This window comes from Falco punctatus (genome assembly GCF_963210335.1).
Source record: "Falco punctatus genome assembly, chromosome: 3".
In the NCBI taxonomy this organism is placed as follows: Eukaryota; Metazoa; Chordata; class Aves; order Falconiformes; family Falconidae; genus Falco; species Falco punctatus.
Window position 1 is genome coordinate 69,619,127 of NC_137582.1, and position 277,681 is coordinate 69,896,807.

The 277,681-nt window shown below is 38.6% G+C and overlaps 2 protein-coding genes and 2 long non-coding RNA genes across 18 annotated transcripts; 2 read left to right on the top strand and 2 right to left on the bottom strand.

Moving 5' to 3' along the window:
* Positions 1-16,669: 16,669 nt before the first annotated feature.
* On the bottom strand, positions 16,670-17,862 carry LOC308060161. Of its 2 annotated transcripts, none has more exons than XR_013926625.1 (2): positions 17,721-17,862; positions 16,670-16,863 (listed from the first exon to the last, which is right to left on the bottom strand). It is a non-coding gene; the product is annotated as an uncharacterized lncRNA (long non-coding RNA). The 2 variants fall into 2 exon arrangements; XR_013926626.1 differs by lacking the exon at positions 17,721-17,862 and adding an exon at positions 17,247-17,332.
* Positions 17,299-113,422, top strand: ZNF236 (zinc finger protein 236; the record flags this gene model as incomplete). 10 transcript variants are annotated; one of them, XM_080378516.1, is made up of 33 exons in its annotated part: positions 17,299-17,539; positions 29,918-30,060; positions 31,361-31,525; positions 36,199-36,377; positions 39,549-39,673; positions 43,000-43,172; positions 45,545-45,691; positions 47,610-47,681; positions 54,031-54,234; positions 55,794-56,022; positions 57,762-58,034; positions 60,148-60,351; positions 63,523-63,667; positions 66,609-66,869; positions 67,125-67,375; positions 68,086-68,187; positions 72,976-73,130; positions 74,267-74,373; positions 74,475-74,626; positions 74,742-74,951; positions 75,439-75,718; positions 76,162-76,265; positions 80,337-80,702; positions 82,619-82,764; positions 83,970-84,201; positions 84,640-84,819; positions 86,085-86,237; positions 87,599-87,789; positions 89,469-89,600; positions 95,445-95,642; positions 102,883-103,012; positions 107,901-108,077; positions 108,507-113,422. In XM_080378516.1, 33 exons carry the CDS (start codon positions 17,299-17,301, stop codon positions 108,632-108,634), a joined length of 5,955 nt encoding a protein of 1,984 aa, XP_080234642.1. In that variant the 3' UTR covers positions 108,635-113,422. The 10 variants fall into 10 exon arrangements, with proteins under 10 accessions (XP_080234642.1, XP_080234644.1, XP_080234645.1 ...); XM_080378518.1 differs by having other exon boundaries at positions 82,649-82,764; XM_080378519.1 differs by having other exon boundaries at positions 54,064-54,234.
* On the bottom strand, positions 109,801-232,434 carry MBP (myelin basic protein). 5 transcript variants are annotated; one of them, XM_080378532.1, is made up of 9 exons: positions 232,258-232,434; positions 204,063-204,137; positions 172,995-173,085; positions 132,174-132,604; positions 118,730-118,837; positions 118,199-118,234; positions 117,583-117,615; positions 116,496-116,621; positions 109,801-113,956 (listed from the first exon to the last, which is right to left on the bottom strand). In XM_080378532.1, exons 2-9 carry the CDS (start codon positions 204,111-204,113, stop codon positions 113,900-113,902), a joined length of 933 nt encoding a protein of 310 aa, XP_080234658.1. In that variant the 5' UTR covers positions 204,114-204,137; positions 232,258-232,434; the 3' UTR covers positions 109,801-113,899. The 5 variants fall into 5 exon arrangements, with proteins under 5 accessions (XP_080234658.1, XP_080234659.1, XP_080234657.1 ...); XM_080378533.1 differs by lacking the exon at positions 232,258-232,434 and adding an exon at positions 231,958-232,203; XM_080378531.1 differs by lacking the exon at positions 232,258-232,434 and adding an exon at positions 231,524-231,920.
* On the top strand, positions 125,350-131,240 carry LOC308060160. Its single transcript, XR_013926624.1, has 2 exons — positions 125,350-131,129; positions 131,166-131,240. It is a non-coding gene; the product is annotated as an uncharacterized lncRNA (long non-coding RNA).
* Positions 232,435-277,681: the final 45,247 nt, after the last annotated feature.

Below are 277,681 nucleotides of genomic sequence, written 5' to 3' on the forward strand. Positions count from 1 at the left end.
GAAACAGAGAGAAGATGCCACAACTTTTGGTGTTAGTTGAAGTTCCCTAAACTGAGGAGATTTAATGTGACCAGGTAGCTAGAACCAATACAGCTGGTTTGAGATGCAACAACATCGCAAATTTGAGCTTTACTTAAGGTTGAGTAAGTGACACAAATTTCTAGTGCTGAGAACTCATTGCTATGTCATGCTTCTCATGGTATTTGGTGATTTTCTTTAATATACCAGCTCCTAGAGTCATGAGACTACAAGAAAACACCAAACTTCACAGATTTTACACGCTGAGGACACTGACTGCAGTCTTCTGTTCATGGTGTACTTTAAACAAATCTATTTACCTTCAGTCACTCCCAGTCCTAAAGATCTATTTATTGAACTGCTTTGCTCATGAAAACTGGTAATGGTAATACTTGATTTATGCATAATATGCTTAACACAATAAAATAAAATACAAAAAATTCATGCATCGCATTGTCCCAACCCATATTTATGACTTTTTTTTTTTTAATAGGTGGTTCAATGATAATTAATAGCTAGATAAAATAGCTAAAAATGGAGTCTTCTAACCATTATTCCTAGTTTTGTTTGCTACATAATTTTACATTTCTTTTCACTACCTTTATATTAATACCCTTGTAATATTTTGGAATAGCACTAGAATATCATGTCACAACATGGAGACTATGCTATCTGTAGAAGCAGGAAGGATTTAAATGAATTAGTAATACTGAAACAGAGAGGAAGGAAGAGTTCTAAAACCACATTTTTTCAGCTGATGGTAGGATATGGCATAACTGAAGAATAATATTTTATTGCTTGCTTATTTAGCTTCACTTTTATAATGAAAATGCTTGTATGAATTCATATTTACTCCATCCTTTTTGTGCGTTAATAAATGCAACCCTGCACAAACAATGACACTATCCGATTCAGCGCTGCAGACTTGTTCCAACAGTTGGATACCAACAGGCCTTTTAAAAATATGCTGTAATAAAAGCTGCCATTTTCTTTCTGTTCTGACTTCTTTATGTTGCCTTACCTCAATTTTATGAGCTAGTTTTCTGTACACCTTGTCTTTGAAACACTGAAAAATAATTTCATCATAAAAAGTAAAACAATACCCATAATATAATGGATAATTGTGCCAACAACGGGATCCTCAGTGTGATCCTCTTAGGGCCTTGCTCCTTTATCATCATGATTTGAAAAAACTTACATAAAAATACAAAATGACTCATGAAGGGCGTTAAGGCTGTGACAGAAGCTTTTGTCTGACCTTTTGTGGGCTCAGAGGATTTAAATTAGTTCTGTAAGTAAAGAGCAATTCAGATAAAGATACTTGAATGAATAAATAACTTGGAGAAAAAAGGAACCATTTTATTCAGGTTAAAGCTGAATTCTTTATGCTTTCTTTATGCTGAGTTGATCTTCTTTTCCAAGTGAAAAGAATATTTGATGGCGTAAAACCCCCACCTTTTTTCTCTCATACAAAATTTGCAACCAAAGGACTGTAAGAAGAAGGAAGAATCATGAAAAGAAGTTAAATTCAATGTAAAGGCTAATCAGTTATTTTTCATATGTTAGGTGCTTACAAATAGATTTTAAAATTTATGGGGGATTATCTGCTCCTTTTTAGCTAATCTAACATAGGGCACAACAAACAAATTTAGTGAGCAGTAGGAAGTAGGAATTATAAGACTTTAAACTGTGATAATTAACAAAATAAGATAATACTAATAGGCCATCTCTGTTCACACCTTATTGCCTCAGTTTTTCTGTATCAAGTTAATGTGGAACATGATTATAATTTCACTCAATTCCTATATAATAAGCACAGCTAATTGCACAAGAAAACTAAGCAATATTTTGCAAAACCCTAAAGTCTTTAAAAACTATTTTCTGGGAGTCTCTGCCAGCCTAGTACCATTTAATAACAAATTATGCATTTTAGCTACAGGTATTAATGACAGCTATAGATAATATGCTATCCAGTGCCCAAAATTAAGCCCCTGTAATGACAGTTTTAAAACTGTAACATCTTTTAAATAAGTAACTGGATTCAAAGACAACAATAGGTGTTGGAGAGAGAAGATTGCACAGAAGATGGCTTCTGAATATTAAGAACAACACAAAACACTTTAAATTTAGTCATCTACTCCTAAATTTGCGCTAAAGGTCACAGAATTAATTCCAAAACCTGTAGACATCTTCAAGATAGTTTATGTTACTGAGTCATTAAAAGGTTGGTTGCACTAACATGATAAATACCACAAGACCAGAAATCCAGAACCAAACTATAAATTTGTATCTCTCAAGAGTGAAAAGGTTCTCAACAAAACAGGTATTTGAGACAGGATTTAATTTTAAATGTTTCTTCACCAATAATCACCAGCCTTTATCATTTTTGCACTGTTGAAAAGAGTTTGTGGAATACACTGGTGAACCTAAGGCTATGTCTATGGTAGTGAATTAAACAGTGCTTGTGAGCATTCCCAGACACTGGAATATGACTGCTGTGAAATTATTAGAGCAGTCTCTGGCATGCTTTTGGCCTGTACCAACTAGCAGTCTCCCAAGCAATTCCCAGGCATGGTCTGGGAGTTAGAACATCCCAGGGATCATTACCACCCAAGGATTTGCATCCAGCCACCATGTTCTGGAGGCTGGCTGTGTTTGTTTACTGGTGTACTTGTGAGTCAGTCCATGCCAGTTGGCTTCTGTGCCTGGGAGTATCCTTGGGAACAGGTTATTTGCTAGTATAGACATACACCTATCCCTTTCCCACCAGTGCTGAGGACAAGTAGGAGGCTTCAGGAAAGTAAAGACAAAATCAGCACAGTTTCATTCAGTTGGAATCACTTTTGTTAGCCAGATCCGTAAGGATGGGGTTTTGTTTCCTTTTTTTTTTTTTTAACAAGCCACCTTCCCCTGTTATTTTAATCCTACTGTAACAAAGGCGACACAGTGTTCAGCTGAAGTCTGAAACAGTTTGAGCTGCAGGTTGTTTCTTCTGTACGTTGATTAAACCCAGGCAGTATGTTTGGCTGGAGCTACACTTAAAGGCAGAATATGTCAATATTCCGTATTCTAAGTAATCAGAAATGAGTGCCTCCCCACTTCAAGTGCTGTCCTGGGAGCCAAGACACCAGAGCATTAATTCTCGCTCCTTCACAGAGTTCCTGTCTTGTGTTGGGCAAACTGTTTTCAGCCCAGTCCATAACATCTAAACTGTTAGGATACAGGATTCTGCTTCCTCTCTGCCTCCAATACAACCCATCTAAACCTGCAAGAAGATGATGACGCCCCAAAGCAGATCAAGTACCCCAATGGTTAAGGTAGTCCTAAAGAGCTGCTGATTTCAAATTATTCCATCTGAAGAGAGACAAAATGGAAGGGCCAGTGTCTCCCGTTTGCAGGCTGAACGCTCTAGCCATTAGGATAGAAGGTACAGTACAACCAAAGTTTACTTGCTCCCTTCCTACTTGTAACTACTTACTCTCAGGAAATCTAGATTCTTACCTTGCAGTCTTGATACAGATATGCAAGTCCCATACAGAATGAGTTTTCAGACAACCCTACATGTTACCAGTACCTCTGGGATAATTTCAAGTGGCTCCTCAGAACATGACGCTTTTGGGTTATCCTCACTTTGTCTAGCTCCCAAATTTCAGGCTTTGGATTCCACTCTTGAGTCCCAATCTCATAAAATTTAGCTGTGCCATGCTGAAGTTATGGCCATCTAATTGCTGTAATAGCTCCAGCTTTCAGATCTCTGCTGTATTTACGCTGTCTTGTTACTTGGGGCCAAAGCCAAAGCACCCTGGGGCTGCCTGCGTGTTGACTATCACTTTGATTCTCATCTGGAAAATCAAGGTGCCTCTCCAAACAAGAAATCTGCGCAGACAGCAGGACTGGCTCGTACCTGATCTCCTGCTCCTCCAGGCCATACAGACATAGCTCAAGCCATTTAGCTCTTTGAATTCAAACCCAGATTTCAAAGTCGGCAGAAACAAAGCACTGCCTTAATTTCCCAAGTGTAATATGGGGAGGATCAGAACTTTTCTACCTTGCAGGGATCAGGAGGATAACACATTCCCATTTTGGAGTCACTCAGGCAATAGACCATGGGAGTCATACAAAACGTGCAGCCAAAAAGGTGAAACATCTTTGGTGGTGCTGAGGGGGCTGAACAGTGGAGCAGTTATGGATCACTGATTCTCAGGGCCGACTCACGCTGCCCCAAAATCCTGGTGAAAGCTTCTTTATGTGCACCAGCTGAATATAGCTGAAGGACGAGGTACTTGCAGCTCTGTGGCACAGAAGTGGAGCCGGGCAGGAGCCAGCAAAGCAGGCTGGATGCCAGCTGAGTCCCCCAGTGCCAGGGGAATTCTCAGCTGGGAGAACCTGGCTGCCTTCCAGCCTTGCTCCACTGCATGTACATATATATATATGTATGTATATAGGTACAGCAGAACTTTTAAAAGAATAATTATCTTCCATATGTCTTCTAGTCTGACTAAGATTCTTATCTCATATCTAGTCTAGTATAGAATAAACCTGCAGCTGCCTGATCTGTGATTACCCTCAGCTTTCCCGTAAACCAGATGGTTAAGCAATCATGTTAACAAAAATTTCTGTGCCTCTTCTCAGAAAAAATGGAGGCTAAATATCCCAACAGTGTAATGGCTGGAATACCTGTACTGGAGAAGACATATAGGTAGGCACTCCAAAGATCTGCAGTAACAGAAAAACTCTTTTTCCACCTAGCACAGAAACATGGATGAATGTATTGGCTAAAAACAGAAGAAAAGAGGGAATACCTAAATGGATTTCAAGATAAAAGTAAGTGTTCATTTCTTCTGCCCTGACCCCCCCCTACTTTACTAGTTACCAGGTGTTTCTAATTTAATTCATTTCATTAACTTCTTACAACTTGCTCAGCCAGCTCTGCAGACAATTGATTTTTATTACTACATGCCTCAGTGACTTTCTACACTAGATTCTTTTTTCTCACTGACTATACAGCTCTTCAAATCTCTTCAAAATTATATTTTATTTGTTTCTGTCTTTTCAGAGTTAAGTCTGTCTTTTCAACTAACCTTATCACTTGTTTAGCACATTCTTCTATAAAGCAAATATAATATTATATAACATCAAATATTTACATATACGGTTGCTGCTTTCAGAGGTGTGATTTCAAAGTTTTCATTATGGTGCTGCTGCTAGTGAAAATTGCTGGCAAGACAGAAATATAGCCTGATTATGATATTGTAACTATTTGATATATATCAGACATGTGAAACAACAATATTGGAAAGTACTTCTGAGTAATAAAGGAGCTTTTAAGATCCACAACTGACGATCTCAAGTGATGGCACTGAAACTTCTTAATCAGATTGTTTTCACCTCTAATTACGCAGGCAGAGTTCACACTGACACCTGCTGTTAAGACTGCCTCATTTTTCCCATTATAAGACCATTTTCAATTTCATTGCCAATTTAACTGTGTGGGCTGATCTTTCCTGGAATGTGTCATCTTCAGATTTAAATAAAAGGAAAAAAGAGACAGTCAATGTTTCAGATGAAATGTTTTTGTGATTTTCAAGAATTATGTGGGGGATAACAGCTCACTTCATATGGTTCAGCTACTTCATTTTAAAAAATGAGTTATGTACATCTTTGAAACAAGAACTTGAAAATCAGCAGGCTCACTTGCTGAAGTTTCCTAGAAAGGTATCCATACTTGGCCAAGCTACAAGCCCCAGAAAAATCAGGCAATACACACTGAGGTAAGTGGAAGGGTATTACAATTTTGTATCCAACATCTTTAAAGATTTCACTTGCTTTTACCTCTGATAAATTGCCAGGAGTGAAAAAAGACAGCTGGGGCAGGCAAACACCAACAAAGTAGGTAGAATGATGTGGACAGAGCTGTAGTAGTGGGTTGTATGAAACAGAAGAAGAATAAACAAGTTCAGTAAGACATGGAATGCCAGTGAACACTGAAAAAAACAACAAATGTTAACAGTTTAAAAAAGAAGGAAATACTGGGGAGGAGGCAACAGGTGTTTAAATGATGTAATATTTAAATCACAGCTCCAAAGTCTTGATGCTCCTCTGCTCTTCAGTAAATAATTCAGAGACAAGCTGTTTTAATTTTCCATCTCTTTTCTTTTACTTCTTTGGTAATAAAATAATGACGAAGTTCTGTGCCAATGACCTAGTCAGCCCAGGCAGATAACTCACATGGAAGATGAGCACGCCATTGTTTTAACCTCCCCCCAGGAAAGTCGCATCAGGTTTCTGTGCAGTTGACTGCATACCTGGAAACTGAGTCCAGGCATATGCTATTACAAAATCATTTGTTCTTCTCATAAAAGTGATATTACCCGATTCATGTTATGTAGGGACCAACTAAGGCGACAGTTCTGAAACACCCTTCATAAAAGTAATGATGTTTTAAATTACTGGCATCCCTAAAATTGTTAGTGTTGAGTGCTCATCTCCTAAGACCTACATACAAAATTATTGTTTGCTGTTTTATTAGGATGTTTTCACACTTTGTTCTTCTCCTCATCACCTCTTGGAGAATTTGGAATCAGGAAGGTGGGGGGTTTAACCCTTACTTTACCCCTAGTTTTCTGTATGGCTTTTGAAAATTCAGTAAACTCATCTGCCTTTGCTGTCTACAGTGTCTATAAAATAGATAGGAATGTATTTAATCTACCACCAATTTACAGAGCTTTCCACATATACATTGGCAACTACATTTTGGCCCAGGTCAGCAAACACTGAATGTAACAAAGACTACAACTTACATCAGTAAAGGGCAATCCTCCATGTCTGTCTTTGATGTAACACAGCTTGGCATTTACCTTTTCTTTCTCCTGTACTGATGACTCACAACCCCAACATTTTACAGTCATCTGCCACCTAACTAAAACTTCATTAAGTAGAACACCTGCAGTGATTTTAACCACAGTCCATAGTAATTTAGCCACTAATGGTCCACATCAGGCCAGCAGTCATTAACTGGTTGGAAACTATCTGGTTGTCTCAGTCCTATGGTGTTTTAAGGTAGAAAATAGATGAACAATTTGTTTCTTTTCCTTATTTAAATAAGGAAGAATATTAAAATAAAGATTTGTTATGATGCTGACATATATTTTTGAGCTGGTGTATTTTTCAAATACTGATAAATATTATAAAGAAAAATTCATTCAAATAGCTGCCCTTCTGATGTCAATTGGAATTTATCATGGGTTTTGTTTAGTTTTGAGTCCCAGAAGGTCATCCAAAAGCTTCATGTGGAGTTGGACTCTAAAGTATATCAAAAGGTATGTGTTTATAATCTACATTTCAACAAGATAGTTAAAAGAGAGAAAAAAACCCATACAACAGTTGAAAACTAAATGTAAATGAGTATTGAAATAATTGTATTTGGTTACAAAAAATATTCAGTCCAGTATCTTGCATTCATTTGTGGTCATGCATCTTGCAATGTCTTTGTGCACAGAACTGCTGGGCAGCATTCCTGAAATCCCTGGATGCCCTCAGGGACTAACGGGTGCTATTAAAAGGTATTCTGCTTAGTATCTTAGTTTCTCCATTTCCCTATTTTTATGATTTTTGCCTTTTGACTTTTCCTTCAACTCTTTTTTTTTGTTTTTTTTTTTGTTTTTTTTTAATTATTCTAATGATTATCTGTTGCCCCTAATGATAATTTAGTTTCTTCCTGGTTCCTTTTTCTGTAGCTTGTCCCTTGTCATCGAAAACATGTGCTTTCAGCCTAAACAGTTGTAGCTTAAGTAATTTCTCATATGGAAGTTATTCTGTATCACTGATCATCCTTCTTGACCTTGACTAAATCTTCTCCAGTTCCTTGTATGTTTTTGAGGTATCAGGGAAGGACAAAGCCAGCACAACATGTCAGTGATACAGTGAAACCACAGATTTACGTCACGGCAGAGTGACATTATCTCTTTGTTCTTCATTCTTCTCCTAATGGCTCCTAATATTTTACTCTTCTGATCACTACCAAGCACTGAGTGATGTTTCTGTGTGACTATCTACCATAACTCCCAGCTCTCACTCCAGTCAGCTCAGAGCTCTTGTAAGTGAAACTAGGATTTCTTCCCCTCATGTACATCATTATACATTTATCTACACTGAATTTCAGCTGTCATTTTATTGCTCAGTCACTAAGTTTTACTACCCTGAATAAATTAATATAATCAAACTTGATTACCTCACCACTAATGTGCTTTTAAAAGTAATTTATGAGCATGTTGAACAGCAAAGGCCCTAGCATAGATCTTATGGAACCTTATCTGCCACAACCTTCCACTGCAAAAACTGACCATTTATTCCTGACTTCCAACCATTGAACCATATAAGGATCTCCCCTTTCATGACGTGGTGCTAAGTTTCCCTAAAAGCCTCTAATAAGACACTTGTCAAAAGCCTTATGGAAAAACCAAGCAAGCTATGTGAACTACATCACTGTTACCCACCTAACTGTTGATAAGGCTTCAGAAAAGCCATCATGGCTTTTCTTAAAAATATAATTTTGTCAAGATATTCAGTAACTCTGTTCCTGCTGGCTCAACTGCACAGTACGGATGCCATGCTTAAAAGCTTTGTAGTTTCCCAGGTCTCTTAAAACTTTTTTTACTGTCCTTGGTCTGTGGGTGCCAAGGCAGGTTTGTGCAAGAACTCACCACTGTCATGTTTGAGGAGCTATTCAACTATTTTAAACTGAATTCCTTTGAAACTCTCATGAACACCACCTTGCCCTAATGATGTGCTGTTCTTTTGGTCCTCCATTTGCTCCATGTGTTGTCTTCTATAACCATCTCTCCACGCAGGTCCTCTGAGGAGTATCTCGCAAAGAAGACTTTAGATCAGAACCTGCCCAATTTCTTGTGCAGTAAATGCTGACGCAAGTAATTAATATAGCCCCTTTGCAATGGCCTAACCCTCCCTTGAGTGCTCTCTTTATATCACAGTTGCCATCCTGGCCCTTCAAACTCTGACTTACTTCCCTCTTTTGATGTATTTGAACAAAGATTTATTGTTACCTGCAGATCCTTCTGCTAGATGTTCCTCAGAATTCTTCTTGTCTCATGTTACTGTGCTTTTACATGTTACCTGCCAGAATTTATGATCCTTTCTATGTTTTTAATATGGACGTCAGCTTTTTGAAGAGTCATCCTTGCTTTCATGATGCTTGTCACTTGCTCCTTAGCTATGTGGGTTTTCCTTTGCTTTTTCCCACACTTTTCTTCATAAGCAGGGTGTGCTGGCCTTGTGCTTCCAACATGGAGATGACCTAAATAAATTCCAGCTGAACTAAGAGGATTTAATTAGCTTAGCCAACCTTTTTTGAAAAGGTGCTTCTTTTACAACCTTTTTGAGAGTTGTTCCCAGAAAATTATACAGCCAAGCGGTAGAGCATCCCTGGAGCTGTGTTGCCCTCAGGCAGCCCTTGGGTGCTGCTGTGGACCAGCTCACGGGCTGCAGCCCCTCCTGGGCTCTCCCTAACCAGCTGCCCATGACACGGCTCCTGATGGTGACCTCTGTGTTATGGTCTGATGTAGTATTTGCCCGATTGCTGTGCGTAACTGAGGCGGCCCATGATTATTCCATTTCCTGCTTTGGCTGCTCCTTTGATGGCCTTAGGATACTGCCACCAACACCATCAGCTTTGCTGGGCGGTTATACAAAGCCAATGATAATTTTTTTTTTTGATTTAGGCTTCAAATCTCAGTCCATGTGGACTCATAATTCCTTGATGAAGTGGGGAGTTTCTTCATTAGATTGTAATTTTTTAAAAATACATAACACTACCTCACCACCAAGAAGGCCTACTTCATCTTTCACCTTCATCACCAATTTTTTTGTTTTGATGTTACAATCTGCTGTGGTTTATCTCCCTTTTGTCAAGCTTTTGATATGTGTACTATGCCACTTCTTTCAGTCAGGGCTAGACTTGCTTCCCTCACCCTGGATCTTAGATTTCAAGCACTTGTTTCTGCCATGTTTTTTTCTTTAACAGGCAGCCTATTTGATTTTTCTCTGACTTCAAGGAAAATAATGGCTTATTTTCTTACCCTTATATTCCCTGCAAGCATATACTCACTTCTTTTTATGCTTTCTCACTGTGGGCTCATTTATATTAATAAATAATTGTGTGTGTGATACAGTGTGAAAGGCTCCCATCAACCAGTAGGAAAAATATATGCTTGTGAAGTTATAAAAATCCCTTAGCTACCTATCTAAATAAAGCACGGATTAGCACTGGTTATAGCAGCTAAGATCTCCCCCCTCCTGAATGAAGTTGGAAAACTTTATTTTTTCTTCCTCAGGATCAAAGTATTTAGCCTAAAGTCTAGTTCTAAAGTCTGTAAGTTTGTTTCCATGGAAAACTTTTTGAGGAAAACTGTTCCTGTGCACTTGAGTTGTCTTGTCAAACTTCTTGTCAAACTACAGCCTATGCAGCATCCAAATACCAGGGCTCAGTCGTGTGTCCAAATACAAGCAAATCCAATATATTTGGACAAATACAAGGTGTCCAAATACAAGGATTTTTTTTCCCCTATTAAAAAAACATCTTTCACATGAAAAGACCAATTTACCAAACATAGCCTTCATAGTGAAAAAAAGTACATAAAGTGTAATTTCTATGAACTGAAAGCCTTATTTCAGAAACTGCTTTGCAGGAGAGGTCTTTATATGTGGTGGGCAGAATGAAGTCCTGAGCCTGTACTCTTTTCTTTCAACATATGAAACATGCGTGTGTCAGAAACAAGCTTACTCTTGCACGTAGATGAAATCAGAAACTCGTAGGCACAAAGATAATATATTTAGTAGCTGGGCATTCTTTACAACAAAATGGACATAGGAATGCATTTGAAAAGACAGATCTTGGTCATTACTTGTAAAGACTACTGCATATTCCAACAGCATCTGGATACACCAAGGGAAGACCAGGGAAGTTCATGCTTTTAGAGGACTTCTAGGATTTTACTTTCTCTCAAGAACTAATGAAAGGGTTGTGGTTTTTTTTAAAAAAACACAACTGCAGTCAAGAATCTGGGGAAGCAACAGACCAGTACATTTCTGAATTATGTAAGAGAGCTGCATTCTGTAATTCTCAGATTAAAATCCTCATAAATTAGAAATAGGAATGAAGCTTCAGGAGACTGAATGAAAATATGTAAAAGCTCCATGTTAAGATTACAAAGAGATACAGACATGTGCAATATGGACAGCAACTCTCCAACAGAGCAGTCTCAGAAATAATTCGGCGCGTAACATAGGAAAAGAACAGAAACACAGCAAAAAGCCTGCCTGAGAACCCACCCCCAAAACTAGAAACCATCAAAAAGCAATACACAGAAGAGAAGACAAGCAAACTACAAGATCAGGTAAAATCACTCATGGTGTACTATGAAGAAAACATAAGAGGATGGATGGACCTTCTGTTTGAGGTCACACACTTGTGGCGGAAGAAATCATGCCAAAACTTGTAGACAAGGGAAAAGGAGAAAGGAGAGGGAAGAGGAGAGGAAAGAGGAGGAAGGAGGAGGGGGAAAAAAAAGGCAACATAAACCAGAAAAAAAATCTCAGCCTATTGTAAGACACCAAGACAAGGCAGCATACAAACAGGAAATTAAATGCCAAATACAACAGTAAGGCATCAGTGAACCTAGTAGATTATGAAGACTCCTGTATTATTACTTGACAATAGAGAGCAAAATTGCAACCATAGAAAGACAGATTAAAATTATACAATGTATGATCATAAAAACAGAAGGATCATGTAATAACCCCCAAAAAAGGATGCACAAAGAAAACATACAGAGAAAGCTCAGAAACTGCAATTTCAAGTAGTACAGACAACACAGAAACTAACCTCACTAGAAGAAATCATGAAACTTTATTAGAGTAAATTTCTGACAAGTGATTTAAACAGATTCAAACGCAAAGCAAACCCAACACCCCATACCGTTTTGCAGATAATACACTACAGCATCCCTGCAGCAAAGCTGCTGGAAGATTAGCAGGTTGTATGTGAAGAACTGGAACGTCTGCCAGGCATGTTACATCCGCAAACAAAATACAGTTCAGCTGTGGAGTACCTGCACCACAGGGTATACATTACAGACACAGAAGAAAAATGGGAGAATCAAATGCAATAGAAAAGACACAGCTCTAATCATAGAGCCTCAGACTGATCAATGTGATAGAAATTACTGTATATTTAGGAAAGCTGCACAAGAAAATTGGGATATCTGTGTTCAGTTTTAAAAGTGGAATGAGCCTTTAAATCCCAGTGTAGGAGCCAACCTCGGTAACAGTTTTGTAGGAATTCATAGCAATCCAATTAGAACTCCAACACTGACAACAAATGTGATTTCTATCCTTAAGATGATCAGTTTGAGTTAGGGCCTAGCTGGTAGCAGGGGAAAATCACACAGACGTGACATACCTAAGTTCAGTAGCACATATTAAAAGAAGCTGCTAGACTCAGTGTTGTTCTTGGAGTAGCCATCTTGGTCTCAAAATACACGAAGATTTCACCTTTAATACAGTCGTACTATCTCAACATACTATAGTACACCAGTTTACTACCTTACTATGCTGAATTTTCTCTTAAAATACTGAACTATACATGCAGCCTTATGGCTGTCAATGAGAATTTGATGGGTATTATTCAAGTGGCTACCAGTATTTTAATTTACCTTTTCAATTTTCATTAAATTCTTTTTGTAACAAGTGTAAATATTAGATTTTTACAGAGTATTAGTTTTTCACTAAAGTACTGTTTTCCACTGGAATAGCACCTTTAGAAGCAAGCTAACTGTCAGGGCTGGAAACCTAAGCCCTTTAGCTGCACAAAAGCAAATCAAGAAAGAACAGGAGGCACCCTTTCTTTAATAAATGAACAAACCAATCCAACAAAGCAGAAAACATGTATCTTTCCCTGGAAATTAATATGTTAACATTGGAAAACTACTACTTTAGTGAAATCCTTCATACAAAATGTATACTGCAGTTCCCACAGCATATAATTTTAACAATTGCATACATGCTAAATAAGCAACAGGTCTATTCTAGCTTTTGCTATTATAGTAATGTGAGAGAGAACTGCTGCTTTTATTGACAATTCCACATTACTGCAGGGTCTAGTTCAGGTTATGTCCTATAAGCATACAGTTGCCCTTTCTGGTACAACTTATTTCACTTTGGCAACAGGTATAAGTCAAGTTCTAAGTGTATTTGTGGTTTTGTGCCTACAGTAGGCCAATGTGCTGGTATAGCTATCAAAACACCCTTCTATAGAGGCCCAGCTGTACTGTGTATGTATGGTATAGTGACGTCCTTTATTTCTTTCACCTCTGGCTGAACACAGATCTACTTTGTTATATCAGTATTTCCATCATGCTGGAAAATTGTGATTTTTTTTCTTAAAATGCCGTTGCCTAAAGTCAAACCATGGTACAAAAATACATTCATTAGAAGTATGTTTGTTTCTAGTTCACAAGCATTCAGACATGCAAGAGCTAAAATACGAGAATTCAAACGTCATTATACTTATTTAAATGTCATTATTTTAAGGAAATCGTGGAGGGATTTGCCAACCTGGAGTACTACACACCTATGGGTTTAACTGACCCAGCTTGGAAAACACGGACAGAGAGCTGTTATGTGACCCAGTTCCTTAAAATGTAAAGGGGGGGTAAGGAAAAAAATTATTGAGCACATTCTCATGAATTCTTTAAAACACATAAAAAGGATAAATTTGAAGTTTTATTGGAGAGAGTAATGGACTCATCCCGACTAAAAATTCATGCTATCATCAAAATTTTAAATCACTGGTTTTGCTGGTTGAATGCAGCAAATAATTTTATGTGCCCTCTTAAAAAAAAAAAAAAAAAAAAAAAAAGGTTGAGAAAAGGTTGAGACATAATCTGACAAATAGAAGCAGTCTGTTCATATCAACCAAATCCAAACTAGTTAGACAGCTGGCATGGGAATTTTAGTCCAAACAGTTCAAGTGTGGCAAAGACATATGCAACTGAAAATAGTATCTTACAACAGTAAGGGTCTGACAGCTGCAACAATAAATAGTACCCTACTTAGTAAGTAGCTTTACTGAAATGGTTCACCAGATTTCACTAATTTGCCTTGAAATTCAGTAGCACATCCAGTACCGCTAGCTGGTAGTAAAGCCTAGATTTCAGTTTGTTCTGTGGCATTATGTGAACCTTACCCTCCCTGTTGCTATATTATTCATCTGTAGATAAAAAACAAGCATAACTTTTAACACTGCATATTTTAAGGGCTGACGCTATAGCTACTTTTCTTCCTAGAAGTTACTGATACTAAATAAAATTAATGATAGAAGGAGTTAAAGGCCAACCATCTAGCACTCTGTATTACATTACTGATTCCATCTGGGAAACAGACCCACGTTTCCTTTGCATGAACAGCAGAGCATGAGTAATGGTCTGCTAGGGTCTCACCTGAGGAGGCACTGGGTTGCAATGCTAGGGCACACCCCAAAACGGAGAATTTTCCTGTGTAGCACCTCTAGAGTAATGCCGGAGACTTTAGAGAAAGACTGTAATAGGTTATTTTATTATTTAAAAAATACAACAAATCATTTTGAAATATCAGTATCTCTGCAAATGCAGACAATGGGTTCGCTAACAAGTAGAGCAACGGGTTTAGGTATGCTTGCAGTGCCTTTCTTCCAGGAGCTGCAACATGCAGGTGAAAAATATGTCAATCACATAGACAAAGAAGGGGAATTACACAGATCTTAAACAGCTTCACTAGACTGAAAATGGCTGTAAAGTAAGACAGTATTTTGAGCATATGATTTACCACTGGGTTTCCTTATTAAGAAAAAGTTATTTTTATATGCTCTTCAACATTTATTCCACATACTCTTGATAAACTGTTATTTGTCTCCCAGTACCACAGGCTCCTTGAGGATCTGAAGCAAAATATGATGTCTTTTCTACTTTTATGCAGAACCAGTTTTGTACAGAATGAGAGAGTGATGCAGAAGTGTTAGAAGACTGATAGGCGACAAACATGTCACATAAATTTGAAACAGATGATGCACAGACTTTTGCAGTATAAAATGAACTAAGACTGCCATGTATTGCTGCCGAACACTGAAAGGCATGCAGGGAACAATAATATTGAAAAGCTAAAACACAAATAAAAGTTGGCTTTTGCATTAGACTTGAAAAATGAGGTGCAATTTTCATTACCATCAAAGTTGCCTGCACATACAATCCCACTTACAGTCCTGTAAAATGTACATCAGTTTTTTTCAAAACTGAAGCAAACCTCAACATTCAAAGTCCTTAATCATAAAGCAGAAGCAGCACCTCAAAAAAATGATAATACAGATAACAAAGTTAGGACAAAATCAGAAGTAGTTAAAATAACATGGTTCTGCAAAGATTTTCTAGATACTGATTTGGTTGGGGTTCTTTGGTTTTGAGTCCTCTCCCTAGGGTCTAAACTGAAACCATCTGAACAGCTGCCACCTTCTCTCATGTACTTGTAGGTTGTCGTTCACTGCTGAAAGAACTGGCAACTTTAATTTTCAGCACAGAACTAGCCTATAACCACCAGAGGCCACTGCTGTTCTTTGCCTTTTCCCCGCCTGTAGCTGGGCTCTAGTGAGCTCGCAGGAGCTCCAGGCAAGGGTCACAGCAGCCTCAGTCCTCCTTTCTGTGTTTATGCTCCGATGCTGCACTTCTGCAGAGAAAATCAAATACACTGCACTTTTTACTAGGAGATAGAATAAGAAATCATCTACACCTTGCTTACCCAACCGTAGCCTTCAGGAAGAAATGAAACCTTGCATTCCAAAAGCCTGATTTCATTCTTGGATATGATTAAATTCAGTAGCTAAAGGCAAGCTTTCAGATGTAATTTAATTAGGTATCTGAAAGGCATTTAACTTGGAACTGATAAAAAAAGTAGCTCCACACGTGTAGCAGAACAAGATAAATGAATTAACTAAGTGACAATTAACATTCAATGATGAGAAAACTATTAAGTAATGTTTTGCTACTATAGTTTACAAGTATCTGTACCCAGCCTGCCATTTTTTTTTTATCAGTGTTCTGAAGTACCTGCTTAATAATATTTGCAGAGACTGCAGAAAGGGACTTCTAAGTAATAAACGTAACAAAGGACAGGGTCATCCAGCTTGCTTAACTATGGCTACATCGTAATTTTAATAATACCATTTTAATACAGGCTACTGAAACAGTATATAATAAACAAAACAGAACTGGCCAGAAATAAAGAATACAGCCAGATGCTGGCCATATTGGATAAGGGGAGAAGAAAAGGGATATCCAGGAAAGCAGTAACTTGAACATTGTTAACAGTTCAGCAACCAGGTTCAATGGGAAGTAGGTAGGTAGTTTCACCACTGTAGGCAGAATTCTCATAGCAGTTCCCTTTGTATAGAAATAGTCCCTTTTTTAAAATTAAAAAAATTAAATTTTGAAATTAAAAAATTAAAAGATGCAGAAAGAAAATGTAACTCTGAAAACACTTTAGAATTTTAAACAGGCCAAACTACTGAGGTTATGAAAAAAGAATAATCAAGTCACCCATCAAAAACGAGTGTTTTGTATTAGAGGTTTTATTTAGCAAGAAAGAGGTGTAATAAAAATCTCATCTCAGAGACTGAAGCCTATGAATTCCAAGATGACATACAGCAGCATCTCGGGAGGCGATGAAAGCCATGAAGCGCTGGAACAAGCTATCAATAAACACATCTCCATCTTTACCGATCCTTTCCCAGAGGGCACGCTTCCCCTGCACACAAATCACAGGTGGCAGAACTAAACATTACGGCTTATAATACCCCGAAATTGCTGTCAAACGACGCAGTGGTCTTTTAGGACCTCCTCGGGATCCCCCCCCGGCAGCAGGCGGCGCGGGCGGCAGGGCTCAGGGGGCCCGGCGCGGCGGGCGAAGGCCGCCCGGGGGCTGGCGAGCCCCGCGCCCACGTCCTGCACGGCTCAGGCGAGAGGCGGCACGCACGGGGGGCGCCGGAAGGGAAGGCAGGGAACGATCGCCCCCAGGGACCAGCGCCGCGGCTGAGGCCCTGCCCGGCCCGAGGCCGCCCCGCCTGTTTCTACGCCAGCCCTCCTGCCGCAGCGACACGGCGCATCCCCACCGTGTCAGCCCCGCCATACCGGCCCCCGCAGCCAACAAGCTCGGCCGGGCCAGGCGTTAGCCCCCTCCGCCATGACCCCCCGCGCCCGGCCCCGCCCGGTGCCCGCTGCGCGGCGCATGCGCCGCCCTGCCCGTACGTGCCAGCCCCCGCCCGGGGCACGCAGGCACGCGCAGGGCCCCCCGGCGCGGCTCCCGGCGCATGCGCAGCCGAGCGGCCCTGCCACCGCCCCTCCGCCCCCCCACCGGGCCGCCGTGCGCCCCCCGCCCGCGGTGGCGGTGTGCGCTCAGTACGCCTGCGCCGCCTGGCCCTGCCGTGAGTTTGCCTCTTCCCCGCTCGCTCTTCTCCCCCCGCCCCCTTCCCTGCCCCGGTGGGCCCGTGTGCGCCTGCGCCAGCCCCCGCCTGCTGCGCTCCCGCAGCGCCGAGCCCGTGGCGGCCCGTGTATAGGGCCGGGTTCGCTCTCTCGTCCCCGCCCCCTCGTCACCCCTTCACCAACCGCCGCTTCCTCCGCCGTTGCCAAGTGTGTGTGTGTGTGCGCGCTGGGGGGGGGGGGTGGGGGGAGGGAGGGGGCAGCCATGCCGAGGGGGCGGCCTCCCAAACCCAGCAGGGAGAGTAGCAAGGCCGGCACCGAGTCAGGTAAACTGCGCGGCCGGGCGAGCGCGATACGCGCCCGGGGGTGGAAGCGCGGGAGCCGCGAGAAGGCGAAAAGCCTCCGCGGTCTCCGCATATAGTCCCCGGATATGGGGGAGGAAGGCCGGGTCTATTGTGTGAGTGTATAGGCGAGAGGGCGGAGGGGAGGGGAGGGAGCCTGGCCCGGCCCTGCGGAATGATACCGAGCGGGCCGCTCCGCCGCCCCACACGGCGTGGGAGGCAGGCTGGCCGCCGAGCCCCGCAGCCTCTGCCTGCAGCCCCTCGCCTCCCCCTGGGCGAGCGGCGGCGGCTCTCATGGCCCCTCGCCCGCAGAGGGTGCGGGCGGAACTGGTCGCGGCGCGGCCGCTGCCTTCGCTTGCGGCCCCGTCGCGGGCCGGCGGAGAGGGGTCTCTCGGCCCGGGCCAGTGGCCTTGCCTGCCGCCTCCGGCCGCGGTGCGGGCGCCGCCAGCGCGGTTCTGGCGCCGGGCCGGCTGGAGCTGGTGCGGGCTGGAGGAAGAGCCCGGGCAGGCTGGCGGCGGGCAGGACAGGAAGGCTGCCGAGTCCTTCCGCCGCTTTTCCCCTTCCCCTCGCACTGCCTCCCTTCCCCCCGGCCAAATTAATAAGAGCTTCCAATAAAGGGTGGTAAACGAGTGAAATTAAGACTCAACTCTTCCATCTCTCAGATTACAAGACGGAGGGCTTGCTTTGTTTGAGGCTTTAAAAGGCACCCTTGTAGTCGTTTTCTTTGTGAGTGTATATATATATATATATATATATATATATGAAAGAGCTGGGTTTCTTTCCCAAGCATGTATGAGTCTGTCTCACACTTCAAATTTTTGCTTGCATTTTAGCGTTGTTTCATGACTAGAAAATACTATAGGGCAGCGTTGCTTTGCTGGGCTTTGGTTTATTTGACAGCAGTTTGAAGTGAGTGAGTTTTGTGGCTCTTTTGTGTACATTCCTGCTGATGTTACTGGCAATCCGTGAGTAGTATCTGAATAAAGCCCACAAACTGCAAAAATCGCGTGTTTTGGGTAGACCTGAAAGCCTCATCAATGACTTTCAGTGCAAGCGTGTAGCAGTGGATTCTTTGTAACAGATAGAATGGGGAGAGATTTCCTAAAACACTCAAATACCACAGTTATTTCAGTCATGAAAAGAGAACTAATTAATATTTTCAGTATATATTTAGAATATCTGGTTTTCTGGCTCTTGAAGAGGAATGTGTTGATGAGTCTTCTGTCTAATACTTTTTGTAGAATTGAAATGTCTTGGCAGGCCAAAAAAACTCCCACGAAACCCCCCAAACCTGTACTGTTAAATGAGTGTTGGCAAGTTGGGTAAAATGTTTTCTCCGGTAGGGAAAGCCAAATGGGCCATAGTTTCCTACCAGAAGTTCTTATTGGGGTTTTTTGTTTGGTTGGTTTGTTTTGCTTTTGGAGCCATTGATCTCAGCTTTTGACCACCAGGTACTAAGTATATAACCCAAAGAGCTTTGGCTATTACCAGTTTTGGTAGCTGAGGGGTCTTTTTTTTTTTAATCTCTACTTAATTCTCTAGTAGTTCTTGCAAGGGTACACATGTATCATATGTGTGTAAGCACCTGTAATAATGGCACGATGTATGAATGAGATCAAGAGATAAGCTGTCCATAAAACATGTCTAGTAGCCATATCCCTAGTGCTTATAGTTGCACAGTGATCTTAGACCCTTCCTATGGTGAGGTGTGGCTGACAGAATTTACTGTAAGTTTGTTCCTACTTTTCCATGTATTTAGTTTTTTAAAAATAAATTTGTTAACTTATGAAATTGCAGTCAAGCTACCTCCATGAAACAGACAGCAGTTTACAATTACAGGGTGTAGGGCTACTGCAGGGATTCGGAGATTTCTGCAGTCTGCAGCTGCAAGGATTCTGCCCTGTGTAAGCAAATACTGTGGGTTCTGGAGTCTAGTCCTTGAGATTTCAGCAGTTCAGAAAAGCAGCAAAGTCAGTGTTGGCGAGTGTCACTCTTTCTTCTGCACTTACATGTGGCTAAAAGAAGGTCATGAATCAAGAAGTTCTGGCTGAGCAGGACAACTTGACTCTGGGAAATTTATGGTCTCAGGACAGTTGGCTGTTTGTCCCATTCATATACAGGCTGACAGACTTTGAAAACTTGAATTCCACAGGGTTCACTTTTAGCAGGAGGAATTTTATTTAGAAAATAGCTGTTTACACAAAAAATAAATTTCATATCCTTTGCTTAGGAAATGGTATGGTTTTAGGTTTTGTGCCTTTTCAGGTCTTCAGGATTCCTACAACCCTGCACACTAATGGCTTTCATGAAAGAGAAGTGTTGCTCTCTGTAATTGTACAGTCTGTATGTTTATGGTAATACAGCTTTATTTGGAAGAAAATACAGGTGAATTGGCAATGTTTTGTTGTGCAGCTTCCTTAGATGACTTTCACCACCTTGCATGTCAAAAAACTGAACTCTAGATGGCAATAGTCAAAACAATATCTTGGCCTCAATGGCTGCTATTCTAAGAGATTTTTTTTTTGCATTGGTAGTGTTTTCCCAAAACCATCTTGCAATTATCTCTCTTTTTAAAATTTGAACTGTTCAAATTGACCTCTCTGGTAGGCACAAACTGAAACACAGGAGAGACTGCCTGGGCGTAAGGAAACACTTTTTTTTACTGTGGTGGTGACTGAGCACTGGCATTGGTTACACAGGGAACTTCTGGAGTTTCCTTCTGTAGAGGTACTAAAACCCCATCTGTATGCAATCCTGGGCAGCTGGCTCTAGGTGGCTCTGCTTGAGCAGAGGGGTTGGACAAAGTGACCTTCAGAGGTCCCTTCCAACCTTGCCATCATTCTGTGATTCTCCTTTGAGGTGGATGAAGTATGGGGTATGAGTCTCAAAAAGCTTGAAAAAGCTAATCTTCTGCGATTTGGGGTTTTTCTGCTCCTTGATTCTTGTTCTGGCTGCTTAGCAGTGGTTGTATATCAGATCATTTTACAGAGGTGTGGTAGGTCTTTAGCTCTTGTCTTTTGGAAAATTTCAGGGTGAGACCTTGAATATATATAAAGCAAGAAGAATGCATTAAAAAAAAATGCTACTCCAGATGTTTTTAAAGAAGGAAAAGCAGCTCTTAACACATAATTGGTGTTAACACACTAATAACACAGTTACACAGGTTTTCATGACATAGCCTCTAACCTGAAAGGAAGTTAAAAAAGAATTATTCGTGTGTGGCTTCAGCATTTCCAGTCTGGCTGCTGTGATTCTAAGTAACTTGCGTTACAGTATTTGAACTGCCAGAGTTTTAGGCCATATGAATCTTCTGTAGTCTACTGTGCATTGTTGCCAGCATTCATTTGAGAATCACTGGCTGAGGGGCAGTTCTGTTTACTCTGTTCCTTAGGAGTCTCTAAAACACTAGAAAGTGATTTCCACTGCTATTGTGCAGCTAAGGCAGCACAAAGAAAACATGCAGAGGGACATTTATTGTGTTCTATTTATACTGGTATGTGTTTTGTCATGTCCCTTTCTGAACATAGTTATTCTCTCATTTAAGCTTGGATATGTTAGCAAGACAATCCCTCAAACTGTTACCTTTACTTTTAGTTTTACTAACTGACTTTGCATAAAACATTCTTTGTATGTTTTTTTTAAGATATTAGTGTAATAGAAGATTCTTGTTTTAAATATTTTAGGAGCTTGACAGAAGTGCCTGAAAATTGAAAAGAAAAAGCCTTGAAACACACAAGTATTTTGGAAGGTGCTATATGATTTTGCAGTGAGAAATTTTTTAAAAAATATGGTAGGCCTATATTGTAAGGGTGTAATTTTGAAATATCTTACTCAACTCCTTGTTTCAATTAGAATTTAGCAATGAAGAGTTCCTATTAAGTTGGAATTGAATACCAGGCTTTTACTGTTCACCTAGCTAATGAAAAGACTATGTTTGAAGACATATTTGTTATAGATACAGAGTAATATTTTGAGTGCTTATGGCTAGGTCCTGTGAAAACTTAGGTGAAAACTTGAGACTTTGTCACTGGTTCTTTCTGCTAATTTGTGAGTTTCCATTTTGTCCCAATAAAGGTCTAGTTGTTACCATGCATGCATGGGTAGTCACTGCTTTGCTATGTCTGTTATTTCAGGTGTAGGAGAAGGATTTTGAGGACTCTGTTACCGTCTTGCACCCTCATTCTTCTTTTCTTCCCCTAAATTTTTCTTCCTGGTCGTAAAAGTCCTTTCCATTTGTACCCGTGCTGCTTGTCACTGAATAGTAGCAACATAAAATGAGCAATTTTGACTTTCACAACTGTCTGATCATTTTCTAATAGCAAAAGAGGAATTCTTTGAACAGCAAAGTGAAATACTTGCGGGGTGTCCTGAAGCAGTTTTTAAGCCTAGAGTATATGTCCTATATTTAAATGGAAAGGCTACTTTTACACAAATAAACTGAATTCCTTTGTGAGTGCAGTTAAAACTTGTGTATTTTTACTTTCAGAGGGTCTGAATTTTAACAGAAGTCCCATATGAAGAGTGGTAAATATTAAATATAAGAAATGCAGAGAAAGTGATGTAGCTTTAAATCTGCCTCTGCAGAGCTGGCTGTATTTTGTTTGCTGCCTGTCATGTCAGTCCTCTAGCATCAGTTAAGGTGTGGGTATATTGAATTAGGGGAAAGTCAGTTCTGAGGCTTTACATTCCAATATTCTATTGAAGAAGAATGCAACTTGAACTCCCTGGTTAAGTATTTCCTGAATTTATATTACGTAGATAATTTTAGTAGCTGTGCACTATGATTTTATATAGTGACCTCTGACGAGAGGAATAGGTGAGTGATGTCATGCAGGCAAGAATGGAGAGGTGGTGTACTGCTTTTGTGGTGTGGGCTAAATCATTTGAATACAATAGGTATAGGCAATTCCTTTTAAAAACATATAGGAGGGACAACTGCTCAAACTTTTGCCTTAGAAAAGATAATCTTTAGGTTTTAGAAGTGACAGTTCTGTTTGGTCATCTCACTGTTTTGCAGTAACAAAATGTAATTTCATGTATGAGGATTATGTTGGGTCTCAGTGAGTAGAAGACAGACTTTGATTACACTGGCATACTTTTAATTCCATATTACAGTCACTATACTTGGAATTTGTTAATGACTTTTCCACAGTAAATTGTGCAGTTAAATAACTTGGTTTGAGTTCTGGCTGTGTGATAACTTCAGCCCTTGTTTTGTCCCTTCTCCTTAGCTTTCTGCCACTTGCAGGTCCTCATTATTTTATTCCCTATTACAGTTGTGCTCATACCTTCATACCTCATTAATTCCTATATATTAAGTTCTTCCAGTTATAACTAAATTTCTATTGGTGACCTCTCATGTCTTTTTCCTTTGAGTTTTTCTGCTGTAGTGAGATTGTGTTCCCTCTTGGGGAGAGGGAAGATCATGTAGGAAATCATTTAGTTCATTCTGAAGTTTCTGTTGATTTTGTAGTGGCTGGGCTTGGGTAAGTAAAGGTTGAGGTCTCAAGCATGGGACGTCCAAGTTGTGTAAAAACAAACAGCTGAAAAAAGCTAGTTTAGTATATTCATATGCAGCTGTCAAAGAAGTGTAACTCCTGTTTGGGAATATTTAGCAATAGATACAGCATTATTTACCTGAATGTCAGATGAAGCTATCAGAGTTGGTTAAGGAAATACAAATTTTAAGTTACCTGTGTAGATGGAGGTGATGTGGATGGTATATCTATGTGGTGCGTTGAAACTGGCCAGCAGTTAAGCACTCTCCAGCCCCTTGCTCACTTCCTTCTGCAGTAGGGTGGGAGAAGGAATTGGAGTAGCAAAAGCAAGAAAAACCTTGCGGGTTGAGATGAAGACAGTTTAATAAACGAAGGGAGAAAGTAAAAAAGAACAACAAACCCAAACAAAACCAGCAAAAACTCCCAATCAGCTGGTACAAAGGGAAACATGCACCACCTTTCATAAGCAGGCTGATACCCAGTCAGTCTCTGAGCAAAGACTACCTCAGAAAGACCACCTCCAAGTTTGTATTGCTGAGCATGATGTATGGCATAGAATATCCCTGTGGTTAATTCCAATCAGCTGTCCCCTCCAGCCTCTCTCCCACCCTCAGCCTATTCATTGTGGTGTCAGAGTGAGAAACAGAGGTGGCCTTCACACTGTACAGACACCACAATAGCTAAACATTGGTGTGTTATTGGCATTGTTTTAGTCACAAATTTAAAACAGAGCGCCATAGGGGCTGCTGCGAAGTTAACTCCATCCCAGCCAGACCCAGTACAGTCTATTTAGCATCTAACCAGCTACAGTGGAGCTATCAGTTCTCTGTCCTGTCAGGCTTCTCTGCTGCCTGCAGTGTATCAGTGTGGCTGTGCCACTTCTGGAGTCATCTGTGGTAGTGAAAGGAGTACGCCTGCTTTGTGTTGGCAGATGCTGAGCAACTGGCACCTGGACATCCATTCCGGCAGTGTGCTCCTGGAAGCTAAGTGTCTGGACTGGTGCCACTTTAAATTGCAGATTGGATATTGACCGAAATGTAATAAAAATACTTGTCTTATATGAGCAAGTCACAGTTGATTTTTGGATTTTGGTCTGATAATGTGGACTGAGAGCTGAGTCTTTGCCCTGCTGCTCTCATGAGAAGTCATGAGGAGTGACTGCTGTTTTTGTTTGGTGAAAGTGCTGAGTTAAACTAACCTGATTCTTCTATGGTTGCAGAACTAAGCAAAATGTTTTAATGATTCATTGTAATTTGTGTTCCATGACTCCAACTGTAGTATGAGAAAACATCAGTATTGCCATCTTTTTTTTTTTTTTTCTCTTGTCCTACCACTTTCCACTCATAAATTAGTAAATAGGTTTTGATAGGGTCAGACCCTTCTGTCCCTAGACTTGCCAGCTGCCATTTAACTTCAGTGACAAGTTTTCATCCATGAATTCCGCAAGCTTGAGTGTTGTATTTGCAGTGTCCTCTCGGTTGGATGTGAGCAGGCTATTAGAGATCTAATAAGGCTGTGCTGCATTTACAGCTGAATGAGCCCATCTGCGCCTTGCAGAGAGGACTACAGGCTGCCATGAGGCACCGTGCTGCTTACATAAGGAAGGAATGGTTGGGAGCGCTCTAATTCAGTCTTCCTCCTTCTACATCGAGTTGTCAGCAGTGGCTTACAGCAGAGAGCACCTGCTCGCTGACTCAACTCCCGAGGTCAAGTTTTCAGAAATCTGAGTTGACCCGAAGCTGGATTGCTGCTGCTCTGTGAGGGACAATTAATTTGAAAATAACTTTGTAACATTAAGAGTATTTAAATAAGTCCATTGTTAAACTGAAAGTTTATTATTGTTGTGGGTACTTTGCAAATCTGATTCTGGTGTTTTGGGGCACTTTGGACAAACTAAGAATACAGACAAATGCATGTTTGACATTGCATAATGAGCTAAGTGTTCCCTGTTTAGTTTAATTGTATTGATACTTGACTGTCTCAAGCTGTGATGGAATAGGGTTGATTTATGTTGCAATTAGACAAACATGCAAGTTGAAAAAAAATGACAGTAGCTGTTGCATTGTTTCCATGCAGTTAATATTAATTAATGGCAGTGTTTTAAACTTTGCAGCTGTTAGTGAGGTTTATCATTTGTTGTAGTATGCAGACCTGAACAAATCCCTTATATTTCAGGGGATTTTTTACTTTAAGACTAATTTTGTGTTTAATCTATGTTTATGGACGTCAAGAAGTAGCTTCTTTCTAGTAAGAGCACTGTTTTTTCATGTGATTGTGTTGACATTATATGCTTAACCGATTAATGTCTTCTCTAACAAAAAAAATCACACTTTTATTTCTCTGTTGTTGACTTGAATAGCATTCTTTAGTTCGTTAACAGCAGACTTGTGTTTCCATCTGGACAGAGTGTATCTGACAATAGACTGTTTAATCTGTGTACCTAATATTTATATTTTTCTGAGAGCATAGACATGACATTAGATATTTATGATAGGGTTGCTAATCTGATACATGATGAATTGTGACCATCAAATGCTATGTCACATATCAATTATTTTATTTGCCTTTTGTACACAGGGAGTGTTTAGGGTTGTGGTGGGTTGTTTTTTTTGGGGTTTTTTTTTTGTTGTTTTTGTTGTTGTTTTTTTAAAATCATCAAATTCCTCAGAGCATTTAAAAGTACAGGATTCACACCCAACTGCCAATTCCTTGAATTAGCATCATCTGCATGCTTTTGGGTGTTCAACAATATTAGCCTTTCAGATAGGTTCAGTATTCTGTAGTGTTTGGCTTGTTCCGTGATCCAAGCTGATGCATCTAAAAGCATTTTTTCTCTGATATGAGGAAAGAAGATTGCATAACTGAGTTTTAGTGCTGATTTCCCTGAAATATGGTAATGTAGGTTATTACTTTGACTTACTATGATGTAGAGGTATCAGTGTAAATAATGTCTTCATCTGGTTATTAATTCTTCTAACAAAAAACTCTTGTCAAACTGTTACTTCATTTTTACATTGAAACTAAGACAGACCCAAGTCATACTTTATAAGCCTGTGATGCCTGCCTGAAAAGTCAAAATACAGCTCACTTGCTTGTTACTTCTTTAATTGACAGTGTCTTTCCTGTTTTTCTGTCTTTTCCAATTCTAAACACAACATAACAGTTTAGTCCTTGCTGTTATCCAATTGCTTGGTTTCAGTAGGGGTATTAATCTGAATACTCTCCCTGTTACTGGAAGAATAAAATAAAAAGTCACTTCCTGCATCTTTTATGAAAGGAAGCTGTGCAACTCTCAGCAATACCCAGTATTTGGCTGGTAATTGAGAACCAAAGTATTTTAGTGAGAGTACAAGTGAAAAAAGATTGTTATAGCCTCATGTTTCCCTTAAGCTACTTCAGACATAGCATTAATGAATATTTTTATTTTAATCTCCATTAGATCTCAGTCCTGCACTTTGAGTGAAACAACTGAACTTTCAGAGTTCTTTTAAATCCAGACTAGACTGTCTTTCTATTCATTCTGGCTGTAACTACTTGGAGCAGTCTTCAGCCTGATCTTCCAGTAGTTGAGCCTTTGAAGAATTCTGGAATCTGATAAAAATTGATTTGCTATGCCTTATCCTTTAAGGATTTCTGCAGTAAGCATCCTCTGCCAAGTCAAGCTGGAGTTTACAGTCCAGTTGCTTATTGTAGAGTCCAGTTCTGGTTCTGAAATGTCTTTCCTTTGCTCTTTAGCAATATGAAAGATAGTACCAAAAAAGCGTAAGATTTGGCTTTGGAAAGAGATTTTCTTTGAATGAGTAAGTCTTACAATGTTACAGACATAAGCAATGAATTTTCTTAATGTGTGCTTTTTATTTCTTCTTCCTTGGGGTCTGAGGGCCTTGAGGAAGGTGAAAATGCTTGCAGGCGGTGCAGGGTTTATGGTCACCCATGAACTAGTTTGGAGAAGTTCGTGATGCTTCAACACAGGGTGTGATGTGCTCAACCATTCATTTCCCAAAGCTGTGGCTGATTTTCTGTGTTTACCTATGAAGTATTTTAAGATTATGCTGTTGTTACCCCTTTCTGTTTGTTTTACTGGTGATCATTTCCTTATTTGTAAAGCAAAAACTGAAGTATCTTCTTCTGGTATGTTTTTGCATCAGGTGGTATGATTTCATACACTTGCAGTCATCAAATTCTATTGGAACATTACAAAGATTTTTAATTGTTCATTAAAATACAGTTAAACTCCTTTTTGAATTCCAGAGGAAAATTCATAGCTTGTCAATTAATCAGTATCGTGGTTGATACTGGCATGATACTCGTAGGTCAATAATGTTTCTATATATAATGTTTATTAAATGTGTAAGTCCTTTGGTAGTATTATTTAGATGCCAGTGAGCATGTTTCTTTTTCTGTGTTTCACATTGTAGAGAAGTTAGCACCTTACACTTTTGCTACTTCAACAACTTAAGCATTGTTTTTGTATGTTGTCCAGTGCCTTTGATCTCAAGAGTGAGTGTTTAAAGATAGTAATCTCTTTGGTTCATGGAGAGGGCTTAAAGGCCTTTCTGAAGTCATGGATTGTATAAATTTTCAGTTGTCATTTTAAAGCGAGAGGTCAGGCCTTCCTGGGGTTGAACAATTACCACTTTTTCTAGGGGAAAGGAAAGCTGCTTGCATTACATTTTCATATGGTCCAAGTATTGGAGTAGGTTTTTGTTCACCTTTTCTTGTCATGCCAGTATTTACAGGAATTGATTTTGTGCCCTTTATTCTACTCGGGTATATTTATCACAAGGTTGCTTAAAGGACAGTGACTTTGTAATTAAAGCTGTGCTTTTCGGCTTTTGAAGAAATGTGACCATTTCAGGGATGTTATTGGTAGTGTCTGCATATACTGTGAATTTATAACCGAGAGCCCTTTAAAGGATGCAGTAGGTTTTATACGTGTTAAAGATTTGTGATACTTACGTAAAGTATTTCTCTCTAACAGAAAGATATGTAGCTAAACTTTGCAAAGCAAAAGTTAATTGTGTGACAGTCCAGAGGTGGGAAGCGTAAGTTCCCAGGACGTTGTTTTGGTTGTGATTTCTCACTCAGATTATCATGTACTGAAATGTTTTCTAGAGCTTTCTCAAGTACAAGCTTTTAGAATTTGTTTATGAGAGTTTTAGCAGGAAAAAAAGGTGGTCGGGACGAAAGGTGTTGGTTGTTTCTTTTGTGTGTCTGGTTTTCTTTGTTTGCGGTTTGTTTTCTTTCCTCTGTAAGTGGTGTGTTGAGTGAGACAGTATGTTGAGATGGGTAAAGTACTGAGCAGAAGTACTATATGCATTGTAATCTTCGGTTTCCTCACAGGAAATGTAAACAGGATGCTGTAAACTTCTAGTTGTGTTGTTACTTCCTATGCTGAATTCTTACATATGTGGTAAGTAGTATAGACTTTCTTAAAGGGAAACATCAGCCCTCGTGTGTCTAGATAATAAAATCAACATTCCCTTTTTTGCATACTGTTGCATTCTGTTGTTTTGACGCACTTTGAGTTGTGACAGTGTTTGAAACTGAATTCTGTGGATTTTTTTCTCTTTATTGTCTTTTATCTGCAGCATGAGTAAATAGATTTTTATTTTTGTTTTATTAATACTGCTTTGAATGATCTTACGTATTTTAACCCCTGCTGCCAATTGCTGTTCTTAAAGGTTTTCTTACAAAAGGATAATTTCCTTAGTAATACAGTATCTTTTCAAGTGTAAGATGTGTTTAACTTACTTGAATTAATATTTTCCATATCTCCTGAATATTTATAGGACTGACTTCAGCGATTTGAGACAGAGGATATAGAAGCTTGCAAATTGTGTATCAGAAGTTGTGTGACTGTAGGAGTTCAAAAGAAGAAAACTGTATGGGCATAGAGCGGGTCTATTTAAAAAAAATTTTCCTCTGTTGAATTCATGTGTACACACTTTGACTTGCAGTTTATTGCATCTCTGTCAGCTCTTTGCAACATTAGTGTTGGTTTTACAACTGCAAAGGTAACCAGTAAGGGGGTTACATTGCCAGAAGCAGAAGAAAGAAAAGATGCCTAAATTTTTCTTAAAGAGAAAAAGAGGTGTCGGGGGGATGGACAGGGGGACAAAACAGGACAGAGGGGACAGAAAACCAATGTAGACAGAACTGTTGACTGTGTTGTGTGAAAAAGGTCTTTTCAGAAATGTGTAATGTAATATTAAAAGTAACCCCGGCAGTGTGTCTTATACCTAGTGTATTTTGCAGCATTTTATTTTGTTGCGAACTTGATGGGTGTTTATGAAGCACAGAAATAATGTATTTCATATTACTAGGAAAAGGTGATATTTATCTCCTTAGTGACCTGCAGTTGGAGAGATGGAAATATTCTGTTGATCTTGTGCCAATGGAAGCAGTAATGGTTATGCCTCATATCTTCAAGAGCCCATGAATCCTGTATAAGACAAAATCTTACACGAGTTTGAATAGTTTCTGGGTTTTATAATAAATTACAATGAGACTTCTTACAAATGTTTTGATGCTTGTTTTGTAGATGATGTTCTGACACCAAATACAGAGAACAGTAATTTTCCCTACCAAGTACCTAACTTCCATAAGTGTGAGATCTGTTTGCTGTCCTTTCCAAAAGAGACCCAGTTCCAGCGCCATATGAGGGATCATGAGCAAAATGACAAGGTATGAATTGTAGTAGGTGTAAGCTTAGAAAATGCTAGTGCATATTGATCTTTTCTATACTGACAAGTAAAAGTAACACAAGACAGAATTTTCTTTTTTTTCTTTTCTTTTTTTTTTTTTTTTTACTCACATCACTAGTAATTACTATTTGGGGACATCAGAGTTCTATGAAGTTTCTCTTTCATGCTTCCTTATGTTTCCTTTGAGACAGGACCTTACTTTGATGCCATTTATTTAAATTGTTGTTTCCAGTTCAGTGGTTTCTAATTTTAGCCATTTTCTTTCATTTTTAAAATATTCAGGTAGATGAGATTTCTTTAATGTTCAAACTGATACTACACATTAACAATAAAAAGAAAATAATGGTTGTATTGAATAACTAGAGTCTGCTGGACTCTTAGAGCTGTTTTCTATAATGTTGAGCAACCTAATCTAGTAGATATGTATTAGTCAGTAGATTAATATCACTACTCTAGCCGCTTACAAATAAAATTTGGGAAAGAATGAGAAAAACAGAGATATGTGATTAAGACTAGGCTGACTTTACGCAGTTTTTGCCACAGGTTTCATCTGTATTCTGAAGTATTTTATTTCTATTCATTGCTTTTTGTTTCACAAAGCTAAAACTCCTTTACACGTGTGTGAAAAATAATTTTATTACTGTTTGAGGTAGCTGTAGGTACAGATTGTAGGTACAAAATGTAGGACTTTGGGATGATAATTCATGTATACTATTAACTACTTAAGTAAAGTTGAGATATAAAAAATGGAGGTTGATACTGTTAAAACCATTCTATTGCACACTTGTGGAGGAACCATTATATCTAAAAGTGAAGGTGCTCTTAAAGAATGAAAACTGATGGTGCGGTTACCACTTGAAGAGCAGTCAATCCTAGCATAAACTAAGCTGTTTGCTTTGCTGGTTCAATTATTAATTTTGCTTAAGGGAATCTCAATCACAGTCTCTGTTGAAGTAAAAATTTATTCCAGTCTCTTGCTCATTCTTCTCTTCTGCTAACTTCCATCTCCTCAGACAGTCTGTTTTGGGTCTGCTTGCTTTAGTTCCCCTGCCTTCTTTCACCATATGGTTTTGGAATGCTACGTAGGCATTTTCAGTAGTGAGATGCATAGAAGAGAAAATAACCAAGACTAGTATTACTAAGGATCATTATCATATGTAGGTAGTTGAGTTGCTCATTTTTATTTCAAACATTTTTATTTATATGGTCATATGTGTCACCTAGGGTATATGTATTTAAGGGGAGATTGAGTTTTGTCTTTATTTTTGTGGTTTTAACAGCCTCACCGATGTGACCAGTGTCCAATGTCATTTAATGTTGAATTCAACTTGACACTTCATAAATGTACTCACAATGGTGAAGATCCTACGTGTCCTGTGTGCAACAAGAAATTCTCCAGAGTAGCCAGTCTGAAAGCTCATATAATGCTACATGAGAAGGAAGAGGTAATTCATTGAACCTCATAATTTAAATTTTGAGAAGACATGTCATAATGGCTATGCTCCATCCCTTCCCTATATGCTTTAAATTGGAGGACTGAATAAATGGTCTCATTCAGAAGAAATATAAAATTTCTAGTGGCGAGTCTGTTTTAATAATAGCAGCAGAAATTAATATAAGCAAATGTTCTTATCCTGTCTTTACTAACAAAGAGAATCTGTGCATGTTTAATAGATAACCAGGTCATATGTGAACATTAACTGATCAGTTATTTACATATACTTTTATTTTGAGCAATTTCTGTGACTTCAGGTAGATTGATAAGCCGACGCGTTATAGTTTGGGTGATCATTTTTGATGATAGATGTCATAGTGAAGCATTCTTGCCATCTTCTTTCTTGCATCATGAAGCTGTTCCCTTATCTAGAGCTCCCACCCCTTTTTTTGAGTGGTAGTTCACTTGAGAAGACTCTTTATTCCTTTCCCTCTCACAGTTTAATTTTCCATTTTTATAAGGCATGGGTTAAATTCTTAGAAACAATGCATAGTAGTATTTTGCACACTTTATAGTCATTAACTGCATTACTGGTGTTGCCAGAGTTGATTGTACAGCCCCAAATACCAAGTTTTCATTCATGTAATTATCTCTTCCCCATGTAAAGCCTTTTTTAAAATTGCAGTTTGTTGGAGAACTGGAGCTGAGTCAAGTATGCACTTTTATTGCCAGACTTCTAATCATACACATAACAACTGTATGTTTCTCCATGCCAACTGCAGACAGCTTGCAGCAGTTTTGACCAGTAGCTTTGGAGTGATAGGCCTGTCTGCATTTTCCCCTAAACCAGGCAGAGAATGCCATCTGTAGAGAATGTTGTCTAAGAATGTTCTTCTGTAATCTTGTTATCACTTCACATATTACCACATACACATCTAAGTTAAGATGAGAGGACCTGAATACAATTCTGTTGCATGTTGATATATCTATAGTGGTACATCGTGTAATGGCTATTTATTGAGGAAACCTGATTTATGAATTGCTAAAAACATCGGAGTAAGGAAGCTGAGCATCAAGAAAGATGCCTAAGAGTGATTTTTAGTATTCATTTCTATCACAAAGTGACTTTTTATCCACTTCAGCAGCTCTGATATTGATGCTTGGTGCAGATGTCAGAAGAATAGGTTGTGTGATGCCTTCCAATTTAAAATTCAGTCTGCAGCTTGAAAATTGTTTATAAAAATATGAACACCTTTCAATTGCTAATGAATATATTCTTATAATGCCCTGTAATTCGGTGATAAAACAGAGATGAACATAACAATTCACAGAGAATTGCAGGAATGACTTTCCCAGTAGTTATGCAGAGGGCCTGTAGGAGAGCTGGAATTTGAAAGTGATGCAGAGGGTCTTGACGATGGCACTAGCTGTCATTCAGGAATTTTTTGTAATGTGCAGGGTAAGAAGTTATCAGTGGAGTGCATTCTCTGTCCTGTTTGCTATTCCTGCTTTTGTTGTTCAAAGGGTTGAAAATTTGCAAACAGCAAAGACACATACGAGAACATAGCGATTGAGGAGCTTGCTGTACGAAGCTGAAGTTTGGGTAACTTTAACCTTGCTTTGTGCTGCATCAGCCAGCTTTATCTACAGCTGAGTGCAGAAGGGCAATAATAAGAAACTAGTGTGATTAGCTTCTTGAGCTCTCCAATTACATTTGGGAGAGCATGTCTGTCTGTTGAAATGCAGATTTTCATAATCAGTTGCTCCTGTTAGAGGTTCCAGATAGAAGCAATTTCCTGGGCTATTGAAATCAAACTTGCAAGAGACCTAACTTTTCTCTTCACATTCTGTGGTGATTTGTGTGTGATGAACTAGGTAACAGGAAAAAATATTTGAAATTCCTCACTTTCAGGTAGCTTTCTTCTGAGAAGCCATAAAGAGCATACCTTGTATAAATATGCCCAACCTTATAGATGATTCTTGGTTTTGTCCATTTCTTCAGTGGAAGTGGACAGTGGTACCCATGGCTACTTTTTGACCTGGTGAGACCGGAATGCTAAATTAAAACCTGAAAAATTCTGATTTATTACATTAAAACTGCTAATATGTTGTCTTTCTCCATGACTATGAGGTTTTCTTGGGCTTTAGGAAAACTTTAGTGTGTTGAAAAAGTTAAAACTGATGCTTGGCGGATATGAAGTGAAAATTCTCTTGTTATAAAATCCGGGGGGGGGGGCGGGGGTTGCGGTAGGTGTTGGGGTTTTTTTGGTGTGGTGTGGTTTTTTTTTTTTTTTGTGAAGAGTGTTTGCTGTATTTGATTTGTCCTGTCTTATAATTGGGGAGCAATGGCCTGAAAAAGTGCAAATGAAAATCTTTTTTTCAGGTAGATTCACTGACACTAAACAGGTGAATATCATGAGTATTAAAGTGTACCTTCAGATATTGCATCTGATAAGACAAAGATAGTTAATACAGGCAGAATTAAATGCATATGCATAAAGTGTTATAAAATTATTTCTGAGTTTGGAAATTTTAAGTATTATCTAACAATGTATGATCAGCCCCTTTTGTTTAATGTCAGAAGGTGGGTTTAACCACACTGAGGTTAGCAATGTGCAATTACTTGTTCTGTGTGTGAATTTTTTTGTTTGCTTGAGGGACAAATGAAATAAATCTGGTACTGCCTATTCCAGAGAGGCTATTTGACGTGATAGATTGCTCTGTACAGTTCTGGTTTACCATTACCTTGCTTTCCTACAGCAAATTCCACAGTAACGAATAAAAATACATGGAATTCTGTTGTCTCAAATATTTCTTAGGCTGTTATTTTTTTTTGTGTGTGTAAGTTGCTTAATATGATACGTGCAATAGTAACTTAATGTTATAGATATGTGTGTCTGAAAAATGCTGGGAAGCAATTGAAAACCTCTCAATTCTGAGAGGGTCCATGAGCTTGGTATAGTATGTGCACTGTAAGATTCTCTTCAGATAATTCTCCCCCATTTGTATGAAAGAATCATCATAAACCAAACCTGTATAAGAACAGTATTTTTCAGTAAGAAGGATTTTTTTTCAGATTTGAGTGTAGGTCCTGGAGGAGAAAGTAGTATGTATTTATTGTCCTACACTGTAGCTTGAGTCCAGTAATAATGATCTCTAGGTTAAACAAGTAATTTTTGAGGTCATTAATTTCATTAAATTTCATTAAAGGACTTCAGATTTTTAAGTTAAACTTCTTGTGTAGTTATAGGACAAGGGGTAATGGCTTTAAACTGGAAGAGGGTAGATTTAGGTTAGGTATTAGGAAGAAATTCTTTACTGTGAGGTTGGTGAGACACTGGGACAGGTTTCCCAGAGAAGATGTGGATGCCCCATCCCCGGAAGTGTTCAGGGCCAGGCTGGATGGGGCTTTGAGCAACCTGATCTAGTGGAAGGTGTCCCTGCCCATGGCAGGGGGTTGGAATTCAGTGATGTTTAAGTTCCCTTCCAACCCAAACCATTCTATGATTCAATGAAACGTCATCTGGTGATACCACAGAATTTTGGGGATTTTTTTCAGGCTTAGGGAGCGAATTTATTGTCATAGCATTTTAAAAATAGTACGGCATATCTTTGTTTCTCTTGATTAAAACATTCTTGTCAGTATCTTTTTTTAAATGCACACTGGGTTGTTTTTTTTTTCTCCTGTTGATAATTCAAGAAGAGAAAAGGGAGGAGGATAAAAAACAGTTCCATTTGCAGTGATAGTCACTATTACTGAAAAATGAACTGAGACAAAAACTGTCTGAAGTTTCTTAGGCATACCAGTAAGGAATATGTAACAAGATGTGTTGCCAAAGAGATGGTGAATATTTTTAGACATTTAATCTTAACACTCTGCTTAGATTTTGTAAAATAAAAATACATTGAGAAATAAATGGCTTTGAAAAGCAAAAGGAAGTCAAATAAAGGCAGATCTTTTAGTTTTCATTGAAACAGTATTTGACTTTGATTCTTCCGTATTTTAGAGAAATGGCAGTGCTTTTGCATGAAACATTACACATATAATCTCCTTTCTAAATAACATGGAATACTCATATAACTGGAAAGTGGTGTTTAACACTGCTGTAAAATTAATTGGTTGAAGAGGTATCTGTCAAAAACAGTATGAGTCCCTATTTATTTCTGTTGTCTTTTTTGTGAAGCTATGTCAGTAGTAACTCTGGTGGGATCACTGTTAAAAAGTGACAATCTGAATCACTTTAACCAGTAAAAGTGTAAAATCTCTGAGTCTACAGTTAAGATGGTTTTGGTTAGAAAGTATTTTTTATAAAGTTTATGTAGACCATAGTGTAATGACACTGGTGTAGGTTTCTGTGTGTGTCTTGAACTAGCATACCAAGAAAGTACAAAGTGGTGATGATGGTACTGAACTGCTTGTTTCTGCTACCATATGAACTATTTCAGAACTAATTTTCAGTGGGGTTTCTTGAAATATAAATATTGCCATAAGCTTGCAGTGATTACTGTTCATGATTTATATTATGGGGCTCATAAACTTTTTTGCTTGTGTACTTTTGCTGCTGCTTGCTTGCAGCTGCCAATGTCCATAGAAGGATACGTTCATCTACTTGAGCAAAGCTTGTGCGTGTGTATTGCTGCTTGGGAATCTTTTGAAAAATCAGTCTCTATTATTTCTTTCAGAATCTTATCTGTTCAGAGTGTGGAGATGAATTTACTTTACAGAGTCAGCTGTCCATACACATGGAAGAACATCGTCAAGAACTGGCAGGCAGTAGGATCCACAGCTGCAAGTCTTGCAAAAAGGAATTTGAAACTTCCTCACAGCTAAAGGAGCATATGAAAACTCACTATAAAATAAGGTGACGATTGTGGGATTGTGACAAAATGAGCAGATGTTACTTTTATGGTGATAGCTGGGGAAGGCAGGAGTAGTGTTTCCAGTCAGCAAACTATCATGATCTATGCAGATAATTTCTTTTCTCTGGTATGCTGTTATGAAATGGCATTAGTTTTTTAAAACCTTGTTAAACTAGGTGGTTATTCTTGGAGGCTTTTTTCCCCCCTTCCTTCTGTTTTTGTGTTTAGGCACCCATACTAATCCTTGGTTCCATCTACTAGCTATTTGTAAATACAGGTTAAGTTTTCTTGATACAAAGTGATTTTTGAAGTGTGTTCATTCACGATTTTAAAGGCTAATGGCAGTACATTGAAGCAAACGTACACTAATTTTACATGGCATTTATTGTAATTGCAAAAGTCCTGATGCTTACCTTCTGCAAAGACATAAGTTATTCCTTGAAGTTTAATAATCTTTTGCAAGTGGTCCTCATCACAACTTGCTATGACTTTCTTGTAAATCTGAAAAAGCACAAAATAAAGGGAAGAAGAGGCTTAATAAATGCTGTTCTTATTTTCGGTGAATGTTTGTTTTGTCCTTTATTTCAGCTCTCTAGTTTAGCTTCAGTTTTAGGAGGGTGAAAATTCCTTTAAGTTATAAGAAAGAAAACTTACTTCTCCTGATGTAGTTTATACCTTAAGAAAGCCTGAAGTTTTGATAGGTTATTTCTCTTTCAATCTTCACTCTGTTTTTACAAAAAAGACAAGAAAATACTTTTTTAAAAATGAGAAGTATTGGCGATTTCCAATTATTTTCATTAGCAGATGATGGAGGTTGTAAGATCTTACTAGTTGTGTTCCATAAGGTTTAAAGAACTGTAGTTGTGATTTCCATTTGCAAGCTGAAAATTGAGGGTTTGAAGTATAAAGTTATGTTTGTATTGGGTTATATAAGTGCATTACATTACACACAAAAGCATTCTTTTTACAGACATCTCGTGTAAGTTAGAATGAATCAATAAAGATTAGAGGAGTGAATGCAGTCTGATGGCTGTGATTTTGAGAGAGTATTGTGCATGCTACGTTTTGACATAAATGAGATATAAGTGCTCCATGATGATTTGTTTATTTTCCTAAATGTGGATTATTTCTGGATTCATAGCTTCCTTATGTGAGATTCGCCTTATTTATCAGTTCAGATGTAGAAACATGTTGCATTTGAATTTGATAAACTGCTGTCCATAATGGTGTTTACTGTCCTTTCACCAGCAGTACCAATATAACCCACGTATGTGAGCCAGGTTAATGAATTGTGTTTCCTCTCCATTTCATCAAAAAAGTTAATGTAGCTCAGAACTTCTGTATTTCAATAGAAATGATTTTGAAAGGAAAAACAAGGAAATTCTGATATTTTTTTTTTGTTATTTAACATATTCTTCTCATACTGTTAAACAGGAAAAGATGAATTGATGGATTATTAAAAGTTAGTTTGATCTAATTTGTTTGACTGTACAGAATATTTAAAGTTCAAAGACATGTCAGTTTCATTCCTGCTTTTCAGCTTCACAATTTTTTTAGGATTTAAAATTATAAAGAGCCTTGCTCCCTTAGGTTTTTTTCATAGAGTGGTTGCACTCCCCTTTCCCAAAAAGGTATTTGTTTGGTCTCTGAATCATTTGAATGGAAAACTATTCCAAAGTTCTAATTCAAATTTAGTATCTGCCTTTTGCTAAAAAGCAAATGGTCATTACGACCCTAAATGATGAAATTCTTTAAAGGTGACCAGATCTTTAAGGGTTGTCCCTACAATTTCCTCCAAATTGAATATTATTTCCTTTAGTAAAGTGCTGCAGCTGTAGTTGAAGCAGACGTTGCTTATCAAAGAGTGTATTCTGACGATCAGGCTGGTCTAGATCTGCCCTGAGATGGAAAGAAGAGGTTGTAACATCTGTCACATGTTATTTCTCCTCCTCTTCAATCTTCAGTCAGCTTTACTCTGAGTACTTCAGTAAGTTTTTGTAGATAAAATTAATATGTGGAAGTAAAATATATTACCCACATTCTGTGCTCACTCTGCAAGATCATAAAAAGAGTTTAAAAATGCATGTAATACTTGTTTGAAGTAATTGGAAGGGAAATGTGCTTTTCTTTAAATATACTGAATATCTATGTTCTCTTAGAGTAGAAAGAGCAGCGTTTGAGCAGAAGTTTAATGATAATAATTTCCTCTGTTATGCATGAACTGTTACTTCCCTGCTATCTTTTACATTGTTACACCAACTTGTGTTTCAAAGGTGGTGGTGGTGTTTTGCACATCTGCTGCACGTTAGCTAATTCTTTCAGATCAGAAAAAATACCAGGTACTTACCTTTGTGTAATTTCAGTTAGCTTTAAGCAGTACTGACAAGTTGGATTACTGTATAAGTGTAGATACTGGGGCACTGTGGAAAATGTGGAGTACTCTATATACTGTATTGGTTTGTCCACTGCCTTCTGGTTTCCGCTTGTTTAGCTGAGTTGCGATGGTCTTAAGATCTAGGGTTTTGTTTTTCCTTTTTTTCCAACATAAAATCAGTTGTTGACTTTCCACATTGCTATTGATGTTCTTCAGCAGTCATTTAAACTAATTAATCTGCTTTGTAAATAAATGAATTTTGGGAATTTGAATCAACTGTTAACTGTGTCTCTGTGGAGAGTGTGATTTGTATTTGAGGGGCAGTGGTGAATATCTGAGGCATTACATTCTTAACCTATTCATGTTAGACTTCAGCAACTGCATTTGTACTCTAGTTAATGAGATCTTCATACTCAAGTTAAGAATTAAAGTCTTGCTATGTTCAAGCAAAAGAAATGGAGATGCGCAGAGTTGAACGTCCCCACCAAAATAATATCTGTGAAGTCACTGTATAGTTCGGGAAGAATTCATAGTGAAAATAGAGAACCTCTAAGATGTATTGATTTTATTACAGAAATAACTGCAATTATTGGTGCTTGTAGGTACTTAGAAAGGTGCTGTTTTCATTGTTCTTTTAGTATCATTAAAATTGTTTGCTTTTTTACTGTTGCAGCTGATACTATATATTGTTATCAGATTTACACTGTTAAAAATTATGAGGTAAAATAAGCTTCTTCAAAGTAATGTTTAATATTAAGATTATTTTATTTAAATTACTAATATTTTTTTTAAATGACAGGGTATCGAATACCAGATCTTATAATAGAAACATTGACAGAAGTGGGTTTACCTATTCCTGTCCTCACTGTGGAAAGACGTTCCAGAAACCGAGTCAGTTAACACGACATGTTAGAATACACACGGGTAAGGCTGTGGAAGTAGCTATTTTAGTTTGCATCTGTTTTACAAAATTCAGTTAACCTGTCAAATGCTAAATATTTTTTGCCCTGTTGGGACTTGAAATAGCATTAATACATTTGGCTTATTAGATGCTGTTACCTGCTGATTTAAAACAACCTGTATGTAATTCCTTTGCTTAGGAAACCTGTATGCTTTTTAAATTTCCAGAGGTATCTCATTAGAAACAGTTACCTTTTTTTTTTTTTTTTTTTTTTTTGAGTACTTCATAGGTTTCATTTGTTACAGAATACCAGTTTTGGTACTTAAAGTTTCAGCAGGGCCTAAAATCAGAATCATTAGAAAAGGGCCAGTCAGCTGCTCTAAATTAAGATCTTACATACTCCAGAGAATAGGTTCTAAAATTTAAAATCCCCAAAAGCATACATGTATATGAGAATGAATAATGCCACTAACATAGTGGCTTTTGGTTTTAGATTTATTTATTTAAAATTACTGCCATATATTTTCTGTACTTACTGTAACTGCCATTTCTGGGGTATCCAAAGTGAACTTGGGAGGTGATGAACTTAGATTGCAATTTTGATACTTGGAGAAGTGCATGTGACTGGCCAGAATTGAATAGTAAATGTTTTTTGCTAAATTACTCTAATAAATATGTGCATGTTTAACCCTTAAGCAATTGAAATAACTGAAAAATGCCAAGCATAAAATAATATGCAAGTTTTTGAAGTGCACAGGGGACTATAAGAACAGTTTTTAAGTTTTAGCCAGCTATACATAATATAACAGGAGTTTGGCTTTAAATGAAACCTTCGTTGAAGGTGCTCCAGTGATGTGCAATATGTATGTATTTTCCATCCTGTGAGTAAATTGCTGTTTGTCTAGTTTATAGCTAATTCAACTAGTCAATTATGTAAGCATGTAATGTTTGTATTAGCAGTCTGTTCAGACAGTGATAGGATAAGTTGCTGTTTACAAGAATGACCTTGTTTACCAAGACAGAAATCTAAATTCCATTGCATGACTTTCTTGGGAAACTTTTTAACTTTTATAGATCTAGTTAGAGAATAGTAACACAAGATGTCACCCTTGTACCTGCTCTGAATTTTTCCTGAAAGTAATATCCAAAGAAAGTAATTGAAAATTAACTTCGAGTCTATTCTCTACTTGATACGTTATTTTAGCTTATTCTGGTCAGAATGAAACAAGACGATAGTTGCTTGAGGACTTTTTTTTTAAGCTTTAAAAAGATCAAGAACATTTATAGTTCTTTTGAAGAATAAAAAGACATTTGCTGTGGGGAGACCAGAGATGGAAAATGTAGTCCCAATCTGCACATGATGGTAGGTCATCTTAAGTTCCAAGTAGCTAGCAAATAGTCATTTGATCTGTGAAGTGTATTATGACTCTGAATCTGCAGACAATCTGTCTGGCATCCAATTGCTTGAGGTACTGTAAAACATGTAGAAAAAAACTCTTCTTTAAAGAATTTAGAATGCTTAAGTCTTTAATTGTTAAAAGAGCATGTCTGTGCTACTTGTACTGCATTACATTAGTGTCTTAATTGCAATACTTCTTTTGCTCATAGCTATTAGTTTCTAGCACTTACATGCTTTGGGAAAAAAATTTCAGTCTCAGGGTTTGCAACTCCCATATTAATAACTAAGTAATGAACTCCCCATTTCCCCTCCCAAATCTGTATTTTATTGTTATACTTGAGAAACACAGAAATTCCATGTTTCCACACTAGACTTAAGATACAGTTTTTATAATGAGTTTTACTTAAATAGGCAAACTTAACCTGAAGCTATACTTGTATGTGTCCACCAGCAGCTATTAGTGGAAGCTAAACTTTTTACCTATGAAAACCCAATAGGAATTTTATCACTTTATTCCAAGATGATCTGAGTCAGTGTTCTGTATTTTAATCTTTATTAAAAAACATACAGTTAAGACCTGCAGACCTTAAAGGATCTTCAAAATCCAGAAGTAGCAGAACAGAAAATATACATTCCTTCAGAGCTCATACTATGTGAGTTACATGCTTGTAATCTATTTCTGAAAATAGCTGCTTTCATTTTAAAGTGAATTTAATTAAGAACTAATCATTCTAAACTAGATGTAATTACAGCTATATAATTAGAAGTTATATAAAAACATTGATGAAAACTGCTTTAGTGTGCATAGTATTTAGCACCTATTAATACTGGTGGAGCACACAATGTACAGCATTCTCATTGTGTTTTTGCTATAGAAAGGTGCAGAGGCAAAGTGTTAAATGTTTTCGAGGTCCTGGAGTTGTCACAGCTAAATTATTTCGTGAAAAGAAAAAAAAAAAGAAGATTAATACTGAGTTCACAGTGGAGATTTCCAGTAGTCATTTAAGACACATGGTTATAAGAAACTGAACTACGTTCTTAGTATCTGTGTGTTTAAAGTAAATAGCTTTGTAATATGTGTATGCAGTTCTATTATGTTTTGTCACTTAGAATTTCTGGGGAGTTTTTCATGCTTAATTCATTACTGTACAAATAACTGTTAAGTATCCACAGTACTGAGAACACCAGAATCAGGAAATAGTGACAGAGCATTCCTGTAACATTATTGCCTAGTTTTTCTTTAACATTCAGTAGTAATATGAACATTCTACTTAAATAGTTTTCTGAGCAGGGCTGTACAATATCTCATATAATAGAAATGTTATTTTATTGCGTATTATCAGTAGGTGGTTATAAAGAATGAATGGCTCTTAATATTTATTGGGGAGTGGGAACCATTGGCCATTTTTGCAGTGTTGCTGTGAGACTTTTTGATTTTAGACTAAATAAAAGGTTAAGTTTTTAACTGTTAGTTATTTATTACTGTCCATTCCACCCTCTGGTCCCCTGTTTGTTTCTGTGCAGGTATATATGCATTTTATGGGATTTGGTGTGAAAGAATGGCATGTGTAGTTTTCGTTTTGTTTTCCCTTTTTTCTTTTCCTCCAGTGGTTTTGAGTAACAATTTGATCTGGCAAACCACGAGTTGAGGGAAGCTGTTCTAGATAGTTGTTTCATACAGGTTTCATTTATTTTACCCCTTTTAACTGATAAACATCAACTAGGTCGTAAAAGTTTTTCGCTAAGCTTCATCAGAGTAGATGCCAAGATGGTCAAGGTAAACAATGTCATTGTCAAAACATGGAATAACGTATGTTTGTGTGTGTGTCTGTACAGATCTCTATATGCAATGTTTTATTTTAGCTGATACAATTTTTCATGGAAATACAGGAAACTGTTAATGTTTATGTAAAGCCCCTTATCCCACCTCTTCCTTCTCTTTCCTTTCAGGTGAAAGACCTTTCAAATGCAGTGAATGTGGAAAAGCCTTTAACCAGAAGGGGGCATTGCAGACCCACATGATCAAGCACACTGGTGAAAAACCCCATGCTTGTGCCTTTTGTCCTGCAGCCTTTTCTCAGAAAGGCAATCTTCAGTCACACATACAGAGAGTTCATTCAGAGGTAAATACAATTATTCATAAAGTGGTTGGTGCTAATATACTGCTTATTTCATTTTCAGTATTTAAATTGTCCTGTTTGCTATTCTTATGTTCTCTGGTGCTTTCTGTAGCCAATGTAGGTTTACTGCTGTAGTATAGGTTCCAGTTTGTTGGTTTTACCTGTGGGCTTTTCTAAAATAGCTTAACCGGAATAAATGTGTACTTAGGATAATTAGCAAAACCTTCATTTACCATTGTCATTTCAGAACATTGATAGATTAATAAATGATTAGTTATTTCAGGTGTATAAAAATGTACCTATGTCAGTCTTGGGAGAATGAGGGCTAGAATCAGATGAAAGTAAGCCAAAACCAGCAAAGCAGAAAATGGTGAAAAATTTCAAGGCCAAACAGCAACCCACAAGCTCCATCATAGAGCATACTTGCAAATTGTCTTTGAAGTATATATATTGCTTCCTTTTTCAGAGGTTTTTCAGTTATAGGTAGAAAAAATTACAAAATGAGATAAAACATTGTTGTCTCTGACCTCTTCATGCTGATTTTTTCTTCTTTGTGACAGACAATTTTAAGATTCGAAAGGTACTGCTATGCTAATGTAATATGATCCTTTGAGCAACATTGGCTGTGCAACTTTGTTCAGCGATTTCCTTGCTGACTCTAGTGATTTGTGGTTGGAAATGCCAGTAGAAAGAGACCTAGTTTTGATTTGGAAAGTATGAAGTGACAGAGGCAGCTTTTTTCTCTTTTTTTCCTGCATGCAGAATATCATCCCTGCTTTCACTCTTTCCCCTAACTCTGAGATTTGCTTTCTTGTTTTCCATTTTGTGTTCAACGATAGATCTTATTTATTGGATTCTTTTTTTACTAAGGACCCTTTTAGCATGTTAGTTTCTTACTTTTAGGATGCGTCTTAGCATATTAATGTGTTTTAGTGGTTTGTGTTATGCATAATTATATATCTCATATGTTTATGTTTTATATAACTTTGTGACTAGTCTTCCTCACTGTTCACAGGTCCCTATATGTGATAGCTTTTGCTACGTAAAAAAATGCACCAACATGAATTTCATAATTTACACTGATTTTTTTTCAGTACTACAAGATTGTTGGGGATCAAGCCAAAAATATTTTCCACTTTTTTCTCATCTTACTCTTTTTTTCGTAAGAAGCTGGGGGGGGGGCAGGGGGAAGGTAGGTGTGTGATAAGGGACTTGAAATGTTGTCTCTTAATTACATCCTTTGCAGTGTTTCATGATCCTGAACCTATATTTTAGTTACTGCTTTGGATCCTTTATAGATATTTTTTTTTTTCTTGCTGTCACTGTGTTTCCTCCAAGAGTGCATGCAGAACTCTGTTAATTCTTTATTTTAGCCCAAGACAGTCACAAAATAACATTACAGGTGATAATGAACCAGCTTGATTCTCACTTCCTATTCACCGTTTAGTTGTACCAGTGTTTTATTAGTTAGTGCCTCTTCCTGAAAGTCTCGGTACCAGTTTAAGTTAATGTCAGAAAATAAAAAAGTCCATGCTATATTGCAAGCAGTGCAGCATGTTTCCTTTTGAAGACACTGTTGTTCCCTATATATTGAAAGTACTGCCCTGGATCTTACTTCTGTGGGATAGGCAGAGGAGGAGGGGGAAGTGAGGGTGGTTCTGCTTTAATTACCTCAACCCCTTGGCCTGAAGCACCCAAGCAAATTGCTGCTGATCACTTTCTCATCCTGCATGTTTAAATTAAGTACAAACTATATATTAAACATCCCTGCCCTTCACCATTTTGGGTTTTTTTGGTGGTTTGGTTTTGTTTTTTTTCATGGAGTCCCTATGGCCCAGTCTGTCTTGCCTTCATTCTTCTTTGACCTGAAAAGTGGATTTTTTTTTTTCTTGGAAATTTGCAAAAGTAAACAGAAGAGCCAAAATTTGAAGATAAACTATCTACATTTTTTTCTCTTTGTGTTTCCACATTTCTGTTTGTATTATGTATGATGTTAACATCTTCAGACACATCTTAATTGACAAAGTTGCATTTTGGTTTTCTTTCTAAGCATGTAACAGTAGGAAAGTATAAGGAGGGAAAAGTCTGAGGCCTCATTTGACAGATGACATTTGTTTTGCATTCTGGTGCTTCCTGATATTGAGGAGTGGTAATAGGAGATGACAGTCACACATGTAGATGACAGTTGACTTGATATCCAAGAGACACCAGATAGATCCATAACTGGGTATCAGTAAATATTTCCTAAAAAGGAAAAATACACTGTTTTACTTCCCATAATCCCATAGTGTATTTGTTATGTGGATAAATAAAGAAAAACATAGTATTTGGTAGATGTAGGCAAAATTTACTTAGTTACTTTTGTTTTACTGAAGGTGAAGAATGGCCCTACATACAACTGTACAGAATGTAGCTGCGTCTTCAAAAGCTTGGGTAGTTTAAATACACATATCAGCAAGATGCACATGGCTGGTCCACAGAATTCTGCGAGCTCTTCAGCAGATGTGTCTCATGTTACAGCGGTAAGCTTTGCTCAGTATATTGTGAAAATGCTTTTAAGAGTTTAATTGGGTGTAGATCTTCATTCCAGTAATTCTTCAGATAGGTTAGAACTAAAAGGCCTGTAGCTGTCTCTTGTAATTTTACATTTTGTGCAATTTCTGGAATTGATTTGCATGATTACATATTGGCAGTATGTAAATTGGCCAAGTATATGCAAAAAAGGGTTTAGAATTTGAGGGTTTGGTTGAAAATACAGCAATTGAATTCTATAACTAAGTAAACTATAGCTAAAGTGCTGACAGATTGTGTGGGTAGGAAAGGTTTCCTCTCCAGATAACATAAAAATAATCGAGAAGTTTTACGGGAACAATGAAGTTTAGAACTATTCGTATTATATATATTGATTTCAACTAATTTTCAGAAATTGTTCATGTAATTCTAGTCCCTATAAGCACATAGTGGATTATTCTTCTTCTGAGTATTTCTTATAACTGATTTTAACTGTTAGCTTCTTATATGACAGATGATAAGGGAAAAATGTTAGCTGTATTGGAAGCACTAAATATTTTTCTTTCTTTACCAAGGTACAAGAAGGAGCTAAAATTCAGAAAGTGCTTCTGGATTCCTAAGATTTTTATTTTTATTTTTTTGAACCAGTGCATATTTGATATATTGTAGTACTTTTTTTGGGTCTTTGGATAGAACTATCTTTTCTACCTTTATTCCGCTCTGTTTTGCATAACTTCCAACTTTCATGCTTTAATGTTCAATGAATGACAAGTAACACCAGACTTTGAAGAGGAGGGTTAAAATTTAAAGTCTTAACTCCATTGTGCAGCCGTATCTTGTTGAAAACAAGTGTCTAGTAGTGTTTGGAGAACCATTTTGAGTTTTTTTTATATTTGATAATTTTTTTTTTGTGGCAGATGCTGTTTGTCTCTTCAGGTTAATTAATTTTTTTTTTTAAAAAAAAGACTACTGTGTCCTGTTTGCTTGCAAGTACATGTAATCTCTGGTTTTGTACATTTCTACATTCACAAGCCTAATCTTAAAAGCAGGATGGAAAAGAATTCCTTCGTACTACCTCATGTTTGCTTCCTCTGGCCAGCTCTGTTTTTTCTTGTTTTGGTTTGCTTAGGTATTTTGCATTTACATTGCATACAGCAGTGTGCTGGTATTATCTTTGCTGCATGATGCATACTTCTCTGCTTGCATGAAAGTGGGGAAAAGTAAATACCTCCATACAATATATAAGCAAAATGGGAGAAATTTTTTTTTTCTAAAAACAGATGCCTAGAATTTTAACAAGGAAGAACAAAGATAACTGACAAGTCAATTTCATACTAAGAGTGTTATGCATTTTTATTTTTATATCTGAAACTGCAGATACATAATGATTATTTTTTTTATTGCTATAGAAAGATGCACTAGCATTCCTAGATTAGTACCAACTTGTTCACTCTGCTCAAAACTTGCATAGCTGCTTTAACAGCAAATGACCAGTATAATAATTCTGTTCTGAAGTTTATGATCAGTCTCTGTCATCCCTCGTTATTACCTGGGGATGAACAATGATTATGTCCTTAACAAATACATGTTCCAAAAGCTGAAGTTTCCTGAAGTGCTGTGCTGCTGAATAGTAGTGTGATACATGAGTACATCTCGTAAAATATGCTTACTGTAAGGCTGTTATTTGTCTTTTGCTGAATCAGTGCTTATAACCAAGTTGTTGGTTTCTGTAACTTGTGTTATTTTAACATAGATAAGCTATGAAGCAATGTTACTGGTTCAGTGTACATTTGTATCTCTCCCACGGGCTCATTTCCTAGTCTCCATATTGTGGGAAAATGAACAGTGCTACCTTTCTGTGTGATATTAGCGATGTTTTTCTTCTTTTTGTACAAAGGCTTAAAGTACTTCCTTTTCATTTCTTTGTAGGACTCTGTCACGCAGCCTTTAACAACATCCCCTGCTAATCTTTTGCAACCTGTTGATAACAAGTGGAAGAATGTAAGTCTAGAGTTTCTGTCATATCTTTGTGTCAAGGCTGAAAGTGGGAGAAACTTTACAGTGTTGTAAACTTTCATTGAACTGATGAAAAAGGGTATGGAATGGTCCTCTGTGATAAGTTGTTCAACTAATACGTGAAGGCAAGCTTCTTGGTGAATGAAGAAACATTTAGAATGAAGAAACTTATTTAGAAACAGAACAGGTCTTGAATGGATTATATATTCCCTCCTGTGTTATATGCGCATGATTTTGCATGTAATTTTGTTCATTAGTTCCTCAAAATGGAGACAAATACTCTTGTGTATAAAAAGACCAGGGGACAGTAAGGACTCTTAAAAATACTGGGTTATCCTGCCTGTCTGACTTCACAGGGATACCGTGGTTTGGGTGGGGAGGGAGAGACCTGTGTTCATTTTGGTTGAGCCGGTTGGAGTTGAGGCAGCAGTGGACCCATGGAACTCAGGAAAGGCCCGTGGAGCTGGAGAAGGATGATGCAGGGCTAGCTTTCTGGAGCCCAGTAGCAAGCAGCGTTGATTCATGTGCGAGTCACGGTGAGAGTAGTAGCATGTTTTGTTGCAAATATGTAGCATATTGTTTGTCAGCAGTAGGTTGCAGCATGGTGTCTTAGTGACAGACTAATTTGACTTAAGTCCTCCCCTTCCCAACTTCAGCCACTGATCATAGTTTTGTGTACTAGAATCCACAAAACCAAGGACTAGGAAATGTGGCAGTATTGCTTTGAAGTCACCATAACCAGTCTGTCCACTTTTCTTTTTATCTTTTACTGTGAATTCAGTGTTCCAAGACCAGTTAACTTAGAGCAGAACTATATGAACTAATTGATTACTAATATTTGCTGTATTAGATAAATAGTTATACTGTGTTTCTTGCAAGACTTTACAGAGTATTAAAAATGGCTGTTCTTCAAAAGTAGTTTTTAAAGTAATTTTTCATTTTCTTTTTAACCAATTGAAACTATTTTCCTTGGTAAAAGAGTGGTATCAGAAGTGATGCCTGGTTTTTAGGGAGGCTCTGTGTGTGAAAGCACAGGCCTAAAAAGAACATCATCATCCATTAGGATACACTTCACTGAAAATATACTGGATTAAATGTACCATATTACATATGCTAGGGAACATTATGAAGCAGATTATCCTGAGTGTCATCACGTGGCATGTGCAGGACAGCCTGGGGATCAGGCTCAGCCAGCATGGAGTTATGAAAGGCAGGTCCTGCTTGACTGACCTGATCTCCTTCTATGCCAAGGTGACCGGCCTGGTGGATGAAGGAAAGGCTGTGGATGTTGTCGGCCTGCACCTTAGTAATGATTTTGACAGTCTCCCACAGCATTCTCCTGGAGAAACTGGCTGCTAATGGCTTGAATGGGTGTACTCTACGCTGGATGAAAATCTGGCTGGCTGAGTCCAAAGAGCGGCAGCGAATGGGGTTACCTCTGGCTGGTGGCCAGTCACAAGTGGTGTTCCCCAGGGTGCAGTACTGGGTCCAGCTCTGTTTAATGTCTTCATCAACGATCTGGATGAGGGGATCGAGCGCACTCTCAGTAAGTTTGCAGGTGACACCAAGTCGGGGAGGGAGTGCTGATCTGTTTGAGGGTAGGAGGCTCTGCAGAGGGGTCTGGACAGGCTGGACCGATGGTCCAAGGCCAGTTGTGTGAGGTTCAACAAGGAGAAGTGCCGGGTCCTGCACCTGGGTCACAACAACCCCATGCAACGCTACAGGCTTGGGGAAGGGTGGCTGGAAAGCTGCCTGGGGGGAAAGGACCTGGGGGTGGGGGTGGACAGCCGGCTGAACACGAGCCAGCAGTGTGCCCAGGGGGCCAAGAAGGCCAATGTCCTGCTGGCCACACTGCTTCAGATACCGGCCAGGATGCTAAGGGAAGTGGTCAACCCCCTGTACTGGGCACTGGTGAGGCCACATCTCGAATCCCATGTTTAGTTCTGGGCCCCTCACTGCAAGAGGGACACTGAGGTGCCGGAGCGTGTCCAGAGAAGGGCAGCAAAGCTGGTGAAGGGTCTGGAGCACACGTCTTAGATGGAGCAGCTGAGGGAACCGAGGTTGTTCAGCCTGGAGGCTTAGGGGAGGCCTTATTGCTCTCTACAACTGCCTGACAGGAGGGTGTAGAGGGGTGGGTGTCAGTCTCTTCTCCAAGGTAACAAGCAACAGGACAAGAGGAAACCAGGGGAGGTTTAGATTGGGTATTAGGAAAAATTCCTTCACCAAAAGGGTGATCAAGCATTGGAACAGGCTGCCCGGGGAGGTGGTGCTGGAATCACCACCCCTGGAGGCATTTATGTGAGTCGTGTAGATGCGGTGCTTGGTGACATGGTTTAGTGATGGACTTGGCAGTCCTGGGTTAACAGTTGGACTTGATGACCTCACAGGTCTTTTCCAACCTAAATTGTTCTATGATTATGCTCTGTGATATTCCTAAATACTGAAATTTTACAAAATTACAGTCTGCATATAGTTATGCCAGATTTATTTTCCAGAAAAGGAATGTGAAAATTGCCTAGAATGTAGTCTGTCTATTCATATTGGTATTGTAGAAGTCACTTAAAAGAAAAAAAAAAAGATATTAAAGTTCAAGTCTTGCATAGCATCTCCCCCATTTCTCTACCCCTACTCTCCTGTAAATTGACTTTGTTTCATGTAGGGTGGTTTGTATTCAAAAGCTCTCCAGCAAATAAACTTCCAGAGAGAAACTGATGGCCTGCCGCCTTCTTAAGAGTCAAGAGGATGTTTTTGTCTTTTTTCATTGAATCTGAATGTTGAAATTAGGCTCCTGTGTCAGGATGTCATATCGTGTGGTTCCCTGTACTTGATGCAGAGTGCCATGTTTTTTTTTCCTTAGTGGGAGGTGCCAGTTCAGAGCAATGGATCCCATTGCCTCCTTCTCCTGGAATTGGCTGGTACTCTTGCTTACCAAGTGATAAAAATGGTCCAGTTCCATCCTTAGTCTTAGCATCTTCAAACTTGTTTCTTTTCCAGAGAATGACTTAGTAACTGCTGAGCCGCCAAGCAGTTTAAGTGTGAACCTTTACAATGTCAACTTCAGTCTCAGTGTGGTGGATTTAGGAAATGAAGCAAGGAGAAGCCTGGCTTTCTAGTCTAGCAGTTAGAGCAGAAACCTCCTTCTGCTTGCTAGAGTACCTCCTCTTCTTACAGTAGTAACTATACTGTAAGAGGTGTGGGAGTCCTGTGGAAAAGGAGTGCGTGGCATCACCTCAAAGCTAATGCAGACAAACCTCAATGCTAAAGTGAATCATCAGCAACTTTTTTACATGTTTTCAGATATTCTTCCCTTGATACACTGTCTGCTTGTTTCTGTGCCTGCAGATGCACAGCCTGCTTCTTGACGTGCAGTTGCTGTCATCTGTTGAACTAGGATAAATGTCAGATATTTCTGTTTCATGTTTAGTAGAGCTAGTTGCATCTTTAATGGTTCTTTGTTTTCCCCCTTGTAATGGAGGTGATAAAAAGCATGGTTGTTTTGTATTTTCACATAGAATGGTGTACTAAAATTGTGAGGCACCATGAGTAAAACTGAGAGAACTTGTAAAAGAGGGACTTGGGGAATCACTGTCGTGACTGTGTTTCTGATGGGGTCCCTGAGGGATTAAATCTTGACTTAATGCTTTATCAATGACCTGGAAGAAAATAAAAAATCATCACTGATCAAAGTGATACAAAGATTGAGGTAATTTATAAAGAGGACAAATCACTGATACAGAGTGATCTGGATTTCTTGGTGAGCTGGGTGCAACAAGCAATTTATTTTCTAATATAGCTAAGAATAAAATCACATACAGAAAAACAGGAAAAGTAGGCCACATTCACAGCACAGGAGTTCTCAAGGATTTTGAATTGCCCTTATAAATAGGCATGAAAGAGGTAATAATAGATACATCGGCTGAAAGTTAGGTTTTCCTTGCCTGGAAAGACTAGTTTTGGTCTTTTTATTTAGAAAAGAAACTTTGCATAGAAACAAAAACGTTTTATGTCCTCTGTATTTCATTCTGGCAATTTTTGCTTTTGTCATTTGACTGTTTATAGTGTTCACTATTCATGAACTTGTGTTCAAAGATATAGGAGGAATCAGAGCCATCAGAATTCCTGATGTATTATATGATGTGTTTTATTATTGAAGAGGTTCAAGGTGCATTTCCTATTTTTGCCCATCAAATAAAATACTGAAGGATGACTTGATCTGCTGTTTTGAAGAAAAGGGAAAAATCTGTAATCTCTCTAATAAAAAAGAAAAGTTCTGAGGGTTGAAGCCAGACGAATTCACACTTTGAAATAAAGTATGGAATTTTAGTGTGGATAATTTACTGTTGTGGCAGCTTGTTGAAGTTGGATGGCAACAGAAAAAGTTACCACAATAAATTACTTGATTTAAAGAACTGCTCTAATTTTTGTACAGTTATTTTAATTGAAGGAGTAATTCATTCAGAGCAGTCACGCAGCCTGTGTTAAACAGCAGATCAGACAGACTAAGGGTGATTACAAGGTCCACTATTCTAACTGAACAAATGTGGAATTACGAGGTAGTAAAATGCTTCATTCTCCATGCTATTTTTAAAATCTGAAATTTTTTATAATGAAAAGGGTATCTTTATAGTAATGGTAACAAATGTGCGTATGTTTATATTCTTTTTCAAAAAAGATAAGCTCCATGAGACTGTATGTAAACTGCAGTATAATATGTGAACACACTGGCTAAATACATGTACTACTGTAATTTTCATGTCAATGATACTGAGCAGTTCCTTCATTAACAATTCTTTTCTTTCTCTTTGTAAAGCCTGGGAGAATTTTATAGCCTTTTAGTGTAGGCTTCCTGCTTTACTGAAGAGTTCTCTGCATTCCATTCCAAGAAAATGAATGAACCCTATAAAGAGCTGCTACATGCTTTGCTTCAATTCCTGTTTGTTGCAATGAAGATGGCATATAGTGTGTTTTATTTTGTAAAATACGTACTGAGATGTTTATAGCACTTTTGCTAAATTGGAATCTGAAGGGATGGAGTCTTTCCATCTGTCCCACTGGTGAGGTGAAAAAAGACAAACTAATGGTTAAATTGGCAAAATAGCAAGTGCTGTTCTCACAGGCATGTCAGAGAAATGAAGTAAGGGTTTGTTTTATATAATCTCATGAGACAGCATTAAGAACACTTCATCACATTTGCACGACATAACTTGAGTCAAGACAATTTTTCTTAATATGTTTCTTTGTAACCATCCTTGAATATGGTGACAGTGTAATTTTAACTGTCCAGTGTAGTGTGTCAGTATAAAGAAAATCTCAGACGATTTTTCAGATTGGGAGAAATATTACAAATGTGAAGCCTAAGATTATTCTTTGTTAAAAATGATCTGAAAGAAGATAGCATTTTATATATATATATATATGTGTGTGTGTGTGTGTGTTTGTGTGAGTGCATATATACCTGGAAGTGATTACTTTTAGAGAACAGCAGTGAACATTAGAAGCAAGTATCCATTGTGTTCTACAAAACAGAATTATGTGGCTAGCTATTATATAAATATATATTTCTCTTCTGCAGTGAAGTAAGTGAATGCAAGCAGTGATTTCAGTAATGGTATACTTATTTGATCTTTATTTCTGATTTAAAAAAAATTCCAAGGCTTTTTATCACTTTTTTTCTTCATATTTGTTTTTAAGGTAGCCTAAGATAGAATTATCAAATCAAAGATAGAGGTTTGACTTTTAGACTTTAAGGTTTTTTTCATATGTTGGCAGAGCTCTGTGGGTATTTAAATTTGTAAAGTATAAGGAAATTATTTTAAAGCTAAGAGATACAGAATATTTGAAGTTGAAGGGGAGAAGTTAGTAGTTTGTTTCTGAAAGGTTTTGATGTAACAACACAATTTCATGCAAAAAAATCTCAGCTAATAAAAGCTTATTTTTCCAAAGGACTTGCGTTTGTTAAATGTGAACTTCAAAAAGATGACCATGTTAGTGCTGTTTGTTTTGGAATTACTTTTCTTGTAGCCTCTACATGCGGAATTCAGTAATTGATCCTGTGTTTTGTAAACTGGTTGAAGGTTCAGTAGTAAAAATAAACTTAATTCAAGCTGCAAGCTTAACAGTTTTCACAGCTTAGAACTCCAGAAAAGGGATATACAGAAACAACTCCTTAGTGGAATGAGCAGGTCTTGAATGACAGCTCTGTATAATCTTTATGTCTTAAACAAGTGGACATCCTTGCGGTAGACAGTTAACACCTTTCAGATAAGGGAGCCGAACAGGTGAGTTCATACATACTTCTCATCTTCCTTTACAAATGTACTGCTATATATTTCAGGCCACACATTTTCGGTCTCCACTTCTTCAACAGACAGAAAACCAGGTGTCCTCAGCTGCTGCTCATCAGGGTCAGCAGGCTGTAACTGATGTCATCCAGCAGCTTCTTGAATTATCAGAACCAGGTCCTGTAGAAAATAACCAGCCTCAACAACCTGGTCAACAACTCAACATTGCAGTGGGAATCAATAGAGATATTTTGCAGGTAAGAGCTCCGTGTTAGAATAACTACATTTCAGTGGTATCTTTCTTGCTTTTATTTTGTTCTGTCTTGTTTATTTGTTCTTGATATTTTCAATGATAGCATTTCTTCTGCATTTCTAAGTGATTTTATCAGTCAAGAAAGAATTCTTTAATCACCTGACCAAGTATCTTTTCTGTATAATATTACAAAAGCAAGATTATAAATATTGATTATATGACCTAGAAGAAAGCTTTAAGTGTACAGATGTATACCTGGACATTTTATGGATAACTTTGGCTTTTTTCCTGTTGCCTAAGATGGAGCTTGTCACATGTCCTAAAGTTATGCCATGCTTAAAACTTGATGACATTTAAGAGGGGAAAAATGCTTCTATCTGGTTAAAAAATAAGAATGTATATGGGGCCTTTATCCTGTTCTAATTAAAAAGGGCTATTTGGGTATTTCCCAGCTGTGCAAGAAAATTCCTTCCTAGGTTGACCAATGCTTTTTCTAACCCATTATTCTGTCCTTGATACTGGCAGTAGGAGATGCAATGTAGCAGAAGAGATGCAGGGCAGTAATTCAACTTTCTATGCTTGTTCTGCAGCCTCCACTGCATAAAGGCACAAACAGAATGGAACAGGGCAGAGAATATTATTCTTTACTACTGACGGTAGCCTGCTAACCTTTAAGCTATTTTTTTCATATCTAGTTTTTTGAGTACCATTTCCTTTTGGAGGACTTCAAATGTTACTTGTAGCTATGTGCAGGTTTACCATGTTATCTGTGATGAGTTCTCTGATGTCTGGAAGGTGATGTGTAGTTGCAGCAAATTACAACATGAAATACTACTATTAACTTGATAGCTATTTAAAAAAAAGTGGGTTGGTTCTTAAGTTATTGTATGAGCATTTAATCACTAATCTTATTGTCGTACAAACTAAACAGAATGGAGTTTTCTTCTGAGCAATGAAATATCTACACATTCCTGCTGAAATGTGTGTTTGAAGTCCTTGATCCAGAACCTTTTTGGGCACAATAGTATCCATAAAGGTGCCTGCACTCCAGTCCCTTCTGGGTGTACATGAAAAAGGGTGCATAGCTCTTGTTTCAGTCAGGTGGTTATTGGTGATTTGTTACAGAGGCTTTTGAGCTCTTCCAAGCCTTTATTTGGTTTAACGTCCTTCATTTTTCTTTATACCATCTATGGCTTTTCCAGAAGCTGATGGGCTTCAAATGTGACTTTGTGGCGATATATTCTCTCATGTAGTAGTCATAAGAGGTGGCTATATATTCCTGGCAAATGATTCTGTAGAAATAATTGACACTTTTCTGAAAGGTAGCTGTTGGCACATGTATTAGTGCAAGAAATGCAACTTAAAATCTCACAGACAATCAGAACTCAGTGTTGTGTAAGAATGTGTTTGGAAGTTTGAAATCCAGCTGGAATTCTGGGAGGGTGAGATGTATAATTCCTTTAATTATATTTGCATGATATGTTTTAAATAGTTGTTTGAGAAAAGTTGGGTAAACTGTGGAATGTTTCTTTTGTAATCTGTAAGTTTTTCATTCTCTTTTAGCAAGCTTTAGAGAACAGTGGGTTGTCTTCGATTCCCGTCTCTGCACATTCTACTGACTGCAGCCAGACTAAGACTCCTGGAGCCCAGGATCAGAACCCAGACATCCAGACTCTCTCAAATAATCAAGCTGATTCTAATAATACCGAACAAGATAAAGAGCAAGAGAGTACAGATAAACTGGATAAAAAAGAAAAAAAGGTTATTAAGAAAAAATCATCGTTTTTACCTGGTAATGTGGCCACTGCTTGCTACATTTTGTGCTTTAAGGACTGTAGTATTTATGAGTGTGTTGATGGCTTTACAAAGGGATATCCAAAATGTATTGTGTATTAGTTATGAACTTAATTTACTCTTGTCTAAAACACAGCATGTGTATAAGTTATGATTAGTAGTATTTTTAACTTTCATTATACTGATACAAAAACATGTTGGAATGGCATTAAGTGAAATTAAACTGTTAAATCTTCTGAGTTTAGATCAGTGGAGTTTTTGGAAGAGGACTAAACAGAAAGAACGTGAATCTTTTTTCCTTTTTTTCCAATCATCCTTCTCTGAGAAGGACTGTGTTTTCACAGTGTGTCCCAGAGCAGAGTTCTTGCAAGCACTGTTCTTTGTCTTTGGAAGTGAGGCCTCGCAGAGGCAGAAGTGCAGTACTGCTGCCTCATGCAGATCTCCACTGATCTAGGCCGTGTAAGGAAGGATGAAGGTTGGCATTGTCGATGATACTTCATGGCACCTCTGTTTGGAATCACACTACTGATGTGATATTGTCACCATAAATACATGTTAACGTTCCACCTCCATACTGTATTGTGTGTATGCAAGCCTGGATTTTGTCTCTGTGTGCTTAAATGCAACTTTAGTGTTAAGGTAGCTCAAGCTTGAAGGTTGTTAGAAGTGGTTTGTTCCAAGTATAGCCATCATACTTTAATGGCTGGCCTGGTGGAGACAGTGCTATAATAAGCAGTCATTGAGCTCTGGCTGTAGTATCTTCATAGATACATTGATACTGCTTTTTCCTTTGCAAGGGGTGTAGAAATTGATTAAAGTTGAAAACTCATCTTGTCCAGCATAACTCTACTAAAAATCAGCATTAATTCTTTCCTCTGGTACTAATAACTATTTTGTTCCTGGTGTGTAACAGTAACAACATTTTTAACTCTGCAAATAAAAACAAAAGTTTACTGCTGTACAGTCAAACACAGCCGCCTTTATTTTTTGATAAAATAACTTCAGTTTTGTTGATGTGGTTTACAGAAGAAACCCACTACATGAACAGATGTAAATGAGCAAATATCTGATTGAACAACTTATATGAATTAAAAACCCAGTAGGATTTAGAAGATTCTTTTGCCATTTTTGTTGAGAAAAGCTATGCTGTTGCTTTAGGACAGAGCTTAGGGTTCTTGGATCATAAAACAACTTTTGTGAAAAAGTGGCCTTAAATTGTAAATCTTTCAGACTTCTTATGGAGTTTTTACTCCTTTAAAAATTTATAAAGTCTAATTTGTCTGAATTTGCAGAAGAGAGGGCCGTATAAAATATCTCTTCCAGTTAGATAACTCTTTAGTGCTTGAAATAGTTTGGTGTGGTTATGGTTGAGGAGTTATATTAATTGTTGGGTAATTTTGTGTTAGAAATGGTATTTATAAGTTACCTGGTATATTATATTGCATTAAAACTACATTCTGTATTTCTAAGTGGTGTGCACATTGCATTTGTTCTATTCTCTGTAGTCAGACATTTTTAAGGTTTTTTTTTTATCTTCTTCATTTTCAGTAGCATAAAAATGTTTGAATTTCAACAGGATTCTCTTGGGTTTCGTTTTTGTCATTCCAGCCCATCATTGTTTTTGTGAAGTAGACAGTATCTGGTAGAGAAGTTAATTGTTCACAAAAATGTGTTGTAATGGCATCTATTTTGCAAAATGTTTTTGTGACATATTCATTTTGATGTTCTTTATTTTAGGTTCTGTACGTGAAGAAAATGGAATAAGGTGGCATGTTTGTCCGTATTGCTCTAAAGAATTTAAAAAACCAAGTGATCTAGTGCGTCACATTCGCATTCATACTCATGAGAAGCCATTCAAGTGTCCCCAGTGTTTCCGCGCCTTTGCTGTTAAGAGTACTCTGACAGCACACATAAAAACACATACTGGCATTAAAGCTTTCAAGTGCCAATTTTGTATGAAATGCTTTTCCACCTCAGGGAGTTTAAAAGTTCACATTCGTCTACATACAGGTAAGGCCTCAAAACTGCTGTTGTATTTTCTAGGATGTGGATGAGACCTTGAATGAAAAACGACAATGTGAAGCACTTAAATTGTAGAGATGTCTATCATGTCATTGACATCTATTAAAGAATGAACTGTTTTTAGTGTCTTACATGATGAACTTTTATATTTTTGTTTTAGCATTTCATGGCTTTGAAACTTGGGGCTCTTAGAAAAAACATGGACATTTAATTTTCTGCTGATGAGTCAGCTGTCGCTCCTTTTTAATACCGCTATTGTGAATGTATTTAATTGGGCTTTCTAAAGACTCACGCTCTTAGAATTTGAGTTCTGATTTTACTTATCCCCAGTTATCTTTTGTAATTATTCTGCATCTTTGCTGCCCTCCCATTCCACATAGTTTTTGGTAATTTCACTCAGGACTATTTCGTTACTTCCCATTTTATCTTCAGCAGTAACATGTACTTCGTGTTTTCACCAACTTACCTGCTTTCAATATCTTACACTGCATATCCTAAAACTTCTCTGTTCTTAATGGTCCTTGTTCACGTCATATGTGATGTCTTCAATACCTGTTTTTCTGTGGCTGAACTTCTATCCTCTGTATAGAGAAAAATTGATTTTCTACTCTTGGTGGACTACCTAGTTGTTTTCCACTTTTCTTTTCTTTCTTTGTTCTTTGCAGGTAAGTAAATTTTCAGCAAGATAAGCTTGTAAAAATGTGCTGTTCTTTCATTTCACTCCTGTTTCTGTATTTACGTTATGCAAAAGTATCATTCATTAGCTGCTATGTGTGTTTGGTGTTCAATATGTTTTATAGTCAGATGACTTTAATCCATGAAATATCAATGTTGGATTCATCTGCAGAAAGTTTTTAACTTTCTTTTCTGTAAACTTGTAAAGCAGTATTTTTGCTGTTACTTTAAAGTCAACCTTTATTTATAAAGAAGTCAGACTTGTTCAAAGTTGCAAAAGCACTAGGTGGCTTGAAAAATAGGTAGTCCAGTGTTCGTGGAACTCCAGCATGTATTTAGCCATTGTTCAGCACACCTGTTTTTCCTGTCTGATGCGTTTTCTTCCTCTCTTTAGCAGGTTAGGCTTACTGGGTCAGGTTAGAGGTTCATCTAGCCCCCATATGCCATCTGTGATGGCCGTGTGTGGAAAAGGGGAAGCCTGCATTAATGCTGTTTAGCAGTGTACAGCTAGCTTCCAGTAATCTTTGGGTTGAGGGCTTTATGAAGCAGGCTGTACCTCCGCACTTAGCAAACAAATTGATACTGAACCCATATGAACTTAGTACTATAACAACCTAACTAATGAATCCAAATGTTGAGCTACATGTTGAGTAAAGTACTTTCTGTTGATTCTGCTTGGTGGTTTCATATGATGTTTAAGTTACTGTATTGTGAAGCATGGTTCATTCTTATTTCCTGTGCGTTTTTTCTACCTACAATTTTTATAGAGCTTTCTTGATTATACCCAGTCATGTTTCCTAGCCTTCTAAATCCAAGATTTCCCCTTGAGCAAAAGCTGAAAGTTCACCAGCTCTGTTTGCCTTCAACTTACCAAGATCTCCGGTATCCATTCCAATGAGAGGTTTTCTACCAGATTTTGCATTGCAAATGTCTTTCTTGAATAATTCCTGTTGGTGTGCTTTTTTGACTGCCATCAAACAGCGCTGACATTTTCAGACACCAACCTGGAATTTCTTTAAACTTTGTCACATCACTGTTCCTCTTCTTTATCCTATTATATATAATTTTTCTGTGTGTTTGCTCATTCTTTTTTCTCACAATTTTTTAACAGTTTGTTTTGGAAGGACACTTGACCCACTATCTGCAATTCTTAGGGTAGCTTCTGGAACCCTTTGAAATTTTGCATCATCCAGTTTCCTGATAACGAGCTTGCTTGAAGTGATAAATGCTGCAGCCAGTTAGTAGTTCAGCAATTTCGTATTTACTTTTGATGGGATTTTATGGATCTCTTGAAAACCTATTTAATAGTGAACACTGATAGAAAACAGAGAAAATGCAGAAAAGAGAATCTGTATTTCAAAGCTACATTTATAGAGTGGTGGAAATAAAATCACAAACTAATTTTTTTTTTTTTAATCTTTTGCAGGTGTTAGGCCTTTTGCTTGTCCTCACTGTGACAAAAAGTTTAGAACATCAGGCCACCGGAAAACTCATATTGCTTCCCATTTTAAACATACCGAACTAAGAAAGCTGCGACATCAACGTAAACCTGCAAAAGTTCGAGTAGGAAAGACGACTGTTCCAGTACCAGACATTCCTTTGCAAGAGCCCATACTCATAACTGATCTAGGTAAAGAGCAAGTAAATCCAAGCTCTCTTGAAATTTGGATTTCACTAGAAAATAGAGGTCACAGTTTAATTAGGCAAACATGTTCAGAGTTTACTCAGAAAGATGCACTTTGAAATAAGTCATCAGAAATAATCAGACTTCAGAAAAGTGCCATACTTTATAGTTTGCTTGCACTAGAATTAGTAAGAAGAATATTTTTATTTACAGAGAAGTTGCATAATCCTTACCAGAAAAAAGTGTGTGCATTTTCACATTGCATTAAGAGAGGAGTATAATTTAAATATTGTTAGACTGTGGGTATAGAAAAAATGACAGTTTATGACCTAGATTCTTCTTAAGATAATCCTGTTTGTTAAAATTACATACATTAATGTGTTGGTATGTTGTATAGTTTTAGTGTATTTCTTATAATTGTGACCTCAACTGAATTAGTGGTAATTATTAGTGGTAATATTTCAAAAAAGGGCAGAATAATTCTGGAACATGCTATAGAGAATTCATACAGTTATTTTAATTCGATGTAGAATAATGGTTACAGTATTACATAAAACCACCTTTTCAAAGAAGGTCAGTTTCTGTTATAGCTCAATCAAGAAAATATATATTGTTGTCTAGTAGAGGTCAATGTAGTGGGCAAGGCATTAACTCTTCCCTGTTTGACTCACCAGCCTGCTAACCTCCCTGCCTTGTCTGTTGTGGAGTCACCTTTACATAGCAGAATCTTATATTGGTAATATCTTTAGCTTCTAATGATAAAATCTTTATCATACTTTAAAAACCCTTTTGCTTTCACTGCTTCCAAAAAGTACTGTATGCAGGTGTTATTTTGGTATTGGGTGTAAGACATTCAAATTTTCAGAGTAGCAACAAAACTTAGCTGACAGCTTTAGCTATTCAGATCACACAGTATTTCTTTAAGTGAACTCTGAACAGGTACAGTCCTATTTCTTCATTTTTAAAGAAAAAAGCACTTTAGATCTGTGCAGTGAAATTCCAGGTTTTTGGGCAAAAAGAAATACTATAAAAGTTGTTTCCTAAAAGTACTGGTAACACATGAAGTCATCTGATACTGGAATGTTCAATGCAAAAATGAGAAGTTCCACCATTTGTCTAGAAGGTGTCATGTTTTTTCAACCCACTGACAATATGTCCATGGTTCCCAGAAAAAAAAAAAATACTTCTTTTAGAGTTGACAAGAAACTAGTATTGTTGCTCTGTAATAGTGGTAAAATCTTTGAGTGGCACATTTGATAAAACAAGTTGAGATACATTTTGCTTTTTTAAAAAAGTCTGAATTATTCTAAGACTATTTAAGAAGTCTACAAACTGTTCTTTACCTGTAACAGTTTGTTTCATTTTATTGCATTAGTTGATAGTATTTATTGACTAGGAAATGCAAAAAAAGTTTGTTCTAACTTTTTTCGTGTGTGCTGTGGTTACAAAGATGGAACCAATGGGAGAAAATACCGTTTTTCTAGAATGTTTCCACTCAGAACTGTATCCAGTGTAGAGCCACTTTTAACTGTTCTAACAGTCTGGAGAAATGTTTGATTTATCAGAGTTGAACAGGTTGAGTAAATAGTTTGGAAGTGTTTTATTAGGAATTTCTGTTGATTCTGTTCTCTTAAGTATGTTGTTAGGAATTTCTGTAGTGCTTCTGCAGACCAGAACCATTGTAACCTGGGATATGCTCACAAGTTACTCATCTGTCATTCATTAATTAACTGAATTACTATGTTTTTGTTTGATCAAAAATAATTGGGAGCAAATACTTGTCATACAAAATTCCTTCTCTTGTAATTGGAAGACTTGTCATCTGTACACTACTACTAATTACAATCGCAGATGAATGAGAGAAGGAATTGAGAAAGTAGGGTTGTAGGTTTCATTTTGGTGGGGGGTTTGGTTTGGTTTGGGATTTGGGGGTTTTTGGTTGCATTGTGGTTTTTGGTTTGGGTTTTTTTTGAAGAAAAAATGTTTTTCCTAGACCAACTGAGCGAGTTGGGAAGATGAAGGAAGTTTTGGCATATATGGATTTATAAATATATGTATATAACATGCATGTATATACATACACTTTTTCAAGTCTGACACAAGAAACTTGTTCTTTTTTCATTGTTGCCATCTGCTCTCAAAATTGAGAGAATTCCCTCTCCTTGTCTTCTGCTCTTTTCAATTTTACATTTGGAAGTCAGCAGAGACCCTTTGGGCTTTCCTTTCTGAATATGAAACATATCAGCTAGATGAAGCAGTCTGAAGAAGGAAAAGATGGCGTACAAGGCTTCTGTGTGAACATTTAGGACCATGAAGGGATCTTCTGCATATTTGTTGAAACTTTTCATCACTCCCTCAGCCTTATGTTACTAGTATTGTGATGAGTGCTTTTGACTTCACAGATGTGTGAATGAGGATGAGTTTGTTTACTTGAGAACTCTGCTGCTGTTCCCATTCTGTCACAGTGTTTGGGATGATACCACTCTGTTGGCCGCTTCTGAGACAGCGTACTCCTGCATTAGCGGTTGGACCTTTAGTAGCAGGAACTTTTAACCAAGTTTTCCAAAATGACACTTGACTGACTTCAGGGACCAGTGTATAAAGAGCATTTGTTTAAATAAGTTGGTTTGGGCTTTTGGTGTGGTTTTCCCTATAAATTTTTGAAGGTATGCAGAGAATTAGCAAGACTGATTAGCCAGTCAAAGGCAAATGCATGTCTTTAAGTAAAGGCACGTGCATATCATCATGTTTTGTACTTTTCACAAACTGAGTTTTAAATATTTGTTGAGTTATAATATATATCTGGGGTACATTGATTAGATGTCATTTGGTTAAGGTAGCAATTGGGAGAGAAAAATATTATTTGATTAGAGTATTTTTTTAAAGTTAATGCTTATTTAGGACATAAATGAGTCTTAATGTGGTGGGGTGGACCTATGGATAAAAGAAGAGCTATCACTAAAATGGATAGAATGTGCAATATAATATATATAATGCTAAACAGATGCATGCATAGTTTTAAATAAGTGCTGTCAACATGCACATTTTCTTTATATTCTCATATACTAAAAGTTTGATCACTTTTTTTCCAAATAGTAGCTCTTCAGACTACTGCAACTTTGGAATAACTTTACGAACTAATTTTTCCTTTTTGTGTGTGTGTGTTTATGTGTGCAGGTCTTATCCAGCCAATCCCAAGGAATAGCCAGTTCTTCCAAAATTATTTTAACAATAATTTTGTGAATGATGCAGACAGACCATACAAATGTTTTTATTGCCATCGAGCCTATAAAAAATCTTGTCATCTTAAACAACACATCAGGTAAAATAAAAAGAAAGGAAATGTATGTAATAACAAATTTATGGAAAATCATGAGATTTATATAGTATTCACTGAAAAGACTTGATATTTTACTATTTCTTAAGTAGTGAACTGGTGATAACTGATTTTTCTGGTTAAGTTGGAGGAGGCTTTGGACTAACTCATACCTATGTGCAGTCCTAGTAGTGTAAGTGCTTGTATTTAGTGTGTAGTTTAGCAATATTAACATTCAGACTCTTTTTCCTAAACTATATATAAATAATAGCAAGCATTGCATGTGCATTCTTGTTTAAATTTTGTAATTGCATATTCCAGGTCATCTGCTTTGTGTGTAACTCCTATTTTTGAAGAAGGAAATTAGCTTTTTATTCTGTGTGCTGTTTTCCGTTTACTAAACTTAAAAGAATTTGGAGTTACTCTGATTGAGTAAGGAGTTCTTGGGAGTAAATGTTGAGTAAATCTTCTTGGGAGGATCATTTTGTTGCTTGAAGTTCAGTTCAGGTTCCATATAGTGGGTGTTTCTTACAACCACGAGGTCATGGAGTCACAGAAGAATTTAGGTTGGAGGGGAACCAGTCGGAGGTAACTAATCCAAACTTGTTTTCAAATGAAAGAGTAGCTTCAAAGTTAGGTTGGGTTGCACTTTTATAGGCAGTAAGCTTTGATGTTTAGTTACCAAATATTGCTCACTGATTTATAAAGTATGAATAAGTGGAGGAGAAAATACGAAAAAAACTCAAAACCTGAAGATGATTACTAGGATCTAAGGAAAGATTCCATACAAGCAGGTGGCAGTATGCTTGTTTCTGCAATGTAAGCTCTGTACTGCTTTCTTACTTTCTCTAATTGAAATCATGATGAGTTCCTCATGTTCTCCTTACAAGTTCTGTAGTAGTAGGTTCTCAGGCTGGCTTGAAACAGTTCTTGGTTTCTATATGCTGTCTTAACAGGATGGGGGTAGCCTTGCAATGTCTTCTCTTTTCCTTTTGTAATATCCTGTCAAGATTTCTCAATGTCTTTTGTAGACATGATCAAGCTGGACTAATTTAAATCAAACTAATTTTAAATAGTAAGTGTTGCTGGTTTGCATCGTTACCACCTTCAACGTCCTCCATTGAAATAGTTTGATTTTAATTTTTTCACACGTCTCAGTTTCAGTAGCGGTCAATGGCTAGTTACTATTAAAATGTTAGTTGCCACTAATGAGGACATTGTCTGCCTAAAGAGGGCCTTATTTAGCCTAACGATAAGCTAAATTTATGCATATTTTACTGAAGCATTTATGTAGTTTACAGTTTTATTTATATTCATAGTTTTTAATTTTTTCTTTGTGTTAGAGAAATGTAGTTGACTGATTTACCTAGTTAATTTTTCTTTTTTCAAGTTCCGTCAAGATTCTTTGATAATTAAAAGTGTTTTAATCACACAGAACATGAACAGCTTGTGACTTAAACAGTTGGTTTACATGCACTGAATACTCAAAATTATTATTTTTTTTTTATTATTATTTTGGTCAGAATACGTTTAGAGTTTGAAAGTTCTGTTCTTCAGATGCCTGTGCTTGAATTCAGTCTGCTGTTGGGTATACATTTACTCCAGCCTCAGTATAAACTAGCTTTAAAAGCCTCTTATTATGTGCATCTTTCTTTTTCTTCTGCCATACTGAAAATGCAAAGTACCAACCGCTTGCCACTGTGCTTCTTTCTGATTGATGTTTGCAGGTGGTATTCGTGTACGTTGAGTACTGAGTGAGGGTTAGCTTGGCTTTATTAGGGGTTTTGTGGAGGAATTAGAAACTTTTCTTTTTCCATGTTTGTTCTTCGTAAGTTGGCATTGCTATACCTAAACTACTAAACTTGACACTTGTGTGGTCAGTCTGTCTTCACGGAATGGTGCTGATCACTGCTTAGAAAGCTTGCTTCCCTCTCTGAAACAGATGGAAATTTGTATTACAGGTATATTCAATAGAGCTATGACTGGATAATGTGTCAGATTCTCCCACAGGCACACCAAGAAAGGGTTGGTGTACCCTACCGCTGACTTCCATAGACATATATTGGTAGCAAAACAGTCATCATGTTATGTCATACTTCTTTAGTATGGCGTCTGATGTGGTGGTCAAGGCTACTGTAAATCCTAAGGCATCCCTAACTTTTCTCAATTATATTAAATCCTGCTTCCTTTATCTTCTGTTTCCTAGCGTTTACATGGCCTTCCTCTTGGTTCTCAGTCCTGGGATGCTACAGTCGTAGCCCTTAAAATTTTTGTTGCACTCCATTTCCTAACCTGACGTTCTGTCTGTTTTATATCTCAATGTAGTCATAAAGGGGACGTCCTCCAGCACCTCTGAAAGGAAAGATATAGTGAGTGGGACACATTGATAGTATAGGTGAGAGAGTTTCCCCACTTGAATATTGTTTTCATATAGCAGTCTGCAAGACTAGTTGTACTGTGCCTCGTTTAGGGGGTATTCAGAATGGACACAGTTCTCTTCCTGAAAGTTTCATTATTAAATGTAGTAGCAGTAGGATATTCTATGAGGAGGACCATATATTTTTCTCTAAACTTTTCTGGACATTGTTTTAGCTGAATTGAGGAAAATACATGTGAATGATACTACAGTAATCTGAAGAACTGGTATGTTATCTGGCATGGAAAAATTCAACCCAGATATTTTAATTGAGGAAATATGATCATTAAAGGAGATTGGACTGTAGAACATAACTAAGACTGTCAAGACTATATTGCTTCTAGCCCTGACAGCGATCACATGCAGATTATTTACAGCTTTAAATTTTGGGTATTCTTAACTGAGGCCATTTCCTTCCATATAGCAGTCACCTTAGTTTGGTTTATTTTGCTAATTTTAAAATATAGTCGTTTAATAACTTCGTAAATCACACTGTTAAATCTACTTTACCTTCTGCTTTCTCTTAAAAAGGTCACATACTGGTGAAAAGCCATTTAAGTGCTCACAGTGTGGAAGAGGTTTTGTGTCAGCTGGAGTTCTGAAGGCACATATTAGAACACACACTGGATTGAAAGCTTTTAAGTGTCTTATATGCAACGGGGCCTTTACTACTGGTGGTAGCCTAAGGCGACATATGGGGATCCATAATGACCTTCGACCATATATGTGTCCGTATTGTCAGAAAACATTCAAAACATCACTAAACTGTAAAAAACACATGAAGACTCATAGGTATGTTTACAATTTTTACATGAATCCTTCAATGTATTTCAGTAACCCTTTCTTAAAGATACTTGGAAAGGCAGCTTTGCTGTGTAGCAAATGCTCATAATTGAATAAGGATGTTTATAGGTAGCAAACACTTAGGTTGCTCTGAAAGCGTGCAGTAAGTTATGATGTATAGTAAAGTGAAAAATTATTTATGCAAATGGTTAGTATAATTGTCTAACAGAAGCCATAAAAAGTCCTTCTTACCTTCCATTGCAGATACGAACTTGCACAACAACTTCAGCAGCATCAGCAGTCTGCTTCAATAGATGATTCTACAGTAGATCAGCAGAGCATTCATGTTTCTACACAGATGCAAGTGGAGATTGAAAGCGATGAGCTACAGCAGTCAGAAGCTGTTGCAACAGATCAGCAGGCTATTTTAGAGTTAGACCAGCAGCCAGTAGTAGGCACAGAAGAAACAGCACTAGAACAACAATTGGCTGATCAGCCTTTAGAGCAAGATGAGGGTGAGTGTTTGAAGTATGGTAAGGGTTATAATGAGATAAGTTTACAGGCTCTCAAATAACTTCTTCTCTACACATGTCAATGATTTGAGTTTCAAGATAATGCAAGTAAACAACTAGAAAAACATATGGAGTAAAAGCTAACTAATTGTGTATTGTACTTTTTTTTTCATTCATTGGTGTTTAGTTTACTGTTAAAAATCTAAAAAGATTAAGGTTTGTGCCATTTAGTTGTATTGATAAAATCTACTAAGCAAATACACAGAAAAATAATACTATGTGCACAAAACTTTACCACAGCACCTCTATTATTAATAAAAAGCACGGCTATGTAGTCTACTTAAGAAGTAATACCTGTGTTTTGAGGTGGGAGGATGCAACATATTTCATGTACTTATTCTATCAGTAATAGTGGAACAGAGTATTTTAGTTTTGCTTATTTGGTCTTTTTCATAGTGTAATGAGTTAGCAAGTATTACAGAGGAGTATAAATACACAGAGGAGTATAGCCTACATAAAAATAGCGAAGATTTAAATATCTATTCAGCTAATAGTTTTTTATTTATTTTTAGTGCAGTGAAAATTTAGATGACTGTAAAATGTGGGGTTTTGGGAACAACTGAATTATCCAGTTAATTACATCATCTTTTCTTGATATTTTTTCCTTTTATTGTTTGTTCCTTTTCTTTCTCCTCTTTCTTTCCCCTTTTCAGATAGGTTTGTGACATCCCAGCATGCTTTACAGGAAAACATCACTCAATTTGAACAAGCAGCTATAACACAGCAGTCATTTGATCAACAGGGCTTGTCACAAGGTTAGTAATAAAGGTTTTTAAAGTGATTTTTATAAATCTGGCTTTACAGCATAGTTATCATAAAGCATTTCAGAAGTGAGCATCCACAGTCAAAGTAACTGCAATGCAGAGAACTTGCAAAAACTTTTTCTTAAATTACTGTTTTGAAACTCTTATTTGGTAGAATATTTTGAGTACTTAAATATGAATAGATTTTGCTTTTATGAGCTGATGTGTAGTCATTATGGGGTTTATGGTCAGGCATTTCATATTCTTTCCTCTTGTTTGTGTTTGAAATCGCTGTTGCAGTAGACAGTTTACACAATTTGCCCCCTTTTGTTTTTTATAAAGCTATGTAAGTAACAAATCAAGAAATTGTAAACATTTGGAACCCTTCCTCCCTCTAAATACTGAGAAACATGTGTGAGGCTTATGTAGCCTGCAGAGAATGAAGTAATGACTGTGTTCGTTTGCTTTTCACAGCTGAATTTCTTGAGTTGTTGCTTGATATGAAACAGCTAGTTTGGTTTTGGTTTGGTGGGGTTTTTTGGGGTGGGCAGGGAAGGTGGGGTATGTTCAAGGGGTTTTCATTGGTTGGGAAGGATACCTCACTGGCTGACGAGTTGATGTCTTCCTCCTTGTTTCAGACTCCAGGAAATAACTTCATATTTATATAACTTGTAACCAGTAATTGGTATTTCTATCTGCTTAAACTTCTCTGTTCTTCATTTCATTCCCTGTTTAATTATATAGCAGCAGTAAAAGTGTGATTGACTGTGCTAAGTTGCATGACACTATGAAGAAGTAGTATAATTTGTTGCAGGTTTTAATTTTGTAGGTTGTGCTGCTTTGTGTGTAACTGAAAAGAAATTTACAGTCTCCACCTTTATTAAACAAGACTGAACCAGGTTCTGTTAAAACCCTATGGATTATTTTCATTGGTTACCTGTTTCCAAATGAATGAAAATAAACTAGAGAGAAAAAGTGCAGCCTTTCACTCTGTGTTACTTTCAAGAGTGTCGGTGGTTTTTGTTTGAATTTTTACAGCTCCTTTGAATTTGAAAATCCAATACATAAACCTTGTTTTGTTATCTCATTTAGACTTCAGTTTCTTTGTAACTGTATCTTCTCCATTAAATAAATATTGACTACTAAGTGATTTCTTGAGGAAGGGGGAGACTCTTCTAGATCTCACGAAGCAATTCTTCCATCATCAGAAACCTAGGCTGATCATCGGTACATTTATAAAACTGGTACAGAGAATCGGAACGTTTGTGGTGTGGTTTTTTTGGGCTTTTTTTAAGTCTCATTTGTATAAGATCTCTCCTATTCTACTTGGAATCTCATCCACAGATTCCCAACTCTTTGAAGTTTCCTTGAAGATCCTGGAGCCCTTCAAAATTTTTGAATTTCAGGTAGGTAAGCATTTGCGCGGATGCATGCGTTAAATTGGTCGACCCTCTCCCTATGTCTGCATCTGTGCTTCATGCTCCTAATTTCTTTTTCCTATCAGCTAGGCAGAATATTCAAGCTTAAAACATGTCTTTTTTTATCTTTGATATCTGTAAACTGTATTCTTGTTAAAATATTTTGGCTCAGTGTTTATTAATAAAACGATGTAGGAGTTTTAAAAAAATCTTTGGTGGGTTTTTGATTTTTTTTTCTTTTTTTAAAGAAAAAAGAGAATCTTTGCATTCCAGACAGATGAGGCCGATCTCTAGGTCTGCACAGACCTGTCAGTACTTTGTTTATTCTTTCTTTGTAATGCTTCTACAGAACTTCTGGTTTCAGATAGATTTTCTTCTTAATACGTTAAGGCTTGTAAAGAAGTGCAGATCTTAGGAGGGTGTATCATGATCTATTATTTATTTGAGCTAGTTTTGAAGACTGAGAAAAAGCACTTGTGTTCTTTGTAGTTTACATATTCAGGCATCTTCATTTGAAGACATCTTAGTGAGGTCAGAACAACCAGATGGATCTTTATGAGAAAACGTCTTTGGATTATTGAATATCTTCTGTCACCAAATGTGTTTTCATATAGATTATCACCTTTTCTTCCTTTAAGTCTCCCTGTAAGCATGGTTGAATGTTAATAACTCCATTAGTGGTGATAGGAGAATGATTTGAAAAACTACAGAAGTTCGAATACTGTTATTCTGTAGTCCATACAAATACACACTTGCCACCAGACTGCTGTTTTGTTTTCCTGAGTAGTTGATGAGCAATCTTAGGGCTTGGAATTCTGATTCTTTCAGTAACTATTTACGCATTGATTCTAGTCAATACTGTTCAGCTAGTCCAAAAGTTACCTAGGAAGCAAATCTGCAGAGCGTTTAATTGTTAGTCACTGACCTGCACTGAGATGCACATGTGCGTGTAGATATGTTTGTAATGTTAGAATTCAGATGATCAGTAAAGAATTCAAGTTGTGCCTCAACTAAAATACTGTATTTGCTATGAACTATCCGACTGTTGTTTTCTCATTCTCATATGCAAGACATGTATCTTTCCACTAGTAAACTGACTTCTAGCATATTCTGTTCTTTCAGTATGTTTTGTTAATGTAGAAGAGAATAGGTTGGGTGGTGTCATAAAGCCAAGAAAAAACTTGTACTGCAATAACACAAAATCCAAGTTTAGAGGACTTTGTAGTATGAGGCTCCCCTTATTGTACAGAGTTTAGGATACTCTTGTTCTTTGAAGATTAAGCAAAAGCTTCTGGGAAACAATTTCTAATGATGACAACGAGAGCAGAAAAAAAGGTTCTGAAATTTATTTGTCTTTCAGACTGAACATCTGGGGTTTGGTGCTTGGTTTGTTTTTGTTTTTAATGCTGTTCTGTAGAAATAGTATGGTGATAGCAAATGCCTTTAACATGCTCAGAATTGTTAAATCTTTTTAAAGTTTTGAGTGGAAATTGTCCTTCATACTAGGGTATTGAGCAAAATGGGGACACATCATGTATGTTCTTGTACAGCATTGATTTGTATCTATTCCAGAACTACTTTCAGGAGTAGTATTTCTTCCTTCAGTTGGTCCCCAAATACCTCTAAATTCAGAACTTTTCTTCCTGAGCGTTTTGTTGCTTGGTCCTGGGAAATTTTTCAGGATGTCAATAATTACTTTTATTAAAACACTATGAAGTGTGTCATGGTATGGCAAATTCTCTTATCTTTCTTACCTAGTAAAAAATACTTACAGGTTTCAAAAAAAGTTGCAGGTTTTTTTAGATAGCTGTTTCTTTGTACATTTCATAGTTCTGTTGGTTTTTTGAGGTTTGTTTTTTTTTTTTTGGTTTTTTTGTAGGGCATGGAAGTGGCATTGCTTTTGCTTCAGTTTCTTGAGGCTTGTTTTTGGTGTGTTCTCATCAAGTGTAGTGGGAATACCAGTTTTTCCATAAAGGTGCTTTTAAAATGAATTTGAAAATAGAAATTAGCAGCCCTCTTATCACCATAGAGCTTTGCATTGCTGTTCTTCAGGCTACTTTTTTTTTTATTTTGTCATTTCAATAAAAGAGTTATTGAGGTGCAAGGTTCAGCTTACTGAATTTTTTTTCTTTTAATCTTGGTAGTTCTAGGAGAGAGAATAATATACAAATTGCAGCATTAGGTTTGGTGAGAAGTTACAATCTGACAATGCTTTCAAAATTTGTTTACATGTATTAGTTTTTGCTTTATGGTGTAAGCAATAGCATACAAATAGGTTTTTTTCTTATATTGATAACAGTATTCTTCTGCTGTGAAAAGTGTCTTTTGGGAAAATTTCTGCTTAAACTTAACATATCCCAGTTTTTGATACACTGTAATTCTGAACGTTCTTTAAGCATTGCTTTTTGGCCTTTGATGCTGTGATCATCTGATATGGGTTTGTTTCTACCCTGTTTTCATAATCTTCACCCTTTTTGTCCACTAAAGGCAAACTGCACAGAAATAGTAAAATTGCTGCCCTTAATTTAATTACTGGTACTTGTGGTTTCATTTTTTTTCCACATAACATTGATTATTTTTTTTATATATTAGAAGGCTTAGAGGGGTTGATAAAAGGGCATCTCTGATAGCACTGAAAACCCCTGCAATCTGAGCTGTACTTCCCTGGCTCTGAATCATTGATACTGTCATTTCATTCATTCATTTAGAAAAGGAGGTGATTAAGATCTGATATTTCAGAAGAACAAAACTGAAAAAAAAAATCTAGGTCTTTATACTGGAAATGTGAATAAAAATGTTTATTTTTTACTTTGCAGTTTGCCTTTGAGAGGCTCTACTTTACTATTATCTAAAGAGTGGGAATATGTGGAGGAGATCCAAAGTAGGAGAAAATGGGGTTACTTTATCAGAAACTGGAGTTCTCCTATTGGGTCATCTCCTCCACTCACCCGCCATCCTCCCCACTGAGCTTTGCATCCTTGTGATCGGCTTCCAGTGTAGTTAAGGGAGCGTGGTACCAACGTGGATAAAGGGAGATGGGTCAACCTGTTTGACACATGCATGCTTACGTACAAGAAATTCAAAATTTCAATGGCTCTAAGGTAATTTTGGCACTTTGAAGAAACTTCAAGCAGTGTTTTTCTGTGGAGGAGATTTTCCAATAGAATTCCAGCTCATGGTAAGTAACCCTATTATGCATATTACATAGATGCCAGAAACATTTGTGTATTTTGACACTCAACAGTGAAGAGTATAAAATGAGTATTGTTGTATGGTAATACTGCTTAATCTCTTTCAAAGGTAGTCTTCAAAAAAGGTGTGGTGTTATTCAGAGTCCAATTCCATGTATTTTCTAGGTTTGTGACTGTTTAATTTCTGGCAGGTTTTACTGTGAATGACAGCTACAATCAACAGACTCAATTTCCAGCTGTACAACAACTGCAGGATTCAAGCACACTTGAATCTCAGGCTCTTTCAACCAGTTACCATCCACCATCTGCAATTCTTCAGGTTCCAAATACAGACACTATTAATGTAGTAAGTACTGCCAGAAGGCAAAATTCATTGTTCTGTGTTCAGTGATGAGTTTGAACTATTTCGTTGATGATTAGATAAACTGAGCAGTCGGAAAAGGTTCATGATTTCTTTCTAGATTGCTTGTGTTTAACAACTGGAAAATAAAAGGGTGAGTGGAGGATAAGTGACCTGGCCACATGTTTCTAAAAAAAAGTTGTACTTTTTGATGCTTGAAAAAGGATCTAATGCTATACAGTTGGATTAAGTCTAAGACAAAGGAAAGGACCTAATGTTATAAAACACTTCTACATTATTGCACTGTATTCTGTCCTAAGTCTTTAATTTCTATGGATATAGATATAATTAAGCAGTAAAAATAACATCACAAACGTGTAGTGATGATTCATGGAGCTTGCATATTGTAATGTATGATGTGGTTTTGTGGTTCTCGTCTGGTTAAATTTGTAAAAGAGTTTAATTGCTAAAAATAAAGTTTAAATATAACTTCTTATGATGGTAGCAGTACCTAGAATGGAGACTATCTGTAGTAATGTGTTTACCATGATGACCTGCATCATTATTGTCCCTTCATGCTTGTTTGCAAAGGGCCAGTGTCGGTCAGAGAACTGAGGTGGGTTTTAGGGTCTGGAAGAGTTTGAGTGATTTCAGCATACAGGCTTTGGAGTTTTCTTCTCTTCAAATCTTAAAACATGTTGTCATTCTCAAGGATTTTTCTGTGGTTGTTTTTGGTTAGAGGAAAAAGCTGTTCAAGAAGTAGTGAAGTCTGTCGGCAACATTGCATCTTGCTACTCAGTGTGGGGCCCATACTGTTTAAAATGGCTGCTTTAGTATTAAGTTTAACCCTTCAAACACCAACAAAATGTACAAGACTCACATGTTTTTGTCTAGATTCACAGGGAAGTGGAAGTGCAGCACGTTGTCTGCTTATTCTGATTCAGCAGGTGCACGCTGCTGCTTTCTTTCTCACTATGAAAGAGTGAGGTATCAATTGCACTCTTAATTTCTGGTCAAAAATATATGAAATTATAAAATTGATTACTTGTGTTGTCTATAAATGCTGTAATCTTTTTCTTGCCTATTTGTGTGACTATTTCAGTATTGTGTTATTGAAATTTACTTGAGACTTTGATTTCTAGACTACTCGCTTGATACAAGATCAGTCATCACAAGAAGAACTTGAATTGCATACCCAGCGGCCTCATTTTCTTGAGGATAATGAAGATCAAAGCAGGCGTTCGTATAGGTTGGTTACACTTTTAGGTTCTGTCACAGAACTTCCTGAATCTTTTACAGCTAACAGCTAGTAATTATATGCAACTAATGAAAACCATTTTCTTCTAATAGATGTGAATATTGCAACAAGGGTTTTAAGAAATCCAGCCATTTGAAACAGCACATACGATCACATACTGGTGAGAAACCTTATAAATGCCAACTCTGTGGCCGTGGCTTTGTTTCCTCAGGAGTTCTTAAGTCACATGAGAAGACTCATACAGGTAATAGAGTATACCAGTTCAATATTAGCTTAACTCATGCTTGGGTTTCATAAATGTCTTGTGTAAGTCAATTTAAACAAATGGCATGCTACTTATTTGTTTCTGTTACTTTAAGGAGTTAAAGCATTCAGCTGTAGCATTTGCAATACCTCCTTCACAACTAATGGCAGCCTTACCAGGCACATGGCAACTCACATGAGCATGAAGCCTTACAAGTGCCCATTCTGTGATGAAAGCTTTCGAACAACTGTTCACTGCAAAAAACATATGAAAAAACATCAGGCAGTCTCAGCTGTAGCAGCAGCTACTGAAACAGGAGGGGGAGGTAAATTATTTCATTTTTACTCTTCTAGTCATTACAACATAGCAAGTACAGATGTTTCAGTGGATTACATGAATGCTGTAAGAGTAATGTTATAAATTAGCCTTCCAGCATGCATCATGTCTGATGTCCAGAGCTGCTGAAATTGCTCTGTTATCTAAATTGTTTAAAGAAATCAGTTTTTCAGGAGCCTGTCCAGTATATTAAAGGTATTGTATGTTACATAGTTAGTGTGTCACTAAAATAGAACATCTTTTGTCCTAAATTACTTTTATCTGTATTTAATGATTGTAAAAATAATAATTATAAATTCAGCTTTATTTAAAAGGATTGCAGACATGAGTAGTTAGACCTCTGAAAGAGGTTTAAATCCAAGCATGTGAGGTAGTGGCCATGGGTTTAATAACAAACCCTTCTATTTTTGTGATTTCAGCTGACAGATTAAAATAAACAGACATATGTAATAGTTTTTGGTGTTTTTTTTTAATAGTTGCATGTGTTGAAGATGATGATGAAAACTCTGAAAGAACTTCCAGGAAATCTCGTCCTGGTGTCATAACTTTTACAGAAGAAGAAACAGCAGAACTGGCAAAGATTAGGCCTCGAGAAAGTGCCACTGTCTCAGAAAAAGTTCTTGTCCAGTCTGCTGCAGAGAAAGACAGAATTAGCGAGATCAAAGATAAGCAAGCAGAACTGGAAGCGGAGCCCAAATATGCCAACTGTTGTAGTTATTGCCCCAAAAGCTTTAAAAAACCCAGTGATTTAGTCAGGTAAGGAATGTGAAAATTTTGCAATTTTCTAAATTGTTCACCAGAAACTTAGCAGTAAGAGTTTCGTATAATTTTTTTATGTCTAAGCTAAAGTTTGACTCGTATTTACATACATTTTTTTATTTTTCAGAACAGTTTAAAAATGTGTCAAAAAGTTAGATATCCTGAATGTGACTAAACCAGCCTTTTCATATTTCTTTCCCTGTGGTATTATATTTATTATTATGAAGTTTTAGAATAAATTATATTTTTCTTCCTGTAGGACTTGCATATAAAAACCAGTTTGAAAAAAAGGCAAATGCTTAAATTGTCTTCTTTACTAGTTCTGCTTAATTTAATACAAGTACTCAATTATTCTAAAATTAATAAGATACAAAATACATATTTCTACATACTGACATAAAAGTAGAAATTCACATATACATGTATTCTGGAATTATTAGGCATGTTCGTATCCATACTGGAGAGAAGCCGTATAAGTGTGAAGAATGTGGGAAGAGTTTCACTGTAAAATCCACTCTGGATTGCCATGTTAAAACGCACACAGGTCAGTAAGATTTTGAATGTCTTAGTTCAAACTAAGTTCAACCTGACTGTTGTAACTAAAGGTTTTGCAAGGAATGGTATTTTTCATTATGATCTGAAGAATGGCGTTATGAATGAAAGTGCTAGGTGAAATTTGGTACTTACAGCATCATCAGATGAATCACATTACCATATTTTGAATAAACCATATCATTACAGCCTTCTGTATTTAGGCTTATAAAGCCTAAAGTCATAGTCGTAGCTCATGGGAAAAACTATGTCTATATCTATAATATTTTAATTTCAAACCTGCTGTAGCATTTCAAGGCTAGAATGATTTTCCTGAATGAGACAGGTGGAGTTGGAGGATTTTATAAAATTAAGTTAAAGGAAAAAAAAAAAAAAGATAAACATTAGTTTGTGCTGCGAAGTTGATTGAAAAATAAGAGTACAGAAGATTCAAGCATTCAGCTATTTTAATCATGCAAGTTGAATATAAACCTAATTTCTGTAATATTTAGATTTTTATAGGCATTTTCTTTGTATCCCTGAAAGAGGTCTGATTTTAATAGCAGTATTGTTAAATACCAATTCTGTGTAAATTAAAAAACTTTATATATATCTCTCTCATACTAGTTTTCTTCTTACCATCGACCTTCTGTAATAAACCCAGCCCTAAACTAATTAATTTCTAAAACTGGCTACAGTTTTGCTGAGGTGCATTATAAGCTTTTTTCAAAAATGCAAAAAAAAGAGCTTATAATTAGTGTATCTATACTTTCTACTGTTTAGTAAGAAATACTACTCTTGTGTGTTACACCAAATCCCTGTGTAAATTTAGTAACTTGTCTCAGACAGTAGCAGGTGCTAAGGGTAATGAAAAGAGCGAAGCAGGATTTGATTATGGTCCTCTAGGTTCAAGCAGTCTGCAAGTTCTGGGACTCTGAACTAGAGATTGTATCTTTTTGCTCACTGCCTTTAATGGAATATTTTACATTAGTTTTAGCCAGTTGCTTTCTGAACCCAGAAAAACTGGCTGAAAACAAATGGTCCAGTACATACAGTGGTAATAAGATCCTTGATTCAAATCTGGTTTTCAGCATGCCATCTGATGATTTTGTTCCTAAGCCCACTAGTTCTTTTGTTTGAGAAATAATAATAAATTTTTCCCCTTTTTCCTTTTTTCAAGCTTGTGCTGATTTTTACAGACGTTTTAATAATACAAAACATAACTTTGTAAATTATTGTTTTCATATCCGTAACAGATTCTTCCAAGCTGTTTTTCATTCTCTCTTTCACGCTATTTATAGTGCAAGTTTGACCAGCTTGAGTCCTCGCTCAAGTGCTTAAAGAACTCTCTTGTCGACTTCCAGCCTTGTGAAAATTGTCCATGTAGTCCTACTTTTTGGTTTTAGTCTCAGAACTATTTTTCTTTAATTCATGAAAGGACTCTGCCCTTTCATCCTGTGACAGCAGTTTTTTCTGAGATCCTTTTGTAAAAAAACTGTAGAACTCCAAAAGTCCAGACACAGTCTTGTTAGTGAAAATCTGGCCTCCTTCAAAGACCTCTGACAGATTTGTGAAGTGTAATTTTCTCTACAAATGCCACATCAACATTCCTGTGTTATAATTCATTTGAAACTATGGGTTTTTTTCCATTCTGCGTTGTAATTGGGACAGCTCATGTTGGATGATCATGAAGTTCAAGTGGTGTGTAGCTTCTGCATTTGAGCTTGGATCCCTTTTCAGAGGGCTGTTTTTTAATCTGTGGGCAACACCTACAGCTAGTCATTCGTTGGTTATATGATGAGCCATGCTTATTTAACTGAACGATTAAAAAAACTATTACAGTGTGATTGTCTGGAACTTCCCTAACAACAGTTGAGTTTGAAAAGCTACTCTGCTCTTCACCTGTAAAAGAAAGTTGCCTGGATAGGAATCTGCCTGACTTTATCTGCAAAAAAACATTGATGCAAAGAATTAGTTTGGGTTTTTACTGGAGCTTCTGTTGTATCACCACTTTTCAGACCAGCAGTTGGGCTGGAAGTTTTTCAGAGCTGAACGCTTAGTTCCTGTATCCTGATACAGCATACAGTGGGATAAATGAAGTCACACATTTTGTTGCTTTTCTAAATTCCTATATATATGACAGGTCTTGTTAACATTTTACTTGGGTAGCCAGTAGTCTGCATAGAAGCAATGACAATTTGGCATTTGCCATTCCTGTATGATTCCTCATCCCGATTCGTGATCATCTTCCCTCCAGGTTTCTCCTGTGGCCACTACCTCCCTGTCCATGGATAGCTTTATGTTCTGGTTCATCCAGAACATATTTTTATTATTATTATTACTATTATTATACAAATTATTTATTTTTATTTTTATTTTTATTTTTATTTTTATTTTTATTTTATTATACGTTTTTATATATTGTATAATTTTAATATATTTTATATGTATATAGTATATACTATATGTGCATATAATTTTTGTTATACAAATTATTTTAAAAATAAAATACTACACAAATACAAGAAGCCCAAGAGTCACATCATAGTCTGATTGAATATTTTAATGTTCTGTTTAAACAGGACTTCAGATGTTCAGTGTTTTCTTCCCTGCTTATTTTTTATTTTAACTTCCCCCTCTCTCTCTCCCTCCTTTCTCCCGATGGTTTTTGGTTTGGTTTTTTTTGATGGGAAAGACTGTCCGATGGTTTTCTTTGTAGTACTCTGAATGTGGTAGACAGCTTTGCTTCAGTCCAGATCCCCATTGTCGGACTGGCTCATGTTATTCTTGGGCTTCTCTCTATTATTTGAAACAGAACATTGTAGGAGGTTTACTTAGTTTTGTTGAACAAAAAGTGACAACAATGTTAGGGTTTTGTAATCTTAAATCTGTAATCGGAAACAGGTTGAATTGTAATTCAGGAATTTGATGAGAGACTCTTCTGTGTAAATGGAAACTAGAACTCATTAGCAGGAATCGTAGGCACACATTGGTTTTATGACTTCTTTACCAACTATAAATGACTAACATCACTGGAATATAATAGTGCGTCCTGATGTGGAAGTTGTCAGCTTTGTTTTGGGGTTGATCTGATGGTTTGCCAGGTGAAAAGGATAGCATAGTCATATTTACTACTTTTTTTTTTTTAAAAAAATTATTTTTCTGTCACCGCAATAGAGAAGCCTTGATTTTATTCTTTGGTAAGGCAGCTATGTAAAATACATTGATTTCTTTCCCTTGTTTAGCTAGGAAGGAATATTGTGCTGGAAGACCTGCAAATTTCAGGAGCTCTAGTAGATTTTCAGATGCAGTGGCATCTTTTCTGCCAGATGTTTACATTGTGCTTTTTGTGAATTGTACAATTGTGCATATGGTTAAATGAAATAAACTCCATAGTTAACTGTTGTTATTTGTAGTACTTTAAAATTCTAGTTGAGACAAAAGATTTTTTTGAAATAATACGGAATCTGAAAGGAGAGAAAAGAAAGAGGACTGTCTAGACCAAATTTTTGTACCTCTAGATTACTTTGAGGTTTTTGATACTCTGTTGTACAATGTTATGTCACTTATAAATTTTATTTGTTTTCTACTTGTAATCCATTAATACTAGTCAGTATTGAAGTAAAGGCTGAAACAGAAGAGTAATGCTGCTGGAATTAAAAAGGAAATTAAAAAAAAAAAAAAAGGAAACTAGTGGCTAGGTAAGGAGAAGCCAAATGCTGAAGAGGTCAAGATGAAACTTCTAATTCTGCAATTTTATGAGCTGTGTAGTTGAAACGACTTGATTAGTCAGGAAGGTGAGATGATGTGGAGGACAGAGGCATCAATGTGACCAAATTAAGATTCTGCATGAAAGTTTTAACCAGCACATCAAGTTTTAGAAATGTGAGAAAATTAAGACACCCTTCACTGAGATCCTTAATTCTTTAGAAAATCAGCCAAAATTATAAAGAAAAAGTCTAGCTATTTCAGATTTATTCTGTTTGCATTAGTTTAGAATCTGTATTTTTTTGAATTGTTGGTACAATGCTGTTGATTTTTAGAGGTTCTATCACTTACTATTCTGTTTTTGAAACTTTTCCAGGCCAGAAGCTCTTCAGTTGTCATGTATGCAGTAATTCTTTTTCTACAAAAGGGAGTCTAAAAGTCCACATGCGTCTGCATACAGGAGCAAAACCCTTTAAATGTCCACACTGTGATTTACGATTTCGTACTTCAGGGCGCAGAAAAACCCACATACAGTGTCATTATAAACCAGAGGCAAAGAAGGTTAGGAAACCTGTCTCCCGTACTTCAGCTGAGGGACTACAACCAGTCAGTCTTCTTAATTCATCCTCTACAGACCCGAATGTTTTCATCATGAATAACTCTGTTTTGACGAGTCAGTTTGATCAAAATTTACTTCAACAAGGACTTGTGGGCCAGGCTATCCTGCCTGCTTCAGTGTCAGGTAAAAATGGATGACTTTTTGGTGGTGGTGTTGAGATCAAGTACTGAACTTTGCTTTCTATTAGAGTTCAGAAAATTATGCCAAACACTACTTCCAAACAGGTAAGAGTTGTGTGCTGAATTCATGATTCAATGCACAGTGGTGGCATAAATAGAACTGTATTTATTTAAGAATGAAAGGGAAAATACATGCAGTTCACTTAAAAGATCTCTTCAGTTCTGCTGTGGTGTTACACTGCAGAAAGGAAGAAAATAACAAGTAGCTGGAGTACTTGTGTTCTTTTTGGTAATACTCTGTTGCCTTTCCTTAAAAAGGAGAGAAGCAAAACAATTATTCTGTAAAGCTTTCGAATCTGTAAGATTTATTTTGTATTCAAGCATTAGATTATAAAGCAAAGAAAAGTTTATCTACATCAGTTATTTGCATGAATAATGAAGATTAAGTGATATGCTGTACATGTGTAGTTAAAAGTCCAAAATAAAAAGAAGAAAACACACACTCCCAAAAAACAAAAGAAGAAAAATCTTTAGGGATGCAAAAAACCTACTACTGTAGGCATGTATGTTAAAAAATTAAATGTCTAGGATATGAAGTCTTACTGATTGACAGTGGCTACAGCTGTATTAGAACATTAAATGTGCCATAGACCATTCTTTGACTCCGAGGCCAGCTGGCACAGAATACCCAACAAGCTTCATGTTGCAAGAAAATGACCTTTTGAGGATGATCCTCGCAACTTCTAAATTGCTTTCGGGAATTGTTTGTGTAAGTGCTAGCTGGCCTCTGGTGAAGTTGGAACAGGGACAGTTTTAAGAGCAGAACAGTGTTCAGGTGTCTGAAAATGTTCCCTGGTACTGTTAAATGTACTGCTTAAGTTGTGGGCCTTGGACTGTCTGTCTGTCACTTCTGAAAGTAAGACTTTGATTTTCTGTGCTGCTTTGACACTTCTTTCAGTACATATCTGTGATTCTGAAAGTATGCTTACCAATTCACAGTAATCTATCAGTCTCATTAACTGTAGCCATTCCAGTTTATCTCATTTGACCTAAACTGTTGCCCAAAACCATTGTTCAGAAGATACTAGTAAATTTTGACAGGCACAGTGAAGTGATAGATTCGTGATTAAAAGCTATCTGATGTTTGGTTGGTTTTTTGAGTAAACTCAATGAAAAGGAGTCTTTAGCATGTTTAGATGTCCTAGAAAGAGGCAGGAACCTTCTTAAATTGAGATTAGTGATGCGAATTTTGCTCAGAGCAGGTATTTCTTGGGTGCGTTGTAAAGCAGACTTATACTAAAGGATTTTGTAGAGGGAAAGATAGATAGTTTTAAAACATCAGCCAGAGGAAACTGGTTGGTCATACTGAGAATGTTTGGAGAAAAAGGTGTGTCAAACATAAGGTGTCTTGGTCTGTTCAACTTTTGGCATTAGGAGTTTTCTAAGTTCTGAAGGTTTCAGATTGCAAATGCTAATGTACCTTTATTTCCATTCACATGAGTATATAGGATGACCTTTGACACCTTCTCGAACAGTGCTTGTGCTGTACAAAAATGTGGCAGGAGCTTTCATGTTCAGAGTCAGAAGGTACATATCACGTGTGAGTGCTACTTTTATGTAGGCATGGCACACTCTCCAAGGAAACTTATATCAAATTTCTCCAGGTTTCCGAAGCTACTCTGGAGTGGTGGTTCTTTTGTAACATGCTAGTTGATGCTTAAATAGTAACAATCCCTGAATTACATAGCATTTATGAAGCTTTAAGATAGGCAATCATCTACTTCAAATTATTTTTCTTGGCATAAATGTGTGTGTGTGTATAGCTTTTGTATTTGATTATTTTTATAAATTAAATAATCTGAAAGAGGCAGTCAGTAATGATAAAGAAAAACATTATAATATAACTGTTTTCTTTGGTAGCTGGAGGTGACTTAACTGTGTCCTTGACAGATGGTAGCTTGGCCACTCTTGAAGGAATACAGTTACAACTTGCTGCTAATCTGGTTGGACAAAATGTTCAAATTTCTGGAATAGATGCCACCAGTATTAACAACATAACATTACAGGTAGGTTGCTCGGAGTTGCCTGCTTTTAATTTTATAGAGTCACTTTGAGGGCTGAAGGAAGTTTAAGGAGCATACCTAATTCTGGAAGAGTTCCTTTGAGTTGAACAAGGCGTGCGGCAATACCATGATGTATCAGTTGTGCTATGTTAGAAGACTTCTAGAATAGCTGCAGTGGTTTTTTTTCTGGTTTGGTTTCTTTGTTTTTCAGTTTTTTCAGTTTTTTTTCACCCCTCTGGGATTTTGGCAGATTGCTTTAAAATCTTTTTTTTTCTTTTAATTACATTTTGTCTTTTCACTTCAAAAGCATTTTAGGCTCCCCCCCACCCCCGAAACAAACCAACCCACCCAAGTTATTGCACAAAAAGTTCTTTTGCTTAGCATAACGCACTTGCATCATTTAGCAAGCTTTTAATATTTAGAATAATTATTTAAATTCCTGTTGAGCTTATAAAATGAATGACAGGAAAAGATGAGGTGATTACATTTAAAAATGTATATTTTAAATTATGTGAAAGAATGATTTTCATGAACTTGGTTGTGTTTGATCAGTTTCACAGAATCATAGCGGTTGGAGGTTGCACTGGAGGTCGCCAGGTGCAACCTCAAGGTCAGGGAAGAGACAGAGTTACATTAGGTTGCTCAGAGTCTCTACTCAAGAAGTTTTCAGTGTAAAACAAAGAAAACTGTATTTTATTTTTGTTTCTCCCGATCTCCGAATATCCCTGAGAGTAAAATGCCTATCTTAAACTATCAAGAACATCTGTTTGACTGTGAATTGGGACCTTAATGAGCCCTAGGAGCAGAAAAAATAGATAATTTCTGATACCAGTTTTCTCTCTGCTCCATGCCTTTTCACTTTCAAAGACCTGAAGGCAGTGGTAAGAGTTACATGCAGCAATAAGACAGTACAGACAGTGTGGGTACCCGGTGCCCAGCACGCTTATATGTGACTATGATCACGATTCCCCAAACATTTTGCTGAGGGGAGGGAGGGAAGAAACCGCAGGTGAAGCTGTTTACGTAGTGACTTTCAAGACTGACTATATACAGACACTTGAAAAATAAATCTTAATTTTAAAATGGTTGATTATAAGGTTTACATATTATATAGACTCTGTATGCAATAAATATGAATTCCAGGTCTATGTTAAGAATATTGACTTAACCTGTATTTGTTAAATTCAGATTGAAAACTTGCTTTTCAGATCGATCCAAGTATTCTACAGCAGAGTAATTTACTTGCTCAGCAGCTAACTGGAGATCCCAATATGGCTCCGCAGAATCCTTCCCTCCAGGCAACGGAAAATGCAGTGCCAGCTAATGTGGTTATTCAGCCTATATCAGGCCTGTCTTTGCAGCCCACAGTAACATCATCTGCTAACATGACGATAGGATCCCTATCTGAGCAAGAGTCTGTGCTGACAACCAATGCTAGTGGTAAGCAGTGTCGATAGTTTTATTGTGCTTTGAATTTCTTAGTTATGGTATTACCACAGTGAGAAAATCCCACTACCCTCACTCCTGCTAAATACCTCATTTAATAAAATAAACATACTGGTTTTCGTATGAGCAGCTTCAGCAAGTTTTCCAACTTTGTGTTAACTGGTTTTGAATATAATTTTTTCAGAAGTTGGAGTATATAATGAAAATATTGAAGAATGTTTATAGTCGTTAGCCTACAGAGGAATAAATTGCATACAAAACCAATTTATTCTTAAGATGCTAGAACTTGTACTCTAATCTTGGCTACATTTTTTATAGTAGTTCAGAAAATAATATATTAATTGCTTTAAAAAGTTGCATCTTACTGTTGTGTTGTATTATAAAGAAAGGATCTTAATGGAAATTTTTTTTGTTCTACCCACTTACATTTAGGCGCACAGGACATCTCTCAAGTCATGACTTCACAGGGTATGGTATCATCTTCAAATGGACAACATGAGATAATGTTGACCATAAATAATTCCAGTTTGAGTCAAGTTCTAGCTCATGCTTCGGGTTCTACTACTACAAGCTCGTCAGGAAGTCCTCAAGAAATCACTCTTACCATATCTGGTTGGTAATTTTAATGATCTTTAATGGTACCAGATCTCCATTTTATAAGGTAGCTGTGCAGTAGCATTTGAGGATAATTTCACAGTCCACAGCTTTCCTGTGAGGTGTTTTTTATATTCATCAGCTTTAAAGGATACCCCCAAATCTTTTGAAAACCAAATATATTTGCTTTGAGGACATATGTTAGATTGATTCCTATGTTATTCACAGCCTTGGGTCAACAGATTATCTCTGTGACAAAGCCCATATAACCAGTTCTTATTTCTTTGCTGTACCTCACTTGAAGCAGTGCAACTCCTGGGTAGCACTGGGATGGGAACAAGCAGGACAGGTATTGGGGATGAGTTTGTTTCATCTAGTTTTCTTTAAATGCCTGTGGACCAATGTTCTAATAGATGTTTTGATCACTCTTTGAGGTGTACTATTCAGTCTCTGTAATATGTAGTTAATAGTTTAGGTCTTCCTGAATAAATTTAGACTGACTTTTTTACTGTGTCTAAGAGGCTGATCCTATATATACTATACATATCTTTCTATTTCCCCCAAAGACCGTTTGTATTTTGTATCGTGATGTTTCTTTAATAAATTCAGTATAATATTTAGTGCTTTCCTCTTTTCTTTCTTTTTTCTTTCTTTTCCTTTTCTCTTTTTCTGTTCTCTTTTTCCATTTTCTGTAACATTGTTTAGTTATTTTAAATGTCATGACCATGATGTCTGTGTGAAGGTGTCAGGGTCTCCCACCTATGTTTTTCTGCATGTTAATGGATGTTCACTTATCTAAGAAAAATGGAGTATAGATGTCCAACAACTGAGAGAATGTGCTTTCTGTTTCTGGTTGTTCTATGCTTATTAACTGTTCCACAAAATTATCACCATGTGAAGTTGTGTTTTTACAAAAGAGCACGTTCAATGCACTTCGTTATCCATACAGTGGATTGAAAAAATTACAATTTAACCATTAGCCATTAGGTTGCTAGTTTTTTATAGTTTCATGAAGTTGGTGTCTTGAATCTAGATAAGATCCATATTTTTCTAATATTAATACAGATATTCTCTACTTGTGAGTATCTAGACATGCATAATCACATCTGTATAAAAAACTTGTCGAACCTCTGCATAAAAATCTGCATCTGTAGAAATTAATTTTGTGGTTTGGTTGTATTTTCTACTTCTGTTATTTTATGATCACTTGTTTATAGTTCTAAGTACAGTAGCAGAATAACGTTGAGACATTTCCAGTTATAATAGGACTAATTTCTATTCAGGTCAAGATCTTATTCAGCATAATTCTGGAAGCAGCGATCTGAATAGTGGCTTAAGGCTGACAGCGCCAACCATCAACAGTCAGACTACAGGTGCTACATTAACCATAAGCAATGACCAGCTTCTTTCTCAGGGCACTTCACTAAATGCTGCAGGTATGCATACAGTGATTTTCTAATTAAAAATAATAAAAAATAAATATTTAAATTTTAATATAAGTTTTTATTTTAAAAATAAATATTAGACCAGGTTAACTTAATACAAAATGGTATAATCTTACACATTATGATTCTGGAACTACATGGCTTTGTGTGTTTTCTCACTAGGTTTAAATTTTTATGCCAGTTTAAATGAACTTTGCGTAGCAAGAAGAAAAAGAAAACAAAAAGACTTACCTAAAATTAGTACTTTGAGGCAGTTACAGCAATATTGAAGGACAATTTCTATAAATTAGAGGATGAAGAAACCTAACACATTTGCTGCAGACAAATCATAAAATATCCTTCATACCAAATTGCTCTAGTATTCAAATGTTGAGATTTTATGTATATGAGTTTCTACTTATATCTGTTTATATATACATGCAAACATATGTGCATATATATAGTGGGTCATACTTGCAACCTGCTGCACTGGTTAATAGGTTGCACTTATTGGTTGCAGCAGGTTGTGTTAATACAGACATTACTAACATGTAAGTAATTTTCTTTACTCATATGCATGCTTACATTTTTTCTACCTTCCTTTTCCTTTATCCATTGCCTTTCATAGCTTTCTTTAGTTTACATATACATCAGTAAAGCAAATCTGCTTTAATGTCGTACAGGGGGAAGCCTGTCCCAGAGTATGCTGTAGGATTTGGAGTTTAAGGCGTGATTTCGTATAATGAATTAGTAAATGAAGTAGTAAAAACAGACAATTGTATTATACGTTCTCTGTCATCTTCTCAGGTTTATCATAAACTGAAATCAGTGAGGCCTCTAGTCTCATGTTGGAGAATCTATAATATACTATTATACAGCTGTTACATCAAACTGTTAGGAAATACCTATTAATAATAAACTGGCCTTTTTTGCTATTATGAATTATCAACCACATTGCAAGGATAGGGTGACAGTGCTGGGTTGCAGTTACCAGATTTTTGTTTTACTGCTGTGAGTCAAAGTGTATTTCATTGAGAATTCTGAAAGTGTTAAGACTACAGAAACGTGTAACCTGAAAATTCTTCAAGTGTCTTTTTGGCAGTGGGTCATTTCCCACGCACCATGTTACAAAATTACGGCTTTGCAGTATGATGTCCATCAAGCTCCATTTAAATATAATATTTCCTACTTTTATCATCTGACAATCTGACAACTTTTGACATGTGATAGCTGTTTAACTGATTTACTTCCTTCCAAAATAGAAAGGACTAGCAAGTGAGAAATAGAAATTAAGTTCAAATAAAATGTTTGCAGCTAAGAGTTCATGTATGTAACAGATTATTTGTTTTTTTACTATTTTGCATATATTCCAGAACTTAATACAACAGGTGGAACAAACCTTCCTTCAACAACACCCATATCTCAGTCTACAGTTTCTGCCCAGAATTTGGTAATGTCTTCATCAGGAGTTGGAGGAGATGGTAGTGTCACCTTGACTCTTGCTGACACTCAGGGAATGTTGTCTGGTGGTCTTGATGCAGTTACACTTAATATCACTTCACAGGTAAGAAATGCTTTTCTGAACTGATGAATAAACTAATGTTACTGTCTTACAGAGCAGGAACTAGAGATTTTGCTTAGAAAATAATCTTGTCCTGTAAGTACCTAGTAATTGAAAATTCAGTTAACTTTCTTTCTTACTGCCAGCGTTGTGTGCATACTGGCACTTAGAAACATAAACTATTGAAACAGAAATATAGGTAAATTTTGCAGGATTTTGGGGTTTTTTTGCAATGAATAGATCCGTTCTGCTGTTTCAAATGTTTGAGATCAGTTTTTAGTGACAAACTGTACTTCTTCATCACTATTCAGTAGTACAGGTTAGTGTTCCTAAACTTTTTATTGTTTACTATGATTAATTTTTCTGTTCCTCCTTGTGAACATAAGAGTTGAAGAGCAGTTGCAACAACTCCTTTCACAGCAAATAACAGGATAGAATCTATATTAAATTGGCAGTTTTTAACAATAGGTAGTGTTATAAGAAATTTTATAATAGCAGCGCTGTATGGACTATGATCTTCCCAGTAGCTTTAGCATTAGTTTCATTTTTATTGTAATATAAGATTTTTGTGGTGTCATCAAGAGCCAAAGACATGTTTACAAGTGGAATGTATAGAGTGGGGAGGGAAAAAAAAATATTAAAAGACTAGAAAGTGAAAATTTACGGTCATCGTGTGATTGGTATTTCAGTGTAGATTTTACCTGTGAAAACTTGAGCTGTTCTACTTTCTTGGCTTAACTAGGTTTAAGTTGTTTTTTACTTACCTTCTGATCTGAATTACGGAATGTGTAAATGCATATAAATGAAAGAGTACTATTTATCTAGCATATGGTGTGATTAAACCTGGTGAGGCAAAGTCTGTAAGGATGCTTATACGCTTTCCTCTGCAGTTTTGCTCCTGGTAGGGTAGGAAGTGTCTTAAATAGTTCTTATGACACAGTTGTGATTTCTGGCATCACAGAGTAACAAAGCAACGTGATTTCATTTCAGGTGTAATAATTCAAGCAATTACATTTGGCAGTGTTGATGTTTATTAGTAAAGATGCTATGTCTGATATTAAGGCAGGCATAAATAAAAATGAAACATTGTTTTGGGCGCTATGTGAACACAGTCTGTGTTGCAGGAATCGTGATGAACAGACATGTAGTATGTAAGGGCACTGCATTTCCTGGGGAAACCAAAAAGTCTTTAACAGTAATGTAGAAATAGTAGCAATATGATTTTAGTAATTGTCTATCTTTAATGAATTTGTACCTTGATTTCATGTAGTTTGGAAGTAGGTTTAACCTACGAGATTTTTAAAAAAGGAAAATACTGTGGAAAGACCATGCAGGAAAGCAGGATATAGGTGTTAAAGAAAGTGTCGGCTGAAGAGACAAGGACAAGGGAAATCTGAAACATTTAGCAGTTGATGCAAGGCTGTGAAAAATAATCAAAACTGAATCTCTACTCTTACAGACTTCTAGGTGTTGTTACCCTTAAATTGTTAGACTTAAAATGGAAGGAAAAAAAGGAGAGGAAATTAACATTTGTTCAGATAGGATTCTGGAATGGTCTTTTTCAAGGAAAAAAAAAAAGTAGTTTTGAGGTGTAAAAATAATATATGTAACTACAGTTAGCTGTTTAAATGTAGTTATTCTGCCTTTTTCTTTTTTTTTTGTCCTTTCCCCTCTTTTGACAGGGTCAGCAGTTCCCTGCTATACTCACAGATTCCAGTCTTGCTAGCCAAAGTGGGTCAAGCTCACAGCAAGTCATACTGGTGAGCCATACACCCCATTCAGCATCTGCAAACTCTGATGAAATAACGTATCAGGTAGATACAATATATTTCTTTATCTTTTGTGGGTAATTTAATAAAAATACGGGACTGATTTCTCTATATCCTGAAGCAGGAAGGCTGATGTCCTTCCCAAATAAAGAGTATTGGGAAGAGGTTCGTTGTGACTTCCTAGTCACCCAGATTCCATTTTAAGTTTTGATGTAAAACCGTTTTTTTGTATACAAAACAGAAGTGCAATTAATAATGTGTTTCTTCCTACAAATTACATAACCATTGTTTCAGCACAGACTGCTCCAAAAATTTCCAAATAAGTTTGTAGTTAGATAATAAAAATAGACAAAGTTGAGACCTGTGTAAAAAAAAAAATCTCACCTATTGCTACACCTTTCCCATTCTCTTTTTATAATCAAACTGCTTTAATGGTGGTGCCATGTAAAGCCTTTTCAACTACTTTTGTATTTGAATTTCAATAGAAACTTTTACATATGTAATACAGTATTAATGTTGGAAAAAGTAGTTCAGACTTCTCTTGTTGAAGGCAAATTGAATGTTTTCAACCAACCTGGTAATGCAAGTTCTAACATCGGAAAAATGGGTGAGGCAGATGGTGACCCACAACAAAGTGAAGAAGTGATGGACTGGACTGGCAAGCAAAGGGCAAGGTGTGGACAAGTTGTGGCTGATACGGGCACAAGAAACTTCAAAAATAAGGAGGACTGAAGGGAGGGGGCCCACCTCCGCTGCATGTGGGTTAATAAAGGTGCTGAGATGACAGCATAATAGAGGAAACTTAAACACCCTTCTTGGAAAACTTTTCACATCTGGGTGTCTCTGAAGTGCTGGTACACTGTTGCATGCAGCATGGGGAACAAACAGAGGAATTAGAGGTCTGCATGCAGTTGCAGTGCTGCGATCTCACAGGAATCAGAGAGAGAAGGTGCTACAGCTCACACAACCGAAGTGCTGCCATTGCTTGATTCATGATCTTTAGGAAGGACAAATTGGCAAGACAGCAGTGGGAATTGTGGAGCTCTGCTTGGGTGGTGAGCCAACTGAGACCTTATGGGTAAGGATTAGCCAGCTGACCAGTGTGGGTGACACTGTCATGAATACTAGCCATCTGCTACAGATTGCCTAATCAGGAATAGTAGGTGATGAGGATTTCATCTTCGTCTTGGGCAACCTGCCCTAGCTGACCCTTCTTGAGTAGAAGAGCTGGACTAGGTGATCTCAAGAGGTCCTTTCCAACCTAAACGAATCTGTGATTTCCAGTCTAAGGTTCACGTGGGTTCCTTCAACCTGCCGAAGATCTGCTGGAAGGGCAACAAGCTGGGCACAAGGAATCTGGGCAATTGATCATACCTTCCTGACACAGATGACTGAGAAGCCAGCAAGCAAAGGTGTTCTTTTGGGCCTGATGATTGCAAACAAGGAAGAACTGATTGGGACTGTGAAGGTCAGGGACGTACTTCGTTGCAGTGACCATGAGATTGTGGAGCTCCGGATCCAGGGGGAAGGAAGTAAGGCAAATAGCAGGGTCACAACCCTGGGCATCAGGAGAGCAGACTTGAGCCTGTGCAGGGACCGGTTTGTGTCGTGGGTTGGCCCTGGCTGGATGCCAGGTGTCCACCAAAGCTGCTCTATTACTTGCCCTCCTCAGCAGGGCCGGGGAGAGAAAACACAACACACAAAGCTTGTGGGTAGAGATAAGGACAGGGAGAGATTATTCACCAATTAGTCACAGGCAAAACAAACTCTACTTGGGAAAATTAACTTATTAATCAGAGTAGGATAATGAAAAGTAAAAACTAAATCTTAAAAACACCTTCCCCCCCACCCCTCCCTTCTTTCTGGGCTTAACTTTACTCCCAATTTCTCTACCTCCTCCTTGCCAGCGGTGCAGGGGGACAGGGAATGGGGGTTGAGCTCAGTTCATCACACATTGTCTGTCTCTGCCACTTCTTACTCCTCAGGGGAAGGACTCCTCACACTGTTCCCCTGCTCCAGCGTGGGGTCCCTCCCACGGGACACAGTCCTCCATGAACTTCTCCAACGTGAGTCCTTCCCATGGGCTGCAGTTCTTCACAAACTGCTCCAGCGTGGGTCCCTCCCACAGGGTGCAGCCCTTCAGGCACAGGCTGCTCCAGGGTGGGTTCCCCGTGGGGTCACAGGTCCTGCCAGCAAACCTGCTGCAGCCTGGGCTCCTCTCTCCATGGGGTCCATAGCTCCTTCCAGGCCCCTGCTCCAGCATGGCCTTCCCAGGGGTCACAGCCTCCTTTGGGCATCCCCCTGCTCCCATGTGGGGTCCTCCAGGGACTGCAGGTGATACCTCCTCCACTGTGACCCCCATGGGCTGCAGGGGCACAGCCTGCCTCACCATGGCCTTCACCAGGGGCTGCAGGGGAATCTCTGGGATTCTGGGAATCTGCAGGGGAGCACCTCTTCCTCCTCCTTCTGCACTGATGTTGGCGTCTGCAGAGTTGTTGCTGTCACATATTCTCACTCATGTCTTGCACTGCAGTTGCTATTGCACAGTAATTTTTTCTCCTTAAATACACTATCCCAGAGGTGCTACCATGTCGACGATGGGCTTGGCCTTAGCCAGTGGCAGGTCTGTCTTGGAGCTGGCTGGCATAGCTCTGTTGGACTTTGGGGAACCTTCCAGCGTCTTCTCACAGAAGCCACTCTTGTAGCCCTCCCTCTACCAAAATCTTGCCATGCAAACACAATACAGCTTGGAATAATCATATGGCAAGCAGACCTGGAGAGGAGGAGGACCAGGAGAGCTGGTTGATTTTAAGTGTTGTCCTCAAAGCTCAAAAATCATCAGTTCCAGCATATAGGAAGTCAAAGGTGACAGGAGGCCAACATAGAGGAACAAGAAGCCCCTGACAAAATTCAGACAAAAAAGAACACGTAAGTGGAAGCAGAATCAGGTGACCTTGAAGGAGTACAGAGACCCCATTCAAGGAGATAGGGGTGAGTTTGGGAAAGCCCGGGCTGAAGTGGAGTTGAATCTGAAAGGGTCATAAAACGTAACAAGACAGCCTTTTACAGGTATATCAGCAGCAAAGGGAAGATGAATTGGCCTGCTACTGATTGGGTCAGGGGATCTGATGACAGAAGATTTGGAAAAGGCTGATGTTCTGAGTCTCTTTTAGCTTAATTTTTACTGATAAGATTTTGTCTTCTGCAATCCCGAAACAATTCTGAGTTTGTTTTGCCTGTGACTGAAATGATCAGTGGTAAAGGGTGGAGCATTGAATACGTACCCTCAATAGAGGAGGGTCATACACAAATCCATTGGTGATGGATTACACTCGTGAGTGCTGAGGGAGCTGGCTGCTGATGTCATGAGACCACTGTCGGGTATCTTTGAAAGGTCATGGAATTCCGGAGAGGTTCCTGAGGACTGGGAGAAAGCAAACTCCTGCCTTCAACAAAGGCAGGGTGGAGACTCTGGGGAAGTGCAAGTCGGTGACCCTCAGCTCAGTCACTGGGAGAGCGATAGAGCAAATAATTCTGGAAAGCATTTCCAAACACAAGAAGATGATTAGGAGTAGTCAGCAGGGATTTCTGGAGGGAAAACCAAGCCTAACCGACCTGAAAGCCTTCCATAGTGAGATGACTGGCTTGGTGGATGAGGGTGACTGGATGTGTACTTGACTCTAGTAAGGTTTTTGACATTGTCTTCCATAACTTCCTCATAGACAAGCTGACGAAGTACGGGCTAGCTAAATGGAACAGTGTGGTGGCTTGAAAACTAGCTGAACTGCTGCTCTCAAAAGGGTTGTGATCTGTGGAACCAAGTCTGTCTCAAGGCCAGTTATTGGTGGTGTTCCCGCAGGCTCAAATACTGGGGCTAGTACTGCTCATTAATGTTCTTCATTAGTGAGGTGCATGATAGAAGAGTGATGTTTTGCAGGTTTACAGGTAATAGAAAACTGGAATGAGTCATTAACAGACTGAATGGATTGGCTGCCATGCAGAGGGACCTCTTCAGGCTGGAGAGCTGAACCAACAGGAACCTCATCAAGGATCAGCAAATGGGAGTGCAAAGTCCTGACCCTGGAGGACAACCCCATGCACTAGTATGAACTGAGGGCAGCAGGAAAGAAACTTTCCAAAGAAGGACCAGGGGGTACTGGTGGACAGGTAGTTGACCATGAGCCAGCAGTGCGGCAAAGGAGGCCAGCACCATCCTGAGATGCATTAAGAAGAGTGTTGCCAGCTGGTCAAGAGAGTTGATCCTCTCCTCTTCTCAGTAAGAACACATCATGTGGAATGCTGTGTCTGGTCCCAGGCCCCCTGGTATGAGAGATACGGGTATACAGGACTGAGTGCAGTGGAGGTCTACAAAGTTGATTATGGGATTGGAGTATCCAACATAGGAGGAGCGGCTGAGGGAGCTGGGACTCTTTGGCGTGGAAGAGAGCAGGCTCTGCGTTGGGGGTTCTTAACAATGTGCATAAATACCTGATGGAAAGGAGTAAAGCAGATAGGAGCCAGGCTATTCTCAGCAATACTCAGTGAAAGGACAGGAGGCAATGGGCACAAATTAAAATAATTCTGTCAGAGCACAAAGAAACCCTGTTTTGTCATGAGGGTGGTTGAACCCTGGAAAAGGTTGTCTAGAGAGGTTGTAGTGTCTCCATCCTTGATAACATTCAAAACATGTCTGGACACGGCTGTAGGGATTTTTCTAATAACATCTTGTGCGTACGATTTTTACATTTGTATATGCTTACGAGTGTGAGTTCTTAACAATTTTAGTGTTCAAATACGCTGAAGATGGATGTTTTAAAACTTAACTTGAACATACTTTCTTACTCTTCTGGAGTTAATAATAGCTTTTTGTGTCTTTCAGTATATAAGCTTTCATAAATCAGGGTGCCATTTCATAAGGCTTATTATAATGTCACTTGTGAAGTATGACTGTCTGAGTAGCACTATTATAATAATTCAAAATGTAATCTAATGTTAAACTACTTTCCTGTCATTCCCTGTAATGTATCTAATCACTGTGACTACATTGATTGACTTTTCAATGTTCCATCTTTTTCCTGAGTTTCCAGCTAGCTGGAAACACACACACACACACCCCCACTCACAGGACTTCTTGTCATTTCTTCCATGTTTTATATAGCATCTTTGCTTTCTAGCATGGATAATATCCTACTATGTTCTGTCTCTCTTCAAGTTTAGTTCATCCTGAATAATTCATTGAGAGTACTACTGCTTTTATCTTTTCTTCATCTTCATTTTGCTTTCTGTAAGTTACTGTATTTAAGCTTCTTATCTATCTATAAAGTTGAAAGCATTTTGTGTTATTTTATTTGAATAGAACAAATCAAAAATGCAGCACAACCTCATCCAAATTTATCAGCTTTTCATTGTGTTTCAGTACTTCTGTAAGTTTGTTTTGGTAGCTCAGAGCTTTACTTCCTTATGAAAATCAGAGTACCTAATGAAGAAATTAAACAAGTAATTGGTATTCTTCCCCTGTAAAATCAGAGAGACTTCCTTTTTTTGTCTGAAGTATTTTTGGCTTTGAATTTTGTTTGGCTGAGGAATGTGAGACGCTCAGGAATATAAAACTGAATATAGGACAATACTGATACAAACACATTCTGTTTATAACATGTAAATTAATTTGGTCATAGTTATTGTAGTCTTTCTGTGTTCTTAAAATACATGAGTCATTCTGAAGAGCAATGAAATACAAGTTCGTATTTAGATACAACTTCTTTTGTATAGCTAAGTTGCTTGCAAGTACTGTCCAAAAATAGGTCACGTTGAGGTAGATTTTGAAAAATAAACCACTGCTGTGCATGTGCCTATGAAATTATTTGATAGTGGTTTTGTAAATTGTTGTAGGTGACAGAGGTTTCTCCTAATGTGACAAAAAGCAGTCAAGCGGAAAAAGAAGGTCGTGTCCACCAGTGTTTTGAGTGTAGTCAGACCTTTTCTTCAGCCACCATGTTGATGCACCATAGTAAAGAGGTTCATGGCAAGGAAAGAATACATGTTTGCCATGTCTGCAATAAAGCTTTTAAGCGGGCAACGCATCTCAAGGTATTTGGTAATAACAGTTGATTGTTCTGTTAACTCCTCTGTTAACTCCTTCATTTGTTTTGGACTTTTTGCGATATTACTGAAAGGTACTATTAATTGCTTTACCTTTCCTTTCCTTTTACAGTATGGGACATGCATCTGAGAGAGAGAGTCTAAGTGATAATGTATACACAGATAGAGAACTCTTTCCTAAAGCATGGAGAAGATTTTAATGCATATATTGACTACAGAATGAAAAATGTGAATTCCTGTTGTGCAAATAATAGCGCCAGAAAAAGATTTCCCTCACTTTATTTGTTTATATGTGTCACTGCTAATCTCTATTTCCAGATAAGCTTTTGGAGTCATAGGAAGCTATTTGCTTTGCACTGTATCATTTGATTTTCTTGGATGCTTTGTCTTGTTAGTTTGTCATCTGCAGAGGAAGCATTTGTTTTAAAATATCCTTATACTACTGCTTTTGTCTAGTGGCATTTTCTATGTAGCTTTCTCTAGATTATGAACAACCTGTTACTTCCAGGTCTCTGGTGTGTTTAAGTTCTAATTATAGAATGTTCCTCTTAGGAATACTGGGCTATACTAGATGAGTGGTATGTCCAGGCCAGTATTCCTATCTCAGAGAGATACTAAAAGGCAGTGATTTGAAGAAGGGCTTTATGAAAAGAGCAAACATATAACTTGCCCAGAATTTTGCCAGCTTCCCAGAATTTATAGCAGGAAGTTTCTGGAGCCAAAACCAATGTCTTTATATTAAATAGATCCTAGGAGAACTTTTCTTTCACTTTAGTGTCATGTTTTAAGGAAATACATCCTGTCTGTGAAGTTTACTCCCATGGGAGTGATCATGTGTGTCAGCCAGACTATTGGTCCTTGGGGAAACTGTCATAAAATGTGGTGGTGTGAGACTCAGTCTCTGGTTTAGGAGATGTCTTCCAGAAAAGAAAAAAAAATACAGTATTGAGACTTGTTTTCCTTAAGTAATGATAAAAAAGCCACAAATGCCAGTCTCTCTTCAGTTTATTTTCCTAGAACTGGCTGGTGTTACATTTTTTTCATAATTAAATCTTGGCTTCGGTTATATACTGGGCCCAAATTAAAGATATGATGAGGTAACTTCTTACCCTGGCATGGCTTTCAGATTATTACCCATTGTTGCTTTTTCACACAGGCAGCAGTGAAGTTGCATTAAGAATTGCAAGGGCAACCTAAAGAGACTTGAGGACCTTGGGATGACTGGTTAAGGAATCAAGAGCACAAGTAGTGTTCTCTATCCTCCCAGTTGCAGGGAATGATGAGGCAAGAAACAGGAAGAGCCAGGAGATCATAACTGTCTCTGAGATTGGTGTCACCAGCAACATTGTGGGGTTTTTGATCACAGGTTAGTCTACGAGACACCAGGCCTGCTAGCAACAGATGGGTTACACCTGTCTCAAAGTGGGAAAAGGATCTTTGCACAAAGAGTTAGCGGAGCTCATTGAAAGAGCTTTAAACTAGATTTGAAGGGGGAAAAGGATAAACCCACACTTACTAGAGATATGCCTGAGGGCAGCATGCCGATGTTTGAGGGCTGGTGTGCTAGTGAGGTCCTTCGGTGTTCTCCATATGTGCTGAGTACACTGGAGCACATTTCAAATGTCCCTATACTAATGTGCACAGCTCCCTAGCCGTCTCAGGGGAGGCAGAAGATGGAGATCCATGTGGCAGCAAAGACACAAGGGTTGTTGATGTGTCCGAAACCATGGAAGCGCCTCTGTACCATCATATAGGAATTAGGGCTTCTTGTCCCAGAAAGGTGGCAGGATCAATAGGAGAACTGAAGTGCATCTATACCAATGCATACAGCATGGGAAACAAACAGGAGCTGGAACCCATTGTGCAGCAGGAAGATGCAACATAGTTGCCGTCACAGAAACATGGTGGGTGACTCGCACAACTGGAGTGCTGCAGTAGATGGCTATAAACTCTTCAGAAGGGACAGGCAAGGAAGGAGAGGTGGTGGGGTAGCCCTGTATGTGAGGGAGTGTTTTGACTGTCCAGAGCTTGGTGGTGGTAATGAAAGGCTCGAGTTCAACTTACTCATCAGTGGCCTGGATGAAGGAACAGAGCATGCCCACAACAAGTTCCCTGATGATAGAAAACTGTGAGAACTGGCTGGTACACCAGAAGGCTATGCTGCCACTCAGCCAGACCTGGACAGGCTAGGGAGTTTGGGTAGAGGGGAACCTGATGAAGTTCAACAAAGGCACGTGCAGGGTCCTGCACCTGGGGAGGGACAACCCCACGCACCAGCACAGGCTGGGGCTGACCTGCTGGAAGGCAGCTCTGCGGAGAGGGACCTGGGAGTGCTGGTGGGCAGCACATTGCCCATGAGCCAGCAGGGTGCCCTGGTGGCCAGGGAGACCAAGATGATCCTGGTGTACAATATGAGGAGAGTGGCCAGCAGGCTGAGGGCTGAGACTCCACCTCAGTGAGGCCACATCTGGAGTGCTGCATCCTATTCTGGGCTCCCCAGTTCAAGAAGGGCAAGGAACTAAAGGTGAGGTGACCAGACCATCTCCCTGTGGAGGGATATGAATGTGATGAGGGGACCAGACCATCTCCCTTATGAGGAGAGCCTGGGAAAGCTGGGTCTGGTTTAGCTTGGAGAAGACTGAGAGGGCATCTTACCAATATATACAAATACCATAAGTGTGACTGTGAAGAGGATGGGGCCAGACTCTTTCCAGCGGTGCCCAGCAACAGGGCAAGGGACAACGGGCACAAACCACAACACAGGAAGTTCCATCTGAATATGAGGAAAAACTTCATTACTTTGAGCGTGATGGAGCACTGGAATGGGCTGCCCAGAGAGGTTGTGCAGTCTCCTTCTCTGGAGATATTAAAAATCTGCCTGGATGCAATTCTGTGCAACCTGCTCTGGGTGGATCTGCTTTAGTAGGGGGCTGGACTAGATGATCTCCAGAAGTCCCTTCCAGCCGTGACCATTCTGTGATTCTGAGTGTTTATTGGTAGGAATCCGGGTGTCCAACAAGGCAGATACGGTGGTGGGAGTCTGTTATAGACCAGCCAGCCAGGATGAAAAGACAGGTGAAATAGACTGTAAGCAGCTGGGACAAGTCTTGTGATTGCCAGCCCTTGTTCTCATGGGGGACTTCAGCTTCCCAGATGTCTGCTGGAAATAAAATACAGTGGAGAGGAGCCTAAGAGGTTCCCGGAGCGTGTGGAAGATAACTTCCTGACACAGCTGGTCAGTGAGCCAGCTAGGGAAGGCACCCTGCTGGACCTGCTGTTTGTGAGCAGAGAGGGACTGGAGGGTGATGTGATGGTTCGAGGTTGTCTTGGGCATAGCAAGCATGAAATGATAGAGTTTTTGATTCTTGGGAATAGATTCTTCTAAATCATTTTTGATTCTTGGGAATGGAGAGCTATGGCTGGAACTCAGGAAAAAAAAAAAAAAAGAGTTTATGACCTTTGGAAGAAGGGGCTGGCAACTCAGGAGGACTACAAAGATGTCGTGAAGTTATGCAGGGAGAAAATGGCCCAAAGCCCAACTAGAACTTAATCTGGCTACAGCAGTAAAAGGCAATAAAAACTGTTGCTATAAATGCATTAGTAAGAAAAGGAGAGCTAAGGAGAATCTCTATCCTTTATTGGATGGGGGGGGAAAGGTAGTGACAAAGCTTGAAGAAAAGGCCGAGGTACTTCAATGCCTTCTTTGCCTCAGGGCTCAATAGTAAGACCAGGTGTTCTTGGGATACCCAGCCCCCTGAGCTGGAAAACAGGGATGGGGAGCAGAACGAAACCCCCATAATCCAAGGAGAAATGGTTAACAACTTGCTACACTACTTAGACACACAGAAGTCTATGGGGCCAGATGGGCCACCCAAGGGTACTGAGGGAGCTGGTGGAAGTAAGTGGTCACAGAGCCACCTTCAACCGTTTATCAGCAGTCTGGCCAACCACAGAGTCCCAGTTGACTGGAGATTATCAAAACATGACACCCATCTACAAGAAGGGCTGCAAGGAGGATCTGGGGAACTACAGCCCTGTCAGTCTGACCTCAGTGCCAGGGAAGGTTATGGAGCAGATCATCTTGAGTGCTATCACATGGCATGTACAGGACAACCAGGTGATCGGGTCCAGCCAGCGTGGGTTTATGAAAGGCAGGTCCTGCTTGACTAGCCTGATCTCGTGTGACCTGCTTAGTGGAGGAGGGAAAGGCAGTGGAAAGGTTGTCTACCTAATCTTCAGTAGAGCTTTGACACCATTTCCCACAGCATTCTCCTGGGGAAGCTGGCTGTTCATGGCTTGGACAGGTGTGCTGCTCACTGGCCTGAGTGAACTGGCTGGCCAGGCCCGAAGAGTGGTGGTGAATGGAGTTACATCCAGCTGGTGGTCAGTCACAGGTGGTGTTCCTCAGGGCTCAGTACTGGGGCCAGTTCTGTTTAATGTTTTTATCAGTGATCTGGATGAGAGGATTGCATCCACCCTCGGTAAGTTTGCAGATGACAGCAAGCTGGGCAGAAGCGTTGATCTCCTTGAGGACAGGAAGGCTCTGCAGAGACAGCTGGACAGGCTGGACCGATGGGCTGGGGCCAATTGTATGAGGTTCAACAAGAAGAGCTGGCAGAGAATGACCTGGGGGTGCTGGTCGACAGCCGGCTGAATATGAGCGGGCAGTGTGCCCAGCTGGCCAAGAAGGCCAATAGCATCCTGGCTTGAAGATTTTCTCTATATCCTGTACAAACCAAATCCATGATTTCTGATGATGAAAGTCAAAATGAATCTACCAAATTGCCATTTTTGTTTACTTTTTGTGAGGAGGAGGATAGGATGTTTTAAAGAGAAAAGAAAGTTTAATTTACTCTTTGGCCATCAATTGTCCTAAAACAATTTCTGCCTCTTCATCAAAGTCCTCATTAAGGTGTTCCATAACATCAGTTGTGGGCAGCTTTAACAGGAAGTTTGGTAAAGATAAATGAAACCACAGGTTTTGGCTTAGGATTTTGGGAAGAGTTCAGTGATCTCTTAATGGCTTCATTTTGTACTGATGGTATTTGGGAAATCACCAAAACTATTAAGAACGCTGCCAAACTTCAGGCTTTCCAGAAAAAAAAAAAAAAACAACGGTAAGAGGTAAAGGTATACCAATGTTTAGGTGCTGGTACTTAATTGTATTTGTTTTTTCAAAAGGCATCAGTACCAGCGATTTTGCAATTACCCGCAATGTAAAAAATTTTCGGTCCAGTGTCTTTGGTTCCCCTTCTGGTGTTGGAGACTGCCCTAGTGTTACATCTTCAGAGAGGAGAATCCTAAGACATACAAAGCAACTAAACTGTCTGATTCTGTATTGTTAGATAATGGAAGTACCTGCAGGGTGACTGTAGATAGTAAATAAAGCATGGACATCATTCCAAGATGAAAATAGAATAAGGTTTTGATATTATTAAAACAACGGAATGAAACAGACTCTTTATTGCCGTACTTTCAGAGGTGGTTACAATTAATGTTTCGAGATTTGAAAGAGTTGCATAGCAATGCACGAGAAGCAGGGGTAAAGAGCCTTTTCATAGAAGACCTCCTATTCTTATCTTCTGATTAGATAATGCTCATTTGGGACCTCAAGATAATTTCTATCTGAAAAATACGAAAATTACACAAACTTTTAAAATGTGAACAATCAAAGAAATACATTTAAGTGTGTCTATAAAGAAGTGCTTGCACTTCAGAGCATTGTATTCCCATGAACAATTTTCAAAAGCGTGTATTTTATAGCGAAAGTATAAGGGACTGGCAGATCAGTGGAACAGAATTGCACCACAAACTGTTTCTTCAGAGAGAGGTGACTCAGGAAGTTTTACAGCAGCTATCTGGATGCACTCCTGTTTCCTTTCAAGTAGAAAATGGGGCATGGGGATTGTTGGGATTTTGGGGTTGGGGTTGGTTGTTTTGGGTTGGATTTTTTTGTGGTGGACAGAAAGAAGCAGTCAGTTTCACATAATTTGTCTAGAGTAGGTCATAGCATGCTTCCTCCATTTCAGTGCTTCAGGAGGTAACTAACAAGATAAAAGCAAAAGATTGTCTTCAGCTAGGCTGTGGTTTGTGGATCTCTCTGTGCTTTTCTGAGAACACATTATTTTGCTACAATACCATATTATTATAATTACTATGATAGTAATATTCTTCCCTGTTACTGTGTTGCTGATTTTCCAGTGAAAACAGATCCTGCAGACACAGTTTGCTTCAGTTCATGGAGTGAGGAGTAGGACTTCATAGACATCAAGAAGACTTGTTGTTTAGGCGTGGTAAAGACTAATTAATAGTCTGGTCTGTAATAAATAGACTAGAAAAGAACGTTCACATGCCTCTTAGAAAGTGAACAAGTACTCACAGTACTGTTTCGCATACAGTTTGTGATTAGATTTTTAAATTAAATATGTTTGTATTTGCTTTCTTTTGTAATCTGAATTGTATGTTGGTATTAATAAAGAGATTTAAATGAAGAAGTTAATAGATAACATAGGATACTCCTTTAAATTTGCAGAACTGATGTGTCCAGCATCAGTGAATTAAAAACACTGAAGTTAGAACTGTTATTAATGTTTCTTCATAAAGACAAAACATGCGATACCCTCCCTCTGCTTTTTTACCTGTCAGGACCTTAGTCATTCTTTTTTAATTTTTTTTTATTAATTTAAGAGTTCATTGTGAAGTGGTTCTGATTGCACGTTGACATAGTGCAGCTCTGTGTGTGTATGTTTTGATAGTCCCCTCTTTGAGGCCTCTAGTAGGATTAACTGTGTCGGGCGAGGTGGGGAGGTGGATACTGTGGACGGGAGGGAAGAAATCAAATATTAACTTAGAATAAAGAGTTGTCCAGAATGAATGTTTGTAAGTGAATAAAGCATTTCAAGAGAGCTGGGGTTTCGGGGTTTTTTTGGTTTTGCTTCAGATAATTAGTGGAGGGACTAAGTAATGCAAAAAAAAGTAATGCATAGAGTTACTGACAGAGGTTTTGAGAAATGTAAGGATAGCACTGCTTCAGCCTTACAAAGAGTTTATATGGAAAGATAGTCTCTCATTTAAATGAAAAAGCAGGCTTCCATCTTCTTCCAGCTTATCTGCTAATTCTCTGCTTTTCTGAGATTCTCTGCTTTTGTCTCCAAGTGTGATTGTATTTCTATGTTCAATACTGAAGTTTTTTTACATGGTCTGATACCTATTTTCTGTACTGGCTTAGGAACACATGCAAACCCATCAGGCTGGACCTTCACTGAGTTCCCAGAAGCCTAGAGTGTTTAAGTGTGATACTTGTGAAAAAGCTTTTGCTAAGCCGAGTCAGCTGGAGAGACATAGTCGCATTCACACAGGTAACACTAGATACTATTTTTATCTTGCAAGATTTTATCATGAATATGTAGGTGTTATTTTTGGAGTCCTTGTTTGTGGGTTTTGGGTAACTGCATTTAAGTGTCAACTTAAGCTTTAAAAACCCCAAGTAAATTTCTAACCCAAATTGTTTAGAAATTAAAATGAGGAACAGCAGAGATGTCAGAAACTGTGAGAAACTCTTTAAAGCCAGAACATCATGCTTCACTAAGCTTCTCCGTATTTTGGGACTGGCAATACTGACTGCAACAGTAATGTGATCGCATGAGCTTGAATCTAAGTTTGTCAGTCTTTGAAACAGATTAATGATAGGATATTTTAAAGCATTGTGTAAAGTGGTGTTAAGAGACTGAGTATGATTGTTTTAGGAGGTGGATATAGGAGAATGTGCAAATGAGTGGGTGTGCTCAATGACATTAATTAAGGGACAGTCAAGTGCTGATACTGACAGCTGTACGCAGTGCTTCATTGCCATTGAACTAATTTGTTCATTTGTTTCTAGTACCAGTGCTTTTGATTTGTTGTGGCCTTTTCTGCTTGATTATTTTCTTCAACTGTCACTTTATAAAAAGACTATACTGACTTCTAGGGAGCACACATTTTCTGTGATAAAAGTGCTTTTCAGGTTGCAGCTTCTGCCGTACTACAAGTTAAGAACTGTACATAGGATAACCCAGCTGCCTCCCCCTTTCCCTTCTGTATCTTAGTTAAGAACAGTGTTCTGAAGAACGTGATTTCTAAATATAGGAGTCAATTCTCCGAAATAACTTCTCTCTTTTCCATACCACTACCAATAAAGAGCTGTCATGGCCGCTAGAGTTAAAAAGGACAGGGGAAAGTTATCTGTGTTGATGCTAAGCTGTAGCGGACCAAGGAATTTGACTGGATGTGCTATAGTGTAAGACTCCCAAAGCTTTCTCTTTCCCCAGTGTCAGCTTCTGGTGGTTAGCTTTTGATTGCTTTTTGTGCAAAGTTCCTAATCTCTTCCTTTCAGTTATCTTGTTAACCCTGTCATTACTCCTTGGTTAGCGTCACTTGCTGGTCTTGCAATGGTAGTTTGAATTTCATTTTTGAATGGACCTTCACATTACACCCTCAGATTCAGTGTTGTAGTTTTTAGTATTGCATCTCTGAGGTACAGACTTGCCTGTATATCCGAGCATCTTGTGCATGCTGGCATTTTGTGCATCAGAACTTTCTTTTCTCTGGCTTTGACAAATGCAATCTTATATAAACACACACACACTCTCACATGCTTTCTACCATGCTGTTTCATATGTATGAAAGGGATGTAAATGTTTGTTCAGTGGTATCTTTGAATTCTTTTTATGTGTCTGTATGACATCTGATAGGCTGTTGATGTCTTGGGACCACTGCTAGTATTGATAATGTACATTATCTTAATGTGTCCCTATATACTTGTCCATCTGTTAACTTCTTTTTTCTTATGTGACGTTTATGGCAAGTTCTTAAAGGTAGGGTCTGTGTCTTTGCTTTTTTTTTTCATGAAGCAGTTAATATGGTGGAGTGTCAGTCGATCTCTAACGCTGTGTACTGTGATGTTACCAATAGTAAATGATAAAAAGGGTTTCTGGGGAAGATGGGGGGAAAAAAGTAGATGAAGCTAAAAACATGTTAAGATTTCCACGGGCTAGGAAACCGCTTGAACTTCCTGTATAGCAGTGGCCATATAGAAGAGTCATTGTTAGGTGATGGATGACGCTGTCTTCCATTAGGCTTAACGTAGTTGGTACTTACCACTGCACATAAGCAGATTCTGAAACATAACTAGTCAAGACAAGGTCATGCTTTTTCTGTCTGTGCTTTCTCACTGGCTTTTGCAGTGTATCATGAGTGTATCATTTGCAAAGGAATTAATGTAGTCTGATACTTGATTTATCATGGAAAAAAAGAAGAATTGGAGAATAATCAGTGATTCCAAATGTTTGTAGATTAATTGGATCATGCCTATACAAGGTGCAGCCTACTGTAGCATTTTTTTATTTGTTCTGGTAAAATGAATTTGGCTCATTTCAGTTGCCTAATTTAGCACATAGTTTGTTTACTGTCAGAGGTCAAGTAGGAGCAGTAGTTGCAAGAGCTGTTGCACCTGATTTACACATGAGCATTTGAGCTTTGAGGCACTAGGGTTTGCTAGGCAGCTGAAAGCCAGAGAGGTCTCAGGTCATTGCCCTGACTTTTTTTTCCCCACATTTCATTTAGTTGCTGACAACTCTAGCAGGAAAGGATAGGCGATTGGATAGAGAGGATTCATGAACTTGGTAAATTCATAGTTTGAGTTCTTTTGCTAAGCAAATTGGGAGATTTGGGAATCCTAAGAGCAGGTTTAGAGTTGCAATGGGAAGGCATGGATAGGTAGGAGACATTACTGGGCATAAAAAGCAGGTGAATGTGGATGATTGTATTGCTGCGAAGGGTTAAGATCCTTGTGTATCAAGTTGTGAAATACTGCAATGTGGGTGATACGTATTGGCTGTGGCAACGAGAGTATTGCAACAGGAGGGAAAGTTTTCAGTGCAAGTGTGATAGGATAGACTTTAATACTAGTGGCTGGGCCATCGACTTTCAGCAAAACTTAAGTTCTTGTAAATAAGCAATAACTCTTGATAAGGGTAATGGGTATTTGCAGCTGATTGCCAGCTAGCAGCATTCATTGTTGATCGATTGCTGCTAGTTGCAAGTACTGTACTATGGGTGTGTGTAAGCATGTTCTGTAAGGGGTTCTTGAAGGTAGTTTCTTATCTGAGTATGGGAGGAAACTAATCGGATATACTAGAGCTGCTTTTGTGTGTTAGGGGTCTCTGCTGACCTGTGTATCCTCATCTGACAGGATAACTGTTTATCTTCCCTTCACCCCCTGCCTCAAGAGAAATAGTGACTGCTCTTCCTGAGGGTAAAACTGAAGAAGGCAAACAGCAGAGCTGCTTTGTGGTTATTCTGCTTTGTGGTAGAAAGGAATATTCTGGTCGTACTTGGGGCAGGAAAAGAGAGGCAGGAATTACAATCCAGGGAGATCAAAAGTATTTACAATTCCCCAATAACTTGCTTTCTGCATAACTGACTTAAATAATACAGACTTTAAAAAAAAAGCAATGTTCTAGTTAAGAGTGTCACAAAATAATCCAAAAGCAGGAAAGAAGGGCAGTTTTCCTTTTTCCTGCTTTGATTCATGCTGCCCATTATAATAGGCGCAGAGCACTTCAGGAAGGCTGGGAACAGAGCAGAGTCCCTTTATGTGTAAGTTTCTCATGAATCCGCACCATCGTAGGAAAAATTCTTTCTGTTTTGGAATGACTTGTAATTTACTCAGTAAATCCTCAGATATTTTTGGGTGTCTTGTACTTGGGTGCTCGTGTGCTAGGAATGCCCACAAACTGTAACAGTCCTTGCTAAATTAATTTTATATTACTGTTGTCTGATGTTGAAACAGCAAGTCAATCTGTATGATAGCCATTCTTTCAGAAGATAATATTCTTTTAAAAGAAGTCCCTTAAGGTCAAAGGAGTGAAAATGTGCTACATAGAAGTTTTTAGATGGGTGCTGTTACATAAAATATGATAAGAAAGGCTTACATAAAATAAGAAATCTAAACTGATTTGCTTTCTTAAAGCTATGATCATTGTGAGAAAGTGTGATTTCTATTTTGATTAAACATTTTTGACTATTTCTAATGGGCAATAACTACTGAATCAGTGGCCAGAAGGTAAACACACTGAATAAACCTCTGAATAGCTCTAAATACCTAGTAAATTCAGATTTATTAGTGAAAAGCAGTTTGAAGAAATGTTGCCAAAATTAGAGGGTAGAAAATGCTTCTAGTCCTAGCAAAGCGCCATGTGGTAATGCATTACACACCACCAAAAAAGTGTTCATCTTAACAGAATGGAAACCTGGAGTCAAAAGTATCTGAGGAAATGTAGAATTTACTTTAAACTAGTTCATTGTTAACAAAAGTAGAACACTTTTGTGATTTAAAGGACCTTTTATTAATTGCCTGAGAAGTTACATTTAGCATGGAAGCTATGGTGCATATGGGGACACTAATATATATGTAATGAAGGAAGAGAGAAATTGGTCCTTTAAGGAAAACAGTGGAAAAGTATTTGTACTGCTGCTTGTGTGTTACTGTGCTAACTAAATAGCAAAGTGTATTTTTAAGTTCAGAAGGTGCTTTTAGAAGTCCTTAATGACATATAGCAATGTGTCTTGTGTTATGTTCGAGGTTGTGGTGTAGTGTTGAAGTAAAGGTCTGGTTTTGCAAAGTACGTATTTTAAAATTGTGAAGTATTTTTATAATGAATATGTTGTTGAGTTTATATTTAGAAATCAGTAATTTTCTGGCAGATTTGGAAGAATATGCCTGCTTTGGTAAGATATGGGAATCACTAGTAGCTATTGGCATAGGAGGCCACAGATCCCATATAGAATTACCAGAACTTTTACTCTTAACACATTTGAATTCCTAGTTTCTCAGAGACATTAGCTTTGTTAATTCTAGAACATTCCCTGTCTGAGTTATTCTCAAAGGCGTAAAAAGGTCATGGTTCCCTTGAGCAGAAAAGTCAAACTGGTAAACTAATTTTCTGCACCTCATATGTTTTACTTAGGTAATAAATTGGGTAGGAAAGATAGCAATATCAGAGGTTTAGGACTTACATAAGTATTCTGAAATTTAATTTGGGAGGTTCTGATGATGAGGAGGAGCCATAGCGCTGTTTTGAGAAGGTCTCAAAGAAAAAGTTCATGTCTACTTAATTTCTAGGTAATCTTGATGATTTTTACTGAATTATGAACTATGTTTTCATGTTGAAGTGACAAATAATTAAATACATTCTTCTCTTCCATAAGGGGAACGGCCATTTCAGTGTACACTATGCGAAAAGGCTTTTAACCAGAAGAGTGCTCTTCAAGTCCACATGAAAAAGCACACAGGAGAGAGGCCTTATAAATGTGATTACTGTGCAATGGGATTTACACAGAAAAGCAATATGAAGCTGCATATGAAACGGGCTCATGGTTTTACTGGTATGTAGCATAATGATAGTAATGGTGAGTGCAGGAAGCCATATGCTTTACTAGAAAGCACAAAACACCTCCTTTAAGTTATTGAGCAATTAGGGACTAATAGCCAAAGACCAGAGTCGATGAGCTAGTAGTTGCACATGCAACCCAAAAAGCAGGTTGAGACAGAGCTTGGTTATTGTTCATGGTTCCTTGTTTTTTATGTGGAGCTCTGTAGTATAGAAATACAAAGTTCAAAACCTATTAAAGGCAATCAGTTATGTGGGGGGGGTTTAACTTTTCAAAGAGCGTCTAATGAATTTGCAGAATCTGAAGTAGCTGTGTAATACCTTTCTCAGTATGTTTCCTTTATTCCCAAGTGCTATATTTGCATTTTTCTTACACTATACGTCAAGTCATTCTCACTCATCTTTTTGTCTTGTACTTTGGTAGGTCCTGTACAAGAGCCTACTAGTCATCAAGAACAAGAAGGGGAAGATATTAGTCGTGCTCTGAATTTAGAAGAAGTGGTACAAGAATCTTCAAATGAATGGCAAAGTATAGGCAATGTTTTTCGATGACACCTTAAAATTTGAAAGATAAAAATGTTTCTGGGACTCAAATTTCTCAAAACAAGTTTTCAGAAAAGTAAAAGATGGATCTTACAGTTAAAGCTTGAAGCATTGAAAATATTAACAATAGAATAATATATTATAGGGTTTTTAATTATTTACAGAAAAATACCTAAAACAATCGTTCTTTTTTTTAAGCTTGTAGAATATTGGGAAAACATCATTTAATCTGTGCTAAGTTGTCTGTGAATCAGTGAACTCAGGTAATACTGTGTACAGTTTCATCTTCTAATTCACAGCCAGTATATCTATTTGAAAAATAAACTGGAACTTTATATCAGAATACAATGATTCCCATTTTTAAAGGAGGTGAGGAATAACTTCATGGGAAAACCATGAAACTGTTGGTCAGCTTTTTTTTATGTGTTTAAAAAAATAATTGAGGTTGGCAACAAATTGTTACAGAGCAGATGCATGCAGTATGAAATAGTTTGGGGTTTGGGTTTTTTTTTTTACAAGGCACAGGAAAATGTTTTATTTCTGTTGTAAGCTTTTTTTTAGTACACTTGAGAATTTGTTGAAAAAATAAAATGCCATGAGCTTACGGCTTTTCTTGAGTTAAACTCTTGAGAGAGGGAGCATGTTCATTTCCATTCCAGCCACAGAGGCTATTTGCTAGTTTTTACATTAAAAGTCTGGAGTTTTAAACTCAGCAATGAATTATTTAAAGAGAATCCAAACTACAAGAGGTTCCAGTGAAAGCCTCTTGTTTGCTGTATTGGATCAGCAGGTACATATCTCGGTATCTGTGGAAAACGCAGCCATATACTAAATCTGGGAAGTAAACATACAATTTTGTGTTAGCGATGAGAAAGTTAGATGCACACTAGGTCACCTATATTATACAATATTCCCCAGTGCTGTAAGCAGTTATTTCAAATGGGTAAATTCCTCAATATTTTCTTTGTGAATTTTGGATATATGTTACTTTTATTTGTTGTTGTATAAATCATTGTTTCAGCAAAACTACCTAGTTGACCAAGTAATGCTTTGAAAGGTGCCACTTGTTTATTCATAACAAAGAAACACTGGAGTAAAAACATAGTCATCTTTTAGACATTCCAAAGACAGAAGCTTTTTTCTTATTTTTACCTTGTTCTTTTGAATTTTATTTATATGTTACATATATATAGATATATATATGTGTGCTTGTATATGTATATATATATTTAAAGTTATATGAGCCTCTGTGTGGCTGATCAGTATATTTTGTAAATACTAATCCCAGTTGCAGGAAGTTCATCTTTTCAGTTTGCCGCAAGTACTTCTAGGTCAGTGGTGGATTTGTTTACTATAATACAGAGCTGGATTTTAATTTACCTTCTGAAAGATAATTGCTCTCAGATCCAAAAAGCCCTTTTCTGTAAATTTTGTCTATACTTTGTCTATGATACAAACTAGTTCTTTCAGGTTGCTGAAGCAAGAAATCACTGTTGGTTTTGATAGGGCATCTCTTAATTCTTTTGTTAACTCTTTGGCATATGTATATAAGTAAAAGAGTTGGTGACATGAAAATAACACTTTTGTTATGTGGAATATTTAATTCAAAAACATGTTAAATAATATTACTTTTTTCCAAGTTCTGTTTCGTGTATTTTTTAAGCATTTGATCGTGGATTCTAGGAAATTCTAAAAACTTTGTCAGAAGTGCGTGACTCAATATTATATGTAAAGAATGTATATGAAGTCCTTCAAGCAGTGCCTTTCCTTCCAGACAGGCTATTAGTGTTTCAGCTCTTTAAGAAAGTCATTACATTTTACAATTGTCTGAAGGCATACTGGCCCCGTGGCATAAGTCCATAGTAAAACGTGCTGTGTTGCATGTACCATGTATGAAACCTTTTCCCTGTTCTTTGGGAGAATACCTATAAATGCACAGCAAAATTATTTGCTGTATAGGGGATGACACTTTGCAGAGGTTGCCAAATCGAGTGTGACCGAAGATGATTTACAGCTGGTCAGATCCAGTTGCAAATCCATCCTTCATGACGGGAACATGATTCCTGAATGTTTGAAAGCTAGTCTGCTCTAGCTGTGATTGCTTTACCAGCAAATAAAAACTGGTGGTTGATAACTTAATGAGCACATGCTAAAAGCAGATCTCATGAGTAAAACGATGCTCTTTTGAGATGGTCACTTCTCAAAGTGTTATGTCTTGATTAGAGGCAATGAGTGTGTGTTGTAAGTCTTGGAAGTGTTAAATAAGCGGTACGAGTTACAGAGCCAACGGCCGTTTTCCCTGAATTCAGTTTGCTACTCCTCCAGCACTTGGAGTCCTGTCAGTTACAGTAAGTAGACTTTTAAAAAACTCTTCTGTAACACAGTATTGGATTTGCTTCCCTGCATCCTCCCCCCCCCACAAACTTCAAGAATTCATTCTGGAGTATACTGACATAGAAGTTTTCATAGCTTATGTTCCTTGGTAAGATTGAGTTGGGGGTTTTCAAAGCAGTGTATCTGTTGATGTTCGGTACAAATACAGAAACTGTGTCCGATGGGTTGATAATCTCAAAATACCACTAGATGCATTTTTTTAGGAAGCAGAAAGAACTTTTGTTCTAAGGCCTGTTTGAAGAATCACACTGTACAGTGGGTAAGTGAATGGTGCTTAGGAATGCCTCTGTTCTTTCTGGTTTGATGCACTAGTAGGCTTATGCTGGCTTCGGGCTTTTTGACTTGTGTGGACTAAAGTATTTCTTTCGGTTTATGTCCATTCCTTCAGTACAAGAAATAGTGCTCCTAGTACTGGTTGTGCTCCTAGTACTCATGCATTCTTGTTTCAGGAAAAATCCTGTGCTTAGGAATTAAATACCCATTTAAGCTGCTGTTTTCCAGCAAAGCTACTAGTAACTAATTAAAAGAATAAATTTCAATCTTAAGTTTTAATCTCTTTTGAGAGAACTGTGTTGGTAAAATAATGCTTTAAAGTACCATACATTTTCTTCTATAGGAAGTAAATCCAAAAAAGCCACTTCCAGCCTGTGGAAAAGATGACTGGGGGGAAAGCTGAGTGATGAAGGAGAGGAAGAAGCTTTGAATAAGTTCTGTAGTTCTGCAGTGCGGTAGTTTGAAAAATGTATTTCTTGATATTTTTTTTAATATTAAATATTCTTTCCATTTTTGAAGGCTGCTTTAAAAAACTTGATTTTTACATAATCTGTTCAAAGAAGATACTTTGTGCTATACTTGTTTATGAAGTGCAGGATTTTGTCGTCTGTACATATGCCTTTCAATATCCACCTGGCTTTTAGCTGCCACTCCACAAAGACACTGGCTTCCCATAAATCTTGCATCATATTTTCAGCCTTGGGGGCCATACTAAGTCACCAGCAATGTCACTAGAAGCCTGTGTGCAGGCAACTGGGTCCTACAGTGTCATTTTCTAGTATCACAACATAGTTCTTAAATCGTGGGGGAAAAGCACCCACCACCACAGAACTTCATCAATATGATCTCTGCTGTAAAAGACAAAACTGGTCCAAGTTTCATTTCAAGTTGATTACTTTATTTCAATAATGAATATTTTTAAGAGCTGTGTTCCTATAAGAACAATATGTATTCAAATTAAATCAACTATTACGTTGCAGAGTATACATCTGAATGAAGCTACAATAGAAAAATAAACATAGCAACCAATATAGGTAATAGAAGATGTAATACATGTGTGTATGCCTAATAATTTTGGTGGTTTTGTTTTCTTTAGTTTCTATGTAGTTTCTATTCTCTCATCTTCCATTGCTTCATACTAATGGACACTGATTTAAACCTACAATAGATTTAGATGTGAAATGCAATTAACATACATATTTATAGGTAACTTTTACTGGGTACTTATTAGGAATGCAGTTTCAACCTGGGAAGCATTAACTGTAGTCTACAATGCATGGGCTAAAACTAAAAAAAAATAAAATAATTAATCAGACACTTAGATGACAGCTTGAAGAAACAGTAAGTTTAAGTAATAAAACAGTGCAATTCAGAAGAGCATTTTATTTCCCTAGGTGTGGTTGGAAATACCATTGCCACACATTCATTTTAGTAATTTGTGAACAATTAATATCTAAGTCTAACTCAGCTCTAATTTATTTCTATAAGGCAACTACAGTACAACAGTTAAATGTTCACAGTAGTTTACTATGAGTTTGGTGCACTGCCCTTAATAGGTATCCAGATGCTACTTGGGCAACAGATGAGCTGATCAAAAATAACGCTGCTGCAATACCAAGAGAAAGATCTGCAATGCTAACCTGAGATGTGCAGGACTATCTGAGATATCAATACTGAAGGGCTCTCTTTCAGAAATTAGACTTACTTGTTTATATATTTATTTACTTGCTTATTGTACTGCAAAGTTAATGCTGTTGCAGCAGAGTTTGTGTGAAGCACCAGTGACGTCCAGTGGTCATTTGTGCAATCTTAGATGTTTCTTCTCTGGGAATATCCCTTGTTTCTTAACATTAGTCTAACTCAAATTTGAAATCCTCTTTCTCTCCCTCATCTGCTCATAATTCTAATGGTTTGGATGCGATGAGCAATTCATGGTATGGAAAGAATTTCCTTATTACTATCGCTCCGCTCTGTATTGATTCTACAACATCTGCCCCCTCCCACACTTCACGTACCTTGAACTCCCAATGTTTGGTAAACCTTTCCATGACTGCCTAATCCTGTTATAAAAATAAATTATTCTGTGAGTGAGAGAAGGAAGATTAAAACAAAACAAACAAACAAAAAAAAGTATTTGGATAAACAGTCCTTACAACTTCTGCACATGGTAGATTTTTTTTTTAGCAGCAGTGTCTCAGAAATCCATTAACAGCAGTGCTCAGTATCCAAGACATTAGCTCTTTATTTGTAGTTCTGATATTCACTAAAACGAAACCAGAAGACTTGAGCTCAGATTAGGTGCTTGGGAGAAATAACGAAGTCCAGCATACAAGTTAGGGTATCCTGAAGAGGAATGAGTTAAGTCAGAGATCTTGTTACTTCACATAAAATAAGGAAAACATCTAGTAAAGCTACTTTTTGTGTTCCTTTCATTCAACTGTTGGTCAGGGATTGCCAATAGAAGTTTGTATAATCTACTGCATGCAGAACCTAATTGGCATTAAGTAATGGATTGCATCTATCTAGATAATTGTTGCAGCTGTTATTAATTTTAAGGCAGTTACATTATGAAGCAGAGTACATGATCCTCGATGACATCTTAGAGCTTCAGCGCCTAGCGACTGGTGAACCAGACCGCGATCCAGGTCGGGACCCAGAGCCTCCCTGTGGAGGGAAAAACAGAGTTAAGTTAATGAAAAGGTACTGTATAATTTGGGGCTATAAATCAAAAAACATCAATCTGTAGTATGAAAAAATTGTAAACGTTACCTAGTGAGGATGGCTTGCAGTGGCCTCTAGTGTATTGCTAAATATTACTGGAATTTTCACTTCAAGGAGATGATCGCTTTTCATGTATTTTCATACAGGATTAACTTACCCTCATTAAATCTCTCATACTGGGCTAGAGTGTCATGAATTATTTGAAGGTACATGTTCTTATTCAGGCCTTCCTAATGAAAGCAATTTATTTGCTTGGACAGCTTGGAAATTTTCATTTTTATGGCTACCCCCGAAAACTGTGTACGCTTCAAATAAACCAAACGAACACCAAAACCAAAACCTCCAGACCTTGCGCACAAGTTGCAATAGTCTCACATCTGAAAGAACTGAAGTATAGTAATTGTATTCTGTAATATTTATTAGGGTAAATTGTTTATGTGTTATATCAACATGAGTCTTGTATGGAAAGCTCAGGCGCAAATACAAACAAACCCTAAGATGAAGGGCTGAAACCTCTCCTATTTTTACAAATAATAAGAAAACATCAAACTAGGAAAAAAACCCCACTTGGTGACGGTTCCTAAACCTGCAATTAAGGAAAGCCCTACAGCAGTTTTATAGCAAAGATGATCCAGACTGAAATTCTGGTGCTTCATTTTTAGTTCAGCTCAGGCTCGCTGGGCATCTTTTCCCATAGCTTTAGCAACTCTCTAGAGAACTTGAACAACATGTTTAATGACTACAAATGTGAGATGGTGTGGTAATTGTTACTGTAATCAGCTGATGACTGAACTTCAAAAAAATTAAGCATGGGTGTACTTTGGGGGTGTACTTTTGGATTTTGTTTTCTTTATATTCTTGTCATGTTTCTCCCTCCTTAGTTTTACTGAGCTGTTTCAAGGAAGATTTAGTGTAATCCATGAGGTAATTGGCTTTTTTTTTTTCAAAGTTATCTTAAAGATTGGATAACTTTTTTTATTGTGAAAGACTGTAAAAGGTATAAAGAAATAGTTACTAATGTATCTTGCTATAAACAATGAGTCTAAATGAAACGGGCCTGAATAAATCTGATACGAGTTCCAGAAGTTACAATGGCTCAGAAAAGGCTATCTCAAAAGTAGAACTGGTATATGTATACCATCATATATATATAAATGCAAGCTAAAATAGTTGTGATGGTTATGTTAAGAAGACGCTGTTAAATTTTTGGGGAGATTATTATCAGATATTTTGAGATGTTTAAAAGAAATTTTACCAATATTGTCAGTATATAGCCATGGTATTGTTGATGAATCGGAACTCCACTAAAAAGCTGCAAGTGCACAGTGTGAAAACTAGACTTACAAGGTAAATGTGTGATTTCCACCTGGGCCTCTGAAGAGCTCATTCCTTTTCTTAAATTGCAACATAAGAATTCTTACTACCTTCTTCAAGTTTTCAAGCCGTCACTTGGTGCTGCAATATGTTTTAAAAAGAGCTCTACAATGAGAGATAGATACCCTAAAGCATGTATGAGACAAAAATGTATTTTTGCTACAGGTGAAGTGCTGTTATGTCTCCTGTCACAGAGAAGAGCAGTAAGTGTCTGAGGTGATCAGCTCTGCTAATGGGACCTCAGACCTTCTGCCCAAAGGTTAAGATTACTGCCGATTATGTTCTTCGCGTGCAATTGGTATACTAACTGATCTGCTACGAGTGAGTGCTTCGCTACCTTTGAGCAAAATACAGTCTTATTTAAAGTAACTGCTAGTGGATATGATGTGCTTTCCATTTGTCTTTTTCCTGACATAGAACATGAAAAACCCTCACAACTGACCTTTTTTTCCTGTTCTGTTTTCATTTGTAAGCTGGGGCAGGGAGCTGGAAGTGCCACGACTCGAAATGGTGGACTGAACCAGAGTAATGATAATTTGACCAAATGTTTCTTTTTCATATGATGCAGTTTTCTAATTTGCATGATGATGTGCTGTCACAGCTCACTGCACTTGACTCAATAGCAGCTCTCCCACTGGGGTGGGACCAAGCAGGGACTGCTGAAGTTGTTACTGCGTCTCAACCAGATGCATGTCCAGCCCTGCCCTGTGGCACCATTCTGCAGCTTACCAGTTGGCTTTCATTATCACTGTTCTAAATAATCTAGCGGCGGCAGCAGCAGCAGCAGTGTCACCTCACGCATCTTCTGTGTTCTGGGTCGTTTGTGAATTTAGGAACAAGGCAGATCCTGGTGCAGGTCTTTATGGGGCTTTGTGGACTTACCTCCTCTCCTGATGGTAAGTGACTGTGTGGTTTTTACCTTTGATTCCTATCAAAGTAAGTAGCTACTAGGCCATGAGATAACCTTCTGGTTTATCCGTGCAAATTTAGTTCCTTCAGAAGCCTTAAGGAAATGCAGTTCTTTCAAACATGGCAGGTTCTGGAGAGGTTTGGATTCTTTTTCTGGGACTCAATTTTTGTACTTACGGTAAGTTGAATTGTACTTTACCAGTTTAAAGATTCTGGAAAGAGTGCCCTGGCCCTCATGATAGGATCCCTTGTGTCCCTTGTGAGCAGATTTATGCTCATAGAATTTTCCGCTTCCTCCATATCCTGGCTTGTGTCCTTCACCACCCTGCAAAGATAGATTTTCAGATATATATTGCAAATTATCACATTCAAATTATCATACGCACATTGTAATCTTTGCTGTTACTGCATTTGAGTGTTGCATTTCAATATTGGAGTAAAATCATCTTTTATGTAACAAGCAAGGATGAAGGAAGATGCTAGGATATTGTCTGAATACACTCAAATCTGAGGGAAGCACCAGTCTGTAAAAGACAAATTAATAATCCAAAAATGGATATTCAGAAGGTTAACCTGTGTGGCAAAACTTAAATGTTTCAATTTCAGGAGTTCTAAGATGTCAAACATGTTGGCTAATTTGTGTTCTGATCGTGAAATAAATGCTTGATGGCTTCAGGGCTTTAATATTTTGCCTTAAATTGCAAGCAATTTACATGTCCATCTCATATAAAATCAAACCTGTGGTAGAGAAGTAGAATTTAATTAGTTGTGAAATAACTGTGGGAAGAACTTATCTAATAACCGTTAAGGCAGATCGCTTCTTACTGAACGAGGTTGCAAGGAAAGGTGGGACAAAATACTTGAATTAGTGACAGCGTTAGTTTTGCAGACTTTACTGTTTAAGAGCTGTGGAATAAGTGCCCCTCTCATCCCAGGCCTCCCTCCCGTTTTTGACCTTCCCAGGAAAAGAAAAATGCAGCAGGTAAGTCTTCCAGGAGTCTTTAAGGCAAGAGAGCTTTGCCATGCAGTGGATTTTGCTCTCTTTGTGCTGAAGCAAAAGAAATTACCACTGCAAGGCTGTCAAGTTGCTGGATGAGAGCAAGCAACAAAATTACCATCTTAAAGTGCTGTGGGAGGAGGGAGGAAAGTCAACAGGAAAAGCAAAATAGCAAAACTGAGACAAAACAAAATTATCATGTTGCTGCAGCAGCTTGAGGCAATGGAGCAAGATACACTTTGGCCTGGTAAATAAAATGGCTGTTACTGAAAGCGCATTCATCACCTACCCAGCTAAATCTGGTGAGGGATAATCCTCTTCCCTGTACATGTAAGAAATAGAAATAATGACATGATGATCACTATAGAAGATAGCATTGGGGTGTACCATATACAGAAGAAGATGAAAATGCAGTAAAACCAATTAAATACTGGCCAGATAATGAGGCAGGAATGGAAACCAACAATGTTCAGTCATTCCATGAAACAAAAAAGGAAAAATTCTTCATTATAATAACAAGAACTGACTTCACTAGCCATGGCTTGTCAGTATAATGTACTTCAGAAGCCAGCTGAGCCTGGTTAATGTAAGGACAGTTCCTGGTGGGTGAGGGTCGTTTGAAAGCATTACCTATTATTAGTTTATTACATAAAGCAATCACAATATAAATTGGATCTAAAAATCCCTGTGAGTGGCTTTAATTTGTCATGCAGCAAGTCAGGAAGTATTTGAGGAAGAGAACCACGGCTTTTCTGTCTTAGTCCCTTACTTCAAATTTTCCCAGTGATAGCTCCAGATTTTTACTTGGTGCCATTGAAGAAAATGAATCAGGCTAGCGGTTGAATTGCTATAAAATTAGCCCACAAAAGATCTTGGACCGTGTTGCAGCCTCTGAAAATGCTTACCTTTGCTTGCATTGGGGGAGGTGTACGGGGTGAGACCTAAAAAGCAACACAAGAAAGTTGTAAAACCAAGGCAGAAATAAATGTAGGGAGTTATCAAGCCTTTTTCATACTATCTGTGAGTTTGTAGGATTAAGTGCTCTCTGAGCCATTGCACTGAGAAGCTACTCTTCCATTTCAGGCTTCGCCTAGAACACACAGGATTTTTGCCCGTTTTTAGACAGAAAATATTCCTTCATACAGGCAATGGTGAAGGTGCAAGGACAAAACCTGTAAATGCTGAAGCTGTATAATCGTAATAATGGTTGTTGAAATTTGACTACGGTGACAGAGGGCTCGCCCACTTTTTGTGCAGCATTTCAGCATTGCTCATGTTTCCAGGTAAAAATCATTTCTGTATTTGAACGAGCTCAAAGGCACGGTACAATTCACAAGGCTCAAAACAATGGCTAGTGCTTGGGGAGTGTTTGGTTACTGGTGGGTCCTAAAGAAAATATTTCATTTTAGTGCATAACAAGAAGCGAGGAGACTTACAATGTTCTTGAAGAAGTGGACTACAGGGTTGTCATCACCAGGCCGGCCATGCTGAGATCTCGGGGGGATGGACCCTACGTGGTGGCTAGCCCTGGCTGCATGTATATCCTGAAAAGCAGAATAGGCATATTGCCAGGTCAGCTAGGAAGGAAAAATAATCGATGACTGTACAAAGAGAAGAGTCATTTTCGCCAGGAATGAGGAGAAAAATGCCTTGGAAACCTACAGAGACTGCAACCTTAAAACGTAAGTGCTGTGAAGGAACATTTTTTTAATGCGATGGCAAACACAGAGTATGTATATGGACATATGTTGTGCATATCTGTGTGTGTGTGTTTTTAACATTGTGGCCCAGTGTGGAATTAAATCTGTTACTTGAAAGTTCTGATAACAGAAACTTTGTAACTTTCCTCCTTTCGTAAGTAAGATCATAGAATGTAATTTTGGAAATGAAACCTGAAATGGAGAAAAACTTATAATTATGTTGGGTCATTCTCCATGCAAGAGCCATAATGGATCGTGTATCACTTCTTAGTTCCCAGAGACTACATAACACTGGCGAACTGCCGAAGCAATGTTTTTTTTCTAAAATGAGGGAACCAAATGAGACTGAGGATACTTCCTATTTTCAGTAGGGCTTCCTGAGCAACACAAAAGTCCAGTAAGCAAAGGTAAAATAAGTAATAAAAATAACACATTTTGAATAGTGAATACCTTGACTGGTACTCAGAGCGTGATGCATCTGTTGCAGTGAAAATTAGTGTCAAAAATTCAGTGTACTTCCTGCTGTCTGGATGCAGTATGACAACGTTTAAAGAACTGTTGCCCAATGACTGACCCAATCACAGGCATCTGCACATTGTTGCAAATGTAGAGGCACAAGGCTTTATGTGCAGTGCAACAGATCTGACGTATGTTCAGTGGGGAACACAGAAGGTAGGAGAGAACGAAAGTAACAACAGTGCCACAGTGACTCTCTTAATGTAATGAATTCCCTGAGATTACAATGGTGATATAAATATCATGCAGATACTAAAAATTTCATTGGCCTCTAAAGATGAAATGGAAATCCCTAGCAAGACAGTAAATCACATAAGGAGTTCCTTAGCAGTACAAACTGAGTGAACATTTGACTGTAAAACAGTATGAACAGTTATTTAAAATAAATAGACTTTGTTTTCATCACATACAGAAAATCGTTGGTCAGCTTGCCTGGGGAACAGCTTAGTGTCACTGTCGGAGCGGGACTCCTGACTTCAAGTAAGCTAATATCTATAGGCTTTCAAAGATTTGAAGAGTCTCTTTGCACTTCAACTGAAATCTCATGCCACCAGTAGCTTTCAGAATGACCCCGACTGCCTCCAGCTAATACTGCTGAACATGGCTGCGCAGAGATTTACATCTTCTAAGGCTTTTGAAGTTCTAAGACTTTCCCATGAAACCACCTCGTGTTACTGCTCAAAGCTGCTACGTGGAAGTTTTATTTTTGAGTGGAGTCAGATCTTGTGATCTTACATGAATGAAATGGATTTATATTATGTTGGATCATTCAAAATGAAAGTAAAAGTATCCATCTTCATGACTGGCCTTTTAAGTTACATAATTCTGAGGAGAAATGAAATTCAGATACATTGTTCATGAGACTAATTTCCTTAGGAAAAAAATAAGCCAACACAGAGAAGTTCAGCTGCTATTTATCAGCATAATTTCTTTGCATGCTGGTGATATATAGAGATGAACTTTTTAAAAAGCAGGAATTTTTGAATTTTAGTGGGTCTCTGAAATTGGCAGTGTCAAGCAGTCAGTCCTGTTTATGCTTCAGTAGCAGTTCCTACTTTATCACTAGTCCCAAATATCTCGCCAAAATATCCTCTGTTGCCATGATTAGGAAGAGGGAGCCAGTAAGGTATCAACATGCGTTTAGAACAAGTTGCTTCAGCCATGTGTTTGTCTTTTTAATCTATGTTCGATCAAATGAAGCCTTGCATTGCATCTGAACCAGCTGGCTGCCTTGTCTTTAGGATAAATAACATAATAAATATCAGGGCATTGTAGATCTAAATGTCCATCATTAGCAGCGTAAACTGGTCATCATCTAACTGAAAACCGTTACAGTACGTGAAGCAGAGAACTTTTAAATCAGATTTGATTGCATGTAGCCTGCAACTCTGCAGTGGGGTGTGGATTGCCACCAGGCACAGGGAAAAGCTGGGGTAACAGGTTTTTACAATGTATATGAGGTTGAGTTTCCTGAATTTTAGCATTCTAAAAAATCATTAGGTGCAAATAATTAGGCTTATTGAAAAGGTTATCATGTAGTAAATACAAAGTTTATTCTGTCTGTGGTGCCACATGTCAGCGTAGTCTTGTAGTTTGTTCTTTCCATTTTTGGACTCCTAGGGGCAGGGAACAAAATCCACTTTTTTTTTTTTTCTTCCCCCCCCCCTCCCCCCCGAGATTGCTCACCTTCATGATTTCTGAAAATCATTTCCCAAAGAGTAATAACTGATACGGTTAGGTGTTAAAAGTTAAATTTGAATGGATTCAGACAATTCTTTGCTGAATGAAAAACAAATCTGGTTTATCCTGCTAGGATGGGCTACTGAGGTGGTGTTTTATAATTGGATTTTTTTGAATGAGCTCGTCTAGTAGTCATTGCATGTTTCACTAATACATTCAGAAGACCACTGTTTATCTTTAAATACACTTTAAGCACTTGGCCTTAAATAATATTCTTATTAAAAGCTGATAGGAATAAAGCAGAGCAACCGTGTTTTAGGAAGGGGGGAATTTACTTGTTTCTTTGTGTTGCTGGTCTCTACTGCCCGTCAGCTGCGGTGAGCTCTCCCACACCTCTTGCAACATTGTCATAAATTTCTGTCTTAAGACCATTGCCAGCAAAACGCAACCTCGTCTTCCATATGTATATTAGGAAATGTACTTGCAAAGTATAATCCTGAATTCAGAGCCCTTGGGTAGTGTGTCATTTAAAACAGAGATGCCTCTGTTTGTGCCCTTAAAAACAAATTTTAAAAAATAATTCTAGAGTAACTGAGTAGTTTGTAGTCATACACAGTCTTTCTTTAAAAAAAAACACCAAAAAAACCAACCAACCAAAAAACAACCAACCAAAACCAACCAAACAAAACCACCAAACCAGAAAGGACAGAGGACACTCCGCTTTTTCTGTTCCTAGTTAAGTTTATGTTTGACCTTAATTAAGGATCCCTACCAAGTCAGCCCTGCTCTACATTCAAAAAAGCCAAAAAGGAAAGATCCCTTAAGCTGAATAATCTTAATTATTAGAAAATGTTTGCCAGTACTGGAAATCTAAGCAGTGCCTGGGAGATCTGATGACACAGATGCAATTTTCAGCTTCACTGTGAAATGAATAGTTCTAAGGATCAATAATGTAAATAAGAACACTTAAAAATGTATGCAAAATACCCACAGTTATCCGGTAGTGGGGAGTGGTTCAGTATTGGAATGCTTTGCAGCTCTTTCTGGTGATGCACACAGGACAGTTGCATTGTTTTACTGTGCCACCTACCTTACATCTGTTGGCCACTATGACAAAAGAAAAGAGACTAATGTTTAATATAGTGCAAAGACAACATACAGGTATTTTGTCTTAACAGTAGTTATGCGCTGGCATTGCATTCTGTGTTAGCCGTGTACTTCCACAACAAACTAATTAATACAGGTTGTGTCAGTAAATTTAATGTTGTGAAAGAGCTGTTTGGGGAGGGGGGGCAGGAAATTGCCGCTTCTCTTAACGCAGGAAGAAGAATCCATATGTAATTCAGTATGTGCTCCGTTTGGGGCTTTGTGCACGATAATTACATTTCCAATTGAGGTGGAGCTACCTGAGCATTTGCTTTTCAGTGTTCTGTGACAGCAGGCAGAACCCTGTCTCCTGGTGTTTTCTGCGGCGCTTCGTAAGCGTTGAGGGCAGTCACCGGCTGCGCTGCGTTAAGGGGACTTTTTAAAATGCCTTATTATAAGCTCTCGCTGAGAGCTGTCATCTTCCACAAGAGGATTGCTTACAACTGATCACATATGCACACGAATATAAACTCAAAGCTCTAATCACCAATTAGTAGGTGCTATGCATTAGTGACAATAATAGTAATAACTTATTTTTGGTTTGGAGTACTGAATTTATAGCTTTTGCCAATTCCTTTCAGTATCAGTAATATGTAGTTTTGTTGTCTACTTTAGGATGTGAAATGAAAATCTGAAAAGTGTCATGACTGTAATGGCAAAATGCAAATTGATATGAAATATGGAAGCAGCTGATTTAAAATGCAGTTGAACTAAGTAAGTATTTTTACCTTAGTAAGAATGAAAAACAGTGGACATTTTCATGGGTTCAGCGGGTTTCGTGGTTTCCAGTGGGTTGTCTTCACAAGGTACCTAGTGAGTCCCTGTGCATGCTTTCAAAACAAATTACACAAAACCTACAAATTTGAAATTCATATTGATATGAAAAGTACATTCAGATTGCCTTAGAAAACCAAACTGTTCCCCAGCCTACAGGATGTTACGCTTAACCCCCACTGAGAAATTTGCAGCCGTACTGGTAGGCTAAAATTAGCCTTTGAGCGATGCATACTGTTTGTGGGAAGAGCAAGATGAAAGAGCAGCAGGCAGTTTGTAAGCCACTCAGCTGATTTTGTGTTAGTCCTTGAAATGGACTCTGAATCCAAACTTTATGGAAATTCCTACGCAGGTTGAAATTTTCTGTAGTTCGATTTCAGAGCAGTATGCCAAACAGAAATTGAGATGCATCCTTTCAGTGAATATATACACTGGGTTTTTTTTAAAACAAGAGGAAATTCTTTATATACAGTTTGACTGGAGTGATTATGGGAAATCTGATGGGCGTTTGGATACAGTAATTGCTTCATCTGGGGATTTGGAGATGCTTTGTGCGTGGGGCTTTGTGCTCCTGGGTGTAGCTGCCGCTGCATCAGAGCCTTTCAGCGCTGTTACCCAACGTCTGTCTCACCGGGCAGTGGCAGGATATATATAGCACGTGTCGTGTGAGGATGTGTTTCTCCATGCTTGTTCTAGTAGTAATATACCTCCTGTAAACACGCGCTGCTAAGCCAGAGCTGTGTTATACTGGTGTCACTGCTTCCATTTTCATTCATGTACAGCCCAAGCACTGATTTGCTCTCCGCGATGGTGTTTGTTCCAAGCTGTTCACAACTTCCAGATCTGTTTCGGAAAGCGATGGGAATGCTGACCTCTTCCCTTACGGTGGGCTGATGGTGACATTATAATTCATTAGGTAATTCAGCAGGCCTTTCTAATCACTTCAAAAAGGATGAACCACACATCCTTGTAACGGTACTGCTCATTTTTGCTAATGTGTAAATTAAAACAGAAATGAAAATACTTGCTCAGAGTTGCAGAGGAGAATTGGCAGGAAGAGAGCTGTGGAGTCCAGGCGATTCTGCAAGAGATTTTGCCTTCTACTGTTGTGTTGAGATCATTAATACAATCTTTGTCTAGAAACAGGTGGTGAACAAAAAGCAGGAAAACAGATGAACATCTTAGCAGAAAGATGGGAATAAAAAACATGGGAAGAAAGACTAGAGATGACTGAAACGTAAGAAACCCAAGAAAGATGAGAAGATGAAGAAGGAAACAATGGAGAACGCGGACTATCACGAGAGGCAAGTGATAATGATAATCCAGAACCACATTTGTCCATAATCCCCTTACTCCTTAGTTGTGCCTTGATAATTAGGGTTCACAAACTAAAAGGTGAGAGGAAAAAATTACTGAGGGGAAAAAGAATCAGGGCAGTTGTTCAGGGTAGTTCTGTTTTATGATGGGTCCCACTGAGACACTGGTGCCATCACACTGTGGGTTTTTCCCTGTGTCCAATTTATTCTGTTGTTGTGGTGCTTGATAAATGGTTTCAGGGGCAAAACCTGATGCTTTAATTTAGCTTTGCTTTTCTGAAGCATTTTTCTGCCTAGCATTCATCACTTTATTAGAATATTCTTCATGTCAGAGGTTCTTCACCTGCTTGGACACAGTCTCTGGTGCGTATTCGGTGTTGTCCTCTGTGCCATTTTAAGAAGTTGGTATCACCATAGACATCCACCACAGAAACCCAGTGCAAGCCTTTGGCATTTTGGGTTGGTTTTGTTTTGACAGTGATCACCCCAGCAAAAAACAGGTTTTTGGCTAGTAGGTATTCTCAGGGTAGTTTCCGGGGTAGCTTCTGCTACCAACAAATTCATAGCCTTTATGATTTAATTGCACATGCCCAAGAATGAAAGACGTGATAGACTAATATTCAAAATTATGAATTTCTGATAGTCTGTGTGTTTGGTGGAGATGCAGCTGTTGGTGCTGCTACAGCAACAGAACGTAACATTGTGTGTATGGCTACTAGTAAGAAAGCAAAAATTTTTAAAAATTGTAAAAAGGCCCATTTCCTACCGTTTCACATAGTCAAGAAGCTCATACAATAATTATAATATTAATTATATTAATATATAATTAGTAATAATAATTTAAATTATTTGGAACACAAAACTAAATTCCAGATATACACTATTGCTGTACAGCTGCTGGCCAGAAATAAGGTTGTATTAATTTCTGTGAAACACACATTTCTTCTCCCAGGTTGCACACGCTCACCCACCTGCAAACCATTTTATCAGTTCTCATCTTTGAAGGGATTGGCACAATTTTCTTGCTTTTCTGCCTTTAATAGGTAAGCAGATGCCCAGCTGAACTCGTACAGATTGCTGAAAGTACTATTGCCTACATCAGCGTAACTTGGGGAGAGCAGAATAGTAAGGAGAGCTTACCATTAGAAAGTAATTAGGCATGGCATGGTTAATAGCTTATTTCTTTGAAACAAATACTATCACTCGGAGGTAAAATTTCTAGTAACGTAGTCAGTATAACATGGGAGGAGATGGACCACCCAAAGCCTGGGCTTGTACAGTTGCCAAGGCATGTGAATTGTATGGTACATCAGATGTGAAAAAGTAGATCCATGATAAGCAAAAGGTGAACCATAGCTAAGGCTCGTAGTGGGTCTGCAGCAGTAACTCAGTACGTTTTATAAACATTTTTTAAACATTTTTTTAAATTGCTTTGTAAGAAATTCAGTAAAAGCACCTGAAAATGGCAGTGGGGGATTTCTTGTGTAGCTCAGAAATAAACCCAAGTAACTATTCAGAGTGAAATGAGTAACGGAACCTGTCTAGTCTAACTGGAGGCCATTTCAGCAAGGTGTGAGGTGTTTTGCGTCAGTACATAAGATGCAATCCAGCAGTTGTCGCTAATGGTACGTGATGATGGAGGGTACAAGACAAGGTCAGGAAAAAATCTATTAACTTTTGCCTCAATTTTCCATTGGGCAGCATTTACCATTGTGCAGTCTCACAACGGCTGAAGATCAAAGTCATTAATTGTGGCATTTTAGGATGGAAAGTGCTAAGGATAATGCGGTTCATTTGCAAGGAGCTAATTTATGTGATGGGAAACACCACCACCCCCCCTTAACAGATTTTAATAGAAAGCTATTCCTTATTGTTAAGTTTGGTTTGTATAAATACAATGAGAAAAATCTGATGTTAGGTAGAGAAAATCCTCATGCTAAATTTTTAATACATCTATTTGACAGTTACATGAGTTTAGGGGTTCCTGCCTGCCCCTCCCACTTGTTTAAACAAACACCCCCCTGGGGTGCAGCGTAGTAAAATTAAATCCAGACCTTATTCTCAGCTGGGCTGTGGTACTGGGCAGTTGAAAAACGGAGGAATTGCTGCCAAACAGCCAAGGCCGGTTCCCTCCAAAAGACCCCAGAGCTGCTGCCGCTGCCTCTCCCGTGGCCGTGGCTCTGTGCTGCCCCTGTGCCGAGGCACAGGCAAAGCCTATGGGCGAGCCTGCAACTTCACCAGGCACTCCGGAGAATCCTTGGAGCTCTTCCTTCCTCAGAGCGTGCTCTTAGGTCTTTCTTAAACAGATTATTATTATATATCCATATTATATATATATCCACCAGTATACTGGTGGATAGAAGGATCTAGAAATAGTGTAGCCAAGACTGAACAGGAAGATACTTTTAGAAGTTTAATGAAAAGGGGAAATCTTCTTTGCTATAGACCGATTAGAAAAAGTGATCTTTAAAATGCTTCAGTTGATTAATTAGTATTTTAGCCTAAACATGTTACTAAATACATTTCTCAACTTCAGAGGCAAAAAGACACCATATAAAAGACAGCAAAAGCAGTGGGGCGCATAGGTTTTTCCTGTCTACCCAGTCATGATTCTTCAACTTCCAATACAAATCCATGAGCCCCAACTATTTCATCCCATTTCTGAACAAACCCTCCTGCCGTGCCGCTGCTGCTGGGCTGAGCACAAAGCATCACTAACACAGTGATATTAACTTGCTCTTCTAAGCGTCACTTACAGAGCGTTTACCCCAGTCTGAGTTCCGAATTCCTTCCTCTTATAGTTTGTAATAATTGCTTCAAGGAGTAATTTCCTTGAAAATGCAAGAGATAATGCAACGGAACTAATACTATGTCAATTATTAAGGATGTATAACACATATATGGTCATACGTGTGTGAAATGAACATATAAAAATCAGTCCTGTATAATGTTGGCTCCTAAGCCTTCTACTTAGGATGTGCTATGTGGTACTCACCTGTTGATACTTGCTTGTTTTGCACAATTTACTGTTTTTTAATACAGTCAAATCTAAAGCGCTCAGAGGCCTACCATACAAATGAAATGAGCTTTAATCAAACTGGCAGTTGATACACAAATTCATTTTTAGGTCGTTCATTACTACCTGCTATGAACGATTGGGGCTAGGTCCAGTTTCCTTTATCATAAAGCAAGAACACCAGATGCAGTGGCTTCATTATTGAAAACCTAGTCATTCCCTTACAGAAGGCAAGCTTTATTGATTTCTGTCCAGTAAACTGTTCTAACTGAACTTTGCAGAAGGACATACAGCCTCCTTTAATGATCTGAAACCCCATCATGTACTACGAAGTAGTTTGTTGCAATTTCTGTTAATGGATTAAAGTACTGAAAACAAATTAAAGCATTAGTACACCGGTTTTGTGATGTAAACAGTTTAATGAATACATAAAGCACATATAAAGCAAAAGATTAAAACAAAATTATTGTTACAATCACCATAAACCATATAAAAAAATTTTTACAAGCATATTGCTTGGACAGCAGGTTTTATAAAACAATTTATCACGAGCAATACCACTCCCTGAAAACTAAGACTTGGAAATAAAAATCACAGTAAGTATTTACTTAAATCACATCATATACTAGTCAAGACTACCATTGATTTAACTACTTTTCAAAGTCTCCACGGTGCTGTAGTATACATTAAAGCTTGCACAAGAAACGTGAATAGAGTTCAAGTGCAAAAAGAAAAAAGATGCCTGGATATTCTGATTAATGTTATCTGACTATGTTGTTATTTAAAACCGTGGTCCCTAAATGCATTGCCTGTGCGTGTTTATCACAACCCTTTTTGTTGGTCCCCATTACAGAACTGCTTAACTCTGGGGTGAGTTTAGAACTGCTTTTTTTCAGAAATGCTGATCCTAAACCATGGTTCTGCTCAACTTGAGAAGAACTTCAGCCCAGTACTGCTCACACCTTGTACCTGTCTGTAGGAAGGAGAAGCCCTGTGTCCACCTTCCATATTTCTTGTACCCAAACACTTATATATTGGGAAAGAAATACAGGAGCAAGGCTTCATACAGGCAACAGGAGAACATGAGAAGACTGCATACAAAACTGAAGCAAAATGTAAAAGAAAAACTTACTTTCACCAAGTCTGGCCTCAGCCTATTTACTGTCACTCACAATGTTTTGATTTGTTGCATGTGTGTCACAAATGTAGTTTAAAGTTTAGTACGTTAATGCATGATGTTAAACCAGGACTGGAAAGTTTTTGTTTCACAATGCAAACTTTAGTAGAAAAAAAAAAAATATAACCAAAAGAATTACAAAAGCATAAACAACTGCATAAAAGAAACAAAACAGCACTCGGTACATTTTGAAATTGAATACAGATTAATATCTAGGAGGCATAAGAAAGACTCGATCGTTTTAACAAACTTTCTTACATGCTTTACAAATGTTTAGATAAATGTGAGATTAGAAAGGAAATAATTTATAGTTACACTACTCTCTTGCATGCTTTTTAAAATGTCTGCAGTGCAGTTTCTGTCACCCTTTTAAATTCTTCTTTAATACCATAAAGTTTATGCTGTGCACAACACTAGCTTTGTTTGGAATATTCTACCTTAAAAAAATCCTTAAAGGTACAAAATTCAAGCTGTCTTTCATTTGAGTTTCAGTTATCTCAAATCTTGATGGGGCAGGGGTTGGGGGAACAATGGCAAATGCATTTGCTGCCCTCTTAGAGGTGGAGGAGTATTTCTGTATATGCCAGTATTTCTATTTTTATTTACTCCCGTGGGACTCCCATACACTTTTAATGTAACTTTAGAATTCCAGGGTAAGGAAGAACCTGCTCCACAGGAGAAAAGGAGGCGATGAAACAGTCCCTGCTTTGTTCCTACCCTACCTTTCCCTGCACAACAGTGAGTATTATTCATTAATGTACTTTTCAGCTATGGATGCAAGATGAAAATGCCTCCACAAAGAATTTTATAATGTGTTTTGCTTGAATGTCAGCCCTAAATCTGTACAAAGAGCAAGTGTTGTCCTTGCATTCCAGTGCTTGCTGGTGTGGGTAGATGAGATGGACGCTCCCACTGGGGCACAGGCTGGCTGAAAAAGGAAGATTGTAAGAGAGGCAGCTGCAGAATTGCTTTGAAATGCTTCAAAAAATGATCAGAAACAAGTGCAAGCTAATGAACACTGCAGCTCTAGGAACTTTTCAATTTCAAGCCTTACGAATTTCATCATTTAAGGTGCTTTTCATGCTATCTCATTTAGCTAAGACTTGTTTACTTAGTGGAGTCTGGAAAACTGCGAAGGGACTTTATTTCAGCTCACCCATTAACACCTTCATTATCAGTACTCTTGACGCTCTACAAAATTCAGCAAGTGACAGGTGTTTAGGGTTTAAGCACAAATAAGACTATTAGCCATCTAGACTTCCTCTGTATACACATGTATAAATAAATGACACCACAAGCCTTCCTTGATACAGGAAACCTGAAGGCATTGATTCAAAGGTTAAATAAATAATAGTTGAAATAACTGTCTGTGCCACTTGTTCAATGTTTTCTGCACTGAAGCCCTCCTACAAGAGAGCTTCCTAGGACATTTTTCACGCATCAGTATTATCATTGTGTGAAATAGTGCTAGAGATGCTTTAGGACTTCTAGGGCCAATATGACTGAGTTTTGCCAAGGTAATAAAAACTTCTCTGTGCTTCCAGCTGAGATCTGCAAGTCAAGACTCTGTAGCATTATATCTAGCTGTTCTTAAAAATACTACTTGTGCTAGGTAAAAAAAAAAGTTAGTATTGTCCATAATTCTGTACTGTTTTGCAGACATTTAAGTGCTTCGAAATAAGTTTACTGAACAGCAGAGGTAAGACAGATGATATCCTGTCCTCGCATACATAATTACATAGAGATCTTCGAATCATAGTGATTGTGTTCATGCCAAAGGATGAAATACAGAATCTGTACAACTTGCAGCCATTTTTTAAGTCATCTCTACTAAAAAGTGAGTTGGTTGGTTTATTTTATTGCTAAGCAAGAACGTACATACCTCTCTATATTCTGTATGCAGAATCTTAAGTTTTTGGTATTGTTTCCTTGGTGTATAAAGAGCATTTCATATACCATTTTTCATTGAGTAACATAGTATATGAATAAAACAGCAAGAGTTGAGCTGGCCAACCAGATTCCAGAAAATAGCAGTGCTGGGAACAGTCTGTGGTATTTGCAGAAAAGTGGTTTTCTTCATTCTCACAGCAACTGTTTGTTGCACGTATGAACATTACTTACAGAAACAACTGCATAATTGCTAAATCTTTGCCATAAGCATTACAGGCCCCAGTTTGTAAATGTGAGAAACAAAAAAAGACCAAAATACACAGCTTGCATAGTACTGGCTTCTGCTTTTAGTTTCTAGAGTATTTTTCACCCACTGGTCTATACATTACAACAACTCTTTAGGGAAGGCCTATTATACACTGTGCTTCCAGGTACAGAGCTGTGAAGTACACTGACAGCCTGCAGCTGTCATATAGATGATAAACCATTGCTAAACCACACAGAGGGTAGTATCTGCCGTGTCCCAGTGCAACACTATGAGACAGCCGATTTGGGAAAGCTGCACCTGATGACCCATCCTGGCAGGCATCACAAGCTAGAGCTACTGCACAGACAGCAAAGGTTGTCAAAGCTAGAGCTACTGAACAGACAGCAAAGGTTGTCAAAGGTTAGTGAAAAATTTGGGTCTAGTCAGCAACTATGACCTTTTTTTTTTTTTTTTTTTTTTTCAACGCACAACTTGAGCAACTGGATCAGACAACATATTCAGCAAAAACAAAGGTTTTACAGCCCCTAGGGCAGTTCCATTCAAATGCTTATGTAGTGTGCGAACACACAAACACAAGATTCCACTTATCGCTACATGGCAAAGGGGACAGTAAAAATATCTCAAACTTTGCCACTCACAGCACTGAACTAACATGCCGTCAGAGGCGGCAGGTTAATCCTGGAAAAGGAAAGAATTCAAGTAATAGTCTTTCGTCAATACCTTGTTTTCAATTCATAATGAATAAATGGCTTGTTACACGATTTCTAACATGAAATGCTCGGAATAGAAATCCTTACTTCTAGCCAGAATAAAAGCAGCTGGACTGTTTTGTACACCTGGAGTTCAGAAGCTATCTGTCAAGCCAGCTCCTCAGCAATGCTATTGCCCACCTTAAAACATGTTCTTGCGCCAGCAGGCTGAGAATCTGGCCACAGTTGTGGGTTTTTTTTCACCCCTAACATCTATTTCCAAGTCTGTCCCATCCCCCAAACTACATGGAGATTGTCTTGCATTTAGTGCTGTCATCCAGCTCCATTTTGCAGATATTTAAGAACACACAAAAGCAGACTGAAGTTTCTCTAAATGGCACGGCATACAAATGCATACAATGTACCATATTAAATGTTCATAAAAATTTCTCTCAGTAACATTTCTAAAGCCACCTGGATTTCTAATACTCCTTGTTACTACCCAGAATAGCTCCACTTGTTGCCCAGATCTATGCTTTTTTTGTTGTTGTTTTCAGTTTAAAGCCAAACATTAAGTTACACATCTGCAAGTACTATCTTGCTGGCTAAGTCAACTCTTGCATTATAGCAGTTTTAGTCCCCCCCCTTCCTTTTTAATTGTACTTTATTTTGCTGTAGCTGTGCAGTTCTCTACTCCTCAGAGCTCACCTTGCCCGAGCCCCGCCGGGGAACATGTCTTTCACCTCCAAAGAATCTGCCCAGCGAGTCAAGTAGACCCGAGTCTCTGTGCCTTGGCGATCCGTGTCTGGCATGGTCTGTAGTGCTTGCAGATGCCATTTTTGATCCGTGCCGGAAAGAGGAGCGTTTTTGTGAAGCCATCAAATCCGAATTCTCTGAAGCTGCTGCACTGTCCTCTTGGATGGTCTGTAGCTCGTCTGACTCTGAGGGCCGATCTTTGAAGGTGTTGTCCTCTCTTCCTGGGGCATCTCGGGAAAAGAGGCGGATCAAGTGGGGGCGACCAGTTGTGTCAGCTGGGTTGGCCTCAGGCCAGGCATTCTTCGGGTCTGCTGTGCCTTTGGAGTCTGTCACCGCTGGGCTCTTCGTGGAGGTCCCATTGTTCTGGTTCACATCTGCCTCTCCTGCAAACAACAAGGATGAGATATGAATACAGGCCTGTGAAAAACAGCCCTGGAACAATGCTGCTTTCATTCCCTTGCCTTGAGATGCTCATTTCATACAAAACCCGTAATATGTGCAGTTGTAATGAAACTATGTTCTCTACCAGCCTTTAAGAACATTAAGCTATCTTGGAACTGAAACCAGGATGATGTTCTCACACAAAATTTGCAGTAGTTCTAGGTGGTTTTTTCATTGAACACATTTCTAATTAGATCAATAGGTTTTTCGAAGCACAACTGAAACTAACTTTATTTGCGTGGAAGTCTCACTGATGAGGAGGCTTTCAGTGAACAGTCAGAATTCCCGTACTTTCCCTTGAGGACTACAACTCTAAAATGGTGCCATTTTTCTCCAAAACAGGAAAAACCACCCAATAAATAATTACAGCAACACTGCAGGACTGTGCCTTCTGAAGTGCAGGCTCCCTCTCCATAATGTCAGAGCTTTTGTACCCGAAGGTTTTGTCCCCATCTGGAATCCCTTGCTCACACTTGATTGATTGATATTGAAGTTAAACGAGGGGAGGCTTTTTTCACTGTTTAAATTGTATTCACTTTAAAAAAGGCAAAGAACGCTAAACTGCAATTTCTGCTTGGCCTCCCATGACAGTTTTTCTCCATATACGGTCCTGAAACTCGGCACACGAGGTCCTAGCACTGATGCTGAAGGCCTATAGCAAAACTGTCTGATTTGCATTTAGTGCTTGTGAGATCTTGACAAAAACAATTATCAGAAACCAATGAGCTTTTAGGCAAGAAAGGTGCAGAGACAGACCTCTATGGTGTGAGATGTCTGCTGCTTTCTCCACAGTTGTGTTCTGAAGCCCACAGTAAAATACCTGAAAAGAATCAGCTGCAGCACACTTTAACACCGAACCTGTAGTAGCTCCTTGTATCAGTGACAAAAAGATTTATGGAGGGGTTTATTAGTCTATACTATTACTTGTACTGTTCTAATGGAAACTGCACCCACTGAGGAATACGTCTTATCTCCACAAAATACCAAAAGAATATTACTAGGTCATTGCCTGAGAAGCAACCTTCAGAGCAGACACCTCCCACACACTCCCTCTCTGTCAGAAATGTCTTTTGCAGTTAACTGGGCTCAAAAATTTCACAAGTAGCACTTAGTCAGATGTTATCTTTAGGGTCCTCTAGTTACTTCATTACATCCCCATTTGATCTGGTCCTTGTTGCCATGGGAGGGATAGGTTCTGGCAAAGACTTATGTTTTCAAAGTACTCTGGGTTCAAGTATTTTGCTGATTCACCAGAGCGATTTTCGACTTGACGTAGTCATTTTATATGATTTCGCCCACCCACAGGGCACTAAAGAAACCTTTTTTCAGGCTGAGAATAAATCTGAAATAATTTTATGGATAATGACACAAGACAGCAATGATGGCCTCAGCAAATATATACTGGTAATTAGGTTACAATTTGTTGTAATCAGTCAGTCTGCTACAGTTTTTCATAGAATAACGATGTGCAGTTTTGCTGTGTAACTTTTTTTCTTTCTTCTGTATAAACTACCTAGAAAATGTTGAGGAACTTCAAGAAAATTTTCTTCAGTTAAGACATCTGAAAGTATTTCTTGGGAATGCAATGATTTAACCTATGGTAATGGTCACTGAAGACCTCATCAGCATGGAAAAGGAAAATATTTCTTGGCAGCTTCAGGACTGGGGTTTTCCTGAAAAGATAGTTTCAAACTTATCAAAAACTATTCAAGTCCCAAAATTATTTTCTTAATCAAACAAAAGAGAAACTAAGATGGATATATGAGCTTTCTAATACTGCAAAAGATTTTAAACAGCAACTCTAAACCTAGATTCTATACCATAATACAAATCCATTCAAGGACAGAAAAAGAAAAACAAACAAAAGAGCTATTGTATATAATTAAATGCATTAACAAAACACCAGAGCATCTGCATACTAATATTTTTTACAACAGTTGTTCTTTGTGTCAGTGAATACGGGTATTGGTAAGCAGCAAAGAAGGGTATTTGTGCCACAAAAGTAGCTTCTCCCAATGCACACGCAGTGAGCTATAAAGTAGAAATCTTTCTGTATGATTTATTTCAGTAATGAAAGCACACATTTAAGTTTTCCTCTGGATTTTCTGCATGCTCTAGTCTTCTCTAATACTTAAAAATATGTAACAGAGAGATGTTGTTAATATTTGAGCTAACTACTCAAAGTCTTCAAGTGCATCTAGCGAGACAGATCACTTTAAATAATGTCTTAAGGATATCCAGAATTAATGGCGCATGTAAACATATGCTTATTTGTTCATTTAAAAAACAAATATTTAGACAACTTCTATTAAAAACCATTATAAATGCTGTCCATATGATACCAATATGCTTTTTTTTTGTTTCTGCCTGCAAGATGAAGCGCTGTTGTTAATTAATTTAAAAAAAAGCTGCCCAGGGAGGAAGAGGTCTTCAGGCATTATTTTTTTTAAACCCTTCTAAAATGTGTTGAAGAGTCAGTACAGCAGAACGCATTGCCATAGGCATTAGCAGAAGGCTATTAAAGCATTGTCTATTCATATTTAAGTGAGTAAAGTCACTGAAAGCTGTGCAAGTGAGACCATGAGAAAAGCACATCCTCACATTAACCCAAAAGCAGCAGGAGGGAGCCAGATGCCACGCAGGGATTTGGCACTGCAGGCGTGGCTGAGGGCCACTGCCAAAGGCAACGCCACCTTTCCACTTCCCCTCGCCCTGTGCAGCTCCGGAGCCTGCTGCTGGCACGATTTTCCCTGTGCATGTTCGTCAGAGTGAACAAGCCATTTGTTCCCTCTATACACAGTGACTCCCAAAACGAAGGAATATAGGTGGACTAAAAATTCTTAACAGTCGTTAATGAAACAATATTAAACCCAACCCGCCCATTTCTCACTGGTCACTGTGGTAGCCCCTCCTTGTATATAAAGCCTGTAGTCATCTTCCATGCAAAGGACAACCTGGAAAGAGGTTGTTAAAGAGTTTTAATGTGTTAAAATAAAAAAAAAAAAAAAGGACTACAAGTTTTTCATCTCCTCCCACTCCTTCCCAGTCTTGCTTTCTTGCAGATACTTGTAATTCCTCTCACATTCTTACTGCTGCTCCCTCTACAAATGCTGTAAAATAAATGAGGAAAATGAAGCTGATAAAAGCTGAAGCATGTTTCCCTTCCGTGGCTTCTCAAGAGAGGCTTAGTTCAACAGAGTCACAGCGTACTGCAAAATATGATTGTAATAGTACATAAGAGCAGCTTAAATATTTGTACAAAATCTTAAGAATTAAATGTTACTTACTTGTTACAAACACCATAAAGTACACTAATCAAATTTATAACACCAAATATTTAATATATTTTATCATAACTAAGACAGCTGTGACGGATCACTGATTTCCTTTTTCTTGGCTGCCTTAGGGTATAAAGATGAAAATTATTTCGCTTAACTTTAGGGACCTTTTGAGTCAACTTTTCATTTTAGATTAAGTCATGCATCTTTATAAAGCAGTGCTCTTCAGTATTTGAAATACAACTTGTATTTGTCCTTTTCTATTTTTTTTGTCCTTTCTCTTCTATAAGATGACAACTGGATAGTTAGATATCATACAGTAAAGTTCTCAATTCTGAGTCAACTGTATTTCAGTATGTTTACTGAAATGCTGGTAATAAAATATTAAGTAAAACATCTGGAATTTTGTACTGATTTACCTGGGTTTAGTCACTTGAACAACAAAAGGACACGCTTAAAAATTACGCAGCTTTGTAACGCCTAAGATTTCAAGATCTTCAGTAAGCTGTAGTAGCAAGGCGTATGTGCAGTGTATCAGGAACAGTTTGCCCTGCATTATCTAAGAGGCTGAAAACCACTATTCTGCAACATGTGGCTTTTAGTAACATTCGTGGCAATATCGGGACATTTGAAAGAATGAAAAGGTCAGAAAAAGCACATCCATCATTACTTACATATAAGCTGCAGTTGAGGATATCTGGGTTCCAACTCTACTGTTGCCCAACATTTTGCCTTTCCTTTTCATGCGGTGAAGTTCTCCATAAACAGGACCTTTAAGGAATTGTTTTGCAGGAAGTACAGCATAAGGCACCGCTGGGAGCCCTAATTCAGCTCTGTCTTTGGATACCGTCACAAAGCCACACTTCCACTTCTGCTGCACTATCACACACCTCACCCCAAACTCTAACATTCTGGAATAGATGGGACAATGGAACTTTGGATGCACGTGTAAATGAGGAGACAGAACATGCAGCAGTAATTACACACTAACCTACTACAGGAGCCAGGATCAAATAAAAATCAGGCCAATTTAACACTGAATTTCCTTGGAAAAAGGATCCAACTACTTGGTGCTCAACTGTGTCAAGTATCAAAGGCAAAGTGCTGCAAAAACTGTTCATCCTGCAGGCTGGTGCTGGTCATCCAACCAGAAACAGCAAGGCCAGCCCTGACTTCCAACCAGAGCCCTGCCGCTGCACCCAGGAGTGCTGCACGGCTCAGCATGCAGCGGGAGCACCCACTGATCAGACGGAAAGGAGAAAAGGGCATGAAAGAATGGGTGCAAACCAGTAAACTGGTGCACAGAAAGGTTCAGCAAACAAGGCTGCGGATCTCCTGGTCATTTGCCAAGTGGCTTTAAAAACTACAGGAGTTTCCAATCGACATGCTTGAGGAGGTTCCACTGCCTCCCTTGAGCACCAGCGAGAGGTACGACCCAGTTCCTGGCTTGGACTTGCACTGCAGCGCAGCTCACAGTAGAACGGACTGTCTACAGCCATTAGGCTTCATTACAGAAGTATTTGGAGAGAGGGAGGAAAGAATTATGTCTGCATTGTTAAATCTGAACTGCAAATCTTTATTTATCCTCATTATGCTAAGAGATTGCAGACAAAAAGTGGTGCTCAGCCTAACTTCACTAATATGGTTAGAAGGCAATATGCCATCAGACATTTCACTTCACAGATCTAATTACTGGGTTTGTCTGATGCTTGTCAAACTGTTGGAAATGAATTTTGAACAAATATTTCTGTTTGGAATCGATGGCATGCAGCATAATTGTGAAACAAACAGTTGGTCATAGCTCTGAACACAACTAGAACCAATCTGCCGGTGCATTTAGCCTTTACACAAAGATTTTTCCCATTTGCTAACAGAATGAATGCAGAGAGAAATGCCAGTGTGTCTCATAATACAGATTCACATGCGTTTAACACTTCTACTGCAGTTAGCCAAGAGTTTGCTTCCACTACAGCCCACTGCCCTCCCTCCTCCTTGCCAAAGCTTATAACTTTCAGGGAAAAAATTCCACCCAAAGGCAAATTTTCTCTATAGCTCCAGAGTAACCGAAGGAAGAGTATTTTTCTGCACAAGACACTCAGCTTTTCCTATGGGCTAACGAAGCTGTAGACCAAACCACCACAGAAATGAGCAGCCATCTGCTAAGCATAACATGCACTCCTTTGACTTTCTTCCCTCACTGCATACATTAGACCTTACAGAGCATATAAGGCTGTTACAGACAAGAATAAAGGTTGTAAGGGTGTTTCCATTCCACTGAGCTGAGTACACTTCTACACTGATCTGATGAAGCACTTAACAAGGGGTCTGTCATGGCACAATTTTCCTTACAATCATCCATAGTACTAAAAATACAGTAAAAAGTGGAAAACCCCACTTGACCCACTATAGACTCCTGAATACCTGAATACTGAATACAAAGTTGTATTTACTTCTGTTGAACTAAGCTGAATAAAAGACCAAGTTTAGTTCTGTACTGCATCTTGGCTCAGTAAAGATCACTGGCTAAGCCTGCTGGAAAGGATCACGCTGCTCTTGGTAAAGGCACCACACATCGTTAGAGCTGACATTTAGAGACCACATTGCTGTGGCCAGATGAATGAAACTTCCACTTAAAATTGTACAAGAAGAGCCTAACGATTACTGCTTTCCCTGAATCCCTGATACCTTGTTGGAATATCAGTTCTCAGCTGTTCTCGGCAGGCAGCGTTATGCCCCTTGAGAGCTACTGCCAGACTGAAAAACAACAGGTCAAACAGGATCTATAACTGCAAGACCCTCCCTAATGCCAAAGCCTTGGCACAGTTGCTTTCAGACCCATGAAAGATCTCATCTCTCCAAGCCCTCCTCGGCAGCCTCCCGCTGAAGAGCAGCCACTGAGGAGCAGAGCTTGGCCTTGCAGCAGAGCTCGCTCGAAAACACAGAAATGTTTTGTAGAGAGAAGGGAAGTGCCAGTTCACATCCTCTTATGGAAATGCCTGTCTTTGCAGGTTTAGCAGGAGAAAGGAGTGACGCTACGTCTGTATTTTTTATGCTCATATTTTGAAGGAAATAAATACTGCATCCACTCAGGTAGAAAAGGAATTTGTACTTTTTAGCCTAAAACTATGCTGTAGGAAAAAAATTACAATTGCATAGGAGAACGACAGTTCCTTCAGATACTACTTACTACGTATGAAAAAATAAACACAATTCTTCTCACTTAATTTCTGATAATAACCTAAAATATATTCCAGATCTGCTGAAAAAAAACCTCAAACACTTGACATACTTCAGCATCAATTCACAAGTAGCTGTTTTACTAGGTAAAAGACCCAGTAAAATCCCTCCTGAAATGACTAACAACCTTGTTTCCAAGGGGCCAGTCGAAAAACTTGCTGGCTGCCAAAGGTGTCTGTAACACTAGTGCTGTTCTTTTGACACCGGCAGAAATAAGCCTTCCAAGCTGACCTGACAGTTTCTTCTCAGTTGCCTCAGCACAGCAGACACTAGGTCTTGTTGTCATCCTGAGATGTACCATTTTCAGGACCTCCCTCAGCTACATGGAAAAGACTTCTCAGAGCTCAAGCAGGAAGCAGAGCTGGAAAAAAAATCTATCCATGAAGTAGTTTATCCTGAAGGTTGCCAGTGTAAGAGAGGTAATCTGCTAGAAACATTCTCTACTACACACAGTTGCTGTTGATCTGTATAATCAAAGTCATCAACACCCTGCTTGAAGGACAAGACTCAGTTGAAGAGTCAGTACAGATAAATACGGGGCCTAATATATGCAATGTTTGTACAAACAGTACCAGTTTGCACGGGTCACACAGAATCTTCTTAAAATAAATAATTCTTTCAATATGGGCAGCAACTGTTTCAAGGTCATATTTATACTGAGGCAAACCATTAAATTACATGCAACACAACCGGTAAATTACATCCTTTAACAGCAAATATCATCTGCTTTCCTGTATTTGCCTCTTTCATTTCAGGGTCCCAATGCTTAAAAGCTAGGTGATGAACGCAACATAGAAGTCAATACACACGTATTTAATCTATAAAATTAGTGCTGGATTATGGAATGATTAACAGTAAGAAGTATTAATTTTGCATGATCATTAAGGTAATCAACAGCCAGATTATTTTTTCCTTTCCCTAAAGTCTGCTAGACTATTGTCCCAGACAAAGTGTTTAATATTTACTGTGAACCATCACTTGTTAGAAAAATACTGGTTTTGTGATAAATGAATCTCTTAAGCATCATTCTGTAGTAAAGGTAACGAAGTTGTACTTGTCACTTAACAGCCTTTGGAAGATGGATCCCTGTAACAGGTGGTACTGGCACTGTGGGGAATTGTTGCTGTGGTGTCTCTTTTGATAGGGTAACTATACTGACTTTTTCAATTTACCTGCTAAAACCATGACACAACCAATCAATGACGAGGTGAAAACACACAGGAACGTGACATCTTGCTGGAATAGTGACATTCTAATAAACATGCCCACGTCTTATCTCATGAATTAGCAAACAACACATAATTCTTAGTTTTGCTGACAAATTATGATTTAAGAGGGCTGGTTCTATGAAACGTATAAAAACAAAAAATACACTGCATAATCATTACAGCTTGCGTTCAGCATTATTGTCCCACTGAAGGCAACTAAGTTTTACAGTATCGCAGTGTAAAAAGCAGTAATACTGTCTGAGTCAGAGATTTTTGATACACCATCACCAGGAGTCCTCTTGCTGGAAAACCCTTCTGTACTGTCAGGCTTTTCACCAAGGCACACCCAACTCCTGGCATCCACATGTAAGAAATGTGAAAACACTTGTAGTCTGTGCAGTAATATCCCAATGTTGCAGTTTGTGCCCAAAGCCTGGATATTAATAGGAAGCACGTGTGGTTACTGTGGTCTGAAATGCATTAATATCCCATTACCCACTGTGAAGGGCTGCTCTCTGGGAGCCAGGTTTTAGACTTGATAGAGAAAAACAATGTCATACCTTCCCCAGAATTGTACACCCTGTATTATCTAAGTATCCTCTTTCCTCTCAGTTCTCACCGAAGAAACTTAGCCCTTCACACAGATGCTCAATTAAAGCAGCACAATGAGTAGTGGCAGCAGCTGAAACAGCCATGCTCGTTCTGGCCAAGTCAAAGGGAAGAGATCAAAGCCAGCCAGTCAGCAACGCATTTCAAACCATAGGAATTGTAGCAGTAATTGCATACCAACTCCATGTGTTCTCCTGTTATAGATGATGCTGAAGCTTAAAACTAGAGGTACAGCAGGCCTTTTTTTCTTAAGCCTACTCTGAAAGTCACACCACATTCAATGTGCAAGAAACCAGCTGGGGGGCCTAAGTTACACATTGTCTTGTCGCTGCGCTGAGCTTAATTTCTTCCTCTTCTCCTGTTCTAACGGGGTTTTGTAGTACAGGCTATATATGTATTTCTGCAATTCCACGATGCATCTTTGTAAAAAGTTACCATTTACTCCTAACTTTTGAGGTCTTGCCTTCTACTGGGCCACCTGCTGCCTTTACCTATCGACATTGACCAGCTACATGTAAAGAAAGCCACCTCATTGGGAATACATGGCACAAACCACTGCAAAAATAAAACAGCTTTGCACTCTTATTTGCCTCACGGGGGTGTGAAGGTGCTGTATGCTTGTCAGCACATTTAAGTAAAGAAATATGCAAGTAAAAAGAGGTGTTCAAAAAGTTAAAAATATCCCCTGTGGGAAAACAATTTTTCATTGTAATTAAAACCAATCCACTTAGCTGCACGAACTGCCTTGCACTCTGCATGTTTTCACAGAGTTGCTCACTCAGTTATCTGTGCCACTGATTTACAATGAAGAGCTGAAACGAAGCCCACACGGTGGCCTGCCCTTGCAGAGGAATGCAGCAGTGTAGGCCTGGCTTGCAGCCTCTCTCTCTTGTTTTTCCGAACTTCAGGCATTGCCTCCATTTGCTGAGGGTTACAAAGAAGAGTACAGAAAACAAAAAAGCCTGTGGTTGAAACCAGTGGGACTTGCTATGGCAGAAATTTGGAATCTATGAGAAGCATGTGGCAATTCTCCACACAGCCCGCAGGGAGTTTCTAAAAACTAAACCGAAGAATTTCAACCACCCACCAGTTTCAAATAAAAATGTTCCTTTGTGTTACTAGAACATACAGGTTTGTTTTAACCTTGAGTATCTCACAAAGGACCCTCCCACAGCGAAGCGAGCTGGGGAATCGTTTGTAACTAGCAATCTCACATACTTAAAATAAGTATACTTAAATCACCTGTTTGATCCACCAGCATTTAAAAATGTCTTTAAAAATTGTGCAACTGACTAGTATTAAACAAGCATTGCTTGATTATTTGTCTTTTCTGCTCCAGTCACATTGAGGCTAAATAATCATTAGGTTGCAAAATCTGCACTATCCCACCCCCTCCCAAAGAATTAGCACAACAAAATGACTATGCTTACATCAGATTTCACAACAACATCCACCTATCTCTGGTATTTTCCAGTTATGTTTTCCTGAAAAATAACCTGTTCTGGCCAGTGAAACTGAATATACAATATTACAGTTAGATTACTTTCAGAACACCATAGAGAAACGGGGCCTTAAAAATCAGCAGAACAAGAAATGTTGGTGAAACGAGTGAGGTGAGGATAGTGACTGAACCAGCTGGTTCAAAGGAAGTTGCTCAGAGCACAAGCAGCACAAACAGCTGTAAAATATTTTCTGTTAAAATCCACCATGTAGCCTCTCCAAAACAGGGCTTGGACTTGACACCATTGCTGTTTTTTCTTGACCAGGGGTGAAAGTGTCCGAGTGATAGATTATTTTTTAGGAAGTATAAACTGCAGAGTAAAATACAGCTGTAGTAAGTTAAGCAAATATGCTAACTTTAAGAAACACACTTTGATTGTAACCACAGGGAAACTGCTTACAGCATGAGGCTACAAAACCCTATTTATATGAACAGCATTTTAGTCCCACAGACTAATACTGTTCATTGTGTTAAGTTTCCCAAGATCAACTACCAAAATCTAACCCCAACAAAACACTTTACAGTACTGAATATAGCCTAAAGTACTGTATACGAGTTCTTCATGTTAAAAAAAGAAGACCAAAAAAAAGACAACATGAATGTTTGTAACTCCCCCAAATATAAAGCAACGATCTGCAGTTTTGGAGACAGAACATCAAAGTTTTATTTCCAAAATAGCTTTGTATAGAGCAGGTGCAGGGAAAAAGCAAATTACAAGAATGTGGCAGTCCTAGAGAGCACAGCACACAATGTAAGCTGGGTATGTGGTAGCTGTGAATTACCTGCAGGATGCTGTACTCGGTATGTTTGAAATTTTCATGCAACCTTCAGGTGTACATTGCATATCTCTGGATTTCTTTCTTTTGCCCTGCTAATGTATTCTGAAGCTTTAAAAAGACCACTTGATGTCAGGGAATCACCATCATTATAGAATTTGCAGTAAAGGGAGTTACTTTGATAGTTTTTAGAAGAAAAATTTTTCCAGAAACTTCCAAGATACACTACAGTCCTATAAATGACACATTTGGAGTGTGAAGTATATATTTCCTAACATTTCTAAAAATACCCGAAATACCCAGGCACAGATAAGCGTACAGACCATTTCCCATTGTGTTGCACTCTTGCACACGTAAAACAAAATTCAAGATCTGGCTCCATAGAACACAGACAAAAAATACTCAAAAAAGCCAAGAAGAGGCTGTAGGGGGATGTTCAAGGCTGCTGAGTTTTCTACACTCAGAACAAGTACCCAGATGTTAGACACTGTATCTGTCTGACACTATCTTGACTTCAGAATTAATTTGCACCTTACGTCTGTGGTGAAAGGTCAGAGGAGCAAAAGAGAGCAGGAGTTTCTTCCAGCTGCACAGAGTTTTGTTCATGAAGCTTGTCACATCCCAGAAGCTGATGGATTACTGTAAAAAAGATCTAAGTACCGCTGTACCCTGTGGGAGGCAGAAGCCCAGCTGGTGACCCCCACCTCCCACCCACTCTGCCCACCATGCCAACAGACAGCAGCTCCCTGCCCCATGCAGGTGCAGAGACCCATGTTGTGACCTGCATCTCCAGCTGTGTCCGGGAGGGAAAAGGCATGAGTTCCTCTGGGTTCTGGGACAAAGCAACGACCCTGTTGTAACACACCTCCAGCTCACCCCAAGACATTAGCAGTGGAATAAGCTCACGACTCTGCGGTGACAAAGAGCCACACCAGCAGCTGCATCCATGAGGTGGAAGACTGGAGCACCTGTGTGCCCTTTGGGGAAGCAGAGGACTAGGTCATGAGCTTCAGCTCCAGTTCAAGATCCCTGTCCAATATGGACACTGTGTGTAGTGGTCATCTGCAGCTCCAGCTCTGCCTTTCGTAGGGACAGCGAGAAAGTAATTCTGCCTACAAGATTGGCAGCTAACTGCTGATTTTAAAAACACAGTAAACGCTTCGCAGATGTGTCACTTCAGGGATGTTCAGCATTTCAGATTTTAGTCTTTGCCTGTCTGACAATGCTTACTCTAAAGAGATTTTTTAAATGTATTCATATAATAATATGGGATTCTAGAGGGTGACATTCAAAATGATTGCTCTGAACTCCGAAGATGAACCCAAAAGCCAGAGAGATAATCAGAGGACTAATTCCACATGCCATATCCAAAGTCATGTTGAGAAACCACACTTGAGAACTGTGACAAGGACGCTGCTGAGGAACAAACTCCCGAGGCTGCGTTTGGCTGGTCTTGCAGTTCAAACTCTCTGCAGGCCCTGGCACAAGGAACACAGTACCCAGGGATGATGCATCCTGCTGACTACCATGAAGGGAAGAAACAGAATTTTTGCCACCATGCTCTGCCTTCTTGTCACAACAGCTTTGTCTGGAAGCTGCATAATGGAGGATGTCAGCACAGACCTAGGAGCAGAGCCATGGAATTGCCGTGACAGAACAAATGGAGAGTATAAAAATATTGTAACACATGCAAAAACCTACCATTTCTTAAACAATTAGCAAAAATTAGTTCAAGGTCTTTGTATTTTTCTAATTTATATAATTTAAAACCCAAGAGTTTTAGAGGTAGGTTGGATCATACAGCAATCATAAACTCTTCAGAGCCTTCTCAGTGAAGTGATTTCCTCAGTGAAGAAATTTGATATCCACAGAAATATTTTTCAGAAGGAAAGTCTAATATATGCCTGAACAATTGATATGAGATTTAATTAAATGTCTGCCAGCCTGGCAAAAAAAGACACATTAGAATGAAACCTTATCTCCAGAACTTATTATAGGGTTTACAGGAGGCAATATCTTCTTCATAATAGCCTCAACTGCAGTCCTAAAACCAGAATAAAGAATACTTGAACCAAATGGGAAGTTCCAGCAAACGTAACAATGAATACAAAGGACTAAAGCAGTCTGCACTGACTAAATTGGCACAGGGTCTTAGAGCAGAAAGGGTCTTTCTTCCACAGAAAGAACATAAAATATTGGCAGAGAGCTGAGAATAAGATGTTTGGAAGACAGATACCAGAAAGAAAGAGGTAAGTGTTTCTTTTGATGATGAAGAGGTTAACAAGAAACATGAACTCAGACCTTTACAGCCAGATACAAATTACCCTGTCTGTCTATCCTGCAAGCAATGGCCAGCGTTTAGCAGGGAATAAAGAAACATGTTACAAGAAGTCACATGGCAAGACCGTACACTCCGCAGTGAACCACAGAATCCACAGCCTTAAATATCTGGATTTAAGTCTTGCAGCCCTGAGGGAAAGAACGGTATTTGCACTTCTGATTTGTCACACCATCTTGCTGCTCTCGCACGTCAAGCACCCTCTCCCTCTGTGCCCTGCCACCAGTTGCCAGTCCTTCCTCCCACCTCCTCTTCACTAAGCTCCTGGACCAAGGCTGCTGTCCGAACCGCTCTGCTGTGCCGCCTATCCCACTTCCACAAGCTCCACCTCCACGGACATTGCAATCCCTCACCATACTGCTGCAGGCTTTAGCAGGCTTCTTCTGGACCAAGTTCCAGTCATCTCTGCACAGCAATTCACCTCTGAAACCTCTCCTGGCTGTAAAGCCTACCTGCCCAATACCAGTCAGAGCGGTCAGAAGCTACTACAAGGAGAGCACACATACTCATTTCTAAATCAATTAGAAGAGTCACAAGACTAAAGCACCATCTCTCCTAACTTACCCTGCCAAATGCTTAAAACCCATGTACATCTTATGACACTTGGAGTTAACACAAAATGTCTAAATTCAAAGGGTTCCGACTTGGAAAAATAAACACTGCTTTTGCCCTTTCTCAAATCCTTCTACTACTCTGGATTACTGACATTCGTCTACCCTAACTAAGAGCTTTCAAGGTCATTTCACAACACATTTCGCAAACATCTTTCCAGCAGCACCCCATCAACCCTCTAGAGCTCAGCTAATGGAGCACTGCTGGATCAGCATCTGCCCACAGTTCTCTTACCCAGCCTTAACTGTCACCTGGGTGGTGCCACAGATCGATCCAGGTTTGGAAGCCTGTCCTTTCTGCACTGAAAGAAGAAATACCTCACGTCTCACCCTTCCCAGAGGGATTTAAATGGCTGCACTAACACGAAGATCAGACGGTGCTGCCTCCTCTGTGTCTCAATTACAAAGAGGTTTCTCCTCATTTCATGTTACAGGCTCATCTATACAGGTAGTGCATGAAAGGAAACCAAACCTTTTCTATTTTGGCTGGCAAAATTACAAGTTTTCCAAAGCAGCCTGGGCCATGCGTACCACCTGTGCAGCATGAAACCTCTCCATTTCTAAAAGACATGTGTACATGATGTTTGCTAGATTGAGAGCAAATGTACTCTGCCCATGTGGCTTTCAGCAACCTGGTCTCATGGAAGGTGTCCCTTCCCATGGCAGAGGGGTTGGAACTAGATGGTCTTTAAGGTCGCTTCCAACCCAAGGCATTCTATGATTCTATGATCAATTCAACGTCATTTTGTTTCCATGCACTTGAGGCCAACTGAAAGTTGTACAGCTTCTCTAAGGTACAAGGCATAAGCAGTTCAATCAGAAGAGCTCCTGACAACTAGCTGAAGCTTAGCACAGTGCTAACGTGGCTTCCCTCTGGCTGCAAAATACAAAGCACTCAAGCTCCAAGTTTCACAGCATGTCTGAACTGGACAAAAGTGCAGTGCATAGACTTGTTTCAGGTTCTTTCCACGGATTAATCTCCAGTACACAGCATGGGCAATCACTAACTCCTCAACATTTTTCTGCTAGAAGATCAAAGGAAAAACAGATGAACTTAGCACAGTGGTGGTCATCTTTCACTATTTTTAAATATTTAAGTGCAGCTCACCTACTGTTCTTTGCTACAATTATTTGTAAAACTAGTGCATGCCTGAATTTTACACTGTAAAGTTTATCAATAAGGACAGCATACTTTTATAACATACTATTTATATGCAAATTGTATGTCCTTATTGTATACTAAGTGAAAGCAAAAAAATTAAAACTCCCTATCCTTTTCACCTTCCCATGTTCACTTCTGCTTGTTTCAAGGTAGACACTTTTTAAAGTCATCTTTCACAGCTCCACTTGCAGAAATGGTACACACTTTTCACCTTACTGTAGTACTTTACCCTGATACCAAACTTCCTTCCGTACATAGGGAGGCAAGTTTTAATCTCTTCTTCCTCAGGCCAATACTCTCCGGACCACAAAACGGTCGTGGTTGGAATGGACCTCTGGAGATCAACCTATCCCAATCCCCTGCTAAAGCAGGTTCACCTAAAGAGGTTGCACAGGATCACATCCAGGCAGGTTTTGAATATCTCCAGAGAAGGAAACTCCACAACCTCTCTGGGCAGCCTGAACTGGAGTTGAACTGGGGTTCAACCACCACGGTTGAACGCAAAAGCCACAGGCTGCTGTAGACCAATCTTCCTGCTAAGCATTCAGTGGTCTTCAGTATAGCACTTGATTTAATTTGTCTTACTTTTTTTGCCTTATCTGATTATTTTTTTGCCTAAAATATGTAAAATAAAGTCTTCAGAATATGTTTTCCTTTGCTGAATTTCCAGGTACAAACATGCACGAGGAAAATTACCTTTAACAAATTAAATTGAATCAATATGATTTCTTCATGCAAAGTGACAATTGCTGTCAATCTGCAGGGTTTTTTAAAGATAAAAATTAGTTAGAAAACTCACACAAATGTGTTGTTCCCTCTCTGCAAAATCAAACTACTCCAACCTCCAGTAAGTGCTAGAAGTTTCCAACCATCAATTTTTCAGGCTGTTTCACCTTCAGAAGAAACATTTCTTAGAATCTTAGTCCTATCTTTCCTCACCCCAGAACACAGGTTATAGCAATGAATGTACAGAGATCTGTTTATATATATACACATTAGAGTAGACCGAAACAAGCTCAGCATAGAGAAAAGCATTTACTGTGCTAACTACTGCGGTAAGTGGCAATGATGGTAGTGTCCATTAGCATGGCCATCAATGCAGCCAGAAAAATCTGCCAAATGAAAACAGAATTCCTGGTGGAATCACTAAAGCACATTCATAGGGAATCAGTTTGTTTAAATCAATGCTCTATTAGAAGAAATAAGTAATATCTCAGGAAAAATCTGAATCCTGCAGTAGACTTAAGATTCTTAGTTGGCAAAAGCAGAAGGTAATGGGTCCTAGCAACACATTCAGGCAGCACAACAAACTCTGTGGCACTGGGGGAATACTAGTCTCTATTAAAAAAACCAAGAAAATTTATGCAATTCATCCCTTTAATGAAAAATACACCCACACACAAACATATATAAAAATAATTTCAGTTGGATTTTATCTGAGATACAGTATGCTCTTAGTCAGAAAAAAATCCAGGAAATTATTAGGAAATCCCAAAGCTGTTAGAGTAAATCTAGACATACAACAAAAGTCCATTTCTGCATCTGAACTAACCATCTGTCAGAATAGCCATTTAGATTTCTGCTTTAATATTTTAGTATCCAACCTCAGCTATTCTAGGTCTTCACAGAAACTCCATCCCACCCTCCACCATTACAAACCACTTCTAAGTTTATTAACAAACCTGTTCTCATCTAGACTAGGCCACATTAGACATATTTTCTATACACTAGCAAATCACAGATATTAGATTATAAATAATAAGGGTTTTTTTTTTAAGTGAAAAAAACCCAACACTTTTTCTTTTTGCTGCTGAACACTTGTGAGCTGTACCATAGTTCTAAATGTGACTCAATGCTATATGAAGAACAATGGTGACAAACTGTATAAAACCGCGGCAGTGATCGATGGTACTTTACACAATATCTGCTTTTCAGTAGCAGCATTCTAAGAGTGAAAAAACTGCTTGCACAGTACCAAGCCTTGTACCAGTTCGTGGGAGTTACTGCTATTAAAATAAGAAGGAAAAAAAAAGAATTCAAAAACTTTATGTTACTATTTGAGTATGTATAAAGTTACTTTTTATGTGACGAAGGACACATTCAACAAAAAGAACTACTAGTTCCTTAGACTAAAATGATAGTACGATCGACCTACATGTGATCTGAAATATTTTAATGGATAACAAACTCTATAAACACAATTTTCCCAATGTAATTTGGGTATGTTCCTCTCAATCCACCCACCAAGTATAAGAATGAGTAAACCCACCACTTCTAGAAGAATCTATGAAGAGTATGGAGTGATTCAACAGGTTACACCAGAAGGCATATCACAAGGCAGCACCTGTATACAAAAGGCGCACAATGTCACACATTCCTGGTTACCCTGACTGAAGATGCAACCCCAAGAAGCCAGGCGATACCCTGCCTGCCTTTTGCAGGCAGAGATTGCTCCACAGACAGCAGAAGTCATGTCACGGTTGTCAGCGCCACACTCATCCCAGCCAACAAACCTGGCTGATGCCTGCAGTGGGCTTGGTGGTGCAATAACCTGGATTCGCAGCCTCCAGCTGGCAGTTCCTCAGGTGCAGCAGACGTGTGCCTGCCTGCAAAAGGCTGAACAATTAGCAGTTCTAAACTATGCTCCATTTGTGCTTGCACGACAAGAAATATGTGTGGGCGCCTGTGTGTGCAGGAGCACTATGTGCAAGCCACCATGTGTTTCTTAATTTAAGACAGCAACTCTACCTTGACTTTCTCAGCGAGGTTTTCATTTTTCTACCTCCTAGGAAGCTGTGCAGACAACTCACGAAAGGTAAAAATGCTCCATAGACAGAAAAAAGCTGTGTTATATCTGAAAATAAAAGGTCATTTATTTCCCAGGTAAATGCTTTAAAAACATTTCTGTAGCCACAAATCATGATAGTTTGGCAAAATAGTCTTTCCTATTCACAGTCTGTGCTATCCCACAAAGTTATTTAGCATCCTTTTGAAATATGTAAATAATGCAATCTATTTATAAAGCCCTTTAAGTTTGGTTCAGTTCTCAATTTAGGACATAGTCCATCGTAGTGAAGCATGGACTTTGGTTATCCTGAGAAACCAGCCTGCCAAGGGAGTGCCACAGACCGTAGAAGCCCAAGGTGCTGGAGGATGTACAGGAAAATTGCCCGTGTACCTCCAGATTTGTGTTCATAGATTACTGACGAGGGTCTCATTTGTCTTCCCCACTGAAAGCCTGAAATACTGAAATCAAGAAAGAATGGTATAATAAGAGGCAGGAACAAAGTTAATTCTGTCTTTAGTAACTGTGAAGAATAGTTTGGAAAGAACATGGCTTAAGGTTACCTTGCCAGTGTCCTGAGTGCACCAGCAGGCTCTGCAGCCTTTTCCCACCCACACTGGGAGCTTACATACCCATGTTCAAGGTCAGCTCTGCTACAGGGCGGCTGTAACCCAGGCTCAGACTGCTGGGAAGCAGCTCAGTTAATAGAATGATCTGCAAGAAGCCTTCCAAGGTGGCTTGGCCTGTGTGACACTGTCCGTGCCCAGCCTTGTGTCACTGAGGTGGGACCTGCCAGGTCACTGAGATTTGCCTGGCAGGCACCTCGCTCCAACAGCCGTCCCTGGTGCCACCCTGGTGCCCTTGTTTGGGTACCTCAGGTGCCTGCCCTGCCTGCCTTGCTGTCACCCTGGGTCCCAGCCTGCCCCTTGTGCTGGGCAGGCCACTCCTGCTGCTCCCTTGACAGCCTGAAAGCATCAAAATGCGAAAAACAAATACATTAAATTGAGTACCAGTTTATTATCTTCAGCCTTCAAAAATCACTAAAAGATAACCAATCTGCTCAATCTGACGAGCAGAAAAACACAGGGTTCCACCTTGTTTCCATCTCCACGTCAATTTACAGAACTGCCTCCAGTACACCCTGAATTATCCCAACTAAACAAAATTAGACACAGAGGGGTGGAATGTCAAGGATATCCCTTCCAGCAGCAAAGAAGCCCACCAAGTACAGTATTGCCAGAGAAACAAATGCGCAAACAAAGCAATCACATACTGATGAGCAAACCTAAATACATTTTACAAAAAAAGAAAATAAGTAGTTCATAATTAGAACAATAACTTGCACTCGCAACAGCCTCCAGCTCTGCCTGCCTGCCTTTCAGAAAGTGTCATAAAGAAGCATTTACTGAAACAAATCCCCTCCTCTCTACCCACATCTCCTGCTGACAATTCTTTCTGTGACATTAAGTAAGATAGGTCTATCAAGCAACAAAGAAACTAGGAGAGACCTAATATTTGCAATAGAAGAATATCCCCCCCATTTCTGAATTCCCAATTTTCTACTCAAGCAAGGAAAATATGGTTTTGTATACCTGAAAGGAATAAAATGAAGGCCTGTATTCTTTGCAGGTGGCTGACACAACTTGGCTGAAATCAGCAATTATCAAATTATCCTAGACTTCTATAATGGTACAAGCAGCATGTTGCAATGCATGTAGAAAATGAGAAGAAGATACAGGATAACTTGATTTGGAGTTGTATCATGCCATTATCTGGACATGTATTCTTTTTCATACAAATCTAATTTATGATTTGCTACCGTTTGACTAGATGATTGCAAGCTGAAGTCATGCTGGTTTCATCTTTTTTTCATTGCCTGGTCTGCCACATAATAAAAGGCTTCAAGCTTCCTGAACACAGTTAACAGTGAACTGAAGCGGTAGTTCACATTTAACTCGTGCATGCTTTGTGTGGTCCTTGGAAGTTGTATGGGGCTAGCTAAGTGCTACCTATCATCACCATCACCACTAACCAGCAGAAACACTGCATAATCTTCAGCCACTCTTCTGCTTGCACTGCGATCTCCTTATTTTCTTTAAGATTATTTTGACTGGTATTCAAGTCATTACAAGCCACTTGAGCTCATGCAAGTGGCAGGATCTATTACACCCAGTCCAGTTCACAGCCACTTTAATATAAATGGATAGATGTACAGCCTTGTATATCCAAGATGTACCTTGTATACTACCACAAGTCTCAACTCTATTGAGCCATGCTGTGAAAAAACCATTTGCACCTGTACAGCTTGAAGTCAGCATAGACTCACAGACAACTGAGACCTATTTTATGTACCAAAAGGACTAAGTTTTGTAAGCAGAATCCTTTTGTCAGCAATATCGTGCATATACACATACATTAGCAAATGCCAGCCTACCTGCTACCTGAAAAAAGGCAATTCCCTTAATAAGCATAAACCCTAAATAAATGGATAATGTCAGCAAAAGGCAAGGGTGGATGTACTCCAATATAGAGGCACTACATACCTGAGGTTACCTTCTGCCAGTGAAGCTTCTCATGGTGGGCATACACAGCTTCTCTGGCAGCACCTACACAAACATGAGCATTTCTAACCAAGAAGTACCAGCAGCATTAAGCTTGCAGAAGGGTTAGATGACTAGTTCAAATATGCCTTGAATGGTAGCCAGAAACGAATCAAAATGAAAAAAACGAAATACTTTTAAAAGACTTGGTGATTGAAAGAGGGAAATTTATTCAAAGAGACTTTTCATGTTTTGTAACGCCAACTGAAATAGAGCAAGAGGCTCTGCTTCAGAAAAACATAGCACTTGATGAATACCATTGCACTTGAATGCTGACTGGAGAGATGCCAACGATGCCAATGATACCAGAGAAGCAGCTAAGTAATGTCTTTTCCTCCTTTACAGAAAGGCTGTTTGCCCTATGTGATCTGTAAAAAAGTTTTAAAAAAATAACTGAGTGAACATTTTTTACCTCTGACTGAGCATACGTATCAGGGACTACATGCTTCATCTCTCATATAGGAATGACACAGTATCATCATTCAGAACTAAGCTGATGCATGCTTGGGAAACATCCATCGTACCGTCCAAGCATTCCTTAGTTTTTCCTGCATCTATTTTACACAAACTGAAATCTGACCAAGGCTAGTAATCACTGCAAATCTCTAAAGAATTAGGAGGCAGCCTTAGCTGTACTTGCGGTGGCCTGACTGTAGGAAAACAGTCTGTCCTCTTTGTTCATACTGGATACATTCAGGTTAGACACCCGCACCCATGCTACATGGCAGGAAGTGAGCTCTGACATCCTCTGTCACCCAGCCTGCACATTCAGGTTTCTTTGACATGGGAACACGGACACAGGGGTGTGGAAGGGGGGACTGAAGGGACTGTGTGCACACAAATACAGGGAGAAACCAGGAACCAGTCCCAAGAGAGAGCTGGAAAATGTTCCTGGGGTCCTTCAGTTTAGACGGATCCTTTGTATCTCATTATTCTCAATTTTAAAAGAAGGGAGAAACACTTCTTTGTTTGCAATGGTATACATACAAAATAAATCCTTTACTGAGAAAGAATTTCAAAGTACAGAAATAAATCTTTACATTCCAGGATCAGTTATGTGCTTTATCAGCCAACTTTTCTATCCCACTTAGAATGTGAACACTCTGGTATTGAGCCTGCCCAAAACACAGCAACGAGCCAAGTGCTCAAAGCTTTCCACCTATGATCATGGCCAGTGTGTGAAACAATTTCAGACCGAGATCCAGCTGCAGAAGAAGGAAACATCCTGCTCCCCTACCAGCCGAAATATACTCTCCATACCTGTACAATTCTTTTACTTTCCTTCTTTTCCTGCTCAATGCAGTCATAACAAATAAAATAACTGCTATGTCTCTTCTTTCAACATACTATGGAATATATTCACCCAGAGCAATTAAAAAATGAGTGGTCTCCAAAAGTGAAATTCTCTTTATTGTGCAGTTACTGCCTTAAAATGCCCCCCTCTTTGGAGAGGGCTTCTGCATGGCTCTTCATCAAATTGCTTTTAAGGCAAACATTGATACCTGTTAGGAGGCCAACTTTCAGCCTTGTCGCTGGTATGGCCAGGTTGTTTTGGCAGTAAAGTCAAATGGAAATTAAAAGCAAACGAGCCAAATGTGTAACCACTCTACCCTGTAAATAGGTTTTGTTTGAAATGGGTTGTGTGTGGAGGAGCTGGCAGTAAAACAGTGGCTGTCAAGTTCTGCTTTAGGACTATTACAGCTAACTTAACCAACTGTTCCCGTACAATGTATTTAAAAAAGTAAAAACAGTAGCAAAAGATCATATTAGTGGGTAGCCAAGTGAAACTGGACCTTACAAACAGCTGCTGTTCAAGAGTAGGCACCCTTTTAGCCACTTCAACTTGGCTGTCCCCAGTTAGGGACCCTACTACAAGCAAAACTGGAAAAGTTGAGCAGTGTGGTGTCACTATTTCACCTGTCAAGTTAGAGCTCACATGCAGTCTGGCATCAATTATTTTGACCTTCAACTCTTAAAAAAAACACCTGGTACAAACTCGCAGATGTCAACAGTTATTTTACATCTCCAGGTTCCCAGAACATGGCATTTGCAGGGTGTTTATTACTAACACTTGCATGGTCCAGATTTTTCTAGTCCTTTCCTTCCATTTAGAATTTTCTTCTTTGAGACTGAGCCATGAATGTGAAAATGCTTTAGGATATTCTGCAGATCTCACCTCTCTGCTTAGTGCTCTTTGTTATTTACAGTACTTACAGCTTATGATTTTTCTGATAATTTTTCCAGAGTATTTAAAAATTCCCTTTAGGTATTTAAGAAAATCCACCCACAGCATAGAAATTGCCTGCTTAAAAATTTTACATCTGCTTTTTATTTTGTACCAGTTCCATACTCTAAAAGATAGGGTAACATGCTGTCAATTTATCATGCATTTTCATCTGGTTTTTTGTTTAAATTTTAGATCTGAAGCAAAATAGTAACCCATAGGACTCAAAATAATTAAGAAAAACCATCAGCAGTAGATTCAGACATTAAAAAAACTTGTCTATGTACTAAAAAGTATTGCAGCTGGATATTCAGAAAACTGGCTGTGCTAAACAGCCTCTGCAAGATAAAACAAACCCAGAACAACTTTCTCACCTCCCCATTCTTCCTTGGGACTGTAGTTATGCAGCATTCTGTTGCTACATAAATAACCACTTGCTTTTGGACTCATCGGGTGTGTTTTGCTCCATCAGGAGAAAGTAAGATTGAGAAGGGAGAAACACGTGCAGCTTTTACTCATCAGGAATCATTAAGCACAGCTTGTGGTAGGCTCTTCAGCATGTGATCAGTAAACCTGGCAACAACGGTACAAAACTTGCTTTACTGTCTCTAAAATTTCTCCAAGGCAAAACCTGAAAATTCAGTGTCAAGGGCACCTATGTATAGACCTGTAAGTTAAATAAATATGAAGTCGATGGGGAAAAAAAGGTCATGTGACAATGTATAAAGAATATCAAATACATATACCCTCATCTTGAGTCTCTGGCACTCTAAAAATGCAAAACCTAACAAATTGTGTGTTCCCCGATTATAAGCTGCTCAAAACCAGCCATCATAGCCTATTCTACTGGGATGAGCTGGAAGAAGAGGAATGTCAACCAGACTGTCCTACAGGATCAATGGTACCGTCTGTGTGATTGGTCTCTGTTAAAGATGCCTTTGTTAGAAATACTTTTTACTGAAAGTAAAGCAGGAGTTTTACTTCAAAACTTTAATGTTGGGCAGAGTAATCCAGCCCAAACAGAGCACAGTAAAACCTTGAATTCTGCAAGATGGTGCCTCAACTGAGAATACAGAGCACAATGGTGAAGACAATTACTCACAAGGCAGTAGAAATGAAAAAGCCAAGCGTAAAAATACCTTAAGCTCAAAGCCACTACATAAACCAATATATTAAAATGGCTTGATCTTCATCTTTACCCACAAAAAAACCCTACTAAAATTCCATTGCAAGACACTCTGCTTCAATAAAACCTAGTTTTCAATTTTAATTTCAAGCAAAATAAAACAACACAGGAAATTCACAGCAATTACTTTTCCATGAAGAAACGTTTAAACTTTACGCAGTTGAACAAAGTTCTCGTTATATCAACTGCACTCCAAGCGCAGACTACAAATGTCTCAATCTATACAGAGCTTAATTTCAGACAAAGGAAGCTGCAAGCAACTGTCAGCCTAATTTGGCTGGATTTAACAGCACCGAGGAACTCTAAAGCAAAGCAGGACATAGTACAGAGTACATGCGGATTAACAGCTGGTATTGGATTTTTCTGAACTACTAAGAGAGAAATACTGGTGACAAACAAGTTCCTTCAAAACTACTAATCAAAGCAAAATACTCTCTTGGAGTAGTAGCATCAGTAGGAACAGCTAGTGAGGACAGATTCCAAACACAATAATAGGTCATATTTGAAACCTAGGCTAAGACTGAAACGCATCTCCTTTCCTAAAGGGTACAGACAAATCTGAAATACAGATAAATAGTGTAAATACAAAAGTGAAAATATGTTCCTTGGTATGAAGATGGTAAGCTGACAGCATCAGTCTAATTAGCAGGAAGCAGGGCGGGGTGGGGGGTCGGGGGGAAGCCAGTAAAACTAACACAAGGAGTATCAATATTAAGTCAAGGCCCATTTCAGCAGCTGAGAACTAGCAATTTTGCTTAAGATTATACCCCTTCTTGGTTTAGATTTTAATAGGGCATGGGCACTGCACCAGCAAAAAATGTAAGCACCTGATCTTAAACAACTGTAGTTTACAATCATCTACTTTTATTCTTCTTTATCTAGAAGGAAAAGATTAGGTAATATGAACATCAAAACCCACAAAACATAGACAATGTTTGTATTTATTTTGCTGTGTAGCTGTGCAACAGTTGCATGTCATACAAATACATGTTTGTACACACGCATACACAACATAAGAAAATATTGGCTTTGTTTTTAGTTTTCAGATTCAAAGAAAAGAATTCCAAAACTGCACTGATTTAATTAACATTTTTTAAAGTTCTTAGGTTAGCCAATTCCTTTGCCTTTCAAATACATACATTCAATCACCGTACATTGGCCAAAGTCTATTACATGCTTAAGAGAATAATACCAAGCCAGTACTGCTTTCTTAAGGCTTCAGCTTTTCAGGGATGCCACACATTTGCTAAATCCATTTAATAAAAGTTCTGTTAATAACCATAAAACCAAAATAACTTAGTTCACTTTATTAGTAACCACTGTGGTGGCTCAATCATAATAAGTTAAGATCTCTGCATTACAACGTACAAGGGATTTGTGGTTTACGGAATGTACTTCAGCACGCAAATACTTCCATGGCAGAAGTATTTTTTTTTTCCCACTGGCATAATTTTACTTTAAAATTGTTGCTACCTAAGCAACTACAAATAAACCCTCTCTGTCTAGTAAGCAGGTTGCAGACAATAGGTCAGATTCCAATTTCAACCAAGAGTTACATTTCTACTATTTGTAAAACAAATGAACCATTCAGTGATGACAGTATTTTAAGTTCTGGAAAGTGTGACCAACTTGTAACAGCATTTACCTGGAGTCATATTTGTAACTTATTTTGCTGTTTGCAAAGATAGTACACTTCTGTTGATTCTGACTCTGTGTATCTTAGGCCCAAAATCTCGTTTGACTACAAGGACTTTTATCAAAACAGAGTATAATTTGTTAGAAGAAACTTTTCAGAGAAACTTCCTTTTTCAAGGACATCCTGTTGCAGAAGATGTTTCTAATCCCAACTAGAACTTGTTATTACAACAGAATGTCTACAACAGTCCTGAGCAGTGCTGTTAACCCAGGTCATCTCACCGGTATTCATCACTGCAAGGCTGGAATATTCGCTGGCACATGGCTTGCTGTGTCACTCATGCAGCATATGTCCTATCAGCTTATTACAAATAAGGAAAGGCATTTGTCTTTTTAAAAAATCAAAAAAGAAAAATCTAAGTAACTTTTAAAATTACCCTCAACGTATAGACTTTTTTCTTCTTTTTCTGATGTTCAGGGATGCAAGAAGAGAGATGGACTGCCTAATCCTGTGTAGTATGATTGTAGTAACATTCAGGTTAATAATCAAGAAGCTCACCAGAATGAGAATTTTGGGTGTTCGTGGGTATAGTAGCTGCTAGAAAGCAGCTGAGGTTTATTTGACCCCTGGCAGTAAAGGAACATCATGAAGAAGAGAACAGAGTAATGAAGAAACAAAACCAGCCAGATGGAACAATGCAAGTGAAGCTAAAGAAGGTCTGGCAGAACAAAATGGATCAGTAAATGAGAAGAAAATATGGGGAGAAAAGCACATGGAAAACACTGGTGGTAAGCAGAAGCAGGCAAGAGCAGTAAAATAGCATAGTCACACACTGGGCATAAGTCACAGTACGTAAGCACATTACTAGGTTGGAGAAATCACCCAGAGCATAAGAAAAGCATAGCTGGTAGTGCAGGTTCTGTTTACACCAGAAGCATTTTAAAACTGATTAATGCAAAGCAGGCTAGGCAGAAAAGGGATTGAAATAAAACAAGCACCTGGCAGGTGATAAAAATCGTGAACACTTATTTAAGCAGCATCCTATTCCACCAAAGCCAGGGATCTGGCAACAGATTACATTGCATTCCTTGACTGCTGAAGTGATTTAATTTGAGATCATAACAAGAAGGTAACATACAAACTCTGACTTTTCTCCTCGGAAAGAAATCATGGCAACCAGTGATCCTATTGTGCTTTGTTGTTGCATAATTGTTAAAGAAATGCTTTCCGATGCCCTGTGAGAGGGGGTACTATCTCGAAAGCTCAAAGGGATTGTTCATTTGATCACTAAGCACAGTGTTATTCTAACCACTCATGCATGCAGAGAATGCCCCTATTCTTATGTTCCCCTGAGAGTTGAGATCATCTGAGATATGTCGGCTATCACATATAGAGGCTGAGGTAGAACTGCTGGCAGGAAGTTTTAAGTGAAGGATTTTCACAGAACTAGAATTTCTCTTCTGCATTTTTGGACAGCAGTTGAATTTACTGACTACTGGGCTAATTTAGGTGTATGTATACAAGCAAACCTTTAACTAAAGATTTCAAGCTTGAGAGCTTGTGTGTTGAATATTGAAGCAGTTTGAAGAATGACAAAATAGATACAGATGTGTTTCTAATCCCAGATCCATCTGTCTGTCCCCAAAGCCACAGATACCTGTAAGTGTATTTGATCCAAAGCTCTTAGCACAAGCAGCTATTAACACACAAGACCAAAAAAAAAACCCTCCAAAAGCCCCCACCACCCTGACCACCTTCCAATACAAGAAAAACTCCTACATGTACAACCTAAACACTAGCTGCACACAAAGATAATGTAATTAGCAAAGAACAAGGTTATTCCATGCTGTCCTGTTTTACCATCTCCTAAGAATGTGTATTTTTATTTCTGACCTTTTAGAATTTCTTTTACAATATTCCATTCAAGTCCCTAAGATAGTTTTGTGATACATTTTAATGATTCTTGAATTGTTTTGTTGAAAACATTAAATTTACCAATAATCTCAAAAATGAAATTCCAAGCCTCTTACCCATATATATATAAAAAAATAAAAAAACCCCCCACACCTCTGATTCATGCCATCCCTAGCCCAAGCAGCAAATAGGCAAGAACTCATGCTTTATGTTAAAATCTACAGAAGACTGATGTACTTTCAACTTACACTTGAGAAAGACAAGGAAATTGCTTATGCATCTCCGCTGTGTGCATATTAATGTCCTCTGAATTAACACACAAACTAGCCTAGACCCCACTAGGAATTAGACAGATGCATGTACAGCACACAAAAGCTATAAATATGCCTTATTAAATTCCTCCCCCCAATCAGGGTTGTAGTCTCCCTGCCCCCTTGGAAAACATGGCTTACTAGCATGATTCCTTATTTTAGTGTATAAATAATACCCTTAAAATAAATGCACTATTGTAACCATGAAATTTTAAGTAGGTCTGAATGATTCTGAAAACCTACACTTCATGCAAATAAACTGCAATTTTCAGAAAGATGTGACCTCATTAGAAGTTCTACAACCAAGAAATAGTAGGATATTTCACTCAGATGAAAATATCATTATTTGGCACAGATGTTTTTTCTTTTAACATTACAGGTCAAAAAAATGCCACCTTTCAAACATTCTGACTGAGAACCTCCAAATCAACCCCCTTTTTATTCTCTAATTAAAACAACAAATAAAACATCTAAATAAAACTGCTATAAGGATCAAATGTTGTCATACTTCCTCAATTAAAAGAAATCTGTTAAAGGGATTATATTTTTATTCAAATCAGAATATTTGAATTATGAATCTGGCCCTTAAAAGGCAAGTCTTTATGTTGCAGTGCTGCATCACAACTATGTCAACATAAGCAGACTAACATAGATGATGGAGAAAATGCCCCAATTTTAAATAGCTCCCTATCTCCAAGTGGCTTATATTCAGCCTTTTCCCACACTTCACTCCTGATAAAGAGCATGATTATGATACCTGAAAAACACAGGGAGTCGACTAGAAAAATCAAATATTTGTATATGTCAGTAGTGATTATTACAAAGAGGTCGGGAGTCAGAATGACTAGCCAAAGCAGCGTGTGATTTTGAGTAACACGCTGATTTCAAGACATTCACTTCTGTTTTCTTGAAAGGGCAGTTCCGCCTGCTTTCTTATTTTCTTTTTACTGGATTCTTGAAAATAATTTGCAAGAACAGTCAGACTCAGAAATCCTATATTAGGTACCTTAACTTTAGGTAGAAGTAAAAAGGGTCCTTTTACATGAGAACTAAGAAAATACACTAGAAAAGGCCTCATATTTTTGCTGCAGGAGACATTTGTAATCAGCATGTAAGTTAAACAAAAGCACCAATAACACAAGTGGGAAAAGTGTAACTTAGAAACTAGAAAGACATTTTCCCCGTCACTTATTTAGAATTGAAAGAAAAATTACCAGTCAATATAAAAAGATTGTTGATGAGAAGGGCTGGAAAAAGAAATAATTGAAAAGTTTGCCTTCAAGGAGCAGTCCCTAGCAGAGCTATATCGGTACAGGTAGGACACTGCAACTGTAACTCTGTCCGGAGCAGAAATGGCATGTAGAGAGGGTGCTAATGAAGCACACTTCTAAACAGAGTAATTATGCTGTTGTGATTCTGCCACTGAATCTTCCCAAGCACAACAGGCTTTATCAGGAAACTGGAGTTCCTCTGCAAAAACTAGAGCAATTTGATTCTTGTACTGCAGTTAGAGCGCAACAAACCGCTTGGTGCAAATGTAGCCTGACTGGCAGAGAAGGTACTTACTCTGAGAAACGGGAATCAGCTGTAATGGGTGCAGAGCAACTTTCTTACGATCTTCCCATTACGTTTATAAATCAGTAGTCTTAGTGAGGTCCTAGTCCTCAACTAGGTGCTTCTACAGCATAAATAATACCTGAAATAATGCTAGGAATTAGTCTGCATTTGGATTATGGTACTTCAGTAATAGAGGAAGAAAAATCATGCGCACCATAAAAATAATTAGAGCAGTTAAAAAGGAAAAAGAAAATTCCCAAGCATGCATGCATTTAAAAGTCTCACCTCCTGGGCTTCTCACTTTCAGAAAATTCAATTAATTAGATTTAATCCCACTGATTGCTCCAATCCACATTCTGAAAAGAGGCCACTAAACACAAATTGCTACAATCAGGTGAGCACGATTTTGAAATAGAAGCCAGATTTATTGTTGCTGGCATATGGAAACAGAGATAACACCTCTCTGCTGGAGCCCAGGGGGATTTATCACAGAGGGAGAAGGGCAAAACAGTTACTTTGCCCAATCTTCTGATTCTCCCTTTAAGCCAAGTTCCACCAAAATAACTGTGTCAAAATCTGCACAGTATTTTAAAGTGTTAAAGCATATTCCCATTTCTGCTGAAGTCTAGGGAAATTCCTCTGTTTAGTTCCATTTATCATTGCTCCTTTGTAGGCTGTGCAGTTCACAGTGATGTTGGCCAGCACTGATTCCTCATAGCAAGGGCACAGTAATTTGGTGGAAAAATAAGATGGAAGCTTTTCTTATTCAGGGGTCTTGACAGTTTCTGGTTGAGGGTTTTATTTCAGCATAGATCTTGAAACAGATTTTCTTTCAAATCTTCATATCAGACTTAAGTATTTTTAAAACAACAGTAAAATTATTGCAAGAAATTTTGGCAAATCAACTGAAATAAGTAAACTTTCAGAATTTATATTTCATGTTGAGTAGGGGATTCAGAATTAAATTAGTATTGTTGTATAACTGCTGTCCACACTGTCTTAACTTTTCCATTTCATCCTATTTTATAATAGTTTTCCTGTATTTACGAGTGCAGAAGGAATGTGATAGCATAGCAATAAAATCTGGAGACAAAACAAGAGGATCTTGTGGTCATTTTAAGGATGTCCAGTTTATATACAAGATGGAATATGACACACAAAGCAAAGGACAGCCTGAAAGAAAGTAAAAGGTAACAGAACAATGCTGCTGATGTAGTAAATTCCTGCTCACACCATAACCTTACCTTACAAAAATGAAATAATGGAACATTTTAGACCTGATGAATAGGGGAAGCAGCAAAAACTTACCATGACTAGAACCAATCTTGCTTGAAAAGGCTTTGCAAAAAATTCAGTTCACTCATGACAGTAAATATCAGAACTGCATTTAAAACTTAGCCTTCCGATTCAAGAATAAAATTCTCTACCTCTCCCATTTGACTTTGTATTGCAAGACACCTGCAGACAAGAAAATGGCAATGTCTTTCTGCCTGAAGCCGCCTCAGTGGCATGCAGAATGTTTGATGTGAAAGATGGCTTCCTCAAGCCTGCTAGTCAAGCCAAGAACTTCACGTTACCATGGACCTAAGATCAGGATCTTCCTTGGTAGGAACTCAGGCATAACCACTGCATAGCTCTGTTGAAACCAGTAGAGTTACTGTGCTGGAAAACCAGGAGGTCCTGCCTAGGTAAATCAAGGCAAACAGAGTCAGCACATCCTGATAAACATTCAAGGAAGCCCACTTATTTCAAGGAAGGAATACTTTCTCAAATGTTAAGTACCTATTTTAGAAGCATCAATTTTTTTATTTTGTCTCCGCTGAGTTCAGTGAAACAAAGTCTATTTATGGTAACGTTGCGTGGTGGCTTAGTTAGGTGTCCAAAACCTATCACTTTTTCCGCAAGCAAAGGTTAAAAAGAAAATGCTATTACAGATCTTTCAGAACAGAAATGAGAACTCTTGTGAATTTCTTTTATCTCTAGCCAGTTTCTAATGAAGTCACTTGAGATAAACAGGGATTCAGGAGTACTTTTTGCAATAGCATCCATATACGTGTTTGTTTAAACAACTGACTTTAGTCTTTGAAGTGCTGGTTTCTGCTGCAGTCCTCCTCATCAGCACTATTAGCAACGTTTTTAAGTTTTCCATGGTTAGTATCATGCACAACAGCAACAGAAATATTAAGATGCTACAGTAAAAAAAAAAAAGGGGGGGGGGGGGGGAAATCACATTGGATGATAGCTACCACAAAACACTCAGACTAACTTAAAATTCCATTTTGATGGAGATACTTTGTATCCAGTAGAAAAATGGTTCTTTCTAATTAAGTGGAAATATTTAAAAGGCCTAAAGAAAGCCAAGCTTTTCATTGGCAACAGAGAAGGGAAGCATAGGGAAGGCTCTAGAGAGAGAGCCTGCTCTGAACAGCACTGGAAATAAAGAGCAGCATTATCATGGCTGTTCTCTGCTCCTCGCAAGGCTTGTAAGCGACTGCAGTCTTGTCGCCACCAGGATGTTTCTGTACAAGTACCAGTGTGTGCACACCAGTAAATACTAGTCCTTTTCACTTCTATTTTCCTCATCAAAAATAGATACCTCAGATGTGAATTTCTGCTCTGTGCCTCCTTGTCAGCACTTAAAGGGACACTGTCACGCCCATAAAACTAAGCTATTGCACGAGAGCTGCCAAGCTGCATTTGAAGGAGTTAAGCCAAACCACAGTCAGTCTTCTTGAACAAATGTGTAACAGAAAGCCATAGCTTCAAGTGAGGGTTGGATTTGCTGCCTGGCATGGTACTGGAGCCATGCAGTTTCACAGAGCTCCAGGGTACAGAGATGGGAGAACCCAGGGGAAGCTGACAGATGCCAAGTCCTGCAAATTTTAATTCACTCAAAAGCTCTGCATTCCTCCTTGCTTTCACTTTCCACTATCATTAGATTCATTTTCAGTCTTGCGGACACAATTGCAAGTGTCAGACATTAGGCTGAAGCACAATTTAGATTAACTCAGCATAGAAATAAAAATATTTTGTCAGGGTCACCACCAAAACAGCTTGTGTATGGTGTTTACAATATGCTGTCATTCATTCTCACCCTTTCACAGTGGGCTTATTGGTGCTTGGCTTTCCCTTCCAGAGCTCTACCCGTAACATACCAAGTCTGGTACTTCCATAAAGAACTGCTGCTGGACAAGAGGATGCAGCCACAATGCATCTCTTGCCACCCTTCCACACTCTTCAGGCAACAGCTTGAAGATAAGAAAACCCACACCATTTTTCATAGTCCAGTCCACCCCTTTAATACTGGAAGGACAGGTTGATGGATTTTTTATTTTTAAGCTCAACTCATGATCTTTACAGTTTGGCTGAAGTCAATAGAGCTAATTACGATATCGCCAAAGAACAAGGCTTAAATAGGGGTGTGAGTGGAAAGTACCACTAAAAAATCGAAGCCGGAGTTTAATAGGCCCATCTGACCTTGTCAAGGAACTGAAATTTCACCCCATCAGCAGCACACTGGATAGGAAGCACCAACTTCACACTGACCTATTGTGCTTATGAGGGCAAGATGTTTACCTCTGTATACCCTTTCCCCCTGGTTTCTATCTTCTGCATTCAGATAAGAAAATTATCTGGGTTAGGATCTCTCTCTCATGAGATGTGCTGGCAGCGTAATGGAGCCCAGTCGCAGGAGGACAGGTAATTAGGGGGGCTAGACCATCAGTAAAGTGCCTCTTTTTAACCAGGACAACCAACCACTGAAAGCCTGAGGAGAATCCATTGGGTTTATACAATTTTTGCAACAGGACATTATTCTGGCTTAAATGAAGTATTATGGATTTGATCCAGGAATTACCCAATGAAATTCTGTAGTTATTATTATGCAGTAAGTCAAAGTAGGTCACTTTCTTATTTTATTTAATACAAAAAGGATTATCAATCTCAGCTGGTGTTTCCATGTCCTAATAGATTGTACAAAAATTTATTCTGGCTCTCTTCTAGCCATTGCATTAAAATGTGAGTCATATTGTAATGAAACTTTAATGGCAACAGCTGTTTCAGCTAACACAACAGAGGAGTGGTTGGCTCATGGAGGACTATTTCACTTCTTATTTCACTCAAACCAGAACTGAGCATTTATTCAGCCTCAACAAAACTGGAAATGGGACAACAGCAACATCCCAGCTACTTTCCCCCAAATAAAGATCTTTCAGAAGCACTTTTAATTCATTTACATATAAAATCTTGCCTTAACCAAACTGGATGGTACATAAGGATCAGTGGCAGAGAACACTAAGGACTCTGTTTCTGAAACAGAGCAAGGTCTTAAAAACATTAGTCAGGATGAGTTTGGTCCAATGAGAAAGGAATGTACTCTGAATAATTAGAAAAGATAAGGTGGGCACCTGAAGGAGAGGAGACCATGAATCAGGAAATCGTTGAACAAAGAAAGTTGAAAGGTTTACTCCACCTAGATCCCACCTATTATGAATAGAATGATTAGGTGTTGAAATCAAATGAATATGTATGTAAAGATGTTGTGTAACCTCTCACAAAAAATGTATAAATTACCTGACTTTTCACTGAAAACTTCGGAGCTAGTTTGTCCGGTGCAATTGTCTAGGCTCCCCAACGTTGCACAAAATAAATACCTTTGCTGCTTAAAGACAAAATTTGTCTCTGAGCAGTTACTCTGTGCCGTTTTGGCATCATTTCTTCTGTGCAAACAGAATACTCCCTTGGGCCACAGCCTGCTAACAGAACAAAGACAACAAAATACACTAGGAAAGGAGTAACTTGTTTTCATAGCCAGCTAATTAGCCAAAGGCCTCATATCACCACCCAGCAACATGTGATGTTAGACCACCCTTAACCATCCTCACTTTTACAATCAGCTACAATGTGTGCTCTGGATAACAATAGGATGGTAAATGCCTATTGTGCTTCCCCCCATCTCGCAAACAGACTCACTCTTACTGAATAAACAAGGGGGGGCGGGGAAGCAGCACATACTGTACACTGTATAGCAAGCATTAAAATAATGAACAAGTAATTTATTATACTGCTATTATGCTGATTAATTACAGTGAGCACAGCCCACCAGCCCTGCACTGCTGAAAATACAACAGGCATCACTGGCTCAGGTCCATGTGTATGCTAACTAATCTAGTTAACAACTCCAGCCCCTATGAAAGAAGACAACTCCAAACCTCTGTTATGCATGTAGCTTGAATATGGTACAGATGAGAAAAATCATAACAGATCAGACTCGTTAAAAACCCTTAAGCACACTGTGCACTAATTTTGTGGCAAACATTAGTGCCATGCTAAAAGTAATCTTAAAGGTTTAGATGCTACTGTAGAGCAGTACCTTAATTATAATGGCATATTAACTAGTTAAATGTCCAAGAGCTACTGTTACTGTTTAAAGCATCAGATGGCTGCCAGAAAAACAAACACATTTGAATGCTATTGTTAAAAAAAGAAAATCCATTAAAATGAGCCATAACCAAATCAACCACAGAATTAACGTAACATATACAAGTATCTATACTTTAGAAAAAGCTTCAAAACCTAAAATAACAAAAAATCCCACCAGCTGGCCTACTGCTGCCTCTGAAATCCCGTGGGTCTCTTTCCACCACAGCAGTTCTCTAGTCTTCAGTTTCTCTTGTCCACATACAAACTACACATAGTTTGCAAAAAGCATTGTATGATGCATAAGATCTTGCAAGAACAGAGTTTCAGTTCTTTTCTGGGGTGGGCAGGAAGCTTTAGATGGACATAAACACACTGAAAAGACAAAGCTGTGAGCAGCACCTCTGAGATCCAACAACTGCACAAAAAATGCCAAACTTTTTAAATAAAATGTAAACCTATTCTTTCTATCTCAGAAAGTTAATCCAGATTTTCTCTTGTAATTTTGATAAATCAGTGATCTCTGGATGGAAGCAGACAGGCAAAGTCTTGCAAGAAATTGGGAAAAGGAAAGAGCTGGTGAAGGAAAGTGGAAATATGTGGACAGTTGGAAAAAGAGAATAATTACTTAGCTTATAATGAAAAACTACAGGAGACTAAATTCCCCCATTTACCTCTCATGCAAGAGGGAATAACCGCATCGTTGTAATAACCTATTTTAGGACAATTTGCTTTCTCACTAGATTGATTTTTTTTGTGTGTGTAAGCTTGCCATTATTTTGCATTAAAGTCATAGTTTGTGTCCCACAATTGATTGTGTTTACGAAGAGAGAAGCTTCCCAGTAAGGTCACTGAACTACAATAACCCTCAGCTTTTAGCAAGCTCCTGACAGGACCACATCACCTCCTGATAAAGGCATTGTGCAGCCCAGAGCTGCTAAGTGCCTTCCAGCTTCCTCCTTTTTGCATTCTGCCCTCGCTCATTTTTAAACAAGGATCAAAAAGCAAAAATGTATACAAGAAAAAGAGTGAAATCCATGCAAATATAACACACAATCATATACATTCCCACCTTGTAAATATATTCTGTACGACCACATGTTAATTTGCACTAGATTGATACTATCTATTATTTCAGGAGAATGGGCTTTATATACCATCATTAAATCCCCAACTGGACAAAAAAACCCACCCCAAACTGGTAGCTGATACACAGCATCCAAAAAATTCCTACAACTGTGGCTACCCTTGTCCTCCCATGTTAAGGGAGGCTAATGGTGAGCGTGACTACATCGGTCAAACCATTACAGATGGAAATCTCGTGGAGACAGAAGTTCTTCAGCCTGCATGAGGTTATACAACTATCCACAGGGCATTCTGCGTAGGGCACAGCAGCAGGCGTCAGCATAAGCACTGAATCAGGGTGAGTCAGGGTTGCCGTGGAATTGTGCTGAATGTACAGTTTCTAGCTATATCTCTAAGTGCTGCATACAAAAAGATACCTCAGGATGTACCCAGTACTGCAATTAGAATGGCATAATGACAGACAGAGCTGCATTTAGTGTCACTTTGCCATGCTCGGAACACAGCTGGCTCACCTCTTGCCTAAGTGAAGGGGGAAGAAAAAAGATGTATAGCTCTGTAATTCTGATCTTTTCTTTTAGAGGAAAAAAGAGAGTTAATTTCACCTTTTTCATAAAAACAAAACACACAAGAAAAACCATCAAACCCAAACACCACCACCACCCAAAACGGATGCTCCACAATACAACTCCAGTCCCAGCACGAATGACTGGAAAGCACCAAGCCATGGAGAATCATGGCCACATCCACAGATACAATTTCAGACCTGATCTGCTAGATAGGAATAAAACTTTCCTGTTTGAGAAGACCAAGACTTACTGTATCTTGGAAAGTTAGTACACTTTGACTATTCACTCCTATCAGAAAGGGAAATACTCTGTCAACATACTACAGTTCCCCCATGGAGAATTTTTCCTTACTTGTAATTTTACGTTAGTTCAACCCTATGGAAAAAAAGTATCAATAAAAATCTGCCTATGTCCTTTTCCAAGTTAATGCAATATGGGATTGTACCAGAGGAAGGTCCAATCCTCCCAGCAGTCAAAACGACAGACAGTTTGCTCCCATGTTTCCACCTCACAGTTGTAGAGTACTAGTGGATCTAATAGACTTCTGAAAATAACCTCTGGAAGTCAGCTTCTGATGCATTTCTTCAAACGCATAGCACTCTACCCGGCAATTTTCTTCTCTTGCTTGGACTGAGATGTCATTCACGATCCTTTTCTGAATACATACTGGTTGCAACAGAGACCATGTTGACTACGTGCAAGTTCAACAGAAGTTTGTAGCAAGCAAGACATTCTAGTTGCACATCACAGATGCATATTCAGTATATATCAGACAACAGAACTCTGTTGGGTGTCACAAGAAAATCCTTTCAAAGGACAAACAAAACTAACTCTTGTTAATTCAGAATTTCAGTTACAAATGCCATTACTGTGCAGACTAGATTTCCTTTCTTTCCCATATCCTTACCCTTATGCTCCATTTCTCCACTCTATCCTCTCGTATAAAAAGTTCATCGCCTTTGAGAATTTGCTCTCTGAAACACAAGACATACCTGACTTGTTTGTATGTTTTGTAAAGCAGCTGGTACAATGCAGCTTTATCATTGGTAAGGACATTTCAGCTATACCCCAGTATAAAAATAAATATTAAAGAGAAATTTAAAAAAACCTCCAGAATGTTAACTCCCAAATTCAACCCATATGAAGAAGAGGAAGTAGAAGAAGAAAGCTGACATTCATGTTCGCTCACAAGTGGCTCTCCACAGTAGTGGATCAATCCTTGCTTGTATCTACAAAGAATGCTATTGGGTCTAGCAGACTTGAAAGAGGTAACCATACTTGGTTCCTTAGCACCGCAACATTTTCAATCAATAACAATGTGCTTGCCTCCAAAACTGTACCCCACCAATAGAGACTGCAGAAACCACATTTCCAAAGGAAATACTGCTGTATTCAAATGTCGCAGCTCCCTCCGATACCTTCTGTATAACAATCTCTAGCAATCGCATCTATTCCAATCTGTCCACAGCACAGAAAGTTCCCTTTTCCTGAAAAATCATATTGTCACCTGGTCCAAGACAATACTGACCTTGGAGAGGGGGCGGGGCACAAGAGCAAAGGAAGATATTTCTGTCTCCTTTGCTCAAGAGCCTTTGACCTGACAACCCAGGCACTCCGGTGGCTGCCAGGGACTGGCAGTTGCTGCCACCGGGTGGCTCAGCGAAGAGGGACAGCCGGTGCATGCAGGGGGACACCACCCCTCCGAGTGCCTGCTGCACACCCAGCACCAAGACAGAACAGGCAGGCAGCAGTCAAGGGTTGCTGCCCCCGTTTCTGGAGAGGGCTCAGTGGCCGCATCGGGCAGGAACTGACTTCTCTGGTGCCTGCGCTAACCTTTCTGTAGGGGGTGGCATTGTCCAGAGAAAGCTGGGGACAGTGATGTTCCTGAAAAATAAGTAAATAAGGCACAGAAGACAGCGATCTATGTGAAAAGGGAACACTGCGCTGTACCCACTCAAAGAGACTGGAGGCTATTTAGAATTACTCAGAAGAGGGATTCCAGTCAAAGCTGAAGCTATAAATTAACCAACTGATGGTGCGCTCATTATAACTAGCATCACTGGGGAAAAAGAAAAAAGAAAGAAATGAGGGATAGCTTGAAATAGATCAGCCCAGAGGGAGAATAACTGAGCAGGGTCTGTAATCTAATCACTGAAGTCACAGGACAGCAAATAACTCACCTAGGGAAAACTGTTTCAAGCTTACTATTTATCCCCTATAAGATGGATTTGAGCATCTTAAGAAATTGCCCACAACTGCAGGGAAAGGCAAGTACCTACAACAGCATCATTCTCAGAGCCATGAAATTTGTTATCTGCCAAAATTTTCTCCCCGACTCTCAGGGAGTCTCACACTAAGGTGGTTTCATTTGCACCTTCAATCCACTTTGATTTCCTCACTTGACCAGGGTGAAAAAGAAGATTACAGACTCCATTTACACCATGTTTCCTTTTTTTTTCCCACCCCATTTTGACCTGATCTTAAAAACAACAAACAAACCAGACTTTCATTTGTAAAGTGGTAAAAGGGTTGATTTAAGACCCTATAGTCTGAGTGGTTTTGAGTTGGAAAGAAATTTTCCTCCTTGTAACATCAAGTTATCAAAGGCTGATCATTGGCTTACCTTAGATAAGCAGTTCAGTTACAGATTTGGAACATGGAAATATTTAGCAATCTGTTAGTAAATCATTAGCTTTAAAGAACATGCAGTACACTGCATGTCAACCTTCTTAAATGAGTACAAGAATTTATAGTGAGGGTATGGATCACAGGATGGTGATTATAAGCCTACCAACAGTGAACTTCAGTGGTTTTAATTCCCATTTTTAAGTTCCCAGTCCCCATACGGACCACAGGCTTGACTACTGGTTTAGCTCACTGGTACATGGGGCTAGGGATCAGACCAGAGAAGGTTTTAAAGCCTGAGATTTCTCTGGTAGAAAGAGGCAGACAGAGGTCTCCTTGCTTTGCTGTCTACATCCTTCTCACAGAAAGAAAACCAGAGATCTGAACTGGGAAATTACACGCTTTGAGCTGCACATTACACAGTGCTGTGGGGCTCTATAAACAGTAACACTGGATCTACTGGATCTATGCAAATAACCAGTGGAGCAGTCGTAGAGCAAATTAGGTAACAGCTTCACTACTGAATTAATGAAATTGAAACCTAGTTCTTAAGTCCACTTGTGGATTCTTGAGACACTGGCATTATATGATCAGTGTTGGAATCATACACACCAGGAATTCAGGTTCACGTGCCAATCACACTACACTATCTCATTGAGGAAAGCTGATTTGAAACCAAACTAGTTTAAATGATCACAAGCATTGTTTCCACATATAGTAAGAAGGATTTAATTATTCATGCTCCATTCCTTTTGTACCTTAAAATAAAAAAATAATCTTTACTGTATTCAAAAATATTTGACTCATCCAAAAGTTTTCAAGCTAGTCAGGCTTAATAAAATCCACATGTCTTCCACAGACATTGAGCTTCCATTCTAGAACATAATAAATACATGGAAACAATACTATACCAACTGATAAACTTTCAGTCTTGCCCTCACCCCTCCTGCATTAATGTTAGACTATTGCTTTTTTATTGGAGTTCTACTAGCATAAAATCAACAAAGTTATAAGGTTTCCCTGCCTATTTTCCAGATCTTAATGCAGAAGAAAAGGCCAAATACAGATTTCAGATCAAATAATAAAACTACCAGCAAAACCTATAGGCAGAGGGGGATTCACAGAAAACTATCACAATGAGTCTATTTAAAATCTAGGCCTCCAAGTATCTTCAAAGGTCATCTAGTCTATCTGTCTGCAACAACATGAACTACATTACGTCAGTTTAGACTGTTGTGTAACCTGTTTTTTACAGGCCCACAATGATGAATCTTCACACTTTCCAGATGATGCATCCCCACATTTTAGTATTTGTTTTAGGATTCCCCTTCCCAACATTTAACCATATCTTTCTTTCTGCTATTTAAAGAATTCACTCTTTTTCCTAGCCATTACGGACTGAGAAAAGTTTATTTTCCCTCTTACTGCATACATCTTTAATTTTATTGAACACTTGCACTCAGTCTTTCTTCTCTGTGGTAACCAACAACAAGTCCTTCTTCAGAGATGATTTATTTTAGACCTTTGGTCCCCATTTGTTTTCTTCATGGTCCTCTCCTCTACCTTTCTAGGTCTCTGTGGAACTGTATGGCCCACACTCAAATGCTATACACCAACATTAAGCTGATCACAAGAATTTTGTGGGAATTCTCTTTTCTGAACTAACAGATCAAATAACATTTTCCAGATGTCCAAGTAACTCACCAAATACTTCATTATCCTCTGAAGACTGCTGTGTTAGTCTGGCTGCTTTTGGACTTTCTTTAGCTGCTTCCTCCACCTTGACTTCAGCATTCTGTAAAACAAACAGCTTTTCAGATTAGGGTTTTTTTTTTTTACAATTATCAAATAGAAACATTCTTCAAATTTCTCTAATTATGCATACATTACATTCTTAATGAATACAGAATCATTAACACAGAGGGTTTTGATATCTATATATATGTGTGGTTTTGCAAAATATCAAAGGGAAATACTCTCAGAAAACACAGATTTTGGGGGGTTTTGAATCTGTTTCAAACTCACTAGAGGACATAAGAAGAGGGCTAGAAAAGCCCTATCTAAATGAGATAGATCTTAAAAACCATGTCAAAACTTGTAAGTTTCCACCTTTCCTCCTCATATTTCCTTTTCTTTCTATTGACATCTTCCATTTCTCCTTACAGAGCAAAGATAAGTGAGCTAGAGATTGCTTAGAAGCAGCCATCTTCAAGTCTTCAACCAGCTCAGGTACTTCTCTCTTTCTGAGACAAACCTGCCAAATAGCTACCTGGTGTTAGACAGGGCCCAGAGGTAAGTCAACAGTTTCAACACTTAAATTGCCAAAAGTCAAAGCATTTCACTCCCTACCTAGAAAAGACTGAAGAAAGCATACCCTGTGAAACCCTGAGTTTTAAATATTTACATTGCTACTAAAAAATAAACAAACTGATGTTTTCAAAACATTTTAGTTTGATACTCAAGAGAAATGTACATGCATGCTTGCAGCAATGCACATAGTAAATTTCGCATGCAGTCAACTGTTGAGCAATGGATATGAAGTGACTGATGCAATATTAAATATTACTGGACTAAGAGTTGAGGAAGAAAAAAAAAGAAATGCAGTATGCCTATGCTTTTTAAAGGACAGATATCACTGTTCAAGTACATACTCATTCAGAAGACTTTGTGTGATGTTTTGGAGCAATTACCTTTGTACGATGTATAAATTCTGACTTAGGTTTTGAAAATGTTGCTATACAATCTTTCCATGAAAATTACCAGCTCTGCCCTCAGAAACATAGCACACTTCCAAACTGGTCTCTTCGTAAAGTGGTCTCTTATTTCCCCTTTTTAACAACCATATAGAAGATAAAAAATGACAGGTAAGTTAAGTCTATCAACCTCCCTACAGAACAGAGGAGTACAAACTTAAGGCACATGAACTCAAGAGACTTTGAAGAAAGACAGTAAGCTTTGTTAAGAAAAAAATGAAAGACAGACAGACCTAGGAGCCTACTGGTGTCACCCAGCAGCAGACAAGAATTAGAGAAAGCAGAGAGAACAGGAAAGAAAGGAGAAACTGTTTCAGAGGAAGAAACACCTGCAGAAAAGAAAGGATTCTGCACTGCCTCAAGGCACCAACCCAAGCATCCCATGCAGAAAACCCACCAGCTATCTATCTCTCAAAGCTGAGGAGACAAGACAGTTTTAGCAGATGTTCACCTCAGTTTGGGTTAACTAGTGTCCCTTGGGAAGATGGAGGGATCCAGTCAGAAATCAGCAGTGGCTATACTGGGAGACAACTTGCTTTGGGTAAACAACTTTGTCATCAGCACAACTACTTAAGCCTTGTCCCCACAGATATGATTTGTAAGTTGTGGAGCCACCCAGTTTGCAGTGTGTTAGGTGCTCTCCACACACCCAGTAGGACACATACTAAAGTCTACAGCATCTGTACTGGTTTACAGAGCCACTTGAATGTAGAGGCCACTGATTCAGTAAGCTGCATGTTGCGGTCAGGTTCACCATCCTATTTTAGTTGCTCTATAGTGAGAAGCAACTCAACTACATCTTTGTAGAAAGAGATGGAGAACAGCCCTGAACTCTGAAAAAAAGGAAAGACGACACCTGCTACAGCAGAATAAGCCAATCCCAAAGCAAAACGCCACTAAAAATCGTGCCATGATGGATGACACACAATTCATACAATTAGATGATCAAACCAGTTTCAGGGCTTTCCCAGATGATGGGAACAGCTGAACTGATCAGAACTATTCATCTAGGTTTTGCAAAGATAGTGCCTGTTAGCTCCATTTTCAAATATATTCCATTGTATTTAGCATATGGTGAAGCTGGTGGCGCATGAGGAGAGGGATTGCTGTTCCTCTTTGGAAACAGCTGGAAGTCTGACACCTGCTGCAAAGGCATTAAGAGCAACAGCAACAAAACACTACCCAACAGATACTCAGAGGTGTCTATAAAACAAGTTGTCAATCCAAATCCTTACTAGGAAGCTGTCTGCATCCCTTACTTTAAAAACATGGTTTTTGGCAGTCTCAGGGAAATTAGAAAGACTGAGCCATGACATATTCTGATTCGAGTTAAATCACTGGGAAGAACTGCACAGAAGCTATGCTCTCTGCTCCCTGGATAAGCCACAATGTTGATGTTGACAAATGTCAGCTCTGAGATACTGACAGGAAAAGTTGTGTGGCATCAGCCTAAAACATGGCAGTGCATGGCTGGATATAAATTTACTTGGCATGGCTTCTTAACAAAATGCAAACTTTAAAAAGATTTCCTTATTATTTGCACTAAAAATTTACACGACACATGATTACCGGCATATTTAATGTCTGTATTAACAAAAACAATACAAGAAAGATCACTTGAAAAGAACAATGATCCAGATCCTCTAAAACAAGTTACATTATGAAAGAGCATTTTAAAAGACAAGATTCAGCCAGTTGCTTAATTCTGTTTTCCAGTGTCCTAAAAATTCTAAGTGTCTCTATCCTTCCAACCAATGAACAGAAGTAAAGCTACATTCCCTCACACTGTGCCAGGAGAGATTCTTTACCTGCAGTTATAAAGTGCTTGTGTGTGGTTATACAATAAAGGTCCTTTGTACATAACATAGTAAATGTAATTCTATCTAGCTCTTACTTTCAGGTCAAGGACTCTGTGCGATTTCAGAAGTGATGGGCAAAATAGTTTTATTTTACAGCATCGGTTCCTAAGAACTATAGATTACACCTGATTTTAGCATGAAACAATTATTATATAGGCCTAAATAAAAAAATCCTCCCTCACTCTCCCCAAAAAACATTTCCTCGATCACCACAAATTAGCATATAAACTGGAACTCAAGTCAAGTTTCCTGACATGAGACAGGCTTTCTCAATGTTCTTAGACCCTCTTCTGAGCTAGAGCCTCCAACCTGTACTTCAGAACAAGTGAGGAGAACGTCCCCCATCCTGCAGGTGTTCTGACATTGGGAGAGAAACCACTGAGCACCAAGATCACAATCAAAGCAAACTGGAGTTACATTTCTTACATGAATTGGGCCACTCGTGTTCCAAAATACCATGCAACACTAAAGTAGCATGCCAGAACCTACTTCATGGTAACAGCTGGCCACAGACCAGAAATATTTCTATCATTTCATAAAGTAGTTACAAAACAAGATGCGCACATATACTGCAACTGTGTCTACGTGAATATGTACATCTATAGCTGCTCTTCACTCAGCCCTGATAAAAATTAGAAATTGCATTGTAATCTGCCAGTTTTACAAGACGCTTTTGGCCCAGCTTCCCATTGTAGCTGCTCACCAATGCCTTGTGACTCAGTTCACCTGTTTCCTCATTATCCACCAAGTGAGCACCACAGTCTCCACGTTACACAACATTTTAAAACTTTGATAGGTAAATATACAAACAGGTAGCTATCAAAGTATTTGCAACAAATGAATAGCAATATCAAAAATCATGCTTTGACTGTATATACACCACTAGTGCAAGAAGCAAGGCTGTTTGTATTTTGCTGCTATCAGTCCTATTTAGATGATCTTTACCTAATGGGAAATGCTAAGAAATGCTGAGTTACAACGAGCTGTATTCTGCAGGCACCACAGTACCAGGCCAGGCTGAAAAGTGCCGTGAAGCATATTACATCTACTGCAGTAGCTATGTCCTCAAGAAAACATAGGACTTGGAAATGGAAAGTTGTACTCTGGAGCATTCAAGCCAGCTTTTTAACTACCTTGTCATTTTTGCATACTAGTTAGGAAAGGATTATTTCTTTTCCTTTAACCATAAGACTGCTACTCAATTACTTCATTTTGCAAATGACAAAAACACACAGAAAAGTCAAAACTTCTCATCAGAAACCAATTACTCAAGGCTTGTTATGTCTAAAATTAAATAAATTAAACAGAATTAAATAAATCCAAGGTGAAGCAGAGACTCGTCTGTGCTGTCATTCCTACCTTATACAATCTACTCTGCTTTCTTACATACTTAGCTAGTATGTTTAGCTCCATCCCAATGGCACAAATGAGAACAGACTGAAATTTCTTTCTTTTTTTTTTTTTTTTCTTCAGAAAAGTGCCACACTGACATCAGAAGTTCTAATTGCAGCAAAACAACACAGAGCATGAGCGCATGAACTGCGGCTTTGGCCACACAGCCATTTCTCCAGTTCCTTCTCTCATTCTCATTTGTTCATTCCTTCCTATCCATAGCACGTTATCTTCCCTGCACTTAAGTCCACAGCACCTAGCAGAATTGGGGGCACGGTAAAACACTTGATTCTTTCTCTGTGCTACATTTACAAAATTAAGACAAGCAACAGACACCACCTCAAAAGACAGACAAGAGTTTCTAGTGTATAAAACCAGATCTGACTTGCAATAAACCTCCATTCTGAGTAACAGAAAAAGGGTAAATTGTTGTAGGCAATAACAATCTTGACAATCTAAACTGTATCCATAGCAGTAGATCACGCAACTCCAGACTTGGCTGAAGAACTCTGCAAAACATTCCTGAACTTCCACCTCAGCAGTGATATTCACCTAAATTCTATCATGCAAGGCTACCTTTCATTTAATATTCACAAAATGTGTGTATGATGTTCAGGTTCTAGTACACCTTAAGGACATTGTACGTGTTGCCTCTTCTCAGACATAACTGAACTTTCACAGAGTTTCAGAGGAAAAAAAAATTAAGAAAAATCTGTAAGTCATGGATATGTGCTCCTTCAAAAATGTGACAGTAACATGACTGAGGGTCATGTATTGCTAAGTCCACCAAATGCATGAGTGTTTCTCTACATACCAAATACTGCTGCAATCGGAAGAACAGGATGTAAGTCATTCTTAACAGTGATCATATTCTTTGTTGCTTTTGTATTCTGCAGCTCCAGATTAAGTACTAACAGCGTTGCTTTCATGAAAGCTGGAGAAATTCCTTGTTATTTTCTTTTCAGAGACCTCTATCAGCCTCAAAGTTTTTATCTCACATCCATTGTGAGGAATTTTACAGGCAGAGCGTAACACAAACAGATGAGATGTTGTGAACAACCCTTATTAGCAGCAAGAACTCATGAAATAGCAGCTGGGCAGAAATCTCTTGGACCTGCATTAATGAATATCTTCAAGCATCTTCCTGAAATCATCCATTAATTCCTCTTAAATTGCGGAGATTTTCCAACCCCCTTTCCAATAATACAGAAATTCATACTAGCAAGCACCAGGCTTCTTGCACAGAATGTGAATGGTGAATTTTAGCAATGCCATAGCAGTTGATCTGTACTCCCTGAGCAAGTCTACTGCTGTAATTCAGAATAGGGTTATGCCAGACTGAAGCTGAGTTCATCTTCACAGCTTCAAGCTCTTGCAAATGTTCCAGGAACTCCTATATCAGTTCTTCAGTCCCCAGCAGTCATGAAAAGGATTGAAATTTTCCCATTAATTTTCAGATAAATGAAATAACTCCTTTAAACAGCAAGCTAATCAGAATCATCTCCAGTTTTCTGGTATACTGCATATTCTCAGTTTAATTTTCACTTCTACAGATTCTTTACATTCAGTCTCTAAAATGGAACTCAAAATATCATCTACTCAGTAACTTCTATATAAGGAGTAATTAGTCTCACGTTCCTGTGCACATGTCAAAATCTTATTTAAGGTAAAAGAATGGAAAAAATGACAGTGATGGAAAGAGAAAGGACTAGAGTTTTCCAAGGACAGTTTTCTGTTCCTCTCAGTTCCAACAGTACAGTCCCACTGCTGCTAATGTCATCGATGGAGGATTTCAAAAGAAGTTTCAAACAAAAGGATCCCATCACTAACCCCTAAGGCAGACAAAGGCCCTTTGAAAAAGGTTTAGAGATGGCTCAAACACATTATCTGGGTCTTTGAAGAAATGCATTCAGTCTATTTTTAAAACCTTAAGATACTGAGGGGTTGTAGTACAAAACACTGAATTTCAACTCAAAAATTTGCTACATTTCCCATTACCAGTTCCACACTATTTTGCTATATGTCTCCCTCCATTTATGAGAGGCATTTAAAAACTACTTCTGTTTCTGACGTTCTTACAAATTGGGTTAATACACAGGATATCTTGCCTTTACAGCAATTCTGTTTCATTTTCAGAAAAGGTTCATGACCGCAATGGGGTTCTCATATTTAATAACGGAACTAAAATTTCTTCCCTTCAGAACATAACAGATAGAGACAACTAATGGATCCACAGTATGCCACTAGTCAGCTTTCACTAGTCCATAAGGGATTCCCCCAATGCTGAGGAGGGAGCGCAAGTGATCCCATTGCTGTGTCCATACTACTGACAAAGGCTAATCACATTTGGGAGAAAGGTGCTAAAATGACAGAGTTCATTTGGAAAACAAAACAAAAAAATAAAAACCAGGACAGACAACCCCGTGCAAGAATCAAGGTTTTCCCATGAGTACCATGAACTGAAAAAAACCCCAACAAACCCAAACTCATGTCCCCTATACATAGGGGCTGAGGGAGAAGAAAAGCTATGTGAGTGACCTGTTATTCTGTAAGTACTCCAAGACACTGCCAGAATCAGGAATTCTCATAAAACAGCAAGGAATTTGCAAAATTACTTAAGGCACAAAAATACACTACGGGTCAATATTTTCAATTTGAAGCAAGAATCCAGTCATATGACTTTTGCTCTGTGCACATTAATCCTGAAACCGTACACAGGAAACCTGCATCACCTGAAATTCAAACAAGTATGGACAGAGCTATGACTTGTTTCCTCTACAAATCCCACCCTGGTCCCACAGAGCAGCACAACGACCACCACCTCAGCTGTAACAGCAGCGCAGTGGCACACACAGTACAGAACAGTGAATACCAATATAAGGACCAAAAACTACACTTGGGAACACACAGAGTTTTGACAGCCTCCAGAACACTTGACCTGAAACTGAAGTTATTAAAGTACACACACTGCCTGCTTTGAACCCAGACAGTTTTTCTACAGTGCCACTGCAAACAGTTACCTGGCAGGCACATTGATGGATGCAGCTCTTGACCTCATGAATCAAAGAGGAACCATAACAACACTCAATGAACAAACCCAAAAATAAGTACATTTGACATCAAACACAATAGCAAATCTCTTTTACAAAAGGTGTTTAAGCAGATTTCCAGAACAGTCTCAAGAGTGACAGCTACTAATACTAATGCTTTCACAGTCCATTCATCACCTTTATCCTATCTAGACTGAGTGTTCGCTAATTTACTTTCCTTTAAGCACTCATTTTAGCCACGTGTTGAACAACTACAAATAATTCACTCTCGAATGTGGTTTAAGTCATAAACATAAGGTGGATGCTGCAGCCTCAAGTCTCAGTGCATCTCCTAAAGGGCTTCATAAATACATTGAACAATGGCAGTGTCTAAACCCAGCAGAGTAATAATTTTCAAATGCCACCACTGGAGGTCTTTCTGAAGTGTAATAATAAAAAAAGCATACAAAAGCAATCCTGATTCCTTCTGCTAATGAAACCATTTCTATATTCTAGCACATTGAAAAATATGAAAATAATTCCTATAGATATCTGATATACCAGAAAAACATAAAAAAAGGTCATCTCTAAGCATCTGAATACTCACTCAATCTATGCTAAAAGCACAAGAGATGCAAAAACTAGCAACTAGTTCGAGAATGATACAAAATAGTTAATAGGGGAAAAAAACCCCAAAACTATGACCATTTCAAAAAGTGCAAATACCAATCCACTAGTCATGGAGAAAGGATTACAAATATTTTGAGCTTTTTTCATGAAAAAGTTGCCTTTCAGCATTGTACATTGCACTTCTTATATTGCTGGTTTGAGTTTGGCAGTTTGTAATGAATAAAAAGCAAAACACACTCCACTGCCTGAATTATCAGAGATCCTCAGCCCTGAATGCTCCTTAGGGGTCTATGGCAGTAAACCAGTTGATTTGCCTCTTCTACCAGCAGGATGAGAAAAGAGGTAAAAGAGATGGCAGCTCTCTGTGGGGAGCACACCGTAATGAACAGTACAGCACTCAGCAGCACTACAAATCTGCCTCAAAGCAACGCTGCGAGGGTTTCCACAGGGTGCTGGGCTGCACAGCGGCATGTGTGCACTTTTACAAAGCAGCACTAAACAGCAAAGAAAGCAAAGGCACTGAAAAAGCTCTTCAAACGCTTCCCTGGGGGCAACCTAGAAATAGCTGGTCACAAAGGAGTATGTCTGGGAGATTTCACGATTCCAAACCATGACTCAGTTCTGAAGTTACATGATGTCATGATACTCAGAGGAGAAACTACAGCCCTTTCCCAGACTCCTACCAAGCACTGGTTGTGTGATGATGCATTTGCCTGCTGCTTATGGAAGAGTTCTAAAAAAAATAAATTTTTTTCAGACACCTGAAGCAAAGTCCAAAGCTGCTTCATCACAGAAAAGGACACTTGCAGTGGCCCAGGAACAAGAAGATACTCAAGTGTGCCTTAAATGAGTAAAACCAGTATCAAATATTCAGTTAAATATTTTTCTTCATTCTTCCTTCCATTACCTAGAAGGTATTTTGAGTGAAATTATTCCAAAATGAAAGTTATTACAGAGCATCTCGGAAATACTTACTGTGAAAGCATCAAGCTAAGAATGATTCAAGATTATTAGAAACAAGCCAGTCTGCCACCTTACAGGCAACAAAACACCTTTTCTGGGCCACCAGCTGTGAAAACTTTCTGGCTTCTGCAGTACTCCAGCTGACAGTGGACAGGTATTTTTGACAAAAACCCAACACAGCAGACATCCTGATTCTGCAGCCGGCATTACCTATGGTAAGGGGAAACACATAAGGCTTCCCTTGTCAGTACAAAGTGTTGACTCCACAGGCCTGCAGAAACCAAGCGGAACACATGTGACTGTGGGCTACAAAGAGCTGAAGCACAACTACCACACAGAGAAGGAACTGGGCACCCAACAACAGTTTAGCTTCGCCCAGTTCCCCAGCAGCAAACCAGATTGCAGGGAGGCTAGAATTTCCCTCCTGGTATTTCATTCTTAATTTCAGCATGTGCAAGAACCAGTCTTTCAGCATGTAAAGTAAACATGCCAGCATGTATGTCTGGGTCATTTCTATACGTGGTTGAAGACTGGCTTTACTCAATGTCTATCTTTTTACTGCTAGCTCTGTACTAAGAGGGTACTACAAGAAAAAAAAAAAAAAAGTATAAAAAGGGTAGACAGCTTTAAAGGACTTTCTCACTATATTACTCACAGTGAAATACTAGACTAATCCAAATCCCCTTTGAGCTTAATGGGTAGGAAACACACCCTGAAACACCAAAAATGGACTTTCAACTTCTTGAATTTAATTTTCACTTTCAAGCTTCTAGCTCATGAGGAAAGAAAGCTCACAAACTGCTATGTAAATACACTTTATATTTCATGTTTCATATTATACTTCAATGCCCTAAAAACCACCAAGTAATTTTCAGCATTTAAAAACCAATGCTTACATTTATTTGCCAAGGATTAAAAGAAGAATTAAATTTCACACCAAGCAGTTAATTTCAGAAGGAAGTTTTTCCAAAATACTGATTTGGAAGGAAGACTGTTTTCACTGCTTTAGGTCATTTGGCAGTCTCTAGCTTTGTGAAGTGTATTTCTAGGCCAAAGCTAAGTAAAGTTTTACCTAGTTGTCTGATATTAAAATATATTTACCTGCAAGACCCACAGGTTCAAAGGAAATTTTGACCACAATACTGACCAATGCATTTGTTCCTGCACTGTGCTAAGAGAAAATCATCAAACGTTTCTTAAACCTTGTACAAAGAGGGTTTGGGGTTTTTTGAGGGGTGGTGGGTTGCTGAGAAAAAGACACCTTTGTCTTTCAAAAGCAGCAAGGTATTTTAACCCAGATGTCTTTGTTCCTCACTCGCACCATGGCCCCAGCCTTGCCCCATTCCCAGGCCCGTGTCCTCCCTCTTCACCATCCCCTCAAGCTGGGCTGCTCCCAATGCTTGTTGGCCCCTCAAGGAGCTGAAAAAGGGGTGGGAGAAGGGCTAAAAAGAATCCTTCCTAACATCAGGGGAGAGAGAGGGAGAGAACTGAACCAGACCAGCTCTCAAATCCAATCCAACACACAGCCTCTCTCTCCTCTTGTCCCAGTTTTAACAGCAGAAACAAAGTTTGCTACTTAACATTTGGTTATGGGGGATGCCCCACGAACTCACCACCAGTGACACAGCATGAAGTCTTTCTATGAATACTCCTGTCTATCCACCCGAGACAGAAAATTATGGACTTTGTAACTGAATGATAGGCGCTTTTCCACTTCCCTGTTTGATTTACATCAGTCGATATTAAATACATGACCCTGAAAGAAACTTATTATTCTGTGCTCCCAGAATGATCACAGGTCGTGTAAATGTGCCGTGTAAATAAACACACAGACACCACTTAAAAGAAAATATTTTCAAGCATCCAGATTTATGAGGGTAACATTTAGAAAATATTCAACAGATGATTGCCCTTTTCAAAATTTCAAAAGATTTCTTTTCAAGTAAGAGTTTTGAAATGCAGTCGGCATGGAAGTAATTTTTTTTTAGTTACAGGGAGATGATAAAGACACAAAATAGATTGCATGATTGTAAAACATTAGCATGACACCTTTCAACTCCCATGTAAGCAAATTAAAAAAAAAAAAACAAACAACAAAAAAACCCACCAAACCAAAATCCTCTATTCCCTTCAAAAGTGTATAGTTTTGTAGAAGACCTCAGAAACTGAAACTTAAGTCATCGGCACAGAACAGTCATCAGGAAAGCGTAACTATCAAGAGTAGAGACATAATTTCCTGCAGTCAGTCTCACTTGCTCTGTTGTATTTGAAAAATAAGTGCAGCCAGCAAACACCACAGGTGATTAAAAGCTCCATCCATGAAAGCATGGGCACAAAAGTACGGACACTTCTTTGCTTTAACACATTCTAGATTAGTGTTACCTTTACTATCAATATGTGAAGATAAGGAAGGACATTGACCATTTTATCAGGGATCGCTTCATCAAGATACGAATGTGTCAAAAATAGTTCCTCACTATAAGACTATATACAAAAATTGCTACAGATGTTAGATGCTAATATTTGTCCTATTACTACTGAAACCTTGAGTCTAAAGAAGACTCACCATGAATGTTAGACACTAGGCAAAAATCAGTATCATTTTCCTTCATAGTCCATGGAACCAACTTCTGCCTTCAGCCCTGCTGTGTTGTTTTCAAGGTTTCTCTTGGCCACATCACCCTGTGCCCTTTATTTGCCAATCCAGTCCACTATCACTTTCTCACTTGTCTGTGGGTTGTCATCTTAGTCCCTCGTTGTTCCTAGTTTAAAGCGCTCCTCACCAGCTTGGCCAGCCTGTTGGTAAAGATGCTTTTGCCAGACTTCATCAGCTAGATTCAGTCTCTTCTGAACAGTCCTTCATCCTGAAAGAGGGCCTCCATGGTTGTAAAAACAAAATGCCTGTTGTCAACATAAGTTGTGCAACCAGTTGTTGACCTCTAGGATCCATCCAATTCTTCAAGCCCTGCACCCCCAACTGGGAGGAATAAGGAGAAAACTCATGGTCTCCATGTCCCCTGTTCCTCCGCTGCTGAGCCATATAACCATGCTTGATAGGCTCCAGGTCTCCTCTGTGGGTATCAAGGGTGCCCATGTGCAAGAGCAGATGACAGGGGTAATAGTCCAAGGATTTAACAAGCCCCAACAGCCTCACCAACACTATGGATCCAAATCTCTCTCCTAAACGAGAAAGTATGTGAGAGAGAGAGAGAGAAAGCATGCACAAAAATGTATCTGTAGTTTAAGTAATAACCTGCGATTTAAAAAGACAGGAAGGAGGGACAATTGGGAAGTACATGTTAAGTTTTTAGAACCTATTAAAACACAGAGTTGTTTGTTCTCAATGTGCTTAAAAAAAATCAGAAGTTACCTCCCTTTCCCATATCTCACCAAAGACATAGCAAGAAGACTCTTAGAAGTATTAGTGACCTTTGCAAATCTTGAACAAAACCAGAATTAAGAAATGAAGAAACTATTGAGCTTTCCCACTTCTATATCAACACAATATGGTGGTGTAAGAATTTGGATTTAAACCCTTTCATCATTAACTATTTCTTAAAAGGAGATATGCAGGTAGATTGTGCTCCAAAACAACAGCATGCATAAATAGATTTTTAAAACAACTCTGGTGGCAAATAGGTATATTTATTGTGGTTTTCTTTGATAAAGAAGCAGTGTCAGAGGTTCTGGGTAGTAGTTATATGAATACAGAACTGCAAAAAGTTGCAAAGGAAAACCATGACCTGAAGTATCATCTTCTTTCCCTGCTCCAGTAAATCAGAAAGCTGCAACTCAGTGAAAAGAACCAGTTCATCAATAATCGTTCCTGCAAAACGTTTTACACTTTTGTAGCTTAAAAGGCTTTCCCTCCTTCAAAGAAATCCAGTAAATAAATATTCAAACATATTCCTCTGGAACTACCACTAAAATACATTTTAAAATTCATCATTTTAAGAGACAGACTTTGCCCATGAACTCTCCGCAACTTCAATTCTTATGCAAGACAGTTAGCAGGAATGAACAGAAAGCTAAATGCTAAATTTTGACATGAAAATTACATGGCAGGAACAACTACCTTTTCAGAAAGCCAGAGCATCATCCCAGGGGATTTGTCCACCTAATGTCCAACTATGGGCCCAATCTGGCTGACTTTCCTTTCAGCAGGCCACTGCAAGTCTCTCACATATAAACCAAATGTTAACTAATACAGAGTTGTCAATGATGCATAAATAAAATTACTTACTAGAACAATATCAACAATTTTTTCATGTTTAGAAAAAAAAGTCACCCTAAAGCCAAAGAATAAACACTGAAATGTATACAATACTTTTCTGAATATTTTTAAGAAAGCAATTTCAGAACACCTGTTATAATCAATTTACCATTTTGCCTGAGGTAGAAGCAGAAGGATCCCTTTTTCACTTTCCCTAGTTACCTTACCAACCACAAAATGCAAAATCAAAAGAGAAAATTAACTGATTTCTGAAATATTCTAGCTGTCAGTCAGTTTTCAAGAAACTATCTAAACTGAACCAGAAAGACTGTCATAAAATATACAATAAATAACACTATACATACACTATACACTAAAAATACACCTGATTAACACTAAAGCAATACAACACAAGTCAAGAGAATCTCAAAAAAGGTAACCAAAAATAATGTACTCCAACAGCAAGGAAAAAATGCCACAGTGATATCTCCAACACAAATAGAAACTTCTCCCATTCACTGCTTGCTTTGATTTCAGCATCCATTACCAGGAATAGAGGAGCAGACCCTTACTGAGACAGTAACTTCCATTTCACAACGGTCATATTCACTATACAAGATCATCGTTCTTCATTATTATTTTTAGAGAGAAAATCATTAGGAAGCCAGTTGTTCTTCAGACATTGTATATATTCTCTCCAAGTCTGCAGCAAGATTTGGAGATTACCAAACAGATTACTCGCCATGCAAGAATGCTGAGACAGGAAATCTGACATTGCACAAAATTTAGTATTTTCTTCTCTGACAGTTTCTTCAGAAGCAAACAATTTTGTGACGCTGCTAACAGTGAGAATTGCAACTCCAGAGACTCCAAGCAAGAGGCTCTACTGAACTCTACTAAACCATTAAACTCTGCTCAGTTTTTCACAAAGGTGAATGCCTTCAAACCAAAATGTCAACCACCTCTGTGTAATTGGTATTATGTCAACAATTTCTGTAAAAACAGATATCTCTTCCCATGATTTTGCTCCACATTCTGTTATTTTGTTTTCTAAAAGTAAAACAAGAGAAGAGTGCTTTCCTCCATGCTTTAAGTCAATACAGAAGCACTCTCACAAAAACTACTGTGCAGAATTACAATTGCACCAATGTGATTAGAAGAAACTGGACCATTGTAACATATGAACTAGCAAGCTGAAATGCTAACCTGCATGTTATGTTTAATAGCTGAGCTTTCCCATATCAGGGGAAAACCAAAGTCTCAGAGGAAAAACTTTTTTTTTTTTTTAAATAAATAATACAAAATTGTTTACCCAAACATGTCCAGACAGATGACATTTTAATTGTTTATTTTCAGGCAACTGTCCAGACTGTTTAAAATCTCTCAATCGGTATTCAAATCTACCGACCACTGTGAGGGGGAAAACAACAAAAAACCCCAAACCCTGAAGCACTACCTATGTTAGTGAAGTGCAGAGGCCAATTTCAAAAGTTGCCCCACAACTGGTATATGAAGGCCCTCAAAAGCAAGAAGTAAGCTACAAGAAAATAGAGGATACATTGTTTCATTCAGCAGCCATAATATCAGAATGTGTAGGTAGTTATGTAGTATATAAGGGCATATCTTAAACCAAATCAGGGCACTTGATCTCAGTGGGGCTTCTAGACATTGTAAGGGCTATCGCTCAGAGCCTGACCTTAGTGAGTTCTGGCTACCAGGCCACCAAGAGGTTTGTTACAGGAGTTCCACTGCCACTTTCAGATTTTGGTACCCTCCTCTGGAGCCAACTTACACTGCAATGCAGTCCAGACTGTAACGTGCAGGTGGGGTTACTTACATATGCAATTTGAATAATGTTTATCCAAACCTTGGTAAAGTGATGATGCGGCTAGTCTCTAACATGTCTTGGTGATTTCATACTCAATGAGTACAAGTAAAATATTACATTTTCTTCCTATTTATCAAGAACTTCACACATTCCTAACTTTCAGAAATAGTCACCTCAAGTCAACTATTGCTGCTTACCATAATGAGCCAGTGGTAAGATAAACCTTGAGAGCCCGAGGAAATGACTCAGATCTCACACTCAGTGCTTCTTCAGTCCCAGGTGACACCTGATTCATCAGCAAATATACACTATTACTCACCTGGAAATAGGTGGAGGTTTTCCTGTAGAGCTAACTGCTTCCATTTATGTGCACCGCTGTAATCAGCAAGCACTTATCAAAACTGTCTTCAGATGTCCAACATGATAAGATACATGCTCCATAATGTTTCATTAGGCTGTTCTTATACCTTTTGAAAAGCATGAACAGATAATCTAATCGCTAAATAAGAGAGATGCCATCTGCACTACACACAACCCCGTTCTTCAGGAGCACTTTTTGTTTTGTTGTTGTCTTTTAAAATGAACAGTTTACAGAGACAGTATTTTTTAAGCAGCTGTAGTTACCATTTTCCAAATATATAAAGTCAAACAAAGAAACCAAACCTGAGGAAGATCAAGCAATAGAAACATCCAAGTGACTGAAAAAATAAAGAAGATGGACTGTAAAAATGTCCATCTTCCCTACTACCAATATAAAGAAGTATCAGAAGTGATGACAATGAAAGACTCATGCATGTACAGACAGGAGAAATGGTAATACCAGAAATACAACTCGCCAACAGCCACCTTATCACTCAGTGAGCCAAAAAGCAAATAGAAACTGACATTTAAAAAGATTACTCAGTTTACCAGTTTGATTAATTAATGTGGTTCTACTAAAAGCCCTGCACACGTTCAGGAGAAGAAAAGAGGTGGGGGGAGGGCGGGGGGCAGGAACAAAGGCATATCTGCATATCTGTATCATGTTTACATTCAAGAGCTATATGTTAAAAAAAAAAAAGTTATTTAAATAACTGCTATTTTTGCACCATTTACAGTCATCATGTGTGCAAATCACAGGCTCTTGGGGGAGAATGAAGCACTACCAGCAAGCATGTCTATTCATTGCCTGGGTCTGTCTCAAACTCTGGGGCAGGAACACTTGTCTTCTTCAACCTCCACCTTTTTCTTCAGTGCCTAGTTTTCAGATCCTTCCTCTTTTTTAGCTATTTAAAAAATAAAACTAAAAAAAACCAACACACACACAAACCCTTTAACTTAGCCAGCCAGCATCGCCTTTCTTCTGTGAACACTCAAGTCTGTGCTGTAGAGTTACCAGACACAGGCTGCTATATTGATTTGTCAAGTCTTTGTGAATCTGTGACCAGCGTCCATCTTTCCAGCAAGGTTTCAAGCAAGCAAGGAAGGATCATCATTCAACTACAAAGTGCACTTCATGTCTCTTCTCCCTTATGTCAATTTGTCTTGAAAGAAAAAGGCCTCATGTCCAGGTGTTGGGGGTTTTTTTTTGTCCATTATCCCAAAGTGCAATACTTTATTTCAAGTATAAAAGACTGTCAAAGGTAGGGTACATTCTGTGCTCAACAGAAAACTCTGCATCTACAGTGAAAGAGCAAAAATGCATTGGTAAAGTGAGAAGCACACTTAATACACAGCATTTCAAATGCTTAGCTGTTTTTATCTTTTTTATTAAAGTCAGATGACATAACAGCTTTAACAGCAATTGTTCTCCATGGCTAGACGATGCATGGGAACAACCTCATCAGATTTACCAAAGGCAAATTGTATCTGACCAACCTGACCGCCTGCTGTGATGAAATGACTGGTTCTGTGGAGAGGAAAAGCATGATGTCATACCCCTCGACTTCAGCGCGGCCTGTGCCAGCCTCCCACAGTCTGCCACTCTACCCTTACAGTCAAACTGAGAAGATAAGGTTTGGGTAGGTGGAATACAAGGTGTGGCTAATTAGTTGGATCACCAGGCTCAGAGGATTGTGATCAACAGCACAAAGTCCAACTGGCTGTCAGTCAGCAGCCCCATCCCTCAGGGATCATCACTAACACCAATATCATTTAATGCCTTAACTAAAGACCCAGGTAATAACAAACTGGGGGGACTTGTCACTACACCAAAAAGCAGACCTGCTACTCAGAGGGACCTTGACAGGCTACAGAAATAAACTGACAAGAATCTCATGGAGTTTGTTAAAGGCAAATGTAAAGCCTTGCATCTGAACTGTAATAATCCCATTCACTAGGATTGGCTGGGGGCCAACTGGCCAGAAAGTAACTTTGCAGAAAAGGTTTTGTTTATTTTTTGCATCCATTTTAATTAAGTGACTATAAATGACTGTATTACAGGTGTTCGGAACTGATGAGCAGCTCCTGAAGTACATGACAAAGGCAGGCACTATTAGTAAAAAGGCTTAACCTCAGTTCTTCTCCCAACTCTGACATTTGAGATAAAAAGACACACAAGTCCCTATCTCTATAGAGACAACAACAACAAAAAAAGGGTTGGATGAAGCAGATACACACTTAAGAGTTGTGCTGACAACGTTTCTCCCCTCGTTCTGCTTTGCTTCTACAGACTTTAAAGACACTTTGCTTGGAGCCAATACTGTCACCAGAGATGACAGCTTCCCAGCGGAAAAGCTGTGGCTAACATACCAGTTTAAAACAAACAGTCACAGCTAGGGAGGTCATGTTACCTTCCCACCATAATAATTATTCATGTACACACACCCCACCCCGCCCCCATCTTCCAAGTATATGCAGACAAAAAGTAGCTTTATAACAGAGAAATGAATTAAAAGCTGTAGAACTTCATGACAGTTCCACAGTTCATTTTCATCAGCATATAAAGGTCTCCAGCTCAAAGGTCTAGTGTAAGTTATACTAGCTGTGGTTTAAAGGAAAGGTTGATCACTTAAGGAGAACATTTTTCAATACATAAGCTCCATATCAAGGTTAGACACATGACCTTTCCAAAGTAACATTCCTTGAAACTAAATCCTTAGAAAAAACAAATCCTCTGATAACCTCTGTGCAAAATTACAAGTAAATACGGTTACTACAGGAGACACAGCTCAAGGCAAATTTCTTCTTGTATTATCAACACCCAATCTATCCACAAGTCACAAAGGCCTTTGTGTTTGTTTGCGCTCAACCTTCCTTCCCCTGAAGGAAGATACACATGCAAAACTTACTGATTACACATGGTAACCTTTTTATCTTACACACACAAATATATCATGGTCTATAACTGTGGTGTGGTACGGAGAAGATTATGTAGAAGGGGAAAACTGGGTTTTCACCTCCTGTCTGCAAGACCATGCTGCAGGGACGCTCTTCAGACTACACTGCTATTGTTTTTCCCCAAGGTTTTGCTCACACACAGCCCACAGCAAACCCCATTACATTAACGTGCAAAATCTATGTTAATGCACTACTTGGCTGGCAATTTTAAGTGCACAGACGTCATGCAGTTAAAGACTGCATTTCCCTCAGCAACTGTTACTTAGTAACCCTCTGCACATAAATAGAATTTTACATTACTGCATATGTGTTGTGAAGGCTAAAATCCATGCCTCAATTCTACAGGCAAGCAGGACTTAATGGAGTCATGCAGGAAACCGTAAATCAAACTTGCACCAGCTCTGTGCAACTGCTTCTCTAGGCAGAGAATTTAACTGGGGAGAGAAAACCTGTGCATGAACAAGGAGGTGTTTCCACCACCGCTCTCTTGCTCATATTTCATTATAAAAAAAGACCAGGTACAACTTCAAAGAAGTTAGACCTGGGACAGCCTTTCTGGTATTGCTCATACGCTGTGCAGTGGAGACTCCAGACATAAGCACAACAGACTACGCAAAGCTCTTCACCTTCTCCCCTAGAGGTAGTATAATCAATTGGCTATGAAACTTCTAGGTAGAACTGGCACCACCAGAGCCACAGTCAAAATGTGACTTAAAAAAGCTGTGCAAAACAGATCCAGGGCTGAAGAAAACAGGTGGAGCATGACAGATGCAAAGAAAAAACCCCGAAACAACACCAAAACAAACAAAAAAGGAAACCTACACAAAAACCCAAACCCAACACCCCCAAACCCAGAAAAACAGATTAGAATTCATCAACTCTAAATAAGTAAATAAATAAATAAATAAAAAGGCTGTATTGTATCAACTTGCATATTTGATCCTTCCCATAATACAGGCTACTTGTGAATTGACTGACAGCCTATTTGAGCCACTTAAGTAACTATCAACATGGGACTTCAGAATCACTTTAGACCAAGAGTCTGCCTTTTCAATATTGAACAAAATTTCCTGCTGGAAATACCTAGGCATCTTTTTAACTGAATTCCCCACCATTGCAAAGGACATATCGTTACTCTGCTTTGCCCCATCCTTTGCCTCTAGCACACCATAGTTTTATCTCCTAGCATTATTTATTGTAACAGAAGTGGATTGTCTTGACACAAAAGCAACTGACTGAGCCACATATATTGCATTTCACAAACAAATACATTCATATGAAGAGGTTACATGTAAACTATAGTTGCAGTTATTACACTGAGTGACTAAGTATAAGCATATAGATAAGCAAACACACTTCATTTGCAATTTTATTAGCAAGTTTAAAACCCCTTACAGTCTAGCACATCTCTTTAAATACAGAATTCAAATAATTATTTCCCATCTCTTCCTAAAAATGAAAAATACTTATCCTAGAAAAGGACTCTGGAAACTCTGGCAAACTAAAATACCCTCCAAATAACCTTTCCCTCAAAATTCCTCCCACAATTCTTGTCCTGTAATAAGTAACTCCACAGATATAAAAGTTATCCTTGCAAAATCCCAGGGAACCAATCCTTTAAAATATGGGAAAGTTTTTTCTCTGTCACAACCATACCTCAATACCAACAAAGTTGTAACAATCACGATGTTCTAACTCAGGCCAAGAAGTTTTTACTCCTGGTAAGCATTAGGCATTTTTTTTTTTCTTTTAAGAAAATGAAAGTCAGCTAGGAACCATTTCAGAGTTTGAATCTAACCCTACTAAATCACAACTAAGTAGTCCAGATGCTTAGAGATGTCCCTGAAGTCCTCATTTTTTTTAAAGACACAAGACCCAACCTGGCAGTGCAGCAGCAGAATTGAGAACTGGGCAGGAGACTTGGCCAAGTCTTACTCAGTGATTGGGACAATTAACTGGCCATCTGGCTCTCAGCACGAAGAAAGCAGCTCAGCACCTGCTCCACCAGCCCACAGCTCATAGCCTAATTGGTTAAACCGAGCTGATCAGGGCAAAAAACAGAACAACTTGTCAACTGCTGAGATCCCTGCTCCAAAGCTGGGATCGAAGCCAAGGCCCCCTGCTCCTGGTGGAGCCATCTGCCTTGTGGGCTACATGTGAGACATGTTCAGAGGGTCTCCTGTCCCTTACATATACCAGCAGGAGGCTCAATCAGAAGTTACTGAAGACATGCAATTTAGTTGATACAAGGTCTATGTGTCAAGCCCCACAGGCTTCCAAAACGCCACAAATCTTTTATTCTCCCATAATCAGGTGACTCAACAGCTGCAACACAGTGTTATTACAGTATTAACTGCATTATAGTACTGCATTATAAGCTTTCTGCAAAATCCCAGGGTACAGTCTGACGCCTGCAAGTTCTCAGCATCACTTTTTCAAAGCAGATTTTGAAAGGCAGACAGAGCGCTCGCTCCCCTGTCTGTTCATGTACTTGGCGTTAAGGACCACTGGCCAGGGCAGTCACCTGGACAATCTGGTCAGGGGGTATCAGAACTCAGGGCTCCCCATCCCACCTGAATGCATCCACTTACAAGCACCTTTTGGCCTCCTTTCCCCCAGGTTCCACAAAACTTTCATTTTTAGATGGTTTTATTGATCCTTACAGGGCATAACACAAACAAGATGCCAAAGGAAAGGAAAAGAGTGCAACAGGCAGAACAGGTGCGTTGAAGAAATTTCTGAATACAATTATGTTCCCTCTCCTCCTGAGAGAACTGCAGGAAAGTAAAACACAAAGCACCGAGGTCAAAACCATGAAAATGTGTCAAAGCTTAGTTTTAAATAGAATTTTCATCTATTTTTTTTCTAATTACCAAACCTAAGAAATGAGCGGAAGGAAACATAAAGGAACACATTTTATTAAGAATTAGGGTTTTCTTTAAATGTTGATTTGCAGAAAAAAAAATTAACATTAGAAGTAATTTGTCAAGTAAATGAATCTGCAAGAATCCTAAAGCTAAATGTTTAGGTCCACATTGCCAGCACCTACAGATAAACATGCTTCATTTAAGTCAATTTGAATGTAATGGATTACAGTGGTTCAGAGCCATCACAAAATATAGAACGTAACTTCTCCTAACACAGATTCAGTTCTGAAAAAACTGAAGGTTAGCACAACATCATAGGAAAGGACCTCTTTCTATCAGCAAGTGTCCTGCAGCATAAAGAAAGTCACTTATTTCAATGAAAAAAAAATAAGTTTTAGTCTTCATTATGTACAGCCTTTGACATAGAATCTCATCTCACGTGACCAAGCTTCAGAAGTAACATCACTCACCCCGAACATGCTGAGTTTTCTGTGTGGCAGTGTACCAAAGACAAAACAGTTGTTACTTTATGCAGCGGGTCTGACCTACTGTGAGCTCTGAAATCTTTCCTAGAATATTAAGATATATTTATATTTATTGGTACTATGTATATGTTAAATATATTAAAGATAGTTAATTTTTTAAATCAATACATAGTATTAGTAAATATAGAAATATCTTTAATTTATTTAATGAGATATAAACATTCCTCAACTGTTACAGGCACTGACTTGAGATTCTCAGTCACACATTCACCAACCTTTCATCTGCCAAAAGACTCAAAAAAACAGGATTGTCTGGAATTTCAGACATTTGGTTAATAATAATAAAAAAAAAAGACCATGATTATTCAGGCTTTATCACTGTGCACCATAAGGCAAATTTCATTTGCAGTAGAAAGCTCTGGCTCAATGTTAAGAAAACATTCAGCCTGTAGTTGACAGAGGAGATCAGAAGGGATAGCCAGACTCCCCAGAGTGGAAGGCTTACTGGTCTTGCCTTTTGAAACTCATATAGTGAGAACTTTTGCAGCCATACAGGGATATAAACAGAGTGTCTATACTTGAATGTAGACCTGCGTTTGCACATTATTTATTTTTAAATATACACTTGTACTTTTTTTTTATATGGATGTGTGCATACATATATATGCATGCACACAAGGAATTAAAGTGGGATTTAAAGTTTTTGTACACAGTTCCACTTCACATAGACAAATTTTAGCCACATTTCCCCAAAGGAATTCAACAGGAATTCTTCTGTTCCTGCACAAAACAAATTCTTTAATAGGTACAAGGTACAACTGCAAAAAAAGAAACAGAACTTTATGACAAAACAACATATACATGACAACAACAATTGGTCATAAAAATAACAAGAGACCATTTTGATTTTCCGCTGTAAAACACTGGCAATGGCACTACTGGATTTCTGTGTAAAGCAATGTACTGTGGTAGTCTGGGATAGCTGCTGAAAGTCGTATGTCAACATGAAGTGAGAGAGCTGGCTGGAAGAGAAACCCATTTTTCAGGTGGATACATGTTGTCAGAAAAATGTGAATTTTCTCTCTTTTCTTCTAAGGTTTTCCCACCTTCCAAATCAGACTGTGTTAGCTGGCCATTTCTTCACTCTTTCTGAATATGCAGTTCAGTTTAATGCCTCAGAAAAATCAAAACACAGCACTGAATTTACACTGCACCAGAGATGGAGATACGGAGATGCTGGCAGAAAGTAGTGTGCAGAAAGAAACTGGGTGTAAGAAGAAGGAAGACAAAGGGAGGAAGGCAGGCGGGGGGGCGGGGGTGTGAAAGGCTGGGAAAATGTGCTAGACCTAAGTCAGTTATGACGACAAAACAAAACAAAAAAATCCCCAAACCAACCAAACAAAAAAAATCAAAAAACAAAACCACTCAGATTTCAATGTAACAGTTTCAGATAGTATCTTTTAACCAAGATGTTTGCAATGTATTGGGATTTCCATAACTCGCCTCAGCACTACCAGACAGTTAATCCAATCCTGAAGCTCTTACACAGAACAGGAATAACTGAGGACCCCAAAATTTTGGCTATTGTTTTCATAATAACTGACGTGTTTAAGGAGAGATCTCATCAGCAATAGACTTGCTAAGATTTATGATTTCTGGCTCTCAGGTCTTTTCTGTGGCTTCTGAGCTGTGTAGAGTTCATGAGCAAGCCAAGTACCCTCACATCTCCCTAAATTAATCTTAAAGTTCTAGCGAAGTTCAGCTACACCAACCTGAATGTCACTCTGCGGCCCTGTGACAAAAATGCAAGATTTCCATTATTGCCTTTTCATGATTATAACCGATGTTCAGAAGTCCCCCTAATAATCAAGGAAAAGTGGTATGTATCCTTGTGGCTTTCAGCTCTACGCAAGTTTTGATATTTTTATGGCCACATCCACAAGATGCTGCACTGAAATATCAGATTGGTTTTAGGAGCAAACCTTATCTCAGCAATCAAAAATAAAGTCATATTACTCTGCTTAAAAGTTTTTCAATTTCCTGTTGCAAAAAAGTTTTTTTTTTCCCCTCTGGCAAATGCTACCAAAGTATTTCCATCAACTTAAAGCAGAGGGTATGAGGAAGTTAAGTAAAAAAAGAAAAACATTCCATGACATTTTAGCTCAAAGTGGAAAAATGAGCTCAAGTTACATTCACTCAGTGTACAAATAACTGCAATTACGTAATAAATTAATCTTCAGCCCCTGAAGTGCAAAAAGAAACTACTGTTAAAGCGGTATGTCGTATGGGAAAGCCCTGTATCATCTTCATACCGATGTCCACTTCACACTGGCTGAGTTTACAAATGAGAGCGGGAGTCAACTCACCTTAGCAACATGGAAGTCATCTTTTCTCACGGAAAAACATTTAGCATCAAAGCTGGGATTTTGTCTTCATACTGATGCATCATGTAAAACCGTGTCTTACAACCAGTTACACTGACCTAGCTGCACAGGCAGTTACGTTACCAGAAATACAGGTGTGTGAAACTGAGAAGTAAAACATGGCTCCAGCGCTCTTCTACCCAGCAGCGTCAAAGACAACAGAAGTAGCATTAGGGGAAAAGATGGGGACAAATTTCAAAATGCACTTTCACCAGGGTTTAATGCTTTGATAAGTGCTACAGGACAGATTTACTAGTCACTGTCTTAGATACTGGATATTCTGCTGTGGCTTGGCCCTGGGTACCCATAGGTAAAGTCTGGCAACCTAATAGGGAGAACACACTTCACTGCAACAGATTTTACAGATATAACTGCACTCTAAGGTAGTATGTTACTGCAAATGTTTTTTTAGACTCTTCTCAAATATACCTAATGTTTGTTGCTTTGACATGTCTCAACCAATTTCAGAGCAGGTGATAAAACATACTGTCGTATGCTGATCTGTGACCAACAACAACAGTAAAAGCACAAAAAACATTATGTGAGGAAGGAAGATATTTCTCCCTTTCAGGGTGTCCATGTCACTTACTGCTTCCTCAAGATTAAAAATACAAACAACTTTGCCTTCATTTTTCCAGCATGAAGATGTTAAAGCATTGAACAACATGTTCTCAGGCTCCAGTAACTGACTCTTGTTAGAAAAAGTCATCTCAGCAACTAGAACAGTTCACAGGGAGTTCAACAAGGACGGCTAGTGCATCACATCCCCGTTCTTCCAACTCCTTGCTAATTTAAGTGGTACTGTCATTAAACTCATTTGACAGGACATTTATCTAGTTGTGTATCAAAGCTAACAAGAAGGGAAGTATAAGAAACTATACCACAACAGCATGGTATCTGAAGCACAAGACATTAAAAAGTACAGTGTACTTCCCTCTTCTAGTCAGTTCTACAGGCTGAGGGTGGGAGAACAAAGCCTAAGACCCTACCTCCTCCCCAGCCAAAACCACAGCAACTGCACCTCTTCCTTTTACACCCATGCAAGTTCAACCAGCTCAAGAACAAAATCAAGAAACACTAGAATTTAGCAGTTGTGTGCACAACAGAAAAACATGCTCTCAACTTACCTCATGTAACTGTTACCTACACATTTACTCACGGTTTTACCAAACTGCAGATCTAGTGACATACTACCAGGATTATACAATCCAGGTAACTCCTCAAACACTAGCAGCAGGCGCTGTGGCAGCGACTAGAACTTGCTCCTTACTTGTATCTGCCTTACCTCACACCTTTAACTCTTCTACCAGTCTCCCTGCACAGCACAGCATTGTACCTTCACATACACGCAATGAAGGGAAACATGGAAGTGTAACAAGTACCAGCTCTGACTGAGGGTCAGTTTATCCTCCACACATACTTACAATGAGCTTACAATATTTTAGACATTAGGAAGATTAAACATTGCAACTACAATGGACCATATCAAATTCAGCATTTTAAGAGTTTAATGAACAGTCAAGTATTTAAACACATGACTTGGATTTTGACACATAAATTGTTCCCTTTAACTTTGTAGTAGAGATACTAGCCTACTTAAACATCAGACATAGACTTCTAGTACCATACTGAACGATGGTCTTAAGGTTAATTTTTGAGAACAGACGTCATAGCTACTGCAGACTTGACATTCTCAGAGGTTTCAAACAGCACAGTCATTTCTGTATTGCTACAGTACCATCTCAGTAGCTGAAGCACAGTAGTCCCTGAAGACTCCACTCAGGGTCTCCCAGCACTACTATTAATACAGAATGACACTGCATCCATCCCAACAAACAATCCAGTTAGACAGTATGAAGGTCAAGAAATTCAGTAGAAGGACAGAGCGAGCACCAAAGGATTTGCTCAAGGCCAAATCCAGGTCGACGCTGGAATTTGAAGAAAACAGACATCTATCAATTTGAACTGGTCCTGCTTAACCTGACTGCCCAGAACTTCCCTTCATGCCCTGGAAAAGGATTTGCCTCTTCCAAAAGCAGCACTTCCTCGCACCAGGTACCAGCTTAACCAGACATTGGCTGGTCACGAGAATGGTCTACAGTCCGTAACCTGTAAAACTGGCTGGGGAAAATGTGCATCAAATCTCTCACAGAAAACACTGACGCTCTCAACATTTTAAAGTTTTTCTCTCTCTTTTCTTTGCCTTCAGAAAGATATTGACTTGAGAGAGAGTGTTTAAATCAATCTATAAAATTACACAGAATACATCACTATAGCCCCCGTGATCTTTATTGCTTTACAAAAGGTAAGACTGAGAAAACACGCAATTGTACTAGAAAATAAGCAGTGCTATACAACTTTGCTAGGGGGAAAAGTGAAAAGGTTGCACTCTAACTTATGTATGGTAATAAGACTATTTATTTAAAGGTAATAAAATCAAATGCCACATTTGAATTTTCTTTGTTTGAGTTTTTTTACAGAAAAGTACACCCTAGACTTCAAAATCTACATAGCCCGTACATCATGTATGTAGAAGTGTAAGTATTACAAATAAATCTCTATATTACAAAAATATCACTTCAGAGCAATCAAAGCAAATAAAATTACTTCATCTGTTGGGTTTTTTTCCTTTCTTGATACTTATGATGCATACCGAGAGGAAGCACCTGGTAAAAACCCTATCTATGGCTCAGGTCTGTAATCAGTCTCAACCATGAGAGGTAGGGCATCAGATAAGTTCAGTGTGAAAACCCTTTTGCTTTCAGATTGTTGAGCATCTATGAGGTGAACAATACCACTACCATCCTGTGCCAGGCCATATTCAGAATTTCAGCTCCTTCTTATCAGGGACAGCCAGAAAACTTTCTGCCAATGTTATCAGGGGAAGGCTGCACAGGGGGCACATTTCTGAACATTAGCAAGACAATTGGGGAAAAAAAATAGGAAAGAAAACAGAATCTCCTCAGAAGCAGCACAGAAACCAACTGAATTATTGATACGTGCTCATGGTAGCAATTTAGCTTGAACTAATTACGAGAACCAGTCATTAAAATTATCAAATCAACCACTGCAAAACACATTACAGGCTCTAGGTTCATACATAGGGCAATGAATGGCAAGATTTTTCGTAAGTTTACTACACAGCAAGACTTTGTCAATGTTAACAGATAGCTTTTAGTTCAAACAAAAATATTGTTTCATTTAGTTAAAGAAAAAAAAATTTAATTCAAACAAAACATTAAAAAACCCATTAGATTAATAAAAATTATATTACATCATTGTAGACAGAGTGCCTTATCATCACTACAACTGTTTTCAGTTTTGGCCTGTGAGAAAGCAATATACTGTGGCAATTACATTCGCCAAAGTTGTTCAGAGTTAGATATCAGAGGTAGCAATTGGGTTCCTTGGTATTTATTTACAGGGTACCCCAAGTATATCAAGGACATCAAACAGGTTGATGACCCAATAATCTAACATGTTCTAGGTCTGTATGAGTTTCTCAAGCAAACAGTCCCTTGACATGCCAGGGCACTGGGTTTCGATGTTTTATTATAGGTCACAAGCTTGGTTTCCGGCTCCCCACAGTACTAAAGTGATGTGACATACATGGAAATCAGGCTCTATGGACTTGGTGCATTTGGTAGTTGCTGTGGAATAAATGGGACAATGCTGGAAACCTTCCTTCCAACCCCATCTTCCCAGTCAATGAAGTTAAGGGCCAGTTTTGACAGATACCAAGCAAGTTCAGAGATTTTGGGATGGCAGTGTATGTGCTGTGCAGAATTCTCTGAGGGAGACAAAGTGGAGAGTAGCAGAGAACTGTGCTGTTGTAATACTTACAGGCAGCTTTAGTCATTTCAAAAGAGCACACGGCATTTCATAGCTTAAGGATGCCAGACTAACGCAGATCAACTACAACTCTGAACAAAGACCAATTAAACGTCAGTTGTCTGTCTACTTCTCTACACTTAGCTCTCTGAGAATTTAAAGAAACTCTGGGCATGAAGGACAGCCCACTGTGGTTTTTTATTGTTCTTAGATGTATTTATGTAAATTTAAATGCAAGTATTAACACTAAGAACAAAGTTAAACAAAACAAAATGAATACTTACAAATTTACTAAAACTTTAAGCAGACTGAAAAGTCCGGTATAATCCAAAGTAAAAAGAAAGAAGATAAATTGCTGGGTTCATTGAATAGTTTTTATCTGTCTTACAAAACTATAAAAAATGCAGATCCATTGAAGACAAGAGAAAGAAATCTGACAAATGAGACTGAGTATGTTATTGCTCTGAGAAGAACATGAGGGTTTTGTCACTACTTTCTGCATTATTTAGATTGAAAAGACCAACTATTTTTCAAAGCATTCAATTAATTTCACAGTATCTCCTTATTTATTACATAATCACTGTAGCTTGGCATATTTATAAATCAAGAGAAGAGCAATACTTTGAAAGAAGTATTATAGAAGTATCACAGCATGGGAAGCCATCTTGTCTTTTGCAAATTTCCGGATTTGAAAGCATCTTGGTGTCATGTTAGACATCTGATGAAATAATTGCTTTCCAGATCTCCATTTCTAATTTCGTAATTCAAATACTGAAAGCTAAGCAAAGCTAGATGCCAACTCAAAAAACCCCACAAAAACAAAACAAAGTCAACAACACTACAACCAGTAGTAGTTGCAGTATACAGGACATGTATTGGACAACCAAGAATTAAGATTGCTACAGTTTAGCAACAGTTTCTCTAATGTCACTATATACAAAATAACCACTTGGAGAACTAGTCTATCCTTCAGGAGCCCATTGTTTGTACAGCAAATTTGCCATCACAGGTTCAAAGAAGCTTCCTAAAATGATATTGTTCTTTGCCACTATAATTTTGGGAAAGGAAATAGTAAATACCCTTAAATTACAAGTAATGAATTTTAGAAAGACCCTCAATCAGATGTTAGCCTCTTTCATTCCAGTTCTATTGCTAAGAGCAAGGACCAGCAATGCAGCATTTCCACTATAGTGTGCAAACCTTCAGCAAAGCTGTCTCCCATACCACACACCAGAATGGTGGTGGGAAACCAGCTCTAATTTACAGCTATATTCAACAACAAAAAGAAAAAAAGCATGACATATGGTTACTACTGCCAGTAATAATTTTAATGCTGCCTGTAAGAACTGAATCAAGATTGACTAGTTTTGAGGAATACGTACTAGCACCTTAAATGTATATTTCCTCATTTTAAATCTGTCGCCTTATAATTACTATCTGACATGCACAAAAGGAGATTCTGATCAAGCATTGCCTATTTTAAAGTTTAGGGATTTGGTGTTTTGGTTTTTTGTCACTGTAGAAGGATAAGTAAGGGACAGAAGATATTGCTACAGAAATAAATTCCCCTTTCAAAAGCATTTTAGGTAAATGAATATTATTTTGATTGCAGAATCAAGTATTCTCCATGAACTGATTAGGAAAATGAAGGAATTATAAAAATTTGCAGCAATCCACTTCCTTGTAGACCTGTCTTGCACACTAAGTGTAAGACCTGCAGTCACCTGGCTCTTGCCCACCACTGCAGAACTCACACCTATTGCACAGGCTGCTACAGTTTGAAGAATCTTTTACATTTTGAGGAGGCCCCATGTGCTCAATAGCTCGCTCACTTGCCACCCAGACGCATTAGACACATGTAATCCCACAGCAGGAGAAAAGTTAGGATATGTTTTTGTAACAAAGTTTTGTTCTTAAAGACCAAAGCAGGGGATACATGCAGAACAGCCCACGACCCTCTGCATGCCTGCTGTATCACACCTGCAAGATCTCACACCCTTGGTCAGAAAGGATCAAAATATTTGGCTAAATACATACATCTGTTTCATGCATTTGAGTTTGCTGGATCTGCACAACAAGAGTTTTCTAGAGGGGAAGTCCAGAAGACCACAGCTTGGGACTCATGCTATTGTTTGTACTGAAACTGAAACTTTGGGGCACAAAACTGTTTTGCAAAATACTGCACAAACACAAACCAAAAACATACATAGCCAACTGTTCTCTCTTCCTGCTGTTTTCTCCCTATTCCTTCCAGTGTGCTTATGTATTTTCCTAAAGGAGACAGCAAAGAACTAATAACTGCACGAATTCTAGTTCGTATACCTTTTAGGGATAGCTGCTTCTCTGTCGCAGCAATGCAAAACATTCACATTCCTCCAGATAAAGCATAGAACTATCTGTTTATATCATCTGTCCAATGCAAAGGGCAATAGCTTTATACAGTGTGGGCTCAGACTGTAAACTGTTATTTTTGGGTGGGGATGGGTGGAGGGAAGTTAGCAATTGCTAGCAACAAGAAGCATCTTGGTTTTTTTTATGTCTAAAGAGATGTCTTTTTTTAAGATACGTGTAAATACTCTTCCGGTACAATGTAGAAAGAAAAATAAACAAGATATTATCACAAGGCAAACAGAATACTATGTTATGTGCAAAATACACACAAAAAGTACATTTTGACAGTTCCATTTTTTTTTTTTTCTGGGAAAGACACTTTTAAAGCGGTATCTTCTCAAACTGACAATCTTTTACTTTAGAATTCTCTTATTTTATGTGTTTCTATATCGCTTCTTATGGATAAAGCCAATGACTGCCCAAATGGAAAGCTGTCAACACAGAGAACATTATTCAATTCACTGGCTCTTTAAAAATGTCTACAATACCATGCTTCTAGGGCTTTATTTAATTCATTTCCACCATGACTGAGAAGCTTTTTAACAGCTGTGGATCTGATACAGAAAAATATCACACCTCTCATTAAATCCAGCATAGCAAAATCCAGTTTGGCCACATCTCATAGAAACTCTTTTAAAAATGGTGGTCATTTTATAGTGACAACTACAGAACAGTAATGGTGAAAGTGATCTTGTAAACACACAAACGTACGACAAACATATATATATATTTCATTTCATGACATACACATTTCTGAAGTGGCCTTGCCTCTTCAATTTTCTACAATTACCTTGGTTGACTTTTCAGCGCTATGTTCTCTTTTTCCTACATGGTTCCCCATGATGGATCACCAGAACTTCAAATTCTGAAAAGATAAAACCAAAAGAACATTTTGAAATCAACACATTTGTACTGAAATACAAATTCATTTTTCACCTGACACTGAATAAAGAGATTGTTCTCATACAATAAGCATTTTTACAGTCCAAGGTAAGACCTGTGAAAGATCCTAAAAAAATTAAAATATTTATCTGGTCTTATTTGCAAATCTAAGCAGTACCCAAAAGCTTTCCTTCTAAAAAAAACCAACCACTATAAGCAGAGGAGGTAGAATAAAGTGTTTATTGCGAAATTTGCACATAAACAAGACTAGATTAGAAATTAGGTAGGGGGTCTTCCGATATTATCTCCATAATAACAAAATGGTGTAATATGCATCAAATAATCTTAACTACAAATTTCCATAAAAGATCAAGTAAGTTCCTTCAGATTCACATTTGCCATTATATAAACAGCAATTACTGAAAAAAGCACCAAACTAAACTGCTAACAATTTGCTGTGGAGGTGCGAATGGATACGTTCTTTACAGCCCACACTGTCATGACAAGCACATAAGAAAGGAATGCCAACTCTTTGTATTTTCTGGCTCATCCTGTTGTAACTCAGCTTTAACAGAGCTTATGTAGGTTAAACCACAACACATATTTCAACTTCTAGAGTACCCTTGGCGGTTTTGCTACATATTTCTTCCCATAGAAGCATGTGTTTGTATAGGATTTTATACGCAGCTGCTGCCTTCAGCCGATTTGAATGCAATGCAGGGTAGAATTTAAAGTCCTGAAATCATAAAGTACATGCAAAAGAAGTTTCAAATGGACTTTTTCCTCTCAGAATTACGAATTGAACTTTCAGGAATAAAGTTCAGTTTCTGGTGCTAACAATAACACTTCATTACTCTGCAATAAACAGAGGTATATACCATAAAACCTTAGCATAAGAAACCCTGGCACAATGCTGTTGCTATCAGAGGGCTAAGCTAGCTCAATTAAGCATAACTTTATGAAAAGGCTTGGGAGAAAAGACCTTTGCTATGATAGAAAATGCATGAAGTACAACAACAGGCTATCAACCAGTTACACTCAGAACATACAAATAGTTATAACCCCAGCGACACACGCTGATTTGTGTACCAAAGGACTCTACAGACAGAAACTTTGATTCCTCCTGACTTTCCACTACAGAAATGTGTCCTTTATCAAAAGCAATCTTGTCCTCCATCTCTACTGCAACTTTTGGAGAGACCGATAGATTTATTTTGCCTACCTCAGTGATAAATTTTCAAATGAGACAGTGTCTGCAGTGCCCATCTGACCAGTCACTGAACTCCATTCGCTCTAAAATCAAAGTGCCACATATCACCACATGCAACTAAATAACTCCTTATGAATATTGACGTTGAAGCTTTCACAAAGAAAAAACTAAAAAACATCCAAACTCAGCAGATGTACTCAAGGCAGAGTTAATTGGCAAATTGGAAACACATTACTTTTTTTTAAGCAGCCACTATCTACTGCATAGAAGACTGAAGGAAAAAAATCCATCCTTTCAAATTGTGAAACCAGCACAACCAATTCACATTTTTGTGAGTTTATGAAAATTTTCAAGGAAAAATGCAAATAAATTCATATACACTGGGTTTCAAAGCTGGACTACCTCAAACTGGCCTTTCCTCTACAAATTATGAGCAGCAGCTCACTTCTCATCACCTACTTTGCAACATAAAGAATAACAGAGTGGAATACAGAAATTGTAGACATTTCTTACAGTGGAATACAGACATGATGTTCCAAGAATTACTCTGCTAGTCATTCATTGAAAGATTACCTCTCAAATTTGACCTCTAATACACACACATTTAAGTAAAAAAATTACGGAGCCAAGGTAAGACTTGCAAAATCAGAACTCTTAATCAGTGTCCTCCTGCCCGTGCCTCAAGTCTCCCTGCTGTCTTTGAAGTAATGCTCCAGGAACAACCACTGTACCCTTGAAACACTGATCACAGCAGAGTCCCACTCCTGCAATGCCAAGGTAGAAAAATATAACAGATGCAGATGAGCTATAATGTGAAATTAAGCCAGAAAAATATTTAAAAATAGTTTGTTGGCCAAAGAAAAGAAAAGCAGTAAAAGCTTCCATGCTGCCACACCATAAATACCTGAAAATGGTAAGGCTAGTTTTCTGCTCAAAAGCCTGCACAAAGTAAGCAAACAAAACAAAAACCAAGCAAAAGGAGAAGTGTATTAAATAATCAACACACTCCTAATTCCCACGTGCATAATTCCTTCAGCTAGATGCTAAAAATTACACATGGAAGGGAATAAAAAAAGAAGAAAAAGGCTTGAAGAAATGGAAATGCACAATGCTATTCAAAGTATGAGTGTGGTTTGAGAGTTTTATGTTTCTCTACAGGAACAGACTTAAAAGCTGAAAACTAATCACATTGATTAAGCCTGTAAATCTGCAGTTCTGTTTTCGTTATTGTTTTGAATGTGTCAGAGGGACAGCACATGGCCTAAATTCACATGATCAACCCCTTCTTATTCTTCCCTCACGTCCAGAAACTAACACCAATACAACTAGCTTTTACTTCATCTTTTTCACACATAAATGAACAGATGTTTAAACTCAAAGTTAGTCAGCTATAGGTACCAGCTATAAAATCCTTATGCAGCAATAAAGGTACTTTTTAGCCAAAAGGACAAAAACAACCAGCTGGGTAGCAACAGTATCCTAGAAGTCACAGAAGTCTTCATGCTACCTATTGAATGGAGAAAACTGCAAGTAATCCTTTGGGGGAAAAAGGCTTTAAAAAAATTTGAAATTAATTAGGAAAGGAAATGTATACTGCCAGCTGTTATGTAGATATCTGATTAGGAAGCAAAAACATACACACACACAAGTCTGTAAACATGAAAACAATTTACAGCAACAAAAAGATGTAATTTTTCACTGTAGCCTCATGCAGAAGTCTGCCTTACTTGGTTAAAAACAAAGCACATGGGTCATTTTCACTTCAGGATGCAAGTGCAAGTGCATCCTGAAGTGTTAAGATGAAGACTGATTCTGGTTCTTACTGTCTTGAGGAGACCCTGCTGCACAGTTTCTGTCTGCACGAATCTTTATGCAACAAGTTGAGTCACTGACTTCAATGGGATTACTCATTGCATGATCTTTGTAGGAACTTGCAGGCAACTATTCAAAAAATCTGGGCTGGAAAAAGATTTGTATTTTCTTTTTAGTCACCTTCATAACATACAGGTTATCAGACTAAGCAGCTCTTTATAAAGCGAAGAAGCAGCTTCCTGCACTTACTAACAAATGTCAGTCAACTGATCAACATTCTTGCTGGCAGAGGAGCCTGTACATGCTTTACCACTGATAAACAGTCACAAGAAAAGTCACGAAGCTCCAAAACAATGAAAAACCAGAAGCACTGCAGAAATGCAGTAACCTTCTTTGAATCCAACGTGAATCACATCTAACAATGAGCTACCAAAATAGGCCTGAGCACAAGGTTGAGCTTATGACCACAACAGCATTTGCCTGAAACTTTCCTGGTGAAACTCTGCAAGTTTCCTAAATCCTGTGAGATTAAAGATTTTGCACACAAACTTGAGTCACAAAATGAAAGGGGATACTATGCAGGTCTGCAAGCAATCGGAGTACATCACCAGCTCCCCTATAAATCTCCACATCAAGCCAATGGGTTTCAGCATATTAAAGCCACCTGAGAAGCTCAGGAAACAACGGGCTATGCAAGCAGATTTAATAAGACTAAAAGTTGAAAACATTTCAGCTTTAAACTAGCAAGTTTTTTGGGTGAAGTGAGTGAATTACGGCAGGAAGCTGTGAAGTGCTGCTGCAGACACCACCAGCAGAGTCACCCAGTCACCTCAGCACTACACCGCAACCACGTACCGAGCTGAACCAGCTCTGCTGCCAAGAACCAGGCACTTCCCCATCAGTGACTGATAGAGAAATAACTCCAGCTATCTGGCTGCTTCAAGTAATTCCAAAAACACCACAGGGAACATCCCTTGGGAAATAAAGTGTCTCCTCCCATCAATTTCCCTTCTTACAGAGTCAGTCGAGACGGTAACCTGATGGAAGCCTAGACCAAGCTGCTTTCCTGCTTTCTTTGCAAAAGGAAGCCTCGTTCCAACTAGCAACAACTACAGAAATGCCACTGCCTTACTCAAGGAGAGAAACTTCTCCTTGCTGTCTGCCAAACACAAGATAAACATAGAACCCAAACAAATATACAAAGGGATGCAAAACCTCAGTCCTACACATCACATACCTATAAAAATACACGTATGCTGCGATCATGTAACTTTTTCCTCTTCATCTGAACAGTTGATTAAAAATAGCCTTTTAGAAACATGTATCAGCATTTTTTTAGCCCATTCTAGTCTGCTGTTGAAATTAAATGGATACTTATAGCTAAAAAAAGAGGTTCTAATCATCTTCGCATATATATATACACTGTCCTATAGAGAAGTTTAAATTATAATTTTCACTAAAAGGCAGAGAACACTTCTCTAAACTTTTTGAACATACCAAGAAATGCAATGGTATCACTTCCTGCAGGTTACATTTTCTTACTCACTCATGGGAGCCTGAGAAAACTTCACTCCTTGTAATTGTCAGATTCTAGAGTGTCCTTCCCCTGTAATATCTCACAGAACATTATAACTTTTGTACACGCTAACTACAAATGACAAACTTCAGCCCAAGAGGAGCTGATTTACAGTGACAGCTCACCAACGGTAACTCAGGAGTTACAAAAGGCTGTAAGCCAATGCACCTGAAGCACCTTTATTGAAAACGAATGGTTATTTTGTACTAAAATACATAAACTACCCAATGTAAATCACAGGATGCTGCAAATGGATTGTTAGAGATGATCCTTGAAGAGTAATTTAGTTATGTAAAATAAGGGCTCAATCTTACCTCTTCCCACACACTTAATTATGACTCAACCAAACTACACATAATAATAAAGGTATGCAAGTGCTTACATATTTACAAGTATCAGAACATAATTATTACCTTGTCTAGGAATTCATATTCACCACAGACTGATGCTGGATAATAGTGCAGAGCTACAATGCTAGATATGTTTAGCAAGTGCTCATAGCCTTACTCATGCATGGGAAGGATAACCATAGAATATAAAAGTATTTGAGGAATTTACTTCAAACCTCCTGCTACATTAACGACTACTATTATTCAAGTATTAAATTCTACTAATATAGTCAGATCTTATTAGACAAAATAAAAAGTGTAATCATTTCTAAGAAATGTGCAATTTCTCTCCAGTTTCAGTAGCCCTCTAATGTAGACCCTTAATTACAAACTTACCCAGCAAAATGACATGCAGAAGATTTTTTTTTTACTAGTGTCAGGTCTAGGTTACGTAGCTTCCTGGGAAGAAAGCTGACACAATGCCCTGCACTGGCTGTCAGCTAGATGGAAACCTTTGAGAGAATTTTTTTTAGGCTCTCAGTGTAACATACATCATTGGAAGGAAGCCCTTCACTTCAGCCTTCTTTCAACACAGATTGAGACACTGGGCATGCATCATCTGTTTCTTCAGAATTCTATCATAGAGGTAACCTAGTGCTCCAATGCACCAAGAAAGAAAACCTCCAGCGGGCACAGGTGAGTGCCCTGCAGCTAATTCCATCAGCAGCCATAGTCACATGCTTCAGAGAGAGATGTGAGCAACCACGTAACAAAAGTAACCTGCCTCGTGGGCAAAGGTCTTCCTAGGAATCCTGCCATTTTAATTCAAATGTTAAACTATTTCATAAAATATAGTGCCTTATCTCTCTTAGAAATTTCATTATTATTTAATGCAGATTTAATTTTTTATTACCCGTGAAAGTGTGTGATCCTTGCTAGATCAAACCTTATTTCATTTTTGACTTCCACAATGATAATTCTCTGAGGAACCCTTCCTGAAAGAAAAATACATTATTCCAGACATATTTCCATCATGAATAATCAAAGCCAAGCTTTCAGAGGTGACCATAATTTTTAAATCAGAGAAGTCACCAGGAATTTAGCACCAATATGTGTATTTAACCATGCGTATATTTTGCATATCAGTCCTGCCATTCCTGGCCTATGTAGATATTACAGCAATTTCCATGTTTACAGACAACTGTAGGTGCCTTAGCAAGGATCATAGACCTAGAAAACCACCCCTCTGAGAGACAAGCCAAGTTCTGAAACACTACTTATCTGAGAAATTACTCCTCAGTGCTAGCACAGTTGCTCGATAATTTACATACACCTCATACACCATTGTAAAGGACACAAAAAGTATTTAATTTTCATTACAATTTTCTGCAAACAGTATGACACAGGAAAAAGGCTCCAAGGCAGAATATGTTCTCAGAAAGTACATTGTTACAAGCTATTTCCTAAAATTGCCATTGGGTTAAGCACAGCAGACAGGACCCGATGTTTAAGATCTTTTTTAACTGCTTTGATTACAATTTCCCTCTATCTATTGCCAATAAGAAGGATATTGCCTTTTTTAAAAAAAAAAAAAAATAAGCACATGATTTTCAGGAATCTCACCTCACCACAGCTAAGGATAGTCCAAACTTGATTATAGACAACAGTCTGTAAAAACAATTATCATGTAATTGCCAAACTATATATTATTTTTTGTAGCTTGGGTTTCTCTCTCTTTTCCTTCAATCAACTCCACACTCCTTGATGGAACACCATCAGCCTCATGCCACCCATTAAGAAAAACAAAAGATGCAATTTTAAAACAAATTTCTCAACTGGACTTTTCTGCTTCCCTCCATGAACTCATGAAATGAAATGAAAACTCCATGAAATGCTCACCTAATATCACTTAGGAAACACTGATATCTATACTCCCTTATATAAGCACAAATAATCAACAATTATAATCAAATGGCATTAGCCACATGCTTACTGTTCGTCTTCAAAACACTTCAAAACAGAGCCCTGAGAACTCTATGTCAATCCACCTGCAGGGTCATAAGGAAGTGTTCTTAATCACCTCCACGTTAAAAGAGAGGCCAGTGCATTTGATGGGGGAGCTGGGTACCATCCCAAAGACCTGGGGCAAGGCAGAGATGCCCTCAGCACATCCAAGCACCTGGCCACACCATTCTTCCTGCCTGTTGCACTTCTACCACAGCACTCACACCTCAGGGACTTGACAAAACTTGGATTTCCTTGCATGTCTTCCATGCCTTTGCTGAGATACTTGTGCCTTACAGCTATTTCCAGTTTAGGGAACAGAGAGGACCACAGGTATGTCTAACACACACATCCCTTGAACCTATACCTAAAAGGAAATGTTGCCCTCCTATAAAATTAAGATTGATTTGTCTATTTTTATCTCAGTCACTAATATCAACAGGTTTATTTAATTTGCTATATACTGTTTTACACAAAACACCACAAGTCAGGCTGATTTTTAATTTTTTTCATATTTTTTCATATTGGAGGACTATTTAGGTCTGCATGGCATACAAAACCTAGAAGCAAGGAACAGTTTTTCCCAGCCCTCTGAAAAGGATCAGATACATAATCATTGGTGATTTTTTTCCCAATACTTGTGTGCTCCAGAAACAAAATCATTTGACATCACAGTAAAATAAATTCTCTAATAAAAAAAAAAAAAAAAGGCAGAGAAAGATATAGACAGAATAGTTAAGAAGAGAGACATGTCTTAACCTCAATTCTCTATATTGTAAAAATATGCAGCATACTCCTAAGACCATCAGTTTCCACTGTCATTGCTCCTGAAGTACTTTATTTCCTCTAGGAATACACCTCCACAGCTGTGGACTTCACCTCTTGGCCTCAATGAGTCAACAACTAAAAGTACACACTCATCCTAAACATTAAAATATTTTTTTAAAAGATAAACCAGCACACAAGAGTATATAATACAAGTACAGCATTAAATTAAAAAGAAAAAAGATTGAGATTCAAATTGAAATTATAGAGAATTTCAGGCCAAAGTAATAATGTTATCAGTACCAGAGGAGTAAAAGCACAGAGCAATCAAGAAACCAGAGACAAGTGTAATTATTTGTTATTTGGAGACTTTCAGGTTTTGAGAGCAAGGTAGTCTGAAATCAGATAAGACCTAACATCTGTTTTCACATAAAAATGAGAAAAATATCATGAGAATAAAAGATATATTTGAAGACTCACATTTTTTTTCTGTTCTCTGCTTAGAAAAAGTCCTCTCCGAATGCTGAACGGTATAATCTCCTTTTTAAAGTGAGGCAGGTCATCTAAGCTTCCCAGCGAACATGGCCACTTTGATGATCAGCATTTCATTAACACACTATAGAGACTGATGACAAAATGGACACGTGCAGTTCTAAATGCACATGATCAAAGGCATTGTATGCTGGCTCTTATCTGTCAGTCTGTTGAATATGAGAAGATGGGACAAGAAGATGATTCACTTTCTCCAGACACGGTTAACTGTGCTGTGAGAAAACAGTGAACCTCTACATCCTTTTCAATTAAATAACTTTTTTTTTTTTTTTGGAAAAAAAAAAAAAAGAAAAGAGGAAAAAAAGCCTTTCTCTGCCCAACCTTTCTCTCTCTCTGTGTTCCGACTTCTTAAATAATCTATACTGTAAACATATCAATCAGGAGACAGGTTTCCTGTAAATGCTCCTCTCTTACATTTGGCATAAATATTGATATTACGAAAGGGTCCAACTCTCACCACGCTCCAAGTTGACTCCCTCTTGGCTCAGTCCACTGCTGTAAAGTCATGTCCCTCCCCTCCCATAAACACGCTGCCAAAGAGGCACAAACCTCAGTCTTACTTGTCTGACATGAAAAAAAAAGCATCCTTCACTATATATTTATATTTCTCACTTTTTGTGCAATGTATTTTTCATTTCTTTTGCCATCTCTTTTACTAGCTTGATTTCCTGGTGGTTCACACATGAGATTATGCTCTTAAAGTATTTTTTCAAGTAATTTGATTGAAACTTAGTCCTCAGCATTTTCGTTTGTGAGTGTGCTTATGACATGTAACAAGGTTCAAAGTTCATGTGACAGCCTCCTAACAGGTTACCATTATCATAGGCCACTACCATAAACACAAACAAGACAGTTCTCCAGCTTGGTCTGCTACACAAATTGCAAGTGACACCTCATAAAGCTTAAGTAAGGATTTGTGAAGTCCTCTGCTCCTAAACCAATAAAAATGTTTACGAACAAAGTGATTTACAGAGCTGTAAAGAAGTAATTTTTCTGTGCTCGTAAATGCCTATCCAGAAACACAGATACTAATACATTAATTTGGGATTTTCTCTGGCAACGATACAATGGTTTACTTTCCCTTCTGAACAGAGAAAGCAAAATTACTTTTTGCTAAGGATAATGGTATATCTGAGAAACAAATAAATCTATGTCCTTTTCAAATGGAATTTCAGTCCAGGTATTTTGCGCTTTAGTTGTTTAGGTCAGAGGCTCAGAAGGTTACAGTCACTGAGCTGTGAGTTGTTGCACTTGGAATTTTAAATAATTAATGAGTAACAGCAGCAACCCTGGCACTGAAATCTGCATGAGAAACTACTTAAGTCTTTACACCACCTGATACAATTATTGTACTTGTGTGCTTCTTCAAATATGCTTTCATGTACTTGTGCCTCATACTTGAACATTGCCTCAATTTATCTAAATCCTAAATTTCATGCACTAATGTTGCTTCCCTAACCTTTATCCAGGATATGTAGAAAGACAGTGTAGAAACAGTCATTACTGAATTACTATGGAAAAGAACAATGACAGACCCAGGGAAAAAATTCTATTTGAACATGAGAATGTACAAGATGTACACAAGGCAATTATTTCCCCTTCTTTCATTAAACAGAAAATCAAGACTGTTTATTTCATGTTGAAAGGAGGACAAAAGAATGTGACAGGCCAAACGCTCGTTTCTCCAACACAGTTTTCCAATGCAGTTCACCACTTACATCAGTGTACAAAAAAAAAAAAAAAAAAAAAAAAAAGACAGCAAAATCTGGCAACATCTCAAAATAACGTGTTTTAATAAGAAGACCAGCAGTGTGCTCACTTTCAAAGATGATTACCAAAATATACCTCAAATCCACTATATGATTAAAAGTAAACTTATATATAATATTCACAGCACCCATCACAAGAACATCTTGTTCTTGAACAAGTTGCATTTGTAAACTATTTTACTTTTACTGTCAACTGAACGTTTTTAAAAGAAGAAAATGTTTCAAATACTATCATTAAAACTGTTACAGGGTCCACAGCCTTCAACCAAGGGGGGTGGGGATGGTTCATTCCAGACAGCATGCAAAGACAGCAAGGAGGTTGCTCCCCTAAAGGTCTTGCAACGTAGGTGTACAAATCACACCAGCAGGAGATAAACCTTTCTCCCATATTACACATATAGAGCAAAGGTGGAGATAAGTTAAGGACAGTATGTGAAAAACTACTTACGGCCCATTTGAGAAGCTTAGGCAGACATTAGAAACTTATATCCAGAGTAGTAATTCTGAAAATCTGTTCTCAGCTACTGCATAATGCTGGGGTTTGTAACCACAACAGACATCACCTTTCCTATTTTACCAGTGCTTCATGGCCTTCACATTCTGCCATCAGTCATACAAAATAACACTCCAGCCACGACGACACTGCCAGACAGCTTCACATGATTTTACACCACAACCCCATGAATACACAATTAAGTTATTCCTCTGCCATTCTAGGTCTTAATTCAGCAGATTTTCTCAGACACAGAAAATGCTAACCATCAGGCTCAGGCTTATCACAAGACACAGCAGAAATCACCGTGACATCCCCCCTCCCGGCCTTTCTTTAAACAGCTATAGTAGGAGGTCATCCATACCATTAGATAATAAGCTTGTGATTAACATACTCACACAGGATGTGGGAAACCAGGGATCGTTTGAGAAGATACTGAGGGGAAAGATCAGCCTGACTTGATCACAGGATAACTATGAGTCACCAATGTGATCTGGCAGGGGAAAATTTAAAGAAAAGACAGACCGACCGACCTATGTTGTATCATGAGAGGATATTTCTAGTCAAGATTGGGAAAAATTAATGTCATCATACAAGCCACTAGCATAACTTCAGCTGAATACAAGGTAAAACTCTGGTCAGCCATATTTAACAACATGAATTTTTTACTACAACAGATGCGAGGATGATGAGAGTAACAGCAGCCCTATTATACAGGAATAAGACTAAAAGCCCATGACATGTCGACCCTAAGTAAAGCAAAGCTGAATGAGTGTTCAAATAGGAGAAAATTCATGTTGCCCACTTATAAATCTAAGCTGAAGTCAGAGTGTTTCTAAACATCAGAAGAGCAGGGCTCTGGAAGAAACAGAGGAGCGTAGAAAACCTAGCTATGTTCAAGACAGAAACCAAAAGTCTGACCACTCTATTTCAGAGACTGCATGAATGGTGTGGTTCAGCAGAAGAGCCCCAAATGACACAGATGACTCCTGCCTGAGGATATTCCAATCCACATTTCTAGACGGTGTACCTGGAGCATTGCAGGGTAGGGAGGAGCAGAGAGGGACTGTCTTTGGCTGAACATGTTCATATACTGACAGCTGACTTTAAAGAAAGGTAAATAATCAAACGCCCAAACAAAATAATATCACAAGAACAGTGACACCCTGGAAGGAGACAGCAAAAATAAAATGTGCTAGTTTTAGCCAGCTGGGTTTCACTGGGGTGTAGGATACCGGACAAACAGACTTTATTCCCCACTCTGAGCTCACTGATGAATTCCTGTTCATCCATTTTATCCTGTAAGTGATCAGTATAAAGTACAGGAAAACTGTAAGTCTCCTGCACAGACACACATCTACTGAAGAAATGGAGCATCACTCCTGCCCTCCATAGCCTCCACCTTTGCAGCCTGCTTCTTGGAGTGGGAAATGCAGGCCTGAAGCCTTTGGGGAAGCGATGGAGCTGATCTCCATCCCAAACACAGCACACTAGGGTCTTGGCTAGTCAGCTCTTCTGCAAGCTTGTGGGCACCTGCCTTCAGGAAAGGGTTGCGAGATACACACAAAGCCCACCTCTGCCCCCTGGAGCTCTGGGAACATGCTTTGTTTGGATGGATACTGACTTTAAGGAGCCTTCTGCTCAGCTTGTTGGCTACATTGGGTAATAATCTGAGAAATCTAATTCTCAGCACAGGATAGACTAGATTCTTTATACAAGGCTCTTCAAGTCACTTTAACCCCTACTTCCCAAATCCCAAACCAACTGGTCTTTTCATTACTTTCCTCCAAGACTGTGTTTCAAAATAGTCCATAAAATCCCCTCCCTTCCTCAAGCACTCTGCAGTAAATGCTCCACTATGAGAAAGCAACAATGCCTAAGAGTTCCAGAGTCTAGGACTGAAACTTTGTATCACATGCATACAACAAACTCTCCAGCAACAGACATTTCAAACTTCCGTGTGCACCACATCATCGATTAAATTAATAAACATGCCTCTCATCCCACTCCTTAACAGAGTTAAAACCTTTCAAAAAATAGATACTGGGCTGCTGGTTTGGCTGAATTCCTTACTTTCTCACCTCAAACAATACTTCTACCCAACCTGTTACTATCAACTTAATTCACCTGTAGCACTCTCAAGTAACAACAACTCATAGCACTAAAAGTGCAGTCATTGATGCAAATTACTTTCAAAGTACAAATTATACTATAAATAAGAGGTTTTGAGTCTGGCAACGTGAGTTATCTATGAGTGAAAACAATGTGCATTTCATTTAATGTAGCATCTTAAACCAGCTTTTATTGAGATTATAAAGGAACAATCTGTTTGCAAGCAATTAAGATACACTGACAGCTTTTAACTGTTTTATAACTCTTCTTTTTAGTGGAAATCCAGCTGTTCTAAGATAGTGGTTATTATCAGAGATGTTGCATCCCTTCTTTATGCCAACACTGCCCAGCTGTTGTCCTTAATAATTAGTCTGTGGCATTTTAAAACCTTACAACAATTCTGAATGACCAAACTTGCCCTTACTAAGCTATTGCTACAGTTTTAATCACTATCTTCTTTTAATGCATCCAATAAGTCTAATGCATTACCACTTGTAAGTATCTGTTAGTAAATCCACTCCCAATTTGGTATTTCAGCATCTGCCAAAATTAATGTCAATGTCTGAAACAAAAATACAGCAATGCTAGGAAAAAAAAAATTATAATAAATTGTTTCCCCCATTTATTATCTTGAAGCACAAAAAATGCACTCAGAAAAAACCACTCTGATCAAAAACAAAGCTACACCCCCAAACCACAGACTTCATAGTATCTGGTAAGGATGTTTAAAAACATACTAAAAGCACTGCAAACCTTGTATGACTGAAGTTAAGCAAAGCGAAAAGCAACTACCAACACAATTCTTCTGCGTTTTTTTAATCATGGCTGCATGTAAACATTTAATCAGTTTGGATACATCAGACTTCACTTATATTCACTTTTAAATTCAGCTAGTAATGGACATAGATTTCCCTTATCTTGCCAACTACCTCATATGAATAGCCAGTCCTAAAGCACTTAAAATTACACTATATGTTGGCTGTCTCCTAGAATGGAGAAGGTTTGCAGGCATACCACAAATGCTCTCTGAAACGCCACACGGGGAAAAGGTACAAGCATGGAATCAGACACACAGTGATATCAGGCCCAGCGGTAATGGCACATGCACAGGTTGATAAAAGAATGGTATCACAACATAGCAGAAACAAGGGAGACTAATAATTTTGGTACTGATTAGTATTTCACTCATTTCAAGCCCTAGCACTCCTTCAATACCAGCATCTTGCTCATCACTTGCTTACCCTTTGCACCCTGCAGCTTGCCCATACCCAAACACAATCCAGAATATATCATTTTTCACAAAGGAGATAGGCTGGGGCAGGGAAGCATGAAAAAAACTATGTGATCTCATAAATACAGTACTGCAAGCAGAAGGAAATCTCTCTTGGGCAGAAACATGCTATGTATGTCCCATAGCAATGCTACTCAGCATTCTGTTCAGTCTGAACTCTAATTTCTTGCCCCAGTTTCCCCTGACAGTAATTTTTATTTTCTGTTTCATGTGAACTGGTACTACTTTTGTGACTTGCCTACTTCAGGCTCTTTGTTACAAATTTCTGTTCGGACAGCAATCCAATGAGGAGCTAGTCTTGTTCTTTATGACAAGGGCTGAAGTGAAAATTTAAGTGTATATTTCAGTTCCATCTAATGATAGCTTAATTTTCAGGAACTTGAGTGATACCAGACCTCATAAAAATTGGTATTCTATGCAAAGTCAGACCACTACATCATAAATAGTTATTATAAAAATATGGTCTCTTGAGAGTGGCAATTTTACTTACAACAAAGATTAAAATCTGTTCAATAACTTCAAAGCACAGGGCTCCCAACCAAATATAAATAACAATAACTTCAAACATTTCTGAACTGCAGCAACCTTTACATAGAGAATATGTACAATGCTTAAAACAGTAAATGACAGGCAACTTACTCAACCAACGCTACAGGAAGAATTTTTACATAAACCAATGTAATCATAAGCTGGAACTGAGTCAACAATCTCTAAGTCAATGCCCCTCTCAATAAAAAAATTCATCACAAGCTGATTCAATACCACAAAGACATATGCAGAATAACCTTTTTATCTCTTTATTATGTTTTTAAAATCAGTGTGACAACAAACAATAACATCTTCAAATCTTCTTGCATTCATTTGATTTTACTTATTTGGGCAGTCTGTTTTTATACAAGCAAGCCCACTGAAGACATTCGTATTGTTTTGCATCAGGAAGGTGCTGCAAAACCAGCTTTCATGCTTATGTGTGCCAGTATTATTGCTGTAATGCTTAAGTGAGTACAAAATTATTTAATTCCCCTCTTTCCAAAGTGCTGGGGTTTTCTCTCAGGTTAAAGTAAAGAGCTGGCTGATTATGAGATATTTTTATCTTTAATCATTTGCCCATCTTCAACTGCAATATTCTACCCATCTCATATTTGCATGCTCTTCTTTTATTTGCAGTGATTAATTTACTGAAGTGGACAAAAGGAAAATGTGATTTTACACTTCACAAATAATTAAAGCATAAAAAAAGATTCCTAAAATATGACAGACTTAGAGATAAAAGAACTTACGTACCTAAAACTTACTATGGAGGTTCTATTTACCTCTTAGCATCTGACTTTTTCCCCTATGCATTTCTCAGTCTCAATTTAGAGAGCATCGATATGATTTTGGGGTACATGCAAGACTGAGTTAAAGTACTAACAATTTGCAATCTATTATGATTTTTTTCCTGAGCTACTAAAATCTTACTGTAATTAAACACTACTGGAAAATCATCAATTACACATGCCATTCAAAACATATTCTAAAAGCTGTATTTCCGATTAGTTCACTGCTGACAGCATTGTTACTAGAGTATTTCTAAACTGTAGAATTAAACTCTTACAATCAGTTCAGCCACTGGCCCTGCAGAAATGTTTCACTAAGTTGATTTATAACCTTACTCCCAAGAGGTTTTCCAGATCCTAAATAATAATGCAGTGAATAAAAACAAATACCTAAAACATAACGTATAGTTCTGTACTACATGAAACTAAGGACAACTATCATCACATGACAAAATTATTTTGATACATGATTAAGTACACAGAGTAATCACACACAGAGTAATTCATCAATAACAGAAAAAGTTAGAAAATTAAATGTCTGAAACAGTAAGGCATGTGGTGCCAATTACAAGACCTGAGAAATACTGAATTCCCCAGTAAGTCATTGTGAACTTAAGTGCTCAGGCACCATAAAATCAGGTTAAAATTGTTTGCTTCTTACTACATGTAAATCAAGAAGCCTCAGTTTTACTGTGGGTCTTACTGCATTTGAGGGTTGCTGGTGTTTTCCAAATACCACCTAAAAAATTATTAGTAATAAGGGAATACAAAAATGGTGATTAGAAGAAAAAAAAGCCACCACATGACTGGAGAAGCTTTAAGTGCCTATTAGCAACAACAACAATCAAAAAAACAATAATCACCAAAACACCAAAACCAAAAAGCTTTAAATGCATATTAGAATGCAAAAAAAAAAACCCAAAACCAGTTTCTCACATGCCCTCTCACTGACACCTGCATATGGATTCCTTCTGATTATCAAGCTAATGGCAAGATTATGGACCTAAATCAATACAAAAGAGAACCCAAGACAAAGCCCACCGGCTGTAAGCAGATACAATGATCAAACCAATATCATTATTAAACTTAACTGTTACTTTTGTTGCCTCCTTCCTTTCTGGCAAATTCCTCAAACACACACAGGGAGCCAGAATCACTCAAGCAGTGACAACCTGTTCATAGCAAGCTTGTTAACCCCTGGTCACATGAAGTCACTCATTTATCACCACATTCCCAAGATGGCAGGTGCTCCATCCTGTGACCAGCATGCACTCAGTCACCTACAGATGGACAACAACTGGGCATCCAGAAGAGAACAGCAGGAAAGGGATTACACCCAGGTTACCAGGCCTGGGATCACTGGGAAAGCAAGCATCACAGTCCAGCCTACTTTCCTTGTCTGTTAGTTTACTCCCACAGTATGCTCAGACATACGCCCACCTGGATGTCACTTCTGGGCATATGAAGGAGAAGGTGGCGACTGGAAATCACCTGCATGGATTTACCAAGGTTCAATCATGCCTAAACAATATGATTGCCTTTTGTCATAAAATGATCAGTAGTATCATCTACCTTGATTTTAGCAAGCCTCAGCAATGTCTCCCACAGTATCTCTCTACCTAACCTGATCTAAGTTACAGCCTAGGTGATAAACCCCCCTATCTCTATCATAAGGCCTGAACAGTCACTGTTAATGGTTCACAACCAGCTCATAACCTGGTTACAAGCGGATAGGTTAGGAACCCTATCCTGCTTAATATCTTAAACAGTGACCTGGCAGAGCGTACAGGACATTCAATAAGTCTGCAAACATGACTGGACTTAGGGGTGGAAGGCTGCCATTCAGCGTGACTTAGATAGGGCTGACATGAGAACACAGCCAGAAGACTAACTTACTGGTGAGCAGCTCCACTGAAAATGACCCGAGGGGTCCTGAAGAGAGGCGAGACATGAATCAGAAGCCCACCTAGCAGCGATGAGAGCTAACAGCGTCCTGGCCTTTGGCAACAAAAGCACAGCCAGTGAACTGAGGGAAGCAACTGTTCTGCTTCAAGCACAATCCATCACTCTGGTATCTGGGCTACTGGATCTACTTTTGGATCCCCAGCGTGAAGCATCAGCCAACTGAAGCAAGAGAAAAGGCCACAATGACATCTGGCAGCTGGACCACATGCCCTGTGAGGAGAGGCTAAAGACACTGGGATTGTTCAGCCTGGAGAAAGCTCTGAAGCACGTAATAGCAAATTTCCAGTATCTAAAAATAAATTACTAAAAAGGTAGAACCAGGCTTTTCACCAAGATGCATGAGGGAAAAACAATGTCAACTGAAACCAGGGAAGTTATAAATATTTATTAGATAAGGGGAAAAAATACACTATGAGGATAATCAAGCATTGGAACAGATGCCCTGAAACACAGTGGAATCTCTGTCCTTGGTCTTTTCCAAGACACAGCTAAACAAAAACCTTAAGTTGCTTGGTCTGACCTTATGAATGACCCTGCTTTGGGCAGAAGGATGGACTGGAGACCTCTTGAAGTCTCTTCTGATCCGAATGAGTGCACGTATCTATGTTGGAATCATGTACATACGTTACGCAGAGCATGCACATTTAGGCACAACACATCCAGCAAGACACAAGAAACTTCAGGCATACTCGAAACAAGCTGTACAAATAAATCATCTATGTACGTGCAGTAAATAGAATGCCTTCACTATTCTCTGAATTGTACGTACTTAAGCAGATCAAAAGAACTGCATATGCATGTATTTATTGAGTCACGTGACTGACAAGGTCCCCACAGAACATGTCTGTCAAAAGCCTCTACGAAGCTACTTGACTCACTGAGCTAGGAAGACCAAACAACTTTAATCACAATTAGTCCTAATTCACTTAGTAGCACTGAAGCTGGGGAGGGGAGGGGGGGGGGGCAGGGCACGGGAGGAAGCCACCAAAACCAAAAGCTGACTATAAATAAGAAGAGCCTACAGGTACAGCATACGCCTCACAGCTGATACAACAGTCCCTACTGGTAGAATATAAACCGCAGTTAAGAATCCTGAATATGATGCTACTCAGCATTGCACGAGGTAACTCCACCAAGTCAAGTAGCTTACTTTCGTTGTTGCTACGTGCTGTGTGTGGCCTGACAAAGGCCTAATCACTGGACAAAATATTACTCACAGAGATGAAATGTACAAACCATTTACAATACAAGGCCAATTAGGTTGCAAAATAGTTTTCATTACTTCTCTCTCATGTTTTCCAGGGGCGTGAAGAATTACTGCTTGTGGCTATGATTCCAGCCTTTAGTTGGAACCAAAATTCTTCCTATAGTGCTTTCATTAATAAAGAAAGTTGTGGTGTTCAGGAGCTAGAATTAAGGGAGGGGAAAAAAAACCCAAAACAAAAACCCAAACCCAATAACCACATACAAAGCTTTTTACAACAGGAGTAATTTCCCAGCCCCACTCTACAAGTCAGCCAAAGTTTAAGATGAACTTTTCAGCACCAACAGTCCTGCATTCAGCTCTAAAGCACCTACTAAAATTTCCATTAAAACAACTTTTCCCTGTGAGCCTATTATGGATTCTTTCCCATTTGACAAGGGTATCTTTCTGAAAAACACAGCGAAATTATTGCCTACCCTCCAGGTGAACACTGCCAAGTCAGACTACGCTGATGAAAGCTATGCAGGAGCTTATACTTACCTCTTTTCCACAAACAAGTCAGGACAAAGTAGTAGTACAGATAAAAGATTACGAAAAACCAAGCCAGGGAGTTTCTATTTGTAGAAGCTACGCAACTCTGTTTAGTAAGAAGTCCTTCGATATAGCAGCTTCCGCCATTTGAAGAAAGTCTAAGAGAAAAAGGACCAACAGGAGCCAAAGTAAAAGATATTTGCAATTGTTTTCCTTTAAGTCAGCCCCAATTATTTCAGCATGCATATTACGCTAAAAAACAACTATGAATAAAACACTATGGTTTTGTTTTCTTTCTACTTTCACAAAACCAAAAGAATTAACTTCAAGGCTGACTTAAGAAATGCAAAAAGGTTCTGCCCATCTTTGCTATCACTAATTCTGCTAATACACGAAGCACATCAGGCAACTATTTCTACAACAGTTCACCACTGTCTTCTGGGCATTCTTTCAGGTACTGTGGTTTTTCTCCTCTGAACCAAGCAACATAAAGATGAAAATGCCTGAAATCAAATTGCTAACTACTTTTCAGTGACCATTTCAATAAAGAGCCAAACTAAAATGGGATCACTATATAACCTGACAGTGGATTTTAATATTTTGAGGGAATATGGGGTTTGCTCCTATTTTAGCTGTCAAAACACTACAAATGCAACACAGTAAGGGTCAGAAAGTTTCCTATTACAAAGACAGATATACTGTTCCTTACGGACAAAGCTTTGAGGTACACACCAGTCTCCAAAGTTACTGCTTTGTATTGTTTCATCAGTATTTTATCCCATATCACAAATCTACTGAAAACATCAGCCTTGGTGTGGCTTCTGCCTTTGCTGCCATAGTTTTCACTGTAACAGGTCCTTTCTGGACACAAAGTTGTACAGCTATCAAAAAAACAGCAGATGTGCAAATCCATCATGAATCCTTCTGTACCTTCTTAACACTCAAAGGGACAAGTACGTGATTTTATTTTAAATACTGCAAGCTCTGCCTATATTGCAACACTACTTTTCATCCAGAGTATTAAGAAGATTTGATAAGAGAGTTTAACTAAGGACTGATTTTTGGTTTTTTTTAGAATTAGAAGAGAACAGAGATGCTGACATTTAGGAAATAAAAATGATGGAGAACAGTAAGTGAAAAGCATTACAATACATTACAGAACATCATAAAGCGATGTTTTACTATTAACTATGACATCTTGTAGACTTAACTGTGATCCCAGAAGCTAATGAGTCTCTTTAAGATGAGCTGAGAGTCTCGGTTACTCAAGGAATTTGTCACGAACTCCAGGAACACTTCCTGAGAGTGGGTACTATCGGAAGCCAACGGAAGTTCTAAATATAGATGTTATTAAATATATTAGTCAGAAGAAAATGACTGTAAGTTAGGGATATGTTGGTGACACTCAGGTTTATGCACAGATTTTAAGGCCAGAGGACAATAACAGCTGTCACTGGGATCTGCAGAATTGCTGCATTAAAAAAACAAGTCTAGGCTGTACCTTCAAGATACTAACTCAGCCTATGCAAACCCCGAGGAATCTGTGAGATTTGGTCAGTTGTAGTGGACAAGGTGAAAGTGATACTGTTAGGTTGTTGAGGAAGATTTAAGGAGACAGCAAAGACCATCTCTACTACTTAATGCACCCAACAAGTATTGCAAACCTGAAGTCACTCTACCTTACTTCCATTCATCTGTCTGAAATCTATCAAGGAAAACTAGGAATGTGAATACTAAGTAGAAGGTACATGACAACTGTCCTTAGGGCCCTGAGGCTACAGTTACATTGGAAACTATGATTTTACTGTGATGGTTTTACTAGTGAAACACCTCATGTCCAAAGGTGAACCTACCTCATGGCTGGCCTCTTGTCACCGTACCACACTTCAGCAATACCATGCCCCAAAAGGGCTGACAGTAGATCCCTAGACACAACAGAATATATATATATACTCAGAATATTTAATTACCTTCCAATCTGGAGCCTATCGTGGCCCAACTCATAACTGCAAAAAAATTGGCAGGGCACTGACAACTACAGAATAGCTGTATTTCAGGGCCTTCTGACTCTCTGGAGGACAAACATATTCCCATTGAGATGATAGGCTGCTGTTGTGCTATACAAGTCCTTGAACAAACCTAATCCATTGCATATAACCATTATTTTTCATGGTCTTGCATGTAATCACAAGATCACAATCCAGAGAACTGAAAAATGCAGCCAGGTGCAATGCACCTATCAGTGTCTTTGACAACAATGTTCTGTCTGCTGTATTCTTGAAAAATTGCTTTCAGAAAGTCAAGGATTAAAAGCAAACATTAAGACCAGGTAATACGGGGTAAACAATAGATAAATGTTCTGCAGAACAGCTTTATGTGTGTCTGTTAGTACTGATCTCTTATGCTGCCAAGCCTTTTTTTCCCAAGTGTCTGAATTCCAAATACAGCTGTAACTTGTCCAACTACATTGTTTTACCTAAGTTTTGTGACTTCTAAATAAGAAAGCATCTAAGAACACACATATTTTCACTTATGATCCAGAGATTTCAACTCTTTAGCAGTAGCCAAATGTAATGCCAGGTAAATGTATAAAAATACACCACATGCCTGAATTAATTTTAGGAATATATGTTGATGTTTATTTGCTTTGGTTTTCCTTTCCCTCTCACTTTCAAATTGTAACAGTTAGATGCTAAATGACCTCAGTTCTTAATTTCACCAATCTGGAAAGGCTTGACTTTAAACATTCCAAAATGTTTAAGCTCTCCCAAAAGTTTAAGTAACTAAATACTAAGAATTGCAATTATACACTAATAAATTTTGCAAGTGTTGGACCAAAATTCAAAAAAAGTAAGATTTAAAAAAAATCTTTCCTTCCAATGTGCAAAACAGACCTAGTACAGCTGATACACTCATCAAAAACTGTTGAAATTTAAAAAAAATAATCACTATTGTACCTTCAGTCACTGTGTATTTAAAAAAAACAACAAAAGATAAACTCTGATTTGATCCATCTTCTCAGATTTATTACTTTGCTTGCTTCTGCTCTTCGAAAGGTCTTACAAAAGCCTCAGGGGAAAAAAAAAAAAAAAAAGCAATAGTGCAGCAAAGATTTAGAAAACTAAACTTCCCTAGTGAGTTACTTCCAAATCACTTCAGGACAGAAGGAAAAAAACCTGGCTGAAAACTTCCCTGTTATTTTTTGGTTTTCTCTCACTTGCCCTTTGCGTGGGCTTCCCTGGGATACATCCAAGATTTACAGCTATTCTAAGCAACAGTGCAGGGATTTCACAGTTACTGCAACTGATGCAAATATCCTCATAGGAACAGTCTCACTTTCTATTAGCCAAAGAGTTCTCCAATTATTTTTAACTGAGCATTTTAAGAAGCCTAAAGCTTTTTTCCTAATATGAGAAATCCAGAACGTTAAAATCCTAACACTGTTGTCAGGAACTGTACAAGTATCTGGTATTCACAAATTTTTAGCTGCATAAAATTGTTCATAATAGATTCAGAATCCTTTAAAGAAAACAGTAGGAAGTTGTATGTCAATCTCTGCAGAAAAGTTAAAGCAAGGATGATCAACCTTTTACAAAAGGATCAGTCTCTCCAAACATTTCAACCATCTGAGATGATGAGGCGTAGAAAACTGAGATGAGAGTTACTGATATTTCCTGGACAAAAAGAAAATTTCTTTAAAAAAAAACCCAAACCAGCAACAACCAAACACAAAAACCAAACTTTGGAAACAGCTGGCAAAGCCAGAAAATTTAAGTGCTATTTGTTCTTCAGAAGTTAATGAAGTTTCTAGTTATCGACATAACTAACTTCACAATTATTTACGACTATTTATTTACTACTATGTATTTACTACTACCCAAAAGGCCACGTGACACAAGGATTCAATCAGGATTACATTTGATATTTGCGTGGTGATGAGATGGTAAGAGAGAGAATTTTCTTCATGTGCTACTATTACATGAAATTAACCAGAGAAACAAATACAGAAAATCCATAGAAGTTAGAATGAGACTATTAAGTAAAAAGAAATCTAAAACTAAGTGTGACATAGCCTTTAATGTCACGGAATACATAAGATTAGACAATATCATTCTCTCGCTGGGTGAGAGACACCTATAAAATTTCATGCAACTCTTTCCAACCACAGGTAATTCTACAATGCTTAGCATACCTAAGAACATTTTCTCTAAGTTCTCAGGTGGGCAAACCCCCTAGAGAACTAGATATCAATGTCAGCATTTTAATTTATAACTTAGTCAGTTTCACCATATTGTGCTCCTTTAGCTGGAACGCAGCATTCGCGTGTCCTCTCATCGGGGTGAGAAGAGTCTGCCTGCAGACTGATTAGTACAGCAAGACCCAGAAGTACAACTGAAGGCTACAATAATACCTCTCTAATGTAATAGCCACTGAAGTCAGCCACTGCCTTTGGCAATTGGATTGGTCTCTCAGACATCAACTTGTTCATTTTACGCCGGTTATCTAATTAGGTCCAAATCAAGCAGTTTGTGCAGAAGGCTGGGTGCCCCAGAAAATGGGTATTAACACAAGTAATATGCAAATAAAGTACCAGAGCCTAGTTTTATCTGTCTGAAACTCCAGTTGTGTAAGTTATTCGAGCAGTCAAGCTCTAAAGTACATATTCTTTTTCTGATTATTCTTCCACTGATTGTTAACTTTCTTTTTAAAATATGTATAAATTCAGGCTTCTTCAGAAATGACAGTGTCCCACTGATTTTTTCTTGGAAGCACCTAACAATTCTGGACAACTGTAATGGCTTTTTCCCTTTTCATCTTCAACAGAGCATTTTAAAGAAATCAGACAAACACCTGTTTTACAAAAGACTATTAACTGGCTGTATTCAAAACTGCATCTAGAAGTTCCCGACCTACTGCTCTTCACCACCGGTGTCCTTTAAGTAAGAGCCTCAGCACAGAAAACACAGATCACAGCTTCAATGTGACATCTTGCCTGAGAGAAAAATTATTCAGGTAATTAAACACCACAGGACTGGGCACTTTACCAATGATCCAGAAGACTGTGCTATTCTTTAATCCATGATGCAGTTTACACTTCAAACCACCTGCACGCAACACCGAAGTCTTAAACAGCAAACTTTCCAGCCTTCTCCCCATTAAACACTGGTTACACTTTCAGTGTTTTAGCCCAAGAATACTAGATTTCACGCACAGTAGTCCATATACTGTGCTGACTGTCAAAACTTGTTACTTTCTCATGTCAATTAAATCAATGTAGTTCTGGTAAATAAAAATCTGAACCAAACTGCCCAAGTTCTAATACACGAGCACTCATCTATTTTCACAGCACTTCCTTTTGGCAGGTAAGAAGTTAACAGAAAACAGGTAGCATACCATTTTGAACACTTAACAACTTTTGCTACTTATGCTGCAAGTAAGTATGAGACGTGGATTTCAGTTTAAACTGCCTTCTCTCAACCGTTTATAATGAAAGTGTTTCTTTAGTCTTAACAATCACGTAGCAGAGTAATTAAAGCCTAAACTATAATGATATGTTCTATTTGATGGAATAAATAACTGAAGCGGCTATTTCAACCATATGGGTAATTTATATTGAGTACTGAATAAAAACATCAAAAAAAAAAGAGTGAACAGGAAATTTGTGCATGCTCAGCAGTACTGAGACTCAAGCATCTATATCCCAAATTCCAAGTTTCTCAAGGCAACACCAAAAGAGAACACTGGCATTCCCCTAGGATGGGTTGATCTCTTGCCTGATCCTACCACTACCACTCCATATACCTTCATTTGTAATCCAACACAACATTAACATTCATCTTCTCAAACTCTCAGAACTGGAAAGAACTGGACGCATGTCCCAATTATGTCATTGATTCACAGGGTGACTGACGTCATGTTTTGGTGGTTGTCATGCCTTGAAAACAGATTTAATCCTTCTCTGCATGTGCAGGGTATTTTGAGTCCATGATTTTTATAATTCTGACAAACTTGTCTTTAAAAAGGATCTAAGGCCTTAGCTGGCTAGAAATCCAAGTATCATATGGGAGCTGACCTTTTGGAGAATAAAGTCTAATGAAAGAACAATTCTGACATGAGAATGTTCATAAACACATACAATTCAGCAATGAAAAATACGAAACTATTTTTAAGTAATGTGCTGCAATTTCTATCGCAAAGAAAAGGGTCTGTAGTTGGCCAAAATTTATCACTACAATAATGACCATAACATTCACTACCTTAATCATAGTAATTATCATTGTAAAACAGGGGCTTTGAAAGTTTGTGTACATTCTTTAGTTGCACAGTATGGCATAAACTCTCAATTTCTACTCCTAATTCTCTACTTATTATAAATCCAGGGAAACTGACAAGACATGACTTTTTATTCATGCCTTTCTTCCAGCTCAATGAAAATGAATTTGAATCCACTTCATTAGGATACGTTAGAAGAGCATAGCAACTCTTTGCCTTTTTTTTGTTTGTTATGTTATAAATATCAAGCTTTATTTCAGGTGGATTATCTCAGAGCATAGTACATGAATGTTGCTTGGAAAATTAATGTATGCACAAGCCTCTGCAAACTAGAAATCTCCTTCTGACCATCTTATTAGTGATCAATAACACCTGTAAAACTCTCCACCTGGTTACGTATTTCCTCAGATACCTTTCTATTACCTTAGTAAAAGTCTGCATAGCTCCAAGAACTACTGTGTAAGAGCAAAGAAAAAAAATAATCTACAACCTTTGTGTCTGTCAAGCACAAAGGGAGCGCTTCTACCCAAGGGAATCCTTGAGCCGTAGCTACTTGGAGAGAGTATTCTGGGGAAGCATCACTGCAAGCCTTCCCTATCGTGGTCCTCTCTAGGCACCTGCTCTTGGCTGCTGCCAGTAGAAATGCTGGTATATCCTGGTATGGAGTTTTTAATATTCTCATAGGTGCTCCTTGGAATAATTCAGGATGCATACAGGCAGTGCTGATGTAAACCGCAAAAAAAGTATACAATCCATGAAGCTCCAAGAGCTTTGATAGAGTCAAGCCAGTTATCACTAACTACCCTAAGCCCATTTAAAGACTTCAGAGAACTGGTTCCTACTCAACTGCCCAAAGTAATCAAGTCATTAACACAAAAGAGGACTGCTCTCTTACTCTGTTATTATTTACCTTGACTGACAGGGAGCTTCATCATCCTTCCAGCCAGGTATTTCAAGCCTTCAGACACAACCACCCCTCAATCTACAGGTTAACTTGTCTGCATCTGTGATCCAGCAGCACTCCACAGACACAAAATTATATTTCTTAATCTCAACATTCTAAAAATAATTAGGGGGGTTAACAGAAACAAAGCAGTGAAATATACATGCTGTCGCTCCTGACCACCCAAGACCCAATTCTGAAAAGGGGGGAAACTTCTTAACGAGAAAGCCTTTATTCTCACAGTTTCTGCATGTATTTTTTTTAAACCAACATTACCCCAAATGTAGCCTCTGATATACTGACGGACAAACCCCAAACGTAGCATCTGATACACCGACGGACAAATGTGATACCCACAGGAAATACTATCATGACTGACCTACTTAAAATTACAAAAATACATGTTTACGTTCTTCCCAAGACAAATCGTGCAGCGATTTTCCAGAAGTCCCCACGGGCACACGAAGGACCTGGCACTGCCGCCGCCCCAGCCCACCGCACACTGCCCGGGTCACCGTCAGCACTGCCACCCCCCCGGCCCCGCGCAGCCGGTGACACGGCGCCAGCGGCACGGCAGCTCCAAGCCGAGCCGGGCCGGTGAGGGGAGCAGGTGGCGGGCCCCGGCGGCGGGGCGCGGGGCAGGCCGGGGACCGGGGCGCTGACAGGAGCCGGGGCGGGAAGCCCCGGGGCGGGAAGCCTCGCAGCGGCACCCCGCAGCCGCCGCCCGGTTCCCGCAGGGCGCGCGCCGCGCTTTCCCCACACCAACTTCCAAGGGAACCCCTGGCGGGAGCCGGGCAGCGAGGAGAGCGGCCGGGGGGGTGGCGGCGGGGCAGCACCTGCCCCGCTCCCCCAGCTCTCCGCCTTCTTCGCACCATGAGGTAAAAAACAGAAGGGGCGGGGGGGGGGGGGGGGGGGGGCGAAGAAAAATGAAAAAGGAGAAGTTGGCCGTTTCTGTTTAAAACTCCGGGCACGGCCACGGTGTGAAACCGGAAGCCCGCGGTACCCACTGCGGGCCTGCCGCTGCCGCACGCCGCCCCTCCGCACCGCCCCGGCTGTAACGCACCGCCCCGGGCGCCCCGCGCCCCTCCGCCGCGGCGACGAGGAGGAGACCCCCCGCGAGGCCGGGCCGGGCGGCTCTACCCTGCCCCCCCTTCCCCTCCCCAGCTGTCCCGCCGATGGTGGCGGGCCGCCCCGAGCGCCGCTCGCCCTATCCGCAGTTACCTGTCCCGGAGGCGGAATCAAGGGCAGAAGGGAGCCCAGGGGCTACCTATCGCTGCCCGTCCGCGCCGGCGCCACCTGCTCCAGGTGTCCCGCAGCGCCGCCCGCTCTTCGCCGAGCCCCCTGCGGCCGTCCCGCCGGCGGGGAGGCGAGGCACACACGACGAAGAGGAAGAGAAGCGAGTCGAAACGCTGCCCCCGCCCCGGGTGAGCCGCTGGCTCTACCTCCTCCCTCCCCAGAGCACAACAACAACAAACACGGCGGAGCCCGGCGTGCGGGGCGTGCGCGGCCCCGGAGCCGGTGGCGCTGGGGGGGAGGCCCGCCAGGCCCGTACGGCCTGCCCCGCTCCCCTCCCCGCACGGCTCCCCTCCGCGAAGCCGCCGGCATAGAAGGGGGGAAAAAACACCAAATAATAAAAACAGTAAATCACAACGCACCCGGCGTGTCCTTCCTGGGCTGCGTGCAGCGGAGGCAGCCGGGGTGCGAGAGTGCAGCACCCGCCCCGATCCCCGCCACCCACCGAGAGAGGCAGGGACGGAGCGGGGGGCGGGGAGGGGGCAACCCCCGCGGCGAGGAGCGCGCGTGGGTCCCGGCCGCCACCGCCCCACCGCGCTGCCTCCGCCCGCCGGCGAGCGCGGAGCTCCCCCGACTCCGCTCGGTGTCGGCGCGGTGCCGTTTGTTCCCTGCCTTTCTCCTGCCCCCGACCCTCCCCATGAAAGCACAGCGGCCCCCGGTACCTGCGCGGAAGGTGCGCCCCGGCGGCTGCAGCGCCGCCCGGCAGCCGCCCCCCACCAGGAAGCAGCAGCGGCGAGGGCAGCCGCCGTGCCCCGCACCCCGCCGGCGGGGGCGGCAGGACGGGGGCCCCCGAGGGCGAGGGGGGACACGAGAGCCCGTTACCCTGCGCCGGACGGGTACCGCTCTCCTGCCGAGTAAGGGAAGCGAGCGGGTTTGGCCACGGCTCCGGCGAGGGGAGGCGAGCGGTGGCAACCTGCCTGCCGCGGGCCGGTAGCTCGCCCCTATTACTTGGCCTGGGGCGGGTTAAGACACCCGACTCCTGGGAAGGAGAAGCTTTCCTGTATAACTTATAATATATTCCTACATATACCCAAAGCCACGCACCCGCCGCCCGTGCCGTGCCGGGGCAGAGCCCGACCCCCGGGGCATAGCTCGCTGTCCCACCGGGAACCGCGGCTACGGAGCGGCCGCCCGCAGCCCCGCGACTCGGTACCGCGTTAGCGTGAGACGCAGGCGAACTGCGGCCGCCTCCGTGGGAGCAAGTTTGAGAGCATGAACCCCGGGGCAGGGGCTGTTCGGGGTTCAGAGCAAAGAGAAACCGTCTCTTGAATTTCATCGGACATTCTGGGCGGCGGGGGGGCAGCTCACTTTTATGAGGGCCAAAACGCAAAAGTAGGAAGTAAATGTATAGATGACTGCTTTTTTAAGAAGTCACTTCATTTGGAAGGTTCGTTGGTGATTACTGTGTTTATCTGTTGCACCTGTCAAGTGTATCTCATGTTCAAACCTTGACAGATGGAGGGTTACTACATCAGGTAGCCATTACTTCGCCAATACATATGGTCTTTTTTGGGTTGCTGTTTATCTTTGAAGGTGGAGGAGGTTTCAGAAAAATATTTTTGGCCAGATTATAAATGCTATGTTCTTATGGCTAAACAGTTATTTGGATAAATATTTCCAGCCTATGAAAGGAACATCCTACCATTAATTCCTTATGGTGGAAGAGACAAGTTTGTAGCGTGGGTCTTTATTGTAGGTATGAAGACTACCTACCATACATCATGCTAAAACCTGAAGATGAAATGCTGAAGTGTGAGTTAAAAAAGATCACAGAAGGAAGGAAGTATTGCAGAGGAAAAGAATAAATGGAATATTGCCATTATGAGCAATTCAAAGTCTGGAGATTTTAGATGAAGAATGCAGAAAACACTGCTTTGAATCAGTCTCTTTCCTCACGCTCCACTGGCAAAAAGAGATAGCTTTCTTTTCTTGGAAATTTGAGGAGCACATTAGCACATTAAATGAGTTTGATAGTTAAGCTTTATGTGTGTGTTTACTTTTAAATGGTAACTTTCATACAAAGCGTGACAGAAAGAAACCAATATTTATCAACTTCAAAAGACAACACTTTTTCAGTCTTCAGGTGGTCATCTCTTCCTTTTTTGCTTAAAATCTCAGGGGAAAATTAGATGCAAATTCTCATCTGATTGCCCTCTCAGAATGTAGATTAATAAATCATGTTAAAGAGACTAGAACCCCAAGCTTACATACTTTTTTCATATTATGTGTAGCTTTGAGATAGAATAATTATCCTGCAGGCAACGGGTCACATATTTAAACTGTGAACATATCTTGGCATACAGATGTGGATACATAAATTATACATTTATATATATATATATAAATACCTCTGTGTATGTGTGTGTCTACGAACAATTATGCACAGTTACTGTTTTGAGGCCTAAAGGTGTGAGGAGAGTCACAACTGCAGAATGTGAATTGCCATAAGGTATGTGGGGGAAAAAAGAATTGAAAATATTATTGCCTTCATACATCTGCATTATATGGCATAACTGCATCAGCTCTCTCAATGTGCTGAACATTGTAGCTTCCCTTATTGTTTCAGGATTTTTACATGTAGGCAGATGTCAGTACATTCATTTATATATTCTCAAAAAAATTAAACTTCTATAAAAACACTAGAATCACTGGACAGCACTGGTACCTAGAAATGTAGACATTCTGCTTTGCCCCTTATAATTCTGCTACTGATGAATGCCAGCTCCTGGAGACTCTTCACAAAGAAAGCAAGTGTTTATGTTCAGCAGCAATGTGTCCAGTTCAGGTCTACAAAGCCAGCAAAGCCAGTATCATTTCTCCCTCTGTTTGCTGCCTGTTGCTTAGAGAAAAGAAAAATGTTGTCTTCTTTTTAAAACATTACACAAACACTATTTCACCCCTACTCTTTGGGCCACTGTAAAGAGCTCTACCTGAATGAACAATAGTATGAAAACAAATGACACAGGGAAATTAATCTTGATTTTTTTTATTTAACTGTCCAGTAAAAATTGCTGGACAATTTTTAACTGTCCAGTTAAAATGAGTCAAGTATAAAGTGTTTCTTTATGCGAATCAGAGAAAGGGAATGGGAGGAAAGCAGAATTTGCACAATATTTCATATGTACTTTTGTACTGTAATTGGCTATTTATTATTCCTAATGAGAAACAGTTGACCTGGTTGGCCAACAGGTTAGACTTATTAGGGAAACTGTGGTTTGAGCGTGAAAGCCTCATCATGGGTAACCAGGCCAATGTCATACAAACTCAAAGAATCATTTAACTGAAATTCACAGGATGCCACTGAATTAAGAACAGCTATTCAATTTCAAGAACTGAAAATGGCAAATGGCAAAATGTTGTAATGAGGAACCATCATTCAGACAGCAGTGATTGCTGATGCAAGATTAACAACAGCAAGACCTACCTGCAGAGGAAACATAATCTAGACCCAATTATGAACTCGTGACATTTTTCATGAATGGACCTTCAGTGAACTCCAGATGATAAAACTTTCATTTAAGTCTTAGAATCAAGTCTTCCTTATAAAGACTTATGAAATTGCTGTATTTCAGAAAAGCTTTTATTATGTATGAATTCTTGAAAATAACAACACAACGCTTACTATACTTTTATAAGCAGAATCAAAATGAGTTCTTGATGCTTTTTCTTCCAAGAAGACTCCAAGAGCATCATCTCAGAATGTGCTTGTCTGAGTAATCTCAGACTATGTATGTAGGCAAACAGAACACCATTATCTGCAGGTGCTGAGATCTCTCACAAACTGGGAACTATGTGTTAGTAACTGATGAATCCCAAAGAAGACTTGGTTGCAGAGAATTTCTGATATGGTCGTGGTGGCTAAACTGTAGATCTCTGCCAAATATTTAAAAAAATGGTTCAAAATATGTCCTTCCTCAGCAAATATGTATGAAAGGGGCACTGAAAAAGCCACTGTTTCTGAAGCCTTTGAGTCTTAAAAAAGTTGCGTTCTTATTTTCTAAATGAACCTTCAGAATCGAGGAGGTCTTCAACCAAAAGGGGACAGATCCTCTCCAGAAATCTTGTCAGAACTCATAGTTTCTTACTGCCTGTGGGTATTAAAGCATATGACCTCATTGTAAATACTCATGGGAAAGAAAATCTTTCTCCTGGTAAATTATGATTCCTTGCTGGATGAAGACAGCAGTGGATGAATGACAATGTAATAGATATTGACAGTCCTTGCAAATAGTATGTTATATCCTTGCCTGAATGAGAAAGAAATAGTTTACAGAAATACTGGCGTTTAAAGATCTGAGTGATATTACATTTTAGACTAGAAATAACCTAACAATGATCAAACAAGAATTGTTGTACATAATTGTTACCTAAATATTTTATCTTCAAATTCTAAAGCATTTTTCAAGAGATTAGCATTACTTTTATGACACCGTCAATATCCTATTTGCCAAAAAAATGATCAAAAAATGGTTGTAGTTGCACAGGACTGTGAAGATGAACACAGCAGACTTAAAAACTCGTTTTCTCCATTTTGTAGGGTTTTCATCTCTGTCTAATCGTTGCCTCTGACAACCCAGTTTTCTGTAAAACTGATCATCTCACAGGATATTTCAAACAGATCCCATGTACTGCTGCAATATTGGTCAAAAAAGTCCTATGATAAAAGCAGGTTTTGCTCTTCTGCTTCTTCTGACACAAACATTCCAGCTAATGGAAAAGTTAGAAAATATTTGTGTGTATAGGTGCTATTAAGCATGTTTCTGTTTTTCACTAGCACTTAATCGGTAGAGAAGACATGCCTGATGTGTGCAGTTAGTTTACAAATGAATAAATGGAAAACAAGTCTGTGTATAAATACCTCTTCACTTACACAAATTAAAGTGACTGTATTCTCGCTAATTACTTACAGATGCATGCACACATACACACACATACATATGATGCATGTATATCCCTTTTTTCTTAAGCCATGATACATTGTGGTAAAGGCTTCTGTGGGCAGATGGAAAGCTAACTTGAAGAGGGACAGAAATGGATATATCCAGGACTTTACCTACTTTAAACCTCTGTTCTCATTTTGCCTTTTCCACATATTACACTTTGGCTCTTACACTGCATGTTCTTCAGAACTGAGGCTTCTCTGAGGGATGACCAGCACACTTCCTCTGTTTCAGTGTTTTTAAAATAGCAGTCCTCGGGCAGCTCAGTGTCAGAGGAAGTTCTGACTGTCTGTCTCTCTATTTGCAATATCTATTTTCTGAATCCAGCACCTGTAGTGTGTTGAAGTGCTGATTTGTTTCTAATGCCAGTTTATGGGAGCCATTTGGATAAATCATCTTTATTCCAGAGGCATGAAAGCTCAACTGCCTATTGCACTGAACTTGGAAACAAATGTTACATGTGGGGCTGTCCACTTGGAAGACCTTTTAGTTTTCCTTATAAAAAAAAGGAAGAATGCTTTTGCTCTCTTTTAAAAAAGAATTACAAGTCTCCAGCTGAAAGTTTTCAAAAAAAGTAATTGGAAAAAACCAGGTTTTAGAACATAAAAATGGATTTTGTGCACTTACCAGTAAGAATGATTGCCTGGCTTGCACAATGAAATAGCTTATTTGTTATCCTTTACATAATCATAAGATTCTGATATTTGAATTTAAAAATTCATTTTTATAAGGGAAATAAACAATGTATTAAAATATGTGATATAATATGACAATATAATTTGTTTTTTACAGTGTAATTCTTGAAATGAAAATTTGAAAAGTCTAAGATTTGTATTACATGAAATTTGTGATCATCTGGCTCTTGAATTCACTGCATTTTGAAACTAAACCACAGAATGCAGATGAAATATGATGTGTCTTTACAGGAGAATCTAATATGTGCTCAGATCAGTTTTACACTAAGTAAAACATATTCTTTAAATTGAAACATTGTAGCCATCATTATATTCTCTGCTGTTGTTGAAGAGAGAAGTTACAGTCACTGTGTGGGCAGACATCTACAAAACTCTGCTTTATTGCTATTCAGCGCGGTTCCAATGAGAGGAAGTCAACCAGTCTCACACATAAAACATACTCCAGAATGCCTGAAGACAGCTGCTGCAGCATCAGCATAGAAACACCAGAAAACATTTCTACTAACTGAACTGGGGCCTTCCCCTTTTCACTGTTTCCTCTCCTACTACAAAAACAATCACATTTTGCAGCTGGGCTTCAGCTTCATGGAAATCATGCCTTTTTTTCTAGTTTGGTTTTGCATAGTCTAGAGGGATTTGAAAACAACAAGCAGTTTTCAGTATAAATCTATGCAAAGTGCACAATTATAGGGCATGTACCTGCTTGCACTGCCTTCTCTTTTTTTCCACTGGGAAATACTTTTCTTTCTCATACATGGCAGTGTGCTAACCCGTCTCTTATCTTTTTTTTCAGCTGGAGCAGATTAAATAGCTAGTGCAATGTAAATAAGAGGGAATTCTATCAGCTATGCTTACAGTGCTTGTTAATGAATTGCCCATAACTTTGTTCTGCTACTGACTTTAGCTGGAGTTGTCAATGTGTAACATTCCCTCCCCCAAATTCTACATTTGTAGAGTGTTTAAGTTAACAAATTGAAGGTGAACAACAAAAGGAAATTATTTGCACCTGGAAAGTTTGTTTTTGGAAAGAAAGATACAATACCCTGGCAGGGTCTTGTGTCACTGCAGTGAAAGAGGCTTTCAGTAGCGGTTCATTCCTTTACAGTGTGCACGTTGCTTAATCCTAGAGTTTATCCCAAATTCAGAGATGGTGGATAGGAGGATGATTCAAACCTCAATCAGAAAGTGCTTCAGGTTTATACACCTGATAAATTTAATCATAATAAAAGACTGCTATTTGGACTGGCTATGAAAAAGGCTGTGAAAATAAGAACAACGGAGAAATCTGAATCTATTAAAGCAGATATAATATTCAATAATCCTTGTTTTCATGAACAGTGGTAGATTGGATAGCATTGTCTTCAATTCCCTTATTATTTGTATGATTTTTTTCCACACACCAGTCTTCAGGAGGCTTTCTTTGCAGTCACAATGCAACAAGACTCAACTTTGAGAAGCCAAGGCCTCCAAACATTCAGATGACACAGGACTATCCTGGAAGTTTTAAAGCGGCTTGAGCAGGTTAATTACTATCTTGCCTCCACAGCCAATACTGAAAACTTCACCTCAGATCAACTGTGGAGCTGACTAGGCCAAACTTTTGATTTCTTGGCCAAGACAAGGCCAAGACAAATGTAAGGTATGATAGGCCAATGGTACCAGATACTCATTTTAACCTGCATGGTAGATCTAAATTCTAAATACTACTAACCCTTGCGGATTTTTAGATGTATGTCACAAAACCTAAGTTTGCTCGTTTGTTTTTGTATGCAGAAAGCAACCTTCTGTACAATCCTAGTATAAGAAATAGTTCAAAAAATATTTTGGAGTGGTCTAAGGGTATAGCCCACATAAATTCTTTTCCCAAATAATGGAAATTTGGCAAAATGGTAGATTGTCAAAGCTGAGTCTTCCAATGGGTAGCGTTGACCACCTAGCAATACTTGAAGGTGTGTCTATGATGTTCTCTGTTGCTAATTATCAGGTATTTCACAATATATTTGATATTAATGTATTGTAAAAAAAAATATATGCAGTCTGGAAACAGGAGTGAAAGTATCCAGCTTTTCCCAAAACATACTATTGTATAGTTTTTAAGAGATTATCTAATCTCTGTCATGATGCAAACCATACAGTTTCTTCATATTTAGTTGTCTTATATATTAAAGCTTCCTCTTGAAAGAAAAAGAATAGGCAGCTCAGAGACAGCACTAGTCTACCATATTCCTGGTAAATTTCTCCATTCCTGATAAGCTCTAGTTACTAGTACAAAACTTCATTTTCATTAACAGTTACCCTGAAAAAAAATTAATACATAGGAAATTAAAAAATAAATTAACTGGGTGGTACAAAGGAAGGTGGCAGTAAGAGGAGGTAGAGTTAAAAAAGAGAAGTTATATAACACAAAAAAAGAGAAGGAAAATAAAACAGATTTAAATAAAAAAACCTTAATTCAGAGACAACTGAATTGAGTAGGTAACAGAAGATAGAGGGCTTAGTGTCTATTCCATGGAATTAAGATTTACTTGAGCATAATTGCCAATGAAAATAATTCATAGGTCAGAGTTAATTAATTCTGTGGGAAAAATAATTAATTGCCAGTGATTACTTGGATTTATCTTGTCAGATGAGTTGTATCTGATTTTTAGCTACTGTTACTGTTCATTGACAAATAGACTAATTTAAAACTTTACTTATTATTAGCTAGTTTTGCAGCTTTTGCTAAGAATACTTTAATATTATGAGACTAATTAACAGTTATGACTTGGTAAAGCAGAGAGTGACTGTATTTGTTGGTGCAAATTTGTTTCAAGGAAGAAACCCTAAACTTTTCTATACTGCAGACTGAGCAAGAGGAAGAGCTATGCTTATGCAAGTTCACTTTTTTCATAATCCAGTTAAATAAGGTGTTTTCTTCTACATATAAGCTACTACGATTTGTACATGTCCACTGCTTCACATAATGGTCATTGGCACAAGTATTTAAATAGGGGGTTTTGAGAGTAGGAGCTTAAAATGGGCTCTTTAGTCCATTGTAGGCCACCTGCATAAGTGACCTGATCTGCAGTAGCAGTGCACTTCAGCAACATCCAGTGTGGTATCAGTGGGGATTATTGAATTTGTAGATACCAAAGGAAGATTTGGGACTCAGATGCGTTTCAACAGGGACACACCCTACAGTTATCTGTCTGGATTCCTTCCTGTTTAATATGAGCTAGATAAAAAGGATGCCCATAAAATAGGTGGAGGATGCCAATTGAGAAAGGATGCAAGTAATTTGATAGGACACAATGAAAATGAAAAACTTGAAGAAATTAAACTGTAAACTTTCCTGGGCAGTGCCTTTAGGAAAGGGAGAACAAAGGTATTAACACAAATGGGGAATAGGCAGCAGTACTGTAGGAAATGACTGGGGTGTACAACTACACCATTCACTTCCTCAGAGAAGCTTGGGGGGTGAACCTGTAAATACTCCTGTGTATAAAGTATTTTTCTCAGCAGGACAAGCAAGGGCAGAAAGACAGTAATTTCGTTTGCAGCAAAGGAGTTTAGAGTTGGGGAACACTACTGAAAAGCATGGGGTGAAGTACCAGAATGAGCTCCTGTGGCCGCAGACATGTTCTGTCTGCAGCGATGCGCAGGTACAGTCCATGATCTCCCCTGGGGCTGCTTCTTGATGCCTCTGTAGTTCTCAAACTCTGACATCTGCAGTGCTGATGGCATGCATGCCATAAAAGTGACACAAATGATCTTTTTGGTAGTTCAAAATATCCTGATGAGGACTAATCAAGAGGCACAGTGGTGCTCACTGCATTAAGGAATGCAACCGTGCTGCGAGCCCCCAGCTTACTACTGGTACTTACAGCTGTGACAGTACAGAGGCAATGTTGAGTGGCCCAAATAGCTGGCAAAGTTTTCTGTAAGATCAAATATTGGGAAGAAATCTTTTTGTTAATTTTCTCATGCAAGTCCAGCTTAAGGGTTTAGCGATACTAGCTGAAGGAGCTATTTGTCAGATTAAGTGTCTTCTTTCTACCATTTTTTTCTTGAGTAGAACCAATTTTTGAAGATTTTTCTTAAAACTGGTAATCAAAATGAGGTGAAGACTAAGCATTGGAAGAAAAATACTGTGCACAGTTATGCTATCTCTGCTCCAGTACTAGTTGTAGCTAAAACAAGGATGTTTGTGTATGTAAATGAATGCTGTTAAGCAGAGGGGTGACAGCAATGTTGAAGGAGCAACACTATCTACTTAAATATTGCATAAATGACCGACTATGTACTGTCTTTGGTTACTGGGATGAAATATCTAGTGTTCAATGTTTTAGAAGGATGCCCTTTTTCTAAAATGAAGAAAATGCGAAGTATACTGTTGTTGTACTGCTTACCCAGCTGTGGAAAGACTGAAGTTTGATGCATCACCAAGAGAGATGACGTAAACTAGAAACTTGGCATTTCAAGGGAAAAAAATACTTAACATGGAAAAGAGAAAAAAAATGCTAGTTGATTGATGGCTGAATTACAAAGCTGAATGTCCAAGAAGAAACAAAGCAATTGGAAAACAAACAGATCAAGATATTTTTTAAATTTGCTATCAGCACCTCCACTGGGGAACAGCCAAATTCAGTGAGTCAATGAGTTTAGAATTAGTGTGGGTATATACATAAACTGTAGTATATTTTAATAATTTCATAAAAATAGTAAAATTTGATGTTTCAGCCCAGAGCATTCAGTTCTGTGTATATGTTCAGAAAAGTCTTTGTAAGTTAATAAACCTGTGAAGGCCAACATTTATAGTTATGGTTTATAATTATATAGTGATAGATGTAAATTATTGGAAAAATGAATCACAGCTGAACAGCTGCCAGTGGCTGAAACTATCCCAGTAAAATGCCAACGTGAGAAGCTTTTTGTAGACCAGGTTTATCTATGGTTCAGCCTGATCCCAAGGAAGTCTTATTCTGAAAATAGCTCAGTTTCAGTCATCCTTACTATGCTAACACTACATATGTTGTCTTCAGATTACCTTCTGTAATGTTTCCTTCCCATGTCATAAACCATTGCATATCTTTCATTACATTTTGGGTTTGGTATAAGAGTGACTGTAGGCCATGGGTTGGTTTCCCTTCTGCAATTTTCCATCAAGCTCATTGAAAACCTGAAAAATTCAAAAAAATCTTAGAAGTTAACAAAACAAAAAGTGTTTTTCTAGTTATATTTTAAACAATATTTGAATTAATGAATGCAATAAGAGACTGCTAAAATAATTTTAAAATAGCCATTTTAAGATGATAAGAAAAAAAATTTATTCACCACATTTGGAAATCAACATGATTTACTGTTCTATTTTGAACTTTGTTGAAAGATAAGTTTTGTGAAAGTATTACTGTAAATTAGCATGTCGTGGAACCACCAGTCTGTCCAGAACAGCAGAAGATAGTTGTAATTTTTTATTAGTAATATAGCTGGTGCATAATTTTTACATCAAGTGTCAGTATTTCACAGCATGAGAAAATGATGTCTTCAGAAAGGACATATTACAGAGTGAAGAATATTAAAGTGTTCTACTGTAGAAAGACTATTAAGGGAAAATGTGATTTTGATGACAGTAATGACCCATTAATCCAAGTTAAATCAGGCACGTATTTAATACCATAACAGACCCTTAGATGGAACACCTCTATATATTACAATATCTGGTTTTACAGGTAACATATACCTCACCCACATTACAAATATCTCAGATTAAAATTCTTGGAGAGTTGAACTTCACCAAAATTAAGGTAGGTTTATCGTATGAAGTTAGAAGGTCTGAAGGCAGTTATTTGCTTATTGAGTATATAACCTGGTAAAACTGACACAAATCCTTAAAGGGCAAGGTAGGGATGACATTGTGAGATTATCTGTGCCCTTAATTCTCCCTGCAAACATCTGCAGAGCTATCTCTTTATCCTCCTTCCAGTCGCTTTAATGCCTTCAATTGCAATAATGTATATGTTAAAAAAAACCCAAACGATGCAAAACCACACACAGTCCCCTCCCCAAATAAAAACACCCACCCGCAGCGTGACTGTGGTTAAGCTCTTGGTGTACTGAGAGAACTGTCAGGCAAGCTGACCGATAGTATTTGTTGCCTCTTTATACTCCTTCCCATCTGCCTGTGTCCATCTGCTGTCTTGTCTATTAAAATCTTTTTTAATAGTCACCATCTTTTACTTTCCTGTTCAAAACAGCATTTAACACAAAAAGGCCTTGAGTTCACTGTGGCATTAATAAACATTATTACAGCTAGGACACTTCTCTTATAGCGTGTGGGTTTTTTTTTTCCTTTTGACTACATCTGTTTCTTATGCTGCAGGATTGTAGTTCATGAAGATCTTTGAAGAATTCTGTACTACCTACATTTTTAATGAAAATGCCTACTTACTGCTGGTTTGGCACAAACTAAGGGCTTCAATACAATCTAATTTATAGCTGGATGGGGGAAAAAAGCCTGTTTTAACATTGAGCAAACCTATTTAGTTCATAGTTATTAGTTAGCTCCTGTTTTTCCCATCAAACGAGATAGAAATTACTCAAATTGCTGTTTGCAAATCTTATGCATGTCTTTCAAACCTGTCAATAAATGTAAGAAGTAATGTATTTCTAGAATAGGTTTCCACACTTCCTTTGTTGAAATTAAACTGCAAAAATTAAAGGATTCCTTACACAATCGGGCCTCTTTTGCTCATTCTGAAGGCTTAACAAGCTGAGCAGAATGTCTCCAGCCTCACTGAGATCTTGTGTTTTCTTCTGCTTGTGCTGAGTGCTGGGAGCAGCACTGAAAAACATCCCACTTTTTCAGTGGAAAGCATCTTTGAGTGGGGGAAGAGAAGTGCTTTGATGGGTGTTCCACTTGCAAAGAACAGCTTGCTGAATGTCATCTTGCACTTAGATTCACTGAAGCTGCCTATTCAAAGCACTATGTGACTGTGATCCTTAACTCTAAATCTGGGCCGATGTAATCAGTCCCTTTCCCTTACGTTAATGAACAGATCTACATTGATTTTAATGTCAGCTTAATCAGAGTGTAAGCTCTTCAGGGGGAGGAATTGAATTTTCTGTTATGTGTGGCATCCAGCCTGCTGTCAGAGATTTCATTCAGGATGATAACAGTAGTTACAAAAAAAGCTGGAAACCATTTTATTAAGTAGGGAGAAGAGTATTTTAATGATAACTTCTGTCATAAGGCTGCTGTTTAAGTGAAATATTAGGTGAAAATGAAACATATCAAGCATCAACTAATATTTATGGATACTTTACATGTCTCTCACTCAGCACTGTCTATTAATGAAGTCTTCTGTTTCTTCAATAATAGATTAATACTTTCCAATTTTACATTCTGCATTATTTCTCTTGCAAAATACTAAATTTGGAAGAAAAGTCCATGTTGTAAATTTCTCTCTCTCTCTGTATCCATGTGTTAAATATTAGATTACAAAGTCAATAAATAATTCTGCTTTATCCAGTAACACTGAGAATTAGTGACACAGTGCACCATTATTACATGCCTGTACTTTGAAAAAATCTCACTTTATGATTAAATCTTGCAAGTTCTTAATGTGGTGTGTAAAAAAATGTAGGTTTTTTACAAGCACTCCTATTAAAAAACACTGACATTAGTTGCAAAGTTATTTACTATATAAGGTGTTGGGATAGGTGAATTTGCCTTTTGTACTATGATCTGTATTATCAAGACCCTTTAACACATGTGCATGTACTGCTCAAGAGACGTGCTGTGCTAATAGGTCTATAAAAGTGGGGTAGTCTGTCCATATTAGAAAAGTATCTAATATATGTGCACTGCCACCTGTCTTCTTCCACATAAACTGTCACAGTCATTCAATTTCAAGGCCATTTCTGAGTTAAGTCCTCAGCTTGTGTGGCCCGGTTCAATGTCTACCTTCTGCTGAGGCTGATAATTAACTTTTCAGTTGTAACAGGCTTCAGATTGAACTACTCTGAAAAGAGGTAAAAAGAGTAGATGTTAAACTTTTCTGGGGCAAGAGATAGAAGATTCTCATTTAATTTGATATATTCTGAAATTATTTTTTTTTATTTGAGAAAAAATGTAATTTACCTTTTGCTCTTGAAAAATGAGTCTCATTGAGGAAAAACACCAGGTATTTTCCATAATTTTTCCTACTGTTAAATGAAAAGAAGACAACTGTCATTAGGAAATAAAGAGATTATTTGGGAAAGGATAATGTGATCATCTTGATGCCTCACACAAAGTTCACGCATAACAATTAGTACCTGATGTGCCCATTGGCTATATTGATGCAGAAGATCAGTTTTATTTATTATGAAACTGTTTTCCCTCCTCCAGATCCATGAAATTGTTAAATTTGATCTTTGTACAGAATAAGATGAAAAGATGGTACTGGAATTGTGTCAATATAGCCAATGCTTTCTGGATGCATTCAATCAAGTTTAAAAATATAGCATCTTAAATTTTCCATATTTCTCTCTATGTTTATGTTGAGTTCCCATGAAGAAAAAGACATTATTGATTGAGGCTTCCTGTCATAAGTGTTTGGGACAAGTATCTCAAGGAGCAAAGAAGGCTAAAGTGGAATGCTTGTACAGTTACTCATTTTTGTGGCAGCATATATATTGGATAAGAGACCTTTCAGGGTAGTGAAATAGTGAATAGGGCTCTTTAAGCCTTGTCAAAGCCCTGATACAGAGGCAATTAACAAACCCAGCCATTAATCAAACCTTTCTCTTCACTGCTGGGAGGGCTTATGCATATATAGTGGATTGCCCAGCAATGACAGGAGAAAATTAAAATTTGCATTCAGCCACTTATCCTGTCAGGAGCTTAATTCTTCTAGAAATTATGCTTCAGGTAGAGGACTTACGTTCCCCAAAAAAGCAAAGACTGTCTAGATGAAGCTTCTTCTGGCACTTCTTAACCCTTTGAGGGCTGAAACAATCGTGGGTATTTTAACTTTTGAAGGATGGAAAGAAGGTGCAATATCTGAAAAGCAGATCTATGAGATTTCTGTCCATCTTTACTCACAAAAGACCTTTAAACACACCCTTACAGCAACTCCAGTGGGTTCTGTCACATGTTCTAAGCTAGATATCAATGGTGTTTGGAAGAATCAAGGTTAGTAAGTGTATATACTCAAGTGATTGCACAGTGACCAGTTTTCTGGCTCATCAAAAAGCATGAATTTTGAGATGCTACTGACTAGGTAGAAGAATCCTTTTGAAATCAAGCCAGATTTGCTTAGAATACTTAAACAAATACTGGAAAATCATGGAAACTACTTGGTAAGTTTAATGTCACTTCCTGTTCATCAGAGTCCTTGGTATAAATTATTCTTTCAGCTCTGTCTCTCAAACACTGTTTTCCTATCTTAAGCTGTTATTCAACAATACCAGCATCACCTCAGAGAAAACCTACCATTTCCACATCTGAAATACAAGATTGAATTACCTCTGCCCAGTGTGGTTTTGATGGTAGTCAGTCTGTCCAGTCTTCAAAATGCAGCTTTTTACGAAGATTTCAAGTTTTCAATATTTTTTAACCTGATCAGAAGTCACTATATTGTTATAGTGTTGAAAAGCACAAGTTAGTCTTAAATCTCTCCTAATCTCCTAGTCATGCTCTTATGCTTAAAAAAACAAATTGCATTTATAGCTTTGCTATCCTAAGACCATTAGTATGTACAACTGAATGCTTTGGCACAGAAAGTTGGAGATCAGTCACCAAAACTCATTGTCAGTCCAGGCAGTACTCAGCCAGTAGGATGCAGACAAGCACCTAGGTGTAAGTATCTCAACTATGGTTTTAATGTACAGATTGATACAGAATATAAAGTGCAGTGAAAGCTACATCCCACACTGAAACAATGCAAGCAGTCACTAAAGAGAGGAGGAAAGAATTTTACTCACTGAAGGAAAGTATTGTCTGATAGCTAGTTATATATAGGCAGTAACCCCTTGGCTACACATATTGAAGGAGGGGAAACAATTCTGGTTTTCATTAAGAAGAATGGCCTGATTATCTCCTGCATAAGCATGTATTAACATGAGTTTTGGAGCAAAAGAATAGGTCTGTCTGGGTGTCCTTGAAAGATTGAAGCGGGGGGGAGCTAACACACCACCAAAGGGTAGGAAGGGGAGCAGGCAGAGATGTCAGCTTACCTGAAGATGCACTGTGAGGGTGTTTCTCTGTTGGAAGTTAAAGAAGCTGTAACAAGCAAGATTTCAGCTGGAGACTACTAAGCAGAGGCAGTCTGAGACAGGAGGGAAAGACCCAAGCCCAAATGATAACTTCTCAAAACAGACATAGTATTACATGAATAAGGGAGAAAGACTTTTCTTACATAACCTTTTTTAAAGTACACTAGGCAAGTTTTTCTTTCATTTCTGCATGTAGATCTTATTTTGTAATGATTTGTAACTGTGCTGTTTGGTTTGTTGTGAATAAATGATTATATTTACATTCTACCATAACTGAGCTTGAGTGGGATTTAACCTAACCGGAAGACTGTGACGTTGCTCATCTAAAAATATCTATATACTGGGTTATGTCAATAAAATACTGTCTCCGTAGTACATGCTTCTATACTCAGAGGGTAACAGAACAGCCTACATTTCAGTCACACCAGTCAGGTGGAAGGTTCATACCACAGACATCAGGAGATAGTAATGGTAAAATATGAGGCATGCAGGGAAAACATCAGTATCATTATTGGTTTCCACTACATTAAAGGCTGAAAGAATCTTTTAAAAAATAGAACAAAGGCACATGCTCCACAAGGTGCTCAATAACTTTTGAGTGAAAAACTATATAGGAGAAAAGGAATAAACATTTCATGAACTAGTAAGCCTACAATATCATCTTCCAATGCAGCAGGCTACTTTCCTAAAGCTTTACCGTGCATTGCTCTTGCTTCCCTCAGGGGTTTTCTCCTTTCTGAACAGCGGAATGATATGAATTCCAAAGGGAGGGGAGAACATGTTTCATTCAAAACCAAAGTAGGAAAGTTACTGTATTTATCTGACATTTACACTTTGTGTTTATCTGTATTGTGAGTGTCCATAGTCTGAAATTGCTCTTCTGTCCTCTTACTCAACTTTACTTCTGTATCTCTCTGAAAGCATAGGCTTTTAGTGTAGGTCTCTGATGCTCAGAAACAAAAAGAAAAGTTTTTTTCTTTAACGTTTCTATGTTCCACAATCATTTATAAAAACAAAGTAATCATTATTTAAATCAATGTTTTGTCTCCAGGTATATATTGGTTATTTTATTTTTAATTATTATTATTACAACATTTCTTGCAAGATCCTGCCAAGATTATATTTGCTTGTCTTAACAGCAGAGCCAAAAAACAAGGTAAGGGCCATCATGCTGAAGAAAAGCTAGCCTAGGTGGACAAGTCAAATGAAGAGGCAAATGGATGCAAAGACAGAAGAAATCGCTTAAATCCACAAAGTCTATCTGTGACAGTGGCTGCAGAAAACCTGGATCTTACTGAAACAAAACTCTCAGATCTAACAGTCTATCAACTTGGAAAAAGTCTGGTCACACATCTGAAATCTTCAGTTAATCTCACCCAAATTTCACAGATCAAAGTACTACACAAGAACTATTTTGGGAAAAATTAAAACCATGAAAACAACACATCTTCATCTGTTTTATGTGTTTTATTAAACTGCTTCTCCATTCCTCGTTAGTTCCCTTCAGCCTACTGATATCTGTCCCCAGATCTTGAAAAAAGCATAATATTCTGTACAGAAATGAGTTTACAGACAGAATCATCTGTCTCTTTATAAGCAGATTGCCCCTGAGGGACATGGTCAGTGGTGAAGAGAAAACATCATGCCTTACATAATCCTTAAGTGTTGGTTAATGCCTCAAATCAGGAAGAAGGCACCGTGGGACACTGGCTAAAGTGCAATAAGGAACTTGAGCAAATCTGTGTGTGTAGGGAACGTGAGTCAGTCAATCTTCATAAACATAGCAAAATTGACCAAGGCAATTGCTAGATTGCCTGTATATCACCTGAAGCTACATCATCTGAAATATCCAAGTCTGAGGTAGCAATCCCTACACCATGTTTAGCATACAGTGCATATGGTTGAGTACTTTCTGTGAACAAAGCAGATAAATTTAAAGAGGTTTCAAAAAATTGTTTCCCCACTTAATTTTGAGTCCTAGACAATAGGGATAGAGCAAAGATGCATTTCACCAGAAAGCAGTCAAAAACTAGCATCTTTGTCTTAGTATGTGGCTTGCGCATCTATGAAGATGGAAGAGTGAAAGACATGGAGCTGCCATCAATAAGAGAATAGCTCACTCCATTCTTTACGCTTTATGAACTGGAAAATACAAGATACTGCAAGCCTGTATGCTTATTACATGAAGAACTCTAGTCTGCTAGTGGAGAGCAGTTATTGACAACTGTGATGGAATTTCTTTCTTAAAATTCCAATACTACTGTTAGAAGAGTGGAGGGAAAGGTAAAGAAATAAATGACAGACAAGATCTATTACAGGTATTGGGGTTTTTTTGAAGATATTTATCCCACATAAATTGTATACTCTCTACTGTCTGGCGCACAACATCTGGTTTTAGTCTTCAAAATAGATCAACAGAAAAAAAAAGTCTTTTTTTTTTCTGTTAGGTAGATATGCATAATCCTAATCTATTTTTTTTTCTTTCTCCTAATCTATTTTTTTTTCTTTCTGTAGTCAACATACTACTATTACTACATCCAGTGGCATCCAGCTGTGGTAGGTTACCAAAGCTCTAGCCAAACCTTCTGGACAAGATTTGGAACAAATCAGCACTCTGACACTTTCACTTTAGGAAACTTTTCCAATATGTTGTTCTGAAGCACGTGATGACTACACTGAGAGTCATGATCTGCTTCAATAGCTTAAGACTTCCTCTTAGATGTGTGATAACAAGTTCAGCCTTCACCACTCTTAGTAGACTAGCTAACAGTGAAATACTGGAAATCCAAAAAGTGGCCTCATTAATCAAACTAAAATCAATATAAGATATTAATGTAACAGAGCACAGAAGAAGCAAAGTCAAAAAATGCTCACCTTGCCTCAACTGTTTACACTTCTGTGCTGTTGCCAGTAACACAGTGTGACTGGTACACAAGCAAGCACAGACAACCTTAAAGAAGACCACCTGTGCCAACAGAAACGTTGCATACTGGCCAAATCTCTTCTTCCTCTGGAAACTCACCCATGATTTAACATATCCCTTTCACTCCAATATAAGGTTATTGTAGAAATAAATTCTTCTGCAACATTGGAAGATATAATACTATTCCACCACAGGTCCCACCTGCATGTGCTCCCACCTTTTCACCAGGGTTATCTGCAGTGGAACATCCCAAGCAATGCAAATAGTTTCTTGGTCTTGTTTACACACAGTGTTTTCCTCTTGGTGGGGAAGAAGCTGAAACAATACATTTGTTTTTAACAGCAATGTGATGGGGCGGCGCCATGAGACACTGCCAGCCTGGATGTCCTTCCCCGGCCCCAGAACAATAGTGTAAGAACTCAAGCTGCCTTTACTGAACAGAGGGTTGGGTGTGTATTTTCTGAGGCTCTTGGTCCAACTTAGACACAGAAAATGGGTCAGTATGAAATTTAGTTCTCTCCATCTGAAATTTATCCACAACAATTTAGACTTCTAGTTTGTGTCCATTTTTTCAACCAAGGACCTTGGTTACTTGCTTGTTTGTGATACTCTGAAATGTTGAAGGGGAAGGATGGAAAGAAAATTGACTGTAATGGATAGCAAGTACAAGAAAGGACCCTGAGTGACACACCACAGAACAAAATGTTCTGCCCCTCCTGCCTCAAACACGAAAAGCAAGATCCCTTCCAAATGCAAGGAATTAAATTATGTAAGGTGAACACCATCCAGACCCATCAGCTGTCCTTTCCTTGGATTAAAGAGTATTATTCAGCAGAGGACATTTCATTCTTCCTTTCATATTTTTTAGTTAACCAAGCATTCTCCTGGTTCTCATTAATTATATGTGTTCCAAAATATTTGCTGGTAGTTGCAGTCACTCAGAGATGATCAATGAGAACAGAATATGAATAAGTATGTCATAAGCAGCTCTTGCCAAAGTACTTTTAAATTAAAGGATCTAAGAAATTATTCCTTTTCTAATGAGAATCATTAAACATGAGATTGAATTTTAGCAACATCTGAAAAGGCGTGACAGACTGTCAGTGGTTGCAAAGACTAAGCAGCAGTTTGAGCAGTTACTCTCTAATATGACAAAAAAAAATGCATCGGGAAAAACTCCTAAAAACATTAAACTAAGTATTTGACAAACAAGTTACAACTACAGGTACAACTGATAAAATTTTTTGTTGGGGATTACCAGTTAAAATGCATTTAAAGGGAACCTAGAGAAAATGAACCAAGCAAATATATGGAAAAATATAATGCCTTTGCCTGGAAGAACTTATGATCTAAATAGATAATAGAAAGGCAAGAAATGGATGATACAGCAAGCAAACAAAAACAAGTGAAAGGCAACTGTATTTACCATATTCTATGGACTCTGATCATTCGTTATCCAGCCAAAAAGTTAAACCCTGTGCATTAAAACAGTATTTGATAACAATTGAAACATGGAAATAGAAAGGTTGGGGGAAAGGGAGCAAAGTCAGTGGCACTCAACAGAAGCTGAACAACAGAATGGCTGAATACAGCAAAGTCTCCAGGTAGCTTCTGATACCCTTTCTTGTTCCTTTAGCTGGCAGCTGTCGGCTGTGATTTGACCCCTGAAAAATGACAGAATGTACAACAAATACCAGAAAATAAACTAAGCACCTAGGAGGAATGCTGGATCAGCTACCATTGCCTGTATTTTACTGTATTTTCTGTTACCCACCTCCTAATGTTTCAGTGGAAGATGAAAACTTTTTTACAATACAATACAAATCAAGCTCGGTTAGATAGCCCATCTTGAAGAAGGTCTTGTTGCAACACTGATAATCACCTGACATAGTAGCTTAGATGCACCAGGCTTTAAGTATAGTAGGTTTTAATAGCCACATAACTTTCTGTATTCTTGCTGCCTGTATAAACAATAATTTTCTGGATCCAAAATCCAAACCCAATCCTTAATACATGCATTATTTATCATGTGTTAGGAAATTTCACAGTTAAAAAAATAGCATCTTCGTGCATATATGTTTTTAAGGTTTTGAAAATTAGTAATAAAAAAAAGCAGCTTTTGTCTGGCTACAGAGCCAGGAGTTACAAACTTACTTATCCTATTAAGTTACCATGATTTAGGGGGCCACAAAAGATGATAATGAGCTTTTCCTGAACAAAGACAGTCACTATAAATTTAGTATTTCCATTTTTCACTATTTTGGCTACAATACTACAAGAATACAGGAAATAATTCTGTCTGGGTTTCATCTTCAATTTTGACTGAGTTAACTAGAGCCATGACAATGATACACAGTAATGAACAGATAGAAGTTATTTTTCTTAGGAGGAATATGAGCTATTAATATTGACACTTAACAATGGAAAATCCTATGCAAATCTGTGAGTATGAACAGTCTTCTAATGGAAGAAATTCTGACTAAATCTAGGAGAAGTGTCATATGAAATATTGCAGCTAGAACACAACCTGAAATCAGATCCAGAGATCTTGGCTTTCATTTTCTAGCACATTAATTAGTACATTGATCTTTCCTTCTGAACCCTTAATGAGGCCCAGCTTCCTCTGCCCACACAGAGGGAGAATATTTAATATGACTTAATTGTTAACAGAAGTGTGAGTCAGTACATTCATTATCCTTAATGTCAGTCATTTCCCCAGAGCAGGAAACTAAACGAACCATAACAAAAAGGAGGACCCTGTTTTGCTGATTGACTGGATACCAAGCAAAAATGAATTCCAAATCAGATAGATGAACAAATACAGTTTGTCCTATTATGATATAATAAAGGAAAATAGCATGCAATATGATGAAAGGATATAGTACTTGTTATTATGCACAGTATGATAAAAGAGCAATAGGAGCATCAAATCATTACTGCAAAGAGTTACAGAGACTAAGAAAAGAATACACCACCAATTGCCACCTTAACTTCACCCAGGCCCACACTTTGGCTGGGAAGGCCCATTGCAGCTGGTGCCAGGAGTCTCTTGGTAACTGGGAAAATTCCTACGCAGTGCGCCCACCCATTGGTGAGGCTTAGGGCCCAGTGCTGGAGCCTGCTCGCCTTTATACTCAGTGAAAAACAAAATAGTTTACACACCTATTGTATGAAAACTTTTAAGTTTTGGCTAAGTGCAGGCATGCACTATCTCACGATTCATAAGGTTCACGTACACCAGGGACATTGGCCAGGTGCCCGAGTGTGGTGGGCTTACCCTGGTGACACCGCTGCACACAGCCTTTATTGTCTGCACCGCCCTACTTCATACCGTGCTTGTTCCGGGGGCTCAAGGCAAACACCACCTGCTCATTCAGGTTGTCCTTGAGTTCCCTGAGCTCACTGGCCAAGTTAAACGATTCTTAATTAAAGACTAAGACTTTTTCATAAACAGTAATCAATTCAATAAATTTTCACCATGGACCCTCTGGACAGAAGAACCTGGAGACCTGCTGGTCTTTCCCCCAACAGCTGATTTAGGGAGGAATTGTGAAGAAAACACCATTTTGCTACAATAATCTTCAGCAATTGTTCTTGTCAGTGTTACACCTTAGGGAGACTGTAGGTTTCATCATAGGCATGTGTGTTCCATTAGCAGACGTAACTCCAAAGCGTTTGGGTAATTCCTGTGAAAGGCTGAGAAGGCCCAGTCTGAGCAGGAAGGAAGAGGAACACAAGCGGAAACCTCACAGATCCCTGATGTCTGCCAAGGAAGTAAATTTCTTTCATGAATCCTCTGTTTCAAGATTAAAAATGATGAGCAATATTCTCCTGCTACATCAGTACTGCAGTTTTAAATGTCTGCAATGGCAAATGACATAAAAAAGGATTAGTTTGCAATGCTGTGAAGCACGGCTGTGGCACTAGGTCCCCGAGTCCCCTACCACTCCGCACTGCCTTCCAGAACCATCCCTGCGTTATTCAGAACCTGCGTTCTGCAGAGGCCAGGTATTTGTTTATGGCATGCCTGCGCAGAGGTGGGTCCTAGGTGGTAGCTTTGGCTAGCACACCTCATAACACATAGTAAAACATCTTATACACTTTGAAGAGTTGTTTCAGTCAATTCTCACTGGTTCTTACCAGCCTTATCTCCATTTAAAGGTACAGCTTATTTATTTTTTTTCACAGCACATGTTGGGGGGGGGGGGGCTTGCTTGCTTTCTTTGCTCGAGGGTGGAACTTTTAGTGTGCTAATTAGGATCGTTCACACATAGTTAATTTTCTGTTTAGTCTCATTAACCATTTGGTTCTCCTTGACTTTATCTTGTTATGTCACACCTAGATGTATTTCTGGTGTCTATTTCTTCTCCGAAGGCCATGTCTTGTTAACTATTTGTAACATCCTCTGTTTTTCAAATTCTTTCTTGTTTTTCTGCTATAGATATTTACATATTTCCTTTTCTTCCTTTTTTTTTTTTTTTCTTCTTCTTTAAAGTAAATAATTCTTTTATCGTCTGAGCCATCTAGTGCCAGCATGCCTTTTCTGGACCTCGTTGTCCATCCAAAACACCCACTGAACCTTTCTCCAAAGGTTTAAACAATTTTATGCTATTTGGTGGCATATGAAGACAAATGAAACATCAGTTCTGCAAAATATTAAAATGCTAGTACACACTATCCTGAAAGGTGCACCTCAACTTAACAGTGGTGAAGGTACTATTCTTCCTGAGTAAAAGAAAAAAACCCTAGCAACCTATACAGGCATTATTAAAGTCTCTTCCTCTCAAATTTTCTATCTTGCACCGATGGTCATGCACTATCCTTGGCATGCCATTGCCATGTCAGGAAAACCGACATCGCTGTGGCAACTTGTCGGTGTTATGCAGATTGAACAGATTCAAATATAAACTGTGTAAAACATGGAAACCTACTGTGCATTGCTAACACATTAGACTTACAGGACAATTTAATTATATGTTAGATGATGATCTTTAGCAGATATGGCATAAATTCCTCTAAAGTGAGGTAATTGTTTATTAGCTTTAAACAATTTCAAGTAATAGAATATTCATGCAACTCTACACCTTTTTCCTTTGTCTCTGCATTGAATGAGTCTACTTAATGTATAGCAATGACAACACAGAAATGAGAGGAACCTGGCTGACAAACTAATGACAAATGTTCATGATGTTGTCAAGTTGTCTGTTATAAGACTTTTAGTTTTGATCTATGGGAAGGTTACAACAGTTATTGCTGTCACATCTGAATGGTATAGTATTTAAATTTACAGTAGGAAATTACTTGAAAACATAACAAGAATGAATAAAAGAGACATTACTGATTTTTTTAGGATATGAGCAATTTTACATAGATTTTTTTTTTTTTCAGAATTTGGGTAACAATTCAGTCCTGAGAGCAATACTTGCACTTGCTTCTGAATTTGAACAGAAAAAAATCAGGATCTTGTTGCTAGAGATAACAGTTTATTTTACATACATCTTTGCATGTCTATTACTAACTTTATCTTAGTAATTCATACTGCATTTGATTTACACTTTCTTCCAATTTATTGCAGATATGCAATTAACTGGCCAGAATTAATGCAATGATTTAGTACAGAACTTGACAAAAAAAAAATATTAAAAAATAGCAATGTAAGAATGAAAAGCGTCCTTCTAAATATTAGTACAGCATAGATTTTCGGACAGTTTTAAAATTTTCTTTATTTTCCTTTAAAATTTTTTGTGAAGTTTTGGCATTTTTGAGTACATTTTACATAGTGAAAATCAGAGTTCTGATGTTGGAATCACTCGCTGCAAGTTCATTATATTTTTATTGTAATATCAAAATAAAAAAGGGATTTGGAAATAGTCATTCTCATGCATATTTTCAGCAGTAACTGTGCTGAAATGCAGTGACAGCACAGGATGGACAAGCAGGAAAGACCGAGTCTGAAGAAATGTTAGCAGGAAGAAGAAAAAGAGGGAAAAAAATAGAAAAATGCTATAACACTGCAAAGTTATTAAACTTTCCTGTGACATTTATGAACCTTCCTCTACCTTTTACGTCTTCCTTTAGGAGCATTATTAGGATGTCACCTAATAATGTCAGAAAGAAGTCATTATTTTATGACTGCTGAGTAAGGAAACGTGAAGTTTATCTTGACTGTTGTTTACCACATTACAAGAACTTCAGTATTACTTGAATACATAATATACATAATACTTACGCAACCAACTAACTAAAGACAGGAAGGGTATTACGTCAAGGTTTCTAAAGTTAAGAAATGCAAAGATAAGGGCCACCACTCTCTTAACTGTGGAAGTGAACAATATTCTTCAGTGGAACACCTGCCTCATTCAGCACACAGCTGGGTAGCGTTTTATAGATAGACAGCTATTAAGTATTTTGGCTCTGTTTTCCCCACAATGTGCAGGTAATGAATTATTATGCCTTATTTATCATTTTTACCCTAAACTGCAGAAATGCTGATCTGAAGACAGAATTGTGTAATCCCATAATCTTTTAGGCTGCTTGTAAACATGGCACTAGAGTGTTCCACTACTCTCACTTGATACATGAAGAGAAACATACAGCCAAAAATTAAAACCAGAAGTTTCTATTCAATTAGATACCCAGTCTGAAATATCTGCAGCTTGGTTTCAAAGAATCTAATAAATCTAATAATTGTCATATTCTTGCATAGAAAGCCAAGTTCTTCTTGGTTTTGTTGGTAGAGCAGGGGCATAAGAGAATTTAGCAAGGAATGTAAAATTGTAGTCCTGCATTTCTAAAAGCGAGAAAGAACTATAATAAAGCTTATAGATAGACCTAAAATCACAATTTGCAGGCCTTTTCCATTTGCTTTTCAGTATTGCAATGACATTATTAGTTTGCATGTGTGCCCCTACAGCACAAAAGAAGATTCTCATTCTTCCAATGGAAACTTTCTAAGTTTGAGGATATGAACATATGATTTGTTTTCATACTTGGTTTTACTGCATTAAGATTTAAGCAGCTCTGTTGTACAGCATCTAGATTTAAGCAAAGAGTTCTTCTGCAAGACGGTCCCTTAAATTTTGATTCCGCCCTTATAGGAATTTATTCTTGGGATTTTGCATTTACATAGATCTCAGTTTGTGTCAGAAGGAGCTCTCAACAAGGTAGGGAGTAAGGTAACCAGAGGGATTCCAGTGTCAGCTGCATGAATGTTATCCACCCAGAGTTTTGATAGTAAAGATGCAAAAATTTAGCTTGAGTGTTAGTATGCATGGTATGGACATTGCTGTGCAGCCCCAGGTTGGGCCAGGGCTACCTCTTACCCTGTGAGCTGTGTTAAATTTAGATTAAAACTCTTATCCTCAATGCAGGATGAAACTGTAAGCCCCACTGTAAGTACATAGCCTGTATTTTCTAAAGCTGAAGTGCATTTTGCCTTAATGTTTGATTACAAGAAATAAAAACTCTTCTTATTCCACAACTGTTTATACTGCTGAAATTGGAGACAAGATTAATATAACTGCAGTCATGCACAACAGGGATAGCAGCTACAAATTGGCTTTATGACAGTTACAGCTTGAACTATATTAATGATGCAATCAGTCTATGGCATGAAATTTGCAACATTTTTGGGACCTTATATATAACACAATACCAAACCGGACAAATACAATTCACTTGATCAGACAAGTGAAGTAGCAGGAAGTAGCAGAGGCCTTTTTGTTCACAGGATGAATTTTTACTTGTTTCAAAAAATCAGAGAACAGCTATCTAACACATGCAGGTCAAATAATGTTACCTCGAAGTAGCACATTCACATTTTTTAACAAGTACTGTACTATTTCATGTTTGTCATCTGCACCTAGCAGCCTCTGAATTTAGAAGAAAGGCCTGTCTACACTTGAATTATGGGTGTGAATATACAGTACGGTATTTGTAGATTTAATCTAATAGAACATCCAAGCCTGATATATTCTACAAAAATTTCTTCTCAAGTAAACCGACATTTTCTTCCACCAATCTTTTTATGCTGCTAGCACAGAAGATAAACATCATTTATATCAGCAGAACTGAAGTATATTTAGACTTCTTCAATGGTGCATGGTATCTGCTTCTCATGTTTTCAAGTTTTAGCCATTACATCTGATAAGAAAAGGATATCCTCACTGATAAATAAGTTTAAAAAGGTTATAAAAGAAATACAGAAAATAGCTTGGCTTCCCATACTTATTGCTCATCTTCCCCTTGAATGTAGAAAGAGTTCTTTCGCTTCTGAAACGTAAGACAAACCTCTGAAATACTTTTTGGTTTTAGCTGCCTTTCCCTAGAACCTTGCAAATCAGTGGCCTGGTCAGCATCCATTTTGCTCACAAAGGAATGTTTAGACAATGTAATAACAACCTTTTTATGGGGACTGAAAGTATCAGAAAGTGCATTTCCTTGTGTTTCAGAGGATGGTTGCAGCTGTGCTACCAAACTTCAGAACATTTGAACTGCTTACAGGGAACTGAACTACTTACTGTAAAACTAGCTTTTAGTATGCATCTTTACTCAGCAGTTTTATGCTACTTCAGTTTTCCTCTGATCTGCTGGATGTGTTCAACCTGCATTATTTTTAAAGGTTTGTTGATGAATTTTCAAATTCCAGTCCAATTAATGTCTTGCCTTTCACATATAATTGTACCTCTGTCTCACTATACATTGACTGAAAGACTAATTTTCAAGACTAAGGCTGACAATGACTATTACAATAATCTGGTTTTACCTCCTGCATAAGATTCAGCCCATAGCATTAATTCCACCCCTTAAAACCAGTTACAACCTCTCTATACATGTTTCTAGAGTCTTGACTTCAATGGATAAAGATTTAATATAATGACACAGTTTCTTCTTAGATTCAATTAAACCAACCTCTAGTTAACAAATATAACGGTTAGCCCAACAGAATTCATCAAGATAAAATTAAAATGTATTCAAATTCTGAAAATGATACAAGTTGCAAGAAGTCACACTTAAGAGCCATTATTGAATAGAATGGTCTTAAATCTTCATGGTTTTCTTCACTGCTTTTGTGTCTTTAAACAACTTTAGATCAGGTAGTCAAGGTTTGTTTATAGAGCAGTAGATCCATTCAGTCTGGATTGCAGAGATTTTCCTTCTCTACAAGGTTCTCCTGGTACCTTCATTGCCTGGTGGCCAGATATTTTTCATGCCTTTGTCAAATAATCCTTCTGACAATGCTAATGGCTATTTCCCAACCTGCTATAGTACCAAAAATAAACCTGTGACAACAAATCCACAATCTTTTGCTTCCAAAATAACTGTGTCACATGGGGTTATGCCAAAAGTCAGTTTTACTATTTTGTCTTTTTGGTCAGAAGCCACAGTGTTTTTGTTCAAGGAACAAAGGGTGAAGGTAAGGACACAGACAAGACCCAGCTGACTCTGCTACTGAGCTTCAACCACGTGAACATTTCCCAGGCAAAGTCAAACCCCTGGCTGATAGGGTTACACACGCTCCTGCTGCGCTCAGGAGGCAATGCCTGTGCACTGAGATGGGCCTCTGAACTGGCACTGTGAGACTGAAATAGTAACTGGTGATGTCGGCAAAAGAGGGAGACTTGCTTTCCTACGTGTAACACCTTTTATTTAAAAGCAGTGAATTAACATATTCTGGAAAGTAACAGAGCCACGTACAAACTTCTGTTCATTCTTTCACCTGTATCACAAACCTGATGTATATGGTTTCACCAGACTGAGACAGCCCAGTGATTCAGCAGACTTGTGCATGGCATGCAATGCTTTAAAGCTTCTTGTTCTGGGACTAGGTAGGAACCTTTCAAAGTCTGGACTAATCGTGAAGCAGTGCAATCTCTTTAACCTTTCTGTTTGCCAACCGACACAACAGCTTCATGAAGCAGGAGCTGTTCACATCACTACATCATATCTGAAACTACATGTCACTTCTGATTAAAGTAGGCAAGAAAGAGGATCAGAAAACACAAGCATAACACAAGTCATGTTAGATTACAGTACATAATAGAATAGAGAACTTTAAGTTATCTATTGTGAATATGTATGCAAACTTCATCTCACCACTGGGTAGTACTTATCCAAGTTGTTCTTCTCATTACAGAATTAGCAGTTCTTGAACCAGCCGAAGTCATTGGTGGCCATTCCAAACCACGTGTAAAAATACAAGCATGTACTGATGAAAGGCTAGCAGGCTATCGCACTGTGCCTGCACCGGCTTTCTAATTATTAAAATATTGCGAAGCCCAAATATCCTAAAAAGAACAAATCTCGCCTGTCTAGCACCTAAAACCATGAAACTGATTTAAAAATTGTTAAAACAGTGGAAGCGTGGATACCTTCTCACTGCATTCCGGCTTTTGAGTCAGCTGCAGAGGGAAAATAACTCTTCAGAGGTTTCAGTCAAGTGACATGAACTTTTGATGATTTAAGGGAAAATCCCACTAATATCTGAAGGGTCACGGTAGGGGTTTGAGACTTGGAAACTTTAACAAGAATTGTGAATGATTTCCATTCCCTCTTCAGGACAAACCCTCGCTTACTGCTACTGTTGTCACTGGACTGTTTCTCTAGCAGAGGAATTCTGTTTGGTGAGAAGAAATGTTTTGCTTACAGTAAATGTTGCATTTTGAGGCATCAGTTTATAGCTGTCAGGATAGTAGTAAGATCAGAGGCAACTGAAGATCTGCAGGTGTTTCTGGTAACATTATGCAGATCCAAAGATTGTACTATGCAATATTTACTTTTTTAGAAAACATACCACAGACCCCAAGATATGCTTATTCTCTGTATACAGTACATCACTCAAAAGGCATGTAGTACAATAATTTACTTCCGGAATTTAATGTGAGACTAATCAGTACTTCAAGAAAATTTAAATTTGAACACCTTGCCAACCTAGATTTCATTTGCTCTGGTAGCAGTTCTAGTACTTTTTACCTGATCTTATACATTTTTGCAGTAGAGTCATGCATACGTGTGCAAATAATGGAGATTGGAGAGAACATTATAGAAAATAAGAGCAGTATGGGTCACTCATTATCAAGATAATACTAACCAAATTAAATTATTTAGTTGCTATGCTTTGGAACACAGGAAAAAAAAAGGCTGTTTATGTGTAAAAGACCAGCCATCTTGTGACTTTCTCCCACATGTTCCTTTTCCTCATCAGCCCTAGTTGCAATACACCTGCCTTCTGCAAGCTCGGGGATAGAAAAATCCCTAGTGAAGGCAGTGAAATGCAGGAGAACTCTGTGACACATTTAAGCATTAGGAAAAGTTATATTTATATATACACACACATGAAAACTTGTTATACGTTATCTCTGTAATTACACATTACCTCCATACAGTGTGTTATGTTGCCACTGCATGTCAACATTCATTAACACAGAATGACAGAAAAAGTTTTAGTGAGATCTGCAAAGTTCCAGGCGGAATGGAGCCCCATTGCCCCTCGTGTAGGAACTACTTCCATCTGACAAGAAAATAAAAAGCATGTACAGCAGAAGGGACATTTCCTTGGAACAAAGAACACAGCTCCACTAGAGCCCACGGAGTTGCCAGATGCACAGTCAGCACAAAACATTGGTATTAATGAAAAAGACTGCGGGAGTTGCTGTGCTGGGTGTTTCATCCTGCAAGAAGCAGTTGCCCCACTGGACCCTAGAGTTGGAAGTTGGTGCAATATTGTCAGGGCATGAAGTTGCATTGCAAATCAGGGACTTTTTCCACTGGTTTAGCTTTCTGCAGGATGCTTTGGTTTTCATTGTGCATCTGGAATAGCCAGCCACTGTTAAGGGCAAGCGAGAGGTAGAAGCAAGTTAGGTTAGGAGAAGGAACAACCTTCTGCTGCATGAGGGGAAGGCTGCTGTCCTCTGAGCAGCTGGTCCCATGGGAAACATTGTCCTATCGGCCAAAGCAATTTTTATTTGGCTTTTGGGTGAGTTGTAAAAGCATGGCCCTACCCACCTATCACTGGTAAAACGTGTAGTTCTTTATCCAGCAGGGTTAAAGAAAAATTTTAAGCAAGCACAACATGGCTTTACACAGAACATGCGAGTGAAGGACTTGTCCAGAAACTGCCGTATGTTGCTGGTACAGAACAACAGCTTCCTGCCCCCTGGCTTGCTGCTGTGGGAAAGTAGAGAGGGATTTGGTGACACCTGTGTGGTCATGGGAACCTGCTGTCTGGGGGAGCTCTCCCACTGCATGGATATACATGTTTGGAAAAAGCACAGCTCTACACCATTTACTTACAAAACTGAAATATGGACGAACCATGTGCACCAAACCTATCTGGTGCTTCAGGCTTTTTACAACGTAAACTTACTTGTTAGGCTACTGAAAGTTTCTGATTCGGGAGTCATGTCCCTGGAAGCCTGGTACTACAGAAAGATGGATTTTGGATCCCCAAAAGATCATACTTTGGATTTACAGTAATTCTTTTTACCAAATATGCTATCTGCTCCAAGTACCATGTATGTAAAGCATACAAATTGTGATCTCTCCATTTTCCCTGAGAAATCACTCCTGTGACTTGTTCAGCCAGTATTTCAGCACTATTATTCTATCTGGGACCACAGATCTGGCCCAAGGATCTGGGCCATCTCCTGATAGGTATTCTGTCATTGCAAGCACCTCTACCTCCTCAGTTTAAGAGTCTGAGGTGAGTCAAGTAACAGAGTACCACCTGAAGGCAGTGGCTTTATTGTGGCTTTCTCTAAATAATTGAATCAAGAAAAAATGTTCTTTCTATTTCCTGACCTTACCAATGTTGGTAAGTGTCCCCTTGCACCTCTAACAGCAAAAAATCTACTCTTCACAATACATGCAGCAAGGGTATAAGAGCAATTACTCATGATGTACAGCCACTTGGCCAAGACAATTTTCCAAAGCTTTTTTATTATTAACCTCTGAATACTCTGACCTAGCAGGATGCAGCAAGAGAATTAAACTGAGCAGACTTACAAAATATGGGCTAATTAACTTTGTTCAACTTCCTCCAGTATCAGTCTATAAGCAGGATAGAGTTTCAAATAATTAGGCATATGAGACCTTTAAAATTTCATTAACTGGTTCATTTTTTAACTGCACTGTGTTAGCTGAATGACTTTTGAAACCTTTGGATTTGTTTGTACTTTGTTAGGGCCAACGCTAATGAAGAGGTGCTCTGTGGGCTCCTTTCTGTAGGCAGGAGAAATCTCATATTCACATCCTACTCATAGCTCAGTAAAAGGAGGGATACTGAGCCTTACAGACCAACGGCACAAAATAATTCTACATAGTAAAAATGTAAACCAAGAAGTTGAGCAGATTTCCTTAACTCAGAGAATGCAGGCTGATCTATGTACAAGCACAGACCAAAAAAAAAACCCCTTTTCACACAAAATTAGGAAAGGAGCATGGCCAGCAATACTCCTTCTCTGCTACTCATTGAACAATCTGCCTATTTCTGACACTGCTGATTCTCCCAAGGACTGTCCCCTAATTCCACAGAAATCAAGGAACATGTTAATGTTTTTTATAGATCATTACACAGGCCAGACTTCTATCTTTGCTGGGGGAATTGCGTGATTCAAGACAGCTGTGACTATACAGCTGCAGTCATTTCCCTTCCCAGAGAAAGAAACTTTCTCTAACTCCAAAAGAAATTATTTCCCTTCAAGATAACTTGTGTTAGTATTAAGAAACACTCATTGAACAAAGCAGGGAGATCCTAAACAAAAAAGTTGCAGACAGGTAATTCAAGGATACCACAGATGCCTTGACCAAGCAGGGAGAGAAGTAACCTAGTGTTAGTAGGTCTGTGCTGACACTCGAACCTGGTTTAGTATTTCTCACTTCGGTTATCAAAGTATCAGCATTAAAACTGATAGCAAATTGCTTATAATGTCTGTGTATCACCTTTGACAGCACAGCAATATCCTGCATGTTCTAGATGCCGTCAGTGTAGTTTTCTTCCTTACACAAACCACCAATTCCTTGCAACAGGCCAGTATTTTCAGCTTCCTTATGCCCCAAGTAGCTTTTAGCATTTCTACTACCATGCTACTTCAACTTGGCACTCTGACTGCAGAAAAACCTGGAATACTACTAAGCTTCAAAAATCTAGAAATAATATATTATTTTACCACTTACTTATGTGCTTTTATTTTATCTTTTATTTCTAGTTCCTTTTATTTCAGATTTACAGTAATAAGTTTGTGGATCTATTAGTCAGTAAGCACCGAGCAATCCATCAACATGATTTCTTTTCTTAAACTAGTGCCTAGGTACATTTTCCGCCTCGAAGCAAAGACTTCAGTTTAGCTGTTATGCTAACAGTGGCTCTTGACCATGATACTAAATAAAAGGGGCCTGAACAACGAACCCAGGCTAACTCTGAACTTGAAAAATGCAGCTCTAATTTACAGTAAAATCAAATTTACACTCTTCCTACCTTTATTATAATTCACAGCTTAGCTCATCCAAACAAAACCCAACCATACTAGCAGCTATGCTCTACCCAGTCCTCTCTTCCCAGGTATCCAGCTCTGGTGTGATTACCCCCAGTTTCAAGACCCCACCCTTCTCCCAGATGAATATAGTTTAGGTTTACTACTCCTCCTCCCCACCTCTTTATTAAATCTCTTGTTTCAGTTTATTTGTTGTGGTGGGAAAGACTCCAGCACTGATCCCCTCAGGTTGGTTTGCAGAAGAAAAGAGGCAGAGGTAGCCGGGAAGGTCTGGAAGGCTCCTTGCCTTCAGAAGCCCACCTTCTCATTAGCTTTCCACAGCTATCCCATTGCACTGCTCAGGCATCCTCCACTTTTCCTTCTACGTGGTGCTGAACTGTCCCTTATAAAAATAACCACTTGCCACTAGTGTCCTTCTTTCCTGCCACTGCATCTCAAAGAGAAGCCATCACAAAATAAATTACTCCTCCTACAATAACACTCCATATCTAAAAATTCCTGCATGAAGACTTCCACGTTTCTGCCGGTAGGCCAATAAACTGTACAGGGAAACAAAAACATGCTAGGTCTGCAATCGCCGAAACACTCCAATGGTTGGTGCAAAGTTAACATGAACGTGTGGTGCAATTTCGTTGGCATGTGTTAAAGCAGAACTGGGTCTCAGAATTTTGAAGTGCATTCTTTGCAGATTGACATAGTATTTTACTGAGTAATCAGTGCTTTATTCCTGATAACGTAACTGTACAGCAAATACTTTGTGATGGGAAAAGCTAGAACTGTTGTCTTCCAACTATTGTACAGTAGAATGAGAATGTAAGCAAATTACTTGGTATGTAGAAGCAGGGTAAAATCTAACTCTTGCCAAGGCCACCACTAAAGAAATTTTATACTCGTCAGCTCCTACTTTTCTTTCATAGCAAAAATCTCATGTCTTCTACAGCAGGAGGAGGAAGCTCAAGTCCTGCCTGCAAAGCTCCACTAGATGTGGGACTGGGGACTGACTGATGGGGACAGTGGTGACACCTAAGCTAATGAAATGCTGGTGGGAGTGAAAACAACTGTGAATCTAAGCATCTCTACTTACAAGGTCCCCAGATTTGGAGAGCAGTATTAAGAAGCATAAAAGAAGAGACCTGAACAGTAGGACGAGGACAACAGTCACTGTATACACAAGGTAGAAGAGGAAACCAGGGGCTGGCTGTCACTGCTGAGGCACCTTGATGTGTCCTCCTGAGGGGTCACCACGTTTCTCACACAAATCATGTCGCAGTTCTTGCTGATACACCTGCTCTACCTCAGCATTTCTCATTTAAATCCTGTTGCTGCCCCCACAGAGGCATCTCGGTGTTTCTACCCAAACCCTGGTGCCGCAGTGCCCACGTTGCCCACCCTAGCTCCAGGACTGGCCCCCCAGTCACTCCAGGGCTGGCACTCAGCCCCTGCAGGCAGCCCGGGGCACAGTCCTGCCCCCACAGCTGTGAGGAGTTTCCCACCTCAGCCCCAACCCAGCTGTGCTGGCACGGGACCCTGTGGGAGGAGGTAGTCTCTGTCGCAGGCCTGAAGAGCCCAGTCCCCACACCTCATCCCTTCCTTACAAGCCCCGATGGGGATCCCAATGGCCTGTGCCTCTGCTTGCAGAGCTGCAGTCTCTCCATCCCCTTCTTGCTGCCCACCACCCACGGCGGGTCTCAGTGTAGGCCCCCCCCTCAGCGACACCCCCGGGTGCCCACTGGTGCCACCATCTTGTTGCTACTTCCTCTTGAGTAAGGTGATTTTCTGTTGGAATCATGTTACTTAGTTGCAAATGCAAAGGACAGAACATCTATTTATTCTTATTTTATTCTTATTTCTTAATTAATTTTGCACAGGAGCTGGATTAAGTGAATGCCAGAAAAGATCCTTCAAGCCACGTACCAAGTCTACTTGTAGAACAGGCCAGGGTCAGCTCTTGTGGTATGAAAATGTGAAATTTTTATGCATTTGATTTAGGTAAAATCAACCTATTCATTGCCTGTACCTGTTCCAAGTGTGAAGTCACTAGGGTTTAGAAAGCCTTGTAGTGGCCAGAGATCTCCCTTTTATCTCCTGATCAGGTATAGAAATGGCACCATTCTGAGAGGTGATCAGATTTATTTTTAACATGGAAAAGCAGCAAGTGTTTCCATCTTCTCAAAAGCAGCTTAACCACCTGGGCTGAAATTTCCCTTACCCAAACTTCTACCCTTGAGACAGATACTTGAGTGGAGAAATTCAGCTTAAATAATTGTTGTCAGCAAAAGCAAATACTATTGGAGGGAAAAACCGTCACGGACAAGGCTCTTATAATGTCTGCTAATTTAGGTAAAGGGTGATTAATACTAGGCTAGAACTTCAGCACTTTACAAATTGATGACATGGTATCTCTCTGTATGTCCTGATGGCTAAAAGGCAGATGGATGAGGGAGAGGCTATGGCAAGAAGTAGTAAGTATCCTTGTACAGAAAATAAACTGGAGATCTCGTAAGTCTGGGTCTCTGGGTACCCATTTTTGTCATGTTCAGAAAAAAAGAGATAATTGTGGACAACACTTCACTCTTTGTTGAAGCGTTTCATTTTCTCCTCAATGTTTGTTATACTTTTTCTTTTATTCTGCAGTCTGCTATAAAGGCTACGTTGCTGAATTGCAATCTGCCATTGACAGAAGGGCACTGTATAGTCTAAGTCACCCATTAATGCCTCTGAGGGTAATGACCACAGCCAACTAAACTCACATATTTAGTAACATTTGCCATGTGAAATCCCACTGGCTGTATTACCTTTCCTCTGACTTTCTGCCATTTTCATTGTTCCTTGTACTTGCGTTATAGGTTGTCCTGGTTTCAGCTGGGACAGAGTTAATTTTCTTCTTAGTAGCTGGTGCAGCGCTGTGTTTTGGATTTGGTGTGAGAACAATGTTGATAGCACACTGATGGTTTTAGTTGTTGCTGTGTGATGTTTATACTAAGTCAAAGACTTTGGTTCCTTGGGGCCTGCCAGCAAGAGGGCTGGAGGGGCACGGGACATTGGGAGGGGGCACAGCCAGGACAGGTGGCCCAAACTAGCCAAAGGGATATTCCATACCATATGCCGACATGCTGAGTATATAAACTGGGGGAAGAAGAAGGAAGGGGGACACATCTGGCATTATAAAGTTTGCCTTCCTGACTAACTGTTACATGTCACGGAGCCCTGCTGTCCTGGGGGTGGCCAAACACCTGCCTGCCCATGGGAAGTGGTGAATGAATTCCTTGCTTTCCTTTGCTTGCATGCTTGGCTTTTTCTTCACCTATTAAATTGTTCTTACCTCAACCCTTGAGTTTTACATTCCTGATTCTCCTCCCCATTCCCCTGGGTGAGGGGGAGCAAGCGACTGGCTGGGCGGTGCTTGGTTGCCGGCCGGGGTTAAACCATGACATAGGTGCATCGGCTGATCTGCACCGCTACAGTGTAGAAACTGGACCATTTCCCTGATACTCGGCTGGGTTTCTTCATTATATGATTGCCAACAGAACACTTCCTGCTCCTGCTCTTTTGTACCATGAAGGATGGCAATGAGAGGATGTGTGCAACTACTAAGAAACTGGATGTAGGCATCAGCCCTTACTTTAGCTCTTCTGATTTGTTACCTTCTTAGGTGTAACTAGTATACACAGAAAACTAAAACTAAAAAAAAAAAGTTTTTCAGTGAGGCTATGAAAAAAATATTCCTATCAACCACTCTAACAGAAGAAAAGAATGATGTTTCACTAGAGGCTAGTTAGCATGAAGCATCATCAGTGGCAACTCCAACACATTATGACTGGTGAAGGTCTCAGCAGGAAACTTAATAGTAGATTTGTGCACAAGCACAAATCCGTGCATGTGTAACACAACTGGTATTTCAGTGAACAGCACAGCACAAAACAGGAACAGTGTGTTATTGTTATTCCTAACAGTAACACAATAATACTAAGAAGACAAGATGACTTAGATTTTACATTTTAGAAAACAGAGAAAATAGCCATTACCTCGTAAAAGACCTTGTAATTTTCTGCTATATGCCCCTAATTTTTACATGAAGACTGAATTGCCACATGCTCATCTCTGAAAGTTTGGGAATAGCCAGAAGGTTCCCTACAGAGGATACTGTGCACTTGGGCAAATGTGTGAAAACTCTATGAAGCATTGAAGCACTAGTGAAAAAAATACCAAACAACCCAAACCAAAAAACCTATGTTAGTACATACTGTAACTTATGACATCTTACATTTGCTGAGGCAGGCTTCCTCCTTGTTACAACTTCTGTTTTGCTACATGCTTGTTACTATTAAGACAGAATGACTATTAAAGGTTTCAGTGAGATGTATGAAGTTCTGCTGGGTTAGACCCCACTATTCCCAAGGCAAGAGCCACCCCTATTCTCTTTGCCTGGCTCAGCATCATTCTCCTTCTCTGCATCAGTTCTCTATACAACAGCCCATCTGGGCACACTAACAAAAAAAAAAAAAAATCTGGGCTGAACTGGGACTGACCCATGATAGATGAACATGTTGTAGCTCCTTCCTGGCCTGAGCATGGCCATATTATTGACATATAGAAAAACCCACCAAAATATAGGGCTAGTATATGTTTGTGCACATCAGCACATAAACACTCATGCTGACATGGCACAGGTTTAGCATAGGACTCAAAAATAATTGTGGGTCCACCAGTTTAGATACAAATTTCACACTTCAGTGCGTGTTGTTCTTGACTGTATAATACTCCTATGTCCTCTTTAAGTAATAAAGAAACCTGGGAACTTTTGCAGGTTGAAAAACACTAGGATATCAGAAACTTTTCTACTGACTGATACTAACACCACTCTTCCCATATTCACGGGGTATTGGATTTCTCAGGCAGAAGAAATAGTGCAGTTGTACTGCACGTGGGATTTATTAGAGAAGCAATGCAGAGACTGTGGCAGCAGTAGGGGCAATAATGGGAAGTTAATGTTGTACCAAATCTTTTACTCTCCATTATTGAAGGAGACATACTAAGAGACACTCTGTTTATATCACCCTGGGAATGAGGATAATTTTGCAGCTGGCAGGAAGAATTTGCCCTTTCATTAGGAACAGGCCAAAAATTCCCAGATGAAAGAATTCTGCGTAAGAAAATACTGTTCTGTGTGGGCCATTTCAGGATTGTAAGCTATGGCTGCAGACTACCCAGGAATATTCAGTGCATAACCCTTCAACATAGCTATGGGAGATTTGCTTTCATTAGATAAAATTCTGTCTTTCCTGGGAGTAAATAAACATCAAAAGCAGATGCTGTAAATAAACTGTCTTGCAAACCTTCTAGGAAAATCACTGGGAAATGATTTTTTTATTGGAAGAGAAATTAATCATCACCATTTCTCTTTATCACTGGTATGTGCAGGTGACTATTCTGCAGAATAAACCTGCATGCATGTGTCATGTCAGATGCGGAAAGTTTCTCCCTCCTGTTTGATGTTTCTTGTCTCATGTGATACAGACCTGGAGCTTGATCCACCTCCTGTGACATCTGTGGAGCTAAAGGCCTTACAAACCTCACTCACAATTGGAACAGGTGATTTTAAACAATGTAGAAATAATCTTCATTGTAGCTTGAATGATTTTTGTAATGCCTGAAATACTTGGTAACTTGAATAAAATTATGTGGGCTATCTTTATGATGCTTTTAATAGAGCTTTGGCTCCCAAGAAATACTTAGTGTTTTATGTTCTAGTACAAGCAGTAGAGTCACATTAAACAGAGAACATGTTGTTCTTCTCTGTGATGATACACTCTGAAAATGGATGTTAGCCTTTGTGCTTTGTGCTTACAGAACGTGTGAATTCACTTGACTTCTTTCAAACAAAGCTCAGTATGTGGAAAAAGCATGACGTCCTTGCTTGGAAACAGGCTAAACTGCAATAACAACCTTTACTCAGCCTTGAGCTGTGGTGCCACATGCTAAATAAATACAAATACTGTGTAGCAAAAGATGCAAAAGCATTATAAAATAAACAGTTGGGCATTATAAATGATAGGACTTACTGTGCATTTGACAAATAAAAGAGGGGCAACAGCCTTGCCATCAGCAGCCTTGCAGGGCCCTGCCACACTCCGTATCTGCTAGATACACACAGACCTGCTGTGCTGCACCATGTGTTTCCCTCAGCAGCTGAGGGGAAAGCATCAAGCCATGCTGTCAGAGACCATGCATAGCAATTGACCTTGTCAGCAAAGCTTCTCCAAGCAGACTTTGACTGAACTTGCCATTTCAATTAAGTCATTTTCTGCAAAAAAATAACACCAGTGTTGGCAAAATTTCCCACAAACAACAACAAAGAAATTACAAATGGTGCTTCGTTGAATGAAAGTGTATTTGCTTTATAAAACTTGAAAAATTATATCAAAACAAATTTCGTTACTTTCTTATATTAAATGATGACATGTAGAATTGCATGACATGGTATAATTTTCATGAATATATTTGGAACAGCAGTAGGTAATATGGCATGTTATGAAATATAACAAAGTAGTACATCAAAAGTGTAATGGTTCTTTTTAAATTAATTTTTTTTAACTACTGGGTGAAAATATGTCATACTTTTTGTGAGAAAGGTGTTTTTAAAATTGGCTTTGCTTCCATTTACAAAGAAATTGACATTAAATTTTTTATGAAAAAAAATAATTGCTTTTTAACTGGTTCTAATACCAATAATCCTTAAAAAGAGTATTCATGGATAACTATATAGAAAAGCCAACTTAAGCCCCACAATATTCTGTTAAAAATATTATCCTTATTCAAAAGGAAAGTAAGACAGTGAAATCTTATTTTATCAAACAAACATGACCAATCCCTGGGATTTCACCTGAAAGCTAGAAAAAATTTGGTGCAAATAGCTCTGGAAACATGAAGTTCCCGGATAATACAGGCATATGACATGTTACTGGTTCACAATGTTATAGTAATTGCACTAAGTGATGCTTGCTTTAAAAGTAAAAGTTTATTTCTAGCATTAAGTGCCATTCTGAAAGAAAAATTATTCTTCCTAAAGAAACGACAATCCACATATATATATGAACACAAAAAGACATTCCAGGGCTGCTAGTTTGTGTGAAAATTATTATTTCAGTTAGAACATTAAAAAAAAATTATGTTAGTGTGAAGAATGTTTTCCATTTTATTATCCTTCGTCTTGTAACATTTCTTTTAGAAGTCCCCCATCATTTATCAATGGATTTCTTTATAATATCTCTGGAGCTAAAGAAAAAAGATTTCTTTTACTGCAATTCCCATCAGGACTTCAGAGGAAATGTTTTTGTTACAGGCACTTTGAATGAATGTATAGTCTTCTAACGTACTTGAGGGTTTGAACAAACCCTCTGACTGTTTCCCAAATGTTATCTTCAATGAACAAAGGAAAAAAAAGACAAAGATTTAATGCTCTGTGGAAACAAAACAAGTTGTTGCAGGTATTTCAAGTTATAAACAAGATTAAATTAAGAGCCATAGACCATATGAGATTACTCCAATTTTGAATGAGAACTGTGCTGTTCCTTATAAAGCCATTTCCTCTACAAAAGCTAATTTCTTTGAACATCTGTAGAATATAGTATCATCCCTGCATGCTTTACATCTTAAATACTTTTCAGCTCACATAGTGCTGCAATTAACCAATTGCATATTAATTAATAGCATGTTGGAAAATTTTTTCAGACTCATTTTTTTTTATACAAGAAATTGCAACTGTTGAACACGAGGCAGCTGATGCTATCAGAGAAACAGCTAACTTGTACACTCTGTTGAATAGTACACGGTAAGACTTCTTTTCTTGCTGATTTGATCTGTAGTAGGAAAAACACACCAACAGAAATAATGAAAAATATGATATGATTTAGGGATTACTTTGCAGCCTTGGTTGTGTGATGACAAGTATACAGAGAAGGAAAAAAGAATTCAGCATCAGGTAATTTGGCACTGGGCAAAATTTTAGCTTGATACCCATGGATAAGTTTTGGTGCAAGAGTGAAAGACTTTGAGCAAAGCTTCTGGTGTTCCATGTACCACTGAAGCTACTAAAAAAGTTTGCCCTAACTTCAGTGCATTAAGGGCTGAAGGCAGAGTGCTGGTCTTGACACTCATGCATCCTCGCAGGCAGCCATCAGCAATCCATGAAAACATGGACCATATAAAAGATCCTGTCATCTCTCATAAGGAAGACTCCGAGTGTAGGAGGTTGCACAAGATGTTTTTTTCCTTGAACACGTCTAAGAAGCACTGTACAGCACAATTCACCCAGCACACCCTTGCTGGGAAATCTCATGGCCTTTTTGCTGTTCCTTTTATAGGAACATAAGGAAAGCTGTTGTTCAGAAACAGTATTTTTGTTTATTACATTATATAATGAATAGATTTGCATTGTTTTACTTCAAATCTTCAAAGGTTTTGTTCAAAGCCTTTTTTGAAAGGACCTTTAAGCAATATCTTGCTAAGATGTGCTACCTGGGTTTTTCTGCAACATAATTCCTCCATAAACTTGCCACACTTCTGTATCACTGCCTTCTAGTCTTCGTCTATATTTGCTTCTTGGTAGAAAGGAAGCAGTGAAAATCCCATCTGTCTTTGAAGGTGATAGCACAATGTTCACAGCTAAAATACATCAGGAATACTTTTCCAGAAAGAAATGTTTTGTCTGTGAGCATTGGTAATAGCTGTCTTGACTTAACATAAAACTTTTGACATAGACAAACCAGCAGGAGGAAGTACAGTCTGACACTTGCATTGCTACATCTTTTGAAGACAAAGGCTACCTTAGACAATACCTTTAGATAAACAAGTCATCTATCTGTCAGACCTGTAACTGTTCAGATAGCCTATTGACCTGCAGTTAGGCACGTGACCCAGCTCTGATTTCAAAAGGAAATAAAGCAGGCAGGTGGCCATGGGGATTTTGAGATGAAAACCAGAGCTGACACTGAAGTGATCAAGCTGCAGAAAAATACATCTCTAACAGTGTTCCTTCAGCATGTCATACAACTGAGATACATCCAGAATTAATGGCTGAAGTATACACGGATGTCAAACTGGTTTTGGGATCTTTTTTTGATATGCTGAGTGTTCAGGCTGTTTGATGCTGACAGTTTACTCCTGTCAGTAGATAAGGATAAAAACACCCATGACATACATAATTGCATGCTTCATCTTTTGTTTCAAAGATTTGGAGAATTGTTCAGTATAGACAAAAGCACAGCATTTGTGTGAATGTCTAAACAAGGAAACTGCAATTTGTTGTAACTAAGCTTCTTTGGAATAGTTCTGTCAATTAAACAGTATCAATAATGATTATTTTTCTGAATTTCTAGAAATCAAACTGCTAAAAGTCCTAAAAGTCACTGTCTCTTCCATTTAGGCCATTTCACTCTCGTGCTTTGAAAGAGAACATCACTACAGTTCCTGCTAGGATCTTCCCTTCCCTCTCCTACTCACTAAGAATGCTTCCACTGCTCCTGAATTATATTTCAGAAAGACTCACAAGGAAAATCAATAGCAGCTGCTCCTCGGTCTGTAGAAGTTAGTCTGCTTCTACCTACAAAGAGACATTTTTTTTTCTTTTTCTACATAGCCCTTTTTTGTGCTTCCAGACAAGGATGACAAACATTTATATTATCAATTAACAAAAGGTCCAATATTCAAGTGTAGGGGAAAGTAGTTAACTTTACAGGTTAAGTGTCTCCTTTTCCTTTGCCCAAGCCCCAGAGAGACACCAAATGTTGGACTGTCAAATACAGGAAAATTTCTTCATTCTGCTTCCACATGTAACAATAGAACTTCACTGAGAGCTGTCAAGTTAGTAGACTAGATACTTTTCAAAATAAATTGAGTTGGTGTATTATATCAAACACATTTTTCAGTCATACTAGGGGATGAGATTTGCTCAACAGTCTTTCTAAACTGAATCATATAAAACCCTTTTCTAGCAACATGGAGATTTAAAAGAAATGGATAATTAATAAAGAAGAAATGCACTAGTACTTTCGTTTTGTTTGTTTAGTAGCTATAAAGTTAACCATCTTATCTTCTATGAATAACTTCTACAAAACTCTTTCAAAAGTACTGCACAATTTTTGATGTTCAAGGACATTCAACTAAGTAAAATAACTACAAATTTTTATTATGCCTTTTCCATGTCTCTTTAGCAGCTGACTGAAATGTTCAGAAGAACTCGAAAAACTGTGGTAACAGGATATATAAGCTATTTTTTGGACTCTTTTTCTTTCTTCAGATACATAAAGAAATTTAATAAAAGGAATCACTGTATAAACTTGTCATACTTTAAAAAGCATAAGCAGAAAGATCCATTTCTGGTATCTTACATGACCCAGAGCAGAAATCAACTAATATAATGCTTTATATATAATATAATTTTAAAAATATATTATATAATTTAATAATTTAAATTACATAAATGTAATTTTTAAAAAATGAAATAGTATTAGTTACAGAATCAGTCCTTCTACAGGTCATTCACATCATGTCTTCTCCATAGGGAGTGAGGTTAAAAAGATGACTCACATTAACCAATTTTAAATGCAGCAGACAGATCCCTACAAGCTCTCTCTCCATCCTTTTTTTCCTTTTCCTTTTCCTTTCCCTTCCCCTTACCATTCTCTTTCCTCTTCCCTTTCCCCCCTTCCTCCTGCTCCATAAATAATTTTTCATAACAGGCCCAGTAAAACTGTTTTAACTATACTTCCAAAGCTCACTCCTGCATTTTACCAGGAAAGTAAAATTAAAAGATTAAGAAACCTAGGGCAAAATAATTCCAGAAAATTGAAGTACTCCTAGTTGGAATGTATTGCCAATAGCTCCCTGCTTGATTAAGTGGATCTGTGTGAGCAGCTATCTGGGAGCAGGTCTGTTGATTTCCATAGTATGACACCGAGAGGGGAAGATGCTTACTTAGGTAACTCTGACCCAAGACCTCACTACACTTAGTAGGACCACTTCCTTGGAGGTCAGCAGATCTTAAAAGGAACCAAGATTCTAAAGTACATAGACATTCATAGGTATGATTAATATTTTCTCAATAGTTCTATATTTTTCTTAAGCGCCCACTTCAAAGATTATAAAAGGAGGTCAAGTACTTCTTTAGAAAAATACCTTTTCCAGTTGCCTGGTCCTCAAATCACTTACTACCTCACAAGCATATCTAGAGCTGTCACACAGACCAGGTATAGCAGAAAGGCAGCCACAAGTGTTTTGGTTACAACAGATTCATGAAATTCCAGGCATCATAGATCTGTTGTGTTTTCAACTCCTTTTGAATTTACCATTGGGATAAAGAGGGACTGTTAGGTTTAGTTGCCAAACCCTAAAATCCTATGCTGGACGGCTGGGTTTTTTGTGCTGAGCAACCTGTGCATGCAAACCCCGTGAGCAGCTTGCTCCAAAAAAAATCAAGAACAACCTTCATCTCAGTTGAGTTATTATTTAAGTTTAAAAAATGAAGACAAAACTTTCAGAAGAACAAATAAGTTGGCTTGTGCACATGTTATTTTAGAAGGCTGACAACTCCTGCATATGCAGTTTCTCTGAGGAATTAACTAACTGGTACCAAAGTTTTCCAAATTTGACATAAAACACTAGGTGTGTTAGCATGAACTTTGTATTTGAATTTCAAATAAGAAGTTCCTCTTTTTCAGTCTGAGGGCAATATATTGATTTTAAGATAAATCATGCCTGAGGAGAGAAGGCAGCTCACTAAGCAGCATAAGGGATCAGCATAAGCATATTAATAATGCAATTATTGCAACCCAACAAACAAGACTGAGAAAAGTAATTATCAAGATGAGAACAAGCTGAAATTGGTATTTTGCAACCACAACTGCTGCTGATATAATTAATGTTCATGAAAATTCTTTAAACTGGAAACTGCACAGGCAATTTAGGTACAAGTTCTAAAAAAATGTAACTCTTTAAAAGCTGAGGAGATGGTATGGTGAGGAAGAATGTCATCAAAATATCACCTTTGGTCTAGTTTTGCTCTCAGTTTGGTAGGTGAAAGACAACTGGACTGGTGGAGCCAGAAGGCAGCACCATGACAAAGAAGAAATAAGGCCAGTGACTTCTGCAAATTGCTGTTCAGATCTCTGAGCTCTCGAGTAGTAATCACACATTTGCTCACAGGGCTTCAGTTGGCGAATTGTTACCCACAGCTAACACCAGTATTAGACATGCACATAGCAATGTTTACACATACACAAACGTTTTGCTTGAATAAAATAGAAAATGCATGATCATACTTCACAAATTATTTTCATATTACTGGCAAGAGTTGTAAAACAAGACACAAGGGAGGTATAGTATTTCAACAGCTTTCTACTACACTGCAAGGTGAAGGCTAGGACAAATTGAGGCAATCTTCCAATTATACTTCCTGATTGAGGAAATCTCACAACTTCTCTTCTTTAAAGCATGAATTGTTATAAATAACTGTAAGTCTTGGCTTCCAATTTTTTTTCTTCAGCATTGCTTTAACCTGAAAAAATATAATTTTGCATTATACTCCAGAGATACACATTGCATAGCTATGCAAAAAAAGCTAGGTTAAAAACAGCACTTGAAGTTATGAGGTTATGCTTGAATTACAAATGAAAGTTTGTACTTTTGACAATAAACTGAAAAGCTCCCATAGTTTTTCTTGCCAAAGAAATATCTGAGTTATACTGACTTTGATGTCTCTTGTCATGTCTTTGTGCCATTCAATGGACATAAATGATGAAACATAT

Excerpts from the sequence above, each read along its gene's own strand:
- MBP (XM_080378532.1), bottom strand. The coding sequence starts at position 204,113 with ATGGGGAACCATGTAGGAAAAAGAGAACATAGCGCTGAAAAGTCAACC. Across the intron at positions 116,622-117,582 it reads CCCTCACCAGATTTAGCTGG|GGTGGTGAAGGACACAAGCC; the intron begins GTAGGTGATGAA and ends CTATCTTTGCAG. Across the intron at positions 113,957-116,495 it reads TTTCCAGAATCTTTAAACTG|GGAGGCTCTGGGTCCCGACC; the intron begins GTAAAGTACAAT and ends TTCCCTCCACAG.